General features: G+C 35.1%; 6 protein-coding genes across 12 annotated transcripts in view; 1 reads left to right on the top strand and 5 right to left on the bottom strand.

Moving 5' to 3' along the window:
• Nucleotides 1-22,727: 22,727 nt before the first annotated feature.
• On the bottom strand, nt 22,728-23,477 carry LOC136030639 (craniofacial development protein 2-like). Its single transcript, XM_065709709.1, has one exon. It carries the CDS (start codon nt 23,475-23,477, stop codon nt 22,728-22,730), a length of 750 nt encoding a protein of 249 aa, XP_065565781.1.
• Nucleotides 23,478-32,411: 8,934 nt separating this feature from the next.
• LOC136030159 (histone acetyltransferase KAT2B-like) lies at nt 32,412-107,308 on the bottom strand. Of its 2 annotated transcripts, XM_065708885.1 has the most exons (16): nt 107,161-107,308; nt 102,443-102,578; nt 98,912-99,180; nt 97,047-97,232; nt 77,092-77,200; nt 66,575-66,720; nt 63,119-63,259; nt 61,592-61,734; nt 51,490-51,681; nt 48,829-49,090; nt 45,001-45,206; nt 41,672-41,892; nt 40,154-40,314; nt 38,690-38,876; nt 35,448-35,600; nt 32,412-33,171 (listed from the first exon to the last, which is right to left on the bottom strand). In XM_065708885.1, the coding sequence occupies exons 1-16, from the start codon at nt 107,242-107,244 to the stop codon at nt 32,966-32,968; spliced, it is 2,802 nt and encodes a 933-aa protein (XP_065564957.1). In that variant the 5' UTR covers nt 107,245-107,308; the 3' UTR covers nt 32,412-32,965. The 2 variants fall into 2 exon arrangements, with proteins under 2 accessions (XP_065564957.1, XP_065564958.1); XM_065708886.1 differs by lacking the exons at nt 97,047-97,232; nt 98,912-99,180; nt 102,443-102,578; nt 107,161-107,308 and adding an exon at nt 83,800-84,988.
• A 114-nt stretch (nt 107,309-107,422) lies between these two features.
• Nucleotides 107,423-152,518, top strand: LOC136030164 (uncharacterized). Of its 4 annotated transcripts, none has more exons than XM_065708896.1 (4): nt 107,423-107,537; nt 137,569-137,792; nt 149,681-149,982; nt 151,680-152,518. In XM_065708896.1, the coding sequence occupies exons 3-4, from the start codon at nt 149,683-149,685 to the stop codon at nt 151,710-151,712; spliced, it is 333 nt and encodes a 110-aa protein (XP_065564968.1). In that variant the 5' UTR covers nt 107,423-107,537; nt 137,569-137,792; nt 149,681-149,682; the 3' UTR covers nt 151,713-152,518. The 4 variants fall into 4 exon arrangements, 3 of the variants coding, with proteins under 3 accessions (XP_065564968.1, XP_065564967.1, XP_065564966.1); XR_010618202.1 differs by having other exon boundaries at nt 107,438-107,537; nt 137,491-137,792; nt 149,759-149,982; XM_065708895.1 differs by having other exon boundaries at nt 107,438-107,537; nt 137,491-137,792.
• Nucleotides 119,535-172,603, bottom strand: LOC136030162 (UDP-glycosyltransferase UGT5-like). Of its 3 annotated transcripts, XM_065708891.1 has the most exons (5): nt 171,781-172,603; nt 162,335-162,560; nt 152,512-152,731; nt 147,221-147,321; nt 141,692-141,821 (listed from the first exon to the last, which is right to left on the bottom strand). In XM_065708891.1, exons 1-4 carry the CDS (start codon nt 172,600-172,602, stop codon nt 147,261-147,263), a joined length of 1,329 nt encoding a protein of 442 aa, XP_065564963.1. In that variant the 5' UTR covers nt 172,603; the 3' UTR covers nt 141,692-141,821; nt 147,221-147,260. The 3 variants fall into 3 exon arrangements, with proteins under 3 accessions (XP_065564962.1, XP_065564961.1, XP_065564963.1); XM_065708890.1 differs by lacking the exons at nt 141,692-141,821; nt 147,221-147,321 and adding an exon at nt 119,535-119,966; XM_065708889.1 differs by lacking the exon at nt 147,221-147,321 and having other exon boundaries at nt 141,188-141,821.
• Nucleotides 172,604-181,673: 9,070 nt separating this feature from the next.
• On the bottom strand, nt 181,674-200,673 carry LOC136030160 (ras-related protein Rab-18-B-like). The gene is made up of 5 exons (XM_065708887.1): nt 200,517-200,673; nt 194,634-194,751; nt 187,160-187,351; nt 185,870-185,995; nt 181,674-181,928 (listed from the first exon to the last, which is right to left on the bottom strand). The coding sequence occupies exons 1-5, from the start codon at nt 200,582-200,584 to the stop codon at nt 181,824-181,826; spliced, it is 609 nt and encodes a 202-aa protein (XP_065564959.1). The 5' UTR covers nt 200,585-200,673; the 3' UTR covers nt 181,674-181,823.
• A 4,118-nt stretch (nt 200,674-204,791) lies between these two features.
• LOC136030161 (serine/threonine-protein kinase Genghis Khan-like) overlaps nt 204,792-242,247 on the bottom strand; it is a gene marked incomplete in the record, with an annotated part of 195,824 nt that continues 158,368 nt past the window's right edge. The window contains 4 exon segments of the mRNA XM_065708888.1: nt 204,792-207,431; nt 211,135-211,383; nt 218,370-218,416; nt 224,852-224,994. Coding sequence (XP_065564960.1) covers nt 207,339-207,431; nt 211,135-211,383; nt 218,370-218,416; nt 224,852-224,994 — 532 coding nt within the window.

Below are 242,247 nucleotides of genomic sequence, written 5' to 3' on the forward strand. Positions count from 1 at the left end.
TCCCCCGGTGTCCCCGTTGTAGTTGTGTCCCTGTGTCCCGGTCGTCATTTATATTCCCTGTGTCCCGGTCGTCATTTGTATCCCGGTGTACCGGTCTGTATATACATTCGTTTTTTAGTTTTGTTTTTCTCCTTTATTTTTTTCCTTTTTTTTTCTTTTTTTTATACTCCCTGTGTCCCGGTGCTTTGTTGATTGCTAATCGAACATTCCTTTTGTCCTGGTCGCTTTCTCTTTGAGTGTCGTCATTTATTTTTTTCTTTTTTAGTTCTTTTAGTTTTTACCTTTTTTAGTTTTTTTTAGTTTTTAGTTTTTTTAGTTTTTTACCTTTTTTTAGTTTTTTTAGTTTTTTTAGTTTTTTAGCTTTTTTATTTTTTTTATTAGTTTTTAGTTTTTTTGTAGTTTTTGCCTTTTTTTTAGTTTTTTTAGTTTTTTAGCTTTTTTATTAGTTTTTAGTTTTTTTTGTAGTTTTTGCCTTTTTTTAGTTTTTTTTAGTTTTTTAGCTTTTTTATTTTTTTTATTAGTTTTTAGTTTTTTTTGTAGTTTTTGCCTTTTTTTCTCTTTGAGTGTCGTCATTTATTAGTTTTTGCCTTTTTTTCTCTTTGAGTGTCGTCATTTATTAGTTTTTTCCTTTTTTTTTTTAGTTTTTTATTGGTTTTTACCTTTATTTTAGCTTATTTTTCAGTTTTTTTCCTTTTTTTTAGTTTTTTTTTATTTTTTATTTTTTTTAGTTTTTTACCTTTTTTTAGTTTTTTTAGTTTTTTTAGTTTTTTAGCTTTTTTACTTTTTTTATTAGTTTTTAGTTTTTTTTTTGTAGTTTTTGCCTTTTTTTAGTTTTTTCAGTTTTTTTTTAGTTTTTTTTTGTAGTTTTTGCCTTTTTTTAGTTTTTTTAGTTTTTTAGCTTTTTTATTTTTTTTATTAGTTTTAGTTTTTTTTGTAGTTTTTGCCTTTTTTAGTTTTTTCAGTTTTGACGTCACCTGATCCAGTTTTTTCAGGTGACGTCACCTGACACATCCATCCACACATCCATCCACAACTTATTTTTATATATATAGATATCTATATTCACAGGTGGGACATAGGGACACAACTACAATGGCGCGTAACTAATATGGCGCGTAACGACTTACGCGCGCGGGGGGGCTTGGGGGGGGCGCGAAGCGCCCCCACCAACTAGGTGTTGGGGTGGCGCGAAGCGCCACCCCAACAGCTAGTCTATATATATAAAAATAAGTTGTCTGTCCGTTACGCCAGATTATATCTTATCTATATATATAAAAATAAGTTGTCTGTGGATCTGTGGATCAGGTGCATATGACGTCTGAATTATTTCACACTAATACAAAAGAAGAAAAAAAACTAAAAAAGCTAAAAAACTAAAAAAAACTAAAAAAAAGGTAAAAAACTAAAAACTAAAAAAAAACTGAAAAAACTAAAAAAAGGCAAAAACTACAAAAAAACTAAAAACTAATAAAAAAAAACTAAAAAAGCTAAAAAACTGAAAAAACTAAAAAAACTAAAAAAAGGTAAAAAACTAAAAAAAAACTAAAAACTAAAAAAGAAAAAAACTAAAAAAAAAGGAAAAAACTGAAAAATAAAAGATAAAAAGGAAAAAACTGAAAAATAAAAGATAAAAAGAAAGCTAAAAAATATGAATAATATATATAAAAATAAGTTGTCTGTCTGTCTGTGGATCTGTGGATCAGGTGCATATGACGTCTGAATTATTTCACACTAATACAAAAGAAGAAAAAAAACTAAAAAAGCTAAAAAAATAAAAAAAACTAAAAAAAGGTAAAAAACTAAAAACTAAAAAAAACTGAAAAAACTAAAAAAAGGCAAAAACTACAAAAAAAACTAAAAACTAATAAAAAAAAACTAAAAAAGCTAAAAAACTGAAAAAACTAAAAAAAGGTAAAAAACTAAAAAAAAACTAAAACTAAAAAAGAAAAAAAATAAAAAAAAGGAAAAAACTGAAAAATAAAAGATAAAAAGGAAAAAACTGAAAAATAAAAGATAAAAAGAAAGCTAAAAAATATGAATAAAAATAAAAAAAATAAAAAAGATAAAAACTACAAAAAAAACTAAAAAGAAAGCTAAAAAATATGAATAAAAATAAAAAAAATAAAAAAGATAAAAACTACAAAAAAAAACTAAAAAGAAAAAACGAAAAAAAAAAATAAAAAAGCTAAAAAAAGGCAAAAACCAATAAAAAAACTAAAAAGAAAAAAAGTAAAAAAACTAAAAAAACTAAAAAAGGAAAAACCATAAAATAAACTAAAAACTAATAAAAAAAAACTGAAAAAAGCTAAAAAACTAAAAAGAACTAAAAAAGGTAAAAACTAAAATAACTAAAAAAGAAAAAAAACTAAAAAAAGGAAAAAAACTGAAAAATAAAGGAGAAAAAGAAAACTAAAAAAATATGAATAAAAATAAAAAAACTAAAAAGATAAAAACTTCAAAAAAAACTAAAAAGAAAAAAGAAAAAAACTAAAAAACCTAAAAAAAGGTAAAAACCAATAAAAAAAACTAAAAAGAAAAAAAGGGAAAAAATTAAAAATTTATTTCATCATATACCAATTCAAAAACGAATGTATACCGGGATGACGACACAGGGAATATAAATGACGACCGGGACGCAGGGACACAACTACAACGGTGACGCCGGGGGCACAGGGGGGATATATAAATGACGACGGGGACACATGCAATGTTCGATTAGCAATCACCATCAACAAAGCTCAAGGGCAATCATTAGAATCATGTTCCCATGGACAATTATATGTTGCATGTTCAAGAGTCGGTATGCAATGGCACTCGACTTGCCGTAAAAAAAAAACAATGGAAAACCTAATAGAGGCCACAATCCTGACAGGGCCTTTTGAGGGTGAGGCTGTTCTTATTCCTCGCATTCCCATGATTCCAACGGATCTGCCTTTTCAATTTAAAAGATTGCAATTCCCAATTCGATTAGCATTTGCAATCACCATTAACAAAGCTCAAGGTCAATCATTAAAAAAATTACCAATAATACTTTTAAGAAATATCAACCCACCAAAGCTTTGCAATGGCACGCGACTTGCCGTAAAAAAAAAAAAAAAACAATGGAAAACCTAATAGAGGCCACAATCTTGACAGGGCCTTATGAGGGTGAGGCTGTTCTTATTCCTCGCATTCCCGTGATTCCAACGGATCTGCTTTTTCAATTTAAAAGATTGCAACACAGACAATGGGACAGCGAAGACTGTTGTATATTCACAAGTTTTACGCAGTTAATTTGTATTGTATCTATCTATCTATCTATCTATATAAAAACGAGTTGTGTGTATGCATGTTTGTTTGTTTGTAAAAAGAGCGTTTGCATATGACGTCATTATTAGTACATACGGCTTTGTATATGGACAGACAATGGGAAAGCCAAGAATATTGTATATTCGCAATTTTTACGTAGTTTGAAACACATATATAAATCTATCTATATTCACAGGTGGGACACAGGGACACAACTACAATGGCGCGTAACTAATATGGCGCGTAACGACTTACGCGCGCGGGGGGGCTTGGGGGGGCGCAAAGCGCCCCACCAACTAGGTGTTGGGGTGGCGCGAAGCGCCACCCCAACAGCTAGTATATATATAAAAATAAGTTGTCTGTCCGTTATGTCTGTTACGCTTTGTCTGTTACGCCAGGTTATATCTTCTATATATATAAAAGAAAACAAACTAGAATGTAAAAACTGGAAATTGCATAAATATTTCGAAATATTTTGACAATAGATTAAAGTAATTCGATAAAAGAAAAATGGTAAAAAACTAAAAAAAACTAAAAAGAAAAAACTAAAAAAAAATATAAAAAATTAAAAAAAAAATTAAAAAAGAAAAAACCTAAAAAGAAAAAACGTAAAAAAATAAAAGATAAAAAACTAAAAAGAAAAAAAAACTAAAAAAAGCTAAAAAACTAAAAAAAAGAAACAACTAAAAAAAAAAACTGGGAATTGCACAAATATTTCAATATATTTTGACAATAGATTAAAGTAATTCGGAAACCTTAAAACAGATACCCCAAATTTTAAGGTTTAATATAAATTGTTGGAGCTTTAGCATGCTTGGCACATAAATATTTTTCCAAGTGTCAATGTTAGAATGAACATTGACAAATTGAAGAAAAAGAATCAATAAAAAGAACAAACTAAAAAAAAGAAAAAACTAAAAAAGAAAAAAACTAAAGAAGAAAGAGTATCTATGTATATAAAAATAAGTTGTATATATGCATGTTTGTTTGTTTGTGGGTTTGCATTTGACGTCATTGTAAGTATATAAGGCTTTGTATATGACGTCATTATAAGATGACACTACAGACCGGGACACCGGGACACAAATGACGACCGGGACACAGGGAATATAAATGACGACCAGGACACTCAAAGAGAAATTACAGACCGGGACACCGGGACACAAATGACAACCGGGACACCGGGACAGAGGGAATATAAATGACGATCGGGACACTCAAAGAGAGATTACAGACAGGGATACCGGGACACAAATGACGACCGGGACACAGGGAATATAAATGACGACCAGGACACAGGGACACAACTACAACGGGGACGCCGGGGGCACAGGGGGATATATAAATGACGACGGGGACACAGGGAATGTTCGATTAGCAATCACCATCAACAAAGCTCAAGGGCAATCGTTAGAAAAATGCGGTTTAGATCTGAATACGGATTGTTTTCCCATGGACAATTAATATGTTGCATGTTCAAGAGTTGGTAAACCTGACAATCTATTTATATGGACAGACAATGGGACAGCAAAGAATGTTGTATATTTGCATGATTTACGTAGTTAAAAATATATATATATATATATATATATATATATATATATATATATATATATATATATATATATATATATATATATATATATATATATATATATATATATATATGTATATATATATATATATATATATATATATATATATATATATATATATATATATATATATATATATATATATATATATATATTATATATATATATATTAATATATATATATATATATATATATATATATATATATATATATATATATATATATATATATATATATATTCACAGGTGGGACACAGGGACACAACTACAATGGCGCGTAACGACTTACGCGCGCGGGGGGCTTGGGGGTTGCGCGAAGCACCATATATATATATATATATATATATATATATATATATATATATATATATATATTATATATATAAAAATAAGTTGTCTGTCTGTCTGTGGATCAGGTGACGTCGTGTTTCTGTGTTGGCTGACGTAATGAAATTAGTTGTCGTCATTTTTGCTTTGACGGTGACGTCATTCAAGATATTTGAGACATATGTTCACGTAGAAATCTATTAATGTTTAAGTTTACAATGACTGATGAACTTACCATGGCAAAAGCCGATGAAGATGCTCAAAGAGTCTATGCCAAAAAACTTGCTGCTGATAGAGAAAGTCAGAAAAGAAAGCGTGCCGAGGAATCAAAAGAACAGCAAGGAAACAGGCTTGAGGCTGATAGAGAAAGAAAGAACAGAAAGCGTGCCGAGGAATCAAAAGAACAGCAAGGAAACGAAATCAACAATATTGTTTTGACCAAGATTCGAGACCAGGCAGTCCTTTACAAGTCAGTCAACACAGTTTTGGAGCCAAATGAAGCGGTTAATTATCCATCTGAATTTTTAAATTCCATAGATCCTTCAGGGTTTCCACCACACGTGCTACAACTAAAAATAGGCGTACCAATAATACTTCTAAGAAATATCAACCCACCAAAGCTTTGCAATGGCACGCGACTTGCCGTAAAAAAAAACAATGGAAAACCTAATAGAGGCCACAATCTTGACAGGGCCTCATGAGGGTGAGGCTGTTCTTATTCCTCGCATTCCCATGATTCCAACGGATCTGCTTTTTCAATTTAAAAGATTGCAATTCCCAATTCGATTAGTATTTGCAATCACTATTAACAAAGCTCAAGGTCAATCATTAGAAAAATGTGGTATAGATCTTAATACTGATTGTTTTTTCCATGGACAATTGTACGTTGCATGTTCGAGGGTCGGTAAACCTGACAATGTATTTATATGCAGCGACAATTGGACAGCGAAGAATGTTGTATATTCGCAAGTTTTACGCAGTTAATTTGTATTGTATCTATCTATCTATCTATCTATATAAAAACGAGTCGTGTGGATGCATGTTTGTTTGTTTGTAAAAAGAGCGTTTGCATATGACGTCATTATTAGTACATACGGCTTTGTATATGCACAGATAATGGGAAAGCCAAGAATGTTGTTTATTCGCAATTTTTACGTAGTTTGAAACACATATATAAATCTATCTATATTCACAGGTGGGACACAGGGACACAACTACAATGGCGCATAACTAATATGGCGCGTAACGACTTACGCGCGCGGGGGGGCTTGGAGGGGGCGCGAAGCGCCCCTCCAACTAGGTGTTGGGGTGGCGCGAAGCGCCATCCCAACAGCTAGTATCTCTATATATATAAATAGGTTGTCTGTGGATGTGTGGGTCTGTCGGGTGACGTCATGTTTGTGTGTTGACTGACGTCATGTTTTCGACTAACGAAATTACAGACCGGGACATTGGGACACAAATGACAACCGGGACACCGGCACATAAGGAGTATAAATGACGACCGGGACACTCAAAGAGAAAGCGACCTGGACACAAGGAATGTTCGATTAGCAATCACCATCAACAAAGCACCGGGACACAAATGACGACCGGGACACTGGGAGTATAAATGACGACCAGGACATAAGTAAAAAAAAAACCTAAAAAACTAAAAAAAAGGTACAAACTACAAAAAAACTAAGAAGAAAAAAAAACTAAAAACTAAGAAAAAAACTAAAAAAGCTAAAAAACTAAAAAAACTAAAAAAGAAAAAAAGGAAAAAAAATGAAAAATAAAGGAGAAAAACAACTAAAAAAAACTAAAAAGAAAAAAAAACTAAAAAGAAAAAAAAACTAAAAAACTAAAAAAAAGTAAAAACCAAAAAAAAAACTAAAAAGAAAAAAAGGGGAAAAATACAAAAATTTATTTCATCATTTACCATTTCAAAAACGAATGTATATACAGACCGGGACACCGGGATACAAATGACGACCGGGACACAGGGAATATAAATGACGACCGGGACACAACTACAACGGGGACGCCGGGGGGCACAGGGGATATATAAATGACGATGGGGACACAGGGAATGTTCGATTAGCAACCACCATCAACAAAGCTCAAGGGCAATCATTAGAATCATGAGGCATAACTAAAAAAACTAAAAAAAAAGGTAAAAAACTAAAACCTAAAAAAAAGACCAATTCAAAAACGAATGTACATACAGACCGGGACACCGGGACACAAATGACGACCGGGACACAAGGAATATAAATGACGCCCGGGACCCTCAAAGAGAAATCATAGACTGGGACACCGGGACAACTGACGACCGGGACACAGGGAATATAAATGACGACCGGGACACAACTACAACGGGGACGCCGGGGGGCACAGGGGGATATATAAATGACGACGGCAACACAGGGAATCGACGATTAGCAATCACCATCAACAAAGGTCAAGGGCAATCATTAGAATAATGAGGTAACAGGGACACAACTACAATGGCGCGTAACTAATATGGCACGTAACGACTTGCGCGCGCGGGGGGGCTTGGGGGGGGGGTCACGAAGCGCCCCCATCAACTAGGTGTTGGGGTGGCGCGAAGCTCCACCCCAACAGCTAGTATATAATAATGGTTATAGGGAAGTCTATAATTTCCCATGAACAAAATGGCCTCAGTAAAGAGCAAATCATTGATAATTTCTATTGCATCAATGTTTTGATATTGTTTCTGATTTTTTTTTTTCACCTTCTGCAAAAGCTATTAATCAAGAGGGTTCACGGTGCCAAGGCACTTCCCTAGTCTTAAGGAAATACTGAGGACATTTACATATGTGTTTTGTTATGATCCAGCCTCCTAAACTTTTTTGATCTTAATGCTTTTTCTCATATTTAGAATCATCAGCAATCATTAAAATCGTCAGGCAATCATTAGAATCATCAGGTATAGATCTGAATACGGATTGTTTTCCCATGGACCATTATATGTTGCATGTTCAAGAGTCGGTAAACCTGACAATCTATTTATATGCACATACAATGGGACAGCAAAGAATGTTGTATATTCGCAATTTTTACGAAGTTAAAAACATTAAATATATATATATATATATATATATATATATATATATATATATATATATATATATATATATATATATATATATATATATATATATTCACAGGTGGGACATAGGGACACAACTACAATGGCGCATAACTAATATGGCACGTAACGACTTACGCGCGCGGGGGAGCTTGGGGGAGCGCGAAGCGCCCCCACCAACTAGGTGTTGGAGTGGCGCGAAGCGCCACCCCAACAGCTAGTATATATATATATATATATATATATATATATATATATATATATATATATATATATATATATATATATATATATATATATATATATATATATATATATATATTACATACAACTAACTAATTCCAAAATTCTTTAAAATATCCTTTAATCAAAATCTCTGCTAAAACTACCGTTTAACGTCGGTTTCATTTCCAGAACTCAGAATTGTCTGTCTAAATATCAAGGAAAAATTGTTTTCTTCACAAAACTTTCTGAAAATTAGCTGTCAGATTTATTTTGACAGAAATTAATGTAAATGTGTATGTTTTGTTGTCATTTGTAAAAGCGGAACGAAAACTGCATTTCAATGGCTCTGGTACCAGCTGCAGCCTAGTAAAGTACCTAAAATGTCAAAATATGTTTCAAAAACCTTTAAAGCAAGAAAAAACTGTGAAGCCACTTGAATCTGATTCAGGTATGGTAAATGTTATTTCAGTTAATCTTAATACCGAAAACTTAACACAAATAGAAATTTACAGGAATTTCAAATAACATCCTGAAACCCCTCGAAAACTTTGTACAACCAAAATGAAGGCTGCACCATTGGAATCACCATGGTCGAATACCCAATTATAGTTCCTCTATCTTCCACAACAACAAAATTTGCATGGAAAGTGTTGGAATCTTCCTCTGATGATTACCTTATGGCTAGGCATTGAAAAAATCAATGGAAACTTTTTTGAAATTAAAACAATCTTTTGTCGTACACCTTTCACTGCGTAATCATCAGTATGGTAACTTGTTTCGCTAAATTAAGATGGTTATGGCTCCACGAATTAAAATGCTTCCATAGGTTAAAAGACTAATGAGGAAACTCCTTTAGATAGTTGTTCCAAGAAGAGCATACAGAGTAAACACGGGGGGGGGGGTATCAAAGATATTCTGGTATACGAAATGTTGAAAATTATTTGCTTGTTTTCTGGTAAAATACCATCTACTCTGGAGCAAAGCTCTTTCCTTCAGTGGGGCAATCCCTTAAAGCAGCCCCATTTAATAACTAGGTTATATTTACATAGTCCCATAGCAATACGGATTGTAGAGTTTTAGCAGAATCAAGACATACTACCACTTCACGGTACAGGTCGTGATTTGACAACCAAGAATAGTTCAGGTACGTCAATATAATTTACTATATTTTTCCTTCTTGGACCTAAGTGCAAAAGCTGCTAGTAGAACAATGGGCTATTGGCTGCAGCTGCTAAACTTTGTTTTCATAAATACCAGCCCAAAATTTTCAACAGAAAATTGGTTAAGTTTGACTACTAATTTTAGTTTACATGGCAACATTGCAGATATTGCATAGTTATTATTTCGATAAATCGTCTATCATAATAATTGATGATTCAGGTGTTGGGGCAACTATAATATAACTTATGCACCGGAAATTAGATGTTAATTGGATATAAAAAAAAAGAACAATTGCTGTTTCATCCCTCTTTCCATGTGTAGGCTGATTTCAATGAATAGAATCTAAAGAGAGGAAAACAACATTCCAATTTCCTTGAATATTCTACTTACTTACAGAACTTCTCCAAGTCTTTTCCATAGACTTGTATCTGCTGGTCAGCAACTTCTGACATAGTTGCTATTACTTCTCTGGAGAAAGTTACTCCTGTCTTGGATCCTAAGTTTTCACACAGCTTTCCAACTGAATAATGCAATGCAGCTTTCAAACGCTAAAAAAATAATATGAATTCAAGAAAAATTCATAAACATACAAAGCATTCTTTTTCCTTGATAAGCTGGAAAATACCTAAATCTTTAAAAAAGACTTGAAAGTAAAATGAACCCTCAGCGACTGCAAGCGTTTCCACCTTGCCCGACATTGAGGATCTTCAAGACATTGTTGGCCCATGTAGTGCAGTCTACAACCAGCTGCTTTGTAAGTGGGAGCGACTGGGTTATCCATCTTTGTCCGAACTTTCTGAGGTTTAACATCTGATTTAGCCAGGTTCCAGCAGTGTTTCCGCTGTCCTCACTGGCGTCTTTTCCACGGTCTGAGGGGCCAAGCTAGATGGATTCTGCAAGATGGGTACTCTGGTCACTTCTGTAGACATGGCTACATCATTTCAGTCAGCGTGCTTACATTGTGAGGGCAACATTTCTCTTAATGCCACATATTTGTTGTATATCCACGTTAGATATGCGGTCATACAGATGTGTCCTGAGGATATTTTGCAGACAGGTATGCTTGACCACCTTCAATGCATTTTCATGCAGTTACTTCACAGATCAAATTTCTTGTCCATATAGAAGGATGGTTTGTACTAAAGCTAGGTAGATTCGGCATTAGTACGTACGTTATAATTTCACGTCATTTCCAAAATTGTTTTCTGGGTTGAGTCAAGATTGTGTGCGCTTTCTACAATCTTTGTTGAAATCAACACCTAAAGATTCATCAAAACAAAGCTGGAAGCCAAGATATACGAAGCTATCAACCTGATCAAACTGTACTTGATTAACAGTTGGCGAAAAAGAAAAAGCATGTTTTTGCCATAGATTTTGTCTTCCCTGTGATGAATTTCAAACCAATGCGATCTGCTCATGTCACCAAATCGTCTAGCACAGTTTAGCTTTCTCTGTGACTGAGAGCATTCCGACGTCATCAGCGTAGTCAAGGTCTTCAAGTGAAAAGTTTTGTCCAGCCTAAACTTCTGGATAAGAAGATAGGGCATTCTCAAGCACCCAATCCACACAGTAGTTGAACAGAGTCGCAGACAGGACGCACCCCTGTCTTACTCCAAAATTAACCTATAATTTTTTGGTCTCTTCTCTGTAAACGCAAACTCGGCTTACTCATTCCTCATGGTAGGCCTTGAGGAGTACAACAAATTTCGGAGGTATTCCGTCTTTCTCTAAAATTTTCTACAGTTTTTGGCAAGTGATCAAAGTCAAAGGCGACAATGAAGTCAAGAAATATCAGAATCAGGGGCAGATAGTAACCTTTCCAACTGCTGGATAATCAGGCGAGCTACTAGCTCACCACACCACCAAGCCACCTGAGGCCACCTGAGGCCACCACAGTTACGCACGTACCTCCTCCATCTTAATCTATTCGAAGCCACCCTCTTTACACTCTCCCAGGAAGTTCCCATTTCCTTTAAATCTTTCTTTATGACATCCTCCAGCCCCAGACATGGGCGACCTACTTTCCCTTTAGCCCTAGACAGTGGGCCGAAAAAGAAAATCTTAAGCAATCCGTTATCCTTCATCTGTGGAATGTGCCCTAGCCATCTCAACCTTTCTTTCATTATAGCCCTAGAAAGTAGGATTGAAGCCCATTAATTTTCACGGATTCTTTCCTCCCTTGCCCCCTTGAAGCAGTTAAGAATAATAATCCCAAATATTTTTACCGCAATGTCAATTAGACTTATTCCACGGTGATTTTCAGACTCAGTTTTATCAGCTTTCTTATAGAATGGGAGAATAGCTGATATTTTCCAATCTTTTGGGAAAGTATTGGTCTTCTGTACTTCTTCAAGGATACCATGGAGCCATTCACCAGTGATTTCTGGGCGCTATTTGCATAGTTCCGAGGAATGCCATTTTCACCTGTGACTTTTGTAGTTCTTCAGGACCTTATTCACTTTAAGTATTTCCGCTCTTGTCAGAGCGGCCAGTTCGATATTATGACATATTTATATCACTATGGGGCAAACAACCAGAAGCTTATGATGAAGGTGGGTTCAGCAAGATTTGGATGTAATCTTTTCATCTGACCAAACACTCCTTCTGACAGCTAATGATTTTTCTTTATCTTTTTTTGACAACTTCAACCACTGGAGCTTTCTTGCCAACCGGTTCTTTGAGAATCTGGTAAAGCTTGCAGGCGCCACATGCGCGTGCTGCTTTTCTAAGGACAAAGCAGTCTCTTTCCACCTTTTGCGGTGGTCTAAAGAAGCGCAGGGCTTTTCCTGTATTCCCAAATCTTTCGTAACATCTTTAGGGCTGTTCATCTTTTTTCTTTTACTCTCCGTCTATTTAGGGGGGGGGGGTCTGGTGTAATCCAATGCTACTGTTTTATTTTTGTTTGGCCAATGATTTCTCCAGTGATTTCTCTTTTTACTGTCTTGAAGGTTTCCCATCTTTGCTCAAGGTGGAGGTTTTTCTCATGATTCAATTTTAGGGCATCGAAAAGGTTCGTCAGCTCTATGTTTTGTATTTGATGAACTTCTTTATCCTGTAGCTTACCAATATCAATTCGAGCTTTTGTTTGTTTTATCTACAAGCTCTATGAAATAGCAGGATTTTTGCAAGAACAAACCTGTGATCAGACCCGAAATTTGAACCTGTGTCCATACCATTATGAGTCTAATGCTGAACTTTTCTAGCTTTGGAGGACGAGAATAAAGTTAATGGAGTATTGGATTACCAACACTGTCATTCGAGTACAACGTCAAAAAATCATTTCGTGAGCGCTAAAATATGATGTTGATGATAACATGATCCATCAAGGCGTAGTTTGTCAGTCTTTGCCAATTTTCACATCTGTGTTTAGGTCCAAACTTTTGGTTTGATGGTCTGATGGTGGTCTCATCAGACGGACAAACTCTCGCATTGAAGTCATAAGGAGCAATCAGGTAGTCTTGTGCAACAACTGAGGAGGACATTTATTGCAAATCTGCACATCATTTACCCTTGGCAGCATTGGTAGCATCACAAGTAGGGACTATGCAGAGAGACACATTTGCACGGTTTCCTTTAAGTCTAATCCTAGCCAGTCTGGAAGAAACAGGTTCCACTCAAGAGGTCCATCTCTGGTTCTTTGGTTGATGTTGAAACCAGCGGAATACCACGTTATTGTCTAGTTCAGTGTAGAAAAAGGGAAACTATTGCAGCGTTTTGGGTGCTGTAAATACTACCTAAAACTTTACCAACGCCACAAAAATTCCCAGGATTAGTTTACCCCTTCCTTCCACCTAGAGTCTGCAACAGGCTTCAGGAAAACACTATCAGTAACATCCAAATATAACAAGAAAATCATAATAAATACAAGATTGAAGTATATCGAAATAATAAATGACAAACTGAATTAAGACCAGAAACACAAATCAGCTGATCAAATTTAATATGTTTTTTGTAGAGACTTGCCAATGTCCTTCAGCTAGTCCAGCTGAAATATTTTATAATATGATCTACATCTTCTCCCCTTTGCCCTAATATGGAAAGTCGACATGGATATGGTACTGTGTGCACTATCGATAGTAATGTGCCTACAAGAAATAAAACCTTTGCAATCCATCTGAAGGTCAACAACTTAGAAGAGGCTTTTCAAGGCATATGATAAGTAAGAAAAATATGTCATCTCTATTTGCTAATGGCGTCTTTATCATATACTTAATTAGATGAGTAAATAAACAAAACAATGATTCTCGCAGAGATTTAACCTTAACTACTGATTAATGGTTACCTGATTTCGTTGTTTTTAACAAAACGTTAATTTCAAAATCAATACTACTACATCCATCGTGTATCATATTACCAATGACGTTGTGGACAACATTTGAACTCTTTTACAAGCCGAAAAAGAATTATAGAGCTACTAGATTTTTACAATACTACTTAATGCCAAAAGTTTTCAATATTTCAGACAGGTTATTGCAATAGATAAAATACACATTTTGCATCCCAGATACTAGAAAACTTGGGAATACTAGGTCCACTATTGAAGATGCCTCTCATAAGCTCGCTTGTTATTTTACTTTCATATGACCATATTAACAGCACTAGCTTATATCCAATATATAAACGAAAAGTTCAAAAGGAAAGGCTAAAGTCTCAGGTACAGTTGCATTTGAGGAATTGATTCTATTTGACTCACAATAGCTGACTCTTTCAATATAAGCCCTGCATTGTCACTTAGTTAATTACCTTCACCCAACCATGATAATAACGATCTGGAAGAAAAATGTACTTGGTGGTGAAATTCATGCCAGAGACAACACAAGCCAGTAGGTGTTCAATCTTTAACAATGGATAGTGCAATGTTGGGTTTTATTGACAAGATAAAACAAAGATATCATTTGATAGTAATATAGGACACGCCCCTATAAACTTAAATAACAAGGGGTAACAAATCAGTGTAGACCAATTAGGAAATATTAAAATGCCAGCTTTCAGGTTTTATTCAACCTTCTGAAGGATTCTGTGGAGAAAACTAAACAGTGGAAACACATTGAAAAAATGGGAGCCACAACTCACTGGAAAGACAGCAACAAATAACACCTCATAAGCTTCCATGAAACAAATAGATTAATTTGAGCATTATGTTTGTTGCAACAAAATCAGCAGCCATTGGTAGACCTACCAAAGAATTTTATATCTTGAAAATTCCAAAACCAAGTGTCCATTTCTTTCCACTATCAAATTTTGTTAACCCTTTATCAGAAATGTTAATAATGCCAGGCACATTTCTTTACCCTCTTTTGGCAATGTTTAACAATCCCACGCACATATTCTGTAAATATTCAACTTTTCCCAGAAATTACCTGTCAAACCTTACAAGCTAAATAGTTACAGAACACATTTTAATCGGCTCATTCAAACAGTATATCAAATTGTCTTTGCTCTATGGACCTTTGACTAGTGGTTGTTTTCAAGGAATACTTATTTCCAAAAGTCCAGCCTTTCGTTGATGCATTTTAAGCTAAATAATTATCAGCCAGTGTAGGATCAATTGGTTTAGACACATAACTAGCAATACCTAACTACCATCAAAGCTTCAGAATAAGATCAGCTGTTAGATTCAATTTGGCTAGAATATCGCCGCATGCGTTAGTTAACAAAATAAAGAGTCTAATTATAATACTGGAAAGGTTAAAACAAGAATTCCTGGAGTTTAAGCCAATTCTTCAATTGTCAGGGAGTTCTTAGAAGGCAGCTTAAAACTAAATCCTGAACTCTTTCAGTCTTTCTTTCCCAAAGAGAAATACACATCAATTGTGGATCTAATATAGACTCCAAAAATTAAGTGTGCTGACATGGAATCAGAACTAACTTTTCTGGAAGAATAAAAGACACCAGATCTGACAATAATTTTATAGTTCAGTAAATATTGTTTTGAAATATGTTATTGTCATTCACAAAAGCAGAGAATCATCCCAATTTACAGCTGACAAACAACCCTTTCTACAAAGATGTGAAATAGGCCTACAGGTTTTATTATTTTGGTAACAACCCTAAGAGCCATTGATAGCCCATTTGTCATGGTTATATAGGTTAAATTTCAAAATGAAGCCACACTTGATCATCAACGTAATCAAGATTAAGATGAGATTTATTCATAATTAAACACGCATTTGAATTCCCCAAGTGGCTCCTTGGCCTGTAAGGAGTGGGGAAGACATACAAGTCACTTACTCAGAGAAAAAAGTCAATTACTTAGAGAAAAAAGAGATTACTTACAAATAAAAATATTATAGAATACAGAAATTAAATTGATTAGTTAGATTGGATAAATTAAATAAATTAAATTAGACTCCAGTGAATTCTATAGAAAAAAAAACTTCTAAGAAGCCAAAGAATTTCTTGGTCATTAATAACACTTTGAACACTTTGCATTTTAAATTATAGTATTTACTATGTACATTTGGGTTATAAAATATACTATAAAGTACCTTCTTTCTTGGTATTGCAAAAACTGAAGAAAGACAGATTATTTCCTTAGTTCTGGACTTATGAGCTTCAATAACCACACCCTCATGTACCAAAACATTAGCTTATTTTCTCATTATCTGTGATTCATCAAAAACTAAAAGTTGTATTTTTGATTTGAAAATTGTTGGTGACTTTTATCAAATTCAATCATATAACCTGGGCCTCCTGAGACTGGGCGTCCCTATCTGTCTGTGTTTTAACGCGTTTTTTGTGCCTGGAATCCCATCTTCAATTTTTTAGAAAGCTTTCTGAGAGTTTGTTTCTTACTATATCTTTCTTTATGAACAATCCAGGAATGAAACAGGTAGTAAAAATGCAAGACAAAAAACAAAATGCATGGATTGATTTTTCATTGTCCAAAGCTGGATTCAAATAGAAATAATAGGAATCATTGATTGTTCCCTTCCTTGTCATTTCACTGGATAATGACCCTGGAATGCTTGATGAGAGCAGCATCAACCTCTCAGATTTAGAGGATGACACCAAATAGATAAAAATTACTATTTGTCCTCTTCAGCCATTCTGTCATCAAGCAGCTATGCTGTTCTTCCAGACAGTGAAATTGAAGAATGAGATGGTGATTTATCTGCAGCAACATGTGATAAGCACTTAAAGGACAAGAAAGTAGCAGTAATACTGTCTTGGAGGATGTCCCAATGGCTTAATGATCATTGTTATCCTGGACCATTTCCAGGACCACAACAACTAAAATTTAGATAAATTATTTTTGCAATATTACCCAGAGAGCTTTTTTTGAACATACTGCTTTTTGCATGAACTATAAATATCAATAGGTCAACCATAAAAGCTTGAACGTTACTTCAGATTAACTCAAGATTTTTCTTCTTAATGGGGAACCTCAAGTTTCTCTGCATCTGCACATACTGGCCTGGAAAGTTTAGGTTGGAAGGTATATCACAAAAGATGAATTTAGTTTGATTGTCTACAATTCAGTCAGATTTGAAGTTTCTCTTCTTATTATTTTGATACTACAGCTACCAACTCACTGCAAAACCAAGGCACTTGAGGCCAACAAGGCTGTACATGCTCCTTGTCCATCTCAATCTATTTAGAGTTTTCCTCTTTATATCCTCCCAAGAAGTTCCAATTTCTCTTAAATCTTTCCTTGGAACATTCTCCTGTCCAATTTGGGGACAACCTGCTTTTAGTTCGGCCCTAGATGTTTGGCTAACAAGGACTATCTTCAGCAATGTCATTCTTCATTTACAGAATGTATCATAGCCATCTCAATCTTACTCTCATTATAGCACTAGAAAAAAGATCAATCCACATTTTTTTGTTCAGCTTACTGTTTGAGATACAGTCAGTCAGCTGGGTGCCCAAAACAATCCCAGGGTTGCCTTAGGTTCAATGAGTCGAAAATAGGGACTTTAGAGACTTTTTTGGAAGGAAAATAGAGCTTTAGGGACCTCCCTAACACCAAAAAAGGACCAATAGGGGTACCTGGTCCAGCTCTTGTTTAATGTACAAATGACACAATCAACATCATACTTTATGTTCAAACAAATTTCTCATAAAACTGAAACCAGGATGGATGGCAATGTAGCACCATCATCTTCTATAAAAACAAGGGTAATATCAAGATAATCCACCCCCTTGGCTTTCCAACTTCTTGGTTTCTTTTTTTTCTTCCTAATCTTCACAAAGGTACAAAAATTTGAAAAATACACAAGTAACTACTTTGATTAATAACCCAAAAATCATAACAAGACCAAAGCAATTCTAAATCACTTTTTTGTTGTTTCTTTTTTCTGGCTTTGTGTCCTTTAGACCTTCAATTGCACAGTTATCAACAACTGCCTTTATTCCTGCATATTAGTACCTTCGTACTTTCAACAGCTGCTGATTCCTTTTTCTGTGCAATAAAAGTGATCCATCCAAAATAGACTGGGTGAGCTAGATTCCAATCAGGTCTTTCTTCTCAATACCCATTTTAAGCTGATTTCTGTTTTCTTCAAATATCTTGTCAGTAGCTTACTCTTGTATCCGTGGGTTATTTTCTTCTTGTAATGACTTTTCAAGGACCCCTATTGTTTATTTGCTGGAAAAAAGTTCAGAAAGCAATTTCTTTTCTTTTTCTGCAAGTCTCTTTCAGTTTTCAATTTTCAGTTCTCTCTGGTTCTCAATATCACCTTTGTAACTTGAAATGACATTATTATTTCTCAGTTGTTGTTTCAGTGGATGATGGGGAGAATACTTTACTGCTTAAGAAAGTCATGCCCTACTTCCCAAGCCCATGTACTACTTCATTTGACATAATTTGCAAAAATAGCTCAAGTAAAAGACAAGAACTTGAAACCTCACACTTGATAGTCTGGACCCAGAATAGTATACCAAGAGGCATTGCATAAGTGTAGCAATCTACTACTACTTAATGACACGGGGAACAAAAGAATGGAGACTTAATGATGCTGCTAGTGTTTTGTTTTAGAGAGGGGGCTATAAACCTCTAATGAAGAGTTTTTGAACATGACAATTCCTGTAGTAGCCTACTTTTTTTGTCTGGGACCATTTTTGAGAGGTTTCAGGCATGTTTTTTTTTTGAGAGTTCCAAGACTATAACTTAATGTTGAGTTGAAAGTGAATAACAGTTACCACTCCTAGGTTTCTTTTAGATGAGTATTTTTTTGCATTATTTATTTTTAACCATTTTTTTATTTTCAGTTACTTTAGCCCAATGATTGTTCTGTGTCAGACTGGAGCTACCATTGCAACAACAACATAGGGATTAGGTATGTAAGGGTTGACAATGGATACTTTAATGAAGTTATTAGTCTATTAAGAGTAAACTGAAAGAAATGTTGAATCTCTGGGAATATACATATAAAAAACAAACACACAACAGCATAGCTGCTTCAGTGACTCTAAACGAGGGTTACCTCCTGTAGTACAAAGGTGCTATTTTTAGCACTATTTCATCATGTGCAGCACTGTAGCACATGCTAGATTGAATGACCAAACAGTAGCACTTTGGTGCTGCTATTTGTGGCCCATTCATGATATAGTTTTTTTGTTTTTTTCTTCTCTAGGACAAAATAATGAAAAATTTGAAAAAAAGGCAGAGGAATTAACAAAAACTTTTTCCCTTATTTGTTTTTGAGGGATTGGCACAATATTAATTCAACCAGGACCACCTTTTTGCTGTGTTCATTTTGACAGATTGGCACTAAGTTTGAAATAACTGAATACAAAAGGCTATAAAAATTGAACTAAAATGGATCCAAGTATGCTTAAGCAGACCATATGCATGTTGTGCCTGTCTGTTTGACAGGCACCTTTTGCCTCTGGAGTCTTTAAATCTCTAAACATCATTATCAAGAAGACTTGGAAGCTGTAGCCTTGAAATTATTCTGCAGTCTTCAGACAACTAGTCATCACTAACACACTAAAAAAACTTCTTAGCTGAAGTATTGAAATGGCTTAAAATTACAAAAAGGGACTTTTGCAAACTGAGAACTGTTTTAGGGATCTTGTGGAACCCCTTTAGGGATCTTGTGGAACCCCTTCAATTAATTGGCAGTTTCTCTGGAAAATATTTGCAAATCTTCCTCTATCTTTTAGAGTTCCTATGCTTTAAGAACCATAAGCTTGGAGCACTGTAGCATCCAATGCTCTGATGTTGGTTTGGGGACTTATCTTCCTATTCTTCCAATGTTTTTTCAACCTGTAAAAAATTCCCTGAGCCTTGGCTATTCTGTTTTTAACATCTTCACTACACCCACTGTCCTTATTAACAGTGCTACCAGTGCAAGTGAAGTTGTCCACTTGATTAATCTTCTTGTTACCCAACATCATCTCCTTGCCTTCACTTATATCTAGCCCTAGCAACTTAGTCTTTTTAAAACTAATTTTCCCACCTCATTTTTCACCCTAAACCCTCAAAACCCCAAAAAATTTATTCATTTTATCAACATTTTCATCCAGGATTTTTAAATCATCAGCATAATCTAAGTCTAGGGGGGTTTTACTTTCCCAATTGATTCCATGTTTTCCCATTGGCTTTGCTGTACTCCTTAGAACATAGTCTATAAAATGATCCATTTACATTAGAATGGAACACAACCCAGCTTAATTCTAAATTTCATACAAGACTAGCTGCCAAGCTTATTTCCTACCTTAAAAAAACAATGTTATTTTCATACATAGCACTAACCACTTTAATGTATTTATCTGGTACTTACTTGTACTTGTACTTGTGGCGGGAATCAGGCGTTTCCACCTCGCCCGGCATCGATGATCTTAGAGACCTTCTTGGACCATGTTGATCGATCTTGTGCCAGCTGCTCTGCAAAGGCGAGCCACTGTGTTGACCATCTGTGACCAAATTTTCTGAAACCCCCTATTGGTTCAAGGTCTGATTTGGCCAGGTTCCACCAGTTCTTCCTCTGTCCTCCTTGGCGTTTCTTCCAGTAGCTAATAGGCTCAACTAGAAGTATTTGGCGAGGCAGGTACTCTGGCGGTTTCCGAAATACATGGCCCAACCATTTCAAACGGCGTTCTTTAATAGTGAGCACAACATCTCTCTGAATATTGCACATTCGACGTATATTCACGTTGGAGATACGGTCACGTAGCTGTACTCTGAGAATTCTTTGTAGACAAGTATGCTCAAACACCTTAAGTGTATTCTCTTGTTGTAGTTTTGCCAACCATGTTTCGCACCCGTAAAGGAGAACGGTGCGGACTAGTGCCATGTAAATTCGAACTTTCGTTTGGACACTGATTTCACGGCGATTCCATAAGGGTTTCCGAAGGGAGGCAGACTGTCTGCGCTTTCTGTATTCTCTGTTGGATATCAGCGTCAGAAGATCCATCAGTACAAAGCTGGGAGCCTAGGTATGTGAAATGGTTGACTTTTTCCAGCTGAACTTGGTTGATAGTTAGTGGGAATGGTCCTGTGTCGTGGTTAATAGCCATGAATTTCGTTTTCTCTGTGCTGACTTTCAAGCCAATCAGATCTGCCCAGGCCACAACGCTGTCAAGCATGTTTTGGGCTTCTACAGGGTCTGACAGGAGGCCAACATCATCCGCATAATCGAGGTCAGTCAGCGAGAGATTCTGTCCAACCTGCGCTCCTGGATAAGACAATAGAGCATTTTCAAGCACCCAATCGATGCAATAATTGAACAGAGTCGGAGAGAGGACACATCCTTGTTTTACTCCAAACTCAACCAGAAATTCTTCAGTTTCTTTGCCATAGATTCTACTTGGCTCACTGAAGCGTCATAGTATGCCTTCATCAGTTCAACAAACTTCAGCAGCATTCCGTCATTCTCCAGGATCTTACAAAGTTTCTGGCGAGTGACAGAGTCGAAGGCAGTAATGAAGTCCAGGAACATCAAGATCAGGGGTAGGTTGTATCTTTCAAACTGCTGGATAATGAGGCAAAAGGCGAAGATATTATCAGTACACCCTCTACCTGGTCGAAAGCCGGCTTGATTTCCTTGAGTTCTTTCCTCCCTTGCCCCTTTAAAGCGGTTCAAGAGTATGATCCCGAATATTTTGACAGCAATGTCTATGAGACTTATTCTGCAGTAATTTTTGCATTTGGTTTTGTCTCCTTTCTTATAGAAAAGGAGGATGACTGATGTCTTCCAGTCTTTTGGAAAAGTGTTGGTCCTCTACACTTCGTCGAGAATGCCATGGAGCTGTTCAGCAGTGACCTCAGGGCATTGTTTGTATAGTTCCGGGGGGAGGCCGTCTTCACCTGGGGCTTTGTGGTTTTTTAGGGTTTTGATCACTTTTAGTATTTCGGCTCTGGTTGGTGTATCCAGCTCGATATCATAAGGCTCTTTAGAGACGGAAGGTGGGAAGGCATCATGAGTAGATGAAGGGGATGGGTTCAGGAGGAGCTGAAAGTGATCCTTCCATCTTGCTGAACATTCCTTCTGACAACTAATGATTTTTCCTGATCTGTTTTTGATTATTTCTGAGACAGCAGCTTTCTTACCAACGGATTCCTTCAGGATCTGGTAAAGCTTGCGGGTGTCATGTAAGCGTGCTGCTTTCTCTAATGACTTGGCAGCATCTTCCCACATTTGGCGGCAGTCCAGCCGAACAGAGCGTTTTACCTGTCTGCATAACTCCTTTGTTTCTTTTTTAAGGCCTCCCATCTTTTGTCTTCATTCACCAACTATTGACAGGGTTCTAGCGGTTATCCAGTGTTGTCGTTTGATTTTTGCTTGGCCTAGGATCTCATCAGCAGTCTCTGTCATCACGGTTTTAAAGGTCTCCCATCTCTTATCGGGAGTTAGGGTTTCATCAGAGCTGAGGGCGTCAAACCGGTTAGTTAGTTCCAAATTGAGGGCCTGCCGCACTTCTTTGTCTTGAAATTTACTGATATTGAAGCCGACCTTTGACTTGCTTTTTCTTTGAATTGCAAGACGTAGCAAAATTTTTGCTGTGACGAGCCTGTGGTCAGATCCAGACTGTGAGTCTGTGTCCGCGCCATTGTAAGAGCGAGAGTCCTGCACGGAGCTTCTCCAGCGCTAGCGTACGAGAATGAAGTCAATTTGGGCCTTAGTGACACCGTCATTTGAATGCCAAGTTAAGAGGTGGCTAGGTTTGTGTTGAAATATGGTATTGGTGATAACAAGGTGGTTCATCAAGGCATAGTTTACCAACCTCTGCCCATTCTCCCATCTGTGACCCTGTCCAAATTTTCCCAGGATTTGTCTTGTGGTCTGGTCAGATGGACCAACTCTTGCGTTGAAGTCTCCAGCAACAATAAAGTAATCACATGCGGCTATAGAAGAAGACAACTGCTGCAGTTCACCATAGAAATCATCCTTGGTCGTTTCAGTAGCATCACGGGTGGGGGCATAGGTAGAAATTATGGACACATTTGCAGGGTTTCCTTTTAGTCTGATTCTAGCAAGTCTACAGGAGACTGGTTCCCATTCTAGGAGAGCGTTTCTGGTTCTTTGGTTCATGATGAAACCAACTCCATGGAGTCCTGAATTATCTTCTATTCTGGAATAGAAAAAGTGGAACTGATGTAGTGTTTCTGGAGCCATTATAACTATAGAGCCAGAACCGGAGATTCTGGTCTTGGATATGCAGAGTATGTCTATGTTGTACTTCTCCATCTCATGGACAAGAAAAGCTTGTGTGGCTTCTTGTTTAGCGGATCTTACATTCCAGCATCCAACATTTATCCTGGATTTTGCCTGTTTAATGACTGTGGTAGGTTTTCCTAGATTTATGGCGTTGAAAAGATTTTTCGACTTTGCCGCCATATTCAAAGTCGCGTTGCCTGCCGGGAACACCGTAGTATGGTTGGCTAGTTTACTTCTCAACACCTGCGCCAATACGGGGGCCGTGTTGCTTGCTGGGGACACCATAGTTGTTACAACTGGTACAATCTGGTACACCATACAAGGATAGGATCTTAGCTAAAGCTCTCCTTTCAGCTGAATAAAATATTTGCTCTTGAGGACTAAAGGGGTTTAATGACTCATGTACATCTTAATTATCAATTTAAGAGTTAAAATTTGGTTGACACACCCCCCTCTCTCATTCCTAAAATTGCACTGTTCTTCTCTTAAAACTTGTTTATGGCATCTCTAAGTCTAAAAAGTATGATCAAATTACCAGACTCATTTTTATCACCTTTCTTATACAGAGGCTTAATAAGAGTTATCCTAAAATTGCTAAGTAGGCTACTTCCCCTTTTTCAAAAATCACATTCATAATCTTCAGCAACTTATCTCTAACTTCACAACTACCATATTTAAAAATTCATTAATGTACTATTATCACCTGGGGCATTATCATTTTTATTCCTAGTACTTTAACTAGGCTACTTCTTTCTCACAAACTATATATCTTTTCATACACAAAATAATCAAAACTTTCATTCTTTTCTACATATTTTCCTGTAATTCTATCATAGCTTAACACATTGTCAAAATATTCTAGGCCTGCCTATCTTTCTTTGTCACTGTCTTTATCTGGGATAAATATCCTAATCCTATCTTTAACTGGGACAAGTCCAGACTGACAATTCCCTTTCAATTTGTTAACATGCTTGTATAATATTTTACTTTTAGGCTATGCTGTCTTGCTGCATCTCTTAGATTTTCATCTATTTTATGCAAGGTCTCCTCTTATCACCTCTTTAATTCATACTTTAATTCTTTTTCTAGGCTACTTTCTTTACAGTCTTCTTATTTTTATATGGTCTATCACTTAAATAATTTTTGTTATAGGTTCTACCTGTTAAGTTCTACCTTCAGAACTTCAACAATCTAGCCTAGCCTATAACCATTACTAATTTCTTTTCTATGCCAGGTAAAATTCTTGTTAATTGACTTCTTGCTATCTCAGAAATGGTTTAGGTTAGGAAAATGAAACTTTCAGGGATGGGTTTATAGGCTAAAGTATGTCCCTGGAAGGTATCTTGAAGTACTCACCTCCACTCCTTCTCCCTCTAGATGGCTCTGAAATTTGGCTACATGACAGGTCTATACCTATTGAAATTTTGACAAAACAACATTTTACCTTAATTTTCAGTTACTAGTTGCTTTTTCTCTACCTTTAGTTCTGAAAATACAATTCCTGTTATTTGAGCAGAATTTTGAGCCATATCAATGTTTCTTTTTCAAAATTTAGGAAATGCATTGGCATATCTTTAAAACCTTACAAAATGGAAATGAACAGTTATGAAGCTGAAAACAATTTTGTTGTAGCCTACTTCAATTAAGCAGAAGATCTATTTTGCAAGGTTTCACTTTTATAACACACGTATTTTTAAAGGTTAGGGCCCTCTAGGGGGAGGAGTGGAGGTAGTTGCTTCAAGATACCTTTCTTGTACATACTTTAGTCTATAGATTCATCCCTGAAAGTTTCATTTTCCTAGCCTAAATCCTTTCTGAGATAGCAAGAAGTCAATTAAATAGAATTTTACCCTATGCCAAAATAACCTAGACTATGATACCATCCATCACAATTTTTGCTGACCTGGGAATTAGAGCCTTCTAATAAGAACACTGTATTTCTACTAGGGACCTGTCTAGCCTATTTGTTCCTGTAGGTGCAAGCAAAATTCATCAAGTTGTTACCATCTCCATCAGTCAGTTCTACAGGGTCATGTAATACTGTGCCTAATATCCTATACTTTTTAGTCAGGAAATGAGCAATAAACATTTGATTATTAGCCTAATAGGCTATACCTTCCCAACCTAAACAAGACTTAGCAGCTTCCTTACACATCATGAGCCCTGCTCCCTCAATAGGTCAGAAATAATTGCAAAGGGTAAAAATACGAATATAAGATTTTTATAAACTTCTAAGACAAAATAGCTAACTTGATGTTCTTCTGTTCTATCTTTATTTTCTTCCATTCCTTTTAAGCGCGTGCGGCGTGCTACATCTTTTAAAACATTTGCGGTAATCTGTCGGGTATCTGTTAATCCTGAATTGTTATGTGACAAGGCTTATTGCCTATTTGGTGCAAGTGATTTTTGTAAGTTTGAAACCTATCGTAATTAATATTCATTATTTGCTTTATTGTGCTTCAAAGCTCAGTAAGCTACAATTATTTCTCGTGGAGATAAAAAATTCTTGGAATTTTTATCTATTAGTATTCTTGCAGCAGGACCAGAGGATTTTTCCACCTCAAACAGCTTCTGCAATTAAGGTCTTACCTTGAAATTACTTTAACCATTATGATTCTAATTATGATCTTGTCCTTCTGGATGAATTTAATTCTTCCTGTAAGTCATTGGATCCGTTTTTTGCGGTAAAGATTCTCCTTTTTCGTCTCCTCTCTTTTGAACAATATTTCAGCTTGTCCCTGAAGCAGCCCTCGAAGCCGCACCGGGACTATCGGGGACTACCCCGAAGCCGCGCTGAAAGTCGGCGACCCACCGCCGAAAATAACTCAACGGGCCGCCGCCGAAAACATGTCGGCGTGCCACCGTGAGGTTTGGCGGCGGCGGTCCGCCAATGAATAACTGTCGCCAATTTTGATTTAGTCCTATATAGCTTATCCAAGTGAGTACAGCTGTAACTACGGACGTTCTATTGTCTGTGCCATCTGTAGGCGATTTTCAGCGATTTTACGCTGAATTTAGCGATTAGTCACTGCCAAACGTTCAATGTTAGCTCCACATCGTGTGAACAAGCTCATTTTTATACGTGATAATTACAATGCAGTCAAAGCTTTCAAAGGAATAATTTAAGCTTTTGCGCTCAGCTACAATGGATCTTTTTTTCTTTTCTTTGTTATTATTATATACATTCAGTATTAAAGGGTATTTGGTATTTGAACACGGATTCCAAACTCTCAATCTTATGAATAGTCCTACACTCATATATTCTAGTCTACCGCTTGATGAGTTAAGCGTGAATCTCACGATCTAGAAACCTCCGCTAGTTTTTGCAAAGTCATGTAGTAAGGCGAATATTGTAGATCTAAGTAGCCTATGTGTAAACACTGCCTAACACTCGGACAAGATATTATATAACTAGGTAACGATGAAAGAAAGAGAATTCAGGGCTTTTAAATATTGTGAAAAACGCTAAGAATTTCTATAGAGACAGTATTAAAAATTTCAAAGAAAATTAAAAAAGTTACTGAAAAATGCCTTAAAAATTGCGAAAAAACCGAAAAATAGGCGGCGTGCCCCCAAAAATTTTTCGGCGCACCGGCGGCGTGCCGCCGCCGACATAAATTCTCTCCGGCACCGCCAAATTTCGATTCGGCGCGGCTTCGGGGACTAATTCCAGCCAACTCGTTTTAGAGACGGTAAAGATTTTAACGTTCTTAATCTGGTTATACCCAAAAACAAATACCTTCTGAAGTACAAACAAAACATTAAAATCTAACTCTAATGCTACAAAATACAACAAAAAACGAAAAAGAAAACACATGTGGTGGACGTGGACAAAGCAGCCACAATAGCTGAGCTTGTAGGGGGCTTAATCAATACAGCAACATTACAAATGCGAACAAAAAGAGAAAAAACACCAAATCATAGGCAGCGCAATAGTACTGCCTAAGTAAAGAACGATGTTGGCACAATGTATTATTTAATTATTTATTTGTTTTAGACCAGAGGACCCCGTATCGAAGGAGTTATCATAGAAAATTCAAAAATGGCTACTGTCATTGGAAATTGAGAGGGCTAGTGCTCATTTAATTGTTAAAAGTGATTAGAGGACAACCAACCCTCCTCCCACGCCCATCATTTCTCCAAAGACATCCATTCAAAATTTTGAAATAGTCATATTGTTCGACATAGTTTAAACGTCCGAAAATTGTATCTTTGAGGATGACAATCCCCCGCAGCCATCAGGGCAAGGGTTGTAAGTCATGTCCTGAGGGCTTGTAAGGTTTTTATAAAAAGGATAGTCGTAAAAAACTTTAAAAGGGGCTCATTTTATTGGCAATCAGAAGCTGTGCTGCCATTTTCAAGAGTCAGAGTAATTGAAGGGCGGATATACCCCCCCCCCCCACACACACACCTCATATTTCCTGAAAATGCGTCTGAGTGAAACTTAGAGATACTGATTTGTCCAACGTAGTTAAAAGGTCCAGAAATTATGTCTTTGAGGATGACAACCTCCCACAGCCCTCAGGACAAAATTTGTAAGTTATGTCCTGGGGCATATAAGGTTTTTTATAGAAAGGGTGGTCATAAAAACTTCGGAGGGGCACATTGGATTGGTAATCAGAAACTCTAGTGCCCTTATTAAGAGTCAAAGTGATCGGAGGGCAGATAACCCCCCCCGCCCTACACACACGTCGTATTTTCCCGAAATGCATCAAATAGAAATTTTTAAATAACCGTTTTATTTAAAATAGTCTAATTATCATATAACAAGGCTTTTGGGGTTGAAAAAAAGCCCAGAGCTTGGGGGCATTCAAGTTTTCTTTTATGGAAGGGATGGTTGTATTAACTTTAGAAGAAGCTCATTTGGTGAGAAATTGGAAGTTCTTGTTCCCTTTTAAGAGTCAAAGGTTATAGAGGGCAGCTAGCCCCCTCCCTCCTGAATGCCCCTCTTTTCACCAATCAAATCTAATTGAAAAAGAGGCATAGTGATTTTGCTCAAAATAGTCCCATATAACAATGCCTCTAGGGTTAATACAACCCCCAGTGCCCTAGGGATAAGGTTGTAAGTTATGCCCCGGAGGCATATCAGGTTTTATCGAATGGTTTTTGTCGTATAAACTTCAGGTGGGACTTATTTGATTTGGAATTGGAAATTATAGTGCCCTTTTTAAGAGTCAAAAGTGTTTTGAGAGCAACCAGTCCCCCTCCCCCACGCTTATAATTTCCCCAAAGACATCCAATAAAAATTTGGAGATAATAATTTTGCTCATTGTAGTTGAAGCGTCCAGAAATTATGTCTTTGAGGAAGACATGCCCCCAGAGCTCTCAGGCGAGGTCTGTAAGCTATGCCCTGGGGGCATATAATGTTTTTGTAGAAGGGGTGATCGTATATACTTCAGAGGGAACTCATTGGATTGCTAATTAGATTTTCTAGTACCCCTTTTAAGAGTCAATGTGATCAGAAGGAAGCTACTCCCCCCCCACACACACACGCGTCGTGTTTTCCCGAAATGCATTCAATAGAAATTTTAAGTCAGTCGTTTTATTCAAAAAAGTCCAAAGATTATCCAACAAGGCTTTTGGCGTTGATACAAACAACCAGAGCTAGATACTGAGGGATATTTAAAATTTTTATGAAAGGGATGGTTGTTTAATTTTAGAAGAGATTCATTTGGTTGAAAATTGGAAGTTCAAGTTCCCTTTTAAGAGTCAAAAGTGATGGAGGGCATTTAGCCCCTCCCCGACAACCCTTCTTTTCACCAAACACAATTGATTAAAACTATGAGATAGCGATTTTGTTCAAAATAGTCCAAAGAACATATAATAATGCCTCTAGTGTTGACACAACCCCCCAGTACCCTAAGGATATTTTTGTAAGTTGTGCCATGAGGGCATAGAAGGTTTTTATAGAATGGGAGGTCGTATAAACTTCAGATGGGACTCATTTGATTTGAAAGTTATAGTGCCCTTTTTAAGAATAAAGCGATTTGAGAGCAACCAGCACCTCCCCCCACCACAAACATCATTTTTGTTAATGTTTCCAATCAAATTTGGAGGTAGCAAATTTGTTCATCATAACTGAATGATCATAAATTATGTCTGTGAGGGAGACATCCCCTCCCACAGCTCTCAGTGCAAGGGTTATAAGTTATATCCTGGGGACCTATAAGGCTCTAATAGGAAGGGTGGTCATATTTGCTTTGGAGGGGACTCATTGGATTAGTAATCAGAAGTTCTAGTGCTCTTTTTAAGAGTCAAAGTGATCAGAACACAGCTACCCCTCCCCCCATACAGACACATACACACGTAATGTTTTCCCGAGATGCATCCAATAGAAATTTTGAGACAGTACTTTTATTCCTAATAGTCAAAAGATCATATAACAAGACTTTTGGGGATGATACAAAACACTAGAGCCTGAGGGCAAGGGTTTTAAGTTGTGCCCCTTGGGCATTCATGGTTCTTATGGAAAGAATGGTTGTATAAACTTTAAAGGTGGCTCATTTGATTGAAATTGGAATTTCTAGTTCGCTTTTAAGAGTCAAAAGTGATGGAGGTAAACAATCCCCCCCAACTACCCCTTTTTCACCAAACGAATCTGATTGAAATTGCGCAATGGCAACCTTGTTTAAAATAGTCCAAAGAACATATAACATTGCCTCCAGGGTTGATACAACCCCCCCCCCCCCGAGCCCTGAGGTAAGGAATTTAAGTTATACCCTGGGGGCATATAAGGTTTTTCTGGAATGGATGGTTGCATTAATTTTAAATGGGCCCAATTTAATTTTAAATTGGAACTTGTAATGCCATTACAAGTCAAAGCGATTTGAGATCAACCTCTCCCGTGCCCATCATTTTACACAACAAACATCAAAACAAAGTTTTGAGACATCAATTTTTTTTAGCATTGTTGAAAGGTTCAGTAAAAATGCGTTTAGGGATGTGAAAGGCTTAACGCTTTGGCCAAGCGTTTGGAGGACATCATTGTTTATACCACTTTTTAAGAGAGGAAACCCGATGGCTCATGAGAATTATCGTTTAATAGCGCTTCCCTGCTTTAAGTGAGGTATTGGAGAAAATATTAGAAACCAATCTTTCCAATTGGTTAAACGAAAATAGTATAATACATGAGGAACAAGGAGGTTTCAGGACAGGGTATCGGACGACAGATAGTTTGTTTATTTTAAAGGCATTAATAGATAAATATGGAAAGGGAAAAACTTGTCTTTATGTGGGATTTCTGGGCCTCCATAAAACTTTCGACAGCGTCGACAGAGAGTTATTGAAAGATGCCATGCTAAGAATTGACCTTCCCCATTTATTTGTTAGTTTGATAGTGAGTATATACATTTGCGTGTGTGGAATCGTACAAATTGGTAACAAGTTTTCAAAGCGTATTGATATTAAGCTGGGATTATAACTGGGCAGCACCCTTTCTCGTAAGTTGTTCAATATTTTTTATAAATGATGTTGTTAACTTCCTAGAGAATAGATGGGCTCCAAAAGTTAGCCTAGGGACTAAAAAACTATCGCTTTTATTATTTGCAGATGATAATGCTTTGGTGGCTAATAAACCGCAAGATCTACAGACACTTTTGAATCTCAAAGAAGAATATTTGAAGATACAAAAATTAAGGCTGGATATTGAAAAGAGCTAAGTTGTAATTTAAAAAAAAGGAGTGTATGTGGCGGAGAAAAGTTATTATTTAAATTTAATAATAAGGAACTAATTATAAGTAAAAGAATATTATCGGAAAATGGAAGCCTAAAGAGTTATGTTGATGAAATAATTAACAGAGGTAGAGTGGCCATGTCAGCAATTTTTAAATACCAGACGATAATGGAGATTAAAAACCTAAAAATGCATAAAAGAACTTTTAATACAAAAATGTCACCCGTGATAGAATGTGGAGCAGAGATATAGGGTGAAGAAACAGTGCAGCAACTGGAGTCCCTTCAGCTCCAGTATTATAAAAGTGTTTGGTCTACATCAGACAGCTCATTCAGATTCTGAAAGGTGATATTGGCATTGAAAGGTGAAACTGGCAATTCTTGAAATTTGCTTCTTTAAAGATACTTAGGTCTATTTTAATGCTTAGATTCTTGTTGAAGTTAATGAAGAGTAATGAAGATAGACTATTAAGAGCGGCATATTATTAGGTGTTGAAAAGTGGTTTAAAAACCTCGTGGTCATCCCAAATTAAATCATTACTGGAAAAAGTAGGAATGCCTTACTTATGGAATAGTGGGTACATTTATGTTACATTTTATGTTAGAGTCAGGAAATTCTGCATTGGTAAGGGCTGATTTTAGATTCTACAGCTTTACAGCATTATTATCAGATAAAACCTAGCTTTGGAGAGGAAGTTTATTTTAAATTTAATTTACCGGCTATGATTCTACGTCGTTGGACCCAGCTTAGGGCGAATTGTCTTCCAATCCAGAACAGGCAAAAAATGTTCGACAAAAAAAAAAAGGTAGTTGGTCCTGATAGGCGGAATGTTTGTCCCCTTTGTAAAGATGAGGATGGAAACTTGGATCATTTTCTCCGAAAATATTTACATGGGATTAATTTGATGCTTACTGGTATTCTGCAAAACAGTAACCCAACCACAATATTTCGAGTGGGAGTGTATTTAGATAACTCCTTAGTAAGAAGAAAAAGTCTATATGATTAATTTATTTTGTTGTTAGATCAGGTATTTTCGTGTTGTATTCTGTTACTGTGCGTGCTTGTAATTTGTACTGTTGTTTAATTTCCTTGCTTGTTTGTTATTTATTTATATTTTTGTGTGTATATTGCCCATAGGCGTTTGAAATATACTTATCTATCTATCTATCATTGTCACCCATCTGAAACGATCTACCCCAGGAGGTTATTCCTTAAATGCTAATTGTTGTTTATTTCAAGCAAAGGCTCATTTATTTCAAGCAAGCAGATGCATAATATCCTAGACTGGACAAAGAATTAGCAGCACATACGGCACCCATGATAAGGACTGCCACCGCGAGGTGTGCAACCAAAACAAAATCCTCTGAACTTCTTAATGGGTTCTATTTTTGGGAATCTTCATTCAAACTTGGTTACTATTCTCTAAAGCATATTAGAACAAATTGAAAAGGAACTATATATTTTACTTTATTTATAATAAATATAAAAATAATTAGAACACAGGTGAAAAACGTTTATCAAAAGAGAACTAAGAAAAAGATTTTCTCCGATCCTTCGGATTAATTTTACCTGAATTAGGATTCCATTTACAAATTAATAAACAATATGCCTACACATCACCTAAAAATATACTTATTCGCACTTTGAAAGAAAAGTCTAGATTTATGTGACAAAAATTCCCATTTAACTCTTGGTTAAAAACTTACCATTGTTTTGATTTGCTTACCATACTTGAGATTTGCTTACCATCCCCAAGGGATAAGGATTTGTTAGACAAAATCCTCCCCCATCCCTCAAAAGAAGTTTTATTTCTTTCGCCAAAAATGAGACATTTTCGGAAAAACTCAATTCATCCCCGACGCTGAAAGACGACGTATTTAATTTCCTGAGTGTGATTTGACGAATTAAGGTTATTCCTAGTTATCTAAAGATACATCTCAGACAAACGCGAAATACAATAAAAAATTTCCCAAAACTATACAATAAATAAAAGCATTCAAGACTGTTTTACGACATCCCCAAGGCCATTTTCTTTTAAACATTTCAAGTAAAATTTTTCAATAATGTTGGCGCACTTGTAATACTCAGTTTCAGCATCATTATAATGTCTACAATTGGCAAATATTCTCGTCATGTCACATGTGAATAGTTTTCTATGAACATAATATCGGGCTTTCAATCGTTCACCAACGGTTTTCAAATCTGAAATTATACCGAAATTAAATCATGAAAAGTTAATTAAAAGAAAAAAGTACAATAAACAAGAAAGCATATTCTCCATTCGGAAGTCCAGTCCAATAGCTGCATTTTAAGTTTCTATAGATCTCAGTTTTAAAGAATTGGTTAACAATTGATTATATAAATTCATCCCTTAAATTCCTCCAAAATAAAAATTAATATCCCGGAATGATGAAAAAAAATTAGCAATTTAATATGCGAATATTTTCATTTAGAATTCAATTTGACAAAAAAACACAATGTACTTAAAACATATTCGCGAAAAAATAGTAATTCGTCACAAAATCGGTACTTTACAGACACAGTCAACGCTGTATGTACTCTTTTCAATTTTCTCCAATATTTATTTTATAGAATTAGTCAGTTTGGCAGCTGAGAAACTCGGATAGCCATCAACATATTCTAAACTAAGAATTACTTTGAATAAATTTATCGATATTTTTTCAAACGATGTGTATATGTGAGGTATATTCCTTCTTAATCTCTCTTTCGCTTTTTTAGTTCTTTAGTCTTTAATATAGTTTTTAAGATTGATTTAGATTCAAAACTTGGTATCAAACTGCTAGTGTTATTTTTTTTTATTATTATAAAGATCAACGGGTTTTTGCAAGGTATATGAAACACTTTATTAATGTTTTATTTTTTCCTTCTTGGAACAAACACTTCTTTTCCCAAAATAAGAAAAACATGGAGAAATCGTAGAAACTCGCATCTGCTTCTAAAAGTGCAGTTAATATCCCCCTACCAAAGGTAGTAGGGTCCCTAAGAGGGAGGAAAATCAGGCTTTTTTTTTTTCATTCGAGTTCAAAACCAAGAAAAACAGAGCATAATTTGGCTACAATCTTTCATTTATCCTAAGGTAATATGGAAAAATATTAGGAGGGGGGATGGGCTGAGCCTTCGTGTGCATTTAACTTATAGTAAACTCCAAAATTATATTTTAAAGTTTTTAGATAGTCACTTGGCAAATTTATAAATTAACTAGTATGTAAAAAAGGAACTAGTGTAGAAATTTATTTTCAGCAGATAGGAATTTTTTAGCCTCATTTCGCATGAGGGGGGGGGGAGATTACAGTAAGTCTGGTTCAGTAGAAGGGGGTCTAGGAACAAATGTTGACTTTTAAGAATTTTGTCACACGGAGGGAAGACAAAACTTCAAAAGCAAACAATTTATTAAAGCCAGAAATTAATGAGCTATATTTCCATTCTTAGAGATTGATGTCTAGCCAGCTAATTGCCTAGGCAAAGGGGTTTAGCTTGACATATATGTGAGCGCCGCTGTTAAACACAGTTGATGAAGACAATCTACCTTGACTCTAAGTTCTAGAGCTGGATGGTTGGCTGTAACTAGTTCCAGTCAAGTATCGAATCTCAAATGTGAACAAGAGCTGACTTGGCTCCAATCTTTAGCCAAAAACGTTTCGAGACAAGAGTCCAGTTAGGCATACGATAATCTTTTCTTTCATTTTTACCTATTTTTTATGTCGTTTAAAAAACTAAAAAATGTATTCCAAGGAGTAGTTCACAAAATTACGGGAAAATTACAAGCATATTTGCCCCAACACTAAAAATCAACTTCGGTGGTAGCACTTGGTCTATAGGAGAATAGCTTAAAAACGCCCAAAAAATTCTTTACAAAAAAAGGAGAAACAAACCCTATAAAAAAAATTTGAATAAACAACTTTCAGGGACTAGTTGAAAATGACGGTACAAACTGAGTTTGGAATTGGGAGAAGTAAAAGGGAGATATTTGGAGGAGAGAAGGGAGGAGGCTTTCCAGACCAAACAAACCAATATACCCAAACCTAATCAAAGATTCTCAGAAGGTGAAGAAGGTGGTAGCTGCGTGTACACATCGTATACTGAGAAATTCAGCTTTTCAACATAAGGAAAAGCTAAGTTTAGTAAGTTATCCGTAAAAACTACCATCATTATGGCTATATATTTGTCTATAGACGCATCCTAAATAAGTAAATATAAGCAAAAAAACCCAGAAAAAAAAATATCAGACCATACGTAACGGATTTAAAAACTATAAAGTATGAATATTTCTCAGGTGAAAACAAGTACCTTTTTGGTACTTCAGGTACTTTCATATCTTATAACAGTGCCCTGGAAAATTTCTTAGACTGAGCCTTTCGAAGAGACTTGATTAAATAATCCTGAGAGGCTAAAAGTAATAATGTGATTTTCTTGCCTGACTTAGGTAGCATAGAAGAATTAGTCTAGTTGTGCCTTACCCATGGGAAATTTTATGTGGTCATAGTAGTCTGGCACAGCATTCTTGTCAACTGGTTTGAGAAATGGCCACGCTGATGCATGGTTTTTGACTTGGCTTAATACGTTACGAATTGCTTGTTGAAGCTGATCAATATCTAGTGGTTCTTCTGCACCTGCAAATAGAATTTGAGGTTACAACTTAGTGGTCAGGGAGTCGTTTTCGTTGGCATTTGTGACCACTTCCGATGAGTTATCAGTAAGAATAGTACTTGATACAAATCCAAACTCAATTGCTTTCTATAAATTCAAGTCTAGAAGAAGTTCCTCAGACACCTTTGCTTATAGAAAACCCAACCAACTGCTATTTAGAAATCTGCAACTATTCAAGATAAACGATTATTATTAGGACCTTTTTATGACTTTTGCAATAGCTGCAGAAGGCATAGACACAGATATTTGCTCGATGGGGGTGGGGGAGATGCAGAACTTAAATTCAAATAATAAATATGAAAATTGTAAAAAAAACTCGTTTTCAAGATAGTCTAAAAGTACATTTTTTCTCAATAATCTATGAATATAAGTGAAAACGTGGGACGCAAAACAGATTGGGCCTTACATAACATGTGCATCAAATTGGTCTAATTGGAAATAATTTATTTAACTTGTATCTACCCACATGTGCTGAACGAACGATTTTGACTAGGTTGCGTTCCAGTCCATCTTTTTTTTTAAAGTTGTATTGTTCCATTGGCTAGACGCCCGGATGCGATAGTAGTGAAATTTAACAGCTCCCAGATTCCAAAGCCTAGTAGACTGTGACTTCTTTCAGTTGGATCTTATGGTTAGTATCGAAGGCATAGTAAACGTTTGGAAGCAAGTTTGGAAAAAAGAAATAAGGAACTAGGAGGTTCAGGGAGTTCGACTTTTTCTAGAGCTTTAGCTAGAAACTAGAAATATTTCTTTTAAAGGCAGATTATAATACAACTAATATCGTTCGGTTTAAATTTTCTTTTCCGTCCAATAAGCTAGTGTATTATGGTTGCTTAGAGGCGTTACAAATTTCGAAAGCTTATTCCCACAAAGAGATTAAAAAAAATTAAAAAATAACAGTTTAGAAAAAGAGGAATTTGAGGTAGGGACCTCAAATAATTTGGTTTAGTACAAATGACCTCGGCAATCCAGCGGTAAAGTTATCATTTCAATTTGACAACGTTTTCGAGTGTTTTCTTGGTTGTTCCCTTTGATTATCTGAAATTCAAACACAAGCTTTTGCAATAAAACCTACCATAAATTCAGTACTTAACAAATGTTTTCGCTTTTAATCTTGACAAAAAGGGAGTTGTGAAATTTACTTATTTCTTTACATTGTATTATTTGATCGAAATACACAATAACGTGACAACCGTATGTTAAAAAGCGACGTAGAAGAATTATATAATTGATTTTTGCGTCTTTCACCTGGCTCCCAAGATTTTCCTAAATATTTACCCCTGATCCATTTTATAAGCCGTAAAATATTGAGACAAACTAACAAAATTCAATTTTTCTTTACTTACAAACTATAGGGTATGTTGAACGTTGACAAGAATTTGACTCATCAATTAACCTTATACATTTATCACCAATAACATAAGACACATATAACAAAGTATTCTATTGAAGAAGGAGCTGTCACCCTTTTAATCCTTCCCTCAGTCTTTTCGTTAAAGTTTTGCTAGTGCTCAACTGAATAATTTTTAGGCTAGGGCCGTATTGGGATATTAGGTTCAATTGCATAGATAGAGATTATTGTATTGCGAAAGAACGTTAAAATAGAAAAACAAATGGTAGCTAGCTATTTAAGCAACTTTCCGAAAAATTTACCTGAAATTGTATATAAAACCTATAAGAATGACTATACAGTAGATTTCATCATAAACAGTTTCTAGACTACATTTTCAATACTTAGCGTAGATTCAAAATAAAAGTATGTAAATAAATATAAATAAACAAAAAAACAACATATAAATAAATCATATAAGCTTACAGACATGTAATCAACTTCAAACAAAACAGCTCTAAAAATAACAAAACGGCTGTATAGGCTTTATAGACAAGACAAAACAAATTGAATAACCAAGATTGAATGAAAATACGACAAATTTGTATATTACAAGAAACCCTCTTTTGCTTACTTACATACGACCTATTTTAACATCTATACCACTGATCTTGCAGCCACAACAGAAGCTTTCTTCGCCTGAAATTTGTTTGGAGAAGATTTGGTGAAGCTTCAGACATCTAGCAGTAAACTATTTCCTCTTTTGAGAAAAATTAAGTATTCTCTAATTATACCGACCGAAGCGATAAGACCGAAGCAATATAAATAATCAGTCCCAGTGAATTGATAAATCTAAACTGATGAATCCGACACAACAATTATTTCATCCTTTCTGCGTAAACTACAGGTATAGGATTGTCAAAAACTTCATTATTTGTGAAGAACTTTTTCAACACATTTTCTTTCTAAAATAAAAAATTCTAAAGCAAATTTCAAAAATGTTATTCAGTAGATGGATGAAGCTAAATCTCTGCTATCGACTGATATCAGAACTGTTTTCTTATGTTGCAACATGAAGACTTTATATGGGCTGATAAACTTGCGTAGAAAAAAAACTTGGGTAGGGAGCACAAACCTTAACAGCGGAAAGTTTGGTCCTCCTCAAAACTAAAAACAACATATGAAAGCAAAACCAAGGTTTTCTTCACTGCTTCTCTAAATTTTTATTTCTGCAACAGGATAGGCTAATTTCAGATCTCTAATAAAATCTCTAGATCTGTACAAATCAACTACTGAAAAATGACATAATATATGATAATTAAAGGAGAATCAAAAGCTTTTTGATCGGTCTGACGGATCAGTTTATGAAGGAATAGCAACACACTTTGACGTATTTCTTTATCTCTTTGAAAATATTATTTTTGTAAATACTAACCCGATGGAGACAGAATTCATTTAAGTTATGCTATTCTAAAGCAGTGAGCAGTGTCATAAGCAGCTTCTTAGATATTGAGCAAATTTGGTCAACCAGAATTGCTGCTACATTTTTATTTTACTCCGATTGAGTCTAATACTTTGGTTTCAACTATAACTCTTGGCAACCAAAATGGGAGGCTCCACAGGCTTTCGCTTTAGAATAACACGAGTTTAAAGGGATATGGTTAACATCACCCCAGGTTTGGGTGGCAGAACAAAAAAGCAGAAAAAAAGTATAAGAAATACCAGAAAGGGCAGTTCTTGGTATTCCATTTGGTGCGATTGAAATGACATCTGCTGGTTTCCATCCTGTTTCTCGGAGGCCAGGTATTGCCTCAATCGGTATCTGTCTAACTCCATCCTTAAAACACGTCAAACCTGGATATACTCTGCACATTTCTTCTTGCTTTTGATCAATCAAACGCTTGACTATCTAAAATGCACATAAGTTTGTATATACAAAAACACAAACAAAAGGGAAAACGAAAACTGACCAAACTGTAGTGCCATAGTCAAGTGTCGTGAAAAAAAAATACCTCGTAAGAACAGTCAGATAGAGATTTTCTTCTCAGTTAGGGGTGGATAATTTATCCCCTCCGGTAACAATATATATTAGCTCCAAACTACGGAAATTTAAGTCAACTGAAAAACCAGCTAATACAAAAATATTTGCCAAATGTCAACCAGAAAATTAATTGTATATGATTTATCAGAGGATCTGACAGGAAAGGGTAGAATATCTATTTAGGAAACTCCCATAGGTTTACTCTGTACCACATGCAACAGCTCCAGAAAGAACGAACTAAATTTAGCCACTTCTGGAAGCGCTTCAATGCACACAGTATATAGCTACCCATCAATGTTCGGAACCCTATAATTATAATATGGTTATGGTAAATTATATTTTATTGGGAATGGTTAATTCTGTTCTTCTGGTATAATGCTCCCAAATAGATTATATTCTTTGTAAATTCTGACATTTGCGAGCTAGATATTTTGACACAATCCAATCATAAACTGAACAAGATTCACTTCAAAGACACCAAAACTATCAAATGAATTGCGACTTGGTATTACATTTTTCTTATCCCTGGATAACTGGAAACAGCCCTAAGCTGCGTGGAAAATAAAAAACCAATTGTATGTTAAAAGATCCGAATCTCAATGGCCCTTTTTCATGTCTGGACACAGGACAATCAGATTCCCCAATGATGGTGCAAAGGTCACACATGGAGTGAGAAAATCATTCCTGTTGTAAAAACTTCTTCTGTTAAGGAAGACTTAAAGAAGCAATTGGTTTGGTTTCAAATTGGGTTTGAGAGATTTTGGCATTAAAACTTCATATCTTTGAATTCCTGAGCCCAACCCAAGAACCTGTCCCCTGATCAGTTTGCGTACAGTAAAACGAACTGATTTTTTCTTAAACTGTTCTTTTCATATAAAATAAACAATTTGAAGTCAAACCTTAAGAAAGGTAACTGAAAATGATACCATATACTTTAACATCGTTCCGTTTCTTTTACCTCTTTGTTTTTTTTTTTCCTGAATCATATTACCAGTATTCCCAGCAACCACAAAAGAGATATCGCTGTAAAAATGACTCGGCAAAAAATAAAATAAAAAAGCTGTTGACCTTAACTAGCCGAACATATTGGCTTCGATACCCCGAGATTTATTTGAAAGTAAAAAAAAAAGAAAAAAAAAGTTTACCTCTTTTTGAAGTCGGACAACATTAGCAAATTCTGTATAACATATTTTTGCATTCAGCTGACATCCCATTAATGTAGCACCTTCATATTCTTTGATGTAGCCACCATACACGGTTTTAGGCAAATGAACCTCCATACTAAACCCTTGCTTTTTGAAATATCCTAAAAATAAGAAAAAAGAGATAAAATCGCCAGTCTAAAAATATAATAAGAGACAAGGTTAGTGGTTCAGATAGTAAAAAGACAAAACAAAAAAATTTCCTTGGTGATCAAGCAGAAACAATAGCCTATTTCAAAAAGTAGGTTCAGATTACTGAACGCAGCAATTGAAACATCACTGGTAAAAAAAAATGTTAATAGTTACAGGTTATACAAATTTACCATAAAATAAATGATTTGGATATTTTTGAGGTTGTAATTTAAAAAAAAAAACAACAACAAAAAACACTTGAATAGTTCAAAATGAGGCTCTAATATAAATAAATCACTAGCCCGATTAATCATTTAAACATTCTACCCAAGCAGTTAGCAGCCCAGCATTTACAAAGCAATATATTTGTTATGACTAGAATGGGAAATCCTGTCCTTCATTTATTAGTTTTAATAAATTTATTAGTATATAATAAATTTATATACGGAGATATAATCTTTTCGGTGATTTGAATAGCCTACAATTATTCTTAGAAAAGGAAACACTAATTTGTGATTACCACATTATAAATTTGCGTTTGAACAAATTGCAATACTCGAGTAAATAGGAAGTAAATTAAAACATAAAAAACGAAAAAATAGGAACAGAATCAAATTGTAAGAATTCAGTTTAAATAAGGCAAAAGGATAGAAAAATACAAAGGTCTGCAACGGTTGGGAGAAGGAGATATTTTTCTGGCTTTTCTGGCCTAAATTTCATCATCTTACTAATTCACTTTGAAAATTTAACGGTAATTTTAGAAGTATTCTCGCAATTTAAAAATTGAGACATTTTTAATTGGAGATTTATAATGGCTATCAAACCAAGTCCCTTGAAGAGATTTAGCACAAAATTAAAAAATTAGATTCATAGCAGGTTTAAAGCCATCAATATCAGTGCACCGAGTCGACATTTTTTTATGTTTTGAAGGGGGTCCCGGACAAATCTTCGGAGACCACTTACTCCCCTTTCCCTCCTGTGTGTAGTCTGTAAAATATCTAAGCTCTGTCGAACAGCTTAGGACCCAGGGCCTTGGCACAGACTTGTAAGATAAAAAAAAAAGAAAAAAAGAAAAGCGTTACACTCAATTTTTAAATATCCAATAAAGAAAACAATCAATTGAGTGACTAAGAATAAGAATGTAAAGTTACTAAACATTTTATTAAGCCCATACTGGAACCTTATTAAATTCAGGTGTTAAACTGAATACCCTTCAGCATTCTGCTTTTGTACTTAAGAAAGAAAAATGTACTTGAAAAAAGAAAGTACTTTAGAGAAAAAAAATGCAGAGCATATGGGTGATAACCATTAAACTAAGAAAACACATACCGATTGCAAACTCATCAGCATAAGTGAGGAAATGAAGCATGCCGTGTTTGACATGATAGTCTTTCAAATGGTTCATCAAGTGTGTTCCATAGCCTTTCACCTGTTCACTAGACGTAACAGCACAAAACACGATCTCTGTAAAACCTTGAAGTGGAAACATTCGGAAACAAATACCACCAATTGGTCGACCATCTTTCACTAGGCACAAAGTTCGATGCTTTCTAAATGCAACATGGAAAAATTTACTAGTTATTCTTTATTTGCAAAGCCCTAATATCAGATAAACTATTCATACCAAGGGGGCATTATAGGAATTCGCACAAGATCGGAAGATTAGCCCTCTTCTCCCTGTTCATAAAAAGGAAGAAAATTGAGAACTTGACAAAAAGTCAAAAAGATTTTACTTTCCCCGAGTATGCTAATATGGTACCAAAATCTAGATTGGAGCTGTCTACAAAGCAATTTGGACCAGAAAGCCAATTGGATGTGATTAAAGGAATTACTACCAAGAAGTTATCAAGTTACAATAAAATGATACCAGAGAATACATTGCATGACTCACGTAAGTGTTGAACATTTAAACACCCCTTTCCAAAAAACCAAAACTTCAGATTTTTTCCTATTATGCATTCATACTTAGATTTCTACTAAAGGAGTCACTGTACTAAGCAGGTGGTCACAGAAGGGAAGAAAGAGCTCATTTGATTGAATAATTGTAAAAAAAAATCAATTGCGCTATTAAAGCAATAAATGGGACCACGCCATAGAAAAGTACCGTTTACTGCTGTTTATTTTTCAGATCTATCAAAAGAGTGCTAAAACGATATTAAAAAAAAAGGCCAACTAATTTTAAAAACATAAAAAAATGTACATAACAACTCGCAATTACAGCGATATGCTGTTTCATGGTGGAAGAGAATATTCAAAGGCATCAAATAGAGCTATTAAGATCGAAAGACTTGTCCAGGCAATACCCCGTTGGCTTCAGTTGATTGGATGGAGGCTGGCGAAAAATATAACATACAGGGATACAAATATCTACGGAGTCGTAAAACTAGAAGATTTTGGCTGAAAAAACAGGCTTTATAGACATTAGACAACCTCCCCGTGAATATTAAAAACAAAAATTTGACCTGCCAAAAAAGGGCTGACCAATACGCAGTGACGCAAATTATTTTACCGCAAAAATGAGGTTTGAGCAATGAGGCCGAAATATAAGCTTATATTACTTTAGCCAATATCAGACTAAATGAGCTAGCATTGAGTTAGCTAAGAGGAAAGGGCCTCCCCTGTATCATTTTTCTTCTGGGTTACTTCGTATCGCAGGGGTTGTCATAGAAACATGATAAGGGGTTCATTCGATTAGTAACTGGAAAGTCTAACAGCCTTATTAAGGATCAAAAGTGATTGGAGGGCAACCAGCCTCCCTCTCATGCACTTTTTTGCCCTCATGAGTCCTCATAACCCCCCATTGCTGATCAAAATTTCTTTAGTTTTTCGCAGAGTAATCAAAAAGTACGGTAAGATAAACAGGCCTCCTAAACTAAGGAAATTGGCCACCGTTTCTACATAGGTTCTATAGCAGAAAAGGCAGGCATGTCTGATCTTGGCTATCAGATTAGATTTAAACTGTCAGGGATCGTTCCTTAGTCTAAAGAAGCCACATTTTTCATTGGGAGAAAGAGAGAATTAGGGTGGCCTGCAAATGGGCCAAGAAAAAAAAAAACTTTGTTTCGGGGAGGCTTCCGCCTTATGGAAAAACAAAATCTATGTACATTTTCAAACTGTACGATTGAAATTCCCCTCCCCATCCATACCAAATATTAAAATAAAATAGAATAAAACAATAGATTCCACAAAACTACAGCTTTGACGTTATGACTGAGTGTTCAAAATCCGTCCAAAATGTTAATTACTATCCAAAATTTTAATTCTTAAGCAAAAAAAAGTTAAGTAAAAAGACAAATAAATGTTCTTACAAATAACCTACAATAAAACTGTGTCAATTCGAAAACGGACAGAAACTAATTTAACAAACGTTATCTAAGATTTTTTTTTTTTTTGCAAAAAAAATGTTGAAACTTAAAAAGAGCAAAAATAAAGCCATATGATAAAGTCATATGATAAGTCAAACTTAAAATGAACAGAAATTGCTATGAACAAATGAACGTAACTTAATAAAGAGATAATCAAAATAAGGAAAAAAGAACATATCCCTATTATGAGCTTTTGTTTGTTCATCCAACTGAATAATAGAAATCTAAAAAAAAAAGAATTATTATAGCCGGGTCTTGCACCCTCTTAAGACAGGAGCCCCTTTTGCACTTTGATGAAAATAAAATAAATTTCCAACAGTCTTGTCACTAACAGATGTAAAAATTTATTAAAAATCAAAGGGATCCTTTTTTCATATATAAAGTACACAATATTTAAAATAATCAATCTAGTTTTATTAGTCTGGTATGCCGTAACATTTCATAATACTATCTTCCTTCTATACATAATACAATCAAATGTTGGATCATTCATTAATTCGTTAATGCAGACATTACCTCAATAAACTAAACAGAATACTCCAGAAATTATCAACGTTTATCCTTGAAGTCTTATTTAGGAATCAATTTCTTACAAGTTTCAGTCAAGTAGAATCAAAAGGAAGGTTCGACCAAGAAAAATTTCCTTTACAATATTGAAAGTAAACTTCAAGAAACAAATATAATTATCCTAACGAACTATTTTTTTTTCATTCTGTAACCTTTATTTTTTCTTGTTGTTGCTGATGTTGACAAATAAAAACTAAATAGTCGAAAAAAGATACCAATTTTAGTAAATCGCAAGCAACACTCTAGCCTTTTATAGGGTTCAGGTCATTCTTGTTTCTGGTAGATGTTTCTGGTAGATTTATAAACCTAGATTAGCCTTCTGATTTCGATGTTGTTGTATTTGTTGTTGATGATATAACAAATAAAAAACACACTGTTAAAAATACGAATAGTTCTCTATAAAGGGCAAATGATATTATAAGAAGATTGCTCATTTTAGGTTTTATTTATTCATTCATAGTAATCTCTAGTCGTTTCATATAATTTTATTTCTTCTTGTTGCAGGTTTGAATAACACTCGAATTCACATCTATATGTGAAAACATATTATCGCGCCATGGCAACAATCCTCGTAGAAAATAAAATCATTTTAGTAATTTCGAGATTTCAATATCATCAAACATTCCGAATCCTTTCGTAACTTCAATACTGTAAGACCAATCCTTACAGTAATAATATAACCTCAAAGCAAGTAACAAATTAAAATAAAGATAAATTCAAACTTACGGATCAAAAACAAGTCTTGTGATATATTCCTTTGGCATTTTTGGCAACTGCAAAGAAAACACATTTTGAACGCCAATTAGCCAAAGCATTGTCTGCTTTGAAACCTTTTGCGTCAAAGAATTACCAATTACATGAAATGATATGATGCCAAGGCACTCTTCTTCCTTGGCTGCTTGATCTCTTGGTGCATTATCAGGAAATACCGACTGAAAAAAATACCTATGGCAATATAAAACAAAAACCACACATTAGAATTATGGTTAGTTTTCAGTAGTTATAGTTTTTGACAGGAATTTTTTTTGGAAATAACCTTAAGGACAAAGATAATTTTATTTTCCCCATTGAATCCATACATGATTTTTTTTTTTGCAACTTGAAAATTTGGGCGTGTCCCAGCACGTTCGCCCCGAAGGGGGTACTGAATCTCCTAAAGACCAAGTTTTTTTTCTTAACAGTCCCCCTATGGTCTACGAGGATATCTCTAAAAAATATTTGAAATGTCCGAAATCACAGAAAATATGCAGCATCTTTGATGTTGCATATATTTTGATGCCAGGAGTTCCAAGATCCTGGCGCTAGCTATTTTTTTATTGAAGTCTTTGGCTTATAAAAATTAAAAAGACTGATGTTATTGGATCTTGAGTCATCCCTGGCTTAAAGGTTGCTTTAAAAATCTAGAACTGAAAATGTCTGATCCCCTTCTTTAGAGGAAAAGTAAACTAACTGTCAGTATTCTCAAACAGCCCCCTCCCCCATCATTTTTAGCTGCCCTTCCCCCAGAGACATTAGATCAAAACTTTAACACTATCATTTTGTTCAAAATATTTAAAAGGTCAAATAACTACGCCTCCACGGATAACAAGACCCCCCCCCCCACAGCCCTTGGCAGTAGGGCTATAATTCATGCAAAATGCCCATTAGCATAGAAGATTTTATATTTGTTATTCGGGAAGGGGCCATGTTTGTTCCTGGATCTCCAAAAAGGCTAAGGATATTAAGACCAAATGTTCACGGAATGTCAAGGAGGATGTTGAACAGATCAAAACACACTACGTGCATGTAGGCTGTCAAAAGGCTGAATCAGCAATATTTCAGGAGCAGTGTGGATATTAAATTGGAACTTTTAAGGCTACTCTACTAATATTCAAATAAATCAAAAGAGTTGAACAGCAATCAGGTCGGCAAAATGGTATAGATGCAATATCTCAGAAACAGAATACGATATTAAGTTGAAACTTACGGGGAAAGTAGAGGGGAATGTAAATCTAAACCAAAAGGCAATATGTATATCAAAATTTTCAAAAGAGTGTCTGTGCAATTTTCCAGAGAGCCTAAGGACATTACGTTGGAACTTTCAGGACATGTTATTGTACATATTGAGCTGAATATAAAAAGACATAATACACAATCAAGGTTGTCAAAAGCGCATATAGGCGATATCTCAGGATGTTGCACTAAATCAAAAGAAATTATATGCATCCTGGTTGTCAAAAGGGCGCATATGCAATTTCGCTGGGATGTCCAAGGGTATTAAGGTGAAAAATTCAAGGAATATTGGGAGGATGTAGTCTAAATCATATATATTACGTGAATGCAGGTTGTCAAAAAGGCATATTATTAATACCTTACTAACACCTGAGGGTACTAAGTCGAAACCTTCAGGACTACTACTACTATTAGTACTGCTATTGGGACTACTCGCGACTGCCATACCCGTGGCTGCGACTATGACTGCTTACGACAGTGAATACTTGCAGCCCCAACTGTGACTACTTGTGACTACGGCTGCTACTGCTACTACTGTTGTTGCTACTGCAACTAGTACTATTTCCACTACTATTGAACTAAATCAAAAGAATGTAAGTGTATCCAGGTTGTCAAAATAGCAAAGATGGAATATCTCAGGAACAGGGTAGGATATTAAGTTGAGAGTTTCAGGGAAAGTCAAGGGGAACGTAAAACTAAATCGTAAGAGACTATGTGTACCCAGATAATCGAAAAGGCATCTGTGCAATATCCCAGGAAAAGCTATGGGTACTGCGTTGGAATTTTCAGGGCGTCTTGCTGGGGAATGTTGAGCTAGACCAAGCGAATCAAGTTCAAAATTTTAAGACATGCTGAGGGGAATGGTCGATTAATATTTGTCCACACTCGGATTTTCACAGTTATGCAGATTTTCAATCCGTTTCTTTGAATAACATTCTTGGTACCCATCCATCAAAAGTACGACTATTATTATAATCCTACATAATTTTGTCAAGCATACAAATAGCAAGCCAAGATCTGGATTCTTAAGGGGATTAAAAAAAAAAAGAAGTTTTTTTTCAACTGAAGGCAAGGAGCAATATTAAAACATAAAACGAACAGAAATGGTTAGGTATATGAGGGGTGTTGCCCCCTCCTCAACAAATTGATCTTCACGCATAAGTTTTTGACACTTTTAAAAAAGTTACTTGTTGTTCTAATTAAACAACCCTTGTGTTTCAGGAGCCGTTTTTAAAGAATTGGGATCAAATTTAAAATTTAGTTTAAAGAGCGAGGTGTTGAAAAGGGGGCGACCCCCCCCCTCATATGCGTAATAATTCCTGATCGTTTTAAGTTTTAATGTTACTCCTTGCTTTCAGTTGAAAAACTTGTTTTTTTATATAAATTTCTGATCGTTTTTTAAATAACGCCAGGAAATCAGGCTCGACTTCCACGAAAAAATCCCCCTCCCCACGGAAATATCATCTGAACAATGCAATCCTGGTAAAAATTTACCTAAAGCAATTGACCTTAACATCTCCACGCGTAAAATTGAGTCGGTAAAGAGAAAGCAAGACATACAAAGAAACTTCGTACAGGAATTCTGGTAGATTCCCCCAGTTTAACATTTCCCATGAAAAGTTCACCCCTGGAAACTCCCCTCTCCATGGGAAATTCTCCCCGTGCAAAATCCCTCCCAGCAGAAAATTCATCCTTCCCATCCAAAAATGTACGCATACTTCGTAATAACAAATACTATACGTAAACAATGGGCAAATTTAATAACTTCAAGACCCTTCCCCAGGGGCTGTGGGGGGTCATTTTATCTCTAAAGATACACTTATTGGGCCTTTCAACTATGCTCAACAAAATAGCTATCTCAAAAATTTTGATCGGATGATTTTGGGAAAAAGTGCGTGGGAGGGGGCCTACTTGCCCTCCATTTTTTGTATCACTTAAAAAAGGCACCAGAACTTTTAATTTCCGTTAGAATGAGCATCCGTGATCTTTCTTCTGTCAAAAAATACAAAATTCCACATTTTTCCAGATAGAAGCTTGAAACATGTACAGTTGGGTTCTTTGATACACTGAATCTGATGGTGTGAGTTTCAATAAGATTATATGATTTTTAGGGGTTGTTTCTCCCTTTTTTTGAAAATCAGGTAAATTTTCTCAGGCTCGTAGCCTTTAATGGGTAATGAAACTTATATATTTGAAATCAGTATAATAAGCCGATTCTTTTGATATATCTAATGGCATTAAATTAATCAATAATTTTATTGAGCCGGGTCGCTCCTTACTTACAGTTCGCTACCTGGAACTGTTTGATTAAGATTACTAAGGTGTTCCTTTTTTTTGATGTTATGACACATAAGAACGCATAGATCGCAATAAAGACCATTTCAGTATAGCGTAAATGACATCGTGGGGGGCATTGCGGCAGAAGGAATTGGCAGATTTGTTCTGTAAGCAAGTATTTTTTTTTCTTTATTTACGATATTTCGTACAAAGCACCCTTAACTATGAAGGAATATTTTCGATGGACTTTTAGCTTATTTAAATAACGTGTCAGTAAGTGAATACCTCAGGTCCAAGCATTTTCTTCTGATCTGAAACTACTTCAATAAGATTAGACACTGTTTCTTCACTTAGATCATCTGCCAATTTCATTTTCTTAGGCTCTGGATTCATAGGTGCATCTTCAGATCTTTCACGCTTAACTAATGCTTTTCGTTCAACAGGTGCTGGAACTGGGTTCGATTGCTGAGGGCTTCCAGGTTTGTAGTCTTCATCCCAGATAGGAGAATCAGGATCTCCCAACTCTGTTTCAAGGTCAGAGAGAAAGCTATAAATAAAATTGCAAAACATCATCACGTGAAAAAATATTAAAAACATATTGTGAAAACCTTAAAACAGACAAAACAAGCCTTTGGTTGAATCTTCAGTGCCATAAAGAAAAGACTAGTCAAATTTGATATTCTCGGAAACTTACATATTTCTATTATAAAGATAAGGAAAGAAGTATTTTTGAAACGGAATATAAGACATGGAGCTTTAGCCAAGATTCCTTTAAAATGAGCACTTAAACAGCTCTCTATGATGTTCCAGTACCCTGCTAGCAGTGGGTAAGAAAAAAAAAGAGGGTCAGTGCTAACCATGCACAAGGAAGCTATTTTCCTCGTAATTCAAGCCAGTGGATTCAAGTTTCATGTACAGGGTTTTCATCCATGGTGATTCCAATGGTGTACTTTTTTTCGATCTGAAACCATTTATGAAAGATTTAAGGCCGATTTTCAAAATTCTTATAAATGTGTCTTCGACTTAACATTTAACTACTAAGACCAGTTTAGATAATAGCTACCATTCCCGAATCAGCTAGAAATGGCTATTTTTCTCACTCGCCAGCATTTTTAAAAACGCATTTTTATTTTTTGGTTACTATGGGCCGTGGTTCGTCGTTTACTAGGTTACAAATATTGCTATAACCATGATTAAACTAGAATGGTCGTCATTAGCAGTAGGTTAGCGAAAGAATGATGATGGAAACAACAAAATTTTGACAATCAAATTTTTTTTCCGGTTCTAAATTTTAATAAATGCAGTTAAAATAAATCCTTCCTCTACTATATTAAGTATAACCCAGAAAACCAAAATAAATTTGAAGAGAAGATGAGGAATATTTCATCCCAAATGATCTTATTATAATTTGATACCAAGCCAAATAAACTTCCATTTAATAACACTGTTATATAAAAAACAAAATTATATTCTTCCGTGTATCTACGGAACAGCTGTCTTACATCTGAATTGTTTCATAGCAGGATCCCCACCATTCAGGTTCATTTTAATAATAAAATAAGTTACAAAATATCCAGAGCCCGACTGAGAAGACAAATTCGTAATGCACGGGATGGAAAAAAAATTCTTTAAATATACAACATCCATACTTCACTACATGCAATTCAAACAAGTGTAATTAAACATATTCCCCCGTCAATTGTCCGGTCAACAGCACCACCCATTGACGCGTCCAGCGAAATAAACATAAAAATAAATAAAAGATACCAAGAACCCTGGAGAATGCCTAGGTCCAGTATCATAAAAAAAACATATAAAATTTTATGGCGTCAGAGATAGAGTAGTAATTTCCTTGTACTTAGATATATTCATCTAAAATAGTAGCTTTGAGCTACCACGAGTAAGTCCATATTACCATGACAGAACTGTAATGGGCTCAAAATCAGAAACAACAAAAATTCAAAGTAGCAAGTATAATTTCAATATCAGCACAATAAAATATATGGCAAAAGTCAAGAAATAAATCAATAGTTTCAATAACGAACAAAATACCGTACAGAGAAACCGTGACAACTTTTATTGGTAAAGAGCAGTTCTTTTTAAAGCCAGTTTATAATAAAATTTAACTGCCATATTTTCTTGATGGGGAGAAAAAAGGTGATCCTTAAAGTCGGATTGTAAGCATTTAGTTTGAACCCCATAGTTAGTTTATGTCGTCCTATTTCCAAGGATTAAGATTAAGACCATCTTCATAAGAAGTAAAAAATTTACAAAAATTATTTTTTAGAGTTCTTTTTAGAGTATTTTATCTGTTCTCAGAATTAAATTGTTATAATAAGTATGCAAACATAAAATTAATCAAAGTTACACATTTTGTCTTAGCACAGGGGCCCCTTTTTCCAATTTTTGCGAAGGGTGACCAGTGCCACCTTATACTAGCTGGACATTATCGTAAGAATGATCAGGACTAGAAAATGAGCCTTAAAGACCAAAACATGTTCCGCAAATGTAGAAGCTTTATTCAAGAAAAAGTGAAAAGGAACACGGAATTCAATTGGAAACATTCAGCGGATTTTCTTTTGTATGAATCTTTTACTAAGGTGAAAGTAGGTTTTTTCTCCAACTCAGAAAGCAGTGAAAACAACATTCGAAGAAAGACACAAAGTCAAAATCAGCACACCATGCGCAGGTTAATCTAAGTGCTATATTAAAATAAATACGAGACTTCATCCACTTGTATTATCTTCAAATGAAACAAGGAGCTAGATGTGGTATAAAAAACAAGAAAAAGAAGTGTTATATTTTGTGCTTCATTTTAAGCAAAATCGTCTATTTTCTTTCCTTTTCGATACGCGTGCTATAAATTAAGCTTTATATGTTAAAACTATAGTCCCCCAAAAAAGCGAAAGCTTTTTTACAAGAAAGTGAAACGAATAAGAGACTCACTTAGGAAACATTGCAATAAATGAAGCTTTCCTTTCTTCAGGGCCTTTTGCTTTTTCGGCTTCGATCATAGTATAAATCAGTTTGGCAACCGAAGGATAAATGGCTCTCAGGAAATTTTTGCCAAATGTATTGGCAACATCATGACGTTGGAGAGAATCACAGTAGCTAGGTACGGAACAGAAGCAGAGCCACCTGAAAAACACAAATAAAACCACCTTAAAATAGGATGAAGTTTACAGATAATACGTAGGAATCGGAAAATCTAAAATAGCATGAGTGGCTCCGGCAAAAGCATTACATTCCCTTTTATTCGTTTGATACGTTTGGCATTACATTTATATTTGCCTTTAACATGCTATTTTTGAAGGTAAATAATAGTTAGCTTTGAAATATGTGTCCCTGAAACCTGGGGTCTAGAAAAATTCCTACCCTAATAATTTCCTCATGAAAAATTCTCTCCATATGTAAATTCAGCAGCCAAAGGAAAATTAAGACAATTAAATAGCATTTTAAATTTTAAGAATTTTAAATAAAGAGAATAAAGAATTCTGGGATATTCTATCTATATTCCAAAATACATGTAGCACATAAGGAATGAATCAAACAATTCGTAGTAACGAAGTACGAAAGTGATTAAGACTGACTAAGCCCAATAGTAGCCAAAACTCTAAAAAATGAATTTTGATAAAAATTAATACATCAAAACATTTGGCCTTTTAATGCTCATTCCGAATAAATAAAGTTCATTAGATTTCAAGTTATAAGTCAAACGTTGAGAGCCTGAGAAAATTTGCACGATTTTAAAAAAATGAGGAAATGACCCCAAGTAATTTCCTGGTATTACTTACAGGTATGATGACAATGATAGTATGGATCCGATCGTCCTAGAAGAACGGGAAAGGGCTCCCTCAAACAGATTTTAAGTTCTCAAGCCCTTTTAAATTGACCAAAAACATAGTGCCGCGGAAAAGTGGCGTTTTCTGCCACTTTCTGGCACCAAACTGCGATTTTGACAAACCCCATGCAAACAAAAAGTATTCAAAGTCAAGGGCTTACCACTTCTGAAATGAAGAACATAATCAAGTCTGAAATACAGGGTTCGTTCAGAATTCAGTAGGAGAAGTTTAATGAGCTGCTTAGCTTAATACGTGCAAAAATCAAGCAAATGGAAGAACCTAAAGCAAAATGTTGTATGTCGGAGGTTCGGGAACATACTGCATACGTTCTAGAAACAAAATTTGGTGCCATGAAAAGGAGTTCTCTGAAAAAATTGTGACGGAGCTGATGGTTCAGGGAACCAGGGTGGATTGCTCCCGAATTATGGTGAATTTCTGTTGGATCTGGTTACAACACAGAAAAATCTTACTGCTTTTTGTTTGCCGGAAAACGAATCTGACTTGATGCAGATGAATGAGGATTTTCTCGAAGGTTGCATGTCGAAGTGTAGTTTAACAGTCCGTTTAGGTAAACATCAAGCGGGAAAATGCAGGCCTGTGAAACTTATATTTAGGACAATTATTTAGAAAGACATGGCTTGTCTGTTTTTCACCACAAATCTCCCTGCAACAAAGGCAAGATTTCCTCAGCTTAGAATTGTGCACGACCGTTCAAAAATTGAAATCGCAGAAAAAAAATATGACATACTGAAAGAAGAACAGAATGCGAAAGTTAGTCCTGGAGAGGTTGGCTCAAAAATCAGACATGGAAGATTTGGCCCTGAGCTAGTTCCTGTTGACACTTTTAGGTACCTCCCAGGAAATCAGGGACAAGCGACCCCCTTCAAGCATAAAATGCAAGAATAATCTTTCCGTGTTATATACGAATGCCGATGTACTTTCAAACAAACTTGATGAATTGTATTCTTTGATAAATTTACAAAAACCTGATATAATTATCGTGCCTGAGGTGCTTCCAAAGTATTACCTCGACCCCGAAGCAGATTTCTGTCAAGTGAGTAATTATAATATCGAGCACAACAAGCATTCGAAAAGAAGAGTCTGTAATTATGTTTCGTTGTCGTCAGAATTAAAACATACAATTTACGTTTTACGTAATAAGTGTGAAAGTTAAGTTGCCAGGGCATCCCAAAATGTGAGGATTGCGGGAATATATCAAAGCCCATCTAGAAATTAATTTCGTATGTTAAATGACAACCGCCTGCTGAGTTATCTGTCGCACCTTTCCTCTGTTCCCTAAAAATTCTTGTTCTTGGTGACTTCAATGCGCCCAATATCGACTGGTCACCCCAAGCTACGTCAGGGACGGACCAGAGTTTTACGTTTAAGCTTGTGCAAACCTTACAGAATAGCTTTCTGTACCAGCATGTTGTTGATCCCACAAGACTCCCTATGTACTAGACTTATTGATCACGAAATCTCCAGACGACATAGTAGACCTAAAGATGCTGCCACCTATAGGTAAAAGCGACCATGTAGTTGTGCCTATCAATGAATTTAAGAGCAGGGGTGAACTCAGGTTCTAAATTTTATCACGATTACTGTAAGGGTCGTTACGATGAAATTAAAGACTTTATTTGTTCTGTTTCTATTGCTGAGGAGCTTTAGTCTGGTAATGCAAATATGGAAGTTGCTTCTGAATTTATCCAGGAGGTTATAAAAGAAGCATGTGATAGGTTCATTCTACGTTATTTTATAAAAGAAGGTACAAGAAAAAGAAGGCGACTGCCAAAATTTGTACTTGATGCTACTAGTGATAAAAAATAAACAATGGGGATGTTATATGTTGGAAAAAAAGTGAAGACTCGTGGTGTGCGTATAAAAGGGCTCGAAATCGCACCACTCGATCTCTACGCGTTAGTCGGGAATCAGTCGAATCGTCAATCATTATTGACATTCGAGGGTATTTTTAGAAGTGTGTCAATAGAAACAAAGCTGATTCCTTGATCAATTCGTACAGTTTTGATGGCCCAGCTACTAGTGAATTAATAAGCGATGATTAGAAAAAGGCTGATGTGTCTAATCAAGTGTTTTCACCAGTTTTTGTAAATCCGAATGACGTTCAAGCGTGCAGTCCAGCTAATTTTACCGAAATTTTTTTAGCACATAAAGTGCCCTTCGATGACTCTAATATTTCTTGAGAGCAGGTTTTAAGAATTCTCCAGGACCTTTCCGTTAATAAAGCTCCAAATATAGATGGTATTTCTGACGCTTTTCTTCGGAGGGCAGCCACGTGTTTAGATGAACCTCTTGCGTTTTTGTTTAACCGTTGTCTATTGAATGGTCAATACCCCTTAGCATGGAAAAAAGCAGTCGTAAAGCCACTCCATAAAGGATGATGTAAATTCCAATTTGGAAATTGTTGTCCAATTTCCAACACCTCAATTTTTCGAGAGTTCTTGAAAAGATTATTGTATATCGGATACAGGATTACTTCGAGCAAATTAAATTATTGCATCCGTCACAACATGGTTTCAGAAAAAAAACAGGTGATGTAATACGCAGTTGCTAGAAGTTACAAAAGATTTCCAAAATATGGCTGATTTCGGTTTGAAGGTTGATTGCTTGTACATTGACTTCAGTAAAGCGTTTGACAAAGTTTCAGTTAGTTTGTAGTTTGAAAAATGTGAAAAGCATGAGCTAGGCAGTAGAACTTTAGCGTGGTTAAAAAATTTCAAGTGAGAGCCCGATTTTGAGCGGTGTGACACAAGGCAGTTGTTTGGACCCAGTGTTATTTTGTTTGTTTCTCAATGATTAGCCTAAGGTAATTCGTCGCTCCACTGTCAAACTGTTTGCGGACGATGTAAAACTGTATAAAAGTGTCACCTGTCGGTAGACGTTGCCCCTTTTCTAGGGGATCTGAATGCTCTAAATGATTAGTGTAAGTCGAGCCCAATGTTTGTAAACCATCAAAAATGTTTCGTACTTCATTTCTTTTCGAAAAGCTTGACTTATCGTTATATTTTTTTGGTGATACACCTGTTTCATCTGCGAATTTGGTAAGGGTTTTACGTATTCACTTTGATAACCAGTTGAAGTTTCATAAGCATATCTCAATAATTTCACGATATGCTAATTATAGTCTGCTTCGAATTAAGAGAAGTTTCAAGAAATTTAACCTCAAACTTTTATGACACTATACAAGACAATAGGTGGTAGAATATTGTTCCTCTGTATGGTATCCGACATGGAAACATGAAAACGTGACTCGCAGCAAATTGAAAAGTTTAACATCAGGCATCAAATTTTGTTCCATATTTGAGTCATTTACCGTATCAGCGCCGACTGCAATGTTCGGGACTTCCCTCCCTGCAGTTTCGACGGGAAACGGTTGACCTGATCAATATGTTCTGTATTATGAAGGATGTTATTAATGTCGACTCGGCTGATTTCTTCAAGCGTAGTCATTACTTAGCCACTCGACAAAACTTGTATAAACCGTGTCAGCCGCGATTCCACAAGAAAATAGGTTGATGTAGTTTTATTAACCAAGCAACAAAACTTTAAAATAGCTTACCTGATACCGTAGCTTCTGCGCAAATGGTGCAACCATTTAAGAGTGCTCTCGTTGAAACTAAGTTCTATGAAAAACAGTTTGTGTAATATAGTTAGTTGTATAGTTATTTTAGTGAAGAATATTTTTTTTCTGTTTTGCAGTGTTGCTGTTGAGTCGTCATTTTTTATATTTGTATTGTGACAAAATAGACTAGCTGTTGGGATGGCGCTTCGCGCCACCCCAACACCTAGTTGGTGGGGGCGCTTCGCAACCCCCCCCCCAAGCCCCCCCGTGCGCGTAAGTCGTCACGCGCCATATTAGTTACCCACCATTGTAGTCGTGTCCCTGTGTCCCACCTGTGAATATATATATATATATATATATATATATATATATATATATATATATATATATATATATATATATATATATATATATATATATATATATATATATATATACATATCTCTTGACCCGCTATATTTAGCCTATACAGGTACTACATTCGCTCCATTTTTCAATTTGTCATTTCCGGCAGATGCTACTGGGACAGTTTAAAAAAGACCTCCAATTTTTTTTCTTTACGAAATATTTGACTGCCTAGGATTGAAATCTGAGTCCCACGCATTAATAGATGACACGCTAATTAGAATAGCAGTTAATCCGTCGTTTGGGAATTGTTCTAAGCAATAAATTTCAAAGGTTTTAAAAATTTTTAGTGTAGAATTATGCAATTCAGGAGAGATCAGATTATTCCGAAGGCTGTCAAAGTTTTATAACTATTAACTGGTTTCTCTTAATCTTAGAAACCCTTCAAAGTTTCAGTGGGATTAAAGCATTCACCTTGCAAAAAAGTTTCTTCATTGCTTCTTAGGATAAAATATAATTCTCTGACGAAAAGTATCTCTAATGCTTGTATCTGTTTGATTTTTTTGCAAAACCTGTCCTTGATTATTTTTAACAGCAATGTTGAAGAATAAACATTTTTAACAAGTTTCCTGCTAGTGGACTTTGACTTAATACAAATTTAGGAGGTATCAGGTCTCATTGGTAATGAACTTTGATCTAATGCATGTCGTTATTAATAGCCTTCGGGAACTCATATATATATATGGGACACACATATATATCTTCAGACACACATATCTTCGGGAACACACACACACACACACACACACACACACATTGTCTCTCTTTTTTTTTTTGTGTGTTTGTGCTGTAGCATTGGTGATTTCTCTTTTCATGATATATATATATATATATATATATATATATATATATATATATATATATATATATATATATATATATATATATATATATATATATATATACATATATATATATATATATATATATATATATATATATATATATATATATATATATATATATATATATGTTTTTAACTACGTAAAACTTGCGAATATACAACATTCTTCGCTGTCCCATTGTCTGTGCATATAAATAGATTGTCAGGTTTACCGACTTTTGAACATGCAACATATAATTGTCCATGGGAAAAACAATCCGTATTCAGATCTATACCTCATGATTCTAATGATTACCCTTGAGCTTTGTTGATGGTGATTGCTAATCGAACATTCTCTGTGTCCCCGTCGTCATTTATATATCCCCCTGTGCCCCCCGGCGTCCCCGTTGCAGTTGTGTCCCTGTGTCCCGGTCATTTATATTCCCTGTGTCCCGGTCGTCATTTGCGTCCCTGTGTCCCGGTCGTCATTTGCGTCCCCGTGTCCCGGTCTGTATATACCTTCTTTTTTGAATTAGTATATGATGAAATAAATTTTTAGTTTTTTTTTCCTTTTAAATTTTTTTGGTTTTTACCTTTTTTTTTAGCTGTTTTAGTTTATTTTCTTTTTAGTTTTTTTTTGTAGTTTTTACTTTTTTTTAGTATCTTTTTTATTTTTATTTTTTTTTAGTTTTCTTTTTCTCCTTTTTCAGTTTTTTTTTCCTTTTTTAGTTTTTTTTCTTTTTTAGTTTTGAAATAAATTTTTTGTTTTTTTCCTTTTTTAGTTTTTTTTTGGTTTTTACCTTTTTTTAGCTTTTTTTGTAGTTTTTACCTTTTTTTATTTTTATTTTTTTAGTTTTCATTTTCTCCTTTATTTTTCAGTTTTTTTCCTTTTTTAGTTTTTAACTTTTTTAGTTTTTTACCTTTTTTTTAGTTTTCAGCCTTTTTTAGTTTTTTTTTATTAGTTTTTAGTTTTTTTCTTTTTAGTTTTTTTTTGTAGTTTTTACCTTTTTTTTAGTTTTTTATCTTTTTTAGTTTTTAATTTTTTACCTTTTTTTTACTTTTTAGTTTTTTTTCTTTTTAGTTTTTTTTGTAGTTTTTACCTTTTTTTTTTAGTTTTTTTCTTCTTTTGTATTAATACTAAAGTCAAGGTTCGAACCTGGAACCTCTCGAACCTAGAACCTGGAACATAACGCGTTACCAACTCAGCTACATCGGCTTGAATACTCTTGTTTTTGAATTGGTATATGATGAAATAATTCAGACATCATATGCGGACAAACATGACGTCACTCGACAGACAGACAGACAACTTATTTTTATATATATAGAAGATAGATATGTCTTTAGTCAATAGGCTTTTTTCATGAATTTTATGTTAACGCCACTGCAATACGTTTAACGTCCTCTACAAACAAATTTTGTACAGAGTGCTCTGTTTCAGGGATGATTCAAAACTGATAAAAAAGCTATTTAAAAAAATGATAAATATGTTAAGAATTGCAAAAACACTGAAATAAGTGAAGATAAAGGTTAGCTGAATGCAAAATGTGATAACTATGATTGTTCTGCATATTATGAAGTGAAAAATTGTTTTCTTAACATGTTTCCTTCTCTCCAGTAAGATCTCTAGGCTTTTACCCTAGGAAATACTGGCACAAAACTACAGCCATAATACAATAGCAGTATTGTACTACATTCCACGCTGATATCTTAAGTAATGCGTAGGGGATCTTCAAGGAGTCCTTATTAGCATTAGCTACAATTAGTACTTCAATTTTTTTTTTTACATTCTGTAGGAGAGACATAAAATCTCTAGCATATATTTCAAAGAAAACAATAAAAAGCTTTCAAGAGCCAAACATGGCTTACGTGATAAACGTGCTTTTGTTTTTGCTTCCCCCCACAAAAATTCTATAGCAAACCCTGTCCCCCTCCGATTCATGGCTCTGATCGTACGTGAGCCTATGGGACAAGGTATAAAAATAAAAGAAGAATTAAGAAAAAAAATTGATAATGAGAGACAGGCGTATAGAATAAAAAGATTACATACCTAACGCAAACACTCCGTTTCCCCAAAACAAAACGAGACACCGCAGGATAACGAGGTGAATCATAGCCAGTGAAAAAAGAAGAAAAAATACAAATATTTCAGCCGAGACCTTTGCTCATCTCCCCTAAGTTCAAAAAGAAGAATAAAACGTAGATAAAACTCTAGGGGAGAGTATAAAAAACAATAATAACAAAATGAAGTCCTTTCTTAAGTAGGAGTGAATAAGCAACTCGTTAAACTCAAGATTTTATTCGGTCTATTTAGTGCTAATCTCTGTCTAGGATTCGTATTGTCAAAATTTTTATTAGGTTCCAAAATATAATGATGTCAAAATTCGAAAAAAATCAGAAATGATAAGAACATTATAAGTGGAGAAGACAGAGGTTTCAAAAATTATCTCCATTAAGGGTGACTTTTCGGTGGATGTTTTTAAATTTCAAATGCCTCTTAGAAGCTTTTTAAGGGGGAGCAATAATGGAGATGATACCAAACAAGATGAAGTGGTCAGGGTTTTAAAGGATGTTTTGAGCCAATCTTGAGTCTTCGGTGTAACTTCATAGCTTTGTTGATTGAATATTCATGTTTCGATAACTTCTCTTCTAACCGTTAGTAGGTCCTTCCAATATAGAAATAACCACAAGATTAGGGGATTATCCAGACACAAATACCCAGAATGGAACAGATTTTATCCTTGCCGCTGTTGAAAAAACTATACATTTTACTTCAATGCATATAGGTGGCACTTGGGCTATGTTTTTATTCAAAATTCTTCCAAATTTGTCGCTCAGTTTTGGAATATATGCTAAAAGAGTAGAGTATTTCTTGTCGCTCTCCAAAAAGATTTCTTTTTCATTTTTGTTTACTTTAATCTAAAACGGTTCCTGCAATTTGACCAGGATGTTCGTTGCAAAATGAGATGTATTTGAGATATTTTCGTACTGGGATTATATGACCTTCAGAACACATTCGTAGCACCTGATGAACTAAGGACATTACTACTCCTACTTTTGCAAAAGTAAAGTGGTTGGAAGAAAATTGCAAATACCTATCGTTATGTGTAGAAGTTTCATAAATGGAACACTCAAGGACGAGACTCTTTGAATCGAAAAATACAGAAAGGGCAGTTAATGATCATTTTCAGGTCCTAAGGTGATCTGAATATTATAATCTGGAGAGTTAAGACTAACAGATCTTAAGTGAAGTCTCTCCATTGTTCCATGCAGAAACAACGCCATCCAAAATCCGACCCAAGAAACGGTGTTTGGAGGAAAAACGTTGAATGTAGAGGTCTTAACAAATTCTGTATAAAAAATGGACGAAAAACGTGAGACTCTGGTACTCATTTGTGTATCGAAACTATAAGGAAAAGCTAGTGCAAATACAGAAAAGACGCCTAGTGGTATCGATATCTGACATTTTTTTAGTCTCTTTGTTTTAGCATTATGTCCCTACTTTTTTTTAAAGAAAAAATTCGCATTCTTGAATATCACACGAAGCATACCTGTAGCATCAAAACTAGCCAAAACTGTGTTGTTCAATGTCAAGATCTTTAACTTTTTGGTCAAGCTTAGCTAGAATAGTCTTAGAAGTTGCTTTCTCTTAAAACATATCCTTTACCTTTGAAAGTTACAAAATATAGACTTCATCAAGATCTAAATAAAAAATATAAAAGAGATTATGTTTAAAAGGCAGATTCGGAGATTTTTGTCATGTGATTCTTTCATTTTTCTGCAGTAACATGGTCACTTTCCTGCTGAACTTTTTGATAATTTATCCTTTATTTTTGATCAATTGATTTATCATCTTCGCATTTCCAGCAAGTTACACATCCTTCATACTCCAAAATTGCGATTTGACTTCGACCCTCTGATAGTTTTTTTTTATAGTATCTAGAACACGCCTCAGAGTCTGACCGATGCTACCACTCGTTTTTAATGTTCAAAAAAAAAAAAAATGTGAAAGAATTTCTAGTTAGTAATAGATTTTTTCCTGGGGTCAATGTCCCCTGGATTAGATTTGGATGCTTGTTTGAGCATGAGTTATTTGAGTTAAATTTATGATTTGATTTGGTATCATATGCTACTCCCCTGCTTAGCTTGTGATTTTGGGGAATTTTTAGGTGGGAGATTTATTTTTTCTTTTTTTTCATATTTTTTCTTTTTGTTAGTATATTACTTTTATTTTAGTTTTCTTCCCTGTTTCTTCCTGGCCTTGAAATCTTGCGGCAGAAACTAGGTAGAAGTTGTGTTTTGTCGTAAATAATTGATAAATAGACGAACTAATAATAGTAGTAAAAGAATAAAAGATCACGAAAAAACGAAAAGGACATAATAGTACTGTTTTTTTACCTCGCATAATCATATTTGTAGGATGCAGGATCTTCTTCAGCAATAGGAAGAATATGCTGCTGTCTAGACGAGGGTGTCTCCAACTTCCAGGTATTTATATAGTGGACAAATGTTCTTGCTATATCAACTAGATCTTTCCAATCCTAAGAAAATAGAGATAATCAAGAGTAATATTCATATACGTCCAAAATACAATCAATGCATAACTAATTATAAATTAAGTTATGCCTCGTTGAGAGAAGTTAGAGGAGGTATTATAAAACTACCTAACACTAGTCTATTATTTTGTAATTTATTATAACTAAATGATTCCCGTTTGTTGTATTGGTCAAATTTCTAAATCCTGAAGATTTATGTTCTCGCTGCGAGTTTTTGGGAATTTTTCAACACAAGAAGGAAATTTTTCTATCATTTGATAGCTGAGACTCAGCTTTATCCATCTATCGAATCACATAGCTTTGTATATTTTTCTTTGAAACCGAAAAATAGATTAGAAACACGTCCAAAATAAGCGACATAGAAAATTTTTTCCCCTTTTAAATATATTTAGATAAATTTTTAAGAAAAAGTCCAAGCAATAAATCAATCACAATCCGGTCACAGGATAGATTTGAAACTAAATAATATAATGATATAAGTGCTTTGTCCTTTTAGTGAAAATTACAGCTCTAGACTTGTCGCAAAATAAGTGTTTAACAGGGATTATGAACATCAGACTTGTTTTTATGCATCCTTTGGCAAACTTCTATGTTTCCTTGACACATCTTGCGACATTTTTTCCCATTTAGATTCTTAGAAAATAAATTCACTAATTTCCTAAAACGTCTTTCCTTTTAGTTGCAGTAGGGGCACGGCTGGAAAAAAAAGAAGAAAAAAAAAGAAGAGACAGTAGAAAAGCAGAACAAATTACGTGTAATTTGGCAGTTTCTAGATACACTATATAGTATTATCAGCACTATCATATTGATTAGTAAGGTTTGAAAAACGCCAATGGCTAGGTATGTTCTTTTCGATTGACAACGCTACGGGACTCATTTAGGCATTCCTAAATAAACTTTTCAAGTTTGATTTTATCTTTAAAAAAAAAGACCCGTGCAGCAATAGAAGTAAATATCTTTTATTGTTTAAGAGGGGAGCTTGAAGAAGTAACTAATGCGTTCCGAGAAAGCGCTAAATTTACCGGTTTCTTTTATCTTTAAACAAAAATCTTGTTACGGAAGGGGGGGGGGGGGTTTACATGATTTCAATTTTCGTATGACGATTACTTCTGGTGGCACTAATTTAATCCTTACATAAATTCCATGTATTTTAAATCAAATGAAATTGCTTTCTTTAAAGATTGATTTCAATTTTCCTACATTTTTCCTATTTCCTTTTGTTTCCCGTATTTTTTTTATGTTTTGTTTGTAATGCATAAATGTTTGGCGGTGAACGTGAAAAATATAACCCAAAGGTGAATAAATGAGCCGAAAGGTGAAAAATAAGAAAAAATGTATATATACAGAAAGAACTGAAAAAAGGGGTTACCTGAGGACTGGTATTACTGTATCGATACAAGACCAAGTTGGTTATCACTTTGGAAATAGTGGGCTTTTCAAAAGGCGGAGTTCCTAATGGTCCAAGATCAATCACTGGCTTGGTAAGCTGAGACACTGCTTTCCTCAATAGCTAAAAAATAAAACTTAAGTTAAGGTTCTGAGTTACACCATTCGACCAGTTTGCTAAGTCTTGGAATTACCACAAATTTCAGAAAGAAAAGACAAGATACTACCAAAAATATCTGACGGAATTCCAAAACTGTTATTCAGGAAAAAATTGCCTTTTATGTTTATTTAAGAAAATATCCAATTGCTAATTCGGCTACAGAATATTTTTCTGAACATAATAATCAACATTTTATACAAAAACGGCTAAAATTGTGTGATTATGAGCTATTTCCTCTCTTTTGCGGTAACTTCATATTAATTGAACATGTTAAGCCAAAAATAACGGTTTTTTTTTATTCATCTACAGTTGAACATCCAATTTTGGAAGACTTTAGACTTACTAGAGTGGTCTATTCATTCACACACAATCCATTTTGACCAGCTACAAATTTCGCTTCTATTAGAAGCGAAATTGGCTACACTATAGAATCCGATTCCGCTTATTCCACATGAAAAACGTGCAAAATTGAGCAGCCAAAGAGAAAGTATGACAAACAGAAATAATGAAAAAAGAAGAAATTCAGAAACATTCAACCAATATTGCTGATTCCCATGTTCAACTAATATCACAAATATTGTAATATTCCTTCCAATATGAGTAATAGCCTCCTGTGGACTTGATCTGTTACCAACCAGAGTCGTCACTTGTCATTTTTTTTTGGGGGGAGAGGGGAGGTGGAGGGAGAAGGGAAATGGATTTTAATGACCGACTGGGTCATTTTTACCGACTAATTTAGGTGAAATTACTATTAAAATTACTTTATATCTGTTCTTTACCGACTGAGAGTGATCTTCTTTCATTGATTTTGCGTCATTATATTTCCATCAGCTCATTTGTCCTGATCAAAATATCCGAGCCGGTAAAATTTATCATATCAGCAAAATCTTACCAATTCAAATTTTTAATCCAACTGGCTTACAACATTAGGAACCCCCCCCCCCCTCAAAGGTGACACCCTTGCTAAGAACTAAACTGGATTATACCAGTTCACCCCTTGCGATCGAGAACTCGTCCACTAAGCGTACATCAGGAGGCTTTCCCGTCTGAAATACCTTTAAGGGGCAATTTTTCCTTTATTCTAATTCAAATTAACTACAAGGAGTCAAACTCGAGGTCAGAACCAGGCAAATTCAAAATCGACTGGTCTGAAGTAGGCTACCTTTATTTTAATGCACTATTTGATTTTCCAGGAATGAATACGCAACCGTGCGGCATTACTTCCTCTGCGGCAGGAAAGCTAAATATATGGTATTTCAATATTTTCAAATCATGTGGCTTTCATAAAATTTATAATCGACAACAACTTGGTCCTCCATGGGGCAAAATCGTAGCTTGATGCGAAAAATGGCAGAAAACACCACTTCTAGTGGCACAATCTTATAGTCACTTTGAAAGGGTGCTATAATTTTGGATTTCCGTTCAAATAAGTTCTCTTGTGATCTTCTAGAACCGTCAGTTCGATAAGATCACCAATGGAACAAATTATATAAAATAAATAAATAAATACACATCCGTGATCATTTTTCTTGGAAAAAATTCACAATTCCTTATTAGACTACACAAAAAAAAAATGTCAATAATAGATAAAATCGGATTGATCCGAATTCGTAAATAGATAAAACCCTCATAAATATGGGGGAGGAGTAAATTTAAGCAGGGTTGAATTTTCTATGGAGGGAATTCGTTGTGTGGAGATTTTCCCAGGAAAATTTTTCACGAAGAGGGGAAGCGAATTTCCCGGCATGATTTGAAAAAGAATCTTAAATTAAATAAGAAAAACCTTTTCTTATGTTTCAACTGCAAAAAAAAATTCAACTGAAAGTAAGGAGCAACGTTAAAACTTAAGACAAACAGATATTATTCCGAAAATGATAGGGGCCGCCTCTTCCTCAGCCGTCGCTCTTTACCCTAAAGTTTGAATCTTTGGCCCAATCCTTCAAGAAAGACTCCTGAAACACAAGGGTTGTTTAATTTGAACAATAAACTTTTTTTTAAGAACCAAAGAACTTTAGTATGCGAGCGAGGGTTGACGAAAGGTCGGCCCCCTCTTACGTAGAATAATTTATGTTCGTTTTAATGATGCTCCTTATTTTCAGTTGAAAAAACTTGTTTTTTTTCATTTAATTCCAAATCAAGAAAGATTTGAAAAACGACACCAATATTTTTTTCCAGATTTTTATCGTCAATCTTCTTGCTTCGACCTGTTTCTTCCTTGACCGTTAACGAATAGCAATTGATTTGAAGAATGACAAAACAAAACATAACCTTTGTTAAATTCTTTTGTGTTCACAAAACATTGCGAGACGTTAAAAGTTGAACGGATCAGATTTGTTCATTTTCATGCAATGACCTTTGGGTTCACTTTTAAAAGCCCAGCCACGCTGAGAAATAAGATATATTTTTATTTGACAGAAAAACCAAACGATATTGAATTAAAGTGGATTAGCTTTTAAGTGAAAAATTTACATATTTTTTGTAACAGAATGGAGAAAAAATAGGGGGGAAGGGGTAATGGACATTTAGGAAAGTCCTAGACCCTTTAATCCACTTATGACTAAGAGAAAAATAGTTAATACCATACATAATCATTTTCTTTTTATTTTACTGAATTCGGAAGGGAGGGTTTACACAAATCTGTCAAGCAAAAAAAAAAGATTAGTCACAATAGTTTCAATTACACCTTTGCTAGAAAAATGGACTGATTAAGTATAATACAGCTACAAAATTGGTGGTGATCCACCAGATATGAAATATTCAGAGTTGTAAATAAAGTATGGTGTTAATCTTGTATGTGAATGTTTATTGTACGGAAACATAAATTCAAGCAGAATATTTGAGTAAAAACTTTCCAGCAGAACCCAAATATTTTTAAGAAGAAAATGGTATTCAAATAAAAATAAAGGATAAAAATAACGAAAAGGAAATAATAGCTTCTAAAATGAAAGAGAAAAGCGACACATTGTCCAATGAAATTCAACGAACACTTAACCACCGTAAACACAAACAGATGTCTTATATCATGAATTCATTCCAAGTTTCTGCTTTTGGGATTCAATTTTTCAAGGTGATCTGTACAAGCCAGAACTTAGACGAGACATCCCCCACAAAACACCTTTGGATTTTATATCATTTTTTTCGCCGCAACTCAGGCCTGTTCTAAGATCAGTCAAATTATTTTCCTTCCTTGAATAATACGTTGTATAGATCAAAGATATTTAAGCAGGTATTTCATAATACACAAACTTTGTCTTCTTTATTATTATAAGACGATCTTACTTTTAAAAGTAGAAAAAAGACTTGCTTCTTGTCTGGATCATCATCTTTGCTGGCACACAAAAACAAATTTTCAACATCAATTGCCATGCTTAATGCTTCATCCAATTGCTTTTCCCCAAGGTCTTCCAAGTGACTAGTGTGATTAGCTAGAACGAACATTTGATGAATTCATATGGGGAACAGTTTATCTTAGAAAACAACAGAAACTTCGAAAAAAAAAGATTACTCACATTAAGGTAAAGAGCGTGACCAAAACCAGGAGAGAACCGAATTAATCCCTTATACAGAGGAGTGCAATATATATATATATATATATATATTTATATATATATATATATATATATATATATATGTATATATATATATATATATATATATATATATATATATATATATATATATATATATATATATATATATATATATATATATATATATATATATATATATATATATATATATATATATATATATATATATATATATATATATATATATATATATATATATATATATATATATATATATATATATATAGGTACAGCTGGTAACTGCAATTATTTTACTTTCCGACTGCCCTCAAAAAACCATGCACTAAAATTTGCATCTAGGAAAACAAATGCGGAGAAATTAGCTATTCCATTCTCAAAGCATTGTGATCCTTCTTTTCTCTTACTTTTTATCCCAAATCTATTGTGTCAGAGCATTCATTCTTGAAGCAAGAAGACAGAAAGTAGCATAAAAAGTGAGGGGGGGGGTTGGAAGGATATCAAGTAATTTCTGTTCCTTCTGAATTTAACAAAGCTTTTTATTTTCAGAAAAAAAAAAATTAAATTTAGTTTCAGTTTGTTTTTAATATCAAGTTCATAGTAATCAGAAATAAGAGAGTTATTGCCAAGGCCCCTCTTTAAATTAAATGTTCAATTTTATCTAGCAAAGCTCTGATGAGAGGCATTCATTTAAGTGTACTTACTTTACTAGTTAAAATATAATTTTCCTAAATATGAGAGACTATTGATAAAATCAACCCCCGGCTCTATACGCTTGAATTTTCTCGCAATGCTCTGATATTTAAAGCTAATTTTCCTTTTTACGAACTACAGTTTCTGCAATAAGAGAGAAGTTTTCAACCTCCTCGGCAACCGTATTGTGTGCTTAATCCAAATATACCTCTCCAAATGAAGATATATAAAAAATTCTATATCCCTCTCCAATTTTGTCTGAAGAGCTTTTCAAGGGAAGTTCGAGAGCTTGAGCCTGAAAATGCAATTGTCAAGATTTTAAGTATTCCCTAGAAACGAAAAGATCTATCAATAACAGTAAAAACGTATTATTGGACAAACAGTCTATAATAATTATTCGATTAGTATATCTATATATATAAAAATAAGTTGTCTGTCTGCCTGTGGATCTGTGGATCAGGTGACGTCATGTTTCTGTGTCGGCTGACGTCATGAAATTAGTTGTCGTCATTTTTGCTTTGACGGTAACGTCATTAGACCGAGACAGAGGGAATATAAGTGACGACCGGGAACCTCAAAGAGAAATTACAGACTGGGACACCCGGACACAAATCACGACCGGGACACAGGGAATATAAATGACGACCGGGACACAGGGACACATCATTAGAATAATGAGGTATAGATCTGAATACGGATTGTTTTTCCCATGGACAATTATATGTTGCATGTTCAAGAGTCAGTAAACCTGACAATCTATTTATATGCACAGACAATGGGAAAGCGAAGAATGTTGTATATTCGCATGTTTTACGTAGTTAAAAACATATATTTATATCTATCTCTATTCACAGGTGGGACACAGGGACACAACTACAATGGCGCGTAACTAATATGGCGCGTAACGACTTACGCGCGCGGGGGGGCTTGGGGGGGCGCGAAGCGCCCCACCAACTAGGTGTTGGGGTGGCGCGAAGCGCCACCCCAACAGCTAGTTCTAAATAAATATGGGTTTAGGGACGAGGGCGGCACAGCACAGCACTATGTCCTCTGAAACTGGTAGGTTTTAAAATTGACTTTTCATCACCCCTAAGCCAATTGGTTACATCACAGTTTTCACGTGATATGGTCTTAGCCCTATTAGGGGAAAAATTGTTGCTTTATGGAACAAATCGGCAGCTTGCTGAGTCGCGAAATCTTTTACAATGAAGAACGCAACTTCCAATTTCCCAGGCCGTATCGTGTGCTTAATCCAAATATACCTCTCCAAATGAAGATATATAAAAAATTCTATATCCCTCTCCAATTTTGTCTGAAGAGCTTTTCAAGGGAAGTTCGAGAGCTTGAGCCTGAAAATGCAATTGTCAAGATTTTAAGTATTCCCTAGAAACGAAAAGATCTATCAATAACAGTAAAAACGTATTATTGGACAAACAGTCTATAATAATTATTCGATTAGTATATTCTAAATAAATATGGGTTTAGGGACGAGGGCGGCACAGCACAGCACTATGTCCTCTGAAACTGGTAAGTTTTAAAATTGACTTTTCATCACCCCTAAGCCAATTGGTTACATCAGAATTTTCACGTGATATGGTCTTAGCCCTATTAGGGGAAAAATTGTTGCTTTATGGAACAAATCGGCAGCTTGCTGAGTCGCGAAATCTTTTACAATGAAGAACGCAACTTCCAATTTCCCAGGCTCTCTAACAGTGACAAATTTTTAAGCTTTTTAAGCTAAAAATTTTGATGGTCATGCAAAAATTAATTAAGTTGATACATTTGAAATCATAGCGCTGCCTAAGTAAAGAACGATGGTGGCACAAGGCATTATTATTACTATATTTTTTCTGTAAGACCAGGGCAATTCGCATAGAAGGAGTTGTAGTAAAAACTTCAAAAAAAGGCTCATTCGATTGGAAAATGAGAGGGCTAGTGCCCTTTTTAATAGTCAAAAGTGATTTGAGGGCAAATAGGCCCCATCCACGCCCATCATTAAGCCAAACACATCCAATCAAAATTTTGAGATGACCATTTAGTTCAGAGTAGTTGAAAAGTCCAGAAATCTTGTTTTTGAGGATGACAACCCCCCCATAACCCTCAGGGAAAGGGTTTTAAGTTATGCCCTGAAGGCATAGAAGGTTTTTATACAAAGAGTTGTCGTATAAACTTCGGAGGGGCTAATTGGATTACTAATCTGAAGTTCTAGATCCTTTTTAGAAGTCAAAGTGATAGAAGGGCAGCTACTCCCCCACACGTCATATTTTACGGAAATGCACCCAATAGAAATGATGATATAGATATTTTATTCAAAATAGTCCGAAGACAATATTAAAAGGTTTTTGGGGTTAAAACAAACCCCTAAGGCCAGGAGTTGTAAGTTATGCCCCGGGGATATTTAAGGTTTTTACGAAAGGGATAGCTGTATAAATTTTAGAAGAGGCTCATTTGGTTAGAAATTGGAAGTTCTAGCTACCTTATAAGAGTCAACAGCGATAAAGGGCGGCCCGGACTACCCCTCTTTTCACCAAACACGTCTGATTGGAATTGTTCGATAGCCGTTTGTTCAAAATAGTCTAAAGAACTTATAACAATGCCTTCAGGATTGAAACAACCCAACAGAGCCCTGGGGTAAGGGTTGTAGGTTATGCTCCGGGGGGGCATATGAGGTTTTTATGGAATGGGTGGTCATATAAACTGCAGATAGGGCTCATTTAATTTGAAATTGGACTTTATAGTGCCCTTATTAAAAGTTATAGTTCCCTTTTAACAGTCAAAACTGATGGAGGGCATCTAGCCCCCCCCCCCCGATTACCTCTCTTTTCACCAAAAGCATCTGATTGAAATTGTGATATAGCCATTCTGTTCAGAATAAACTAAAGAACATAAAATAATGACTCTAGGGTTGACATAGCCCCCCGGAGCCCTGGGGCAAGGGTTGTAATTTATGCCCTGGGGAATATAAGGTTTTTATGGAATGGGTGGTCATATAAACTTCAGATGGGGCTCATTTGGTTTGAAATTGGAAGGTGTAATGATCTTATTAGGAGTCAAAAGCGATTTGAGAGCAACCCCCGCCCATCTTTCCCCAAACACATTCAATCAAAATTTTGAGATTACAACTTTGTTTAGCGTGGTTGAAGGGCCCAGAAACCACGTCTTTGGGGATGCATCCTCCAAAAGCCCTCTGCACAAGGGTTGCAAGTTATACCCTGAGGGCATATAGGATTTTTATAGAAAGGGTGGTCGTATATACTTCGGAGGGGGCTCATTGGATTGGAAATCAGAAGTTCTAGTGCCCATTAAAGAGTCAAAGTTATCAGAGGGCAGCTATCCCCCCAGGTATCGTGTTTTCTCGAAATGCAGACAATAAAAAGACAATTTTGAGATAACCTTTTTATCAGAGGGCAGCTACCCCCCCACACACACATCGTGTTTTCCCAAAACACATCCAATAGAAGTTTTGACAGCCATTTTATTCAAAATAGTCCAAAGATCATATAACAAGGCTTTTGGGGTTCATACAAACCACCAGAGCATGAGGGTTGTAAGTTATGCCCCGGGAGAATTTATGGTTTTTAAGGATCGGGTTGTATAAACTTTAGACTTGGCCCATTTTATTGAAAATTGGAAGGTGAACTTCCCTTTTAACAATCAAAAATGACGAATGGAAACTAAACCTCCCTACCAACTACCTCTCTTTTCACAAAAAAAGATCTGATTGAAATTGTGAGATAGCTATTTTGTTCAAAATACTTCAAAGAACATATAACAATGAATCCATGGTTCACTCTACCCCGCAGAACCCTGGGGCAAGGGTTGTAAGTTATACCCCCGGGGTAATATAAGGTTTTAATGGAATAGGTTGTCGTATAAACTTCAGATGCGTCTCATTTGATTTGAAATTTGAAGTTATAGTGTCCAGTTCAAGAGGCAAAGTGATTTGAAAGCAATCAGCTCCCCACCCACGCCCATCATTTCCCAAAACAAATATCCAAACAAAGTTTCAAGACATTTTTTTCCACACTGTTGACAGTTTCAGTAATTATGCATTTGAGGATGTTAACCCCCCCCCATCCGAGGCCTCAGGACAAAGGCTGTAAGTTATGAAATTTGTTCACTCTTCACACATACAGTGTGTTATTGAGAAAAGGTATGCATGCTTGACTGCTGCTTTCCAAAAATTCGAAGGGTATTAAGGTGAGTCTTCCACGGAAATATTGAGGGGAGTATTAAACTAAATCAAAACATGGTACATGCATATGGGTAGTCAAAAGAGCGTAAATCAGGAATAACTGAGCATATTAATTTTGAACTTTCAGGAAATGATAAGGGAGATGATCAACGGGCATATCAGCAATAATTTTGGAAAGGCTTATCGTATCAAACAGAAACTTCAAGGGCATCGTGAGTGGGATGTTCAGTTGACCAAAAGACAAAATGTACCTGGAACAACTGCTATTAATACTGCCGCAACTATGCTGCTACTGCTCCTACTACTACCACTGCTACTATGATGGTAGTACAAAAAAGGCTACACATTTGAAGCTGAAAATTTGACAGAATACTGAGGAGGAATTTAAACTAAATCAGAACACACTAATTGTTTGCAGACTGTGCACTGCAGATGGATTTGGGTATTAAGTTGGATCTTTCAGAGAACACTTAACGAGGAAGAGCATATTGACAAAAATGTGTTATATGCATGTCCATACTAACACTACTACCACTGCTGTATTTACTATTACTGTCATTAAACTACTCCAACTACTACTTCAATTGCAACCTTGTAAGGATTAGAGTATTAAGGTGAAAAGGGCGTCAAAAGCGTACAGCAGCAAAATTTTGGAACAACATGTCATTTCAAAGTTAAACCTCCGGTGCATCATGAAAGGGATATTCAACTGGGTGTCCAGCATTCCCCCCACCCCCTGGAAAATAAGGCTTTCCAAATTTGAGAATTTTATATATGTTTTGTTTTTATATTTTCCGCAGGGAAAGGAGTTTTGGTACTTGTGTATTATTCGCCACTCACTTAAGCGTACGCTGTATAAAACTCGAGAGCTAACCAATTTCTTCGTTAGGATTTCTTGGTATTATTTTAAAGAAGTCCGAAATTAAACTAAAAAAAAACAAGTTTTTTCAACTGAAAGTAAGGAGCAACATCAAACCTTCAGACGAACAGAAATTATTATGGGTATGAAAGGGGTTGCCTCCTCCTTAAAGCCTCGCTCTTTGCGCCAAAGTTTTTTTTTTATAGAATTTTAAAATAAAGCTTATTATTCTAATTAAACGGTCACTGTGTTTCAGGAATTGTTCTTAAAGAATTAGGACAAAAAGTCAAAACTTTAGCGTAAAGAGCAGGTCTTGAGGAGGGGCAACCTCTTCCATACGCGTTATAAGCTTTCATGTTGCTCCTTACTTTCAGTTGAAATAACTTGTTTTTTTTTAAATTGTATTTCTGATCTATTTTGAATAACACCGGGAAATGCGGCTCTCTCTTCGTGAAAAATTCCGGTACTTGTGTATTATATGCCACTCACTCAAGTTTACGATGTGTAAAAATAGAGAACAAACCGGTTTCTTCGTTAGTTTCTTTGCTACTTTATAAACATATTTATGTTATATATTTGCACATTAGGGGGGGGGGGTAAAGTACAGCGGGCCTGCATGCAAGATGTGTCAAGTACAAAGTTACTGTATATTATGATGTAAGAATTGTTTTCTGACTTAAAACTGTCCAAATACTCTACTCCCATCGCCTTATGTGCAAACATGTAGCCTAAATTATATATTTTCCAGCTAGTCCTCCCGCAAGGGGGGGGGGGGCTCTGGGGGGGGGGGGGGTTGTAAACGCCTAGCACCGTTCGACTGACCAAAAGGCAAGACGTAGATGCTACTACCGCTATTAATTCAGAGTTTTATTCACCAATAAATACGAAATGGAAATATTATACTCTTATTCTCCCTCGAAAGGCTCCATGGCCAGGGGTTGAAGGGGGATACAAAAAAAAAAACAACAGCAATAGAAGCAACAACCAAAAAAGAGAGAACAATAGCCAAATAACATAAAATGAAAAACAGAACATACCTGAGGGCTGGGAGTCAAAGCGCAGAGAAGACAACCATATTCGTTGAATAAACAGTTAGGGAAAATTAAATCCTCAGAGGAAAAGGAAAAGGAGAAAAAAAATGCTATTCTGTTTGATTCTTTACTGAATGATCCATAAGAATCGTTTTAAAAGTCCCAAACGAGAGGCATCTCTATACTGAAGAAGATAGTTAATTCCAAACCTGTTGACAAGCAATGAGGGGATTGAAATCTGATCGAACACTAGGGGTCGGCGTAATGAAGATATTATATGAAGAACGAAGGTTATACGGAGCTGAATCAAAAATAAACAGGAGTTTTTTGAAGAGATTTTGGAAGATTGCCGAGAAGCTGATGAAAGACAAAAGAAGCAGAAGAAATAATGGGAATAGACTGTAGACTTAAGAGCGGTGTTGATAAGGAACGGTCGGTGTCCATAACCAGACACCGTGCTTTGTCATGCTTGACAGAATGTGACCGCAGTGTAGTGTAGACGAAAAAGTAGACATCCAAACAATGGGGCAATAAGAAATATATGACTGGACAAGGCAGAAAAAAAGAAGCTTTGGAATAGATCCAGGAAATGCTGCTACTACTACTACTAGTGCAACACTAACACTGCAACTAATTCTCCTACTACTACTGCAACTATTATGATGGTAATACTATCAACGCTAAGTCTAAGAAGGTAAAATTTGTGAGAAAATTTATGGCAAATTTGAAGTAACAGAAGACACTGTGCATTTACATTGTGAAGGGAAGTCAGCCTTCCTCTTTAGCTCAAAATTTTCCAAACACTTCCAGTCAAAATTTTAAGAAAACTATTTTGTTCAGCGTAGCTGAACGCTCTAGAACTACATCTCTAAGGTTATTGGGTAGGTCAAACCCTCACAGATACGTAATTTGTCCATTATGAAACTAATTACTGCTTTGAAATAAGTCGAAACGCACTGTGTGTTTGCTGGTTGCCAATAAGACTTCTCAGCAATATACGAAGAATGACTGAAAGTATTAATTTCAAACTTCCAGGGCTATTTCTATTACTACTTCTGCTCTTAAAATTTAACAAAGCCAAAAGAGTGTAAGTGAATCTAGGCTATCATAGATATAATTTTTCGGGAATGGCATTAAGTTTTATCTATAAGGTCAACTAGAGGATGTATATGACAAAATTAAATATTACTATTTGCGTCGAAATCTTTTGTTAAAAATTGTTGGAAAAGTTTCTCTAGCATACAACTAGCAGGCCAAACTACAATTTTTTAAAAAGAAAAACTGGAAATATTCGAACTATTATTTTCTTTTTACCTGAAAAGGACTATGTCAATATAAAACAAACTGAAATTAATTTTAAAAACTTTTCCCACAAAATAAGTTTAAAAAAAGCAAAAAACTCTGTTAAACCAAAAAAAGAAGCAAAAATAGAATTAAATAACCTACCAAGCACAAAACTACCACAAATCTGCATCAGTAAATAAATGAAACTTAAAACGAACAGAAATTACAGTAAATAATCGAATTCAACTCAAAACAAGCAGATATCAACCTAAGGCTCAAAACCCCTATGCTTTCTAAAGCCAGAACATGTGCACTTTACTAAACACAAACGAATTTGCATTGTCAGTTTAACATACACATGCTGATATGTATTCTTTAACATCTTAATTAATTTTTATTTATTAAAGTTACAAAAGTGAAAACATAAAAAAAAAATCAACATTAAAAATTTTCACTTTACTGAAAAATACAAATGAATGCGCATTGTCAGTTTAACATACATATACTGGTACTTGATTTATAAAGGCTATAAAAGTGAAAACGTTAAAAAAAAAAATAAATGAAAATCAGCTAAGTTCAAATTAAATTCTCACTTTGAGAGAGCATAGAGACCAACTCATTTTAATTTCTGCTTGTTTTGAGTTTACTCGGTTATTTATTGTAATTTATGTTCGTTTTGGGTTTTATTTATTTATTGATGCTGACTTGTGGTAGTTTTATGGTTAGTTGATTATTTTATTCTATATTTGCTCATTTTTGGTTTAATGGAATTCTTTACTTTAAAAAAAACTTACTTTGTAGAAAGTTTTTTTTTAATTAATTAATATAAAAAGCAGACTCTTTCTACTCAGAATCTTTCCCAGCTTTGAGAGGCGGGAAAAGGGACAAGGATAAAGACGAAGGGCGACCAAGAAGTTGAAACTGGTTTCTAGTTGACAGCAAGGCAGATAAATTGTGATTTATTACAGGACAATTTTCACAAGTAAGAACCCTCACACCAGAATCACATTGGTAGGGTAGCCAATCCTAAAAGCACCAAAGAGAAATATTTTCCACACACTTTTTTTCACCAGAGAATATCAGAAAACAATCAGATGTACTGGCTTCTATACCTGTTACATCTTTCTCTTTGCTAAGTAATTTACAACATACTTATTTATTAACTGGCTTTGAGTATTCATATTCCCAAACTGTATGCCGAGCTCCCAATACGGCTCAAAGATTTCCAATTCTTCCTTGCACATTTTTCTGCACAGAAAAAACCTACATTTCAAGTTGTTTTCTACTGATGTTTTTCAACTATCTTCAACTATCATAAGAACACTTGCAAAACACAAAACACTTAAAAAAACCCGTATTGAAACTTTTTCTTTTTATCTGAAAGAATCGAAGGCCAACATCTTCCAAACTTATGTTCTTTCAGTAAATCAGAGTAAAGTATACTTTCTCTGAACATGTCGTTTCCATAGGCTTAATTAGTAAGCTTTTGTTTTTGTAAAAGTGAAGCAGATAAGAGCTACTGAGTGCCATGTGCCCTATCAGTCCATATAATCTGTATCATGAAAAACCTATTTCCATATGTTTGAACCGGTTCTCTAAAAATTGAAGAAGCTTCATAATATGACAGAGGATGCAAGAGGCAAGTTATGGCAAAATTTAGGCCAAAAAAATGTCATATCTACCACTAACGACCTATACGTGGGACAAAGTTTTCATATACATCTTTTTAATAGTCCTACCTGAAGATTCTCCATTCATATTCCTGTACTTCCAGCATCAGATTATGAAAGAGCAAAATATGTATAATCGACACTGCTGTCATGTGGTTACTGAAGAAAATACAAGTTAAACCTTTAGGTCGTATAATTTTGATTTAAACAAAGGTACTGTTTATTTAATCATACAGATAGATTAACACTGCAGGGGAAATGCAGAACGGTTTCATCGACAAAACACAAATTGTCAGGGTGTGGGTATGCTGAGTTCGAAATTAGGTTGAAATCTTCTTTCATTAAGAAGCAACAGCAAAACTCTGATATTCCCACTCCTGCAATCCATAATTCATATTATCAAAAATAAACTGTGTTTAGAAAGGCAGAATATCCAAAAAAAAGTACAAATTTTTTTTATATTTGGTAAAACATTATTTGTAACAACATGACACAAAACTATATTAGAAAACATACCAAAAGGGTGTTTACAGCCTCTGCATGAGTCTTGAGAGCTAACCGATTGTTGTGAACCATTACCACCAGCATTGGGATTTTTCCAGCCAAAACACGTACAACCTGGATGCTAGAATAAAGACAAATAAATTCAACTTTGGGTACTTGCAAAGCGAAAGAGACAAAGGAGGGAGGAAGAGATAAACAACTTTTAAAGTAACATTAAACCTAGGTCAGGAAGCAATGAAATTTAATTTAAAATGGTACCTCTAAAATGATAATGCTCTTTAAATGATAATGGTCGAGTAACTCTAATCTAGTGCAGGAAAAAATAAAAGAAAGCTTCCTTAAGCTGCATGAGCACTTTGGGTGACTGTAAGCAATTTGGAAATTTATGCTCTACATTCACCAACCATCATCTTGTTCATGTTACAGAAATAATATATCCATAGTATACAACCATAATGTATCCACTATCTTCTGCTTCTTCTGGATCAGGTTTTGGACTGTCAACACAGTGTCTTCCTTTTCAACTCCAAACTTTTCTTTTTTTTCCATTCATCCTGTTTCATACAAGTTCATAGCTAGCTCTAGCTGACCTGGTCAAATACAGCAGCTTTTATCTGATCAGCACAAGCTTGGGTTTGTTGTCACAGTTGTACTTAGCATTAGCAACAAAAGATTTAGCATATAGCATCCACTCCTTTGGACAGGCTTGCATGCTAGTTATCAACAGAGCTGAACAAAAAATCCTTGCTCCCAAGATTTGATATTTCGCATCACCACATGGTGTCTCCAGTTCTAGGATCCTTTGCCAATAGCTAATGATTCATGTACTGTTTATGGGTGGTGACACACCATCTAACTTTCATAATAATTGATCTCCCTTAACTTTCTCTATGTTTGTCTCAAACCAAAGTTCTGTTACAAAGTACAGAACATCACTGTAACCATTGTCTGGGACTCTGGTTTGGGAAGCTTGAAGCAGCTAAAACTTTGGAAAAACTCATTTTTCACAGGGCATTTGGTCTAAAAATACTGTACAACAGCTTTCACATGCTTCATAACTCCTAGGGAAAAAGTTTTCTATCTTTTTGAGTTGCTTTCAAAGAAGAAAGAGCTACCAGGATTTGTTCATTCATAAGGTTACTCTAGATATAGTTCTGCAGCACTGTCTATGCTTTCAAACCCAACTGTGAGGTAATGGTTGAGATCATCAGCATGTACAATCCTTCCAAGAAGAACTCTGTACAAGCAAAACAACTCAAAACTCAGCAAATGAATCAACAGCTTGTGTTTTCAAAACACTACAGTGAATATGGTGCTGGTGTTTGCAGAACTCACAACAAACTAGATTTCAGCTTTCACTGGTGTCTTTCTTAGCCAACTGACACTTTTCCGATACTTCAGATTTGAAAAAAAAGTGCTTCTCGGCTCTTTTTTTTTGCACAAATTCCAGAAAATATTCAATCAGAGTATGTCATTGCTCAATCTAGCAGTTTGTAGCTTCTCCTATGGTAAGCCACCTAGTTGAGATGTGCTTTACAAACTTATATTGCAGAGCCTTAACTTTTAGCTGACACTAGCTAAAATAGTCCCAGCAAGCATACCATATTCTGGAGAAATGATAAAAAGCAATTTATCATATCAGAACCCCCCTCCCTGAGCGTGAAAATATACATAACTTACAAATTAACTTATATAACAAATTTCTACATTTGTATATTTTTATTACATATATGAGGGGCTTTGCCCCCTTGTTAATACCTTGCTCTTTACATTAAAGTTTAAATTTTGTCCCAACTTTTAAGGATGACCCCTGAATCACAAAGTCTGTAGAATAAATAGTTAAAATTACTAAAAATACTTTAATGCATAGGGCAAGGTATTTAGGAGGAGATGAACCCCTAATATGCATAATAGTTTCTGTTCGTTTTAAGTTTTAATGCTTCTCCATACTTTCAGTTGAAAAAACTTTTTCATATTTATTTTTCCATTGTTTTTGTCTTAAATAATGCTAGAAAATCCTGCTTCTTCACGGAAATTCTCTTTCCCCATGACAAATTCCTCCATAGAAAGATCCTCCCATGTAACCCCTTCCCTTCAACCAAAAAATCCCCCTGAAAACGTCTGTACACTTCCCAATAGCCATTACTATATGTAAACACTGGTCAAGGTTTATAACCTGCAGCCCCTCCCCCAGGGACTGAGGGAGTAAATTGTCCCCAAAGACATAGTTATTGCGTTTTTTGACTATGCTGAACAAAATGGCTACATCAAATTTTTGATCTGTTGAGTTTGGGGGAAAATGAGAATAGGAGGGGGCCTAGATGCCCTCCAATTTTTTGGTCACTTAAAAAGGGCACTAGAACTTTTAATTTCCGTTAGAATGAGCCATTTCACGACATTCTAGGACCACTGGGTCAATGCAATCACCACTGAAAAATAATAATCACACACCCATGATTGGTCTTCAGGCAAAAAATACAAAATTCCACATTTTTGTAGATAGGAGCTTGAAACTGGTACAGTGGGTTCTCTGATATGCTGAATGCAATGATGTGATTTTTGTTAAGATTCTATGACCTTTAGGGGGTGTTTTCCCCTATTTTCCAAAATAAGAGAAGTTTTCTCAGGCTTGTAACTTTTGATGGGCAAGACTAAATTTTATGAAACTTATATATTTAAAATCAGCATAAAAATCCAATTCTTTTGATGTATCTATTAATATCGAAATTCTGTTTTTTAGAGTTTTGTTTACTATTGAGCTGGGTTGCTCCTTACTACAGTTTGTTACCACAAACTGTTTGATCAATTTGGGTAGAAATTCAGTGAATGGATGACTATGAGCAGCTATGGAAAGATTATTTATCAAGAGTAAACTTACCTTTTCTAGGAACTTGAATGTCTAACCTTCCATTAGCTCACTAAATTGTCAAAAAAAAAAAAAAAAAAAAATGCTCAAAACATGAAAAAAGTGACAAATTCAGTGAAAAAGTGAAATGCCCTAAATGAAGTGACAAAAGAGAAAAAAGTGACTGTAGGCAATCCCTGCTATGACTTCTATTACAGCTATGCCTAAGGGTATGAAGATGAAATTTTCAGAAAATCTTTAGAGGGTAAGGTGAACTAAATAATAACACACCATTCTGTATTCAGGTTGTCAAAAGAGCATATTAGCAATATCTTAGGAACAGTTTTGTGTGTGAAGTTGAAACTTGTAGGGGTTGTTATGGGGGATGTTGAACTGATCAAAAGACAGTGGTTGTATTGTAATGCTACTTTTATTCATACTACTACTACTACTGCTACTATGGCTAAGAGTATTTAGGCACAAATTTTAAGTAATATTGAAACTGAATTGAAGTAAATCAAAACACACTATGCCCAACAAGGTTGTCAAGAGGACATATCAGCAATTCTTCAGGAATGGTTGATGATATTAAGCTTTAATTTGAAGCTCAATCAATTAAGTTGAAGCTAAATTAATATATACTTTGAACATGTAGATTATCATCAAAAGGGTGACAAAGCTTGAGAACAGCCAACATTATTAAGTTAAACCTAGAGGGGGGGGGGTGTAAGTTGTGGCAGATTTTGTATTAGCCAAAAGATACTATGCACATCCTTCTAATGCTTCTTCTAAGGTAATTAATGATACTAAGGGTATTAAGGTGAAACTTTTAGAGAGTTTCATTTAAACAAAAAGACTATTTGCATGTAGGTTTTCAAAAGGACATGTAAGCATTATTGTAGCTAGCAATATCATTGAGATTTCAAACAGGCTAATACAATTGGAAATCAAGAGTTTTAGCACCCTTTTCAAGACTCAGAAGTGATCAGAGGGCAAGCAGCATTCCTCCTTAGCCCATACTTTTCTAAGTACTTCTAATCAAAATTTTGAGAAAGCCATTTTGTTCAGAATAGTTGAATGGTCCAGTAACTATGTCTCTAGGGATATGTCAAAATCCCAGTTGTGTGCCTTAAAATTAAACTCAAAGATAATGACTATATCCTGGTAGACATAAGACATTTCAGCAATATCAAATAGTACTTGTCTATTATAGCAGCAACCATTCAATTTGTTCATCTGTTATTACACTGTAGAACCAGTTTCTTTGTTTAGTTCCTTTCAGCTTAGCATGAGACAAAACAAAGGAAAGCAACATAGTGGATAGGAAATACATAATTTAGGCTATATATTTACACTTTAGGGGAGTGGGGGTAATGTATATGGAAAGTATAAATTTAGAAAACAATTCTTACTTCATAATATGCAGAATAACTGTAGCTAAGACATTTTGCATACAGACCTGCTATACTCCCCCCTCCCCAACCTCCCTAATGTACATATATATAGCCCAAATTTGTTTCTGTGATATTATATTTTGTCATACTAAGGTATATTTCATTAGGATTGACCTAACTTCACTTCTTTAGTGGTTAGTGCTATAACAGACAAGTACCAAACAACTTATGGTATTAAGTTGACAATTTAACTAAATATATCCAGGTTGTCAAAGAGCAGAGATAGAATTTTTTTGGGAATTGTATTAATTTTTAATTTTAATGTCAACTCAAGAAGGTATAAAGCTAAATTTAATAGTGCTATTGTTACTAAGATTTTCAAAACAGTTTATGTTGATAAAAACTGTTGAAGAAGTTTCTCTGATATACAAATAGCAAGCAAAACAATGAATTCTTACAGAAAAAATACAACAAAAAGAAATAAAATATTATTTTCTTCTGCAATGAAAAAGACATACTAGTCTACCACAAATCACTATCAATAAACAAATAAAACCCAAAACAAACAGAAATTATAATAAACAACCATGTCAAACTCTAAACAAGCAAAAATTGACATGACTAGGGCTGACAAACCCCATGCCTTCTCAAGACAAGAACATAATTTGCACTTTAGTGAAAAAATATTAACAAATGTGCATTTTCAATTCAGCCTAATGTATATTTGCTGATATTTATTCCTTTAATTTTTTATTTATTAAAGTTGAAAATGTGTTTTGTTACCATAATTTAACAAACTTGTCAAAACTCCAAAAAAGAATGAATGAACAAAGAATAAAATTAAAATAATGAAGATCAAGACTGTTTATTTTATCAACATTAAACTGGATAAAATATTAACCAAAATATTTTGGGAAGCCAACCACTTCCTTTTTCAGCACTAGCCTATATAATAAAGTTGGAAAGAAAAACATAGGTAAAGTTATAGCAGTTCATATAACTGACCTACCAATAAAGTGAACATACCACTTCATGCCTTTTTTTTATGCTCTTTACAAATATAATAGTTGCTTCTACCATAAATACAAATTTAAGCACTTTTTGAGCTCTTAAAAATGACAAATTTTCAATGAAAGTATGAGTTACCATTCCTTTTCTACAAAATAATACTATGTTTTCTCAGTGTAATCTTGTTTTTGGTCTTTTTTTTTTTTAAAAACAATAATGCTATATTTGCTTAGTGCTAAAATTATTTATTACAAGGTTAATTTAGGTTAGGTTAAAAAGGGCTTAAATTTGAATTTATAGTAGAAATAATTATTATATTGGTAAAGAGAATAAAAAAAAAGGCATTGAGTGGTATGTTCACTTTATTGGTAAGTCAGTTCTATGAACTGCTATAAATTTACCAAAACATTTACATTTTCTGAATGAAAACCAATGTTTATTTAGCCTGCTCTATGACAGTATCACATATAAAAAACCATCTATGTGACTTTATTCATGATACTTTATAGGTGTCATACTATACCAGTGTCCAAACAGATGACTTTTTATTAGGCCTATTCTAGGCCTATATAGGCTGATTAGAAAAAACGGAACAGGCCTACTGTGTTTTGCTTGACTTTGTAGGTTGGTGTTTTCTATGTAAGAGTAAACAACAATATTTGATGCTAAATATATAAAGCCCAAGGACTATATTGGTCAAATGTTGCAAACCAGATGTAATCTACTTCATTGGTGTCCTTTTTTTTAAATAGCCTAAAGATAATAGAAACACACATAACTAGTCTAACTCAAGGCACACAGCTTAAAGCTTTGAACCACTAACATTTACATAAGATAATTGGTAAAATTCTAGTTAATTGACTTCTTGCTATCTCAGAAAGGGTTTAGGTTAGGAAAATAAAAACTTTCAGGGATGGATCTACAGGCTAAAGTATGTCCTGGGAACATATTTTAAAGTACCCACATATACTCCTTCTCCCTCTAGAGGGCCCTGAAATTTGCCTACACGACAGGTCTATACCTATTGAAATTTTGACAAAACAAAATTTTACTTTAATTTTCAGTTACTAGTTGCTTTTTCTCTGCCTTTAGTTCTGAAATGCAATCCCAGTTATTTGAGTAGAATTTTGAGCCATATCAATGTTTTTTTTCAAAATTTAGGAAATGTATTTGCATATCTTTAAAGCCTTACAAATGGAAATGAGCAAAGCTATGAAGCTGAAAACAATTTTGTTGTACTTCAATTAAACAGAAGATCTATTTTGCAAGGTTTCACTATTATAATACACATAGTTTTAAAGGTCAGGGCCCTCTAGAGGTAGAAGGAGTGAAGGCAGTTGCTTCAAAATACCTTCCCGGACATACTTTAGTCTGTAGATTCATCCCTGAAATTTTCATTTTCCTAACCTAAAACCTTTCTAAGATAGCAAGAAGTCAATTAACTAGAATTTTACCAGATAATTGGTTAATTACTTTGCAAAAGGAATGAACAGCGATTTTTTCCAATTTTTTCTGCTTCGGCCAGTTATAAGCTACTTGCTTCCTATTCATGCTTTCGACTGTGCGCCTATTTTTATTTCTTCTCTTAAAGCACGTCCCAAGCGTTCGATACACTTCGCTAGGTTGCCTAATGTCTGGCCAAATGTGCAGGATAACAGACCTTCCCGCGAGTTCTCGAATTCCTTTTAATTTGAGTGCATCTTTCAGTGAGTTTGAGCACAGGAAGGTTACTTAACCGTCAAGCTCAATTAATTATCTTTATTAATTAATGGATATGTGGAAAAAACAAATTGGTAAATTTAAAGTTGATATCATAATTTAGCTAGGATGAAAGAGAATACATTACTTGACGTGTTTTTGTGCTCTTTATTAATTCAATAGTCGCTTCTAGAGAAAATTCCAATTCGAGCCTTAAAGGGCCCCAAAAGTTAAGATCCCCCATAGTCACCAATAATCTAAAAACACATTTCCCTAAAAAAATGTTTGATGAGAAAAAATTTCATTTGTAGCTGATTCAGGAGTTGTAGTTAATATATTCCTTAGTCTTGATAATAAAATGTTACTTTGAAAATAAGTTTTCAACAAATTTAAAAGGAATATAAAGCCCCTCAAACATAACATCACAGCGAAGCTAATATCAATTTCAAAGGGTTTCTGGTTCCTCTTTTAAAAATTCTGAAAATTTGATTTCAAAACGTAAACAGATTTAGTGTGGAAGTTATCTTGTGAGCCCGAACGTTCCAGCAGCTTGAAAAGCTCTGTATTGTCTGATAAGTTACATCTGTTAACCCCCAAAAATAAAGGATGAGCGTGGATAAGTGACGTCACATGTAAACAATTCAACCATTCCTATATGTTTATTTGATTTTTGAGATTTTAGTATGAAAGAAGTTTTGTTAAATGCTATCACAAACCTCCGCAGCTACATCAAAACGTCAAAACATTGAATAAAAGCCACTTTGTAGAGAAAAAATTGCTTAAATCTAAGTTCTACTTAAATATACTCTCCACAAAAAACAAAACAAAGATTAATATTTCACTACAAGAGGATATCAATTATTAGACAGAAGATAATCAAAACAATGCATATTCTCTGCTCTGTTTTAGAGGGTCAACCAATCTGACCAGTGAACGGCTAAAAACTAAAAAAATTGTTGGTCAATAAAGTTTCTTCTTGGTGGCAGTAAATCTTTCCATGTACTATAAATAAAAAGAAATATAATTAATTAAAATATAACTACAATGTGGCGCTCATAAACAAGGAAAGTTTTGCAGCACGACTAAGAATTCTTTTCCTCTTTTTACAGTCTAAATTTGAACACATTTAAGTATGCAATTTTTTATATAGATAATAATTATAATAGTAATTTATTTCAACTCTCTATAACAACAATTATAAAAATTCTGAAAAGAGGAGTAAAGGGGAGAGAGGAAAAAAACAGACTGAAAAATACAAAGCTAGAAAAAACAAGAAATGAACAACGAAAAATTGGAGCAAACACAATTCTAAAAGAGTAAGAAATACTAACAATTCAACACACTATAAAAAAATCTTTATTAGATGGACATGACAATTGATGGACCTAGTTAATTAACGATACCATCGGAAAGTTAGGAATCTTACAATTCGTAGGAAGGAAACGGTTATGAACGCATTCCATTTTATAAAGTATATTAAAAATACTAAATACTAATGACATTCTGCTGTTCCTATACCACGGAGGTAACCGTAAAAAAGCTTTACAAATTTAAAATACACTGAATTAATGGATCTTTTTTCTCGACCGGAGAAAAAAGGCCACACAGGGGCCAAAAAGAAAATACGTGGGCCAAAGAGAGGGTTAAAAAAACGTGTACGTTTGACGTGAAAGCATGTATGTCGGTTGAACTGACCTCTGACTCAGACAAGGGCTCCATTTGACTTTCTAATTTTTTCTTCGAGGCTATGGATTATGAGGTGTTTGCATCACGAAGAGCTTTGCCATAAAGAAGGCCAAGATATACCAGCGACTTTTTGTCAGGAACTATAGTCTCATCTATATTAACAGAGAGAGGACGTCTAATCCGTCGATTAATACCAAAAATTAAAACTTGACGGTGCAATGGCTAATCCTATGGAATTTAAACTCATAGAAATTGAGGTCACAGCTTCTAGCTCACAGCTCACCTAACAATGGAAGGTCATCAGCGTAGGAAATATGACTGATATCAAGGCCATCTACAGTGACCAAATGACGCAAAACCGCTGTAGCCGAGCGAAGACCTACATTGAAAACTATAGGACTAATCACTGACCTCTCTTTAACCCCACTCCTAATAGGGTATCTTGCTCGAAGTTAAGCGGCCAACTCTAATACGAGGGGAATGTGAGAAATACATCTCAAATATTACAAAAATATCTTTATAAACCTACCTGTAGCACAAGTGTTTTGCATAACACATAATCTACAGAAGAACTTTGTTTTAATTGATTACAAAGGTCCCATATTACCAAAATTATCTACAACCCTTTTGCTCCCTATAACATGACACAGAAAAGGAATTAAATAAAAGATTACAAGACCAAAAATTTGCGAAAATGGAAAAACCTGCTAAATTTGTAAAACAATGCAAAAACTGATCTATAGATAATAAAGTGTTTGACTCTTCATCCAAAGCATCATCTCATAGCTGGTTAAAAATAACATCTGATTTTAGTACCTTCCAGCCTTATTCAGTAGCCTGTATGACTCTAAAATTTAAGGTTAAACTCATTGTGAAAGGATAATGGTGTGCGAGCTTTTTTGAATTATTGTTTACTGATGAGTCTGAGGAAAAATGCAACACCTCTTCCTACTAACTTGGGTTTCAACACAGTATTGGGAGCATAGATGCTTTATCAGCGATTGCAAACGTATTGATTGATGCCTAAGCTTCTGGTTCTCAATTGGTCCTGGGAGGACAAGATGTAAATACTCTTTTCGTAGTATTCACAGAGCTTAGCTTTGGTCAGATCACTAGTATAATATCAGATCATTTGGTGTTCGGCTTATTACCCACGTCCGGAACAAGGGTAAAGATCCCTTACAGTGCAGTTCTCACCGACCGATCACCATTGCTTCTGTGCTGTGTAAACTTTTTAAACCATTAGTTATAGATGAAATTAATCGGGTTTGCTATACTCCTGGAAATCAGTTCGGAGTTAAGTAGGATAGCAGCTTGAAATATGTGTATAATCTAATGTGCAATATACTGCTTGAGTTTGTCTGTAATGGTGATGAATTGATTGCTGCAGCTTTAGATGTCAAGCGGGGATTCTATTCAGGCATATATTGCCAGTTGCTGCTTAGTGCGCATAACCGTGGCCTAAATAAATCTGTTGTTGTAGTTTTCCGTAATTTCCATGGGAAATTGAAAGTTTAAAGTTAAGATCTTTGTCTCACATTGAATGAAAATGTTCAAGGTTATTATTCCTGTAAGGAAAAGGGATTCGCCAGGGAGCCATTTCTTCAGCTTTTCCATATAATGACAGTGTAATTGTGGCCCAAAGAATCAAAAAGCCGAGTTTTATGTATGTAGGAGTTATTGCACCAATTTTGAAGCATGAAGATGATATATTTAAGTTAAGTCGGTCTTATGCTGTAATGGATGAGCATTACGCAGCCCTTAAGAAAACATGTGCGGAAATTGGACAATTATTTAATGAAAATAAAACTGAAATTATTATATTTCAACCGTATGAGTAATGCCCCCGTTCCCAGTATTAAATTTGCAACCACAGAGTTAAATTAGCTTCTAGTTTAGTGTACCTTGGTCTCCCTATTGGTGTGATGAGAAATCAACAAAATTTTCATTAGTTGCTGATTTTTCGAGTGAAGTCCGTAGGGCATAAGGGATGCCCGTATCTTCGAATATTTCTTGTAGTTGTGACGTTCGCGCAAAACTGTATTCTTCTCTTGTTATACCTCATATTCTTGTTTTCCCTTCTTTATGGCCTCTGCTATACGATAAAAATAAATTTACAGTTTGGTCTTGCTTTTATCGTTTTACAAAGTTTCTGTTATGTTTGCGTGCTTGGAAAAGTAATTCCATGACAAGTGTAAAATAACGCATTCCTGATCCGTACTGAGCTATACAGAACGGAATATCAAAGTTTCGACCTAATTTGGTTAAGGAAACACCCTCTGACATTTTTCTTTATTATTGATTTTTCTTTATTAGGTAAAAAAAAGATAAGATTTATTACTGATAAACGGCTACCACAAGCCCAAATGGGCCGAACTCACACTTTAGCGTCAAAAAACAAAAGCGTAAAAATGCCAAAAACAATTAAAACTTTATTAGTGTTTATCTTTAGTATTTTATTTCTTTCATTATTCCATTTGTGATTTTATACCTTTGAAGTGGGCAATAAAACACTTTCATTCATTCAATCACTATGTTGTTTTATGCTGTAAAAGAGGATGGGCAATCCTGCAATCAGTAGACCATTGAGAAATATGTCCTCGAGTCTTAATGTTCGTATCAAGATCCTTAAATCCAGAGATAGTACTCCTGCTACCAATAAAAGACACATTATTACTCGTAAAGGAGTCAAGCGGAGGCTGCCACTTCTCCCATCCTGTTTAATAGTTATATTTTGGACGCAAATTGAAAATGCTCTACATCTTGCATTTTTTTTTCATGGCATCAACACATATTTTCCCGGGAATTCTAGAAAAGAGTTTCATCAAAAAATATGACTGCTCCCAAATGTATTCCGCAGGTGGACGAGTGGCCCCCCTTCTTTGAGAAACTAGAAGCAGGCACAGCATCTGGCACACAACATCCCCCACCCAATTTTGAAAAACTGGCAGAAGAAGTCGGAACCCCCTCTTGTGACCACACTGAATACCCCCTACTAAAAGAAGATTATCACCTTTGTCACCAAATCCAGCGGGAAGAAGTAGTAGATGCCATAAAACAAACTAGAGATTAGTCTGCGCCGGGACCAGATGGAATTCCAGCATTGGCTTTGAATGTACTACAGCTAGTTTTATTACCTCTGCTTCTGGGGTTGTATAACTTGGTTATGAAACAAAAAATTGGTCTGATCCTTGGAAGATATCTGTACTTATCCCCCTATTTAAGAAAGTTGATGCAAGTTTGTGCGAGGATTACCGACCAATCAGCTTAGGAAACTGTCTTGGAAAATTTTTGGACAAAATCTTAAACAAAAGGCTGGAATTATGGCTGGATGAGAGGCAAATTCTGAGAGAAGAGCAAGCCGGTTTCCGTAAAGGGTACTCACCATCTGATCGAATGTTTGTTCTAAATGCATTGATTAGTAAGTATTGCAAGAGAAACGGAAAGTTGTACGTGGCTTTTCTTGATTTAAGTAGAGCATTTGACAATGTTGACCGTATAATTTTGTTTAGAACGGTCTTAGGAACAGGAATTCCGCCACCCTTTTTAAGGGTTCTTCTTTCGATGTATTGTTTGACCAGAAATGTGGTAAAGATAGCAGGAAGCGGTATATCTAGTTTTTTTTTTTATGTGAAAGGTGTAAAACAGGGTAGTACCCTATCACCGAGACTTTTTGCTATTTTTATAAATGATCTTGCCGAATACCTTGAAAAAAGTGGGCGCCAGTTGTACACCTTGGAAATAAAGTATTATCATTAATATTATTTGCCGATGATATTGCCTTGTTCGCCAGGTCCATTTCGGAGCTACAAACTCTGTTAGATTTGACAGCTGAATATTTAGAGGAAAAGAAACTGGAAATTAACACAAAAAAGACAGAGGTGATGATTTTTTGCCGTACACAATGAACAGGAAATAAAGATGAAGAAAGTTTTAATTTGAATGGTGAATGTCTCAGGCAATATATTTAGGATTCCACCTAACATCGAACGGTAGATGGAGCAATCATATTTCGAAGATGGCAAATCGAGGAAAAGCAGCAATGGCAACGCTGTTCAGGAACAGTAATTTGACGGGAATAGGTGACTTAAAGATGCACAAAAACGTGTTCAATTCAAAAATAAGGCCAATCCTCCACTATGGAGGATAAGTATGGGGCATAGAAGTGGCAAACTTATTAAAAACCCTACAGCTGCAATATTATAAATACAACAGGGCTGTCACAAAATCTTTATCGAATGGGTTTGGGGAAAAAGGGCACTGGCGGATGGGGGGCTAGTTGCCCTCTGATCTCTTTTGACTCTAAAAAAGCGAAATAGAACTTTCAATTTGCAATCAAATGAGCCCTCTCTGAAGTTTATACGAGTATTCCTTTCATAAAAATATATCCACCCCCAGGACATAAGTTACAACGCCTACCCCCAGGCCCTGTGGGGTTATGTCGACACCAGAGTTCTTGTTATCTAGTTTTTGAACTATTTTAAAAAAATATGGCTGCCTCAAAATTTTATCGGATGGGTTAGGAGATAAAAGGACGTTGGGTGCCCTAGTTGCCCTACGATCTCATTTGACTCTTATAAAATGAACTAGAACTTTCAATTTCCAATCAAATGAGCTCTCTATGAAGTTTATATGAGCATCCCTTTCATTAGAACCATATATGCCCCTAGGACATAATTTAGAATGCCTATCCCCGGGACCTGGGGGTTGTATCGCCACCGGAGTTTTTCTTATCTGACCTTTGAACTATTTTTAACAAAATAGCTCTCTCAAAATTTTTATGGGAACGGGTTGGGGGGGGGGGGGCTAGTTGCCCCTCTGATTTTTTTTGACTCTTGAAAGTGAACTAGCACTTTTAATTTCCAATCAAATGAGCCCTCTCTGAAGTTTATACTAGCATCCCTTTCATAAGAACCATATATGCCCCCCGGCATAACTTGTAGCGCCTCCCCCCGGCCCTGTGGGGTTTTGCAGAAACATAACTTTTGTCATCTGAACTTCGAACTATCTTTAACAAAATGACCATCTAAAATTTTTTATCAGATGTATGTGGAGAAAAAGAGCAGCAGAGGGCTAATAGCCCTCTATCATCTTTTGATTCTCAAAAACTGAACTAGAACTTTCAATTTCAAATCAAATGAGTCTTCTGTTAAGTTTATACGTGCTTCCCTTTCATAAGAACCGTATAAGCCCCCAGGACATAACTTACGACGCCTACCCCTTCCCCCAGCCCTGTGGGGGGGGGGCTGTGTCGATACCAGAATTTTCATTATCTAATTTTTGAATTACTTGTAAAAGAATTTTAGTCTCAAAGTTTTGTCGGATAGGTTTGAAAAAAGGGCGTGGGGGATGGGGGACAGTAACCCTCCGATCTCTTTTGACCCTAAAAAAGTGAAACAAAACTTTCAATTTGCAATCAAATGAGCCCTCTCTGAAGTTTATACGAGTATTCCTTTCGTAAAAACCATATACGCCCCCAGTACATAACTTATAATGCCTGTCCCCAGGCCCTGGGTGGTTTTGTTGGCACCAGAATTTTTGCAACCTAATTTTTGAACTATTTATAAAAAATGGCTATCTAAAAATTTTTATCGGATGTGTTAGGGAAAAAAAGGACGCCGGGGGCCTAGCTGTCCTCCGATCTCTTTTGAATCATATAAAATGAACTAGACATTTCAATTTCCAATCAAATAAACCCTTCATGAAGTTTACAAGAGCATATCTTTCATTAGAACCAAATAAGCCCCCAGGATATAACTTAGAATGCCTGCCCCCGGGACCTGGGGGTTGTCTCGACATTGGAGTTTTTCTTATATGACCAATGACCTATTTTTAACAAAATGGCTATCTCAAAATTCTTATCGGACGGGTTTGGGGAAAAAATGCGGGGGAGGGGGCTAGTTGCCCTCGGATATCTTTTGACTAATAAAAAGTGAGCTAGAACTTTCACTTTCCAATCAAATGAGCCCTCTCTGACGTTTATGCCAACATCTCTTTCATAAGAACCATATAAGCCCCCAGGCCATAACTTACAATGCCTGCCCCCGGGGCCCTGGGGTGTTGTATCAAAACCGGAGTTTTTCTCATTAGACATTTGAACTATTTTTAACAAAGTTGCAATCTCTGTATCGACACCGAAGTTTTTCTTATCTGACTTTCGAGCTATTTTTAACAAAATGGCTATCTAAAAATTTTTATCGGATGGGCTTGGGGAAAAAAGGACGTGGGGGGGGGGGGGGGCTAGCTGCCCTCCGATCTCTTTTGACTCTTAAAAAATTGAATTAAGAAATTTCAATTTCCAATCAAATAAGCCCTATATAAAGTTTATACGAGCACCTCTTTCATAGGAGTCATATACCCCCCAGGGCATAGCTTAAAACGCCTGCCCGCGGGACCTGGGGGGTGGTATCGACACCGAAGTTTTTCTTTTCAGGCCTTTGAACTTCTTTTTAATAAAATTACTCTCTCAAAATTTTATTGGATGGGTTTTGAGAAAAAAGGCGTGGGGGGGGGGGCTAGCTGCCCTCTGATTTCTATTGACTCTTGGAAAGTGAACTAGTACTTTCAATTTCCAATCAAATGAGCCCTCTCTGAAGTTTATACGAGCATCCCTTTCACAAGAACCATAAATGCCCCCTGGCATAACTTACAATGCCCGCCCCCGGGCCTTGGGGGGGGGGGGGGCTTGTGCAGACACCTGAGTTTTTTTTTATCTGACCTTTGAACTATTTTTAACAAATGACCATCTCAAAATTTCTATCAGATGCATTTGGAGGAAAAGGGCCGGGGAGGGATAGTTGGCCTCTATTACCTTTTGACTCATAAAAAGTGAACTAGAACTTTCAATTTCCAATCAAATGAGCCCTCTAAGAAGTTTATACGAGCATCCCTTTCATAAGAACCATAAACGCCCCCTGGCATAACTTATAATGCCGGCCCCCAGGCCCTGGGGGGGGGTGTGCAGACACCTGAGTTTTTTTACTGACCTTTGAAGTATTTTTAAAAAATGACCATCTCAAAATTTCTATCAGATGCATTTGGAGAAAAAGGGCCGGGGAGGGATAGTTGGCCTCTATTACCTTTTGACTTTCAAAAACTGAACTAGAACTTTCAATTTCCAATTAGATGAGCCTTCTATGAAGTTTATACGAGCATCCCTTTCATAAGAACCATATGTGCCCCCAGGACATAACTTACAACGCCTACCCGCTCCCTCGGCCCTCGAGGGTTGTGTCGATACCACAATTTTTGTTATCTAATTTTTGAACTATTTGTAAAAGAATGGCTGTCTCTCTAAGTTTTTATCAGATGGGTTTGGGAAAAAAGGGCGAGGGGGATGGAGAGCTAGTTGCCCTCCGATCTCTTTTGACTGTAAAAAGCGAAATAGAACTTTCAATTTCCCATCAAATGAGCCTTCTCTGAAGTTTATGCGAGCATTACTTTCATAAGGACCATATACATCCCCAGGACATAACTTACAATACTTGCCTCCGGGCCCTGGGGGGGGGGGTGTGTCGACACCAGGATGTTTCTTATCTAATTTTTGACCTATTTTTAAAAATGGCTATCTCAAAATATTTATCAGATGGGTTAGGGAGAAAAGACGTCAGGTGGTCTAGTTGTCCCGCGATCTCTTTTGACTCTTACAAAATGAACTAGACATTTCAATTTCCAATCAAATGAGCCCTCTATGGAGTTTATAAAAGCATCCATTTCATTAGAACCATATATGCCCGATGGGCATAACAAAGAATGCCTGTCCCGGGGACCTGGGGGTTCTTTCGACACCAGAGTTTTTCTTATCTGACCTTTGGACTATTTTTAACAAAATGGCTATCACAAAATTTTTATCAGCCGGGTTTGAGGAAAAATGCGTGGGGGGAGGGCTAGTTGCCCTCCGTTCAATATTCGAGCTTCAATAAACGAGTTTCAATATACAAGTACCCCTTTCATAAGAACCATACATGCCCCCAGGCCATAACTTAGAACGCCTGCCCCCGGGCCCTGAGGGGTTGCGTCGACACCAGAGTTCTTGTTATCTAATTTTTGAACTATTAAAAAAAAATGACTATCTAAAAATTTCTATCGGGTGGGTTAGCGGAAAAAAGGACGCCGGGGGGCCTAGTTGCCCTCTGATCTCTTTCGACTCTATAAAATGAACTAGACATTTCAATTTCCAATCAAATAAGCCCTTTATAATATTTTTACGAGCATCCCTTTCAATAGAACCCGAGACCTGGGGGTTGTATCGACACCAGATTTTTTTTATCCGGCCTTTGAACTATTTTTAGCAAAATGGCTATCTCAAAATTTGATGAGATGGATTTGGGGATAAAAGGCGTGGAGGAGGGGGGCTAGTTACCCTTGGATCTCTTTTGGCTCATAAAAACTGAACTAGAACTGTCAATATCCAATAAAATGGGCCTTCTCTGATATTTATACGAGCATTCCTTACATTAAAACCATATATGCCCCCAGGGCATAACTTACAACGCCTTCCTCCGGTTCCTGGGTGGTTGTGTCGACCCCGGAGTTTTTGTTACATGATCTCTGAACTATTTAAAAAAATTTGTTATCTCAAACTTCTTACCTGACGGGTTTAAGAGGAAAAGGGCGTCGAGAGGCGGAGGGCTAGTTGCCCTCCGATCTCTTTTGATTCTTAAAAAGTGAACTAGAACTTTCAATTTCCAATTAAATGAGCCCTCTCTGAAGTTTATCCGAACATCCCCCATATAGAACCATATATACTCCAAGGGTATAACTTACAACACCTACCCCCAGGCCCTGGGGGTTGTGTCGACACTGGAGTTTTAATTACATGATCTTTGTACTATTTTTAAATAAATGTCTATCTCAAAATTTTTATCAGATTAATTTGGGAAAAAGGGCATGGGGGGCTAGTAGCCCTCCAATCATTTTTGACTCTTAAAAAAGGCACTAGGACTTCCATTTCCAAACGAATGAGCCCCCTCCGAAGTTTATGCGACGAACCCTTCCATAAGAAGTGCCTCTGGGAAAAAAGATAATAAATAACAATGAAACATTGGAGCCGTATGGCCTTTGCTATAGGCAAGGCTACAGCGTTGCCTCTGATAAGAAAAGGGATGTGCATTAACCAATTCAGTGATCTAAACATACTTTACAACTACTCTTTAAATTTTTCCACCATTATGTATGTATGTATGTATGTATTTATTTATAACCCATCATACAAAATAATGAAGTGATGGAGTACATTGAAAAAAAAAGAAAAAAGAAGAAAGAAACAACATATCGTAATTACATTCTAAAATACAAACAAAAATAATTCCACGTCAAAAAACAATATTTTGCCATTCATGGCCGTTTTGCTTATTGCATATGTGTACATTCAGCTCAGCTAACTTAGCACACGGGTCAGACAAGCTATATTTTTTCATCAAATAGGAGTTGCGGGTCCACGGAGGAACTCGCAACAGAAACTTAGCAAATTTGAAGAAAACGCGCTTCATCCTAAGATGGTCAGATTCACTAAATATAGAGTAAAACGATGCTAAGTACAGAATATGTGGCAGGACGACACTATTGTAAATCCTCGCAAGATGGGCTCTATTCAAATGAAACTGAGAACTAACAATTGTACCAGATGCACGACGGATTTTCGTTTCCATGCTTTCTAGCATCAATAGCCTAGTTTTCTTCAGATTTTTTCCAATAGGAAGGCCAAGATATTTCAACTTAACACACGGCCTTACTTCTGTACCATTCAGATCTGTAGATATATTATCTGATCTAATCGTATCTATTTCATTAAAAATCAAAACATCACATTTTTCAGCATTTAGGGAAAGTCCAATATCACTGTAATTTTTACATATCTCCAAAAAACATTTTTCTAGCCCACTGATAGTCCTACTAAAATTAAAAACGTCGTCTGCATAACATAATATCGACAAATCAGTACCTTTATATATACAGCACGGAGAAAGTTGGCACTGAGCTGGAAGCGTTGCATTATTATAAACCGTGGGAGAAGTAACTGCACCCTGCTTAACCCCGATATGAATTGGTATATCATCAGTCAGCAAATTGCTTCCAGGTATACGTATTTTTGCTTTCATATGGCGGTACATGTACAAAAGAGGTCTAACTACGTCTAGCGATACACCACGGTTCAAAAGCTCATTCATTGCTTGGGGATGCAACAACGAATCAAATGCTTTACTAACATCGCATGTTCCAAGCGCTAGAGTACCACCGGATTTATCTGCATCGATCAACAAATTGCACAGACATTTTACAGCATGGAACCAAGCTTAGGCTGGAAGCCAAACTGGTGAGGAGGCATGTAACAGATAGAACGCAGGTTATTAATTATAAGTAATCCAAACACCTTCGCAAAAGCGCTTGAAACAGTTATAGGTCGATACGATGAGCATTCAAACGGATCCTTCCCTTTTTTTAGAATCGGTGAAATAAGACCAACACAAAAAGAATCTGGAACTATAAGAAATATAATATTTTGTATAATATAAGAATATATTATAAATGAAGTAAGTATAGTACTATAAGAATTTGTAAATGAAGGGCGCAAATGCCATCATAGCCCATGGACTGTCTTTTGTTAAGCTTTCGTATAACATCACGTAATTCACTAGAACTTACTACAAAGGTACCCTGTCCAGGAGTACGTAAGGGATTATTTAAATCCGTTTCAAATTTCTTGAGAATGTTAACGTCAGGTTAGGTGAACTGACTTTTGAAATATGAATGCCACTGGTACTCCCTAATTGTAATTTTGCTTTCCCGAGTTTTATTATTTGCCAAACGAGTTTTCCATAACTTATTAGGGTCATTCGCGATCAATTCCGCCATTGCAACACTTTGGCCAACCCGGTGAGCTTTGAGCTCCTTCTGAAAGTGGCGCTTAGTAAGTAACCGTAAAGTATTTACAACTCCGTTTCTAGGTTTATCACAATCATTCCACAGACGTAACCAAAAATTTAGAGGACTGACAAGCGGATTTAAGGCTCTCGTTACTGGACCATCCAAATTTTTCGGTTCCAGATCTACACGTTCTCACTGGGACAGCGAATTTTTCGGCATTTTTTAGAGCGTGGGTAATCTGCGCACACTAAAAATTCAGTTCAATAGGAATATTCTTCCCATTTATGTCCCATCATATTCTTCCGGGATTTCAAATCTGAAATCCCGTAAGCACGTACTATGACAGAGATAATGTTTAAAATCTTCTAAATTATCACATAGCAGATGTAAATATTGGCCTTTATACGCCCAAACCTGCCATACACTTTATCCTTACCATATTGTTAATTTAAACGAAAAGATTGCCTTACCTCCTGATATCCTTCAACATCTGAAAAAACTTTCATCTCAAAAAGGTTTCCCTCAAGTGACAACAGGCTCACACTCGATTCTTTTAATAGTTCAACGGGAATGGCTTCAAGTGTCAAGCAATTTTCTTCTAGTCTTAAGACTTTTAGTCTTGGACATTTTGCAATGCCTTTTGAAATTTTGGATACCTAAAATTTCCAGTGTTTACAAACAGAATCAAATAAAATGAAATCTCTCGCTGTCAAAAGAAATACTAACTAGAAAGTTTCTTGAGGTCTTGGAATTATTCAGAAGTTGAATCAAATCTTTCCTTTCTCTATCCTTCTTCTCTCTTATTTACCCTTATTTATGTTACTGCTCGTCAGTGTGGATGTCAATATTTACATCTTTACTTACACCTTTAAATAATCTTTAACTGAAATCAGCAAAAGTCCTGCAGTCTACCCCCCTTATTTCTGTTGAACTTCGGAAGATAAAAGATATTCATACGCTACACATTTCTTTAATTGCATTTCAATATTTCTGTGGAGACCTTCCATCAAGTCTTTCCGGGCTACTTGAACTTGTTAGAAATGTCAGTCTTTATGAAACTAGGAACCAGGATGATGTGCTGGTGCCATCCACCCCTGCAGTACACTTGGACTTGATAGTTGCTGTCGTATGTGCCTAGAAGTCCATTCCTGTTGGGATTCGACGGTCCTGTACCCTAGGCTCCTTCAAGAAACAGTTAAAGAAATCTTCTTTAAATTAAACAAAAAGAAATCTTTGTTTTAAATTAAAACAAACTATAATATTGATCAGTTATTTATACTGATTAATTATTTAGAAAAAAAATAATTATTTAGAAACGGAGGGTTTTAGTGTTGGTTCCTCGATGTTTATTTGTTTATTGCTTTTTTAAAGTATTTTTTAAATGTAGGTGGTGCGGAGACCAGTTCTACTCGGGTGGGGATTAGTGAGTAGAATCTAAATATATATTTAGTGTGAGTGTACTTAATATTTATTTGTATTTTGTTTTTTTCCCCAAGAAACGGGCCATTGAGCCCTTTGGGATATTTTTTACTTATAAATGGATGTATATTGGTAATAAAAGGAACCAACAACTCACTGCAGAGTAAAGGCAACTGAGACCAACACAGTTGTGCAGGCTCCTTCTCTATTCAAATTTGTTCAAAGCTTCACTTTTTATCTCCTCCCCATGAAGTTCCAATGTGCTCGTAGCTTTTGGTAGGTGATTTTAAACTAAAGGAAGTTTACACATTTAGAATCCAATTTAAAAGTAGACAGGAGGACATATAGTTTCCAAAATTCCGTGTTTTCCTATGCACGGTTGGTTACTCCTGACGAAGGTTGCTCTTTACTTATTGTGCATTGCGATTAAGAGTTTGACAGCACATTTTCATACCTTATCTCTTCAAAAAATAAACGTAGATGTTTTTTTCACAAGACCGGTTTGAAAGAAGCTAGAGTCAGCCATTCTAATGCAAACAAATTCAAATCATATAAAAAAAAGTTTTATTTAGTCAAATTTTCAAAAATCAAATTCAGTGTTTTGGTTTAAATCGGGAATTAAGGAGTGTTTTAGGCCTCCAAAGGTCATATTGTAAATTTATGCTTAGAATTCACTCATACACGCTCTGTGATTTCCCTCTATTGTCATGACACAAATCAAGGGACGTAACACTACTAATAATGCTTTATTGAAGAAGCAAGGAGTAAAGGGCTAATTAGAGTTTTTTTATTTAACTAGTCACCATTATTTTATTTCTTTGCTTTTAAAGATATTAAAATATTTGGATTCTTTATATTGTTTGTGATTTTGGCTCCATGTTGACTATGCTTAGAGAATTAACATATAAATCCTTACCTGGTTCTGCATCAAGCACATTTCAGAAACTTGTAATTCTTCAATACCGTCCGGAATTTCTGAAATTTTGTTCCGCGATATATCAAGAACATCAAGTTTGCCAAGCTTGAAAAGCTGAACTGGTAATGATGAAAACCGATTACCAGAAAGGTTTAAGGACTTCAAATTTTTCAAATTTACGAAACTAGCTGGAAGTGAAGTCAGTGAATTATCTTGCAGTGAGATTGTCTCTAGCTTTGAAATGTCTCCTATCCCCACCGGCAAGGTACCTAGAAAGTAGTAGCAGAACCTTCAGACCTTATTTTTGGAAAGGTCATATCATACTAGGATGTTTACAGTGCACACGCAAAGACAATTGAACTTACATTTATTTACAGAGAGTTTCACAGGTAAATATTTTATTCATAATTATAATATTTTCTCTTGTTTTTTTATATAAAATTACTTTGATAAACTATGCTAGTTTTTTATAAGTGTTAGCCTTTATATTGCTTTTGATGGACGTTTTGAAGTTAAAGTAATATAAAAAGATTATAATCATATTAGTTCAGGCCGTAAATAAGAGCTGTGAATAAGAGTTCAGCCGTCAGCCGTTATAATTTCTGAATATTTCATATGAAGAAATTTCAAATGGATTGTTCCACAAAATACAGCCTTCAACTTGTATTATCTATTGCTCTTAAGAATCCTAATATAGAATCCTTCTCTAATGCTTTTAATTAAAAAAAAATTTAACAAAAGAAGTTTTTCATATAAAAGTAGAGAGGTGCATCAAACCGAAAATGAGCAGAAATGAAGTCAAATAATTTTCCAAGCAGTAAAACTACTGCAAATCCTTATCAATAAATAAATAAAACCCAAACCGAGCAGACATTACAATAAATAGCACAGTCTAAATATAAACGAGCAGAAACTAAGAAAATTAGGGCTGACACCCACATGTCTCCTAAAAATCAGAACATATTTTGCACTTTCCTTTCAACTTGATACTATAAGCTTTTTCTACGATATTTCATTTATAAATATTTTTTGATAGCCTGTACGCCCATATTGTGTTTCAATTTAGTTCGAACTTCCCTTGAACATTTCCTAAAATTTTCCCCTAAAAACTCTTAGCCTAAGTATTAGTTGCACCAGAAACAGTAGAACAGTGGATTGTTCTGGGTACCCGGCTGACTGACCGTATTTCAAACAGTAAGTTGTACGAAAAGTGTGGTTCAATCCCGCTTTCTGGGGCTATAATGAAAGAAAGGTTGAGATGGCTAGGCCACGTTCTACAGATGAAGGATGACAGATTACCGAAGATTGTCCTTTTTGGCCAACCGTCTGGGGCTACACGGAAAGCAGGTCGTCCTTGTCTGGGTTGGGAGGATGTCATAAATAAAGATTTAAAGGAAATGGGAACTTCCTGTGAGGGTGTAAAGAGGGAGGCTTTAAATAGATTAGGTTGGAGTTGGAGCGTGCGTAGCTCTGTTGGCCTCAGGCGGCTTGGTGCTGCAATGAGTTATTAGTAGTAGTAGTAGTAGTAGAAACAGTAGTTGGAGTAGTAGGAACATGCACATAATGCCTTTTAGTCAATTGATCTCCCCCTAAGTATTCCCAGAACTCTAAGTTAGTCCTGAAATACAACCTTTGGACATCCTGCATAGACATGGTGTGTTTTAATTTATTTCACTTCCCCTCAACTTTTAAATATTCACCTTCATTCCCCTAGCCTTAGCAGTAATAATATCATTTTAGTAGTATTTGGAGGAGGAGCAGCAGCAGTAGCAGCTGTGTGGTGTTAGTAGAAATAGTATTAGTACTAGCAGTAGCAGTAGTAGCATGCACATCTTGCCTTTTGGTAAGTTGAACCTCCCCTTCCTGATGCCCTGGAAGTTTCAGCTAGATATGGTAAACTTCAGCTTGGTTGTATTTGTACTAATTTCAACAGTAGTAGCAGTGGTAATAGTATCAATAATAGTTGCCACATTTTGCCTTTTTGTCAGTTGAATATCCTCTCACGATTCCCTTGAAGCTCCAGTCTGATATGGTAAGCTGTTTCTAAGATGCTGCTGATGTAGTCTTTTGACAATCTGCATGCCCTGCACATTTTTGTACAGGGACAATCTGCACAACCTGCAGTAGTAGTGTGAAAATATATGGGCACTTGATCACACCCTCATCATTCCCTCAAAGTTCCAATTTAATACCCTTAGGCATTCCTGAGTTATGCCCTTTTGACATTAACACAATGTGTTTTGATTTAGTTCAACAGTGCTTAAAATTCTCTGAATGCTTCACTTGAATGTCCTTGGTCTTTTTGAAAACTAAACGTCAAACATGCCCTCTATCCCAATAACAAATACTATATGTGAATGATGGGAAAATTACGCAGCTTACAGCCCCTGCCCTGAGGGCAGTGGAGGGTTAACATCCCCAGAGACATAGTTATTGGATCTTTCAACTATGCTGAAAAAAAATGCCTATTTCAGAACTTTGACCGAGAGTGTTCGGAAAATTAGTGGGCGTGGGAGAGGGTTGATTGCCCTTCAATGACATTTGACTCTTAAAAGGGCACTAGAGCTTTCAATTTCCAATCGAATTAGCTCCTTCCAAAGTTTCTATGACAACTCCTTCTATACAAAGTGCCTGGGTGGAAAAAAGGACATTTTCTCCAATCGCTCTTTACTTAGGCAGCACTAGATATGATGTTCAAAAGAATAGGTTCTAACAATTTGAGGCAGAAATCAAGAGCCAATCTTGATAGATAATTATCCACGCCATGAGCAAATCAGGTATTTTATAGTTATTCCAATTAAATGGACCTTGTCACTCTGATTACAGGACTTAAATCAGCAAAAATGACAATATTTGAACATAGAAGCAGGTGTTTAATTTGCTATAGAGCAGAGGGACAACTGCCCCTTCCAAACCTTGCCCCCCCCCCCAGTTTGCCCTCCACCTGAATTTTAATGTCTTCAAAAATCTTGCCAAAACTAAGATAAGCCTGAATAATTCAAGTATCCATGGAAACAGGTCAGTTTTCTTTAGTAAAACTTAACCTTTATGGTACTACATGGCTCATTTTTCCCTTTCATTTCATTTGATTTGGGCAAACGGGCTCCAACTTTGCTCCTCCCCCCCCAAGATTTTGATATTTATGCGTGACTGCATAGAAGTACATTACAAAGGGAGTTTTTGCATACCACTTTTGAATGTCTCAATCAACAAAATATCAAGAAAGACAAAAAACCCTAAAATTTGGACATAATATTTTCAACAAAAAATATCAAAGAATATCTAAGGTGTTGGCCCATTTTGAGGACTAGGATCAAAATACTTGGTAGCTTCCATGGTTGTCTACAGAGTTAGCTTAAAAGTAAATTAGTAAAAATCTAGAGTATTTAAGGCTTTGAAGCTCCAAAAAAAGAAGAAGAAAATTATCTTTATGTCTTATTACAGAAAATTCTTACATTTTGAACACATTCCACAAAGCTTTAGGAAACAGTACAACTCGAGACTAAACCTAGTTAAACAGAAATATTTTACTTAGCCTGTTTTGTTCAAGCTTTAACAGCTTTAAAGAACTGAAATGGCTTAAGTAGTCAGGGAGCAGTGCAAGTTTGTTATTTGAAAGATCCAAATTCCTCAAGCTTTTGGCCAAAGATTGCAGTTCTTCAGGTACCTTAAATTAAAATTTATTAATAGAAAATAAGAATAGAAAAAACAAAAACAGATGAAAAACACAAAAATAGATCTTAAGTTAAATTCTAGACTAGGTGCTTTTTGCTATGTTGGAGGCTAGTTAAGTTAGGAGAATCAAACTCTCAAGAATAAGTTTTAAGCATAAATTTTGCGCTGGAAAGATCTTTCTATCTCTACTCCTTCCCTGTTTCTAAGGTTTAGAAAATTATATAGAAGACAAATTTATACATATCTTAAATTTTGTAAAACACATTTTGTTTGATCTTGGTTTGAATCTACATTTCTTTGACTCTAGTTTTCAAAAACAACAAAGAATTGATAATAAAAACCATCCAGAGACCTTGATACCACATAATGTATTAAGTTGGTGTCTCAGATCCTGGGTCTTTTTTTTATAAAGATAGGTAGAAAACCCATTGCCCATCTTTGCAGCAGCAAGAATTGATCCCTTAGCCCTGTAAAACCAAGCAGAGCCTCAATCCAGTGTGCTATCACAGCCAGGGGCAACTCTAGAGTTTTAAGTTTGGAGGGGGAATATGAATAAAATGCATAGAAAATTTTCCAGAGTGCCAACAAATGTGGACACATAAGCTAAATTAAGATGCCAAAGATACCTAAAGTTCCAAGGCATTGAAACTGCTTGATGATGTCTTGGAACTTGGGGGGTGGGCACCCCCTTATCTACACCTCTGACCACAGTGTCAAAGAACAGAAGGTAAACATAGTATTATTCTGAATAATCTGATATAAGACAGAAGTTTGCGACATAGGACAGAAATGAGATAGAAATATTAGAGTCAATTCCTCAGTCTAGGTTCTTGCTATTTTTTCTAATTGGCTTTATTTGGTAGGCTATTTCTGTTCCTCACCATATGTTAACAGATTCAAGTATGATTTCTAGTCAAAATAAGATCTTTTGTCCTTTTAAGAGTAAAAACGGAAACTTGTGCTCTTCTGTAAATAAGTGTTTAACTATTGTAAGCTTAACACTACAATAACAAAAGATTGGTAGGCTACTATTCAATCTTGTTACAAAACCTAATAGTCACTACCATGTTAATTGCATCCTTGTCTCTCCTAATGGGACCAGATTTATTCCACAGTTATATACAAAACCTCTATTTACTCTGTTGATTTCCATTTTTTTTTGCTCTCATCTATAATGGTACAAAATAAATGGTACCATAGTGCATTATTTCGCACTAAGGTGCAGAAAATGCACTTGAACAAAAATAAGATTTTGGACCTAATAATTGTATTAATAAGATAATGTTGGACCTTTAGACAACAGGGTTAGTGCCTTATCAGTATTCTACATACTTTAATACTTCTTTTTTTATAAATTTTTCATGTAAACTATCAGTTTTTCTTAAATTTATTTTCTATGTAGAGGATAAACAAACTACTCAACATACATTTTTATTTTCTTTCAAATTTACTAACTAGTACCACTGTAAGCTCCATGTTTTGCCATTTAAGTGAGAAATTGGGCTTTTTGGCTTAGAGAATCAAGATAAAAAAAAACAATATTCAATTTCAAATCTAGTGTTAAGATGATATTTCATAGTTATATATCCTACAGGCATGCATTAATTAAAATTAAATCTGATAAACTTAACAAACTGAAAATCTTTTATTCCTGCCAGGCTATTAAGCTTTATCCTAAATTTGGGGGAACAAGGTGTGCAGTATCAATACAACAGCAAACTGAAAAAGTTATAGAAAAGAACAATTTCTGAATAGTCATAAAGCAAAATGAAAGTGAAAATATATCTGTGTGAAGGAATCTTGGTAAGTTAATACATATTAATGCAATGTAGCTAAGGCAAGAACAAAGGTAAATACATTATTTACCTTAAATTGAAGCTTGGAGCGATATAAGGATTATCCATCCTTGTGATGCTCCATGAAAAAAAAATTGTTTGGTGTAGATTGTGGCTGTTAGATTAGACTCTTGTGGAGGACTCTGCAGCTCCTGGCAGAGCCATTCCCTATCAAGGTGGGACTTGAACATGTCAGTTGAAGTAGCAGAAACTGTTTCTGCAGAGAGCTGCTTCCACATATTGATGATTCTTTGGCTGAAGAAGTGGCTTCTATGTCTACTTGTGGAACGCTGCATAGAGAGCTTCAATGAATGTCCTCTAGTACCAGAATACAAGGGCTGTGCAAAGAGACCAGGAAGGGTGTTTTTGAAGAGGTTTTTTTGGTTAAAATAATGTCACCCCTTTTCCATTGGTATGTCAGCGTTGGTAGCTTCAAACGATGTAGTCTTTCTTCATGTGGAAATTCATTCATGTTGCTAACCATCTTAGTGGCACAATGCTGGACATCCTCAAGCAACTTCTTATATTTTTTGAAGAAAGGGGCTGCCAATGACATTCCAACCTCCAGGTGTGGACGTACAAGCACCTTATATGACTTCATAAAAACTCTAGGGTGTCGGCTGGAGATGGTTCTTTTTAAGATACCAAGGGCTTTATTTGCAGAAGATGAAACAGACTTAGCATGGCTACTAAACTTTAATTGGTGATCTACAATAACCCCAGGATCTCTTTCATCAGAAACAGTAGAAAGGAAGTTGTCTTGAAGGAAATACTTATGATGCTTGTTGTATTTGCCAAAATGGATTACATGGCATTACATTGAAAGTCAGAAGCCACATGTTAGTCCATCTTCCTAGACTGTCAAGATCTGTTTGAATTGATTGCTGGTCAGAGGGAGTAGCCGCTTTTCCAACTAGTTTTGAGTCATCAGCATAAAGGGTAATAAGATTTGAAAGAAGGGTGGGTAGTTTGTTAACATAGAAGTTGAAAAGTGCTGATCCAAGATTAGTGCCCTGGGGCATGCCACTTAATACAGTTGTGGGAGAAGAGAAATGAGGAGTTCCTTGTGAATCAAAAACTCTGACACTCTGTGATCTTTCAGAAAGGAAGCCCATAAACCACGGTACAACACCTTCATTGACACCTGCAGCCCTCAGTTTGATTATGAGGAATTCATGACAAACTTTGTTGAATGCTTTGGACAGATCAAGAAGAATCATGTCAACAGGAAAACCCTTGTCAAGCAGTGTAGTCACTAATTCATATGTTTGGATGAGGCTAGTGTCCAAAGATCTACCAGATCTGAATCCATGTTGTGATGTGGAAAGGATATTATTGACCTCAAGATGTTCAATTAGATCTTTTTTAACAAATCTCTCAAGCACCTTAACAACTGCAGAGGTGATGCTTATAGGACACTAATTTTCTGCTGAGTCTCTTCATCCCTTTTTATGGATTGGGGTTATATAAGATGTTTTCCAATCATGCAGTAGTTCCCCATTTTGAAGAGATAACCAGAGCAGTATGCACAGGGGGTAACTGAGAGCTTTTTGACACTCGTTAAGAAGACATGGATGAACACCATCTGGTCCCTTTGACTTATTTACATCAAGCTTCTCAAGGCTATTGAAAACCATTACTTCACTTACTGACAGATCAGGCATAGGGAAAAGCAATTTATACAATGGAGGATATGGAATTTGATGCCTTTTTTCTGCTCTTTACTAATTCAATAATCAATTCTGAGGCATATTCCACTTTGAGCCCTTAGAAAGGTCCCAAAAAGCAAGTATTACCTTGTCTATAGTTTTTAGATTGCAATGCAAAGTTAAAACCTAATTAGATATAAAAAAAATAGCTTTTAAACAAGGCCTGAAACAACTCGCTATGGTTTTCAGTGCCCAGTTAGCAACAAAGAAAAACAGAACAGAGCACAAAATAAATAGAGAATGCATTGTTGTTACCTATACAAAAGTTTAATTCTCTTTGTTGTTAAATGCAGGGGTTGTAAGCTCTTTATTTACAGGACTCAACAATGTTGTGCTTCTTGATTCACTTTGATAGCTTTTTTGAGAGAGAGAGAGAAAGATGGGTTTATTAATATAAATAAACAAAACAACACAAGCAAATGACCAAAGCAAACTTTGTTTGGGCTAGAGGGGTTTTAGTTTCTTTATAAAAGTTCCTTCAAATTAATTTTCCAAAAATACTTTATTATCAGGAGTAATGAAAATAACAATTATCACTACTTAATTAGCTTTAAGTTAATTAACTTTTATTGTACTTCATTCAAGCAGAAGGTCTACTTTGCAAGGTTATTGTCTGTGCATTTTGTCATAGCCTACATTACTCTTTTCTTTGAACAGATTTAACAACAAATAAATAATGTTGACAAAATCAAGATGTGAAAAATGTATGAAGAATATATAATTTGAACTATAAATTTGCATGCTAGGGGTGGCAGGGGTAAAGTAAAGCAGAGAACTTGGAATGATTCCAACAGAGAACTGGGAATGATTCCAGTGAAACTTTTGTTTTTTTTCAAACCTGACAGTCTCACCTCTGTCTTTTTCTTCTAAGAAGCAAGTATGTAACTGTAAACTAGTCCAAAAGACACTCTAAGGACATAATTACATACAATCATCATCACCATAATCTTAACCTAATTCAGTTGTTTTGCATATCAGCAAAAGCCCACCATCTGTAATAACACCCTAATATACGATAAATATTATTTACCTCTTTTAATCCTGAATTTTGTAGGGAAAATGTCCCCGTTTTTTCTGCGTTTGCTATGTGACTTTTAATTGCAGAATTTCCCATGTTTCATAGTTTTAAAACCCTACCCCGTGTTCTTTTACCTGTCCGATTACTTATCGGACTAATTCAAGCGTTTTATGACGCACAGGACGTCAGAGGTTACTCGATTACCCCCTCGAACGTTCAGGATTGTCCGTGGTCTTGCACTTTCTAACCCCGAGAAAAAAAGATTATTGAGCACAAGTTACGTCAATGTTACATATTTTTTTAAATGGACAAACATGTGAAATCGTTAAGGCTAGAGAAAAGACAAGGAAACTGTAAATAGTGGAAATAATCTTAGCTTTCAGTGACCTGTAAGTAATCTTATGCATATTCCTTAGGAACTAAAGGGTTTTTGGTGTTCTAGTCCCGTCTTGCATAGGCTAAGATTCATAATAAGTCAGAAGAAAAGTTTTTTGGTTAATAAAAAGGCTGGTTCTTAGGAAGGCAGCTATCACATTGGTGAGCTAGTCAAATATTACTAGCCTATATCGGTAAAATTCTTGTTAATTGACTTCTTGCTATCTCAGAAAGGGTTTAGGTTAGGAAAATGAAACTTTCAGGGATGAATCTACAGACTAAAGTATGTCCCGGGAAGGTATATTGAAGAAACTACCTCCACTCCTTCTCCCTCTAGAGGGCCATGACCTTTGATGACCTTTAAAAATATGTGTGTTATAAAAGTGAAACCTTGCCAAATAGATCTAGCCTACTGCTTAATTGAAGTACAACAAAATTGTTTTCAGCTTCATAACTTTGCTCAATTCCATTTTATAAGGTTTTAAAGATATGCAAATATATTTCCTCAATTAAAAAAAAAAGATTGATATGGCTCAAAATTCTAGGCTACTCAAATAACAGGAATTGTGTTTTCAGAACTAAAGGCAGAGAAAAGGCAGAGAAAAGGCAACTACTAACTGAAAATTAAAGTAAAATGTTGTTTTGTCAAAATTTCTATAGGTATAGACCTGTCATGTAGGCAAATTTCAGGGCCCTCTAGAGGGAGAAGGAGTGGAGATGGGCACTTTAAAATACCTTCCTGGGACACACTTTAGCCTGCAGACCCATCCCTGAAAGTTTCATTTTCCTAACCTAAACCCTTTCCAAGATAGCAAGAAGTCAACTAACTAGAATTTTACCTATATTTGTTGAGATTGCTATTTAAACTGGATTTTTAAGGTAAATTAGGGGTAGAATTTTACTTTAACTACTTTTGGCTATCTCTTAATGAGTTTAGGCTAGGAAAATAAAACTTTCAGGGATGTGTCTATAGGCTAAAGTATGTCCCAGGAAGGTATTTTGAAGTACCTACTTCTACTTCTTTTCTCTCTAGAGGGTCCTGAAATATTTGGGTGCCCTATTTTTTGGTTATCAGTTTCTTTTTCTCTGGCCTTAATTCTGAAAAGACAATTCCTGTTGATTGAGCAGAACTTTAAGCCATAACACTGTTTTTTTTCTTCTAATTTTAGAAATAATCTTTTATGCCACCTCATTATAGGTTAAATATATGGCTTATATTATTTATTCTCCATGAATTTTTGTTTTATTTGATTTCATTGATGTCAGTTGCTCTCTGTTAAAAATACATTTTTTTTTTTACATCAAGATTCTTCTTTTGTGAAAAATTTGAACTGATTTCTTTTTACATGTTATATAAAATGTAAAGGAATACCTGGCCCTTCATTTCATAGATTCAACTAAAAGTCTTTGAGGCATATTATATCAAAATAGATCTGACACATTTCAATGTTTTTTGTTTTTTTTTAGATGACATAGGACACCATTAAAGTTTTGCATTTGCTTTCCTAAAATTGTCTTAAAAAGTTCCAAGTTTAGAGAGTTATGTTAATATTCTTCTTGCTGATCAGTATAATTGTTTTTAAAATTCCAGCTGTTTAAAGCATTTTAGAGAGATTCTGAGCCAACCATGGGTATATTGTTGTCACAAATGATTTTTCTCAAATGGGATGGTGGAAAACAAATAGAACATATAATTTCTCTTTTTTATTATTTCAAGACTAGAATATCACAAAACTAAGCATTCATATTGCTGATTGTATCTTAAGTAAATATAATCCCTGATGGAGTTTTGTTGATACCTTTCTTAAAATTTATTTGTCTAAATAAGATACATATTGTTTGTGGGACAGCAGTGAAAAATGGGAGCAACTATGACTTGAGTTGTTTTTTTTTTCCAATATTTTCTTTTTCCAAATAATTTTTGTTCTCTGGTGACATTTGTGTTCCTTCCTAAGTTGGTGGTACTCTAGGTTGAGAATCCTTTATCCAAAGGGCAAAGGTTTAATTCTTGGCATTAGCAGTTTATTTGGTTTGGGATAAAGGTCAGTGATGTGACTCTGTAAGTTCAGCCAGAATTGGCCCAAGCTAATCAGGCTACCTTGAGAAATCTGGGGTCAGTAAGCAGGAAGGGCATGGGAAATTATTGGATGATTAACCCCTAGCTTCCTATTGTACTTCCTGGCTAAGGACCACCTGGTCCTTTGCTGGGCTTCTGACTTAGCCATAGAAGCTTTCTTTTAAACCCATTAAATATAAGTACAAAGGGGAGAAATGCCAGTAAGGTGGTCCTTCCTTTTCAATGAATTGTTGAAGTACAGACAAGAGTGTAGATCATAAGCGGTGGCTGGTGAATGTTTTGCAAGGTTTAAAGATTTAGGGCAATTGCTCAGGTTGGCAATTGAGCACAAAAGTAAAATTTTGTGAATGGTTTTTCTTTGGTATATTGATGTAATGTCAAGCATTTCAAAGTTAATCTTCATTGTTTTGTTTTAATTTACATGGCCCTAGGACTTGAGTGTATTAAAACCTACTTATGTCCATCCATTTTCTTTTAAACAGAGAAGAGTTCTATGTTTCCTACCTACTATAAACATATATGCAATTTTGAGACCAGGGTTACAAAGTAGGTCAAAACTTGCAAATGGAACTGCAACTTAGCCTACATACCCAGGGGAAAATCATGCAGCTATACTAATAATCAGTAGATTTTTTGTTGTTCATATTTTCGATTTACAAATAAAGTGAACATACCCCTTGATGCCTTTTGTTCTTTACAAACATAATAAGTGCTTCAATTTCAAGTTTTTGAGCTCTTGAAAATGACCAAAACATACCCAAATAGTTTTTGGGTATAAAAAAGCTTAAAACATTGGTCTCAAACTTACTGTTTTGTTATTAATTCATTTTTTAAATGTTGTGTAATCTATGAGCACTCATTTTCCACAATTAAGTTGGATAAATTATACAATACTATGCTGTTTTTTTCTTCTTTGATGCCAAATTTGCAATTAAAGTATGTGTTTTTGGTCATTTTTGACGAAATAATGTATGTTTTTCACTGCCAAAATTTGTTTGGTTAAGTAAGGTCAAAAAGTGCTTAAACTTGAACTAGCAATATAAGCAATTATTATATCTGTAAAGAACATAAAAAAGGCATCAAGTGGTATATTCACTTTATTTGTAAGTCAAAATATGAACAAGAAAAAATTTACCCCTAACATGCCTAATTTGCAAATATATACCCCAAATTATATAATTCCAATGTTTTCTGTCACCTTTTACTTGTTTTTCCAGTTCTTGTTTTACCACAGTTGCTTGAATTAACAGGTACTAGGGTTGAGGGATAGATTGGCAGAATCAATAAAAAATATGTAATTTCAGCTATAGATCTCCATATTAGGAGGGTTGGGGCTAAAGTAGAGCAGGGCTGCATGTAGAATGTGTCAGCTATAATCATTATGTAAATCACAAAGAAACATCTTTTCTTAACAGGTTTTCTTCTATAGGTTTACATAGGTGATGAACTCTCATCACCATAGGTCTTCTATAGGTGATGAACTTTGTTCAGCAAAATGTTGGAAAAGAAATATATGACTAGATGATTAATAAGTTCTATGTGGATTTCTTTCATGTCAATGATATAATGACACCAAAGAAACCATTTTCCACCATTACATCAGTCTGGAGTCAGTACCTCGAAACCCCTTGATAACCACTCTTCTGTTATTGTCTCCATATTACCAAAGTCTGTTAAAAACCTAATAAGTCAGAAAGACTTTATTGACCAATTAGGTGGTCAGGATTTGACTGTAAGTATATGGCAGATGGGTGATAAACTTTTTATGAACAATAAGAATTCAGTAGCTTCTGATTTATGTGAGTCTTTGATATTTGTTGTCTTGCACGCTGCCACAAAGGCTTTGCAAAGAGGCTCTCTGTTGAAAGAAATTTAAATGTGCAAACTGTGGTGGTTTTTAAACTTTATATACTCTGCTATGTTTAGTGCTTAAAGATCATATTGTGACATGTGTGAAAAAATAATGTTGCAAAAGTTCTCGACTATTTTGCATAGTATAAATGGTACACACCAAAAAAGAATATGTCAATGACAAAAAAATTTGCAATTATGACATAGTTTGTCTTTAACAATATCTTTTATCTTTAGCTAACATCAACTTTTTGACAACGAGCACTGATCATACTACGTTTATGAGAGATGCACGATCTACTTTTGCTAAACCTTTCTGAGGTCTCACCTTTATGTTAAAGAGTTGTTCCTTCTGATTCACGATGCCTGTGCTAGTCTATAATGACGACAACCTCTTGGTCATAATTTTCTCATTGGTCTGTACTTTTCTTGTGACCAAAAATTGATTTAGTCTCTGAATAAATTTGCTGAGACCTGTAATGTTTTAACAAAAGTAAACGAATTGGCATTATCTCTTGGTTAGTAATTTGTTTCCACAGAGGATTTCAAATTTCAATTTTGGTTTCATATGGTTTTCGAGTATCTGTCCGATTTAAATTAGTGCATGAAAATTGTCACTTTTCTTTTATCCATCATTCTGAAAGCCTATACTATATATACTACATTCTTTATTTTTTGATTTATCAGTTTCCATTCACTGCAAATGTAACAGAGAGCAATGTTGACCACTTACCAATTTCCATTATGCTTGATATTTCTCTATCAAAAGATAACTCTGCTGCACGATAAATTGTAGATGGTTTACCAGACAAAATTGGAACTATGTTCATTGGGCTTTTTATATTCCTACCCTTCTGCTTTTTGTCTAAGATAAAAATTACTTTTCAGCTACTTCTTCTGGTTCTGTACATTGTGACAATATAAATGCTAAATATTTAAATGTAGATTGTCCGGCTCTTGTTCAAAATTTACAACTTCTATTTCAAGTCTGTTTATGCATGTCGGCTGCTCCTGAAATTTTCTTGTGTGGAGCAGTTAGTTCACTCCTGAAAAAAAGGAAAGACTTTGATTGAGTGTGCATCTCATAAGCCAGCTACTGTTTCTTGCAAAGTAAGCAAAGGTTCTGAGCATCCTCTCCTTCCATCAATTAATTATTCAGAATATTTTGTTGAAAATCAGATTAGATTTACATAAAGGATTGGTTACCAGCAGGCCCATTGAATTTTGACTTAACTTCTTATTGAGGCTGTTAAAAAGGGATTCGAAATACATGTATGCGCTATTGACCTTTTTAAAGTTTTCGAAACCGTTTACACACTCTCAAGCTATTTTTTCCCTTTTTAGTCACGGTATAAACACATTGGTGATTTCTTTTTTCTTTGTTTTTCCTTCCTACTACCCCTTCTGCTTGCTTTCATGATTCAGTAAATATTTCTTATCTTGCTAATGCGAATCATATTCTATTGATTAGTAGGACAAAAAAAAGACTTTCCTTGTCTAGTATCGAAACATAATAGGATTAGTCTCTCTGTTAACCATTCAAAATGCAAATATCCTTCATTTAATAGTAATATAATATCTCCTCTAATCGGTGGATCATATTATTTCTGGTTTTCCCGTTTTCTATTGTATATAGAAACCCTCACGGTATAGAAATCAAAACCTATTGCATGTTTACATTTGCCCAAATATTGGGTTGAAACCTGCAGAGTATACTGGCAAATTACCCAAGTCTTCTTGTAAGCATCTTCGCGCCTGTAGTGACTTCACTCGTTTACTTTAGTTTTCTTCCTTTCTTTTTTTATACCCCAGTTTATACTCATAGTTTTCCATGATATATTTATCTTGTAAACATTGTCTTTTATTGCTTTGTATTATTTCGTTGTATTTTTCCTTCTTCATTTATGCTCCAGTATTTTTTTAGTGTACAAATAAACAAATATACGTTGAAGAGGCAAATTCTCGTTGCGACAAAAAAGTCTGTAAAACCGATTATCAGGTAAATTATCCGTGTATTTCTTTTAAATAAAAGTCTGTAAAACTGTGTTATCAGATTGAAAACTCTAAAAGAGTAAAAATTAAATCAAAAGCCTGATCAGGCGAAATTCATCATTTTCTTTTTTTGGCGTAGCTGTCAAATTCACAATCAGGATTGTGAATTCTGGATCTCGATTATTTAATATCGAGTTTGTCAGAAGAGAAAGGTTCCCCACAGCCTCTTCGAGTGCTTCGGATCCTGTTTTCGTTTGACATTTTGTGAGCAAAACGCCAAAAGAATGACCTAATTAGAAACACCCATTTTACTATACTTAGTTGAAAAACAGTTTCTCATATTTTATTAGTTGTCAAGCTTTCTCTGAAATCCGTAAAAAACCAAATGACAAGGGAGCTTACGAGTAACAATGGTTCCATATTAGCTATCTAAGGCCATCAAACTGGATCCGAAACTATATTAAATAAAAAAAAAAACAAGTTTTTTCAACTGAAAGTAAGGAGTGACATCAAAACTTAAAACGCACAGAAATTACTTCGTATATGAAAGAGGCTGCTTCCTCATCAACGCCCCGCTCTTTACGCTAAAGTTTGACTCTTTCTCTCAATTCTTCTTTCTAAAACAGTAAAACACTTTAGCGTAAAGAGCGGGGCGTTGATGAGGAAGCAGCCTCTTTCATATACGAAGTAATTTCTGTGCGTTTTAAGTTTTGATGTCACTCCTTACTTTCAGTTGAAAAAACTTGTTTTTTTATATTTAATTTCTGAACGTTTTTGAATCAATGCATGTTTTGATTTTGGCTCTCCGCAGAGGAATAATCAAAACGAAATTTGCATATTTTTTTTTTGGCTCAATGGCTTTCTCATAACTTTGATCGAATGATTTTGAGAAAAAAAGAGCGGGGGACGAAGCCTAGTTGCCCCCCGATTTTTTGGTTAATTAAAAAGGCAACTAGAACTTTTAATTTTTTACGAATCTTTTTATTGGTAAAAGATTCACGTAACTTATAAATTAGCTTACGTAAAGAACTTTTGTATTCTCATGTTTTTATTACATATATGAGGGGATTCGCCCCATCGTCAGTACCTCGCTCTTTACACTAAAGCTTAAATTTTATCCCAATTCATTAAGAATGACCCCCTGAATCACAAAAGCCGTAGAATAAGTAGTTGAAATTACCGAAAATACTTTAGCGTAAAGAGCGAGGTATTAGAAGGAGGTGAGCCCCTCATATGGGTAATAATTTCTGTTTGTTTTAAGTTTTATTGCTGTTCCTTACTTCCAGCTGAAAAAGCTTTTTCACTTTTATTTTTTAATTGTTTTTTTTTTAAATAATGCTAGTAAATCCTGCTCTCCCTTCATGGAAATTTTCTTCTCCCATTACAAATTCTCGAAGGAAAGTTCCCCCAGCATATCCCCCTCTTCTCAACCCCTCCCCCAAACCAAAAAAATCCTCCTGAAAACGCCTGTATACTTCCCAATAACCATTACTATATGTAAGCACAGGTCAAAGTTTGTAACTTGTTGCCCCTCCCACGGGGACTGTGGGGGAGTAAGTCGTCCCCAAAGACATAGTTATAAGGTTTTTAGACTACGCTGAATAAAATGGCTATCTCAGAATTTTGATCCGTTGACTTTGGGAAAATAATTAGCGTGGGGGGGGCCTAGGTGCCCTCCAATTTTTTTGGTCACTTAAAAAGGGCACTAGAACTTTTCATTTCCGTTAGAATGAGCCCTCTTGCAACATTCTAGGACAACTGGGTCGATACGATCACCCCTGGGAAAAAAAAAACAAAAAAACAAATAAACACGCATCCGTGATCTGCCTTCTGGCAAAAAATGCAAAATTCCACATTTTTGTAGATAGGAGCTCGAAACTTCTACAGTAGGGTTCTCTGATACGCTGAATCTGATGGTGTCATTTTCGTTAAGATTCTATGACTTTTAGGGGGCGTTTCCCCCTATTTTCTAAAATAACGCAAATTTTCTCAGGCTCGTAACTTTTGATGGGTAAGACTAAACTTGATGAAACTTATATATTTAAAACCAGCATTAAAATGCGATTCTTTTGATGTAGCTATTGGTATCAAAATTCCATTTTTTAGAGTTTTGGTTACTATTGAGCCGGGTCGCTCCTTACTACAGTTCGTTACCACGAACTGTTTGATATACCTTTCTTTGACTAGTTGATTATTTATAAGCGACCGAAAGAACATCGTTTTATATTGTTACATTAAATAGCTTTGGTTACGGAATAATCTGTATTCTGTTGGTTTTGCCTTATTCTTTTATATTTTGTAATCAATTTTGCTACAAAAGAAATTTTCGGCATCAAATTTTGCTGCTCTCAAAAACACTAATCTTGCCAGCTGTGACTGGAATTAGAAAATTGGAATCATGCTAAAATTCAAAATTTGCTAGTATTTTTCAAATCAGTTATCCCATTAAAGTAGATAGATTTCCTGGCAACTGCGGTTTCGAAAAAACGATCTTCATTATTGTATAGCAAAATCATATTTATAAAACAAAATTACAAGTTAAGTAATACTACTGAGAGTTATAATAATTTTTTTCCACTTTTACAAAATATCATCATTACAAAAAATACAAACTGAAATACTACCCTCGCTTTTATAAGTGGCTGGTTCAAGCTGAAGTTGTGTAATAAAAAATTTGTGATCGTTACCTAATAGGACATTAGGTTTGGCGTGACCGGACAATATATTTGAATTTTGACATAAATATTCTTTATGCTCAATAGTTTTGCATTATTTCTCTTTCTTTTGTTGAGAAAATTTTCTTGTCTGATCTATTCACTATAAAACATTATCTATCCTTGGTTCTCACTGTTATCAATGAAAATTCACACGGAAATGATCCAAATATCACATTTACGATTGTCCCAATTTGTGCAGAATGCCTTTCTAACTTATGTACAGTCTTCTTGGAAAACTGTCTGGAAGCTGTGGAAAATTCTTCCTATTTTCCAAAAGTAAATTAATACAACCTTATGCTGACTTTCACTTTAAACTTCTCGAAAAGAAATTCTCAAAGTTGGTGACAAATTTATATAACTTGTATAATTCTTTGTATAATTTACGCAATGGTTTCGAACTTATAATTTGTTCATGATAAACATCTAGTTTTTGTACAGAGTGCCAGATAAATACATTTTTGGGCTAACGCTGTTTACGATGAAAATATTGCTGTGGTTAAGGTAGGAAGTACGGTTATAAGTTGGCTTTTTTTTGGGATCAGGAGTTAGGCAAACTTATGTGCTATTCCAGTTTCAATGGGTTATTTTAATAGACATGTTCTAAAAGAAAAACTGGGGAAAGGCTACGGGAGAGCTTAGATTCAAAGGGGAATACAAAATTCTCTGGGATCTAGATAGCAGAGGCGATTTGAGTATCCTAGATAAAAATCTTACCGAAATAAATAGATTTTTGAATATTTTTTAAGAGTCCAGGGCTTAAGAATATGTTTGAAATTAGAGTAAAGAACGCTAAGTCGCTAAGACTAGTAAATAAGGTGAAGAGGTGATGTTAGGTAACCAGAAAACGGATCGATTGAATAGATTCACTTGAAAAAGTGAAAAAAATATTGGGGGGAGCACTGGACCAAGGGCGCCAATGTGACTTGAGTTGGGCACCAAATTGACCAGTTTATTTTAAAAAAAAGGCTACAATAAGAAAAAGAACGGAATAAGGGTGCCAGAAGTGCTTTGGGGGAGGGTTGCCCCCCTCCGAACCCATGGATTTGTTTCTGGCATAAATTGCTTTTAACTCTTTCATTCTTCCAAGTTCAACCAAATTAGCTATATAGTTCAAATAAATTGATAGATAGATTTATCACACGAAAGTCCTATTGGGTCATTCGCTATTTAGTTAGTCACAAAACTAATTTAGTGGGGAGTGGGTAGGTGCAGTTCAAAAAATTACTCCTTAACATAAATTAATGTTGTAAGTTGCCTTTTCACATTCCCATCATTGACGCCCAGAAACCGTACCCTAAACCGACGGGCTCTTAAAGAAAAAAAGAGAATTGAAAAAAAGGGCCGAAAAAAGAAAAAAGAAAACACAATCTGAAGCAAGCAAGTTTAATTATAAGATAAATTTTTCCTGAAAACGAGGTATATCTTTTAATTTTATGACGAAGTGATTCGTAAACTGATTTTGCGAGCAGTTTCATGTCTGAATCTCTAAGAGATCAAGAGCGAAATCTTAGGCGCGAGGGCCACTAGACCAAGGGTGCCAATGTGACTCGAGGTGGGCACAATAATTGACAAGTTTATTTAAAAAAAAATATTAAAAAAGAAAAAAGAACGGAATAAGTGTGCCAGAAGTATCTTGGGGGAGGGTCACCCCCTCTGACCCCATGGATCTGTTCCTGGCCTAAGTTTATTTTAACTCTTAATTTCTTCAACCAGATTAGCTATGCAGTTACAATAAACAGGTAGATAAATTTATTCACACAAAAGAGAAAAAAAGAAAAAAGAAAAAAGAACGGAATAAGTGTGGAAGTGTCACGGGGGAGGGTGGCCCCTCTGACCCAATGGATCTGTTCCTGGCCTAAAGTTCTTTTAACTCTTAATTTCTTCAACCAAATTAGCTATATACTTAAAATAAATAAGTAGATAAATTTATTCACACGAAATCCTTTATTGGGCCATTTGCTATTTAATTAGTCACAAAACTAAAATTAAGTATTTTTTAGGGTGGAGGGGGTTTATTAGTAGTCAAACCTACTTTTCGATTTCTGGGTATTTTGAGATGTTTTAAAAAAATATCCGGAAATATCTTTCGATCCCCTTGCCCATTCAACCATCAGTCTTCCTCTCTTGTCCATTCTATGCTTGTGTCCAGATTTTTTATTTTTATCTATTTTGAACTTTTAGCTACAAGGCTACTTTTCAATGTGTCTTGGCTGAAACCAATCTCTGATACACATTGCTTGTGCCCCGAGTTGTAAATATGCTTACATTTTTCTTATCAAATATAAATTGTAAAGACTCAACAACAAAAAAACCCACTGAAATAATATCTAAATATACTTGCAGAAAAAAGTACTTATAATTTAATCACTCTGAAATAAAGTATTTCGGTATTTTAATGCCCATATAAACAAACGGGGATTTTGTGAAAACCTAAACTAATCTCAACCCAAACTGGATACTTTTATAAACTCCAATTTATAAGAAAATAAAACCACTCTGCTAAGAACAGAAATCAACCCGAAGACAACAAATAAGTTGGCTTTGAGTCAAAATAGCGCTTCACCTCATCCACATTATTCCCAAACTTAGATGTTCAAAAACTAAAAAAAAACATATAAGTTATATTTGAAAAAATTCTATTGGAAAAAGTATTCAAATGCATTTTAAGCATTTAAAAAATGTACCTTTGTACGGGCATCGAAACATTTTTACAGCACTGCTTGTACCCCAAATCTAACTACGTATTTGAATGCAATGATCGCAAATTATCTTTCCATCTTCTCAGCATTCTACCAAAGGACAAAATTGTGCCTACAATCCATAGTTGATCTAGAGTTGATCTAGGTTTGCCTTCTTGTTCGGCGCCAAGAGCTCGAAATGGCATTTTTAGTTTTTACATCTTCAGAAAACACGAGTAGTTGATCATCCGGAAGCACAGTAGGCTACTATCACTACAATCAACCAGTTTTGACCAATAATAGTTTCAAGTTATCAGGTTGATGGGAAAAGGATTGAAACCCTCTTCTTACATCAACGATGAACAATGAAATATCGAATATTTTGCAAACGTCACAAATAAATAGACTGATGACCGTATTTCTCCAATTCAAAACTTGCTCCAATTCAAAACTTACTGATATTTGTACAGCTAAAATATTTGAAAATACAGTCGTAAACACAACAAAAATGAATTTTATTCTAAAAGAATCACAATACAATAGGAACAAAAAGTGGCAATGGTAGACAAAATTGAGACCCCTCCCCCACCCCTTACTCCTCTAGACGAAAAGAAGGATAAAAAATAAAAGTGTTGGATAGGGGAGTTCTGTTCGTTATATTGTTTTCTGAAGAAATTTCATTGAAAAAATGTAGAATAAACAACAAATTGACATGACTTTATTTAACCGAAGAGACACTGACACATTCATATCATGAAAAAAACATCACATGAAAGATAATAAAGTGGCGTTTGGGTGAACTGCATGTGAAATTAGTTCCCTTTTAGCTTCTTTTTTTCAGTTGGTGCTTGTTTATTGACCTTGGAATAGCACTTTCTAACTAAAGCTTTCAAGATTCTTTTCAATACGTAAAGAGATAAAGCAACGATAATCGATATAACACACCCCAGAAACGCAAGAACGTCAAACAAATTTCTTTTAAGCCTGCTTAAGTTTTTCGCCTCTGATTGCAAGTGAGGTGCACCTCTGTGTCGAATGACATATTCAATCCAGTACACCGCCCTTTCTATTGGAGTTTCTTTCTGATCACGCATTATGGTACTGTAGTAATTGGCACGCTCTTTAAAACTGCAATGAAAAGACGAGCGTTATATTCAGATATTGAGCTATTAGACATTTGATTATTGAACCCCTAAATAAGTTTTTAACCTTATGTTCTTATCAGCTATGTAGTACATGTTCTACTCAGCTATGTAGTTATCGACATCATTTGTTGTTTTTTTGGAGGGGGACAAGGTAAGAAGCCTGCTTTCCAATAAATAAAACAAAGTGGTTTTCACAATGCGCTTAATTGCTAACATCGGTCTACATTTATTGGGACCTTTTACGATGAAACCTACATTATAATCGGTTATACAATAATTTTTTTTATTGTATTGCCTAATTCCTCACAATATGAGGATACACCGGTGAAAATGTAGTTTAAGTATAGTATTTCGTAGAATTTAGGGTTTGCTAAGCTTGTCAGAAAACGTAATTTTCAAACCTCGTCTTCGACACATTCTGATTCTCGCTGTCACATATCTCTTAACCACACAATTCTTTTTTCTTCACTTTCACTTTAATTTGTTTTAATCCTCGTTATTGTAAGTCTTCTAGCCGCATTTTGCTTTCTTCTCCCTTTTGGATTTTCATTGCTTCAGACAATTTGTCAATGTCCTTTGGTTTAACTGCCCGTATTGGTTTATTCTCACACAATGGTCCAGATTGCTGATTTGTTGACTGTTCAAGTGGTTGGACCAAAACTTCTTTCTTTTCAACGAATTATAATTTGTAACAATTGTAAATTTGCGTTTTTGGGGTTTTCTTCTCGTTATATTTTTCACGTTTATATTTTTCATACGCATAAACCTAAAATATATATGTGACTCGTTTAAGGAGATAAAATTTTCGAAACGAGTTCGATTTACTGACTAATATCTTTTTTAAGCTTCAAACTTCCAGTTTTTCTTTTTGAGGTTTTTGAATTGTTGTAACGAACTATTAAAATATAATAATGTGAAATAAATTACATTTAAAGTAAAATTGCTTTTTGCTCTATAAGCCTTATAAAGTAAACTTCTCCGTGCATGAACATTTTCAGTTTGTCTCATTTTTTACATAATTGTGAACACAAACTTGCGGTTAACACAGGAAAAAGCCTATGCTTTTTTCTTAGTTGGAATAACAGCAGACGAATCATTGGAAAATTAATTTACCGAGATTAAGACTCTTTACAAATTTTCTCAAACTCGTGACCTATCAAAATAGTTTTCTTAGGCCAGAAAAAGATCTAGGTTGTTCATTTTCACCATATATATAGTACAGATAGTGTGGCTCTGCAACCGGGCCCCCACCTGGCTACGTGGCACGGTTCTTTGTATGAATTCTCATGGACGCTTGTCTTCTAACCGCAGACAACTGTGTCCTCTTCTTTCTAACATTGTGTCACCATAGGTTCGATACAACCACCATGAAAAAAAAAATGCGAATTCTTCCTTAATCTGTGACCTGGTTAGATCGTTCTTGTGGTCAGAAATGTCAATGTGTCGGTTTTAAGAAGAAATAGCAACGTAACCGATTTTGAGGCCGCGCCTTGGAGCGGCTGCGTAGCAGACTTGAATATATTGATTTTCACTGTCACTTGTCTTCTAATCTTAGACAGTGTGAGCCTCTTCTTGACATCTTGGCGCCACGATAGGTTCGATACAACCACCGTTTTTGTACCGATTGGGAAAAATACAATTTTTTCCCTAAAGGTGTGGCCCATTTACATTGTTTTGTAGCCAGAAATGTCAATGTGCCAGATTTAAGAAAAAACATGTAGCGGATTTCTAGACCGGGGCCCAGCACAGCTACGCGGTAGGCTTGTATATATTGATTCTTATTATAACTAGCAACCTCCAAATGAATCACCTTTGATTGCTACTCCTTCCTCTGAAAGATAGAGGGCCTCCCCATAACGTAGATACGAGGTTGAAGAATACCAATGACTTGTAACAACAGTTGCATAGATTGTGGCATCTTTGTAGGTTTGTGCTAAGTTTTGCGCCACATTTTGCTGCAGGCAAACATTGTGATGGTGTTATTCTTCTAACGCAATGTTTATTCCTTCTTCACTTTCATTTTTACTCGTTCTTATTTTCGCTGTCACAGCAAAATTCTTTGTTCTACACTTTTTGACACATTCTGATACTTGCTTCATGGCTATCGCTTGCAATTTCCGCTGACACTTACCTTCTAACCTTATATTTTTTGTTCTCGTTGTGACATATCTTTTAACCACACATTTCTTTGTTCTTCACAATCATTTTTAATTCGTTCTACTCCTTGTGGTGGCATTTCTTGTAACATCATATTTCTCTGTTTTTCAATTTTGTTTTAACTCGTTTTAATTCTGCTAGCGCTTATCTCTGAACCTCATGTTTCTTTGTTCTTCACTTTTGTTTTTGACTAGTTGTAATTGTTGCTGATGCAAGTATTCTAACTGAATATTTCTTTGTACTTCATTTTCGTTTATCATTGCTTTAGGCAATTTTCAGTATCCTGCACCTTAGCTGCTCAGATTGGTCTTGTCGCATTTCATGATATAGGTTGTTAAATTGTCTTCTAGACATTATGAAACTGCTTAAAACTCCTTTGGTAAATAGACTAATTACACCTGGTGTTCTACACTTAGCTATGTTCTTTTTCTAATATGGCATGCGTCACAGATATAAAAAACGATATGTTTACTCCTGGGGGGGGGGAGAGGAATGATATAGTTAATATAGATATAGTTGATATAGTTAATGTGTTTCTTGGGTAATTTTGCCTGTATCATACACAATGAAAATGATACAACCACTACTGAGGCAAATAAGACGTATGTATGCTCTTTAAGTGTGCTCAAAAATATGAGGTCATTCATGAGATTTTTTTTTCCAAAATTAAGGCTTTTAAACAATTTTCTGAAACTCGTGACTTGTATAGATCGTTTTGTTATGTATATATCGTATAGATCGTAATAACCTCAAAATGAGTGAGATTTGTTTGCTACTCCTTCCTAGGAAAAATAGAGGACTTCCCAGGGAACAGATAGATCATTGAAGGGTCCCAGTGACTTGTGATAAAGAGTTGCGTTGTTTATAGTAGATTTGTACTGGGTTTTGTGCCACATGTTGTTGGCGTCGAAGATTGTGATGGAGTTGTTCTTATATCGTAACATTTTTTTTGTTCTTCACTTTCGTTTTTGGCTCGATCTGATTTTTGCTATCGCTTGTCTTCTAACAGCATTTTTTTTTAGTTTTTCACTCCATTGTTGACACGTTCTTACAATCACTTTCTCGTAATTACTAGTAATTCTCACTACAGCTTATCGTTTAGCTGCATATTTCCTTGTTCTCGCTGCGGTATATTTTAGCCGCATGGTAGTTCATCATCTATGGAAATAAACTGTAATTTGGACTAATAACACACAAGACCTTTGGCTTAAAAGTTCAAGTTTCCTCCGATTCAATTCCCAATATACGAACTGGTTCAAACAAATATTTAGAATTTGCTCAAGTAGAAGTTTTCCTAATAGATATTAGGATTAGTTCAAATAGAAGAGGGCTTTCAAAATTTGGATCAGTTGTCAGTATTTATCAGTTCAGCCCCAAGCAACCGCAGTGAAACATTATTTTTTCAAGAAATATTTCAAAAATATTTCCTTTGAGAAAAATATGCGGGTCGATCCTGAACCAGAAGCATTTTGAAAGTAAATCCTCGAACTAGGAAATGCAAATCTTCCTAATAATGACGTTATAAAATAGAATTACCGAGAAACATAATTTCCGGAGGTAATTTAACTGAGGAAGTATTTGGAAGAATATTTGTCTAAATAAAGTTTCAATTTAATGAAGGATCAAGTTATTTTAGCTTCAATCAAGAAGGAAGTTAGTAAAGCCTCCCAGGATAATAAAAATCGTATAAAAGTTAAGATTCTGTAAAAGATAGGGAAAAAGGAGGAATTTAATTTACTCCAGAATTCTTAAATTCAATCGAAACTGCAGATTTACCACCGCGTGACAATCAGTATTGATTCTGAGTTCAGAGTGAACACACCTGGATTAAATTGGATATTTTAAGAACTTATTATTTCAGTAAGCCCCTTTTTAGCTCAAGAATTGTGAACTATTTCAACACTCCGCTATAAGCTTCCATGGAATAAAAACTAATTCATTATAATTCAAGATTTCGCAATACCTAGTTAAGGAAAAAGTGACGTGTAACCTTGACCTTTATAAGAGGGTTATCAAAAGAACTATTAGTGCATGAATTGTAGAAAAAAAATTATTGAGTTATTATTATTGAACTATTTGAACCAGTAAGCGAGAATCATTTTATTTTACCAGTAAGCGAGCAGAAAAGGGGAGGTTTCTGTCGCAAAGGCCATAGTACCTGCCAGGAATGGTGTCTCCCTTAAACTGCGGGGAATAGGTAGCAGAAACCTACACTTTCCTCGGTAACTGGTATATAAATTTGACGTGTTTCAGGCGTGATGCCTGTTACCAGTGGTGACGATAATACTGTCCTTGTTTATTCGCCAGTACTGAATTTTGTACAAAGCAATTTGCTAATTGGAGCAGAGGATGACGTGATAAAAAGGCACGGAGTGGAGTTTTTTTTACTCTAACTCGGTCAAGGTGGTAAAGACGTTATTGTGGCAGCTTTGTCCGGGTCATGAAGATTGCCCTATTCGGAAGGGAAATAATGCACTGGTTAGCCATTTCAGCGACATAATTACTTTATTGAAATCTCTTGACGAGACTGACACTGCTGTTCCAAAATTCGTCATAAAGCGTCCTACAGAAGTACCCTACCTCCCTGCCACTGCCTACACCTGTCTATTCCCAAAATTTAATTAGCTCCATCAAGTTGTTTTAGGAATGTCTTCAAAACTTGACAATTATGAATTGAGCTTCCCACAATTACCCAAGCCGGCTTCAGTGCTGAATTCACATGCAACCGTTATCGTCTCAAAGGTGCCGGACGCCTTATCTGACCCTCTTAAGCGAAAAGCTGCTATAGACCAAATTACTGGACATGAACTAGTACGTAGCGTAAAGCCCATCAACGACAAGTGGTATATCAACATGGACAAGTCTGCTACGGAGGACTTCTGCTCGTCAATCCACAATATAATCTCCGGTACTACAACAAAAGTGGTTTGCAAGCGGTTTTTGGTATATCACGTAATATTCCTACCGACGTTGACATTACAGTACTCGGAAGCCAACACGGTATCAAAGATGCTAAAAATACTGGGCTTATCTATGTCTGTGAAACTCGAATTTTTTGATTCTTTTGCTCAATCTACGTTTTTCAAGCATGGCCTCAGGGTGGGCTATGAAATTTTTCCTGTTTACGAGTTTAAGGACTTACCCAAATGCAGTTTTAAATGCCGATCACTAGACCATCTACAGTACTCCTGTCCCAGCGTTCTCCCGAAATGTGCTCGCTGTAAAGGGCCACACATATCAACAAAAGATGAGCCATGTATTGTCGATCCCAACTGCGCAAACTGCAGCCAAAAACACCCTTCCTATAGCTTTTCCTGCCCTGTTATTAAGAATCAGATAAAGTGCAATTCCACCATTCACCCATCAGTCTCAGTTATTTCGTTCAATATAAATGGCACTAAAAATAAGGATTTTGTTATTGATGAGTTGTACGGTTCCTACGATTTGGTATGTATCCAGGAGCATGTTCTCACTGCTTCAAGTTTGAATTTTTTGCGTCGAAGTCAGCATCATACTGCGTTCCTGATTCCAGCAAAAGTTACTGGCGGTCGCCCTTTCGGTGGACTAGCCTGTGTCTTTAAACAGGACATTCATCTACCCTCCCTAGTACTATTCTACTCCGATGAATTTTGTTTTTGGCTGTGCGTGTCGGCAGTATTGTATTTATAAACTCTTATCTCCCATATGAAGGATACTCGATCAGATCCTTAACTAAATTCGCAAAGGCTTGTGGTCTGCTGAAGAATCTTGTGAATCAGGTACTGTCAAAATCTCTACAGTATTTAATGATTGAGGACCTAAATACTGATATTAATCGATCTTCTGTGAGAAGTGATTCGCTTTTTGAGTGTCTTTCGTCATCATTCTGGAAGCAAAAGTGATATTGACTATACTATTTGCTCGCCTGGTATTATCTCTTCTTCTGCTTCTGTTCATGTTAACGAGCAAGATACTGACCACATGCCAATTTCAGCGACATTTACAATGGATATTGATCTATCGGAAACCAATTGTGCTCGTGAGAAAAATGGAAGTGGTTTGAAAAAAGTAATTGGAGCAAAGACAATATACCGCATTACATCTCTACCTTGACAACGCTTCTTTCTACCATACGTGTTCCATATCATCTTCTTCAGCGCCAGGTACCTACGAATGGTAAAGCCGATATTGACTGTTATTATAACCAACTTGTGATGTGTACGAGAAGGGCAGAAGAAGCTGCCGTACCTCGGCAACGTATTCGTAAAAGAACACAAAAATCTATCTGGTCAATGGACCCTTGTTTAAAGACGATAAAAAATAAAGCGAAACATTGGCTCCAGATATGGAATGAATGTGGTCAGCCAAGTTCTGGGTGTGTCGCTCATCTCAAACGTAAAACTAAAACCAAATATAAACGTTATCTGAGGTCGGCACGTTACCGTGGTATGGACTTCCCTGTGAGTAGGAAGGATTGGCGAAAAGTGATCAATTCTGACATGATAAACTATGACAAGTAATTGCCTTCCACCTTCAGCTTGGTATAAACATTATTCCTTGATTTTTTCAGTGATTAACTATTCAGTCCATTCTGTATATACTCGCCTTCTTACCCCCCTCTTTAGTACAACGCTTTCGCAACGCCATATAGTGCCCATATCTTTTTCTTCCATAATTGATACTGTGAAAAGTTTAAAATCTGATTCAATAGATAAGGATGGTATTTCTAAGATGCATATGCCGATTGAATGCACCCCCCTTATATCTCACTTTCAGCTTCTTTTCCAAAGGTGTCTATGTACTTCATACGTACCTGAGAGTTTTCTGTGTGGCACTGTTTCGGCAATTTTAAAAAGGGGAAAGTCACCGACTGATTGTTCCTGCTATCGACCTATTACTGTATCTTGTAATATTAGTAAGGTTTTTGAGTATATCCTTCTGCCTTTTTTGACTAAAAATATTATTGAGGGTGAGGACCAATTTGGTTTTCGATATGGGGTGGGTTGTCAGCATGCGCATAAGATTCTGTCTTCTCTACTGGCTGATAATTCCTCCAAGGGAAATGGTCTTTATATCTGTGCTTTGGATCTTTCGAAAGTGTTTGATAGTATGGTATATAGTCAGCTCCTTTTTTCATTATATACTTCTTGGGTTAATCCCTCTGTTATAATGCTTCTTAGGTTTTGGTATTCAAATTCTTTTCTTCAATTAAGATCTGCACCAGACACTATTATAAGAATACGAAGAGGAGTTAGGCAGGGTGGTGTTCTGTCCCCTACACTTTTTCAGATTTGTATTTCTAGTGTGCTGGCTAAGATTTCAGGTACATACCTTTCTGGTCTTGCGGATTTTTCTTATCTTGTTTATGCTGACTTACCTATAACTGTAGCTTCTTACCTATAATGTAGTTCGAGCTTCTTACCTATAACTGTAGTACTGCAACTCCCCTTCACTGTAATAACTTCACTATCCCTCTTATTGATTGTATTCGTTGACTTGGTATATCTATTACTAACAATCTTTCGAGCTTACGTCAGCGTACTGTTTATGATATAAGCAAAAAGATTCAGATTTGTTATGCATGCTTCAGGTCTTTTCCCACTTCTTAATAATGGTAATTTATAAAGAATTCAGATAAATCATTTCAAATTTTGCAAATTTTGTCTGTATCTTCCACCTTGGATAAAAAACCGGACTCTTGTTAGAAAATTTTCGGTTCCTGATCAAACAGTTCGTGGTAACGAACTGTAGTAAGGAGCGACCCGGCTCAATAGTAACCAATAGCTACACCAAAAGAATCGAATTTTAATGCTGATTTTAAATATATAAGTTTCATCAAGTTTAGTCTTACCCATCAAAAGTTACGAGCCTGAGAAAATTTGCCTTATTTAAGAAAACAGGGGGAAACACCACCTAAAATTCATAGAATCTTAACGAAAATCACACCATCAGATTCAGCGTATCAGAGAACCCTACTATAGAAGTTTCAAGCTCCTATGTGCAAAAATGTGGAATTTTGTATTTTTTGTCAGAAGACAAATCACGGGTGCGTGTTTATTTTATTTTTTTTTTCTTTTTCTCAGGGGTCATCGTATCGACCAAGTGGTCCTAGAATGTCGCAAGAGGGCTCATTCTAACGGAAATGAAAAGTTTTAGTGCCCTTTTTAAGTGACCCAAAAAATTCGAGGGCATCTAGGCCCCCTCCTACGCTCATTTTTTTCCCAGAGTCAACGGATCAAAATTTTGAGATAGCCACTTTGTTCAACATAGTCGAAAACCATAATAACTATGTATTTGGGGATGATTTACTCCCCCACAATCCCTGGGGGTGGGGCTGCAAGTCACAAACTTTGACCGGTGTTTACATATAGTAATGGTTATTGGGAAGTGTACAGACGTTTTCAGGGGGATTTTATTTTGTTTGGGGAGTGGGGCTGAGGGGAGGGGGCTATGTTGGAGGATCTTTCCTTGGAGGAATCTGTCATGGGGAAAGAAAAATTCAAGGAAAAGGGCGCATGATTTTCTAGCATCACTATAAGAAAACAATGAAAAATAAACATCAAAACGTTTTTTCAAATGAAAGGAAGGAGTAGCATTGAAACTTAAAACGAACAGAGATTATTACTCATATGAGGGGTTCTAAAAATACTTTAGCATAAAGAGCGAGGTATTTAGGAGGAGATAAATACGTCGCTCTTTATGCTAAAGTATTTTTAGTAATTTCAACTATTTATTCTACGGCCTTTCTGATTCAGGGGCCATTCTTAAAGAATTGGGACAAAACTTAAGATTTAATGTAAAGAGCGAGGTATTAACGAGGATACAAATCCCCTTGTATACATAATAAAAATACAAGATTATGAAAGTTTGTTACGTAAGTTGCTAATTTATAAGTTACGTATATTTTTTACTAATAAAAACGTTCGTTAAAAATTAAAAGTTCTAGTTGCCTTTTTAAGCAACCGAAAAATTGGAGGGCAACTAGGCCTCCTTCTCCACCCCTTATTTCTCAAAATCGTCTGATCAAAACTGAGAGAAAGCCATTTAGCCAAAAAAAGAATTAATATACAAATTTCATTTTAATAATTTATGTGCGGAGAACCAAAACCAAACATGCATTAATTCAAATACGTTCAGAAATTAAATAAAAAAAAACTATTTTTTTAGCTGAAAGTAAGGAGCGACATTAAAACTTAAAACGAACAGAAATTACTCCGTATATAAAATGGGTTGTCCCCTCCGCAATCCCTCGCTCTTTACGCTAAAGTCTGACTCTTTGCCACAATTCTACTTTTTAAAACAATTAAAAGCTTTAGCGTAAAGAGCGAGGGATTGCGGCGGAGACAACCCATTTTATATACGGAGTAATTTCTGTTCGTTTTAAATTTTAATGTCGCTCCTTACTTTCAGCTAAAAAAAAAGTTTTTTTTTATTTAATTTGTTTAGGACTAAACTAGAAAGACACTGCTTACTTTTATGATAAAAAGACTGTACTTCTCTATTTGTTCCATGCATGGGGGTCATTGTGTTGAAAGAATACATCCCAAGGGGTTGTGGGCGGGGGGGGCTAAAATCTAAGATTACAGCCTCCCGTAATCGTTCAATATTTGGATTCTACATGAAAAGAAAATAAAGGATATTTTTTCTTAAGATCTTTGTCAAAAGTCATTTGGTTTGTTTCTCATAAAACGAGTAAATTCCTTTATCAGAAAGTTGAGGGTGCATCTTATTAGTTTCGTCCAAAACGCAATATGTTATATATATATATATATATATATATATATATATATATATATATATATATATATATATATATATATATATATATATATATATATATATATATATATATATGTATATATATATATATATGTATATATATATAAATATATATATATATATATATATACATATATATATATATATATTTGTTTATTTATTTATTTATTTATCTATTTGTTTATTTCGAAAATTAGGTTAAGTTAGCTTAGAAAATCATCGCTTAAGTCAAGTCACTTGCTACGCTCTTTTAAGATACATTCTATTTTGTTAGAATTCAATTTATAACTAAGGTATTCTCTTCTTCATATCTGAAGCGGAATCATGTTTGGTTTAAATAATAATAATACAATTTTAGTGAGTAAGTAGTAAATCACAAACTCTCACGCCTACTCGCTATGTCTTATAAGTTCTTGAAAAAAACTTTGAGAATGTGCTAAACCGAGATACAGTTGCAGGAAAAGATATAGATGAGAATGAAAAAGTTTGTGATACCTTGGATGTGAAGGAAGATTTGTTTAGTGAGGAAGAATTAGCGACAGTACTAAAAGGATTAAAAAATAATAAGGCCCCAGGTGCTGATAGTATGATTAATGAGTTTCTTAAATATGGTGGCTCTGAGGTTAGGAATAAGCTACTGAAGATTATGAACATAGATTATGTTCTATCCCCCTTTATATTGATCATTTTGATGGACTTCGTCTTAAGGAGCACAGGAAAGGCAATTGGAGGCCATGGAATCAAATGGAGAGGAAGAATGCTCCTGGACTTAGATTATGCTGATGATTTAAGCATATTAGATGAAAGTGTGAGCAAAATGAATGAATTTTTAGAGGTTTTACGAATTCAGGGTGCTAAAATAGGCTTGAAAATCAAACAGTTCGTGGTAACGAACTGTAGTAAGGAGCTATCCGGCTCAATAGTAACCAAAACTCTAAAAAATTGAATTTTGATATAAATAGCTACATCAAAAGAATTGCATTTTAATGCTGATTTTAAATATATAAGTTTCATCAAGTTTAGTCTTAGCCATCAAAAGTTACGAGCCTGAGAAAATTTGCCTTATTTAGGAAAATAGGGGGAAACACCCCCTAAAAGTCGTAGGATCTTAACGAAAATGACACCATCAGATTCAGCGTATCAGAGAACCCTACTGTAGAAGTTTCAAGCTCCTATCTACAAAAATGTGGAATTTTGCATTTTTTGCCAGAAGACAAATCACGGGTGCGTGTTTATTTGTTTGTTTTTTTGTTTTTGTTTTTTTTTTTCCAGGGGTCATCGTATCGACCAAGTGGTCCTAGAATGTCGAAAGAGGGCTCATTCTAACGGAAATGAAAAGTTCTGACCGAAAAGTAGTGACCGAAAAAATTGGAGGGCATCTAGGCCCCCTCCCAAGCTCATTTTTTTCCCAAAGTCAACGGATCAAAATTTTGAGATAGCCATTTTGTTTGACATAGTCGAAAATCTTAATAACAATGTTTTTGGGGATGACTTACTCCCCCACACTCCCTGGGGGAGGGGTTGCAAGTTACAAACTTCAACCAGTGTTTACATATAATAATGGTTATTGGGAAGTGTACAGACGTTTTCAGGGGGATTTTTTTGGTTTTGGGGGTAGGGTTGAGGGAGGGGGCTATGTGGGAGGATCTTTCCTTGGAGAAATATGCCATGGGGGAAAAAATTCAATGAAAAGGGCGCAGGATTTTCTAGCATTGCTATAAAAAAAAAACAATGAAAAAATAAACATGAAAACGTTTTTTCAAATGAAAGTAAGGAATAGCATTGAAATTTAAAACAAACAGAGATTATTACGCATATGTAGGGTTCTAAAAATACTTTAGCATAAAGAGCGAGGTATTTAGGATGAGATAAATACCTCGCTCTTTATGCAAAAATATTTTTAGTGATTTCAACTATTTATTCTACGGCCTATTTGATTCAGGGGTCATTCTTAAAGAATTGGAACAAAACTTACGATTTAGTGTAAAGAGCGAGGTATTAACGAGGGTACAAACCCCCTCGTACACATAATAAAAATATAAGAATATAAAAGTTTGTTACGTAAGTTAATTCTTAAGTTACGTATATTTTTTACTAATAAAAACGTTTGTTGAATATTAAAAGTTCTAGTAGCCTTTTTAAGTAACCGAAAAATTGGAGGGCAGCTAGGCCTCCTTCCCCACCCCGTATTTCTTAAAATCGTCTGATCAAAACTAAGAGAAAGCCATTTAGCCAAAAAAAAAATTAATATACTAATTTCATTTCAATAATTTATGTGCGGAGAGCCAAAATCAAACATGCATTAATTCAAAAACGTTCAGAAATTAAATAAAAAAACTAGTTTTTTTAACTGAAAGTAAGGAGCGACATTAAAACTTAAAACGAACAGAAATTACTCCGTATATGAAATGGGTTGTCTCCTCTGCAGTCCCACGCTCTTTACGCTAAAGTTTTCAGTTGTTTTAAAAAGTAGAATTGTGGCAAAGAGTCAAACTTTAGCGTAAAGAGCGAGGGACTGCGGAGGAGACAACCCATTTCATATACGGAGTAATTTCTGTTCGTTTTAAGTTTTAATGTCGCTCCTTACTTTCAGTTAAAAAAACTAGTTTTTTTTATTTAATTAATGTTAAGAAGACTAAGTCACTAAAGCTAGGAATAAGTGAAGATGAACAGGTGACATTAGATAACGAAAAGAGTGATCAGGTTGGGAGCTTCAGTTACCTTGGTAGTATTATTAGTAAAGATGTTGGGAGCAGTGAAGATGTTAAAAGTAGAATAGCTAAGGCCCAGGGTGTTTTTTTCACAGTTAAAAAAAGTTTGGAAGAATAGAAAGATAAGTCTACAAACCAATATTAGAATATTGGAAGCTACAGTGATGACAGTGGTCAAATATGGCTATGAAGCATGGGCACTCCGAAAAGCAGATGAAAATTTACTAGATGTTTTCCAGAGAAATTGCCTACGGATTGTTCTGGATACCCGGCTGACTGACTGTATTTCAAACAGTAGATTGTACGAAAAGTGTTGTTCAATTCCGCTTTCTGGGGCTATAATGAAAGAAAAGTTGAGATGGCTAGGCCACGTTCTACGGATGAAGGATGACAGATTACCGAAGATTGTCCTTTTTGGCCAACCGTCTGGGGCTACACGGAAAGCAGGTCGTCCTTTTCTGGGTCGGGAGGATGTCATAAATAAAGATTTAAAGGAAATGGGAACTTCCTGGGAGGGTGTAAAGAGGGAGGCTTTAAATAGATTAGGTTGGAGGAGGAGCGTGCGTAGCTGTGTTGGCCTCAGGCGGCTTGGTGCTGCAGTGAGTTATTAGTAGTAGTAGTAGTAGTAGTAGTAGTAATTACTATATTTCTAAACAAGATCAAGACTATAAATTGATACAGTGGGCATATCTCATATTTTATTTCTGCATATGCTCCTTAAAGGTAGTCAGTCCATGCTTTGTCGCCTTTCATTTCTTTTGTTTTCTTTTGAAACACTTACTATGAAAGATATATATTTGTTTATGCGTGGAAGTTGAATGTTTTCCAGACGAATTGTCTAAGGATAGTTTTTGTACCTGTTTGACTGACCGTATGCCAGACAACAAGCTTTTGTCTATAATATGGATATATAGTTTAATCGCACTTTCTGAAGATATATTAAAAAAAAACACATTAAAATGGCCAGGACACGTTTTTGGATGAAAGATGACCGATTGCCAAACATTGTCCTATTTGGCCTTTCATCTAGGCCAAAACTAAAAGTATGTTGCCCCCTTATGGGGTGGGAAGACCTATAACAAGTAAAGGTTTCTAAGATATGGGAACTTCAGGGGAGTCGGTAAAGAGTAAATCTTGGCCTAGATCGGGTTGGAGAAGGAGGATGCAGCAGGCAGTTAAATACTTTCTGTCATGGTTTTGTAATTGGTCGTCAACCATTTATTGATAACCAAACTAAATAATATGGCTAAAAATATGTTAGGATATAAAAAAAGGTCGTTCAAATTGAAATATATTTACTATTTTGTTTTGCCATTTTAAAGGAAAGTTTTTCTTTTTCAGGAAACATTTTTTTTTTTGATTAAGGATGAAAATTGATTTTTTTTTTTTTTCTTAATCAGAACTAAAGCTTTGAATGTGCTTATCCGTAATTTACGAGCTTGTCTTTGTTTTATTTATGATATCATATGGGCTTATTTTTTATGCTTGATTTTTTTGTTATTTTAAGATTTTTTCTCCCTGTTTTCCCTTTTTTGTTTTGTTTTTTTCTCCCGCTTTCTATGAACCATTTTCCGTGTTTTCTTCACCACATCAAATATATGGTAAATTCATATTTTGATATTTATGAGTTTTCATTTTGGACAGAATGGGAGAGATCGAGAGTATAAAACACATTATGCGGTTCAGACACGTGAGGAATTCGTTTCGGAGAGGGGAGAGGAGCTTCGAGGAACTGCGCAAAAAGTAGTCGAATTCATGAAAAAAGAAATCCGTACAATATAGAAATTTTTAGGGGGTAGACGCGATGTCCACTCCCCGCCCTTACTAACCTTAATGCCTTGGGTTGTAATGGGCTTTTCTGTCTTCGTGTTTTGAGAAGAGAAATTCAAAATTGTGGCTTATTACACCTTTATCATGCATAGAAATGTTGGTTTAGTTTTAAATGAGAATTTTACTAGATTGAAATCTGTCAGTTTTGCAACTATGTCATTTCTCCAATACTTAAGGTTGATGTACTCTGCAGAAGCTCTTCAGAAGAAAACCTAAAAGTCTATCAGTTACAAAATTAAGCTTTCTTTCACTAAAAAATTTTGAAAGTAGGTATGCTCTTAAACAATTTTGGGATTTCATAAACCACTAATAATCTGGAAATTATGGTGGTAGATGAGGCTTTTCCAAGGGTAGCCTGAGAAGAAACGAAAATGAAGGGCTCTGAAAAAATAAGAAAGATAACAAGCCCAAGTAATGACATAGAATCATTTGTTGTTTTCTGAGCATCCAACGTCCTTGGTTGCATCTATATATTATAAACGTCTTTTTAAAAGGATAATAATTTTAAAATCATAAGCAGTACATTTTTATACAATCTTGTCATTTGAAGTCATAATTTTCAATAAAGTCGAATTCTATGGAAACGAGAAAAAAAAAATTGATTTGCTTTTAAACCAGTTAAAGGCATCAAGGACATCAAACCAAAGACTTGTTTGTCTATTGGACCCCTCTTAATCTTATTCATACTTAAAAACCACGAATTTTTTTTTCATTTTGAGGTTTTTAGGGTGATAGCTTATTTTTGTGTTGCTGCAATCATATCAAAATTGTAAATTTCAATTTTACAACGTTTTTTGTTTGGAAAAATTCAAGCATTAATAACCTGTTGATTTGCAATGACTGCTGCATCTTCATTGAAAGACTGCATCTTCTTAAGCCTTGTGAAGCCAAATGTTTTGCTTATTTTTCGTTGATATTTCACCCAGATTTTATCTTAATTGGGTTCTCGGTACTGTCAAAAACTGCACAATCGCATATGAGGATCTTTTATTAAAAACTGAATTCCAGGTTTGTCCTGATTTTCAAAGATGTGTATGGTTGTCTAAGTTTCTATTTAACCATTCACACAATCAGATATAATTTTCACTGGCCTTGGTGTTTGAATGAAGCAATAGCCAGTAAAACATATAAACTTTACTTGTTCTAGCTAATATTCATTCAATTTTTTAAATAAAATCTATTGATCTTACTTATTTGGAAGGTTTAGCACAATGGAACTAATTTCATTGACTATTGTCAAATTTCCAATGACCTTTTTAAACAATAAACTGTACTTATGTGTGTAAATTTACTGGTCGATTGATTAGAGTCTTAAAGAGGGAAGTAGACAATATATCCTAGCAAAGGGGGACAAAAGCGAATTTTACAGCATACCAAATAATTTTGGTAGTGGGTGCTTTGGATCAACCCTTTTCCCGTCACCTTTGCGTTGGTATGTTCATAAACAATTATGGTCACAATAGATTTATATGTTCATAATAGTTCATAAATAGAACAGCAGCCCCCCCCCTAAAAAAATAAATAAACAGTACCAATCAAGGCCGTAATTTGGGTAGGAGGTAGGGGTTTAAATTATTATTGCATAATAATTTTTTTCAAGTTTAGTTCTAGTTGAAAGAAAATCAAGAAAGCGTTAAATAAACACCATCTTTTTCAGTCGGTCATAAATCTTGCTACTGAAGTTTGTCAATTTTACGTTTTTCTAAGCGTGGAAAAGCTTTCTCTGCTTAAGCAATAAATTATCAAGGATGCGTTTCATTAAACTAAATTTCATTACTTAAACTGAAAAATTGACTTGCTTTCTCAATAGCAACGAATCGTTTCTCTTTATTGACAATAGGGGATACGTAAACGTGTCATAACTGTGGCTCAATAAATTTTGAAAATATAGACAATTACTGTTAGTGCTGTTGGGAAATTTGTTTTAAAATTGGATGCTATAAGAATATGTTTTAAGATAAACGTCATTGTCTAGATCAAGGCCATATCCAGGATTTTCCTTCGGTGAGGTGTAACATAAAATTTGTTTATATGCATTTTTGTTATGTTTTTATGCATCAGAAGAACATTTTTTTTGGGGGGGGGGGTCAAAACTTCTGAAAAAAGTGCGAATTAATAAGTTGTAAGGTAGAAGTGAGCCTGAAAAATATAAAATGTGACTTGGCGTTACGTGAGTGTCATTGATTTATACGTATATTGTAAAGCAAAATGTTTCTTTTTCTCTTTCTTTCAAGTAATTGGTGTTTTTTTTCTTTCTTTTTCTTTTTTTTAACTCCAGAATAAGATTTTAATGCCATTTGGGCTTGTGACAGTTAATTTTTTCAATAAATATATTATCTTGTTGCTAAAAATTTCCATATCCAAAGTTTATTTCTACCTGCATTTAAAACAGTGACCAACTGTGGAATTGGGGAATGAACTCAGCTTCATCCCTGTGGGGGGATGGGGGATAATGTCATCTTGCGTTATTCCATTAGAATTATTGAGTTAATTATAAAATATTATTATAATGAAAATAAAGATAATTTATTGAAATATATAAATATTACGAACATATTGCATAATATAAATAGTGTGTATATTTTAAATGTACATATTTTAAAATATACTAACGTATTGGAATAAATATACAATGATTAAATATGAATTTAAGCTGTTTTTAGGCCAAAGATTAAAGGAACCTTTTTTGCCGAAGGTGTCAACTAGGTATAAAGATATGCATTTTTTTAAATGCCAAAGGTCTGCTTACTAAGTAGTGCTGACTATTTTATATTCAAAAGAAAATAGTTAAAAACTGATAGTTATGTTTGTTAAAACCAAAGGATCGTTTTGAACTTTTTCTAAGTCCAATCATTGTCCACTGTCAGTGGTGCTACTGGTTTTTATTCCTATTAAGTGTAGGCTAAAATGTAAAAGTTTTCTTTCCTGTCAGTTTCGAATTTTATTCCTCTATATTTTTCACCTTATTTGAAGTGTAAATTCCATTATGTTTCTATGGCTTGCTTTTCCCTTTCCTGAAGCATGAATTGTTGCGATCGTTGCATATTACAGGAATGCCTACTGTAGGGCCTAAACCCTATCGAGCCAAAAGTATGGATGTCCTTGGAACTTCTCCCAAATCTCTTTCAGTGCATAAACGTCCAAAGCCAGCCACTCCGAGAACAGCTGAATCTCACAAGTCTGAGATTAAGACTTCTGGCAAGTCAACCGAGGTGCTTAAAGCTGAAAAAGTGGCAATCAAACAAGAGCCGAAAGCAGCCAAACCGGATATGAAAGTTAAACCATTTGTTAGTGATAAAGCAAAGACGGTTCAAGAGATGAAGCCTTCTTCTAAGGCCGGGCCGAAAACCAAGGTATGAAATTTAGGCCACTCAGTTGTTTCTTTTTTCAAATATGAGGCTTTTTAGTGGGATTATTAGAAGGGTTTCTTCGAAACATTAACTTTTTATCTTTTGAACTATCCATTGAAGTAAATAAATACTACAATTTGATGTAGACTACACTAATAAGTGGCTGTCATCGGTCATTATAACTTTTCTCGAAACATTGAGTGAAGATACTAGTAGAATAAGGAAGTTACAATGTACCTTGTGACAGCGCAGTGGATATGGCCGCGCTCCTAGATCAAAGTTGGAGCGGTTCAATCCCGCATGTCGCAAGGAAACACCTTTGTTAAATTCATATCTAATTTTTTCTTGTTTTTGAAATGTCTTTTTAAACAAATATCTTTATTTTTTTTTATGCTGTATTTATTTTTGCTTGCCTTATGTGGGATATGTGGAAATTTATTCGCCTAGATCGTACTTTATTCAATATGTTCTGGAAATTCTTCTTTAACTTCTTGTATTTTTCTAATAATCTTTTTCTTACGGAATCATCTTTTGTTGCAGTTGTTTTAGTAATAATCTCATTATAGCTTCAGGCAGCGTAATCGAACCGCGGTTTTCTTACATATCATGTTTTACATGGTAATTAAATAAAAAAAACAAGTTTTTTGAAATGAAAGTAAGGAGCGACATTAAAACTTAAAACGAACAGAAATTATTCCTTATATGAGGGGCTTTTCCTCCTCGACACCCCGCCCTTTACGCTAAAGTTTTTTATTGTTTTAAAAAGTAGAGTTGCGAGAAAGAGTCAAACTTTAGCGCAAGGAGCGGGGTGTCGAGGAGGAAAAGCCCCTTTCATATAAGGAGTAATTTCTGTTCGTTTTAGTTTTAATGTCGCTCCTTACTTTCATTTCAAAAAACTTGTTTTTTTTATTTAATATAACTTTAAAGTTGGAGATTCTTCACAGAAAACTCTCCAGTACAGCTTCTGCGCGCCTATCCCCTCACCACTGCCTTATCCGTTTTTTTTCATTTACTTTGTGTGTGTATTTGTTTTTCTCTTTGTGTTTTTTCTATATTTATTCTTACTCCACCATCTTTACTTTATGTATCGTGTGGGTGAAAAATAAAATAAATAAATAGTTGTGCTTTTGCGAAACTTGGAAATTTCGGAGTGTAATGGAACCCATTTTATGGTTATTTAATTATATAATAACATAATTTAGGCAAATATAAATACTGGGAAAAATAAAAAAAAATTAACATTTGTCGAGTCGCAGTCGACTCTAGTAAAGGTCAACTTGGATGTACTGTTCAACGACATCAGTTTTCACTTTGACCCGCATTTTCGATAACTATACACAAGTCGGAAGGCTAAACTTTTAATTTGTTGGTAGTAGTTCTCCTGTTTTTATCATGGTATGTTATGCAACGCATAATTGATAGATTATTCAAATAAATTGATAGATAGATTTATCACACGAAAGCCCTATTGGGTCATTCGCTATTTAGTTAGTCACAAAACTAATTTAGTGGGGAGTGGGTAGGTGCAGTTCAAAAAATTACTCCTTAACATAAATTAATGTTGTAAGTTGCCTTTTCACATTCCCATCATTGACGCCCAGAAACCGTACCCTAAACCGTCGGGCTCTTAAAGAAAAAAATAGAATTGAAAAAAACGGCCAAGAAAAGAAAAAAGAAAACACAATCTGAAGATGAAGATCTAGCAAGCAAGTTTAATTATTATAAGATAAATTTTTCCTGAAAACGAGGTATATCTTATAATTTTATGACGAAATGATTCGTAAACTGATTTTGCGAGCAGTTTCATGTCTGAATCTCTAAGAGATCAAGAGCAAAATCTTAGGCGCGAGAGCCACTAGACCAAGGGTGCCAATGTGACTCGAGGTGGGCACCATAATTGACAAGTTTATTTTAAAAAATATTAAAAAAGAAAAAAGAACGGAATAAGTGTGCCAGAAGTATCTTGGGGGAGGGTCACCTCTGACCCCATGGATCTGTTCCTGGCCTAAGTTTATTTTAACTCTTAATTTCTTCAACCAAATTAGCTATACAGTTACAATAAACAGGTGAGATAAATTTATTCACACGAAAGAGAAAAAAGAACGGAATAAGTGTGGAAGTGTCACGGGGGAGGGTGGCCCCCTCTGACCCAATGGATCTGTTCCTGGCCTAAATTTCTTTTAACTCTTAATTTCTTCAACCAAATTAGCTATATACTTAAAATAAATAAGTAGATAAATTTATTCACACGAAAGCCCTATTGGGCCATTTGCTATTTAATTAGTCACAAAACTAAAATTAAGCGTTTTTTAGGGTGGAGGGGTTTATTATTAGTCAAAACTTACTTTTCGATTTCTGGGTATTTTGAGATGTTTTAAGATTTTTTATTTTTATCTATTTTGAACTTTTAGCTACAAGGCTACTTTTCAATGTGTCTTGGCTGAAACCAATCTCTGATACACATTGCTTGTGCCCTGAGTTGTAAATATGCTTACATTTTTCTTATCAAATATAAATTGTAAAGACTCAACAACAACAAAAAACCACTGAAATAATATCTAAATATACTTGCAGAAAAAAGTACTTATAATTTAATCACTCTGAAATAAAGTATTTCGGTATTTTAATGCCCATATAAACAAACGGGGATTTTGTGAAAACCTAAACTAATCTCAACCCAAACTGGATACTTTTATAAACTCCAATTTATAAGAAAATAAAACCACTCTGCTAAGAACAGAAATCAACCCGAAGACAACGAATAAGTTGGCTTTGAGTCAAAATAGCGCTTCACCTCATCCACATTATTCCCAAACTTAGATGTTCAAAAACTAAAAAAAAAAACATATAAGTTATATTTGAAAAAATTCTATTGGAAAAAGTATTCAAATGCATTTTAAGCAATTTAAAAAATGTACCTTTGTACGGGCATCGAAACATTTTTACAGCACTGCTTGTACCCCAAATCTAACTACGTATTTGAATGCAATGATCGCAAATTATCTTTCCATCTTCTTAGCATTCTACCAAAGGATAAAATTGCGCCTACAATCCATATGAGTTGATCTAGGTTTTCCTTCTTGTTCGACGCTAAGAGCTCGAAATGGCATTTTTAGTTTTTACATCTTCAGAAAACACGAGTAGTTGATCATCCGGAAGCACAGTAGGCTACTATCACTACAATCAACCAGTTTTGACCAATAATAGTTTCAAGTTATCAGGTTGATGGGAAAAGGATTGAAACCCTCTTCTTACATCAACGATGAACAATGAAATATCGAATATTTTGCAAACGTCACAAATAAATAGACTGATGACCGTATTTCTCCAATTCAAAACTTGCTCCAATTCAAAACTTGCTGATATTTGTACAGCTAAAATATTTGAAAATACAGTCGTAAACAAAACAAAAATGAATTTTATTCTAAAAGAATCACAATACAATAGGAACAAAAAGTGGCAATGGTAGACAAAACTGAGACCCCTCCCCCACCCCTTACTCCTCTAGACGAAAAGAAGGATAAAAAATAAAAGTGTTGGATAGGGGAGTTCTGTTCGTTATATTGTTTTCTGAAGAAATTTCATTGAAAAAATGTAGAATAAACAACAAATTGACATGACTTTATTTAACCGAAGAGACACTGACACATTCATATCATGAAAAAAACATCACATGAAAGATAATAAAGTGGCGTTTGGGTGAACTGCATGTGAAATTAGTTCCCTTTTAGCTTCTTTTTTTCAGTTGGTGCTTGTTTATTGACCTTGGAATAGCACTTTCTAACTAAAGCTTTCAAGATTCTTTTCAATACGTAAAGAGATAAAGCAACGATAATCGATATAACACACCCCAGAAACGCAAGAACGTCAAACAAATTTCTTTTAAGCCTGCTTAAGTTTTTCGCCTCTGATTGCAAGTGAGGTGCACCTCTGTGTCGAATGACATATTCAATCCAGTACACCGCCCTTTCTATTGGAGTTTCTTTCTGATCACGCATTATGGTACTGTAGTAATTGGCACGCTCTTTAAAACTGCAATGAAAAAACGAGCGTTATATTCAGATATTGAGCTATTAGACATTTGATTATTGAACCCCTAAATAAGTTTTTAACCTTATGTTCTTATCAGCTATGTAGTACATGTTCTACTCAGCTATGTAGTTATCGACATCATTTGTTGTTTTTTTGGAGGGGGACAAGGTAAGAAGCCTGCTTTCCAATAAATAAAACAAAGTGGTTTTCACAATGCGCTTAATTGCTAACATGAGTCTACATTTATTGGGACCTTTTACGATGAAACCTACATTATAATCGGTTATACAATAATTTTTTTTATTGTATTGCCTAATTCCTCACAATATGAGGATACACCGGTGAAAATGTAGTTTAAGTATAGTATTTCGTAGAATTTAGGGTTTGCTAAGCTTGTCAGAAAACGTAATTTTCAAACCTCGTCTTCGACACATTCTGATTCTCGCTGTCACATATCTCTTAACCACACAATTCTTTTTTCTTCACTTTCACTTTAATTTGTTTTAATCCTCGTTATTGTAAGTCTTCTAGCCGCATTTTGCTTTCTTCTCCCTTTTGGATTTTCATTGCTTCAGACAATTTGTCAATGCCCTTTGGTTTAACTGCCCGTATTGGTTTATTCTCACACAATGGTCCAGATTGCTGATTTGTTGACTGTTCAAGTGGTTGGACCAAAACTTCTTTCTTTTCAACGAATTATAATTTGTAACAATTGTAAATTTGCGTTTTTGGGATTTTCTTCTAGTTATATTTTTCACGTTTATATTTTTCATACGCATAAACCTAAAATATATATGTGACTCGTTTAAGGAGATAAAATTTTCGAAACGAGTTCGATTTACTGACCTTAAGCTTCAAACTTCCAGTTTTTCTTTTTGAGGTTTTTGAATTGTTGTAACGAACTATTAAAATATAATAATGTGAAATAAATTACATTTAAAATAAAATATTTAAAATAAATAAAATAAATTTTATTGTAAAATAAAATTGCTTTTTGCTCTATAAGCCTTATAAAGTAAACTTCTCCGTGCATGAACATTTTCAGTTTGTCTCATTTTTTACATAATTGTGAACACAAACTTGCGGTTAACACAGGAAAAAGCCTATGCTTTTTTCTTAGTTGGAATAACAGCAGACGAATCATTGGAAAATTAATTTACCGAGATTAAGACTCTTTACAAATTTTCTCAAACTCGTGACCTATCAAAATAGTTTTCTTAGGCCAGAAAAAGATCTAGGTTGTTCATTTTCACCATATATATAGTACAGATAGTGTGGCTCTGCAACCGGGCCCCCACCTGGCTACGTGGCACGGTTCTTTGTATGAATTCTCATGGACGCTTGTCTTCTAACCGCAGACAACTGTGTCCTCTTCTTTCTAACATTGTGTCACCATAGGTTCGATACAACCACCATAAAAAAAAATGCGAATTCTTCCTTAATCTGTGACCTGGTTAGATCGTTCTTGTGGTCAGAAATGTCAATGTGCCGGTTTTAAGAAGAAATAGCAACGTAACCGATTTTGAGGCCGCGCCTTGGAGCGGCTGCGTAGCAGACTTGAATATATTGATTTTCACTGTCACTTGTCTTCTAATCTTAGACAGTGTGAGCCTCTTCTTGACATCTTGGCGCCACGATAGGTTCGATACAACCACCGTTTTTGTACCGATTGGGAAATGTACAAAAATGTGGAATTTTGTATTTTTTGCCAGAAGACAAATCACGGGTGCGTGTTTATTTTATTTTTTTTTTCTTTTTCTCAGGGGTCATCGTATCGACCAAGTGGTCCTAGAATGTCGCAAGAGGGCTCATTCTAACGGAAATGAAAAGTTTTAGTGCCCTTTTTAGTGACCCAAAAAATTCGAGGGCATCTAGGCCCCCTCCTACGCTCATTTTTTTCCCAGAGTCAACGGATCAAAATTTTGAGATAGCCACTTTGTTCAACATAGTCGAAAACCATAATAACTATGTATTTGGGGATGATTTACTCCCCCACAATCCCTGGGGGTGGGGCTGCAAGTCACAAACTTTGACCGGTGTTTACATATAGTAATGGTTATTGGGAAGTGTACAGACGTTTTCAGGGGGATTTTATTTTGTTTGGGGAGTGGGGCTGAGGGGAGGGGGCTATGTTGGAGGATCTTTCCTTGGAGGAATCTGTCATGGGGAAAGAAAAATTCAAGGAAAAGGGCGCATGATTTTCTAGCATCACTATAAGAAAACAATGAAAAATAAACATCAAAACGTTTTTTCAAATGAAAGGAAGGAGTAGCATTGAAACTTAAAACGAACAGAGATTATTACTCATATGAGGGGTTCTAAAAATACTTTAGCATAAAGAGCGAGGTATTTAGGAGGAGATAAATACGTCGCTCTTTATGCTAAAGTATTTTTAGTAATTTCAACTATTTATTCTACGGCCTTTCTGATTCAGGGGCCATTCTTAAAGAATTGGGACAAAACTTAAGATTTAATGTAAAGAGCGAGGTATTAACGAGGATACAAATCCCCTTGTATACATAATAAAAATACAAGATTATGAAAGTTTGTTACGTAAGTTGCTAATTTATAAGTTACGTATATTTTTTACTAATAAAAACGTTCGTTAAAAATTAAAAGTTCTAGTTGCCTTTTTAAGCAACCGAAAAATTGGAGGGCAACTAGGCCTCCTTCTCCACCCCTTATTTCTCAAAATCGTCTGATCAAAACTGAGAGAAAGCCATTTAGCCAAAAAAAGAATTAATATACAAATTTCATTTTAATAATTTATGTGCGGAGAACCAAAACCAAACATGCATTAATTCAAATACGTTCAGAAATTAAATAAAAAAAAACTATTTTTTTAGCTGAAAGTAAGGAGCGACATTAAAACTTAAAACGAACAGAAATTACTCCGTATATAAAATGGGTTGTCCCCTCCGCAATCCCTCGCTCTTTACGCTAAAGTCTGACTCTTTGCCACAATTCTACTTTTTAAAACAATTAAAAGCTTTAGCGTAAAGAGCGAGGGATTGCGGAGGAGACAACCCATTTTATATACGGAGTAATTTCTGTTCGTTTTAAATTTTAATGTCGCTCCTTACTTTCAGCTAAAAAAAAGTTTTTTTTTATTTAATTTGTTTAGGACTAAACTAGAAAGACACTGCTTACTTTTATGATAAAAAGACTGTACTTCTCTATTTGTTCCATGCATGGGGGTCATTGTGTTGAAAGAATACATCCCAAGGGGTTGTGGGCGGGGGGGGGGCTAAAATCTAAGATTACAGCCTCCCGTAATCGTTCAATATTTGGATTCTACATGAAAAGAAAATAAAGGATATTTTTTCTTAAGATCTTTGTCAAAAGTCATTTGGTTTGTTTCTCATAAAACGAGTAAATTCCTTTATCAGAAAGTTGAGGGTGCATCTTATTAGTTTCGTCCAAAACGCAATATGTATATATATATATATATATATATATATATATATATATATATATATATATATATATATATATATATATATATATGTATATATATATATATATATATATATATATATATATATATATATATATATATATATATATATATATATATATATTTGTTTATTTATTTATTTATTTATCTATTTGTTTATTTCGAAAATTAGGTTAAGTTAGCTTAGAAAATCATCGCTTAAGTCAAGTCACTTGCTACGCTCTTTTAAGATACATTCTATTTTGTTAGAATTCAATTTATAACTAAGGTATTCTCTTCTTCATATCTGAAGCGGAATCATGTTTGGTTTAAATAATAATAATACAATTTTAGTGAGTAAGTAGTAAATCACAAACTCTCACGCCTACTCGCTATGTCTTATAAGTTCTTGAAAAAAACTTTGAGAATGTGCTAAACCGAGATACAGTTGCAGGAAAAGATATAGATGAGAATGAAAAAGTTTGTGATACCTTGGATGTGAAGGAAGATTTGTTTAGTGAGGAAGAATTAGCGACAGTACTAAAAGGATTAAAAAATAATAAGGCCCCAGGTGCTGATAGTATGATTAATGAGTTTCTTAAATATGGTGGCTCTGAGGTTAGGAATAAGCTACTGAAGATTATGAACATAGATTATGTTCTATCCCCCTTTATATTGATCATTTTGATGGACTTCGTCTTAAGGAGCACAGGAAAGGCAATTGGAGGCCATGGAATCAAATGGAGAGGAAGAATGCTCCTGGACTTAGATTATGCTGATGATTTAAGCATATTAGATGAAAGTGTGAGCAAAATGAATGAATTTTTAGAGGTTTTACGAATTCAGGGTGCTAAAATAGGCTTGAAAATCAAACAGTTCGTGGTAACGAACTGTAGTAAGGAGCTATCCGGCTCAATAGTAACCAAAACTCTAAAAAATTGAATTTTGATATAAATAGCTACATCAAAAGAATTGCATTTTAATGCTGATTTTAAATATATAAGTTTCATCAAGTTTAGTCTTAGCCATCAAAAGTTACGAGCCTGAGAAAATTTGCCTTATTTAGGAAAATAGGGGGAAACACCCCCTAAAAGTCGTAGGATCTTAACGAAAATGACACCATCAGATTCAGCGTATCAGAGAACCCTACTGTAGAAGTTTCAAGCTCCTATCTACAAAAATGTGGAATTTTGCATTTTTTGCCAGAAGACAAATCACGGGTGCGTGTTTATTTGTTTGTTTTTTTTGTTTTTCCCCAGGGGTCATCGTATCGACCAAGTGGTCCTAGAATGTCGAAAAAGGGCTCATTCTAACGTAAATGAAAAGTTCTAGTGCCCTTTTTAAGTGACCGAAAAAATTGGAGGGCATCTAGGCCCCCTCCCAAGCTAATTTGTTTCCCAAAGTCAACAGATCAAAATTTTGAGATAGCCATTTTGTTTGGCATAGTCGAAAATCTTAATAACTATGTTTTTGGGGATGACTTACTCCCCCACACTCCCTGGGGGAGGGGTTGCAAGTTACAAACTTCAACCAGTGTTTACATATAATAATGGTTATTGGGAAGTGTACAGACGTTTTCAGGGGGATTTTTTTGGTTTTGGGGGTAGGGTTGAGGGAGGGGGCTATGTGGGAGGATCTTTCCTTGGAGAAATATGCCATGGGGGAAAAAATTCAATGAAAAGGGCGCAGGATTTTCTAGCATTACTATAAAAAAAAACAATGAAAAAATAAACATGAAAACGTTTTTTCAAATGAAAGTAAGGAATAGCATTGAAATTTAAAACAAACAGAGATTATTACGCATATGTAGGGTTCTAAAAATACTTTAGCATAAAGAGCGAGGTATTTAGGATGAGATAAATACCTCGCTCTTTATGCTAAAATATTTTTAGTGCTTTCAACTATTTATTCTACGGCCTATTTGATTCAGGGGTCATTCTTAAAGAATTGGAACAAAACTTACGATTTAGTGTAAAGAGCGAGGTATTAACGAGGTTTTGCAACTATGTCATTTCTCCAATACTTAAGGTTGATGTACTCTGCAGAAGCTCTTCAGAAGAAAACCTAAAAGTCTATCAGTTACAAAATTAAGCTTTCTTTCACTAAAAAATTTTGAAAGTAGGTATGCTCTTAAACAATTTTGGGATTTCATAAACCACTAATAATCTGGAAATTATGGTGGTAGATGAGGCTTTTCCAAGGGTAGCCTGAGAAGAAACGAAAATGAAGGGCTCTGAAAAAATAAGAAAGATAACAAGCCCAAGTAATGACATAGAATCATTTGTTGTTTTCTGAGCATCCAACGTCCTTGGTTGCATCTATATATTATAAACGTCTTTTTAAAAGGATAATAATTTTAAAATCATAAGCAGTACATTTTTATACAATCTTGTCATTTGAAGTCATAATTTTCAATAAAGTCGAATTCTATGGAAACGAGAAAAAAAAATTGATTTGCTTTTAAACCAGTTAAAGGCATCAAGGACATCAAACCAAAGACTTGTTTGTCTATTGGACCCCTCTTAATCTTATTCATACTTAAAAACCACGAATTTTTTTTTTTCATTTTGAGGTTTTTAGGGTGATAGCTTATTTTTGTGTTGCTGCAATCATATCAAAATTGTATATTTTAATTTTACAACGTTTTTTGTTTGGAAAAATTCAAGCATTAATAACCTGTTGATTTGCAATGACTGCTGCATCTTCATTGAAAGACTGCATCTTCTTAAGCCTTGTGAAGCCAAATGTTTTGCTTATTTTTCGTTGATATTTCACCCAGATTTTATCTTAATTGGGTTCTCGGTACTGTCAAAACTGCACAATCGCATATGAGGATCTTTTATTAAAAACTGAATTCCAGGTTTGTCCTGATTTTCAAAGATGTGTATGGTTGTCTAAGTTTCTATTTAACCATTCACACAATCAGATATAATTTTCACTGGCCTTGGTGTTTGAATGAAGCAATAGCCAGTAAAACATATAAACTTTACTTGTTCTAGCTAATATTCATTCAATTTTTTAAATAAAATCTATTGATCTTACTTATTTGGAAGGTTTAGCACAATGGAACTAATTTCATTGACTATTGTCAAATTTCCAATGACCATTTTAAACAATAAACTGTACTTATGTGTGTAAATTTACTGGTCGATTGATTAGAGTCTTAAAGAGGGAAGTAGACAATATATCCTAGCAAAGGGGGACAAAAGCGAATTTTACAGCATACCAAATAATTTTGGTAGTGGGTGCTTTGGATCAACCCTTTTCCCGTCACCTTTGCGTTGGTATGTTCATAAACAATTATGGTCACAATAGATTTATATGTTCATAATAGTTCATAAATAGAGCAGCAGCCCCCCCCCCCCCTAAAAAAATAAATAAACAGTACCAATCAAGGCCGTAATTTGGGTAGGAGGTAGCTTTCTCTGCTTAAGCAATAAATTATCAAGGATGCATTTCATTAAACTAAATTTCATTACTTGAACTGAAAAATTGACTTGCTTTCTCAATAGCAACGAATCGTTTCTCTTTATTGACAATAGGGGATACGTAAACGTGTCATAACTGTGGCTTCTCTTTCTTTCTTCTCTTTCTTTTTCTCTTTCTTTCAAGTAATTGGTGTTTTTTTCTTTCTTTTTCTTTTTTTTAACTCCAGAATAAGATTTTAATACCATTTGGGCTTGTGACAGTTAATTTTTTCAATAAATATATTATCTTGTTGCTAAAAATTTCCATATCCAAAGTTTATTTCTACCTGCATTTAAAACAGTGACCAACTGTGGAATTGGGGAATGAACTCAGCTTCATCCCTGTGGGGGGATGGGGGATAATGTCATCTTGCGTTATTCCATTAGAATTATTGAGTTAATTATAAAATATTATTATAATGAAAATAAAGATAATTTATTGAAATATATAAATATTACGAACATATTGCATAATATAAATAGTGTGTACATTTTAAATGTACATATTTTAAAATATACTAACGTATTGGAATAAATATACAATGATTAAATATGAATTTAAGCTGTTTTTAGGCCAAAGATTAAAGAAACCTTTTTTGCCGAAGGTGTCAACTAGGTATAAAGATATGCATTTTTTTAAATGCCAAAGGTCTGCTTACTAAGTAGTGCTGACTATTTTATATTCAAAAGAAAATAGTTAAAAACTGATAGTTATGTTTGTTAAAACCAAAGGATCGTTTTGAACTTTTTCTAAGTCCAATCATTGTCCACTGTCAGTGGTGCTACTGGTTTTTATTCCTATTAAGTGTAGGCTAAAATGTAAAAGTTTTCTTTCCTGTCAGTTTCGAATTTTATTCCTCTATATTTTTCACCTTATTTGAAGTGTAAATTCCATTATGTTTCTATGGCTTGCTTTTCCCTTTCCTGAAGCATGAATTGTTGCGAATGCGTTACAGGAATGCCTACTGTAGGGCCTAAACCCTATCGAGCCAAAAGTATGGATGTCCTTGGAACTTCTCCCAAATCTCTTTCAGTGCATAAACGTCCAAAGCCAGCCACTCCGAGAACAGCTGAATCTCACAAGTCTGAGATTAAGACTTCTGGCAAGTCAACCGAGGTGCTTAAAGCTGAAAAAGTGGCAATCAAACAAGAGCCGAAAGCAGCCAAACCGGATATGAAAGTTAAACCATTTGTTAGTGATAAAGCAAAGACGGTTCAAGAGATGAAGCCTTCTTCTAAGGCCGGGCCGAAAACCAAGGTATGAAATTTAGGCCACTCAGTTGTTTCTTTTTTCAAATATGAGGCTTTTTAGTGGGATTATTAGAAGGGTTTCTTCGAAACATTAACTTTTTATCTTTTGAACTATCCATTGAAGTAAATAAATACTACAATTTGATGTAGACTACACTAATAAGTGGCTGTCATCGGTCATTATAACTTTTCTCGAAACATTGAGTGAAGATACTAGTAGAATAAGGAAGTTACAATGTACCTTGTGACAGCGCAGTGGATATGGCCGCGCTTCTGGATCAAAGTTGCAGCGGTTCAATCCGGCATGTCGCAAGGAAACTTCTTTATTGTTAAATTCATATCTAATTTTTTCTTGTTTTTGAAATGTCTTTTTAAAGAAATATCTTTATTTTTTCTGTGTTTTTTATGCTGTATTTATTTTTGCTTGCCTTATGTGGGATATGTGGAAATTTATTCGCCTAGATCGTACTTTATTCAATATGTTCTGGAAATTCTTCTTTAACTTCTTGTATTTTTCTAATAATCTTTTTCTTACGGAATCATCTTTTGTTGCAGTTGTTTTAGTAATAATCTCATTATAGCTTCAGGCAGCGTAATCGAACCGCGGTTTTCTTACATGTCATGTTTTACATGGTAATTAAATAAAAAAAACAAGTTTTTTGAAATGAAAGTAAGGAGCGACATTAAAACTTAAAACGAACAGAAATTATTCCTTATATGAGGGGCTTTTCCTCCTCGACACCCCGCCCTTTACGCTAAAGTTTTTATTGTTTTAAAAAGTAGAGTTGCGAGAAAGAGTCAAACTTTAGCGCAAGGAGCGGGGTGTCGAGGAGGAAAAGCCCCTTTCATATAAGGAGTAATTTCTGTTCGTTTTAAGTTTTAATGTCGCTCCTTACTTTCATTTCAAAAAACTTGTTTTTTTTATTTAATATAACTTTAAAGTTGGAGATTCTTCACAGAAAACTCTCCAGTACAGCTACTACGCGCCTATCCCCTCACCACTGCCTTATCCGTTTTTTTTCATTGACTTTGTGGGTGTATTTGTTTTTCTCTTTGTGTTTTTTCTATATTTATTCTTGCTCCACCATCTTTACTTTATGTATCGTGTGGGTGAAAAATAAAATAAATAAATAGTTGTGCTTTTGCGAAACTTGGAAATTTCGGAGTGTAATGGAACCCATTTTATGGTTATTTAATTATATAATAACATAATTTAGGCAAATATAAATACTGGGAAAAATAAAAAAAAATTAACATTTGTCGAGTCGCAGTCGACTCTAGTAAAGGTCAACTTGGATGTACTGTTCAACGACATCAGTTTTCACTTTGACCCGCATTTTCGATAACTATACACAAGTCGGAAGGCTAAACTTTTAATTTGTTGGTAGTAGTTCTCCTGTTTTTATCATGGTATGTTATGCGTTGCATTTTCCCGTGTTAAAAGACAACGTAGCTTAGAACTTCTGCAACCACCTTAAAATGAATGACGAACATATAATGAAGTGTGGAAGGAAGCCCTGACAGCTGCCAACAAAACGTTTTATTGTTAGAATCATGTTTCCTTTTTTTTAATTCATTAAACGATTAATAATTATGTACATATGTGTTTATAGATTTCCCCTCAAAATTGGTTACATCAATGACATTTCAGGTCACAAGAACGGTCCAATTAGGTCACAACTTTAGGAATTTTTTTTTTCCCAGGGTTGTTTTATCGAACCTTTGGTGACACCATGACATCAAAAGAGGCTGCGGTTAGATGACAAGTGACAATGAGAATCCATACATAGAAGCATGCCATGTGCATCAAAACGTAAAGAAATATGCAGCTAACAGAAACACCACTGCGAGAACAAGGAAATATGCGGTTAAAATATAAGCAGCAGTGTGAATTACAAGCAATCACGATAAAGCGATTGTCAGAACGTGTAAAAAATGGAGTGGAAAACAAAGAATTGGGCTATTAGAAGACAAGTGGCAGCAAAATTAAGAATGAGTCAAAATTTAAAGTGAAGGACAAAAGAAATATTACGATATAAGAACAACGCCATCACAATCTTCGACGCCAAGAAAATGTAGCATGAACCCAGTACATACCTACAAAGATGTCATAAACAACGCAGCTCTTTATTACACGTCATCGGGAACCCTCAAGGTTCTATATGTTCCCTGGGGAGCTCTCTATTTTCCCTAGGAAAGAGTAGCAAACAAATAAGACTCATTTGGAGGTAATTACTTACAACGAGAATCAATATATAATCTTACATTATCTTAGTTCTAAGTTCCGAACATCTAAAGCCACTTTTAAACTGCAAAAATATTTATGTTGTCTCATCAAAAATTATAATTTTTTGATTGAAACTAGAGAAATATCTGAAATTTTAAAAGAAGTTTAATTTTCTTTTAGGTTAAATCTACTAATAGCATAAAAAGAAAGATACGGTAGAATAAAAGCCAGTAAGCTTACAGTTTTCAAAGCAACTAGTCATATAATGCTAGTAGGAAGACCCAAAAAACGAAAATTTAGGAATAATACCTTGGATTATAAACTACCGATTGTATAGCATCAAATATTTTTTCTTCAGAGATATCTCCCCACTCGAGTGATAAGGCATAGCCATCCTTTACACATTTGGCAACATTTACATCTTGGTCTGAGCCAAGGGGCAAACCAATAAGTGGCACGCCATGATAAACTGCTTCTTGAATGCTAAGTAGTCCACCATGAGAAAGGAAAGCTTTAATATTCGGATGACCTAAAAACGAAGATGAATTTTATTAAACTGTACGAACAGATACAAGCTTATTTCAGCGTGTAAGAGAAGGTCAAGTCATATATTATCCATAAGTTAGATAGTAAAGTGAAATATAAGTTAGACGATCGAACTTCTATCTACAAACAAACTAAGGATAGAAACAGCGGAAAATTGAGCGCAGTAGCAGAGAAAAAGAAATGAGTAAAGTGAGAAGAAGATAAATAGCGGTGTTTTACTAGCCCTCGCTCCTTGTTTTCTTAAGCGAAAATAGCTTATTTAAGGCTATTTTATATATATCTCAGGTAAGGCTATTTATATATTAGTGGCTATTCATCCACTATTTAAGATTTATCAAACAGCTTATGGTAACCAGCTGTAAGTAAAGAGCGATGCAACTCAATAATAACCGAAAATATAAGAAGCATAGTCTTGGTAAAAATAAATACATCATAAGAATCAAGTTTTGATGCTTATTCAAAATACGTAAAATTCGTCAAATTAATGGTATCCATCAAAATTTACGAGCCTAGGAAATTTGCGAAATATTTGATAAGGGGGAAACACCCCAAAGCATTAAGTTATCTTAATGAAAATCAACCCATCAGATTCAGCATACCTGAGAATCCTACTATAGAAGTTTTAAGCTCCTACGCAGGAAAGTGTGCTTTTTTGCATTTTTTACCAGAAGAAAGATCACAGATGCATGTTTTTTTTCAGAGGTGATGTTAATGTACCAGTGATCTTCGAAGTTCAGGAGAGTAGTTTTCCCCCTCCCACGCTCATTTCCCCCTCCCCCAAAGTCACTCGATTAAAATTTTAAGCAAGCCATTTTGTTCAGCATAGTCGAAAAACCTAATAACTATGTCTTTGAGGATGACCAAATTCATCATCAAAATTCATCATAAATTCAAAGTCCAAAGGGACTTTGCCCATTGTTTACATATAGTATTGGTTATACGGAAGTATACAGACATTTTAGGGGGAATTTTAGGGTCGGGGATCAAGAGGGCGGGAGTTAATTAGGAAGATCTTTATATGGAGGAATTTTTCATGGGGGAAGCCGGATTTCCCGACATTATTTAAAAACAATCAGAAATTATATTAAAAAAACAGTTTTTTAACTGAAAGAAAGGAGAAATATTAAAACTTGAAACCAACATAAATTATAACATATATGAGGGGAGTCACCCTCTTCAATACCTCGCTCTTTACGCTGTTTTTTTAGTACTTTTAAAAGAGCTATTTATTCTAACTAAATGCCATTTGTAATTCAGGAGTTATTCTTAAAGAATTGGGACAAAATTAGAACTTTAGCGCAAAAGTGAAGTATTGACGAGGGGGCGACCCCCTAAATAGACTATATGTAATAATTTCTGTTCAGTTTAAGTTTTAATGTAGCTCCTTACTTTCAATTCAAAAAAAACTAGTTTTTTTATTTGAATCGTAATAAGACTGTATCTTGTAATCAAACGGTTATCTTGAATTTTAAAACAAGAGTTATCATGCCATTTTGACATTTTAAAAGTGTAATTGTTTTATATAATTGTCATAGAGAAGTTATTCTAATCATTGAAAAGCCTCTATATACCAGTGTTGGGTCAAGTAATCCAAAAAAAGTATTTAAGTATAAGTACCAAGTACTCAACCAAAACTATAATTAAGTATCAGTACTAGTTACTTGAAGTAAATAATGCTTAAGTACTTAGTACTTAAGTACAGAAGTACAAGACTAGAAGGTTTTTTTTGCATGGTAAAGAATATGGTTAGATTGGTCGTCGGAAGAGAAACTGACATTAGTTATTCCAGTGGAGGAGTGAAAAGGAACTCCATTCTAGTACCACCAGGGCCATATCCAGGTATCCAGGGTGGCTTACCAGGTTTTAAACCCCCCCCCACCCACCGAAATGCTTTTCCGACTTGCAAATTCGTCTAGAAATGCCCTAATCTTAATCAGGTATTTTGTATCGCGGGAGGGTATTTTTTGCATCCCTCCCGAATAAAACTTTTCGGTAAATCCCCCCCCAACGAAAATTTTGGATACGGCCCTGAGTACCATCCATAACGCCTCAGCTTCAAGCATATTAAAACTTTTATAGCTAACAAAACACAAAAAAATGGCTTCTAATTCATTATAATAATATAAAGTGTCTAAAAATTATACCAGTATTGACTTTCATTGTGGCTTTTTTAGAAAGAGAGAGAGAGAGAGAGAGAGAGAGAGAGAGAGAGAGAGAGAGAGAGAGAGAGAGAGAGAGAGAGAGAGAGAGAGAGAGAGAGAGAGAGAGACAGAGAGTGAGAGAGAGAGAGAGAGAGAGAGAGATGAGAGAGAGAGAGAGAGAGAGAGAGAGAGAGGGAGAGAGAGAGAGAGAGAGAGGAGAGAGAGGAGAGAGGAGAGAGAGAGAGAGAGAGATTTATAAACAAAAAATTATTGCTACTTCCCCTAAAAAGCAAAGCTTGTACGTGGGGGAGGTAGAGGAAACAAAATATTTAAAACAAAAAGAACACATGGCAACCGACACCACTATCACCACCACACTAGACAATAAATTCAAAAGGATATCATATATTATATAAGGATTTATAAACAAAACATATAAACAAAAAATTATTGCTACTTCCCCTAAAAACCAAAGTTTGTACGTGGGGGAAGTAGATAAAACAAAATATTTAAAACAAAAAGAACACATGGCAACCGACACCACTATCACCACCACACTAAACAATAAATTCAAAAGAATATCATATATTATATAAGGATTTATAAACAAATAATATAAACAAAAAATTATTGCTACTTTCATTAAAAAGCAAAGCTTGTACGTGGGGGAGGTAGAGAAAACAAAATATTTAAAAAAAAGAAAACATGGCAACCGACACTACTACCACCACCTCATTAAACAATAAATACAAAAGAATATCATTTATTATACTTCTCCTCCGGGAGCATCATATCAACAAAATCCCCACAATAATTAAATAAATCAATCAAAACTTGTATTCAGCAAAAATCAGTTCCTTAATGGTTTTTCTAAATATATTGGGATATCCAATAATCTTAATATTACGAATTAAGCTATTCCATTTCCATTTACCTCTATAAAAAAAAAAAAAAAAAAAAAAAAAAAAAAAAAAAAAAAAAAAAAAAAAAAAAAAAAAAAAAAAAAACTTGAACGGGAAGAAATACCTCTAGTTACATAGAAGTCAACACTACGCCTTGTATCGTGAAAATGAACAGTAGACCTAATGGAAAATGAATCAACAAAACAACGATGCTGAATATCCTGCTGCAGTCTAAAATAAACCAAAGTACGTAGAATTGACGAAGGTCTGCAACCGACAAAGTTTTCTAAGTTTTGGAAATTTCTCGAACAGACTTGCGTGGAGATATGTCAGCTAAAATCCTTACTGCGTGAATATATTTAACTCTTATTGGTTTTAGGATAGAAGAAAAAGTAGGGAGCCGAATACTCGAACAATAAAGTATATACGGGTGTATCAAAGAAAAATAAAGATGATGAAGGACAGATTTAGGAAAACAATGCTGTAGTTTCTTCATTATACCTAGATTTCTTGCCAGAAGTTGGTAGTTAAGGTTACATGCTGCTTAAAAGAGTTTCATTTATTACAATCCCAAGTATTTCAAAGACGCAGTCCGTTTTATAACGCCATTGGACATATTTAATCCCTTGATTCACGGGTAAAAGTCCGGTGATGGCGACAAAATAATAAAGTTAGACTTAGCCATGTTAATCCTTACTTTATTTACCTTCAGCCACGCTACAATTCTATTAATTGATTCCTTCATGGAAATCTGCAGCAACTCCTCTGTCTTAGCTGTGCTAATAGCTGCTGCGTCACAAAAAAAGCAAAACTGTTTCATTAGTCGGGTTTACCGTTATTTTATTCATTCTGTAGCAAAAGTTATTTAGAAAATAGGCAGATCATTAAGAAATACCAAGAATAATATAGGACCAAAAACTGATCCTTGCGAAACACCTATCTCAATACAATTTTGTCCAGAGAAGAATCATTTAATTGGACATACTAATAAAGATTACTTCTTAAATAAAAATCTTAATAAAAGACTTCTTAAAAAATTTAAAGGTTTTTCCCTCAAACCAAACACCTCACACTTCTAAACAGTGTTGCGATGGGTGGTACAATTGTACCAGATTCAGTACTTTTTTCTCTGACCTGTACATCTGTACAACTTTTTTTTAAAGTCAGAAAATCAGTACATTTACGTCGAACTGGTACAAATTCAGTACATTTTCTCCAAAACTAAAAAAAAAGAACGATTTTTACTTGTAAACGGAACCTTTACCATTCATTGCTATGGCAAATACTCTCGCGACTTGTCTGTCTGCTTTTATTTAGAGGTTAACTCTATGGTAAATTTGGAGTCGTTACGGAAAACGGAAAGTTGTCGCGGATTTTCAAAAACTAAAATTGCTATCATCTTAACTCCAGTTGTGAGGTAAGCCTGCTGAAGTCTTCTTCAGATTTGCCATGTCAGCAACGCTAAGTATGTAGTGTAGTGGCTTATTCAGATGATTGTTATGTACGGTATTTGTGCAACAAGTCCTTCTTGCAACCCACATTGCTACAGGCTCGATCACTAACTTAGTGATCTAACAAAATGCACATTCAAACCTACAAGTTCAGACTGTTCAAAATATCTATCAGTTATAGTATGAATGACAATAGGTTTTATGTGAGCCATACCTGTATGCGATTAGCCCCCATGTTTCTTAAGCTGATCACTTGTGGAAAAGCAGATAGAAGAGGCTTAGAGTAGGAGTGACTAGGAGTGTAGTGGAGAGCATATCGGCTAGACATATGCCATGGTGAAATCTACCTTCATGAACCTTTCATGTGCAGAATACTTGGGTAGAGGTATACTTATTTGAATGTTTGTTGACTTTGAACTTTGCCATTTTCATGCACTTGCTGTGACTAAAGTTAACTATCAATTAGCCAAAGTAGGCAATTAGGGGCCTCTGAAAATAGTCTACCTGAATAGGTATTTTGGATCTTCATTCTACCATTTAGCCCAAAACTGCACTGTTTATATTTAAGTATGGTAACTGTTTAAATAAGCATACCTCATACCTTTAATTTGAGCTCATTCCGAGCTCCACAACTCAACAACCCCTTTCTCGATTAGAGCCAGGCCCATAGACATAACATATGTCCTCCATGGACAAAGCATATTTGGAGTTTTTGTTTTGGTTATCTGCGGCTTCTTCTGCTTCAGTCTGCTTAAAATTGCTATCCTTTTGGTTATCACTTAGGTTAGGCTACTGCCGCTTTCCGTAAGCGTTGTTCAAATTGGTTAAATAAGACGAATAAGGGATTTTCGGAAGAGACATCTCTGGGTCCGTGGTTCGTGGATCCAGTGGAATTTCTTCGCGACTCAACCGCTTTTCCTTTGTGGCAGATTTTGCGTGACTTTCCAGCTCTGAGTTACCTTCATTTGGCAGAACTAATTTACCTCAATAGGCACATTTTGGCTCTTTGGCTACTGAGCACGCTCTAGAGCCAAGCTCTATTCCAGAAAACACGAAGGTGCGGAAAAATAAGGTTAGAAAAGAAAATGGGAGCCATCGGGAAGAGAGAGAAAAATAAGCGAAAAGAACGATATTGTATAGATTCGTACAGTAGCGCGAAAGAAGATCGCGTGTTGCGCGAAGCGCAACACGCGAAAAAAAATTTTTTGTGTCTGGTACATTTTTTCCCGGGAAGTACATTTTTAGACCTATGTCTAGTACAATTCAAAAAATCAATATCGCAACACTGCTTCTAAAGCAGAACTTCATGATCCAAAGTGTCAAAAGCTTTTATAGGATCTAAAAATACAGCACCTACATTATAACCTCTATCTCATACGTCATTAATAATAGTTGTCAAACAAATCTGTTGTCCTGTTAAGTTGTCCTTGTAAATGCGAGTTAATATCTTTTAACCACGTTTCAATTAAAGTGATCATCTGAAAGACATTAGTTTTTATTAGCTCCGATATGTAAAATGTTAAGGCCAAATCGGCCCTTATCACAATACAAGGGTAGTGTATCCTACTTAAAAACACACCTAGATGATTCATTTGTAAAAATCTCAGTAGCATTAATATCTAAATTTCTATTAATCATTTCATTAAACTGGCTGGAAAAATCAACTCTTCGACTTTCAAGTTGGATGACATTACTTTTCACAGGAGGTAAAACAATATCTCTAACCATGATCAATAAAAGTTAATGCATATGGGGGTATAGGGTGGTGGCGGAGAGAAACATCATCATCAACTAAAACATATATCTAGGCCTGGATAAATACAAAGAAATATATATATATATATATATATATATATATATATATAATATATATATATATATATATATATATATATATATATATATATATATATATATATATATAGATAAATATATATATATATATATATATATATATATATATATATATATATATATATATATATATATATATATATATATATATATATATATATGCGGAGAGAAACATCATTATCAACTAAAACATATATCTAGGCCTGGATAAATACAAAGAAATATATATATATATATATATATATATATATATATATATATATATATATATATATATATATATATATATATATATATATATATATATATATATATATATTATATATATTTATATATATATATATGTACATATATATATATATATATATATATATATATATATATATATATATATATATATATATATATATATATATATATATATATATATATATATATATATATATATATATATATATATATATATATATATATATATATATATATATATATATATATATATATATATATATATATATATATATATATATATATATTTATATATATATATATATATTTATATTTTATGTATATATATATATATATATATATATATACTAGCTGTAGGGGTGGCGCTTCACGCCACCCCAACACCTAGTTGGTGGGGCGCTTCGCGCCCCCCCAAGCCCCCCCGCGCGCGTAAGTCGTTACGTGCCATATTAGTTACGCGCCATTGTAGTTGTGTCCCTGTGTCCCACCTGTGAATAGAGATAGATATAAATATATGTTTTTAACTACGTAAAACATGCGAATATACAACATTCTTTGCTGGCCCATTGTCTGTGCATATAAATAGATTGTCAGGTTTACTGACTCTTGAACATGCAACATATAATTGTCCATGGGAAAAACAATCCGTATTCAGATCTATACCTCATTATTCTAATGATGTGTCCCTGTCGTCATTTATATTCCCTGTGTCCCGGTCGTTATTTGTGTCCCGGTGTCGCAGTTTGTAATTTCTCTTTGAGTGTCCCGGTCGTCATTTATATTCCCTGTGTCCCGGTGTCCCGGTCGTCATTTGTGTGCCGGTGTCCCGGTCTGTAATTTCTATTCGAACAATCCCTGTGTCCCGGTCGTCATTTATATATCCCGCCTGTGCCCCCGGCGTCCCCGTTGTAGTTGTGTCCCTGTGTCCCGGTCGTCATTTATATTCCCTGTGTCCCGGTCGTGATTTGTGTCCGGGTGTCCCAGTCTGTAATTTTTCTTTGAGGTTCCCGGTCGTCACTTATATTCCCTCTGTCTCGGTCGTCATTTGTGTCCCGGTCTGTAATTTCTCTTTGAGTGTTCTTTCTTTTTAGTTTTTTTTTAGTTTTTTACCTTTTTTCTTTTTTCAGTTTTCTTTTTCTTCTTTATTTTTCACCGTCACTATGAAGTACATATCGACGAACCTTTGTTTTTTTTAACTTAAATCTGGTAGGCATTGATGACCTTATCCAAGTCAAAATCCCAAACACAATCATCATCGCTATCATTTTCAGTTTTGATATGTTTTGACTCTCGCTGTCCAGGTGGATTTTCATCTAACTGCGCGGTTTTGCGTTTTTTAGCCGCAAGCCTGTTTTCTTGCTGTTCTTGTGATTCCCCGGCACGCTTTCTTTTCTTACTTTCTCTATCAGCTGCAAGCCTGTTTTCTTGCTGTTCTTGTGATTCCTCGGAACGTTTTCTTTTCTTACTTTCTCTATCAGCAGCAAGTTTTTTGGCATAAACTCTTTGACCAGCTTCCTCGGCTGTTGCCATTGTAGGTTCTTCAGTCATTTTACAATTAAACATTTTTCCGTGAACAAATGTCTTAAATACCATTAATGACGTCACCGTCATAGCAAAAATGACGACAACTAACTTCATGACGTCAGTCGACACAGAAACATGACGTCACCTGACAGACAGACAACTTATTTTTATATATATAGATATATATATATATTCCGTCAAAGCAGACATACAAAAAAAATGTATTAATGAATGATTCATGACACACAGCAAAACCATTCAAAAAGACATCATCCCGCTACCACCCACTCAAAGAATTTTTTCATTAGCGAAAATTTTAGATTATTTACTCACAAATAAAAAGCAACATTAACCCAAACATTTCAAATTCATCTTTATCACATTTCTGTATCTATTTGACTAAACCAAGTGAAAAAGAGAAGATAATTCAGCAATTAGTAAACTAAACATACTTACGGAAGGGTTATGTGCTAGTTCCTCAGTCCATTCGTCACACATAAACTTCACTTTCATACAACCCGGACGTTTCAACTGAAGATATGATGGTGGAACTGTGTTTGACACCCATGAAATAATACTAATTGATTTAAGACATATTTATTTTCATATAACTTTTTCTTGCCTTTATCACAGAAAATATGGAATCGTCACTCACATAAATATTTACCTGGTTTGCTATCTTTCTTCCTTTAAGCTAGTAAGGAGCAGCAATATTAAAACTTAAAATATTACGTATATGAGGGGGATTGCCCCAAGATTCTTGGTGTTCTAATGAAACAAACCTTGTGTTTCAGGAGTAGTTTAAAGTAGCTTTTAAACAGCAAAATAGCCAATATCTTTGGTTACTATAGACACGTGGTGCTCTGTATTTAGTGGCCATGAAGCACTGTTCGATTTTGTTGCTGAGGGAAACTCGGCAAAGTATTACCATAGCATCATAGTTCCCATGAGCAAACGAAAATACAAGATATATTTTTGATCGTTTTCTATCTTCATTTGGGTATTCGGATATATATATAGTATTAGTATTGGTAATATACTATTGGGTATATATTCATTTGGGTATAAGGACTAAAACAAAGGTTGTGGTTGGGGTTATGGTTTAAAGCCTCTTTCTGTGCAAATTTTGTACTCTTCTGTGAGAGCTCCTTGGGATGAAGGTGGAGTGTCAATCAAATCCCTACTTTCCGTTCATTCAAAAAAATATACTTTCGTGGATGCCTTTGAGTCCCAAAATTAATAACAATATAAAGTTTACCTTACATACAAGGATATGCTATCTTCCAATTGATTCTTCTTTTTAATTTTCCTATCATATCAGAGTTACCAAGGTGCTATGCTGAATTTTGATACCTTTTAGTTCCGGAATTACCAAAATACTATCCTATCCCTATATCCTACAAAACACTGGCAACAGTACAGAAATCTCAACATTAGCAAAACTTGATACCGAGCATTGTTTTACCTAATAAATCCTGCTGGGGTAGCCATTTAACTAGTTTCACATTATCTGGGATAACATCAAAGTTATCAGTCTCCCATTTCCAAATAACTCGTTGTTTCAGCCGTGAAAATGCATTTAAAAACATTTTCTGGATTTCAACTGGCATATCACTTGCTTTGATAATTGATCCAAGTCCAAACACAATGAATCCATCAACATCTGAATAGGATACGAATTCTTGTAAATCCTATAAAAAATCCACTAGATCATGCAATGACAGACAATGATAATCGATTACAAGAACTTTTGAGAGCCCACAGGTCTGCGTTTGTGCAATTCCTCGCCACAAAACTTTATTTTCATACAAATAAGTCAGTCACTCAAGATTATAAATGATTTTAGTAAAGTTAGCTGTTAAGTAATGTCTATTTTTATGGTTATCTGGGAAAGTGAACCTTTCCTGGATAAATTTATGTTGTAGTACACAAACCATTAAATTATTTCTCTGAGAACCGACGGACATATAGCTGGAAATCAACGGAATTTCTTCGTCTGTGCGTTCTCTAGTCTATTTACGTTTTATTTTGTGTTGATGAATAGTAGCGACAGAGATCTGAGTTTATATTTATTTTCAATGAGTGGAAAAAAGTGTTTAAATGTATTTTGCTACAGAGTATTTTTTATATCTGGCTTTTCGGTATGATTATTTCAAATTTTCTTTTGCTTCTGTCTACTTATGGTTTTGAAACAAAATTTCTCGTTCTGCTCGTTTTTCTTTCTGCACCTAAAAAGTCGGATGCTGTGCCTTTGAGTACGGTGACCCAAATGACGACATTTCTGCTGCTTAACTGGGATATGTTCAGGCAGCTTTATTACTCCTCCAATGCTCGATATAATATGAGGTTCCATTTTCTGGTTACCAGCCTATCATTCTAGATCGATTTTGGTAGGTTTTATTTCTATGATGATTTCATGATAAGTGTAAACTAACCGGCTCCATGATTTCGAGAAAAAAATTGACTTAAATAACTTGGCGATGAATATTCTGATGTTTTTATCCAATCTTTTCCTCCTAGCAAATATATAAATAATGAAAAAAACCCCACCATTTAATCTGTTAAAGTCATCCATAATCACGTTTTAGAATAATTGTCTTGAAGTGCTTAGTAGTTTTGATTTTCTATCTACATTCCTTCTTAGTAATCGAATGAGATTGTTGGATTATCTATTTTGATTAGAAATATTTGATTAGATATTCTATATTTGATTAGAAATTGAAATTTCTAGTGTTCTTTTTAAGATATTGGAGGTAATTAAGTATTTAAGTGTTGTTAGTAGAAAGTAATTGGAGGGCAACAAGCCCTTCCTAAGGCCGTAATTTCCCCATGCACATCCAATGAGAATTTTGAGATTAAAAGGAAAAATTTACTACTTTTTCCAGCGTAGTTGAAAGGTTCAGAGGATGACAACCCCCAGCCCAGCCCTCAGGACAAGGGTTGTAAGTTATGTCCTGGAGGCATACAGGTTATCAAAACAACATATCACCAATGTCTTGTCAGTGACTTATTGCATTGCGTTGGGACTTCAAAATGACATATCAGCAATGTCTTGGCAATGACTTATTGCATTACGTTGGTACTTCCTGGACTTGATGGAAGGGATGTTCTTCTAACCAAAGGACAATACCTTAATAATACTACAGCTACAAGTACTACCGCTGAAACTATTAATATTACTACTAGCAATACCAATACTGCTATTGTGAACATCATTACAACTATGCCTAAGAGCACAAAGGTTCAATCTTCAAGGAATTTTGAGGGGACAAGGTGAACTGAATCACAACATGCCGTCTGTATACAGCTTGTCAAAAGGGCATAACAGCAATATCTTAAGATGGTGTGTGAAGTTGAGACTAACAAGGTTTGTCGTGGGGATTTCAAACTAACTAAAAGAAAATACTTCTATCCTAATGCTACTGCTTCTACTCACGCTACTACTACTGCTACTATTATTACTACTTCTACTGCTACTACGGCCACTAAAGCTAAGGCTACCAATATTGATTCTTCTGCTTCTACTACTTCTGCTGCTATTAAACCAAGGATGTTAAGGTAATAAATTTAGGATATATTAAGACTGTATGGAGCTATATCAATGTATACTACGTTAAAACAGGTTGTTAAAAGGACCCATCAGAAATTCTTCAAGAATGGTTAATGGTACTAAGTTGAAACTTTCACGTTGTGTTGAATGGGATGCTGAAACTAGCAAAACTGGGACAGACAATTAGTTGCCCCCCCAACTCCCCCAAAGAGAGCAGGTCTGGTCTGGTTATGCCAGTCACGTATCATGGACTTAAGCTTATTTTTCCCACCAAGTTTCATCCTGATCTCTCCACTCTAAGTGTCTTCCAAGATTTCCGGTTCCCCCAACTCCCCCAATGACACTGGATCCGGTCGGATTTAAAATAAAAAAAATTGAGTTACGAGGTCCTTCTAAATATGAAATTGTATCAAGATCCGATCACTCCTTCGTAAGTGAAATATACAGCATTTATTCAAATTTTTCAGAATTACCCCCCCCCCACTCCACCAAAGAGAGCAGATCTGGTCCGGTTATGTCAGTCATGTATCTTGGACTTGGGCATATTCTTCCCGCCAAGTTTAATCCTGATCTCTCCGCTTTAAGCATTTTCCAAGATTTTCAGTTTCCCCTCTCCCCAATAACATTGGATCCAGTCGGGATTTAAAATCAGATATCTGATTTACGGGGTCCTTCTAAATATAAAATGTCATTAAGATCAGATCACTCCTTCGTAAGCTAAAAATACCTCATTTTTCTAATTTTTCAGAATCAACCCTCCCCTCCAACTCCCCCAATGAGAGCGGATTCGTTCCGGTTATGTCAGTCACGTATCTAGGACTTCTGCTTATTTTCCCACCAAGTTTTATCCCGATCCCTCCACTCTAAGCGTTTTCCATGATTTTGGGTTTCCCCCAATGTCACCGAATCCAGTCGGGATCAAGGAGGCACACTCGTGCCTCTTTAAAGAGGCGAACCACGACAATGTTAAGCGATCTTCGGTTCCAGTGGTCGCAGAGGGATGGGGAGGGATGCATTTCGTAGCCCGAGCTCGAACTAAGAAACCTGCCAAATTTCATCCCCCTCCGACTTTTCCTTCATGGGGAAAATCTGGCCGAAAGTTTCGACCCACCAACCCCACCCCCCTTTAACGTTGTCCGATCGGGCTGAAATTCACAAGTTAAGGTCCCCTAGGGCCCAGGAGCTTATCCGCGAAATTTCAGCTCGATCCGATAACTCCTTCCCTGTTTTCCAGAAACCACGCATAGCCACTTAATGTTCATGTTCTCCTTTTGTTTCTTTTTCGCCACGCCTACAGGTCACAGCCGACATCGGATCTGGGTGTACGAAGACTCATTCGACGCGGAACTCTCCGAGTAATTTTCCTGGAAAGTTTCGTCGGAAAATCTTAACCCCCCGATTTTCTAGCTTAGAAAAACCCATTTCCCCATAAGAGCCCATGTTAATTTTTGAAATTCTTAAAAGTTATATTTATACACATGCAGGTATTTCGACTTCAAACATGCCCGGTTAGCTCAGTCGGTAGAGCGTGGGACTTTTAATCCTAAGGTCAAGGGTTCAAGTCCCTTATCGGGCGGTTTTTTTTCACAAAATATGAAAAAAACTTCGTTTTCTTAAAGAGTTAAAGAGGCTGCGTCCCAAAGTCGAACCTTAAAACGTACAGGAATTAGGAGAGGCAGTCCTAATTCCTGTATGAGGAGTACAGGAATTATTAAATTACATCCACCATGGATTGTAGAAAAACGTACAGAAATAATATGAAAAAAACTTCATTTTCTTAAAGAGTTAAAGAGGCTGCGTCCCAAAGTCGAACAGGAATTAGAAGAGGCAGTTGGGGGGCTGCCGCCCCCCAAACCCCCAGCTTTTAAAGACTCTTTTGTACAGGTTTTTTGTTTTGTTAATAAAAAGAGGGCCTTTCCGAATCCAAGAGCGGGGGGTTAGGGGGGCGGCAGCCCCCCACAACAAAAAACCTGTACAAAAGAGTCTTTAAAAGCGGGGAGTTTGGGGGGCGGCAGCCCCCCAACTGCCTCTCCTAATTCCTGTACTTTTAAGGTTCGACTTTGGGACGCAGCCTCTTTAACTCTTTAAGAAAACGAAGTTTTTTTCATATTATTTAAAATAAGAGCTCTGAGACACAATATCCTTCCAAACATCAAATTTCATTGAGATCCAATCACTCCTTCGTAAGTTAAAAATACCTCATGTTTTCTGATTTTTCAGAATCAACCCTCCCCCCAACTCTCCCAAACAGAGCAGATCCGTTCCGGTTATGTCAATCACGTATCTCCGACTTCTGCTTATTTTTCCCACCAAGTTTCATCCCATTCCCTCCACTCTAAGCGTTTTCCAAGATTTTAGGTCCCCCCAACTCCCCCCAATGTCACCGGATCTGGTCGGGATTTAAAAAAGAGCTCTGAGACATAATATCCTTCCAAACAACAAATATCATTAGGATCTAATCACTCGTTCCTAAGTTAAAAATACTTCGTTTTTTTCTATTTTTTCCGAATCAACCGGCCAACCCCCACTCCCCCCAGATGGTCAAATCGGGGAAACGACTATTTCTAATTTATCTGGTCCGGTCCCTGATACGCCTGCCAAATTTCATCGTCCTAGCTTATCTGGAAGTGCCTAGACAAGCAATACCGGGACAGACAGACCGACGGACAGAATTTGCGGTCGCTATATGTCACTTGGTTAATACCAAGTGCCATAATAACTAAAGATGCCATGCGCATACTGCTACTAATGTTTCTACAACTATTACTACTACGCAAGCTATGAGTATTAAGATGAAGGCTTTAAGGAATATTCAGGGGGGTGTTAAACTAAATCTAAACAAACTATGAGCATGTTGATTTTCAAAAAGGTGACCAAGCGATTTCTCAAAAACGGCTTACATTATTAAGCTAGATCTTTAAGTATAAGTTGAGGTGGATTTCGGACTAGCCAAAAATACCTTGAATTAATAAAAAGGGAATAGTTGTGGCAAAAGTCAAAGTCATGGTCAATTGTAGAAAAAACCAAAATAGATTGTCCACTGAAATGGGCATCAAGTGCAAGGTTAATTTTACCCCTTTTATTGCCGTTGTTACTGTCTCCGACTTATGCTACACCTCTCATGAATGTCACTCCACAGTGAGTCAACAGACTCAACCTGTTGAGGTTCTACCTTGGCTTTTCGCAATTATAATTGCCAAATTGACAATTGTCGATTGTAACTAACTGACGAAGGCAAATTGTTTATATATAGTCCAATTTGCCTATATATAGCCAAATTTGCCTATATATAGGCAGATATGGATATTAAAATACTTAAATACTAATACTTAGATATTAATACTTAAAAGTATGGATATTAAAGTATCCATACTTTAAGCGGCGGGCATAGGCTAGATGGGATGAGGGTCTGACTCTCTGGTATTTATTAGTTAATTTAAAGAATTTGCAAAACCTTGGTTCGTGGCTAGTTTAGAGCAATGGTCTAAACGAGCCACGGCATCAGGCATCCGTGCCTTTGAGGAATGAACATGGGCGTGAAAAAAGACTATATTGTTGGTATACGCTTAGCGATTGATTACCGCTAGAGAAATAGGCTAAACATTCAACGGCTTTGAGCATCCGTGCTCTAAGCAGTGAACATGGCCCTGATGGAGTCTGACATGAAAAAGGAAATATATTGTTGGTATATGTGTAGCGTAGGGTTACTACTAGAGCAACGCTCTTAACTTTAGCCACGGCTTGAAGGCCTCCGTGCTTTTGAGCGATGAACACGGGCATGAAAAAGGAACTATATTGTTGGTCTATGTTTAGGGATTTAGGGAAGGTACTTGTACTATTAATATTACCACAACAGTTTCTGTAGTTACAGACGATAAGGGTATTAAGGTCAAATTTCTAGAGAACGTTTCGGCCAATGGTCAAGTATGGTTCTGAAGCGTCGACGCTCCAAAAAACAGAGGAGGATTGAAGAGCTGTTTTCTAGAGAATTTGCCTATGGATTGTTTTGGGTTTCTGACTGACTGACTGTATCTCAAAAAGTAAGTTGTACCAAAATCTGGTTCAGCCCCGCTTTTTAGGGCTATAATGACATCTAGGGTCAAACGAAAAGTTGGTCGTCCCCAAATGACACTTCGTGGGAGGGTAGAGTAAGGCTTTGTATAGATTTGAATGGAGGAGGAACGTGCATGTCCTTAGGCAGCTTGGTGCTAGAGTGATTCGGTAGTAGTAATAATAGTAACAGAAAGATTGCGCAAGTTATATTGCAAAATCTCTTCTTTCTTTCTTGGAGCTGTGAAAGCTTAGCCGCAATAGCAGTGTCACCAGAGTCTATGGCGAGAAGATAATCTACTTGATGTTTTCTAGGGACACCAAAGATAGCTAAACTATCCCAAAGGATATCGAAGGACTGTTTTTTCCTCTGCAAAATAAATCCTCCATTTAATCAACTTTCCTCAGCTTTGTCATGTCTTACCATCCCTTTCTCAAATATCTGTTCTTTTATAGGGAAAACTAATTATCATTGCTAGAAAAGAATCTTGTAAATATTCAAGTCTTGTAGTTGATGAATATTTATCTTGGAGGCTTCATTTTGATAGTCTAAGGATCAAGCTGTGAAAGAATGTATGATTATTACCTCATCTAAAATTTTTACCTCCCTTTCCCCGTCTTTCAATCAGAGTATTTTACTCTATTTGACTCTCAAAATCTCGAATCAAGCCCCTTTAAAGTCTTCAAATAAAGCACTCCCTCTTTTATTATCGACCTTTCCTGACAAATATCCTTCAAAGAGTTTTTATACATTTTTGAGGTTGTTGCAAGTTGATATGGTCGTTCCTGTTTAGTTCATTGTGTTCTTTTTAGACTTAAACAGCTTAAAGATTTATTACCATTTGCGACTGATTCTATTAATTCTTTGTTAGTTTCTTTTGTTTGGAATAGGTATAGATTAAGAAGACATTCAGCAAAATGGCCTTGCCCTAGAATTCATTCTTAACGATCTAGATTTTCTAAAAAAAAATATAAAATAAAAAGCTTTGGAATATTTGTGAAAGTTATGTGGATTCACGATCTTCTATTTTGCTTCCAAAAATAATTTAGAACTATATCTCCATGATAGTTATTCATTAATATGAAATCATGGTTGTTAGTGCTGGCTTTTATCTATAATAATGTTAATATTTGATTTGGAGTATGGATTGTGAGTCGAACGCGGAGTTTTATTTTCTTTTTAACTCAAGTATTTTTATTTTATTTGTTTTTTCACTACTCTTATCATATTATTTATTCATTTTGTAGTTGCGCAAGGGTGCCGGTTTTCAAGTAGAACTCACTTTGTAGGAACCTTCTGTAATTTTTTTCTTTTCCATTGTATCATGCAATATTGTGTTTACATGTCATGCAATGAAATTACTATGAAAATTAAAAGAACTTGAACATCACTCTTTTAGATTTCTTGGAAATAGTTTTGGAAAAATCGATCTCAAATGCTAAATTTACATTTTTGGGGTTTTCCTGGAATCATTTATCTGAGGCCTCTTGTAATTTGATCCAGTAAAACTAAAAAAAAAAACACTCAAGGTTTCATGGTTTCTCAAAAACAAAGTTTAACTATAAATTAATTTAGAAAACTTATTCCACAAGAAACATTTTTCAATGAAAAGTAAAGAACTTCATTAAGCCGAAAAATCAGCAGAAATTAAGTCAAATAATCTTCCAAACATAATATTAACATAAAGAACTGTCAATATATAAATAAAACCCAAACAAACAGAAATTACAATAAATAGCCGAGGTTATTCCTCAAAGTTCAGATAATTTTTTTTACTCATGAAAGCAAAAAAGTGAAAACATTTAAAACGCAGTTTGCTTTCAGTAAAGCACAGATTATGTTATTGTCTTGAGAAGGTATGGGGGGTTATCAGTCCTATCCATGTTAATTTCTGATCTTTTTTAGTTTGAATCGGCTATTTATTCCAAAAGGCATTGTCTTTATGGTTGCCAATAAGACAACTCAGTATTATACCGGGAACAAATTGGGGTATTAGGTTGAAACTTTTGGGACTATTACTATTACTACTTCTGCTTTTACAATTTAAACAAATAAAAAGAGGGTAAATGTGTCTAGATTGTAAAAGAGCATAAATTGAAGCATTTTGGGAATGATATGGTTTTATTTTTCATGTCAACGGCAGGAGTTGGAAAATTAAACTAAGAATTACTTTTAATAATTCAATTTAAAAAATTAACTTCTGCTCGTTTTGACTTTGACTCGGCTATTTATACATCAAAATTAATTTCAACAATAAACTTTTACTAACAAGATGAATTTGTATAATAGGTTTCACCTTTAAGCGAATGGTGTTTTCACCGAACAGTATTTTTCAACGCGTTTTCTGAACTTTCTGTAGTTACGGTTTCTGATTCACTCTTTGTTAGACCGTTAATAGGCTGCTGCTACCGTTGATTAACTAACTATAATTAACGCACATTCCACGATCCATGGAATTCAAGTCACACACTTAACAAACTGGGTGAATTTTTCGCTTTTCGTATTATTGACTTATGAATAAAGTGAACATACCACTCGTTGCCTTTTTTTAAGCTTTTTACGATCACAATAATCGCTTCTATCGCAAAATTTGTTTGTTTTAAAGGTTAGGTTGTTTGTTTTAAGTTTGAAACAAATGCTTTAAGCCTTTTTTATACTAAAAAACAGAAATTTTGGTCATTTTCAAGAGCTCAAAAAGGAGTAAAATCTAACTCTGCGATAGAAGTGATTACGATACCCGTAAAGAGCTCAAAAAAGGCATCGGGTGGTATGCTCACATTATCAGTAAGTCAATAATATGAACAACGAAAAATTTATCAAAAACTGTAGCCTGAGATTTGATTTGAATTCATTGAAAAAAAAACTGAGGGATTCAAAGCCACAATACGTAAAGCTATAATTATTGTAACTAACTATTTAAGCTATGGGATCTCCATGATCTTATCTTGAATACGTCAGAACTAAGGGTCATCTCTTGATGTACGGTACATTCTGGTTTTTATGCCATTACAAGTGTGCGATTCCAAAGAAATATCCTAATGAAAGAAAATTTCAAGCCTTTTCCTAAAACTCCTTTTTCGAGTTTATTTCTGATATTTAAAAAAAAATTATGAGGGTGGCTTGGTTGTCGTGACAAAGTAAACAGATAGAAAAGAGAGCAAGTGATTCTCAGCCACAAGATTGAAAAGGAAATATTTCCTTTTTCTTCTCTAGTAAAATTTGAACATGACCTCCAGTTTTATCACTGCTATCGAATAGCCCTTGATGAATAGAATTGAATTAGGATAATATATTTATAATTGAAACTTACCATTGGCAGAAAATTTGCTGGTCTACAATGCATTCCACCGACTTGAATAACAGTATTTGGGAAATTACGAATGTTATGCGTTGAAACATCCGTATTTAAGAAAACCAAACTTGCATTTTTTCTCATTTTTTCAAAAGTGTCGTATTCTAGTCCAATTCTTTCAGCGTGTCGTTCACCACTAGTAAAAAATAGATGATCCATCATTTTCCCCATTACCTCACCTCCAATAAAATTAACAACTCGTTGTAAAAATGTCATTTTTGGAGTGAATGATGTAAATGTACCAGGATAGGTAGCATATTCTTCTGAACCACCAAAGTAGTGGGCCATGCCAGGAGGCATTCCAGATGGGCTTAAGTATACAAATGGACAATCCCAATGTTTGATAATTGGGAGGAAAGCATCGCTAAATAAAAGTGAATGCACAATTAGATCAAAATCTTCTTTCATTAATTCTTTCAGCTTTTGACTATCGTAAACTTTAGTTGCTACAAGATCGGTTAATGTACCCAGATTAGCGATTTGGTTGAACTTAGCCCAGCCACCGTTTAACCGTAAATCAAAGAAACTAGGAAAATTATTCAGAAGCTCTTCAAAGTTAAGATCTTCAACGATCAATTCTCTTCCACCTCGTTGTAAGAAAACTTCATCTGTTGAATATGTGTAAAATGTGACATTATGACCTCCCTCTAAAAGCGCATATGATAAAACCTTAAATACATTTTTATGACTTTTGGAACCAAAAGGTTCAAATATTAAAATATTTGATGCAACAACCAAGTTAAAACTAACAAATTTCACAAGACACACAAGAAGCTTCATTGCAACTAACAGTCATTTTTTATCTCGAAATTGTTTTTTTTTTTCTGATGCTATCTTTAAGATTATCAATATGGTCACAGTCTAGTCGTAGGTAAATAAAAATCACTGTAGTAACTAGTATATTTAATAAACTGTTTAACGACCTTTGGCCGTAACGCATTATTTCTTAAAGTTTTGACCTATTTAGATTGGTTTTGTGGCCAGATGTGTAAATATGTCAGTTTTGACATATATATATATATATATATATATATATATATATATATATATATATATATATATATATATATATATATATATATATATATATATATATTTATATATAAAAGAAAATCAAGAAACTAAAGGAAAAAAGTAAATGTAAAATAAAAGTTGTACAATATTTTGACTGTTAGCCTTCTAACTCCTTTAGAGTCATGACAGTTCACTTTTTTGTCAGAAAGTTTGTTCATGTGCAAAAAAAAATAAGCTTAATGAAACCCAAATTCTTCCATGTTCTTTTTTCAGTTTTTTTTTTCTTTTTGAAGAGTTTTGCAGAGTTCTTTCTTGTCTCTTTTTGCAAGCTTCTTTGTATTTATATTAGCCACTAACTTCTATCCAATAGCTTAACCTTGCCTTTAAAGCTCCAATACCTTGTAAATGTTCTCAGAAACATTTTATCTTTTGTTTTTCATGTGCTTTCCGATTCTTTGCAAGATTGAATAAAAAAAAAACAAGTTTTTTCGACTGAAAGTAAGGAGCGACATTAAAACTTAAATCGAACAGAAATTACTCCCTATATGAAAAAGGTTGTTCCTTCCTCAACGCCCCACTCTTAACGCTAAAGTTTAACTCTTTCTCCAAGCTCTGCTTTATAAAACAATAAAAAAGCTTTAGCGTAAAGAGCGGGGCGTTGAGGAAGGAACAACCTTTTTCATATACGGAGTAATTTCTGTTCGTTTTAAATTTTAATGTCACTCCTTACTTTCAGTCGACAAGACTTGTTTTTTTTTTTTTATTTCTGAACGTTTTTGAATTAATGTTTTGATTTTCGCTTTCTGCAGATGAATAATTAAAACAAAACTTCCATATTATATTTTTTTTTAAAGGGTATGGAGGAGGCATAGTTGCCTTCCAATTTTTGGCTATTAAAAAGGCAACTAGAACTTTTAGTTTTTTTTAAGACCGTTTTTATTGGTAATATGTATACGTAACTTACGAATTAACTTACGTAACGAACTTCTAAATTCGTATATTTTTATTTTGTATAAGAGGGGGTTCGCACCGTCGTTAATACCTCGCTCTTCACATTAAAGCTTACATTTTGTCCCAACGCCTTAAGAATGACCCAGGAAATACAAAGGCCCTAAAATAAATAGTTGAAATTACTAAAAATACACTAGCGTAAATAGCGAGGTATTAAGGAGAAGATGTACCACCTCATATGCGTAACAATTTCGGTTCATTTTAAGTTTTAATATTGCTCATTACTTTCAGTTGAAAAAACTTCGTATTTATTTTTACATTGTTTTTTTTTGTAACATTAGAAAATCCTGTACCCCCATCATGGAAATTTTCTTCCCCCATGATAAATTCTCCATGGAAAGACCCTCCCACAAAACCCCTTCCCCTTGCTCCCCCCAAACAAAAAAAAAATCCCCCTGAAAACGTTTGTACACTTCCCAATAGCCATTACTATATGTAAACAATGGTCAAAACACTCCTCCGGGGACTGTGGGGGAGTAAGTCGTCCCCAAAGACATATTATTAGGTTTTCGACTATGCGGAGCAAAATGACCATCTTCAAATTTTGATCCGGTGACTTTGGGGAAAAATGAGCGTAGGAGGAGGCCTGGTGCCCTCCAATTTTTTTGGTCACTTAAAAAGGGCACTAGAACTTTTAATTTACGTGAGAATGAGCCCTCTCGTGACATTCTAGGACCACTGGGTCGATAGGATCACCCCTGGGGAAAGAAACAAAAAAACAAATAAATACGCACCCGTGATCGGTCTTCTGGCAAAAAATACAAAATTCCACATTTTTGTAGATAGAAACTTGAATACTCTACAGTATGGCTCTCTGATACGCAGAATGCGCGATTGTGTGACTCTCGTAAAGATTCTACGACTTTTAGGGGGTGTTTCCCCCTATTTCCCAAAATAAGGCAAATTTTCCCAGGCTCGTAACTTTTGATGGGTAAGACTAAATTTGATTAAATTTATATATTTAAAACCAGCATAAAAATCAAATTCTTTTAATGCATCTATTAGTATCAAGATTGTCATTTTTAGAGTTCCGGTTCCTATTGAGCCGGGTAAATCCTTACTACAGTTCGTTACCAAGAACTGTTTGACTTCATTCATTTTGGATACTACTGGCAATAACAACTTATAGCAAAGCCAACCCGCCTGCAACCAACACAGCTGCAGATTTTCCTCTTCCATCCCCATCTATTCAAAGGTGCTTTCTTTCATTATGGGTTTAGAAAGTGGGGTCTAACCATGTTTTTGTAAAGCTTACTACTTGATATACGGTCAATCAAACGAGTACCAGACTAGTCCTCACACGATTCCCTTGGAGAAATTTACAAATCTTTCTCAGCCGTTCAAATCACCCACGTTCCAATGCCACAAATGGCCACTGTCATTATTGCGGCTTTCAATTTCCTAATCTTACTTCGCCAAGTTATCTTCCTATCCTTCCAAAAAATTTCAACTGCAAAAAAAAACACACCTAGGCTATTCAAAAAATTATATCTTTATTATATTGACCATCTTTACTAATATTACTAAGTAAGTGAGTGAAGCTACGAACTTGATAGATTTTTTCATTACCTAAAATCATCTCGTCCTTCTCATTTACTGCTAGTCTAAGGGACTTAGTCTTCTTAAAATTAATTTTCAAACTTTTTTCGCACACCCGTACTTTCAATACCTTCAAAAACGTGTTAATTTCAATAGACATTTTGTCTAGGCCATTCAAATCATCTGAATAGTCTATTTCTAGAAGAGTTTTACAGTCTCATTTCATGCCATGTTTTCCTAGCTTTTGCCACGTTCCTTAGGACGAAGTCCATCAAATTCACAAGTATAAGCGGAGATAGGACCCTGATTCCTCACTGAACAAACTCTTAACCTCACTTTCTACCTTAACCGTAGCAAATGTACTCTCTTGCATAGCATTAATCACTTTAGTGTATTTTTTTGTATACCATGCAAGGATTAGACCTTCACTGAAGTTTTACTATCAGCAGAATCAAATGTCTGTTCATAATGTATAAGACTTAGAACTAAGCATTGTAATGGCATTTCCCGGTGTTAATCTAACATTGAAGATTTTGTCAACACATCTTCTCCCCTTCCAAAACTATGCTGTTCTTCCCCTAAACTTAATCCACGGCATCTCTTAGTCTAATATGCACGGATGTATCCATTATTTTTGCTTGGGAGGGCATTTTCTTCTTTTTTTGGTGGGGGGAGGGTACATAAAAAACGACAAATACATACAAAATTTGTTTAGATGCATTTTTGTTATGTTTTTACGAGTTGGACAGAAACTTTTGAGGGTTCATATCCGATAACTCACACCTGAATACGGCCATGCTAATACGCATCATGATTCTAAATGATTTTCTAAATGAATGCTTCTTACAAAAAATAAGCTATTGTCTGTAATTAAAGATCACTCTTATTATATTTCTTATAAAGGTGCTTAAATAATGTTTCCCTGAAATCACCAGGTTCACAATCACTTTTTCAAAATCATTTTCATGATTTTTAGTGATTTTTCTCCAAGTTATATTTCAAAAACTCATTTACCACACTATCAACACCTTAGGCCTCATGATTTTTTTAACTCTTTTAACACTGTTTCTAACTCCTCCTGGCAAAAACAACTCCCCCCCCCTTCCGAGTTATTGAAAAGCCGTGGATACTTACAAAAAAATGTTATCGATGGTCATTGAAAATTTTTATTGCTTTTGAAATTTGGGGGACCAGAAGGTGGACCATGCATTAACTGCCTTTACTCGCATTTTCATTTTCTTCTATTCAAAAATTCTAAAAAGTAGATAGCTAAAGGCCAATGAATAACGAAAACAAAACAGATGTTTGTGGAAGGACCTTCCCTAAGCTGCCTTCAGTGTCAAAGATTTATATACATAAACCTGAATAAGAAAGAAAAAAGCCACCTTTTGGCGATGGAAGCAAAAAGGTGACTGCAAATCAAAACAAATTAAGCGGCCATTCAAAAAGTAGATTGGGCACAGATTCTATCCATAGCTACCGTTGCAGCCTGTCTAATCATTCGATTTTTATTAACACGACTGCCTCATCCTGTTTATTATATTATAACAATTTGGGTTTATGAAAATTTCCCCCATCTCTGTTTGTTTTTAGGCCCAACGCCCACGGAGTAACTGTTTCAAGACAACGGCTGGAAACTAGTCTCATCTGCAACTGGTTTACAACCGAAATAAAACGTGTCTCCGCCCACGGACGCGAGTGGTTGTGGATCCGTTGTTTTTCTTTTCTAATTCAGCAGTGCAGTGTTTTTAACTTTGTTGAGTTCCGACGAGGAAGACCTTTCGTAGGGTTCAGAGGGAGTATTGGGTCCATCCCTACTTGGAAAGGAATCCAAAGTCTTGTCTGTTCTTACCAGCAAAAGAACTGTCTCAAGCAGATAATGAAATTTATTCCATTTTACAGAATGTCGCAGTTTAATGAAATGGTGGGACAAAAATTTATTTTTCTTCCAACGATTTATTTAGTCCAGATTTTTGATTTTCAAAGGTGTGGTAGGCATTGATCACCTTATCCACGTCAAAATCCAAAACCTAATAGTCATCGCTATGATTTTCAATTTTTGTTTGGTTCGTTTCACCTCAGCTTGTGTTTCGCCATTATGATAGACATATCGACAAACCTTGGTTTTTATGGCACTTGGTATTAACCAAGTGACATATAGCAATCGCAAATTCTGTCGGTCAGTCTGTCTGTCGGTCCCGGTTTTGCTACTTTAGGCACTTCCAGGTAAGCTAGAACGATGAAATTTGGCAGGCATATCAGGGACCGGGCCGGATTAAATTACAAATAGTCGTTTTCCCGATTTGACCATCTGGGGGGAGGAGTGGGGGCCCGTTAATTCGGAAAAATAGAAAAATTGAAGTATTTTTAACTTACGAACGGTTGATCAGATCTTAATGAAATTTGGTGTTTGGAAGGACATCGTGTCTCAGACCTGTTATTTTAAATCCCGACCGGATCTGATGACATTCCGGGGGGAAGGTTGGGAGGGGGAAACTTAAAATCTTGGAAAACACTTAGAGTGGAGGGATTGGGATGAAACTTGGTGGGAAAAATAAGCACATGTCCTAGATACATGATTGACATAACCGGAACGGATCTGCTCTCTTTGGGGTAGTTGGGGAGGGGGGGTGATTCTTAAAAATTAGAAAAAATGAGGTATTTTTAACTTACGAACAGGTGATCAGATCTCAATGAAATTTGATGTTTAGAAGGATATCGTGTCTCAAAGCTCTTATTTTAAATCCCGACCGGATCTGGTGACACTGAGGGGAGTTTGGGGTGGGGGAACCTAAAATCATGGAAAACGCTTAGATTGGAGGGATCGGGATGAAACTTGGTGGGAAAAACAGGCAGAAGTCTTAGATACGTGATTTACATAATTGGAACGGATCCGCTCTATTGGGGGGGGGGGGGTTAGAAGGACCTCGTAACTCAGATCTCTTATTTTAAATCTCAACCGGATCCAGCGTCCTTGGGGGGACCGGAAATCTTAGAAAATACTTAAAGCGGAGAGATCAGGATGAAACTGGATGGGAAGAATTAAAACCTGTCTAAGATACGTGGCTGACATGACCGGACCGGATCTGCTCTCTTTGGTGGAGTTTTTTTTTTTTTTGGGGGGGGGGGTAATTTTGAACATTGAGGTATTTGTAACTTACGAAAGGGTGACCAGATCTTAATGAAATTTGATATTTAGAAGGATCTTGTGCTTTATAGCTCTAATTTTAAATTCCGACCAGATTCTGTGACATTTGGGGGAGTTGGAGGGGGAAGCCGGAATTCTTGGAAAACGTGAAAATTGGGGTATTTTTGTCTTAAGAATAGGTGATCGGATCTTAATGAAATTTGATATTTAGAAGGAATTCATGTCTCAGAGCTCTTATTTCAAATCCCGACCAGATCTTTTGACATTGGGGGGAGTTGGAGGGGGAAATCTTGGAAAACATTTGGAGTGGAGGAATCGGGATGAAGCTTGGTGGATAGAATGAGCAAATGTCCTTGATACGTGATTGACGTAGCCGCACTGGATTCGCTCTCTTTGGGGGATGTGGGGGGAGGCTTCAGTGATTTGGCGAGTTTGGTGCTTCTGGACGTGCTAGGACGATGAAAATTGGTAGGCGTGTCAGGGAGCTGCACAAATTGACTTGATAAAGTCGTTTTTCCAGATTTGACTATCTTGGGGGCTAAAAGGAGAGGAAAAATTAGAAAAAATGAGGCATTTATAACTTACGAGTGGGTGATCGGATCTGAATGAATTTTGATATTTAGAAGGGCATCGTGACTCAGAGCTCTTATTTTAAATCTTGACCGGGATTAAGCCTCTGATTTTCCTTTCAAATCAGTCTATTGATTCTTAAAATTGTGTTAGAGCTCATACCATATGAGCTCTTAGCTCTTGTTTAATAAAGGTATGGTAGGCCTTGATGACCTTATCCATGTCGAAATTGTGCAAACCCAATCATCCTCGCTATTATTTTTTATTTTATCACATTTTGATTCTCACTGTCCAGTTTATTTTTACTGACTCGCTCACATGTTTGGCGTCGCATGTCTTCTAACTGCGTATGTCTTTGTTTTTTATTTTCATTTTTGACTTACTCAAATACTCTATGAAAGACATACCACCGAATCTGTTTCTTTTGATTGTCAATGTGGTGGGACAGACTTCTTTTTCTTACAACGATTTATCTAGTTCAGCTTTTTGATTTTCAAACGTATGTCAGGCCTTGATCAGCTTATCCATGTCAAAATCCAAAACCTAATTTGAGGAGCTGTAATGGTTCTTTAGTCATACAGAATGTAATCCTTGTATGATTTCAGTTCAAGGACGGTTTTTCAGAGGAAGGGATGTTTGGAGGGGTTGGAGCCAGCATCAAAGTATCAAATGTGACTTTTTCCAAGGGATACAATAATTCACGAGTTTGAACAAATAAATCCCATAATCTGTTGGAACTCAAACACGAAATTCAACCCGTCCTCAACGAAGTTGACGGGGAAATGTTTGAGCAAGTGATTGTTAATTTCTTTGAAAGAAATAGTGCTTGTAGGGCTAGCGTGGGGGACGGAGTCATATCCCCAAAATTGTGTTTCAAGTATAATCTCGACATCTCCTGAAGAGATTACTATATTTTTATTTTGCTTCCTTCAAATAAATTCGATTCATAGGAGATTCAAGTCCGCCGTTCTTTTTGAGACACCCTTTAGTATATCCACGTTCAACAGCTTCGATACCATTCGATGATATGCATCCTCAACTATTCTTTACACCGAAACCTTCATATTCAGTAACTGCAATCATTACTACAATTCGTCAACAGATAGTACCTTTTTTCCATTTTGAATATTCTAAGTGTGAAATCCTCTTTGTCGGTTACTCCCACAAAATATCTATATTCTTCAGTTATTAGAGAGTTTTTATATATTTTTAAAGTTATGAACGTTTTTATATAAATACATTAAAGGAATTAAATCATATAAGCAAAAGGATAATTACTCCCTATCCATGGGATAATTCATATTATCATCTGAGCAGGCATGTGTACAAAGGAGGTAGATCTACGGTCACTGTCTTTTAAAAGATCATGATTCCTGCAATTCTCCAGTGGTTTCTTGAATTTCTAATATGATCCATCAACTCCTTGCGTCTTTTTCGAGGTACCCCTCACCTGAAACCCTTAAAAAAATAACGTACGCGCATGCATGTGGTTAAACACACATATATATATCTCCCATAACGTAGCTCCAGTATTTAAAACTGGAGTTACACGGATTATTATGACCATAAAACAAAATAAGGTAAGATATAGCCAGATTAAATAGAGAAGACTTTGTATTCTTGCATAGGGCTCATTATTTTTTGTCTCACCATAGGTAGTTAAAGGAGCCATCCCGGGAAATTTTTATTTCTTTTAGATTTATGATTCTAACAAGCCTAACAAAGTTTCTGAGTTTTTTTTTTTTTTTTTTTTTTTTTTAGATACACAAGTTTAGATATATCAAGTATCCAATCCCCTCATGCGAGTGTTTTGGTTGTAGGTCAAATTAAAAGACACAGTTTCTCTTACATTTTTTCGTATCATCAAAAAGGAAAAGTAGCACCTGCATAAAACAGGGGTCTATTTAACATTTCCTGTTATGAAAAAAAAAAAAAAAAACAATAACTCAAAGACAATTTTAAGTTAAAACACTTTGTAAAATTCCATTTTTCGTCTTTAATGAGCCCGCTCCTCAACTTGGGCCAAAAATAGTTACGTATAGAGTTACAAATCAAAAACTGATTCAATTTAGTCCCTAAATTTTAGGCAAATAAAGAAGAAACCTTCATATTGCAGGATTTAAGAAGAAAAATCAGCTTAGAAACAATTCTTCCGCTGACCAAACTGAAAACAAAACGAAGATGATCAGGAGCTACAACTCTAATGGCAAAAAGGGAAAAAATAACATTAAAAATAAATGTGTCCCTTCACCATAAACATCTTATGAACAAAAAAGATAAAAAAAAAAAATGAAAAAAGCGAAAATACCAGTATAATTTGGTATATAACCCAAGTTAATTTACAACCCTGCACAACATAATGCGCCCAAAATGTCGAACTCTTTCTTAAATTTGTTATGTTCAATATAGAATAGACTGTAATAGATCCAACTACTTACAAATTTGGCGTTTCTGCTGGTAATCATTAAAAATATTTTAAATTTGATATGTTCACTTTACTATGTTAAATTGGAACCTGTGTATACAAACTCTAGACACCAGAAAAATTTTTACATGCAAACAAAAGAAATTTAGCAGAGGCACGAATTTATTAGTCCGTATATTCTCGATATCAACAAACGTATAAATAGGCTATAAAAAGAAGAAATCACGACCGCAGTCAAACACAACTAACTTCTCATACGAAAAGACATTTCACACAAAACAGACCTTGGATATACTAACAGCTACAAGATGGCTGCTGTTCTTCTTCTGATCCAGCGCCACCAAGCCTTAGACCACCCCGTGAAGAGCTTGCTTCCCATAAATCAGGGGTTTGAAGGATCTAAAAGCAAAATACCACAGTCAATCGTGTCTAACAGTATATAATTGTATCTAAAGTACTATAAAGAAACTTAAGAAACTAGACGAGTTGGTCGATGGAAAAATTATCAACGCCAAAAAGCCTTTCCGAGGAAAACCTAAAGCTAATTTGTAAAACCAACAAAATGGTACTTTTATTAAACCCAAGCACTAAATATTAAAAGACTTCTTATCAATGAACAAATCTGAAAAACAAGTCCTGGAATGGTTATAGGCGTGAAATTCATCTCAATTACATTTTCTTTACCCTGATATTGGCACTAGTCAAGACATTTTGGCCGAGTGACCAACAGAATAACCCATTTTCAGGGCTAAACTAGTAGCTCGTATCTAGTAAAGAGCGAACCACAGTCCATAGTAACCGAAAGTTTAAAAAGCCTACTGAAAAAAAAAACACAATCAACTAAGAAAAAATGTTTCAATTAAAGGCAACTCAGGAATAATAATTATTATATAGGTTGATTTCGATAGTAACTAAAATGAATCTGTATGCTGGGATCGTTTCGAATTCATCAACAAGAAATCATTCAATAGATTTTACAGTGACGCTATTCCGAGACAATTGTGAAAAATCAACACCAAATTGTACTTTATCTTAGACTGGATTTGACTTGCGACACAAACAACGAAACAGAATTTGTTTATAGTAGTGAAACAATGAGTTATAACAAAATTATTAAAAGGCATACAGAAATGTGTGACGGAAGTAAATAGAAGAAAATATTTCAAGGCAATGGTTGCAACTGACAGTCCGACATGAAGAAAATGGCTAAAATCTTCTTTTAAAATAATCGTTGTATATATTGCAAACAATCAAGGATCTAACTCGAATTTTAAACTTTATCTTCATTAAAAATTCAACCGTATTCAATATCACTGAAAAGTGGTTAGACCCATCCACCCACGTATTTAGCGTGATTTTTGTTTGCTTTAAGCTTCAATATCGCTCTTGATTTTCACGGGAAATTACTTGTTTTTTTAGTTTTAGTCATATTTAAAGCAATGGCATGGTCCAAATAAGGAGGAATTTGTCTCCCAGTAGTTTCATTATCTGTTTGACTAAAATCTGGGCCAAATACTCCAATACTCGATGGATGTTCCGCAAAAACAAATAAAGTAGATTTCTAACTAAGGCTTTGCTTATCTGAAAAGATAAGCAAAGAGACTGAGCCTGAGAAAATTCACCTGATTTCCAAAAAAGGGGGAGGGGGAACACCCCGAAAATGTCAAGCTGTTGCAATGAAAATTACACCATCTTGTTAGTCGAGGTGTTATCATTCTGTTAGAAAAGCTAATTAAAAGTTTCCATTGTGTAAAAAAATACGGCTCAAGTTGAAGTTAATTAAAATCAAGTTAATTAAGTCAAGTCAGAGTTCGATTCTAGCGGAGTTGCTCCCTGTCTCGGCAAATTATTTTACATTCCAGAGAGCCATACTGTCGAGATTTCAAGCTTCTATCTACAAAATGTGAAACTTCGTATGTTTTGCACAACAAAGATCATAGATGGGTGTTTTTTTCCCAGGGGTCATCATTTCGAACCAATGGTCCTGGAAGATCGAAAGAGGGCTTATTTCAACGGAAATCAGAAGTTCTAGTGTCCTTTTTAAATGCCCAAAAAGACTGGAGGGTCTTTTAAAGTGCTCAAAAAGACGTTCGATTAAAGATAGCCACTTGATTCAGTGCAGTTAAAAGATATAATACCTATCTCTACAGGTATGACAAGATCCCCCATAGTCCCTTGATACTGGCTGTAAGTTACGCAATTTACCCATTGTCCAAGTATAATACTTGCCGTTAGAAAATATATGAATATATTTAGAGGAGAATTTTTCTGCCTGGGGGAAGGGGGTGGTTTTCCACAGGGAAATATCCTGTATTGAGGAAAATTTTCAGGGTAAGTTTTGCACTGGGGAGGGGAGGGAATTCCGTAACATGACCTGAAGAACGGTTAGAGATTAAATAAAAAAACAAGTTTTTTCAACTGAAAGTAAGAAGCAACATTAAAACTTGAATCAGAAATATTTTCAAAGAACTTTAAAACTTTAGCATAAAGAGCGAGGGTTGAGGAAGGGGCAGCCCCCCTTGATACACGGAATAATGTCCGTTAGTTTTAAATTTTAGTGTGGCTCCTTACTTTCAGCTGAAAGAAACTTATCTTTTTCTATTTAAGCTTAGAAAGGAAGCTTAGGATGATCTCTCTAATCCTCTGTCGTGTGGTGATACAGCTCTCAAAAATCTTAAAAAGCCAGTGTCATTTGCATTTTATTGAAAACAAATATATTCGAACCCCATTTTGTTTAATTTTAACAAGAGCACTAAGAATATTAAATACTGTTCAAACTTCGTGAGCCTCGATTTTCAATACCGGTGTTTTTTAAACAATCAAAGTTTTATTGGTCTGAATTACAAATATCTAACTTGCACCATATTCAAGATCTATATAAATAATAGCTTACAAAATAATACATATTAAATTATCAACGAAAGTAAAAATAAAATCTGATTATTTGAATTAGTTAAATGGAAACTTACGTAACCATATGTCTAAAGTAATTAGGAAAAATCGGGAATTAAATTTTTTATAAAAAAAAGACGTCCATATACAGTTCTGTGGTTTCTGGTAGTAGTGGGTGTCAAATTGATAAGAAGATATGGGCAAAAAATCAGCAAAAAAAAGCTAGAACATATGGCACCAAAAAGGTTAAAATATAGCTTTCCCTTGAAAGAGCTGTTATATTTGGGTGTTTGAATTTTTACAGACGAAAAGAATTTTCAAATTTTAATATAGCTTTGCTTAGTTATTTTCATGGTTCAGCATGGCAACGCTGACAAAAATGTAAATGGCCAAGGTCTTTAAATAAAAAATACTCAAAGAATTTAAGATTGGCAGCAAGTGTCTGGTGAAATTTGCTTTAGAATCAAGCACTTTTAACACGAATTAAACACAATTTACGTACTGTTGCTAGAAGAAACTTAGTCTCATCCATCTGCTCAGATAAGTGAACAGGTTAAAATTTATCTTTTAGAAGTGCATCTGAACATTCTGGTTCGATATTTAGAAGTACTTATTAGGATTCTATTGGCTGGAAAGTTTACAAAATAGTAGTTATGGCAATGAGTGTTAAGTTTGGACTTTAACATTTTTGTTTCAACATTACTGATTGTGCCTTGGAAGGAGTCCAACATAAAGTTACACCGTGCCTTTGGTGTCAACTGTAAGTGACGTGAGTTTAGGCAGACCATTACATTTTAGAGTTTTGATCAAGTTCCAACGAAGAGACAACCAGTGTTAGAAGTTCTGGCAATAAGCCAAGGCATTATGTCCAAAGCTAAAGCAGACCTTACCGCGAATAAGTGTTAAAATGTTTATACAGGAGAACAACCGAGGTAATTTGTAGTCGGTTAATAAATTGTGTTGCCAATTAAATGATACTAATGTTTCTATGTATGCAATGCATCAATGTTTGCATCACGACAACAACGAATAATTCTTAATAGACAATGAATATCTCATTCAACATAAATTGAGAGATGAATCGTAAATTTCTTACAATGTAAGCAACTGATAAAAGGGACAAAAATGAAGTATAAATCCTGATAGCTATTGAAAAAAAACTGAATCAAAAAACGATTTAAAAGCAAAGAACTAGCAAATCCATTTATTCATTCCTTTTTTTGTAGTTCCGTTTTGAAGTTTAGAAAAAAGATTATTTGAAATTATATTTTTGATTACATAAGAAACGTTTCAGTTAACACACAAATCCAGAAAATTCTTAAAATATTCTTAAATTTATTGCAAGATATTTCCCTCCTTCCAGTTTCCAAAACAAAAAACGATCCCTTTGACACTAAACAAAGATAAACATATCATTTTAAAAAAAAGTGAACGGCAATAAAGCCTACCTTCTCGACAAGTTCTTCAAAAGCCAATTGAACACCATCCTTGGTCTTTGCAGAAGCTTCAATAAAAAGCATAGAGTGTCTTCGAGCGAATTTGAGGCCCTCCTCTCTGGTCACTTGGCGTCCATCCTACATGACAATATAAAATATTTGTCATTATCCTTAATAATATTATTACTTGAATGCACAGTGAAACCAGAGAAACTGAAGGTCAGTTAGAGAAGAAGATAAAGAGAAGAAGCTCAAAGCCGAGTCAAATGGCAAACCAGATTAATTCAAGACAGATGAGTTGCACAGGTAGTTTTTTGGCAAAAATATATCAATAGAAGGGAGTTTTTCGAAATAATCTTGGGTGGGAACGAGAATCCACAAAGAATCTATGTTTGTACATAAAAAAATGTTATAATAGCTTGGATACCGATGAAAATGATTGTATCTATCAATTTGCTTGATATACTGTTTTTAAAAATGTAATCTTTAACCATTAAGAATATTCATTAATGTTGCAGTATCAACTGTTAAAATAATTATACAACTTTAATATGAATACATTTAATTAAAATATCTTAGCCCTAAATCTACAAACTTAACATAAGGTGAAGCTAGTCAGTTTAGTTTGGTGGCTTATAAGGAATCTCAAAGCGCAAAATACTTTTTTTTTCAATGTTTAATTTATCATCAAATTCATTTAATAAAATATCCAACTAATAAAAGATAATAAAAATATATTAAATAAAAGGCTTACTAATTTTTTTTATAGTCACACAAGTTCCCCGTCGTTTAAAAAACTTTCCTTGATGAAGCCTTTGACGCAGAGTCTAGTCATGTAATCACATTCTTTTTTTCACACCCATAGTTTTTGTGTTTACTACCGTTTTAGTTGTTTTGGTGGAATCTTCCATGCACAAAATGATTGAAGAGCTTGTGTGACCATTAAAAATAGTAAACCTTTTATTTAATATGATTTCTATTAACTAAAAATTAACGTAAAAAGTATTTTACGCATTGAGATTCCTTATTTCGCAAAAACTGTGGCAGAAGGAACGATTTGGATTGCATTTCCAAGTTCAGCACAAAAATGTCTATTGAAATCATATAGTTTTTTCTTGAAAAAAACTTAGCATAAATAATTAAAAATTTAGTACATAAAAATAAATCTCTTACACATTCAATTCTATGTATCTCCTGTCACAAGCGAAAAATCAACACACGAGAGTCCAAGTTGACGCAAAAAGAAGAAGAAAAAACGTAGATAATGAGTTTTATTTTCAATTTTGAATGAATTTTATTTACCTTATCGATCTTATTTCCGACAAGCATTTTCACGGTATTGGGGAATGTTGAATATGTATCTAGTTCAACCAGCCAATTGGAGAGGTTGTCAAACGTACTTCTTTGCGTTACATCATAAACAAGAATTGCGCCATGTGTGTTTCTGTAATAGCCTGGAGTAAGGGTTCTGAACCTCTCTTGACCAGCCGTATCCTGGAAGAGTATATTACTTAAAGATTTTAATTTTTAAGCAAACACACAAAGCACAAAAAGACCTATGCGGAAGAGCTCAACAACTAAATTTCTTATATATGTAACAACCAAGGTTATGGCCTTTTGTTTTGAATGCTAATGCTAGCTCTTTTTATGCTGTTTTTTTTAGAAACACAGTTTATTTTGAGCTGGTCGTTTTTGCCAACGAAATTATAAATCTACAATTTAAGAGAAAAAAAAAATTATATCATAATGCTCTATTCGCATCAGTCTTCAACTGTTGCGTAATACAATACTGTTAATTCTGATAAAGAGCTTCAGGTCCTATTTTCTTCAATTTTTTTCTTTTTTGATACTTAAGTAAATCGTAATCTCTGTTCACGGGAGTTTTATATAAGATATAAAGCAAAATATAGAGGTCAGAGTGCGGCGTCATCAAATCGCCCCATCGGACAAGGATCAAGGAACAAGGAAAATATAGTATATCGTTTCAGTTAATAATTAAAGCTAAATATTTTTCATAGGGAAGGGCAGAGCGTTCAGAGTTAATTTTTACAGTTTTTGGCGTTCATGGGCTAAGTTCATGGCACAACGCTACTAAAAACTTTGGGCCTACTAATATACTACTATTCACCCTAGTCTAGAAAACCAAGGTTTTCTCCTTAGAGTTGTGTAGGCTGATTTTCCCCCCCCAAAAAAAAATAGAAAGATTTTCAGGGATAATGTCCTTCGGGAGACCATTTGAAATGAAGGCGCAGCGTCTTAAAAAGCTGTTCTTGAAGCACTCAGTGCGGAGTGTCTCTTCTTGTAGGCAATCTCAGTGTATTATTTGTTTGCATTTTTGTCGTATTGGCTAGAAAACACTGATACAGATGGAGATAACACATCGGATGGAGCGTAATAAATGTACTTACAGAACACAGCCATTGACGCCACACCAAGGCTCTTGCTGAGAGGCAATAAAGTTGCCATATTTGAGCTATAACTCGCCTTTAAGACCATATTTTAAGTCTGCTAAAGTTGTGTCAACTAATTGCATTAGTGCAACGGAGCCCTTGCAAAAACAGGACCTACATATTCAGCAACAGCCCTAATGCATGACTTATACAGGATGGATAATCAAGCTGGATAGTAAGATATTCTTAGAACGAAGAAAAACAAACAAATTTCTCAAGAAGGAGAATCAAATCTAGTCGAAATGTGTTCCCCAAGGTAAGTTGGAAGAAAAATGAAACCCCAAAAGACAAAGTTTGTCAACTCTCTTGATAGCTAAAACTTGGAAGATATTATCCAGAAATTATCGATTGGATGGTTAGTAGCTCTTTAGTCTTCGATGCATTGAGATTGACCATGCATGTATCAGCCAATTTTTCTACCTGCATGAGATTCGATTTTATAGATAGGGAAGCTTCCACAGGGTCTTTCTGTTTATGGAGAGCTGCAAGGACCCATGTATCGTCAGAAAGTGGTGTAGATGGTTAACGAGATATTCCCTATGTCGGTGGTAAACGCCAGGAAAACTAAGGGTCTAAGGATACAACCCTGAGGAGCCCCATCCTTTACTAAACATTCACTGGAAGCAAACCCATCAAGAACTATACAGATATTATAATTTCTTAGAAAACAAAAACTTCAAGCAGACAAATAAACCTTCCACGTCGAAGTTTTTTTCAACAGATCTTTATGTCAGACTCTTTTGAGAGCTTTCGCAATATCAAAAGACATCATCTTAACATTATATCATTGGTTCTGTAGTCGAACCCGCTCATAATACTGTGAATTCAGGGAGTCACGTGTCGAGCATTTCTGGTAGACCCCTCATTGCTTACTGCTAATAAGGTTATTTGACTGCGGGTATGTGTAAAGAGTTTATTGAAAACGCCCTTTTATACCTTATCAATGCAAGAGAGGAGGCTTATCGACGTTTGCGAGTCAATATGGGTAGGTCAATTTCTGATTTGGCAGCAGAAAAGACGTGGGTGGACTCATTACGCCCTTTGATAGGATTCAGATTGAAAGTGGGGAGGGCCGGGTGGTTTGGTACTACAGTGCACGAGGGCAATATTTGGTATTTTATCTGGAATGGATGCTTTGGTTACACAAAGACACTGTAAAGCCTGTTGGACTTTTGGAGGAGAGCAATTGACATGGTCGAGGGTGGTATCTGTGAGATGAGGAAAGTCAGGACTTCCTAGACTTTTGCCTCGTGTCAATATCCAGGAGTACAGCGAAAATCAGCAGTTTAGACACGGGATGTTGTTGCATCTAGTAAGTCCACAACTTGGACTTAGTTTCATATTGGCACTAACTTAGAGCTAATCTTCCACAGGCCCCCTTTATGCCCTTCAATCACACATTGAAAACAAAATCTATGTATGATTTCAGATATGCCTACTTTTCTACTAAAAATTTGATGGAGGAAAGGGTGAGTATGGACTCAATTTTATAACTTTCTCATGGGTGCCTACAGGAATACCAAGGGGAAAAGGCGCACGTAACGGGGTTTGGTTGCACCTTGATCCCTTTTCACCCTTAAAAAAAAATAAAAAGGACTTAAGATCTTTAATCGAGCATGCCCTTTTCCGAGTTTATAATATAATCTGTCCTATACGAAATGGACGGGGAAAAACTACATACGAGACGTTGTTATTTATTAAGTCAATTCTAATACGTTGATTATGATTTCATGTTTTATATCAATTTGTCAATGTTATTTTGTTCAATATTGGTATTGCATTATCGTTACGCTTTTGCACGTGGCTTAATACCTTTTTAACATAATAATAATTATTATTACTCCCTTTCACCATAAAATTTGATAGAATAGAAACCAAATATGATATCAAGTCCATAGAATTTGAAAAACAAAATAGACCTTTCTAGGTAATAAACCTTAAGATTTTCCATGCATTTTCAAGTGTTTTATTTCTTCACGCCGTTCCATAGGTCTTAGGACAAGGGCATATTAAATGGAAACATCCACCCACCCTTGCAAACTTATTCCAAACAAGAATAAGAACAAAGAATAAGAACAAGACAAGAACAAGAATAAGAAACCCCACCCCCCCCCCCAAAAAAAAAAGTAAAATTGCACCTTCACCCATGACAAGTTTTATATTCTTCCTTCTTGAACAGACTCTCCTATCCCCGCTGAGAAAAAATATTTGCACAGAAGGGAAATATCCAATTTCCTGGCGAACATTGGTTGAAGAAACCTTGGAGCCAAAGAACTGAAAAATATGAGTTTAAAATTATATTCTTGTATTTAAATCTCTCCCCCCAAAAATATTATTATATTATCCCTTCGTCCTCCACATAACCATAAAGGTTGGCATGCATGTGATCCAGTAATCCTAATGCAGCTTTTAAATTGTTAAATTAAGAAAACAAACTTTTGGTCCAAAACATATGACGAGCGAATTAAAAAATTAATAGACAAGCTTAAATTAACAAACTAAAGGTATCAAAACATTAAATGAACACAAATTACTATGAATGAAGAAATTAAACTTAAAAATCTAAAATATACACATAAACCACACTTCCACTGCCAGGGCCTTGATAGGTGCTGAGCAGCACAAGCAATGGTGTCTGTCGTATTTGATTCAAACCCTCTATAGACACATCGAAATTTTCAGCTGCCAATCCATAACAAACCTTATTAAGATCCCATAGGCCATTCTTATGGATAAGGGTGGAAATGATTTAATGTTTTCTTGCTTTACGTTCGATCGAGCACTTAACGCCGATGCCATAATGTAGTAGTAGTAGTAGTAGACAGGTTTAATAGCAAAAACTTGACAGCTATCACTGATTTGTGTTTCTTTACAACATATACAAAATCAAACTACACTTGTAAACATAAATCAAACTATAAATATTAACTCTTATTATACATTTTAACGAAAACCGGGACGAAAGAATTACCATATTGGTTTGTTCTTGCTTTAACGGGAACTAACTTATCTTGCGTTTTCGTTCTTGATGGTAGAGGTTGATCAGGTAGAATGTCATGGTGCTGAGGTTTAGAAAGCAAGTACTTTCCGGATCAGGAGGGGGTTCATTCGAATGGAACAGAAAAGTGATCAAAAATATTGTGCCATGAGAAAGTGGCATTTTCCGCCATTTTGTGCAGAAACTATGATTTTGTCCAATGGAGGACCAAGAAGCCATTGATTAAAAACTCCAAGAAAGATTTATTAATTTATCTCTCATCTCCCTACATTTAAATTAAACCTGATCAATGGTTCTACGAGGTGATACTACTTACTACTACTACTATTAACAACTCATTGAAGCACCAGCCTGCCTGAGGCCAACACAGTTACGCAAGCTCTTCCTCCATCCTAATTTGTTCAAAGTCTCCCTCTTTATACCCTCTAAGGAAGTTCCTATTTCCCTTAATTACTTCCTTACATCCTCCCATCCCCACCGGAACAACTGCAGGTACCTCCCTTCTTATTGCTGAATTGACATATAATCCCTTCTGATTCCAGGAAAATGCTTTGTTTACTTCTTTATTATTGGCGGTAGGAGAGGGGAAGGGGTGTAATAGTATTATTGTCACAATATTTTTCAATGTAGCAGAAAATATTACGTTCCCATGCCTACCAGCACAGACGTGGAAAAGGCAAAGCAGAGCACCGTGAACCTCAAAAGAAAATTTCATGGGGGGAGGGGGACGAGTGCTACAAGGAGCTTTGTTTTCAGCAGTTTTAAACTAAAATATTTCTCCTTTTTTTATTAAAAAGGTCCAATGTAATTAGACATATGTATACCATATATATAAGCATCAGAAAACCCTATTGAAATGTAGCAATGCCTTCAGACTCTTAGAAAATCAAAAGACACACAGAATTTCTATTCATATGACCAATAATACCACCCTCTGTCCACACAAAATTCTGTAGTAAAAATGTTAGTAAGACCTTATTAAATAAAACTACTATTTATGTAAATTTTTAACTAAATATTTAAGAATTTTTATTACAATTCAATATTTTAATTGTTAAGCAAAAAAATAAAAAAGCAGGATGCTACCAATAAATTTACATTTATTGACAAATACAATTTTACATCAAGGAATCCAGAGTTTATGGGGTTGGTAGTCCACACCATGTCTTCTTTAGGCCTTAGTATGATTTGAAGAACGATCAGAAATAATAATAAAAAAAAATTCACTGAAAGTAAGGAAAAACATTAAAAATTAAAACAAGCAGATGTTATTTCGCATATGAGGCAGACTGCCTCAACCCCTTGCCCTTTATACAAAAGTTTGCCTTTTTGTCAAACAAAGTTTTGAAATTCAGAACAACTGCTGAAACGCCAGGGCCATTGAATTGTTATAAAAAGTAGGCTATTTTTAAAGAGCTAGAACACTTTAATGTAACCAGTGGGGGTTGAGCAGCGGGCAGCCCTCTCTCCTATGGAATAACTTCTGTTAATTTTATTTTTCTATGCTCATTCTTACTTTCAGTTGAAAAAACTTTTTTTTATTTAGTAAAAGAAATCCTATGGGATTTTTTTAAATGTATTTCTTCTTAACATAATATTTGTGACAGTACAATAAAGCTTAAAGGAATTAATTTACTAGTTATTTGAAATAAGGAGTTCTGTTCATTGGAAATTTCTTGGTTCAGACTTGGAGTTCGACTCCATATTATTGTTATTGATTTTTTTTTTTTTTTTTTTTTTTAACACCCCTCAAAGGTATTTCAGACAGAAAAACTTTCTGGTGTAGACTAAGTAGATGTTACCCAATACTCTTTTGCGAACAGGGCATGATGGTAAAAAAAAAATCTTTACCTAAACTATTGCTTGCTTATTTGGAATAAGGAATTAACTCAATGTTAATTCTGCTTGGTTCTGACTCCATGTTATCTAAGCTCAATAATAAAAAAAAAATGCCCCTTAAAGGTATTTCAGACAAGAAAACCTTCTGATGTACACCTAGCAGGCATGTTTTCGATAGCAAGGGGTGAACTGGTATCACATTCTACAGTAGCCAGTGCTAAACCAAGTCCAGTGGAAGTAATTTCCCATACTTCTTAGTCCCAGTCTACCATCTCTGTGCAATTCTATCATAGGATCATAGGACTATCCTTCTACAGTTGCCACTAATTTCATACTGGCATTTTCCATGGGCAATACGCCTAGTACCAGTCATACATATATTGTAGGCCAATCAAATAATTTTTCCTTTTTAAGTTTTGACTGAAATTGCTTAGCCATCACATGATATTACTGGAGCGCATTTCAGTTTTGACCTATTCATGGTTTACAGAAGATACTGTCACACTGAAAGGATCCACTTCTGTCCTGTTCCTCTTTGGCATGACTATGTAATGGGGTCTTGCTATGCCTTTGACCTTTGGAAAATGTGGCTAAATCATACAGAGTTGCTGGCACTAATATCTATGTCAAGGCAGATGTATATTACAGAGTGACAAACAACATTGTACAAAATAGGTATAAGAGATTTGGTGACAGAACAGACCTAAAAATCTTTTCAGGATGCTACAGTCATACTTATTCAAAATACTAACATGACACTTCAAAAAGTGTAACATATCCAGCATTCAACTTAAAATCGGCTTAGGCTTGTAATCAGCAAGCTAATAAGCTCTTGAATATAATTTTTTGGGAAAAAAAAGAGAGAGTCACAAACCCAAGGGCCTTACTCTGAGCCCTTAAATGATATAGGTTGAAAATCTTTGAATGACTGACCTTTAACAAGATGTAAGATATACACATTTCTGTTAAAACGCACCCATGAAGCTTCTGCTTTATATAGGCTATTAGCACAGTCTGGAGCCCTTACCCCTGGAGTTGCAATTACCCTATCATGTCACTTTTTGAGACACATTTTCACACATTCCAACTAATCCAATTAAAAGTCTTTCTAACAGGTTAGGTGACAGGTTACAATCTGATTTGTTTTGACCCCTAAAAGGGAGAGCTCATCATTTACAACCAAATGAGCCCCCTGTCATTTTTTTACAACCATCCATTCTGAACAATGGCCCTCAAGGCAAAAGGAAATCACAATTATAATAAGTACTATAACATTGAAGTCAACATGGAAGGTCAGTCATTTTATGCATATAATCTTGTTCAAGTTCTGTTTTACCATTTTAAGATTCGATTTCTTATAATGGCTCATTACATTTTGGTTAACTAATACAAGATTATCTTTTTAATAACTGTTCATTACCACAGACAGTTTGTTACATCAGTTCTCTATTAGAACACTAAAATAAGCTAACAAAAACAAAAAGCTTACCCAAAGTGCAAGGCGAATAAGTTCACCATTTAACAACATTTCTGAAGACTTATAATCAAAGCCAATAGTTGCAGAATGCTCAGGATCAAATATATCATCAGTAAATCTCAGGAGCAAACTAGAAAACAAAATCAAGTTTTATGTGTCAAATAATCCTTTATTAATTAACAAAGAATTGAACTAAAGTTGAACTAAAGAGCAATTAAGCATAATCTGTTACTAAACTGAAGGTAATAATCTATCCTTTTTCTGGAAATACAAAAAGAAAAAAATTAAATTGATGTCTTTATTTACTATTAATAACGCAGTGACGTTTACAGAAGAGCAAAGTCAATTTTCTCCCAAAGAGCTATGTGTCTTCCATGCATTATTTCTTCCCTTAACACTTGGTATTGAGTGACCAGTTATAAAAACTTAGGACGGATGATCTCCGCCTTCAGCCACCTCCAATCATAGGTTTTAAGCAGAAAGGCAGGCATGTAACATCTTGTTTAAGCCAGAATCATCCAAAGAATCCTCAATCTAAGTTCAAAGCAAGACAAGTCCAAGTCACTGTCTGACATGGTACAAAAAGAAGTTAGGTCCTGATATGGCATGAAGAGAAGTTAGGTCCAGACATGGCCCAAGAAGAAGTTAACTATTTCAAAATCCTAAAACAGTACAAAAAAATTTAATGCCTGATTTGATATAAGAATGAACAATCTTTCAATTCAGCCCAAAATGGGTATGTTTCACAGGTCCATTCTATTTTTTATCAAAAAATACAACTACATGAAATATGATTTTTGGTGTCCAATTGGCTCTAGTGTTACAGAGCATGTATATAAATACCTTATAAAAAGGATATAAGGTAATGTAAAAAAAATTCAGATAGATAGCTATATTTACATACAAAGTTTGTCTCTGATTGACTTAAAACGTATAGGGCTAATACCTTGGGCCCATGGGATATTAGAATATGCAATTGCACAGGGAAATGCTCCTTCTCTAGCCTTTCATTGAAAGTACTCTAATCTGCCTAAGCCTTATGGAGCAAAACCATTAGGACAAGGGAATTGGGAGGGACAAATTTTCACAGGCATAAGCAACTTCTAATGAATCATAGATTATACTATAGGCATTACCCCCCTCAATGACGAAAGTAAAAGTCTTCAAAGTTATCTACCCTCCCCCCCCTCCATATTTGCAGATGACTTGGTAAACAACATCAAGTTGGTCAAATCATGTGCTTTACATTGCAATTTTATCAGCTCATAGTCTAAATGAGCAGAACTGGGCCAAAATGCACATATGCTGTATATATGTATATATGTGACAGAGGAAGTGGGGATACCCTTCTGCAGTATTTTTGATGGGTCAGTAGAATGGTGGCAAGAAGTACTGCCCATTCACTAGCTTTCATTACAATATTTACCAGCTCATTATCTAAATAAAATAAATGGGAAGAATGGAATTAATAAGACAAATGAAAATAGAATAAAAAACAGATAACCAATTAAATTCTAACCTGTCTAAATATTTATCTTACTTGGTAAATACACTAATTTTATCCATTCAATTTGAAAACTAGGTGAAAGATGAACAAAGCAAATAAAATTAAGAATTAATGAAAATAGCTGATAATACTGACAGAGAATCTACTACTATGGTTTATTCTTAGGAATTACAGAGACTTGTCCAGATGGAAACAGTGTGAATATCATTGAAACCTTTACCATTTGGCATTAAATGGTTGGGAATAAGGCTAGTGTCATTTCAAGGTTCACCAAAAACTGCTAAACTGTAATTTTTTGATACTGGTTATGCTTTAAATCTGTATAATACACATTACACTATAGAAATCTGAGAGCAAAAACATGGACAGTTCCAGATGAGACTGTCTTTATAGAAATTAAACCTGTTTTTTCTTCAATCAATTTTTTGCAGATGAGTGTCTTTTTGTGACCTCAGAAATTAGTTGAGTTAGGTTAATGCTACAGCCTTCCTTCCCTTCCTAGGGCACAAATTATGCCAAAGAAGGTCTTTCTGAGTATCTAAATTTATCCTCCCTCTGCCAAGTGGCTTAGCTTTGATGAACTAAGATGAACTTTGAGGTAACAAAATAAAACTTACAGAAATGTATCTAATTGGCAAATGATGCACAAAGAAGAAAGTATTTTGAGCCTTGCAACTTTGCTAAATACTTATTTATGAATTTTAAAGAATTTAGAAAAATATGATTTAATTTTAACAAAGAATCCTAATATACTTTTAAATCTTTCCAAAATCATTGGAACTGTAAGTATCAAATAATTTTCAAAACTAAGTGCCAAATAAGAATAGATCAAATCATACTTGAGGTAAAACACATTGTTCCCAAAGTCAGGACCTTTCTTCAATAATTCTTTCTAAGCCTCAGAAATAAGGACATTGAAAGGATAGAAGCTCAAAAGGCCTCCCCTAAGAAACTGCTTGATCTTTGAATTTAATCCTGAAATTGTCTTTCCCTGAACTCATTTAATTTCCCAGATAGCAAAACGCAATTTATCTACAATTTTACAAGAAAGTGTATATTAGGGAATTATTATAATTTATTCTTTAGGGTCCCCATAGATGGCTAAAATTCCACTTCACAATATTCCAATCCCATTTAACAATCTGCTTATTAAGCTTGATAGATTAAGTGCCATAACTAACTTAATATGGATATATCATAACTCACATCACCAGCTAGCAGCCATGTATTACCAAGAGATTCAATTCCAGGAATCAGAAACTTAGGTTTGTCACATTACTCAGCTAAGGTTGAAAAAGACTCAGCTTACCTTTTATTGTAAGGCAAGTATACATTGATCAAAACTGTATCACTGGGACAAATGGGTAAAAAAGATCAGACAAATGGTAAAAAATAAGGGATAAAAAAGGAAAGGTTACAACCTCTAAAAAAAAGACCACCAGAGGGCCTGCCATGCATGCACTTGACATTAGGTACTAAACACAAAATGATTAGCACTTTATCAGAGAAATTAGCATTACAACCAGGCAGCAAATGTTCTTGCAGAAAATACATCAGAATTCTTTAATAAGTCCTATAGGCTAAGGACTTTACCTTTAATTCCATTTATATTGAACAAAGAAACAGAGATTTACATAAGTTCATTTAACTGATTGAACTGCTAAAGGCTTACAACTTTGGACTGTGCAAATTAAAGGCTATGTGGTCACCACTACAATTTACACACTTTATGGGATTGTTACAGGGCAAGTCTTTTGTCAGCTGATGTGGAACAGGCAATTTCTAAATTTGAAGACAGCACATAGGCAATTAGTACATGTGCAGATAAGATCGTCAGGAGCTTGGTACTTTATACAGCAATAAGGAATGCTTTGATATTAAGAAAGACAAATAAGTTTGTAGCCTAATCAATTTTCAAACCAAGCCTGAGAGCAGCTATCAATGAGGCTTGATCAATGAAAAGAATCTTTATGCTGCAGGAAATCCCAATATGCAAAGGATCAACAATTCCTGACCACAATTTAAATGGCAATAGGCTAAACCAAAAGATCCACTGATTCCTTTTACAATCTCAAAAAAACCTTTTGCCCTTACAATCTTCACATGAAATCCACAAAAAATAGATCAAGCTGAATTGAAAAAATTGATAGCAGCAATGCTGTCAATCTTAACTATTATTTAATTGCCAGATGCATGAATATGGTATTGTAAATACACTCATGGCCAGAAACTTGATCAATCTCAACTTTTTCATTTTGAAGAATTATTTAAATCATGCAATACTACTGTGATCATAACACTAGCCTTGTTTCTATCAGAATTCATTGGCAGGACATTTGTGCTTGAACATAGAGAATGAAAATTAATATCATAAGTTCAGTTTTCATTTAGATCTTGACCTGTCAAGACATCTTGTTTTTAAATAAATGATGCTTGTGATTTTGAAGTGAAGACACAAGATCAGTCTTATAAACTTTTCTCTAGCAAGTTCAGTGCTAATTCTGGCTTAGTCAACCAATTTTTAATAGAAGATATAGCTTCCAATTCAAGATCTGTGTCTTGTTTTTGTTCCTTAACCTAGAATGTTTCATCCTTGTAACAAATGCTACAGAAAATGTAGAGCTGGGTCATTCCAGTGTTCTAAGTGTAATGCTTGGTTGTACTCAGCTTGTGCTGGCATCCCAAAAAGTAGTCACCTTAAAAACCCTAATTGGTAATGTGTATAGTGCTGATTGTCAATGGCTGTAAATGATGAGATTGATATCATCAACTGAAGTGGTCTAACCACTCAAGGCTGTAAAATCCCATCTTATTTCTAATGAAGAAAATTCATTTAATTCTAATGGTACTCAAGTTGAAGTGACTGTTCCAATTGGTATTGTATATTCCCTATCCATACCTTGAATTTTGAATAATGATAACCATAGTTCCCCTGGATCAACTGATTCTGCAATGAGCAGTGGTCAAGTATGGTTCTGAATCATTGGCACTTCAAGAAACAGAGGAATATTTGCTAGATGTTTTCCAGAGAAATTGCCCAAATTTATTTTCTGGTATCCAAATGACTGACTGTATCTCAGACAGTAGGCTGTAAAAATAGTGTGGTTTAATCTTACTTTCTAGTGTAAATGAGAGAAAGGTTGCAATCCTTAGATTGCTTCAAGCTGTATTTCAAGGTAGGGTAAAAGACATCTTTTTGGAAGAACCACTTTTCTTTGGCATTCCAAAAAAAGAGATATGGGTTTTTGGACCACCCTATTTTACTACAGCATGATGTAATGTGAGGGTAGTAACAAGAGCTGTACCTTATTAGTGAAACTTTCACCAACACTTTGCCTGCATAAATTAAAAACATGGCCTCTGTTTTGACAAGCAATTGAAAACAAAAAATTGTGCTTAAAATTTATGATTTATAGAATAAATATCAAGCAATAAAAGTTATATTTTTAGAATCAGAAGAAAATTGGCTTTCTGTTCATATGTAAATAAAAGTGAAACACTGAAAGGATATGTACATCAAAATAGAATAATTGGTATTTCCAAAAAGAGGTCCTTGTAGATAAGTCAATAAACTAATAATTTCAAGTGTTTGATCTTAAATAATTCTAATAATGGGCCTATCTATATTGATACATAATTTAAATTTTTGGTAAAAATTTACCAATATTTTTTTTTATATTTATTTTACAAATATTTTTAAAGGTCATCAAAGGTCAGGGCCTCTGGAGGGAGAAGGAGTGGAGGTAGTTGCTTCAAAATACCTTCCCAGGACATAATTTAGTCTGTAGATTCATCCCTGAAAGTTTCATTTTCTAAGCCTAAACTCTTTCTGAGATAGCAAGAAGTCAATTAACTAGAACTTTGCCCAAATTTTTAGCTATTCATTGATATTTACAATTCTTCTCAATCCAATTTGACAACAAAATGCAGGGTTGTGTTTTACATGCTTTTGCTCAATTGGGGTAGCCTACTGGTTTTTAACCTAACTTAAGGTGATGCTTGGGATGACTAGGCCATATTATGCAGATTGCTAAAGATTGTCCTTTTCAGCCAGCCATCTAGGACTAAATGAAAAGCGGTGTGTCATTGGCTAGGGTGGGAGGATGTGGTAAGGAAAGACTTAAAAGAAATTTGAACTTCCTGGGAGCTCATAAGAAGGAAGGCTTTATATATACTGGGATGTAGCAGGAGCATATGTATCTGTGTTTTCCTCAGGGAACTTGATGCTGCAGTGAGTTTTAAGTAGGGTTAGCAGTAGCCTACTAGGCTAAAATTTTAGGACCTAATTTTATTTTACTAGACTTAGTAAGTTTTCTTTGGAAGAAGCCAATCACCTAATGCGTCCATAGAGAAAAATTGTACTTAATTTATCTTATTTGAGAACAAACCTTGACTTTCCAACAAAGCTGTCACCAATTACTAGAATTTTGAGAGTAGTCAAATATTTTTTCTCCATTTTTATGATTTATTCAATTTCTTTTATGAATAAGCAAAGGTACGTAGTACAGAGCCGCCGCTACTAATGCACAACTGTATCCTCCCGCTTGCAGAGCAGAAACTTCTGTTGAACATTTATTTTGCTTCAATACGCCACGCCCTTCGATGTGCAGAGTCAGCTGCAATACCTTCTCGAAAAGTTCATGCAAAGACAGAAATTAGAAGATGGTCTCAAACTCTAATTTGACTCGAGCATGCCAATCTGCGAAGTTTTGGTTTCATCTATGGTGCGAAAATGTTTGGCTCCGATCTGGACAGACCTTCATTGTGAAGAAGTATACCAAACTTATGCTTGCCAAAACTTTATCTAAGCATCGCAGAGATTTAATTGAAGAATTACAAAAAAAGAGTAAATCCGATCCTAAACAACTCTGAAAAAACTTGGTGAAGCCAGGAGAATCATCTTCTAAAGCTTTATTCATAACCAAAGAGACCTGGAGTATTTACTTTCCAAATCAGTTTAAATGGTCCGGTCCAGTGCTGCAGAATTGCTATCAAAATGAACTTGATGAAATACTTAAACTACCGAAGGATAGCATGGTTGAGAGTAAAAGCATTATCAGTGAATGCCTGAAAAAGCTGAAGAAAAAGTTCTCGCGAGGCTTTGATGGAAAACGTGGTCAGCATTTACTTTATGGCAGTGAAGGACTTCTTGAAAGCGTATCTCTGTTATTAATCATTGTAAGAGGTATAGTCCCGAATAGCTTCTGTATTGGTGTAGTAACACCTATTCTGAAACCAGGGAAGCATTCCACGCAATGTTCCTCATACGGCCTTATTACTGTGTCAACTACACTATGTAAACTATTTGAGCTTGTTTTCCGTAATTAAGTAAGAAGTAAGTGTACGGTCCCCCGACACTAGTTTGGGTTCCAAACGTCTCTGGGTGGTGATGATGCGCTCTATTCATTAGTTTCTATATTGGTTGAAGCAGAAAGCAATAATGACTCTCTTGTCTTAGCAGGACCCGATCTCGCTTGTGCTTTTGATTCATCCATTAATGAGCAGATTCTGCTTTCGGCAGAACAAAGAGGAGTTCAAGCGCGTGTTATAAAGCCCCTTTGACTCAATTTATAGTCCACTTTGAGTTAGAATAAAGTGCCAAATTTAAATTGTGATGTATTAGTTGAGTCTGATATACCAATAAAAAAGGGTTTATGGGATTGATATGTCACTCGTTAGCTATGCAGATGATATCTAAAATATTAATAAGAGTCTACAAGGAATAAAAAGTTGTTTCAGTGCTTTAACGGATGAATACTCTCGTATTGGCCATTCGTTTAACCCAACGAAAACGAAACTGCTATTTTTTAACTATAATATGCCAACCAGTGATGTATCTGTCATTCTGAAAGGTACTGAGGTCAATCCAGTTCAAGCTATTACTTACCTTGGAGTCCAAATTAGTACATTATATATCTTCTATATATATAAAAATAAGTTGTCTGTCTGTGGATCAGGTGACGTCATGTTTCTGTGTCGGTTGACGTCATGAAATTAGTTGTCAGGTGACGTCATGTTTCTGTGTCGGCTGACGTCATGAAATATATATATATATATATATATATATATATATATATATATATATATATATATATATATGTTTTTAACTACGTAAAACTTGCGAATATACAACATTCTTTGCTGTCCCATTATCTGTGCATATAAATAGATTGTCAGGTTTACCGACTCATGAACATGCATCATATAATGGTCAATGGGAAAACAATCCGTATTCAGATCTATACCTCATGATTCTAATGATTGCCCTTGAGCTTTGTTGATGGTGATTGCTAATCGACCATTCCCTGAGTCGCCATCGTCATTTATATATCCCCCTGTGCACCCCGGCGTCCCCTTTGTAGTTATGTCCCTGTGTCCCGGTCGTCATTTATATTCCCTGTGTCCCGGTGTCCCAGTCTCTGATTTCTCTTTGAGTGTCCCGGGCGCCATTTATATTCCTTGTGTCCCGGTGTCCCGGTCGTCAATTATACTGATGAAGATGCTCAAAGAGTCTATGCCAAAAAACTTGCTGCTGATAGTTCCTCGGCACGCTTTCTTTTCTGACTTTCTCTATCAGCAGCAAGTTTTTTGGCATAGACTCTTTGAGCATCTTCATCAGTCATTGTAAACTTAAACATTAATAGATTTCTACGTGAACATGTGTCTTATATAACTTGAATGACGTCACCGTCAAAGCAAAAATGACGGCAACTAATTTCATGACTTAATTTCAGAACTTAATTTCTGTGTTGACTGACGTCATGAAATTAGTTGTCGTCATTTTTGTTATGACGATGCTTAGTATATTGTAAAACACATTAATTTGGTTAATAATATACCATTTAAAACACCAAAATGAACATGCTGGAGTAGTCACTCGGTGAGAGAGGGTGTCAGAACGGAGAATGAAGGTCCAGGTATAATTGACGACCGGGACACCGGGACACAAGGAATATAAATGGCGCCCGGGACACTCAAAGAGAAATCAGAGACTGGGACACCGGGACACAGGGAATATAAATGACGACCGGGACACAGGGACATAACTACAAAGGGGACGCCGGGGTGCACAGGGGGATATATAAATGACGATGGCGACTCAGGGAATGGTCGATTAGCAATCACCATCAACAAAGCTCAAGGGCAATCATTAGAATCATGAGGTATAGATCTGAATACGGATTGTTTTCCCATTGACCATTATATGTTGCATGTTCAAGAGTCGGTAAACCTGACAATCTATTTATATGCACATACAATGGGACAGCAAAGAATGTTGTATATTCGCAAGTTTTACGTAGTTAAAAACATATATATATATATATATATATATATATATATATATATATATATATATATATATATATATATATATATATATATATATATATATATATATATCTATATTCACAGGTGGGACATAGGGACACAACTACAATGGCGCGTAACGACTTACGCGCGCGGGGGGGCTTGGGGGGGGGGGGCGAATCGCCTCCACCAACTAGGTGCTGGGGTGCTATATATATATATATATATAGGTGCTATATATATATATATATATATATATATATATATATATATATATATATATATATATATATATATTCTATATATGTTTACATTAAGAAATGTTTCACATATCTAATGTGAGCTAGGAAAATTCAGGGACAGGGTTATGTTAAGATTATAAAATTTTATAGAAAAACATGGATAATGTTTTCCCAAACTGACCAGATTTTATTTTAAAAAAAGTTCGTTATTTCGTACTAAAAGTTTGTACTTATTTTTGCACCAAAGATAAGAAAAAGTCGCAATTAGGGATATGTAACTGTACTAGCATTTCTATACTTATCGGAATATTACCATACATAATAGAATTTGAGATAAAATCCATTCTTTTGACGAAATAACTATGTAATTACTTTGCTCTAAAATTTCGAACTTATTCTTGCACTAAACAATAACTAGAAAAATAAAAACTCAATATTCTACATTGGGGATTTCTATTACTTTTTTTCGAGTAGTTTAGACACTGGCTTTCAGACCTGATGTTGCACCCTGGATTTTAAAAACTTCTGAAATCGGCTTATTTTACTAGTCCGTTTACCTACCTGGTTTATCTGAAAAAAGTAGAAATAAATCTGGCTTTAATAGTTTTTTGAAGTCCAGTTTTTTTGTGATAACTAAACAAAACTTTTTATGAATGATCTTGACAGGCTTTTATACCATAACTTTTAAAGACAAATAATTCCAACTAGGTTGAACATGTAAATATTCTAACTTGTGTTTTACCCCATGTTATTACCTTATATTTGTAAAATACTGAAAAACTGACTGATGTGTTTCAGTTACAAGAGGGTTTAGTTGCACAGAAGCTCAATTGCAAGGAGGTTCAGTTGCACGGAGGTGCAGTTACAAAGGGGTTCAATTGCACGGGGGTACAGTTTCTTGGGATTAAGTTGCACGAGGGTTGAGTTATACCCACATAATTCTAACAATTAATTTTGATTACCCAATTTTGTATTAACAATTGATTCAAGAATGATTCTTCAATCTTTTTCAAAATTCAGCATTTTCAGCTCCCTCTCTTTATGCAACACTGTACCACACTTGGAGATGCGGACGGTAAGCTTTGATCCCTGAAGGTATTATATAGAAAAGTATAATTAGTAATAAAGATTTAATGCACTAATGTAAAAACTTCGAACTAAAACCACATTAAGACTTAAACGCAAAAGAATACAACATACGTAACATTACGTAAGTTAGAATAAAGAAAAGTTTATATCACAAGCGAAACTAAATGAAAATATCATATTTACATAATACAAAGAACGAAAGGATACTTGGCCAACGCAGCAGGCTTTCTTAGGCAGGGGACGGCTACTTAGAAAAAGGGTTAAGCAACAAATTTTCAAATTTTGTAAATATAATACTCCAAATAGAAAAACATTAGAAAGATAAGACGCACAAAATATAAACACAGAAAATCGAGAGGGGAACACAGTAGGAAACTGGACCTAGTGACGACATTCATAATTAAGTAGGCATTTTTAACTTTGAAAGCAAAAGCAAAATAGGCTTAATTTTACTAGACCATTACTGTAGACTTATTTAAGCAAAGAGTTATTCGCACTGAGCAGGTTTTACGCTTCATAAGTCCATATATTTCCCAAAAAATTAATTTCTGTTCAAATCAGATGGTTTTTTGAGGCCAAATCATATATTCGATCCTCAACGAGATCAGCGCAACTTATGGATTAGTTGAAATGAATCCTCCCAATATCTCAAAATCATCAATTATAGCAATAATTTTGAAACGACAACTACAATTTACATCAAATAAGGAGGTAAAAATTCATTTTTTTTTGTTTTTATTAAAGAAACCTTGAAACTTAAGGTTTCACTATTCAATTATAAATGGAAGTTTTATGCTGAAGATGGGGACGAAAAGTGGAGTTACATGGCGGTGATGAACTCTAACACGGTTTATTGATATACTTTTAACCGTGACTATGAACAGACATAATCTAACAAGATAAAATATACGAAACAGAAAAGGGAGAACAAAATAAACCAATTAGCAACCCTTTATTCATTTTTAAAGAGAGGAAGAGTGGATTAAAAAGAAGAGGCTCTAAGTAAAAAAAATTACTTGTTTTATATAATAAATGCAAACGCAAATTTCTACAAAAACATGTTTTTTTTTGTGCATTTCTCAAAGTAAGTCGAGCCGTTGCAAGCGTACATTAAAGTCAGTATTTTCAAAATGATTATGATATATATATATATATATATATATATATATATATATATATATATATATATATATATATATATATATATATATATATATATATATAAACTTGAAACCACCATACTTTAAATAAAAGGAGAAAATATCCAGATATATTTAAATGACTGAAACACCACAATTTTAAATTAGCAACGTTTCTTATTAGCATTGTAAAAATGCAATACAAATTGTTCGAACTGCTGAAGGACAATACATGCAGAGAAAATTAATAGGATAAAATTAAAATCTTTGGTGGAAGACAAAATATTGAGGTGGAACAAAAAAGTATCAAAATAGATAAACATACAACTGAAAATGACAAAATTACAGATCCCAAGAATATCTCGAAAAAAAAATTGTGGCATCAAGCGTTTACGCGCTATTTAAACACAAAAATTCCATCAAAAGAATGTTGTAATCTAGAACATATTATATCTGAATAAAACCTAGCGTGATATTTAATATGACTAATTTGCCTTAAATATGATTGATAAGAATATCAAGATTCCAGAATATTTTATAGATCATTAGGTGGAATTACTCCCCCCCTCACCTAACAAGAAACCAATTGGAAAATTAAAGTCTGTGATCTTATTAGCTAGGAAATATACGAGGATAAATTTCTCTATATAGCGGTTTTAAACAACAGCAAACATTGGAAGATATTCTACAAATTTAATACACAAAATGTTTAGGTAGTGAAATTAGATTCATTAAAAAAATTGGACAAATTTATATTCATGTGGTTTGTCGGGCTGATAAGTTATCGGTGAGAAAAAGATAATTTTCAGTTATAGCGATTTCACTTCTTAACACAGTTTTTAGCCAAGTTTTTAAGGGGAGTATTACATGATTACTCTTTAACTTAGTTACTTTTGTTTATTTATTGGTTTAGCTTCAAACTTTCATTTTATGATGTACGCTGTTTTCATATTTGCTATTTTTTTACGAAATTTTAAACTCGGTTGCGCTATATTTACTTTTACTTTTTAAATTCACTGATTTTTATAAGCAAAAGGCGATTTTTTTTATAAGATGATTCATATGATTGTGGCTATTTCATCTTTTTTTCTTTTCCTTCCTTTCTTATTACCTTTATTATTCTCCTAGCCAAGGCCGTATCCAGGAGGCATAGTTTGACCCCTCCCCGAATTATTTTGCGACTCGTAAAAATGGAACAAAAATGAATATGATCACATTTTTTATCCATTTTTTTTTAAGTTTTTTGTATCCCCATCCCCCGAGAAAACTCCCCCTCCCCTTCCCTTATTTAGTGTTTCAAACAAAGTATATATTTTAATAGCGCACTTAATAATGACAAAACCATTCATACTGTAGGAAAGGAATAAAAAAAGCAAATTTAATCTAAATGAGAACTGATATAGTTTTTGTTAGAGATGAAACTTGATACAGTTCAGCTATTTCTTTGTTCTGGACTAGGTATGATACTGTCGGTACTACTGACAGATGCAACGGAAAGTCGAGGACTTCCATTCAAATGCAGGTCCTGAAATAAAAAGAAGAGATATATTACTTCATTCCTTTGTTACTCCTTTTTGAACTTGTTTGTACTTTTGTCACATATATTTATGAACCATTTTTGAACACTTTTCAAGGTCCAATTATTTCCAGATTCCCATAACAGTGCAATAATACTACTACTACTACAACTAATAACTCACTGAAGCACCAAGCCGCCTGAGGCCAACACAGTTACGCACGCTCCTCCTCCAACCTAATCTATTTAAAGCCTCCCTCTTTACACCCTCCCAGGAAGTTCCCATTTCCTTTAAATTTTTATTTATGACATCCTCCCAACCCAGAAAAGGACGACCTGCTTTCCGTGTAGCCCCAGAAGGTTGGCCAAAAAGGACAATCTTCGGTAATCTGTCATCCTTCATTCGTAGAACGTGGCCTAGCCATTTCAACCTTTCTTCCATTATAGCCCCAGAAAGCGGGATTTAACCAAACTTTTCGTACAACCTACTGTTTGAAATACGGTCAGTCAGCCGGGTACCCAGAACAATCCGTAGGCGATTTCTCTGGAAAACATCTAGTAAATTTTCATCTGCTTTTCGGAGTGCCCATGCTTCAGAGCCATATTTGACCACTGTCATCACTGTAGCTTCCAATATTCTAATCTTGGTTTGTAGACATATCTTTCTATTCTTCCAAACTTTTTTTTAACTGTGAAAAACACCCTGAGCCTTAGCTATTCTACTTTTAACATCTTCACTGCTCCCACTATCTTTACTAATAATACTGCCAAGGTAACTGAAGCTCCCAACCTGATCAATCTTTTCATTACCTAATATCACCTGCTCATCTTCACTTATTCCTAGCCTTAGTGACTTAGTCTTCTTAATATTAATTTTCAAGCCTATTTAGCACCCTGAACTCGCAAAAACCAGTGCAATAATACAACTTCATAATTATCCCTCTTCTATACTCTCCCTTCCAGCCCCGTCATATTCTTCATAAATCGTCTTTTCAGTGAAATTGGAGATCCCTGAAGGCTGAAATCCTTGAGCATAAGTAGGAGTTTCAAAATGCATGAATACGCTTGTTTTGCTACTAGATTTAGATGAAGCATCCGGCTGGTAATGAACCATTGCGTAAAACAAAAAGTATAAAACTTTATAAAAAAAAGTTTTAAAAGTGAAAGAAGCTAAAAAAGTTATTGAAAAAAGTAAAAAAAATTATAAACAAACAGTATTATATAATACTTGATAGCGCAGCGGTTATAACATAAGCCTGTCACCATAGTAACTTAGGGTCGAACATTGACGGGACATATTCTTGTCTCAGAGAATAACTAAAGACTTTTTTAGTCTTAGAAGACTGAAAAGTAAAAATTATTGAGCACAAAAAAAGATTCATTTTCAAAACAAACTCAAAAGTAAAAATAATTTTTTTTTAGAATCGTTAGCGAAAACTAGGCAAAACCGATTGGATTTTACATAATTTGATCTTTTTAACTCGTTTTCCACTAGACTTTTTAACAGACATTTTTAATTTATGGTTTTACAAATTAGGTCAATTTGATACGTACGTTATATCGACAATCTATACTACCAGCAATTAAAATAAATTGTAATGTACTTCATGAAATATTTAGCACATAAACTCATATTCAGCAAAATTTATTACAACTATTTAAAGCATTTGTGATTTTTTTTTTCTTTTTTTTTTAGACCAGGAACACCTCTATCATACAGAGGAGCTAGGTTACCCGATATAGAAGGTAATACTGGTTTTATTTTTAATTTAGAAAAAAAGGAGCAGTTTTACACAATACCTCAACATGAAAAGCATTTCCAATTAAGCCATGTTAACGTGAAATTTGTCTTGACATGTCGCACCAGATCAAATACAGAAAGAAATAAAATGGAAAACGATTAAAATAAAGGGGCACAATGAACAATTGGTCAAAGACGGCTAAGCGTCACATTTCACAATCTTTGCCTTGCACAGAGCATCTATTATCATAGGGAGACGATACATTATTTTCCAGTATTTGAAATTAGCTTTTATAGGGTAAAAATGCCATTGAGAAGAGGCCCAGTGGGGTCACGCACCATTAACCCAAGGCTAAAACACCCGTGAATTAGGCGTTAAAGAGGGGGACCTATTAAATAGGTACCACAATACGCCGTTTGATCTTATAAGGCATTGCTGTCTCTAGGAAATTCCTGTCTGATGTGAAACTGGCATTATTTAATATAAACTCTTAAATTACTTAAAATAAACTACTAATTACTAAATTACCTAAAATGATTAGAAATTACTTACCCTCTTGTAAAAAATTCATTACATATATTTCAGAATGGGATGTTACAAGGCGTAAACTCTATAAACACAATAGCTGTGTTTGGCAATAGCATGGAACTACAGATAAAATCTCAATTACTTTTCGACTTAAAAAAGAGATGAGCCCGCGCTCCTCCACTCCAACCTTTCCAAAGCTTCACTCTTTCCCCCTAAGCATGTAGTTCTAATTTCCTTTATGCCTTACCTAATGACATTTTCCAACCCTAACCCTACTCGGACAGCCTGATTGTCTTTTGGCCCTATATAGATGGCAATAACTCACAATTTTTGGCAACTGCCATCCTTCAACCGTAAAACGTGGCTCAACCATATTAAGCTTTCTTTAATTAAAGCCCCGGTGAGATAAGGCCAAATTTTTCGTGCAAATTACTGGTATGATATACGTTCGATCAAAAAAGTACTAAGATTATCCTTAGACAATAGCTTGGGATCCATCAAACAAATTTTAGCCTTTCGAAGCGCCCACCATTCAGAATCTTTCCCAAACACTGTCATAACCGGGCTTCCAATATTCTAATTTTAATTCAGAATTTATATCCCTATTTTTCTAAACCATGTTCAGCTATGAAAAACGGCCCGTGTCTTAGTTTTTTAAATCTTCACTACGTTCACCATATTTGCCCATCTATAACTTTTCGTCCAATAGACTTGTCACATTCCTGAAAGCCTTTATTTTACAGATTTTTAGAGGTTTTTAATCTTAAACTAATTTCCCTGAATTTTGTATCCCAATATTCTTTGTAAAATAGAATAATTCAAGAGAGAGAAAATCCTACTAAAGAGGAACAACATTACACTTTTTGCTGCCCAGAACAGAAACTAGTGCATTTAAGCAGAATTCATAATCAGCTGAATTTGATAAAATCAATTAGATTTTGTATGCCTCACACATTTTTATTTTTATTTTTGTTGTTCAAGAAAAAGATTAATTATTCCGTAAGTATTCTGATGTTACTTCTTGTGTGAGATTCTAAAATATATTACTATTTTGTTTTACAGCATCCACTATTTTTAAGTCATTTGTCTTTTTTTTCATTAGAATTTTTGGTATTTGAGACAAAAGTTATGGACAATAGAAAAATACTGACCAAATTTTTGGTTTATCATAACAGAATTGGACTCAACCAATACGAATCTCGCTTGAAACAAAAATCGTGTATAAAAGCGCAACTCGATATTTTCCTGATCTCCAAAGAGCCCAATGAGACTACAACATATCTTTTAAAAAAAAATAATTTTTGATTTCAGTTTATTTTACCACTTTTACCATCAGTATTTGAACCACTACCTCATTGTTCAAGGTCACAAACATCTTTTAACTTCACAAAATTTATCATGGTATAATTACTGCTTACCACCGCTCTATTATAAGTTCTTACCTCCGGGTTAATGCCGAAATTGAGCGTTTCTCTAGAGCTGGTGACACTCATATCTAAATCTTCATCTGGTGGCCTTGGAGCTCTCGGTGCAGGTCGTCTTGGTGGGACACTAGGTCCTGGAGTACCATCTGAGTGACACAGAGACTTCTTGTTTATCAAAGGAAGACCTGAAGGTGGCAAAGGTCTTATTCCACGACCTGGCGGTGAATCACTCAAATCTCTGGGCGCCAGGTACGTAAAGGGTCGTGTCTAGGGAAAAATAGTCATCGTTATGATATCAATGACGCTGAGCGAAACACCCCAATTAAGAAGAGAACTATTTTTTCTACTAACTAGCCACTTATATAGAGAGCCCCCTCCAAATATCAAAAGAAAATTATTATTCCAAGGTTCAAGGTTTCAAGGTTCAATCGGGTTTAATTAAAAAAAGGAAATAACTAAACTTAAAGTACACTGCTCTGTGACAAAACTCACGTTGAGACCCATAAACATAAAAGATTCTTCACTAACTAGGGCTATAATGAAAAAAAAGGTTGAGATGGTTAAGGCACGTTCTGCGGATGAAGAATGAAAAACTGCCAAAAATTTTCCTTTTCGATCAGCCACCTAGGGCAAAACTGAAAGCAAGTCCTCCTCGTCTTGAGTGGGAGGATGCCATAAAGAAAGATTTAAAGGAAATGGGAACTTTCTGCGAGGGTGTAAAGAGGAGGATTTGAATAGATTAGGATGGAGAAGGAGCGTGTACAGCTGTGTTGGCATCAGGCGGCGTGGTGCTGCGGTGAGCTGTTAGTAGTAGTAGTAGTTTAATACGAGCTGACTTTAAGGATCTGTTTTCGAAATTTTGATCTCTCGCCGAAAACTGGTACTGTCCCCAGAAGCAGTCCTTCTTTTTTAAATGACTAACACTTCATCTTGCTGCTGTACTTAGAAAATCGTAGGGGGGATAGAAGAGTCTACACAAGTTCATTAAAACAAAGATGAGGCTATTAAAAATTCTTGACAGGGAACTCGTAGTTTACAGGTACTCGTAGCTTGACAGGGAGGTGTAGCTTACAGGGAAAATAAAAATTAAAAATAACATGTTCTGATGGGGTGATTTTATATTATAAATAATATTAACGCGACTGCGGTTACTTATGTACTGTAAAACAAACACCAGTACTTTGGTACCCGTGTAAGGGATCTATGGATCCAAAGTCGAAGCAAAAACTTGATATTTTCGGTAACCAAGGAATTTAAAGGTACCTAAAAAAAAGTCAACCGCAGTCTGACAAGGTCCAAACGTACAATTTTGCTTCTTTGCTTAGAAAACTACAAAGATAAACCTCGTCTAAGACTTTTGAATGTATGACGAGAATCAGAGCAGAGCAATTAAATTCAAGAGATCTTATAAATAAATTTGTTTGACAATTATTTTCGTTTCGTATAACAAAATCGGCTTAGTCAATTTTTAACAGAAGCTTATTTTTAAAAGACCTACAATGCCTATCTGCTATTATTTTGCCTTACAATTTTCATATCATTTCCAAAAAATGTCAAAGGAACTAAAATGAAGTTGTTTTTATGTAACCCTAAGACGACCTTTGTCAAGATCACCTCTGTGGAATTCCCAAAATCCTTAAGTAAGTACGCACTGACTTTACTAAGTGACATAAATTACGAAAACTTAGCAAGAGTTCAAGGATAAGAGCAGCTGTGAAGAATGGGCCTCTGAAAAGCGGATGAAGATTTGCTAGATGTTTTCGAAAGAAATTGCCTATGGATTGTTCTGGGTACCTGGCTCACTGACCATATTTGAAACAGTAGGCTGTACGAAGCGTGGCTCAATCCCGGTTTCTATAGCTATAATGGGAGAAAGGCTGAGATGGCTTGGCCACGTTTTGCGGATGAAGGATTACAAATTGCTGAACATTATCCTTTTGGCCAACCGCCTAGGGCTAAACAGAAAGCAGGTCGTCGGCGGTTGGGATAGGAGGATGTCATAAAGAAAGATTTAAAGGAAATGGAAACTTCCTAGGAGGGTGTAAAGAGGGTAGCTTTGGATAGATAGGAATGGAGGAAAAGCGTGCGTAGCTGTGATGGCCTTAGGCGGCTCGTTACTGTGGTGAGCTGTTAGTAGTAGTAGTAGCAGTATATATTGTCTTTGAATGGTCACCAAAAGAAAATTTCGGGGTGCCAAAATATACAAATTTTATCCTCATATTACAGTTTATAATTTCTTGCATAAAACTTGTAGAATAATCAAAATATCATTAAGATCAAGAAAAACCAACAGATTATATGTATTTTGGACCCCTTCCAATATCAACATAAGATGCTACTACTGATACGCTCTTTTGACAAAATGCATGCAGACGGCGTGTTATGATTCAATTCAACATCCCCCCTCGATATTCTCAAAAATTTCACTTTCATACGCTTAGCCTTTGTTCCAATAGTAGTCACAGTAGTAGTATTAACAGTAATAGCAATAGGGCTAATAGCAACAGTAGTATTAACTGTTGCCTTATGGCCAGTTGAACATCCCCCTTATCAAGACCAGGAAGTTTCAACTTAGAACAATTAGCCATTGCTATGATATTGCCGATATACCTACCCTTTTGATAACTTGTATATAAATAATTTTCTTTAATTTATTTGAACTTTCCCCTCAACACTTCTTGATATTTTCATCTTGCTACTTTTAGTGTTAGCAGTAGTTGCTAATTGGAGTAGTTGTAGTAATTATAGCAGCCGTAACAGTAGTATTAGTCATGCCGCGCACAGATTGCCTTTTGATCAATTGATCTCCCATCTTCAGAATTCCCTGAATGTTCCAACTTAATTTCGTTATCCATGCGTCCTTTTTACAATCTGCATTCACATAGTTTGTTTTGATTTAGTTCAAATTTATCCTCTACATTCTCTCAAATTTTCACCTCCATGTCATTAGTCTTAACAGCACTAGTATCATAATAGTAATGGTAGCAGTAGGAGTAGTAGTAGGGTTGTATTAGCAGTAGAAGCAATATTATTAGCTGTAGTTGCATGCACATGCTGCAGCCTGGCCAATTGAAGATCTCCCTCGTGATGCCATGGAAGTTTCAGCTTGATACGGTGATCCATTCCAAAGAGATTGCTGATATGCCCTTAGGATAATCAGTATGTTCTGTTTTAGTTCAACTTTCCCCTCACCATTTCCTCAAATTATTACCTAAATTTCCTCAGCCTTGGTAGTACTCACTACAGAAGCAGTATCTGTAGTGGTAGTAGTAAGACTAGTAGTAGTAATAGTGGTAGTAGCGCGCAAATATTGCCTTTTGGTCAATTTATCTTACCCTTTTAGCATTCCCTCAAAGTTCCAACTTAATAATCTAATCCATTCCAGAGATATACGATTTCGACAATCTGCACATTAAATAGTGTGTTTCGATCTAGTTAAAATTCCCCCTCTATCAAATTTCACTTATGATATTTGGTTGAACTGCCTATGATATTGCTTATATGCCCTTTTGAAAATCAGCCTATATATAGTTTTTTCGTTTAATTGAAACTCCCCCTAAATATTCCCTAAAAAATTTCCCCATAATACACAGTAGGTCATTCCTGAGATATTGCTGTTCTACCCTGTTTGACAGTCTACATCCTCATAGTTCGTTTTGAAAGCTTCACCTTAACACCCTTAACTTGCGTAGTAGCATTAGTAGTAGTATACGCGAAGCACCTTTGGTTTTCTTCAAAAATCCCCCTTAATACACTCTGAAAGTTTCAACTTAATACGATAAACCGTTCCTGAGAAATTGCTGATATATCCTCTTGACAACCTATGTAAAAAGAGTGTATTTTGGATTAGTTCAGCACTGTTTCAATGCTCCCCAAAATTTTCACCTTAATTAGTAGCAGTAGTAATAGTAGCAGTAATATTAGTATGCAAATACTGTCTTTTGGTTAGTTCAATATCCCCCACAGCAGGCCCTAAAGTTTCAACTTCACACACTAAAGTGTTCCTAAGATATAACAGATATGCCCTTTTGACAACCTGCATACAAACGGCAAATGGTGATTCAGTTTAACTTGCCCCCTCAATATTCCCAGAAAGTTTCGACTTCATCCCCATAGGCATAGTTGAAACAGTTGCCACAGTATTAGTAGTTAGTAGTACTTGTAGCAGTAGTAGTATTAACATATTGCCTTTGGTTAGCTGAACATCTCCCTCATCGAGCCCTGGAAGTTTCAACTTAATACAGTTAGCCATTGCTATAACAATGCCGATATGCCTTTTTAATAAGCTGTATATTCATACTTTTAATTTAGTTCAACTTCTCCCTCAACAATTCCTGAAATTTCCCATCTTAATACTCTTTGCCTTACAAGTAGACAAGTAGTTGCAACAGAAGAAGTAGTTGTAGTAGTAGAATAGTAGCAGTAATAAAAGTAGTATTACTATAATAGTAGCCTGTACATATTGCCTTTAGGTCAGTTGATCTTCCCTTTACGCATTCTTTGAAAGTTCCAACTTAATACCCAAATCCATTCCTGAGATACTTCCTTTTGACAGTCTCTATTCACGAAGTGTGTCTTGATTTAGTTCTAATTTCTCCTCAGTATACTCTTAGATTTTCACCTTCATACGCCTAGCCTTAATGGTACTAGGAATATAGTAGTAACGATAGCAATAGCGGAAGTAGTATTAACAGCAGTAGCAGCAGTATTAGTAGCGTTAGTAGCATGTACATGTTGCTTTTTGGTCAGTTGAACGTCCCTTCGTGATACCCATGATGATGTTTCATCTCGATACAGTAAGCCGTTCCAAAAATATAGCCGATGCATTATTTTGACCCCCTTCTAACGCCCTTTTCATCTTAGTACAAATAGCCTTACAAGTAGTTGTAATAGTGGTAGTAGTATTAGCAGTAGCAACCTTTAAGCATTCTCAGAAAGTTCCAACTTAATGCCAAAATCTATTCTTGAGATACACCCTTTTGACAATCTGCATTCACATAGTGCATTTTGATTTAGTTCATAATTCCCATCAAAGTTTTCTCAGATGTTCAATTCAATACGATCAGCTTTGATAGTTTTTGCTACGGAAACAGTAGTTTTAGTGGCAGTGGTATTAGTAGTAGCAATAGTAGTAGTTGTGGTAACGCGCAAATTTTGCCTTTTTGGTCAATTGATCATTTTCTGACAGTACCAAATTAATATATTCAGTCGTACCTGAGGCCCTTTGACAACCCGTATACATATATCTTGATTTGATCTAGTTCAACACTCCCCTCAACATTATCTGAAAGGCTCGCCTGAATACCTTTCGTCTTTTTGGAAAGAAAAGATCAAATATACCCGCCTTTCAGAATAACATATATTATACGTAAACAATGGACGAAATGCCTTATTCACAGCCTTACAATTAGTTTCCAATACAAATATTCCGTTTTTTCGGCTGCTTCTTAGTTTTCACTAATTTTCAAATGATTTGAGTACTCACATTTCAAATTAAGAGACATTGAACTAAAAAAATAAAGGTTTTCTCACGAAATTTTATAACGAATAAAAAGCCTAAGACAAACGAAGCTTTGAATATGAGGAATTGAATACAAACAATAAAGATAATGTAATGAAGAAATTTTAAAGACAGTGAATTGCAGAAGAAGAAAAACGATCCTCAATATCTTCTTATTTGGCTAACATGCATACAGTGTTGTCAATGTTGTTATTTACGAACTGAATAAAGTAATTACGAACTATATTGGCCGGGGGCCAAATGTATCGAAAGGCAATCGATAGACAAAACATTTTACAATCTCTAACTTGAAACGTATGTAAAACTCCAAACAAAATCAAAAGGAATTTCGAAGTTTTCACCTCAGCAATTCTATTCCCTCGGAGTTTGTGCTTATTTTGCACCAAAGATAAGAAAAAGTAGCAATTAGGGATATGTAACTGTACTAGCATTTCTATACTTATCGGAATATTACCACACATAATAGAATTTGAGATAAAATCCATTCTTTTGACGAAATAACTATGTAATTACTTTGCCCTAAAATTTCGAACTTATTCTCGCACTAAAAAATAACTAGAAAAATAAAAACTCAATATTCTACATTGAGGATTTCTATTACTTTTTTTGAGTAGTTTAGACACTTGCTTTCAAACCTGAGGTTGCAACCTGGATTTTAAAAATTTATGAAATCGACTTATCTTGCTAGTCCGTTTACCTACCTCGTTTATCTGAAAAAAGTAGAAATAAATCTACTAATAATAAATTGCAGGATAAAATAATAAAAATCAATAATAAAAGCAAAGTTGCAAGGCTCAAAATACTTTCTTCTTTGTGCATCATTTGTTAATTAGATGCATTTCTGTAAGTTATATAAACTGTATTCTACTATATAAATGTGACACGCTTAAAATACTTAATGTTTGCTTCATTTACCACGTCACTACCAAACAGTAAATTAGTAGATAAGTTTTTCCATATTTGGAGTTCATTCCAGCTGCCAGAGGATTCGGCAACATGCTTACTACTTGTCCCTGTTCCTGCAACTGAACCGCTCATTTGAAGCCTGATGCATCGTCAATGGATCTGGACAAAGTTATCCTGTTATTCTTTTTTAACCTTTTTGATGAACTATCTCAAATAAATGGACCCAATGAAGCTGCATGTAACATGACTATCGAATCTGATTTCTGGCTAAGATGCATTTTCTCCTTTTTGCTTCCTGAAGATGGTTAAATGATGTTTTGTTATATTGTGTGTGCAGTCATTCCGATGCTTTTTAGGTTATCTCTTACAAAATGAAAAATGCAATTCAACAAAGAAAAACAAACTAATTGAGAGATGGTGAAAAAAAAAAACAACAAAAACACGGAAACATATCAGCCGACATCTCCACCCAGCAGCCCTAAGTGGAAAAAGATGATTAGAAGGTAGATGAAAGTCAACGGGACAATATAAAAGACAAACCTTAATAAAAACGAAAGACGCCGATGCTGAAGTTACAGTAAAAATGCAACTGCATAAAGAGCATGATAATGAATGGCAAAACTAAATTTTCAGCTTAAAATATACCTTCTACAAAGTTTATTTCTTTCAAAGTTAGCTATCTTAGTTTTACCTTTTTTTTTATATCTCCAGATTAATCGTAAATGTACCGACAGTGTGGTCTAAGAAATTGTAGACCTTCAGCTTTTCGGATCTTAGAATTACCCTTAAAGAATACCTTTGTGATAATAACATTCAAAATACTTACTTTTTGTACTTGCTGGCTTGCCAAAAAAGAAGCGGAGTTCACAAGACCTGGATTGAGACACGATTGAATTAGTTACTCACACAAACATAAGCTATTTTCAAAAGATGAACCATGCACTTTAACCAGCTAAATATTATCGAAGCTTCATATATATCAGTGAGCATGACGTCAGATATATTTTTTTTAGACATTATAAATATCACGGGGTCGAGGGAAATTATTCCTGGATGGAGAATTTACACCATAATCAGAGGCAACTCCAAATTGCGACTCGGATGAAACATTTATCTCAGTAATGAAACCATTTGGAATTAACTTGAGAAAATATATTTTATTTTCTTGCATGATTATTTGGTGAATCTTAATACTTAGAAGCTTTGGACAAAAATTACATAAAAAAATGTAATATTATCAGGTTTCTCCACATTAAGCCTTTCTCTGTGAGCTACATGAAAATGTTATGCATGCCAGGCAAGGCCATATCCTGGGGGGAGGGAGGTACGGTTTTTGACATCCCCAAGAAATTTCTAACAAAAATACACATTAACAAATTTTGTGTACATTTTTTGTACTCCCCCTCCCCCCAAAAAAAATCCATAGCACAAAAATACTGGATACGGCCTTGATACTAGGTTTCCCTAGATTTAACCATCTCCTTTACAACCATGCCAAAAATGGTGACATGCACTGTAATCACAAAGAGTAAAAGATGTCCATCATAATCTGAAATGTTAATGTTATGGCCGATTATAATAACAAAAATCTATTTTCGCTAAAGCTGGCAGTATGATCATACCAATGCATTTCAATGCATGCATCTGCATATATGTAAATGGCTCTCTAAGGCCTTCAATACAAATTTTAACAAAAAAAGTGTCAAACATATGTACATACGCGTATCACAAAACGTAAGATATATTAATATTTTAGAACGACACTAAAGCCAGATCTAGTAGTATTTTATTGAGATATAGAAAAAAGGGACTGAGTCTGGCCTTCTCATGGGTACAGCATTAGCTACAACCACATGAAGAGCAAACAAAGAAACACGTCTACAAAAAAATGTGTAAAAAAAAAAAAAAAAATCCCAGTTGACACTGATTCGGAAACAATAACTACTATCCAGTTGAATAATAAATTTTAATTATTGAAAACCCCAAAAGACTCTCATTACGAACGTGAGTCTTGAAACCACATAGAGGTGACGCCAAATCGAAATAAAAAGCCCATCCTTGAAATTGCCATCGTCAGAAACCCTTGGAGGTATTATTTTGCACCATCTTAAAAAACAACGGGATCATTATATGTTTAAATAACTTTGATATGTTTTCTTTTTTTGTTTCATCATTGCGGTAGCAGGTTACTAGAAAGTGTTAAAGAGGTGGTTACAAGGTTGAAAGATAATACTTATAAGTACTTTTTATAAATTTGCCTTGATAGTACCAGAGTATAGTCCACTTGGTACAGAAACAGCACTTTTTGGTACAATTTCCAAAGTAGAGAAAGCGGGGAAACATAAGGAGTACATCACTAAAAGCACCATCGTTAAAACCTAACTTGAAATTCAGAATCCTCCATCATGCATAAAGCAGTAGCTAAAACTGAACCTCGGCCGGATATAACTGAAAATTAATAAATGCCCTTAAAAACACTATCTAGAGAAAAAAAAATTGGATTTGACACTGATTCAGGAATGGTAAAGTACTATCTAGATTTTGTTTAAAAATTAACTGTAATTATGAGAACACCTCTTTAGATATTTAAAAAAAGCTTCAATCTCAAAAGTCCCGGTAGATTCAAATAAAATGTATCCGATTTGAATTGTCGTGGTAAAAAACATTGGCCCAGGGTTTACAGCCCCTGTATTGAAGACCAGAGAGAACTGCATTTTGGAGTGAGTGGCATTGATGTCACCTCTTTTTCTTCAGCACAAGCAAGTTATTACAAGATCAAAGAGAGATGGTTCAGGACTCATTTGACATACTTTGTGTGCTTTTAATAAATGTAAATCGACAGTGCCAGAGTTAAGTGCCATATGGCAGCAAAAATAGCAGATTTTGGGCCATTTCTGGAGCGAAGAGGGTTAGTACACGGCTTATACCCTCTTTAGAAAGATATTTATAAGGGAAATTTATGAAATAGTTGTAAACTATTTTACATGGATGAAGTACACATAGATTAAGCACGAAATGAGGCACTAGCACATGCAACTAAGAATAATACTTCTCAAAGTCATACAGGGACGAATAAAGACTCGTATGAAAGCTAATGCTGACTCCTATGCGCTTTTTTTCAAATCGGCACTTACAACATCACTTGTACGTGCCATATATTATTGGAAAGCGCAGATTCCATGAATGGAGAGGGTTAGAAAACTACTTAGTCCCTCTTAAGAAAGGTATTGTTCATGAGAATTTTTGCAATGAATAAACACTTGCTCGGATTCAGAAATAAAATATACCTGATGAGAAACTGGCATACAGAACTAAGATTTCAGGTCTTATTAATTTTATTTTAAATTAACGAGATATGATATCCAGGTTTAGATGGTAGACCTAATAAAGCATGCGAGTTGTGTGAGGATCGAAATTTCTGACATTCGTAACAGAGACCTAACAGGTGAACTGAATCGAATGTATATATTACAAAAAAAAATGTTTAATATGTTATTGTCTAAATCTTCATATTTTACAGCTTCTCAGAAAGATTTCATATTTGAGAATGTGTGTTTATGGTTGAATTAGTTTAATCTGGCGGGACTTCTGGATGCCATGGATAAAATTGCTGAGGATCTGGGAGATCCGGCTAGACGGCATAATAGTAAAATATTATACTGTCATGTTAATAAATTGAGAGGGAGTAGCCAATCCGGACTAGTCCCAGATAAAGATAGAAATGGGGCCACAATTAGTGATAAGGAAAAAGTTAAAGAAAGATGGGTGGAACACTTTGAGAATGTACTAAACCAAGATACAGTTGCAGGAAAAGATATAGATGAAAATGAAAAAGTTTGTGATACCTTGGATGTGAAGGAAGATTTGTTTAGTGGGGAAGAATTAGCGACAGTACAAGGATTAAAAAATAATAAGGCTCCAGGTGCTGATAGTGTGATTAATGAGTTTATTAAATATGGTGGCTCTGAGGTTAGGAATAAGCTACTGAAGATTATGAACGTGATTTTTGAAAAAGAGGAAGTACCCAATGATTTTAGGAAAACCATAATTAAACCACTGTACAAGAAAGGTGACAAGAGTGAGTGTCGTAATTATCGAGGCATTAGTCTGGTCTCTGTAGGTAGCAAAGTACTGAATAATATGATACTTTTTAGACTGAGAGATGCTGTAGACAAAGTTTTAAGGGAAGAACAATGCGGTTTTAGAAAAAATAGAGGATGTGTCGACCAAGTTTTTACTCTTAGGCTAATAATTGAGAAGTCCCTTCGTTGTCAAACACCTTTGGTCCTCAGTTTTATCGATTATGAGCAAGCTTTCGATTCTGTTGATAGAAGAGTGTTAGCAAAGGTCTTATCCTTATATGGTATACCAGAAAAATAGATTAAAGTGATTTGTGCTATGTACGAGAATAATACTGCTGCGGTTAAGGTATGAAATGAGGTTACCAACTGGTTTTGTATTAAATCAGGGGTTAAGCAGGGTTATGTTCTATCACCCTTTATATGGATCATTTTGATGGACTTCGTCTTAAGGAGCACAGGAAAGGCAATTGGAGACCACGGAATCAAATGGGGAGGAAAAGCGCTCCTGGACTTAGATTATGCTGATGATTTAAGCATATTAGATGAAAGTGTGAGCAAAATGAATGAATTTTTAGAGGTTTTGCGAGTTCAGGGTGCTAAAATAGGCTTGAAAGTTAATATTCAGAAGACTAAGTCACTAAGGCTAGGAATAAGTGAAGATGAAAAGGTGACATTGGGTAACGAAAAGATTGATCAGGTTGGAAGCTTCACTTACCTTGGTATTATTATTAGTAAATATGGTGGGAGCAGTGAAGATGTTAAAAGCAGAATAGCTAAGGCTCAGGGTGTTTTTTCACAGCCAGCTAAAAAAGCTTTGGAAAAATAGAAAGATAAGTCTGCAAACCAAGATTAGAATATTGGAAGCTACAGTGATGACAGTGGTCAAATATGGCTCTGAAGCATGGGCGCTCCGAAAAGCAGATGAAAATTTACTAGATGTTTTCCAGAGAAATTACCTACGGATTGTTCTGGGTACCCGGCTGACTGACCGTATTTCAAACAGAAGGTTGTACGAAAAATGTGGTTCAATCCCGCTTTCTAGGGCTATAGAGAAAGAAAGGTTGAGATGGCTAGGCCACGTTCTGCGGATGAAGGATGACAGATTACCGAAGATAGTCCTTTTTGGTCAATCGTCTGGGGCTACACGGAAAGCAGGTCGTCCTTGTCTGGGTTGGGAGGATGTCATAAATAAAGATTTAAAGGAAATGGATGCTTCCTGGGAGGGTGTAAAGAGGGAGGCTTTGAACAGATTAGGTTGGAGGAGGAGCGTGCGTAGCTGTGTTGGCCTCAGACGGCTTGGTGCTGCAGTGAGTTATTAGTAGTAGTAGTAGTATAATGAATAAGTCACTTTTTGGTTCTAAAATGAATGTTTCACGACGGTTATGTCATGGGTAAAGCCGTCTTGGTAGTGTTAGGACTACAGACTAGCTTCAAATTTCTGATCACAACTTAAAATTATCTGTTCTATAAACAGACATACTAGACTTCTGGATCTTGTTTTATAGTTTATTACCTCTTCATTTCGAGGAGTACTAAAGCATTTTCGAGAATTTACTTGCCTGATATTACTGCTGAAGACCAATGAGTTGCCTCGTATGTTAGTAAATTACTTATAAGACGTAATGTTACATAAATTATTTTGTAAGTTGTTTAATGACTTTTTGGTTACTAAAGTAACATTTTTTTTATTTTTTTTTTACAGTTCTTTGAATAATCTAAATTAAACACTATAAGTTATTGACATTATCAAAGACTTCGGAAAGCCGTATAGACAATCCTGTCATTTTCAGCAGGCTACTTATTGACTTTTCGGCTCTTAAGATAACATTCTTGTTTTTTAAGCGTGGGTTTTGAGTTTTCAGTAGATAATTAGTTCTGCATAACCCTGCAAATAGAGAAATTGCACCGGTTGGTTTATTTGCACTATTGTTGTACATATATGTCACATAGACGAAGATTCAACCTTTTTGCTCGTCTTAGGCATCAATTTTGCTCTTCATTTTCATTAGAAAATTGAGATTTTTGTAGCATCCATAAGTGGGCATACCGATGGCAAAATAACATGAAATCCATAATAACTTGTGAAGTTTCATCATTATTTCGAAATAAATGGTAATACATTAAGAACCTAGGTTAGTTTTGAACTTCCTGAAAACTAGGTTATTTGAAAAACTAGGTTAGTTTTGGCAAAATAACATGAAATCCATAATAACTTGTGAAGTTTCATCATTATTTCGAAATAAATGGTAATACATTAAGAACCTAGGTTAGTTTTGAACTTCCTGGAGTGATTTTTGCTTTCCTCTATCAAGGTCATTCAATGTTAAAACGAGTTTGGCTTCAGACAAATTTCGAGAACCTCAATACCAACATGCCATTTTAAACTCGCACTCACAAAATATGCTTCTAGCATGTGGTATTTCAGAGACCTCCCAACTGGAAACAGAAGTGATACCAATTACACCTCCCAACTGGAAACAGAAGTGATACCAATTACAACTCTTTTCAATATCCTATCCACGTCACATTAGTCAGACCTATACCCTGCTGACCAATCTTCCTCTCATCATGCAGGAAGACCAGGAATCTGGGAACTGTCCCAAAAAAATGAAACAAAACTAGCATAAAAAATATAGCTTACTAATGTTCAGTATCGTCGGATAAGTTCTTTGAGCATCCTCAAGAAAAAAAAAACATTGGTCTTTGGCACTTCTGCCAACCTCTCAGGCAGAAATAATGACGTGTCTGCCTTATAAAACGTCGTCGAATTAGTAACACTTTGTGTAGTCTGTATTCTTTAGAATGTGTCTCGCCTACTTTTTGTTCTTAGCTAATAAATCACTTGCAGAAACAGATGTATGTTGCTTGTTATTTTTTCTACATTCAGTTTTCAAGTATTGAACTTGTAATTTTTCGTTCTTATTAATAAGATCCAATTTGAAACGATAGACTTGCATACTCAAGGTCCAAAGAGGAGAGAGACCAAAAGTTTACAGATTTTCTTTTTTTAAACTCTAAGACTTCTTTGTAAAAAACTCCAATTTTTCGTATTTTTCCACTTTACTATGTGACTTATAACTTAAACTGAGAGGGGCATGTATATTTAGGACCTGTTTCCATTTGGCATATCTTTAACATACAAACTCTCATAGAGAGGTAGCCCTAACGTATCTCAATTAGAATATTTGATGCTACGTTGGAGTTATCATAAGTATGTGAAGTGTACCTGAGTTAACATTATCAGCTGTTTCCACTGTTGTTGGTAAGTCAAGAAGCTTCTGCATTTGTAGCCCTTCCCCAGGTCCCATGTGACTAATATGGTTAAAATTTGATGGAGCTGATATTAGTTTTGATCGACGATCACTTGCACTGAAAAAAAAATGAAAGAATAACAAATGAAACATAAAGTACAAAACAACCTTCTAAACTACCTGCTGGATTATCATAGGTCGTGCTTATTATTTTTTCGTCAAAAAAGTCGTTAAACAAAAGAACAGACTTTTACCACTCTTCATTTAAAAGTGCCCTATTAAAAGTGTAAAATTAAATTGAAAGCCATAAAAGTGAATATTCTAAGAAATATTTTACTTTTTTCTGGTAATCTTGTATTATGATTTTCTTTTTGGTACTTTTGACGTTTTGTTAAATAAAAACCAAATTGGAATAAGCAACATATAGTTTTCAGTAAAACGCAAACAACCATCAAACCTTTTAGAAGGATTGAGATGAGGCAGTAGCCCTATTCTTATTTAAGGTAGCTCTAACATGTAGTATATGATTAGCTATATGACGAAACAAATATGCTGCTTGAAATATAAATTGTTTTCGGTAAAGCCCAAATGTCACTCAAGCCTTTAGAGGGTGTAGGGGAGTTTGGAGAGGGTGTATTGGAAGTTTGTTTGTTTTTAGTTTTTTTTTGCAATAAAACCCAGCTTTTTTTATTTCTGTTTTTGTTCAGCTTAACTTAATTTTCAGTTTAATTTCTCTTCGCTTTAGAATTCAACTACTCACCCACAACGTTTTCGTTTATCTTTGTGCTTGATCTTAAAATTAACTTTAATTTTAATTCGTTTCGGGTTTCATTTATTTATTTATTATCATTCCTGTTTGTTTTGGGTTTCATTTCTTCATTATTTAATTTCTATTAGCATCATTAATTTGAGTCACTATATGACTTTAGTTCCTTTCAGTTGATGTTTTAATATGGCTGTTTGCTTTTGTTGGAACAAACTTTCAATTACTGCAGAATAATTTGGAACCATAAGGATGGACCAAGGCTATAAAATCTGAAAAATATCACAAAAAAAGAAACAAAAAGATATCTTGAAAATAAGTAGACGAGGTCTAAAAACTTGAGCTAACAGAAGAAGGTGAAATCAGGCTATATTTGCAAAGGACCTTGGGGAACGGAGGGAGGTAACATGATAACCGCTTGAACATTTTGCTCATACATATATAAACATCTTTGTTACTTTAGACACAAATTTGGGCTACATATGAGGATGAGCTCTAATGCACATTAGAGGGAGGGAGGGGGGTGAAGTATATCGGCGCCCTGTGCCGATATACATGTTTGAATTTAAAAGAAAGGGAATAGTTGTGGGAAAAGTGGAAGTCATGGCCAATTGTAGAAAAAAGCCAAGACAGATTGTCCAGGTTAATTTTACCCCTTTGATGGCCGTTGTTACTGTCTCCCATTTATGCCCCGTGCAAACGTGTCCCTTCACAATGCCGAACTCAAGTCGTACCGGTTGGAGGTTCTCGCTGGGGAACAATTGCAGGTTGACTACAAGTTGACTTGCATGAAAATATTGCTTCCTCTCATGCATATCACTCCCTGTGCCCTGTGCACCCTGTGCCCCCACCGGCGTCCCCGTCGTAGTTGTGTCCCTGTGTCCCAGTCGTCATTTATAGTCGACAAACATGACGTCAGTCAACACACAAACATGACGTCAGTCAACACACAAACATGACATCAGTCGACACACACGTCCCAGTTGTCTTTTGTATCCCGGTGTCCCAGTCTGTAATTTCTCTTTGGTTTTTTTATTTTTATTTTTTTAGTTTTCTTTTTCTCCTTTAATTGTCAGTTTTTTTCCTTTTTTTAATTTTTTTCTTTTTCAGTTTTTTTGTTTTTTACTAGTTTTTTTTTTTTTTTTCTTATTACCTTTTTTTTAGTTTTTTTTTCTTTTTTAGTTTTTTTTTCTTCTTTTGTATTAATGCTAAAGCCAACATTCGAACCTGGAACCTCTCGGACCTAGAATCTCGGACCTTCTCTGTGTCCCCGTCGTCATTTATATATCCCCCTGTGCCTTTTTTTTGGTTTTTACCTTTTTTTTTGCTTTTTTTCTTTATAGTTTTTTTTTTTGTAGTTTTTGCCCCTTTTTTAGTTTTTTATTTTTATTCTTATTTTTTTAGTTTTCTTTTTCTCCTTTATTTTTCAGTTTTTTCCTTTTTTAGTTTTTTTCTTTTTTAGTTTTTAGTTTTTTTAGTTTTTTACCTTTTTTTAGTTTTTGGTTTGTTTTGTAGTTTTTACCTTTTTTTTAGTTATTTTTATTAGTCTTTAGTTGTTTTTCTTTTTTAGGTTTTAGTTTTTTACCTTTTTTTACTTTTTTTAGCTTTTTTATTTTTTTTTTGTTTTTTTTTTGTAGTTTTTGTAAGGTTTGAACCTGGAACCTCTCGAACCTAGAACCTGGAACATACCGCGTTATCAACTCAGCTACATCAGCTTGTATACTTTCGTTTTTGAATTGGTATACGATGAAATAATTCAGACGTCATATGCGGACAGACAGACAGACAGACATAACCTACAAACGACTTATTTATATATCTATCTATATATATAAAAATAAGTTGTCTGTCCGTTACGCCAGATTATATCTTCTATATATATAAAAGAAAACAAACTAGAATGTAAAAACTGGAAATTGCATAAATATTTCGAAATATTTTGACAATAGATTAAAGTAATTCGAAAAAGAAAAATGGTAAAAAACTAAAAAAAAACTAAGAGAAAAAACTAAAAAAAAAAAAATTAAAAATTAAAAAAATTAAAAAAAGAAAAAACCTAAAAAGAAAAAACGTAAAAAAATAAAAAAGATAAAAAACTAAAAAAAAACTAAAAAAGCTAAAAACTAAAAAAAGAAAAAACTAAAAAAAAAAATGGGAATTGCACAAATATTTCAATATATTTTGACAATAGATTAAAGTAATTCGAAAAGCTTAAAACAGATGCCCCAAATTTGAGGTTTAATTTAAATTGTTGGAGCTTTAGCATGCTTGGCACGTAAAGATTTTTCCAAGTGTCAATGTTAGAATGAACATTGAGAAATTGAAGAAAACAAATCAATAAAAAGAAGAAACTAAAAAAAGAAAAAACTAAAAAAGAAAAAAAACTAAAGAAGAAACTGTATCTATATATATAAAAATCTATCTTCTATATATATAAAAATAAGTTGTCTGTCCGTTACGCCAGATTATATCTTAAATATATATAAAAATGAAACTAAACTGAAAAGCAAACTGAAACTAAAAATGTAGAAACTGGGAATTGCATAAATATTTCTATATATTTTGACAATAGATTAAAGTAATTCGAAAACCTTATAACAGATATTTATAATTTTGAGTTTTATTATAAATTGTCGAGTGTTTGCATGCTTGGCACGTAAAATTTTTTTCTAACATCAATGTTAGAATGAACACTGAAAAATTGAAAAACATTGAAAAAGATAGAATGTTACCAAAAAGCAAAACCAGGCTTGCGGTTCAAAGAGAAATGGCCAGATTAAGAATGTGCAATTTACGTCAACGAAGGCGTGTCGAGGAACTACCAGAGCAACGCGAAACCAGACTTGCTTCTGAAAGAGAAAGTAAAAAAAGAAGGCGTGCCGAGGAATCAAAAGAACAGCAGGGAAACAGGCTTGAGGCTGATAGAGAAAGTAAGAAAAGAAAGCGTGCCGAGGAATCAGAGCAATCTGAAAGTTATCGCCTGGCATTCAGGTACAACCCAGTCGATGATTATAGCTTGAGTAGATGTGTTCAAATCGGGACAATGTCTAAAATTTGTCCCTATTGCAAGGCCTTGAAATTCAATGGTGAAACAATGTGAATGTGTTGCGCCTCAGGAAAAGTTAAACTTCCTCTATTGGCTGCACCACCAGAGCCATTGAAGACTTTCCTTACTGGAACTACGTCAGAATCTAAGCGTTTTTTGTCAAAAATCAGACAATACAACTCATGTTTCCAAATGACGTCGTTTGGAGCCCAAATCGAAAATCCAGATCAATTTATGTCTACTTTCAAAGTAAAAGGGCAAATTTATCATAAAGCAGGGTCCCTTCTACCATTCTCAGGCGAGAATCATAAATTTTTACAATTGTACTTCATCAGTGATAGAAATTCTGAATTGAATGCACGTTGCGAAATTTCTCCCAACGTTGAAAGGACAATCGTTTCCCAATTGCAACATCTTTTCCACGAAAATAATAAGTTAGTGCGTCTGTTCAAAACAGCCATCGATTTGATGCCTACTGATACTCATAAAATTGTTATTTCCGCTGACAAAACGCCTCCTGGCCAACATGTGCGTAGATACAATGCTCCGACTATCGACGAAGTGGCAATCGTTATGGTCGGTGATCAGTTTTTACCTCGAGATATTATTCTACATAAGCGAAACGCTCAGTTGTTAAGAATTGCTGAAACTCATCGATGCTACGATGCCCTACAATATCCTATCATTTTTTTGGGATGGAGCCGACGGCTATCACTTTAATATTAAATTGATGAATCCAGCCACTAACAAAGAAATGAATAAGAAATGCAGTGCAATGCATTATTATTCCTATAGACTAATGATTCGGCAGGATGAAGAAAATTATATTTTAAAATGCCGTGAATTGTTTCACCAATTTGTCGTGGATATGTATGCTAAAATTGAATCAGAACGTTTGCTATATATCCGCCTGAATCAGACCAAGCTCCGCTCTGAACAATACATTCATTTGCGAGATGCAGTTATAAATGACGGTAATACCACAAACGTTGGAAGATTAACAATTTTACCTTCGTCATATGCTGGCAGTCCCCGTCATATGCATGAATATGCTCAAGATGCTATTGCGTATGTTCGTCTCTATGGTCGTCCAGATTTATTTATTACATTTACATGTAATCAATCTTGGGACGAGATACTGCAGCTTTTACTTCAAGGACAATCGGCGGTTCATAGGCATGACATTACGGCACGTGTCTTCCGGCAAAAGTTGAAATCACTGATAAACTACCTTGTAAAACATGAAGTGTTTGGGTCAGTGCGATGCTGGATGTACTCAGTGGAATGGCAAAAACGAGGTTTGCCACACGCACATATACTAATCTGGCTACATAAAAAAATTACTTCAAACGAAATTGATGATGTGATTTCCGCTGAAATACCTGATAAAAATGTCGATAAGGGGTTACATGATATTATTGTAAAAAATATGATACATGGACCTTGCGGTGCACTGAACGAAAATTCACCATGCATGGCCAAAGGAAGGTGCACAAAGCAATATCCTCGACTTTTAGTACCCAAAACAATTACTGGCAATGATGGTTACCCACAATATAGAAGAAGATCTACTGAAGATGGCGGTAAAACAGCAATAATAAAGAAGCGTAACGGTACCACCATCGAAGTAGATAACCAGTGGGTTGTTCCATATTCCCCTTTATTATCAAAAACATTTAATGCACACATAAACGTTGAATACTGTAATTCCGTAAAGGCAATCAAATACATATGTAAATACGTCAACAAAGGCAGTGACATGGCAGTTTTTGGCTTGCAGTCCGAAATCAAAGATTTCGATGAAATCGTAGAATATCAGGCTGGAACATACATAAGCAGTAATGAAGCTGTTTGGCGAATTCTTTCATTTCCGATACATGAACGTAGTCCAGCTGTTGTTCACTTAGCGGTACATTTACAGAATGGTCAACGTGTTTATTTCACGGAAACCAACGTGCAACAAAGAGTCCTGAATCCACCGGATACAACATTAACAGCTTTTTTTTCGCTTTGCAAAAATGATTCTTTTGCAAAAAAACTGCTGTATACTGAAGTGCCTTCGTATTACACGTGGAATACTAAAAATAAAGTATTTGAACGTCGAAAACAGGGTAAGTCAGTCGACGGCCAACCTACCATCTTCAAAGATACCACGATAGGAAGACTCTACACCGTTCACCCCAATCAACATGAATGCTTCTTTCTACGCCTGCTTTTGGTGAATGTACCCGGTCCGACATCCTTTGAGTATTTGAGGACTGTAAATGGTACTATACATGACACTTACCGTAGTGCATGCCAAGCTCTGAATTTATTGGAGAATGACCAACACTGGGATAACTGCATCAATGACGCGTGCGAAACGTCAACCCCAAGTCAAATTCGTGCATTGTTTGGCATCATTTTAACAACTTGCTCTCCATCAGCTCCTACAGATTTATGGAAAAATATAAGTCAAAAATGTCCGAAGATATACTTCATCGAAAACAGTTAGAGACGTCAGACATGACTTTTGATTTTACATCAGAAATTTATAACTACACTTTAGTTGTTATAGAAGATTTGTGCATAAGTATGGCAAACAAACCTCTTCAGGGTTTGGGAATGCCTTCACCTAACCGTATCGCTGCTGTTTCGACATGTGTAGAATTGGATCGTGAACAAAGTTACAGTACGAGTGATCTATTGTCGTATGTACAAAATAACATTTCCAAGTTAACGTCGGAACAAAAAGACATTTATGATACGATAATGCATTGTGTCGATAACAACGTTGGAGAAATTTTCTTTTTGGATGCGCCAGGAGGTACTGGTAAAACGTTTGTGATAAAACTGATTCTGGCATCAATTCGATCTAAAAATGATATAGCGTTGGCAATTGCGTCGTCCGGAATAGCCGCAACATTGCTGCCTGGTGGAAGAACTGCTCATTCCGCTTTGAAATTGCCTCTGAACTTGCATTCTACAGAAACTCCCACGTGCAATATTTCCAAATCATCTGGGATGGGTAAAGAATTGCAGCAATGCAAACTTATTATTTGGGAAGAGTGCACAATGGCACACAAAAAATCGCTCGAGGCTCTGGATCAATGTTTGAAAGATTTGCGAGGGAAGTCGAAACCCTTTGGCAGCACCTTAATATTGCTTGCGGGAGATTTCAGGCAAACATTACCTATAATACCTAGATCAACTCCTGCAGACGAAATGAATGCTTGCCTGAAAAATTCTAATTTATGGGCACACGTAAAAACATTAAAATTAACTACAAATATGCGTGTCCGATTGCAAAACGATGACTCTGGTCAAACATTTTCAGATCAATTGCTGGCAATAGGAAACGGAAAGCTCCCAGTAGACTCAATTTCAGGACGTATACAACTACCTGCTGATTTCTGTAATTTAGTGACGTCCAAAAATGAATTGATTGAAAAAGTATTTCCGAATATTCTAAAAAATTATAAAAATAATAAATGGCTAAGTGAAAGAGCGATTCTCGCACCCAAAAATATAGACGTCCACGAAATCAACAATATTGTTTTGACCAAGATTCAAGACCAGGCAGTCCTTTACAAGTCAGTCGACACAGTTTTGGAACCAAATGAAGCGGTTAATTATCCATCTGAATTTTTAAATTCCATAGATCTTTCAGGGTTTCCACCACACGTGCTACAACTAAAAATAGGCGTACCAATAATACTTTTAAGAAATATAAACCCACCAAAGCTTTGCAATGGCACTCGACTTGCCGTAAAAAAAACAATGGAAAACCTAATAGAGGCCACAATCCTGACAGGGCCTTTTGAGGGTGAGGCTGTTCTTATTCCTCGCATTCCCATGATTCCAACAGATCTGCCTTTTCAATTTAAAAGATTGCAATTCCCAATTCGATTAGCATTTGCAATCACCATTAACAAAGCTCAAGGTCAATCATTAGAAAAATGTGGTATTGATCTTAATACTGATTGTTTTTCCCATGGACAATTGTACGTTGCATGTTCGAGGGTCGGTAAACCTGACAATCTATTTATATGCAGCGAGAATTGGACAGCGAAGAATGTTGTATATTCGCAAGTTTTACGCAGTTAATTTGTATTTCGGAACCAAATGAAGCGGTTAATTATCCATCTGAATTTTTAAATTCCATAGATCCTTCAGGGTGTCCACCACACCTGCTACAACTAAAAATAGGCGTACCAATAATACTTTTAAGAAATATCAACCCACCAAAGCTTTGCAATGGCACGCGACTTGCCGTAAAAAAAAAACAATGGAAAACCTAATAGATGCCACAATCTTGACAGGGCCTTATGAGGGTGAGGCTGTTCTTATTCCTCGCATTCCCATGATTCCAACGGATCTGCTTTTTCAATTTAAAAGATTGCAATTCCCAATTCGATTAGCATTTGCAACCACCATCAACAAAGCTCAAGGGCAATCACTAGAAAAATGCGGTATAGATCTTAATACAGATTGCTTTACCAATGTACAATTGTATGTTGCATCTTTGAGGGTCGGTAAACCTGACAATCTATTTATACGCACAGACAATGGGACAGCGAAGACTGTTGTATATTCACAAATTTTACGTAGTTAATTTGTATTGTATCTATCTATCTATCTATCTATATAAAAACGAGTTGTGTGTATGCATGTTTGTTTGTTTGTAAAAAGAGCGTTTGCATATGACGTCATTATTAGTACATACGGCTTTGTATATGGACAGACAATGGGAAAGCCAAGAATGTTGTATATTCGCAATTTTTACGTAGTTTGAAACACATATATAAATCTATCTATATTCACAAATGGGACACAGGGACACAACTACAATGGCGCGTAACTAATATGGCGCGTAACTAATATGGCGCGTAACGACTTACGCGCGCGGGGGGGCTTGGGGGGCGCAAAGCGCCCCACCAACTAGGTGTTGGGGTGGCGCGAAGCGCCACCCCAACAGCTAGTATATATATATATATATATATATATATATATATATATATATATATATATATATATATATATATATATAAATAAGTTGTCTGTGTGTCGAGTGATGTCATGTTTGTGTGTCGACTGACGTTTGTCAACTAATGAAATTACAGACCGGGACACAAATGACGACCGGGACACACCGGGTTATATCCACACCGGGGAAAAGTCATTCAAGTGTGATGTATGCAAGAAAAGTTTTAATCAGAAGGGTAATCTTGTCATACACATGAGAATCCACACTGGGGAAAAGCCATTCAAGTGTGACATATGTAAGTACAGCTCTAATTGGATGAGTGCTTTTGCCGTACACATGAGAACCCACACTGGTGAAAAGCCATTCAAGTGTGATGTATGCAAGCGCAGTTTTAATCACAAGAGAAATCTTGCCATACACATGAAAATCCACACCGAGAAAGCCATTCAAGTGTAATGGCTTTTCACCGGTGAGGGTTCTCATGTACATGGCAAGAGCATTCTTCTAATAAAAACTTTGTTTTCATATGTCGCAGTTGAATGGCTTTTCACCGATGTGGGTTCTCATGTGCATGGCAAAATTACTCTAGGCATTAAAACTGTGCTTGCATACATCACACTTGAATGGCTTTTCCCCGGTGTGTGTTCTCATGTGTATGGCAAGATTACCCTTCTGATTAAAATTGTGCTTTCATATATCACACTTGAATGGCTTTTCACTTTTGTGGGTTCTCATGTGTATGGTAAGCGTACTCTTGTGATTAAAACTGCGCTTGCATACATCACACTTGAATGGCTTTTCCCCGGTGTGGATTCTCATGTGCCTGGCAAGATTACCCTTCAGAGTAAAACTGTGCTTGCATACATCACACTTGAATGGCTTTTCACCAGTGTGGGTTCTCATGTGCATGGCAAAATTACTCTTGACATTAAAACTGTGCTTGCATACATCACACTTGAATGGCTTTTCCCCGGTGTGTGTTCTCATGTGTATGGCAAGACTACCCTTCTGATTAAAACTGTGCTTGCATACATCACACTTGAATGGCTTTTCACCGGTGTGGGTTCTCATGTGCATGGCAAAATTACTCTTGACATTAAAACTGTGCTTGCATACATCACACTTGAATGGCTTTTCCCCGGTGTGTGTTCTCATGTGTATGGCAAGATTACCCTTCTGATTAAAACTGTGCTTTCATATATCACACTTGAATGGCTTTTCCCCGGTGTGGATTCTCATGTGTATGGCAAGATTACCCTTCTGATTAAAATTGTGTTTGCATATATCACACTTGAATGGCTTTTCACCGGTGTGGGTTCTCATGTGTATGGTAAGCGTACTCTTGTGATTAAAACTGCGCTTGCATACATCACACTTGAATGGCTTTTCCCCGGTGTGGATTCTCATGTGTTCGGCAAGATGACCCTTCTGAGTAAAACTGCGCTTGCATGCATCACACTTGAATGGCTTTTCACCGGTGTGGGTTCTCATGTGCATGGCAAAATTACTCTTGACATTAAAACTGTGCTTGCATACATCACACTTGAATGGCTTTTCCCCGGTGTGTGTTCTCATGTGTATGGCAAGATTACCCTTCTGATTAAAATTGTGCTTTCATATATCACACTTGAATGGCTTTTCCCCGGTGTGGATTCTCATGTGTTCGGCAAGATGACTCTTCTGAGTAAAAATGCGCTTGCATGCATCACACTTGAATGGCTTTTCACCGGTGTGGGTTCTCATGTGTATGGCAAGATTACCCTTCTGATTAAAATTGTGTTTGCATATATCACACTTGAATGGCTTTTCACCGGTGTGGGTTCTCATGTGTTTGGTAAGCGTACTCTTGTGATTAAAACTGCGCTTGCATACATCACACTTGAATGGCTTTTCCCCGGTGTGGATTCTCATGTGTTCGGCAAGATGACCCTTATTATTAAAATTATGTTTGCATATATCACACTTGAATGGCTTTTCACCGGTGTGGGTTCTTATGTGTTTGGTAAGCGTACCCTTGTGATTAAAACTGCGCTTGCATACATCACACTTGAATGGCTTTTCCCCGGTGTGTGTTCTCATGTGTATGGCAAGATTACTTTTCCGATTAAAATTGTGTTTGCATATATCACACTTGAATGGCTTTTCACCGGTGTGGGTTCTCATGTGTTCGGTAAGCGTACTCTTGTGATTAAAACTGCGCTTGCATACATCACACTTGAATGGCTTTTCCCCGGTGTGTGTTCTCATGTGTATGGCAAGACTACCCTTTTGATTAAAACTGTGCTTGCATACGTCACACTTGAATGGCTTTTCCCCGGTGTGTGTTCTCATTTGTATGGCAAGATTACCCTTCTGATTAAAACTTAAATCACACATCATCTTGAACATTCTTCTAGCTTCAAACTAAAGCTGAGATGCCATGGCAAGAATGGCATTAAAAAGCAGACATTAAAAAATGTCTGCTCAAACTGAGCCTTTGTACTAAACTGTTTTAGATTTCATGACAAACAGAGATAATTCTTTACTTTAAGGATTTTGATTATACGTTGGTAAAAGCAATAAAAGAAAAATACACAGTTGCTTGTTTAAAGAGAGTAGATATGTTTGTTATATATTGAATTATTATATTGTCTCCCAAGTCCCCGTTTTCTTTTTTTTAAGGAATGAGCTACACCTCTTATTAAGACACCTTATTATTATTCATATTATAGACACTTTCTTAAGACTCTTATTCCACACCTTTTATGAGAGAATGAGAAACAATTTAGAAAATGAAAAATAAAATAATAAAATTTTCGAATTTAAAGGAAAACTGAAAAATAATCATAAAGTATAAGCCCATTCAAAATAAGATTTTACTAATACCGAGATTTCATTAGCACTAATTAAGACGAATCAGAATTTTTGTATAATTTTCCGATTGGCTGAAGAATACTGAGTGGTTCAAATTAGTTCAAGCCCATATCTCTGCAATAATAAAATCTTATTATGAATAGCCTCAAGTACGAATTTTGTTGCTCTACTGTTTTTCTTTGAGGATTTTATATAAGTTTTATTAGAACCATATATGACATAAATAGAAAAATAAAAATGTTATGACATCACCTCTTATGACATCGTTTATCCGGGTTGCAGCGGTAGCTAGCAACCTAGCAAGAGACGATCAGGTCCAACTTTCACAGCAAAGAACGAAATAACTTATAAAAAAGTTTACATTGAAGGACGAACTATAGCCCCAAGTGACTGAAGTATTATGCATTACTAGCAACCTAACTTACTTAGCTTCCTGATTCTCGGATGTTCGTCTCTTACTATTAAACTAACAAAAGGCCATAGTCTTTTTCCTGTTTGTAATTCACTGCGTTGGCGGCAACCTTGTAAGAGACGATTACGCTCTATAGTAAGAAAAACATTAGCCTTAAGCTCCTATTACATCAAGGATCAATATATTTCATTATACATGGGTACTATATAAGTGTCATTGGGTAAATCTGAAGTACGTACTTTGTTTACAAAGTAGCTACAAAGACCTTTGTGATATTTCCCCCTCCCTAAGAACTAGGATTCTGGCCACGCCAATGATTGTACGGTAGGGTTTACGATTTTCAGTGACAATAGTTTTTTGTGCCATCATCATTTTTGTATTCACTATGGAAAAATCTAATTACACTGGTTAGAGAAGGAGAAGTGAATAGGTTAGGAGTAAGTGGTTTTGACTAAATCGTTATAGAAGGGTTTCTTGCTCTTTTTCGCATGCTAAAAAATTTAATTGTACTTAAAAACTGCTGTTCGATTGAATCTGAGCAAAGATTACTATTTAGTTACGTAAAAAACAGGTATACAATAGCATCACTCAACAATCACATATATTATACAATAGCATACAGGTGTAGTATAGTATTGTGTAAGACCCAGGTATGTGTAATAACGTCGTGAGGAGTCAGTAGCCCCAATAGTATATTCCGTATCTATCGGTTTTAAAGCCTTATGCCGTCACTGCTGACTTTCTATATTCTAGTGTGTGTTCTCTCTCTCTTTTTTTAATGTAATAGTTATTGTATTTCGAATCGCATTTTAGGCCCAAAAGAACTTGGGTCAAGTCTTATTGGGTCAAAAAACCTTTAGCAGGACTTATTAAACATTTTACAATATTAATAGATTGAGTGAGAACATCTCAAATAACTGGATTATATTGATTCGGAGTTCAAAGTAAAAGGATTTGGTTTGAATTGGATATTTATGAACTGTGAGTAAAACCGGTCTACTTTAGTGTGACGAAAATAACGAATTCAGTTACTTTGAAAAGGATTATTTTGAAACTAATTTAATCGGATGTTAGCTGTTTGACAGCGAAATAATAGACTCTATTCCTGGTCATGAATGTATTCACAGCATTAAGCCCTCTGGCGATAAGCTAGTGGTACGAATTGACAAGATTGCTGCAAGGAACTTTTGCAATGCCGTTCCAAATGTAATGAGAGATTGTGACGTCAAAGTAAAAGAAACGAAATATATTGGAATCATTAAAGGTATACCGACCAATTTTGATGAGGAAATGTTAATTGATTGCAATAATATTACTCATGCGAAGCGAATAGGCAATTCTTTGGCTGTTAGAGTGTTTTTTGAAAACGCTGTTGCGCTGGCTAATGCACTTCGACTTGGTATAAAGATTGGGCATGAGATATATCGAGTTTACGAATACCAACGCCCACCCAAATGCTGTTATAATTGCCAATCACCAAATCACTTAAAATCAAATTGTGATAAAGAAAAATGCTGCTCCCGTTGCGCAGGGCAACATGAATCCTCGCCTGATTCTCCGTGCCAGGCTACACCAAAATGTGCGAACTGTCAAGGCAATCATGTGTCATTTTCAATGAAATGCCGAATTCTTCGTGAACTTCTGTCGAAACGATCGTCCTATACTAGAAAATGAGTGCTAAGACTAATTTCACTATATGTTCGTTCAATATTAACGGTACTAAGGATAAAGACGTTTCTTTAGATCAGAAATTAGAAAATTTTGATGTTTTATTCCTCCAGGAGCATCTCCTACCTTTAGTGAGCTTAAACTCCCTACAGAGAAGTAACGAACACTCAGTTTTTTCTAAAAGTGCACGCAAAACCTCTGGCAGACCATCAGGTGGCCTAGCATGTTTAATAAAAAAGACGCTGTTTTCACCACCCCCTTTATGCTATCACGAGAGTGATTGTTATATTGCTATTCGTCTTGCCAACCTTGTCCTCATTAATGTTTATCTCCCCTGCGACCAGAAATCCCTCCGAAGTTTAACTAAATTTACAAAATTTTGCGCATTAATAAAAAGTCTTTTGAATGGCATTGAGAGTAGTGGACTGGATTGGTTATTAATCGGTGATCTGAACTGTAACATTAACTCTTCATCAGTGCGGACTGAGCTTCTGTTAGATTCCTTACCGAATAGTTACAAAATTTTGAAGAAAGATGCCTCCCATTCCTATATCCATAATAGTGGCTCACTTTCAGACATTGACCATTGTATCGTTTCTTCTGGTCTCATCTGTGGCGAAGTCCATGTTGATCAGGATGAGCGTGATTACGACCATCTCCCCCTATCCCTCACTGTTACCCTTAATGCTATTGCGGAGAAGAACCTTCGTCCCAATTCTAGAAAATGGATTTCTAAAAGAGAATGGAACAAAGCTGACAGGCCTCTTTATTTTTCTACGCTTGTTAGCCTTCTATCAACGATTAAAGTCCCTTTTAATCTGTTGTGTACAAGCGTTGGGTCCCCACAAGCCAGAATTCAGCTTAATATTTATTATAGCCACATTGTATCGTGCTTAGAGAGGTCTGAAGAAGTAGCTGTTCCCCTATGTCGCTTTAGAGCAAAAACAAGAAGTTCAATTTGGAAGAATGACCCAGAGCTCAAAACAATAAAAAATCGGGCTAAGTTGTGGCTAAAAATTTGGATAGCTTGCGGCCGCCCCTTAAGGGGTAATGTTTTCGATATTAAACAAAGAACAAAGCTTGATTTTAAACGCTATCTTCGAAAAATTAGGTACAATGGTGCTGAATTTCCTAAGTCTCCTAGCCAGTGGAAAAAAGTGATCAATGTCGCGAAGTTTGATAGATCGCCTACGGCTGACCGAATCCCTAATGTATCATGGATCAATCATTATAGTAACATTTTCGATACAGTGATATATGCGGTTCATTTTCGTTTTGCCAAGCTCTGTTCTAATCTGTTGCCTAACAAAATCATTCAAGGTCATGTACCTCCCGTTAGTGTTGACCGTGTCAAAAGAAGTGTAGAGAGACTTAAATCGAAATCTTATGATATAGACGGGATCAGTGTTTTTCACCTCAACACCGATTCGGAGGAATTAGTTTATCACTTGCAGTTACTTTTTCAGATGTGTTTATGCTCTTCTTTAGTCCCTGATTCTTTTTTAGTTGGTAACATTACGTCAATTTTGAAACGCGGTAAGGACCCAACTAGTTGCACTTCGTATAGGCCTATTACGGTTGCTTGTACTTTAAGTAAAGTATTTGAATATGTTTTGCTCCCTGATCTCCTGTCTAATGTAGATTATATGTCTAATCAGTTTGGCTTTAAGCCGTATATAGGATGCCAACATGCTCATCGTGCTATAGTTTCGCTATTACTTGAAGCGCATAAAAATGGTTTTGAGGTTCATTTTTGTGCACTCGATGTTTCAAAAGCTTTTGATTCAATTTGTCATAGCCAACTTTGGTATTCTTTAATCCAACTTGGTGCAAATGTGTCTATTATATCAACTCTTTGTTTTTGGTATGCTAATTCATATGTTCAACTCAAGTCAGGTGACACCTACGTTGGTAATATCCCCATCCGTTCTGGTCTTAGGCAAGGAGGAGTCTTATCCCCTTATCTTTTTAATGCTTGTCTTTAATCTGTTTTGCCACGTATTAATCCATCATGTTTTTTAGGCCTAACTAATCTTTCGTACATTGCATATGCAGATGATTTACTTTTGATCAGCCGCACTAAATCTAGCCTAATTAAGTCGACCCAGCTTGTTTCTAAGTCTTTTGAGGAAATCGGCCTCAAACTTAATACTGAAAAATGTGAATATTTAGTTTTTAATGCTAAGCATCAAAGTAGTGATCTTGATTGTGGTTATTTTTCAGTTAAGCTCGTTTCTTCGATTCGGTGGCTTGGTATTAGTATTTGTTCATCTTTATCGGCTTTTCGATCCTGTGGGCTAAATGATATTAAAAGTAAACTTAAAAAAGGGTACGCGAAAATTGTCCCGAACCGAGGCAGATTTTCACGAAAGGCTTTATCCAGACTTTATTCTACATATTGCGATCATTCTATATTGTTTCTTTCCGGTTTGCGCCCGTTGTTTAATAATCAAGATTTGCAGGGCATAAGAGTTATGTATTTTCGTTATTGTAAATATTTATTGTATCTGCCGCGTTCTTATAGAAATCAGAAGATTATCAGAAAGTTTTGTGCCACTGATATTATTTTCGTTTATAAAAAACTCTATGCTAGATTAGGTGCTGAGGCCTGTCAACGCTTGGGCCCTTACCACCCTTTGATTAGACTGTATTAATTGTATTGTTTGTGTTGTTTCGTTTTCTTTCCTAATGTTTTTACTCCGCTTAATTTGTCAAAACAAGCGGGTAACAAATAAATTATTAATTATTATTTATTTTTTTTGTTTTATTTTTGCTGCAGCTTTCTCTTTTTCGTTTTTTATTTTTGAAAATATACAAGAAACTTGAAGATATACATACAAAAAAAATAATCATGCAAATAATGAACAATATTTTATTTGTTTATACAAATAAACAAATTACAGTTTATTCAGCTCTGACGCACTATAAGCAAAGAACTAATTCGATAGGTGTCAATACACATTTTTGACAGCAATTAAGTAATTACAAGAGAGCCCTTATCTTTTAGGGCTTTCTATCGCCTTTTTCGAAAATTTGTTTTATTAATAAAATTTACTGTCCAGTTTTTATTAATTTTTACTTGTTTGCTAATTTTCAACACTTTTTGGCAATTTCGCTCTTCATTTGGATTTCCACTACTGCTGGAAAACTCAAGTTAACAGTTTCTAGCAATGTTGCATTCAATTCTGTATTCTTTATTTTACCATACCTTTTCAATCCGGAAATGGCACCACAAAGTACAATTGTGGTACATCAGCCTAATTACTGATCATTCCTAGAGACATATATATATATATATATATATATATATATATATCATGAAAAGAGAAATCACCAATGCTACAGCACAAACACAAAAAAAAAAAAAAAAAAAAAAAAAAAAAAAAAAAAAAAAAAAAAAAAAAAAAAAAAAAAAAAAAAAAGAGAGACAGAAGGAGAAAAGGAAGACTGTTTTCCTAAATTAGTGATTAATATAGACCAGCACTTGAATGAGGCCTTAACCCTACTCATCCATACAATCACATAGGTCAAACAGCATAGCCACACACAATCAACCATAAAGAATAATCCATGGACAGGCAGTCATGTCGTCGATAAGTATAAGTCGTCATTTACCAAACAATAGAAAAAATAATATAGACAAATAATTCAGAGGCAACACCC

This window comes from Artemia franciscana, chromosome 8 (assembly GCF_032884065.1).
Source record: "Artemia franciscana chromosome 8, ASM3288406v1, whole genome shotgun sequence".
Lineage (NCBI taxonomy): Eukaryota > Metazoa > Arthropoda > Branchiopoda > Anostraca > Artemiidae > Artemia > Artemia franciscana.

Bases quoted from the DNA above. Each gene is read 5' to 3' on its own strand.
- LOC136030639 (XM_065709709.1), bottom strand. From the start codon at position 23,477: ATGGCGGCAAAGTCGAAAAATCTTTTCAACGCCATAAATCTAGGAAAA.
- LOC136030159 (XM_065708885.1), bottom strand. From the start codon at position 107,244: ATGGGAAATTCTGCAATTAAAAGTCACATAGCAAACGCAGAAAAAACG. The intron at 77,201-97,046 runs GTAAGGCAATCT...TCTTTATTCTAG, and splicing joins ATGTTGAAGGATATCAGGAG to CATCCAGGTTGTACGTGTTT. The intron at 33,172-35,447 runs GTAAGGCACAAC...GTATAATTTCAG, and splicing joins CCACATAAAATTTCCCATGG to ATTTGAAAACCGTTGGTGAA.
- LOC136030164 (XM_065708894.1), top strand. From the start codon at position 137,493: ATGCCTACTGTAGGGCCTAAACCCTATCGAGCCAAAAGTATGGATGTC. The intron at 137,793-149,758 runs GTATGAAATTTA...AATCTCTTTCAG, and splicing joins AGGCCGGGCCGAAAACCAAG to TGCATAAACGTCCAAAGCCA.
- LOC136030162 (XM_065708890.1), bottom strand. From the start codon at position 172,602: ATGAAGCTTCTTGTGTGTCTTGTGAAATTTGTTAGTTTTAACTTGGTT. The intron at 162,561-171,780 runs GTAAGTTTCAAT...GATTTTTTATAG, and splicing joins CAGCAAATTTTCTGCCAATG to GATTTACAAGAATTCGTATC. The intron at 152,732-162,334 runs GTAAAACAATGC...CTTCGTTTTTAG, and splicing joins ACCCCAGCAGGATTTATTAG to GTCATCCGAATATTAAAGCT.
- LOC136030160 (XM_065708887.1), bottom strand. From the start codon at position 200,584: ATGGAGAAAAAATATTTGACTACTCTCAAAATTCTAGTAATTGGTGAC. The intron at 185,996-187,159 runs GTAAATAAAATT...ATTGTCATGTAG, and splicing joins TCGGAAATAAGATCGATAAG to GATGGACGCCAAGTGACCAG. The intron at 181,929-185,869 runs GTAGGCTTTATT...TTTTGCTTTTAG, and splicing joins TTGAAGAACTTGTCGAGAAG to ATCCTTCAAACCCCTGATTT.